Genomic DNA, 229841 nt, shown 5'->3' with positions numbered 1-229841 from the left:
TTTCATCGCGCAACAAAAGGAACGTGAATACTGATTTTGTGCATAATAATATCTGGTTAATGGCTGCAAAATCAGCCCATTAAAGAACGCAACGGAATTTAATTACGCAGACTGCAAATGCTGAGCGTGGCCAAGAGAAATGGCGGTACCTTTCGCCTGGACTGTTGCCCGTCTTGCTGTTACTATTTTTCGCAATGAGGCATTTTATTATTATTATATTTTTTCGTTCACGCTCGCCACCGTACCTAGGTGAATGGCGCAAGAAGCATCCATCATCATCGATTGGCCTCACGGCTTGGGCAATCCTTGAGCCGATTGGCGGCACCGCGTGTGTATGTGTGTGCGACGGTAATGGAAGCTTCGCCCTGCAACCGCCGGTCCCTGAGGCCTGAAGCCTTGGTCCAAACATTTCGGCGCATCGCAAACACTGCTTTCGACGTGCGAAACGGACTGACCGGGCTCCTTCCACGGAGCCACAAAGAAAGGCGCCCGTTGTGGTGAATGGAGTAGCAAAAAAAAGTTAAAAAACTGCAATTAGATTAATGAACCTTATCGTTCGCTGCACCTTTTGCGCCACCAGCCACCGGTTGCACGTGAACCCACCGCGATGCGCTTTAATATTGAACCAAACGAGACAGAGAGACAGAGAGAGAGAAAGAGAGAGAGAGAACCGTCGTCCAGCGAAGGCCACTTACCCGGCGAGGTTAGGTGAGGAGCACGGCGGAGTTTCATGTTTAATGGTTATAAACATCTCTCAATCATCAAAACACACCCTTTCGGAGCACGTGTGACGAATCAATCACGGTTCGGGCCTCGCGCGGACCACACTGACGACCAGATCCATGCTGCATGTGACAACCTTGCCCAAAACTTGCTTAAAACAATTATCCTTTACACCGCAGCACGGGTAATTGGGGGCCGAAAGCAGCTAGGTGTATGCTTTTTTTTTGCTAAATCGGCAAATTTGTGAGAAGCGAAAACATTCCCACCGAAAGCAAAGATTTTTTGCCAGAAGGCTTAAAGCCACCTTTTTACTAGACATTAGTCATTTTCTTCTTAAACTTGTAAGAATTGTTGTCTAAGTAGAAGTGTTGGCTGTAGAAGTCAGCTCAAATCATGTCACAACTGTTCTGTTGATGTTGATGACGATGATAACTGCCACATCGAACATTTTAGAAAAGCTTCAGGTATGTTGATCCAACCCAACATCAATGTTTAAGGACGTGTTCCATCGAATCAACGGTGGTCTGCGGACCTACTCCAGTGACAGGATGTACCTACCAAAATAAGACATAATTCACAATCAGTGAAGTTGAAAACAGGCTGATGCCATTTTCCTTTTACATTAAAGAGAAGAAGATAAGTACGGACTACATCCAAAATTTTGTTAATTTTTTGCCCACAGGCTCAAACAAGAATGTAACTACTTGACTGGGTTCATGATTACTGATCGTCTTGCCAAGATACATTATAAAACCTCTATTGAGTTTCAAGCACGAATTGTGCTTTTATCAGATATCTACCAATATTAATATTACCAGGTTGTTATTTCTTGCAGAATACTGAAGTAATTTTAATAAACGTTGCTACAACCTCAATAAATAAAATTTAACAGCAAAGATTTCTTTAAGAACAAAGGAATCACGAAAAAGAACTGATAATTATGTAAATAAATAAATTTATGAATATATAGGAAAAAAAATTATAAAAAATAAAATAATGAATTGTTGACATTATTAAATAGCCATATGGTATGAGCAACGTTAGAGAATAATTGCGAAGAAAATTAATAGCTAGCTTTTCATCAAAATCGACACTTCATCGCCTGCTACAAAAACAGTTTTCCCATAGCGACGCAAAGCGCATATTAATCCAACCGCAGCAACCAGGATCCCGGAGCCGCAGCATATTCTAAGTGTCGGAGTAGGAGTCATAATTTTATGTAACGCACGGTAATGCCCGGTCTAATGATCTTTGTTACAAAACCCGCCGCCTGCCCGCTGCGAAACGATCGTCATCATTTTTCTGTGCTTCTGTTCCTTTTTTTTTGTTTCTGCGAAATCCGAAACCTGTTGCTAAAATCAATAGGATAATTACGTGTGTAGGGTCAAACAATCAGTCGTACGCCGCGGGTACGCCACGCTTTAATTAAATCCACTGCCGGTCCTGCAACCCGCGCCGGCCCACACCGGGGCTTCAAGTGGAAAGCCCCCCCTCTTCTGCTCCGTGCCGCAGCATTTCTCGTGAACCGCGCGCAAATGAGGTGTGCGAACAAATCAGCCAAACGGCGCGCGCCATCACGAGCCTCACATGCACACGCCATGCCCTGCGCCTCTCTCAGCCTCTGAAACGGGGAGAGTGATCGGGTGCAACTGCAGCTACCACCCCCCGGGGGGGAGATCCGAGGCACCGGTGGCAGCGAATGGAACAAGGCATCGATCGGCAGAGAAAGTGTTACATAATATTGGCGTTACCTGTTGCAACACACGAACGTCACGAGACAGCGACACACATAAAGACAGTGCCGGTAGGCGAACAAAGAAAGAACGGGCGAGAGAGTGAGAGAGAGTGAAAGAGAAAGGGAAAGAAAACACCACCGGCGGGTTCGGGTGCTGCGGATGCTGCTGTAACCAACTAACGACACTCTGAAGGCTCTTATGCTGCTCAACGCTTCTTCAGTGCGGTCGCCTCGATCGCTTCTCCGCGTGCGAATGTAGAACAGCTTCGTGCTCCGCTCCAACCGTGTCGGGAAAGGGCAGCATAATGGAGTAAGTTATCATCATAATGCGATCTCCAGGTTTTCGCCAGGCGCCACGCGAGGCCTTTTTGGAGCACCCTTTCGCTTTCGCTCGGACGGATCGGCCAACCATTAAGTGGCCAACTGATTGATCCTCAACGTTACCGCTTGCCTCGTACGTGCCATTGGGGATTCTAGGGCTTTCGGGATCGAGGATCATCAATTAATTCCTTTCGGTGAACCTTTCCTTCTTTTCAGAGCCTTTCAGACCATTAACGATAAAGCGTCCGCAAGTGGACAGGATTAGTGCATTACCCTACGCGGACTTCGATTTCCTCCCCGTGCGCCGTTTCGCGCGAGAGTGATGATGAACTGCACCCGGCATCGCAGCGCACCCGGCCAGGACTGGCGTGACGTAAGGAACAGGTTTCGTCTCCGTTGACATCCACCGACCGGCCGGCCAACCGAGGCCAGGCCAACCGGGCCAATCCATTCATTCGTCATCTGCACCGGGAGGGCGCTCTCTGGTGTCCGAGATGGCTCCGAGAAGTGCCATCGAGCCCCGAGTGCGCTCGATATTGTCCGGTAACGGGTCCCGCGCTGTAAACAAATCCAGCTGTTACGTCCTCACCGGTCCAGTCCTAATCGAAGACGGGCCACGCGACCGCCACAGCGGGAATTGGCGCGCGATCCTTTGCAGCCAGCCAGCCAGCCAGCATTGCATTGCAACACATTGTTACCGTGTGGGTCGCTCCGGTCCCCCGCCGTGCCCAACCGGCCCCTTCGACGGGCATGCTCCAGTTAACCATAGACGGAGGGTGAGCCTATTTTTACTACCGATTGGACCCCCCACTATCGAGGGCTATCAAGATCGCGACAGCTGATTTTGCGCTGCGCTGATTTTTAAAGCAGGTTCGTCGCTGGCCAAGTCTTTTGTTCCCGTTTGGCGATCTGGTTTCGCTCGCACAACAAGGCCGTTTCTACAGTTGTTTTATAAGATTAGAAAATATGGTTTCTCAAACGATGGCACACGAGATTACGGTTCAGTATATGGTTGGGAAACTACTAGCGTGCGTAGCGGAAAATTCGTAATCGCTTTTCGGAGCCTTTCATGAAAATGTGCCCAAACCAATGCCTTTCTTCGAGCTTTGTTTCGTGTACGAAAAAGTACGCTACAAGACCCGGTTCAAGGTTCAGTCACACTTTTACGCCAATGTAGTACAACAAAGTCTAATGAAGCGCCGAGCCCACTCCTTCGGCATCGGTAATCCGAAGTTACGATTCATTTCCGAAAACACATTCCTGCCACATTCCCACACCGACGCGACGTGACCGTGCGTGCGTGACCGTCTGTCTCGTTTGGCTGCAGTGTTCCACCGGTGCGATGCGTAATCCGTGATGGTGAACTTTCGAGTTTGAATTGTTTTCGTTGTAAATTTCTTGCCACCAGCGGCCGAATGAAGTGAACCTACCTTCCCTTGGCGCTCTATATATATATGAAGCTTTACAGCTGCACGTCAGCGGCCACCTAACCAGCACCGTTACGCCGCGCCGGTTTGAGTCTGCCGTTTGCGATTGCACAACCCGACCCCACCGTAGGGAATTGGGAGGATGAGTTCGCCACGGTACGGCTACCCTCAGCCGTCGCGCTGAAGGTCAATTTGATGTGTGTAATGGGTCCCAAACAAGAAACAAAAAATGATCGACCGAGTGATCAGTTTTCGACGCTGGCCGCTGGCCTCTATCGCGTCAATCGTGGCGCAGTGAAGTGTCCGTTTCTTTCGGATTTTTATGTTTGCCGGATGAGATGCACGGTACGGTGCAGTGGCCACGCTCCATTTTACGCTTCTCACTCAAACGCGACAACTGGGCAAGAAAAAAAACACCACGGAGCCGTAAGTTATTGAAGCAATCTTAACTGCCAACGCTTGGTTTTTTTATTACGATTGGCCCGAAAGCTGCGCGGTGTCTTAGGAAAATGTACCGCCAAGAAAGAGTTGATGGCCGGACAAGGGCATGAACGGTCGTGTGGCCGAACCGGGCCGCTGGCAGAGCAAATGAGAAAGAAATCGAAACTGTCGAAAACTTTACGGAGCGATTAATTTTTCCGATCAACTCGACGGTTATTAGAAAGCGAGGCATAGCTGTAGCGGCCAGCTGTTGCTACTGCAAGGTTGCAAGAAGCAAACGAACGGCGAGAGATTTAATTTAGCTACGTTAGTGAAATTTTTTATTTTTGTAACTTGTGCCAACTCTTTGTTCCAAGTTTTTGTAATCTTTTCAAAAAAGCGTGATGCACAAATTATCTGATACAGCTTTTATCACCAGTTTACAAGACTTCAGAATGCCAAAGTATTGTAGATCCCCTTATGGAACAAGGATATGAAGGAAGACATTTTTATCAAACATAAATAAATTAAAACTCAAATCAACCGACAAACCACACCGAGAGGATAACATGCAAAAGACTTTCAAAAAAAGGAACTTCATCAGTTTTTCGCAATTTCGCGACGCGAGCTTCACGCAAAAACCGAGACTCGCCAATTACGCAGCTTCTGCTACAATGCGTTGTTGTACCCAATGGGTGTACCTTATTTTTTGCCATCACCATGTTCTGTCCGGAGCTTTAACAAGCCAAACACCGCTGGATTGGTTGCATACCGGCGTTGCACAGACCCCCGGACTGCGTGTGCCCCGAAAAGCATTATCGAGGGACAGTGTCCAAAAATTGTGTTCCACAAACCACCGTTCACCACAATGCGCGTTTGCTCTCTCTCCCTCTCTCTCTCGCTCGCCGTGTGTAATCGGCCGAATGTGTTTAATTGGGCATAATTTGTACACTATTCGTTTCCCAACCTTGATGGTGGAGAAGGTGAACATATTTCTAGCAAGAAACACTACAACACCGCATTTACAACCTCGCACTCAAGCAAATATGCGCCGGCTCCATTAATCAAGGATTTATTGTCGCTGGTGCCGCGTGCGTAATGGACTCGTCCCTTGAAGAAAAAGCAATCAAACATAAAGTAAATACGCAAAGTTATAATCTAATTAAAATAATTACGATCATAAAGCAGATCATAGAGCATCTTGAGCTTTCGATCAAGATGCTGGTAGATGGGTGGCTTGCACAATGCCCACAAACACAATTAGGTGGCGCAAGACGCGCCCTCCGCCTTCGATCGGTAGGACGATTGGTAGAAAAATCTACATTCACGCTGCGCTATGCTCACAGCCGGCGCCATTTTCGCACCATCGCAGACAGACGGGCAGACTGCATAACTTGGATTAGGCTCACGCCACATCACACAATAGACGCGCATTCCGTAGCCCCCGTGTGGGGCCATTGGGACACTAATTGTTTTTACTGCTCCGCCACTAATCCCTTGGTATACTTTGGAGACGGGAAGGGGTGGAAAGATGGAGAGTTACGACTGGTTTCTGGGCACAAAACTATGTCAAGCTCGTGTGTGCCATCGAAATGCTTCGGTTTTGAGACAGTTTATGGGACAGTTTTACTAACATTTAATAGAAATCTTCCTAGCGGGGCCACTGCCAGTGCTGAATGATTTACTAGAAAATTAATGCCACTGCCGTCGATATAAGGCCGTCTGCTTTCATGTTATGTGGGGTTGACCATAACAATAACAATTAATAGAAGAAACGACTTAAAACACACTCGAGCCCCGAGGTGGTGTGCGTTCGACCGCACCGCACCGCAGATGGAGAGAAGGATAATCTGGCCATTTCAATAAATCTACCAAAGCATAGCTCTCTGGTGGGTCGCTGCTCGGTGTACGGCTCCGCTGGTCCACCGGTTTATCCGTGAGCGGGCGTGGTGAACAGTGGCTATGGAAAATCGAAGAAAATTACCAAACCCAACGGAAAATGGAAAGCGTAAATTAATCACCTCGTCCATTTCCACTCCCCGACCAACGCCGGCGGTGGTGGAGGGCGAGGAAGGTTGGTCGGTTTTTCTTTTTCGTGGACATTCGGGGGCTTCACACGATGGTACCGCTTGTGCTCCAAATTGTCCGGTAGCAATCTAGCCAGTAACGGGATGGGTGTTGCGAACAGTTCGGAACGAATCGCTACCATTAGACCGGACCACAAGCGCCGGGATGCATTTTTATGCATAAGCAAACAGAAAGAAGTCTGGATAATTAATAGGTAGATAATTGAAATTGAATAAACATAACGATCGGGAGCTGGTAGCTGAGCTCATAGTGTGATATTGTTTATAATTTATTCTATTGTTAATTTTAACTAATCGAAACGTAAGCATTCCGCACATCATGCCAATATATTTCATACAGTTCCCTTTTTGTGATTTTCGAACTCTCGTGAATTTATTGTTAGATTGTATGCCAGAAAGTGTAACTGTGCCGAGTAAAGACAAGGAAAGACCAGCTAAGGAAAGCGCCAAAGTTATTGACAGCAAATAAATGTAATTAATCACCGATCATAAAACTGCACTAAACTCATGCCAAGCAAATCGGCGCACTCCGGGCGTTCGGTGCAAACCATCACAAGAAGTCACTTGCCGCCCCAGAAGGGGTCCCGAATCAGATCGGCACCGCAAGCCACCTTTGCATTTATGCAAATAGAACATTTACTGCATGTTCTTTGAAACAGTTTCTTTTCGTAATAATAACTGCTATTAATAATTAGGAATAGCACCTCTTTATGGACTTTTAACTGTCCCTCTGATGGCCACTCTGCCGCTACAATATCGAAGCTGAAACTGTGCTTCATTACTCGTTTCCTTTTACGAGCGATGATTATTTGGAAATTATTGCCCTTTAGCTATCGCTGGGGATAACGAACGCTTATTGGGTGTAATAACCCGGTCCAAATGGCACCATCTTGGCACGAGTGGCACCAGAGACTTTCTAGTTTTGATGATGTCGAGGTCGGATATGATTGCGACCTTTTCTGGTTTACCTTCTCACTATCGATTGCTGGCTTAGCGATCGTCGGCTGCAAACGTAGTAATTTGTTGTTACTTCTACTTAATCCACAATCGCTGCAAAAACCAAGAATAGCTGAACCAAGTTATAGAGAATCGTCCAACAAGAGAAGGAAGTATCTTGCGCTGCAATTTGGAAAACGAAAGCTCAGACTCAGTTTCCTTTTTTCTTCTTACTAGCGGCCAAGAAGAAATCAAAACTTCAATCGAAGCAAAAAATCATCGAATCTTTTAGAAATCATAAATGCTACTGGAAGAACATGACTCTGTCGGATGGCTCTTCGAACTTTTCTTATTGGCCATCGCGATTAGAATTTCGCACACAAATTATATTACAATATGCAAACAATATATTTTAAATATGGAAAAGTATGCCAGTTCATCTTGACTCAATACCAAAATGATATGCAGACGATTGCATAATATGCAAATCAACTAAAATCTGCTCCCACCTCGGTCCTTATTAAATGGCGATCCTGCCAGGAGCCAACGCACCGCCGTAAAAAATTATTAGAGGCTCCTGCCAGTACCAACGAACTTCAAGTAAAACAAAATTGAAATACTTCAAGTATAAAGTTATGGAATAGAATACAAAATGGTTAGAATCTGACACTGTGGTAAAAGTAATGAATAAATCACTTAAATTGATAGATGAGATAGAAAGATAGAGGAAAATGATGACAGGAAAATGGACTCCGTTAAAAAGGAGAAGAAAAGAAAAGGAGAAAATGTGCACACAAATACGATATATGAGGTGATAATACAAAGAACACGTTCGAGAAGGAACTACTAACCATAACATGGGCCATTAGACACTACCGCCCACACCTGTATGAAACAGCTTTTGAAATTTATACCGACCATCCTTAGATCCTTAGTTTTCATTAACCAGCCTCTGTCCAGCAGACTGAGTGAATTTCGACCAGTAAAGATTATGCTAGGCAACTTTTTGAATGAAGAATATGATACGACTTAGACACTAATAACAATTTTGGTGTACAAAATGTTCACGACCGAATTTTTAAACCAATGTACGTTTCAGCGGAAGAACGGGCAAAAACATATCTTAAAGCAAATCGGAAATGGAGCCCTGACAAAAATGCTCGCCATTGTGTCCGTCCATAATTTCGGATGGTGGGCAGAGAAACCCGGGTTGAGACTCAAGCTTAACTTTACTTCGATTAGCAATAAACTTCTCGGTTCAAGTTCAAGACTCTTTCCCTTTGCCACTCATTCTAGCGCTTGGCTAGTGCGATCCGCCCGATCCCCAACTAACTCAGCCTATGTTGTTCCGTTCGCACCCGTTCTGTGGTACTGCGCGTGCAGTTGCAACTAATGTACACTACAATATTGCTGCTTGTTATCGCTAGGAGCACAGTCCGACCGATCACACGATCATATATTGGTAGACCATTACAACTTGTTGTGGCAGAAAATACTCCATTACTTCCATTCTTGAGTAACTCATACAACAAAGAACGCTTATGACCACAATTACGCGAAATTATAGTCCACAATCAGAATTATGTGTTTACCGCCATTTAACTTCCCTCCCGCCAGTGGCCATTAGCTTCAAACATTATTTCCGACCCACTTAGCGAACAACACGTACGGTACAGAGCATGACCGCTGTTGGCCAAAGAACCATGCGAAGGGTTCGACGAGTTCCAAGCTTGCGCCAGTGCGACAATTGACGAGCCGACTGTTCAATTGCTTCGATTCGCCAGTAATGCGTCCAAAGTTGTCGGTGGAGTCCGTACACCGCTGGCGTTGCTGGCAGCATAACTCTTCTAACGGTTGACTCCGTGGCATGCTGGAACACTAATGCTGGATGGCAATTTCTCACGGTATATTACGGTCGGTGTCGTTTGTCATTTTACGTAAGTGTTCAGCGACCGCGCAGAGTCCAAACCGGCCGGACGGCAAGCATGCGTTTTTTGCGCCAACCATGTGGCAGCATGTACGCCGGTGCTTATAATGATCCCGATCGTACGGCGTCTCTAGCGGGCGGGAGAGAAAATATTGTGTTTCTCTTGCAGGGACAGCCCGCTTCGGATAACATCGTGCAGAAACAATTGCCCGACATTTGTGTTAGTGGGTTAGTCTTTTTTTGTGGCGAACGGTAAATAGACCCAGTGTTGTTTGGGCTTATGAGTTCAGAGCATCAGGCAGCTTTGTGGGGTAGAGTTGAAACACCACGGAACATAGGTCGGCAAACGCAAAGAAAAGATTTTTCGCAATCCTTGGGTCCAATCGCCAAAAATAAGGTTGTCTTGAATGAGGCATGCATTACCTTATGTGTGCGAAAAAATAGATCACTTTCCGCGCGGTCCGACGTGTTCCTTGTGAACATGCTGCACACAGAACGCAGTTCAATATAGCAATTGAAATTGTATATGTATTCATTTAATAAATAGGTCAAAAAGGTTATTGTGTTCGACAAAATTGCTATCTCCTTAAAATTATAATAAACCGACTGAATACTTCACATCTTGCACCAAATTTATTCTTCCAAAATGTCGCATGTGTCACTTGTCCTTCTGTTATATGCCGCAAGAACTTCCAGCACTGCTGTAGAACACAATGAATTGTGAAAATATTTCTTTTGCGCGCAATAAAACATTAAACTCAGTACCGGTCCGCGCCCAAACCTTTAATTTGAACAGTTTGTAGGTTAATGAAAACGAATGGGTCCAACAGAAGAGCGCAAGCGAAATACACGGCAAGACGGATACAGTTTGCGTTCCACTTAAGTTATTTTGTTAAGGTGTTTTCTTGCCCTCTTCTTTTGTTAATGAAGGCTCTTGACCTTTCAAATATTCTTCGAGCTCTTCCTTGGTAAACATCTGGAACACCTGATCGGGAGTCATCGTCATAACTTCCACGTTCGTTGAATTCAGTTTCTCTTCCATTACTTGCTTCAGTGTGGTGAGTGCGAGATTGATTGCCTCCTTGACGGTCATTGTGGGCATATAACAATCCTAAAATGAAAGGAAATTAAACGATTAATGTCTATCTATTGAAAAGTTTAGTACCGCAAACTTTGTGTTTATGAAGTCACCTGTAAATTCTGCTGGGCACCTTCGCTTCCGGAACCGATCGCCTTCGCATCGAATCGTATGTACGTCCCGGATGGGTCCATATGCCAGAGTTGTGGTTCTCCATTTTCGATACCACCGAAAAGGATGGCCACACCGAACGGTCGGCTCATAGCAGAATCCTCATCACCATCGCCAAATTGAATGGCCAAATTCGACACGGCTTGCGCACACGACTCTACCGACATCCGTTCGTTGTACACAAACCAATGATTCTGACACTCTAGCCGAGCACGGTCCAATAGCGTCCGTGAATCGGCCATTAAACCCGAGGTAGCACAGCCGATGTGACGATCTACTTCTACGATTTTCTCAACCTTCGTCGGTTCCATCAGTGACGAGGTGATTCGTTTCTCTACGGCCATCACAACACCTGCGGGCAGAATGATAAGCAATAGTAAGCAATGCTGAAGCCGGATTTATGAGCCGGGTGGCTTGTGTTGTCTCACCCTCCGGTGTACATATTCCGATGGCAGTGGAACCGAATTTGATCGCTTCGATGGCATATTCTACCTGGAACAAGCGGCCCTCGGGGGAGAAGGTGTTCACTCCACGATCGTACTCGGAACGAGTCAGAAACATCTACAAACAATTGGAACCAAGCGAAAATTTAATGAGGTTATGTTTACATGACAAAGCAGCAGCTTGCAGTGTGTATGATTAACAGCGTGATTATGAAAAAGTGGTTTTAATTCTGAGAAGAATTGTGGGTACTCCTCGATGAGATGCTTGCCTTTAGCAGATTTTATTGATATTCACTTCACAAAGAGCAGTAACTGCCGAAAATTCTAAACGAGAACGACAAGAAAACGGCGAACTCAACAAATCCCGACTGCAGAAATGACAAACAACTTTGGCGCACTGACACTTGCTCTGACAGCTGACAAGCCCGGTGAAAAGCATCAGCATTATGCAGCGACAGATCCCGAGAAAACACCACCATTTTCGAAAACTCCGTGTTCGAATTTCTAAAAATTTATTTAAACCGACGGCTGGTAGTTAAATAATATTAGGAGTATTACACAGGAACTCTAAATATGCATTTAAAGCTGGAAAAAATATTAATAAAATAAATCTTCTAAAAAGTCATCGTAAGTTCCTTACAAATGACGACAAATGATTAATATAATGACGGACAGACGTTGGTGAGTTGGTGAGAATTGTTAATAAGTTCCCTTTACAATAGCATAATTTTAGATACAAAACGAATGTTCCAAGCTTGGAGTAAAACCCGCTGAAAGATTATTTGATAAACCTCATATCAGTTTAGGTTGCATTTTTCATTGTATTTGAACAATTCACAATTTATCTTAGCTAAATACTAGTCTGTAGTAAGCGTTTCGTAGATATTGTATGCTTTGGTAACCTTATACCTTGTACTTCATCCTCAGCGTGTAAAAAAATGCACATATTATACGAATGGAAAATGCTGTTCCGTCAAACACTCCTTCCTTACCATAAAAAATCCAATCGTTTTCGTCTATATCCTTTTCAAGCAATAATGTCCAACCGTCAATCATTCAAAACAAAGAGAAGAGAAAAAGAAAAGCCAGTCTCGACGCACCTTTACACATCAAGCGAACGTTCCGGCATTTTTCCGCCCGAAGGGTCCGTCACGAGATGGAACATGGTTCGCTTTCCTCCACGTTGAGCTGCGAAGCGGCGTCAATTAAACAAGCCGATGTAGTTTCAGACATAGCAACGGTTACTAGCGTTGTGCCGCTTCGCTGAATGGTTGTTTACTTTTTGCGTTTTTTGGGGGAAATTAGTCTCTCGGTAACCCTTCGCTTCGAGACATCATTGAAATTCCCGCGAGTCCTTTGCGTAGTTGGTTGAAAGGTGTTCTCTTGAACTAGACGCGTGCTAAAATTAGACCCGGGACATTGTGGCCACTGCTTCACCTTCGCATGGCCATGATAAAGCCCATTTTACGAAGAATTAAGAAGTAAAAGAATTAGATCACAAGGATATTGCGCTGGTTTGGACCGGTGAATTTTGCATAGAGCATCGTGGTAGTGATTAAACAGGGCATCATGACTAAAAATAAGGTGTTCTCGAAGAAAGCAAAAACTAATCTTACACATCTTTACTTGAACGATAAAAATATGACCAAAATTGTGAGTATTTCGTTGATTCAAAAAGGTGTTATCTAACAACAAACTGATCCATGCGTTTCCGTTCGAATTGAGCAAATCAGGTTATCAGCCACGTAACGAGATCAATACTCAACCGATTGTACGTAAAATTGGAACTCTTTTGGTGCACCGGCATTCATTTCCGGTGTGGGGCTGTCGGTTTTTAAACCTGCTCAAGGTTCCGATCCTTAGCTGTCAGCTTGATTGAAAAGGTCATGCTCGGCACCGTGTTGGACCCATACGAATTCAAATGTATGGTAATACCGAAAAGAATTTCCCGACGGTGCTGCGTGAACTTTCACAAAAGTTTCTCTCGGGAAAGTTTCGATCGGATGGCGGATATGTGTTTCTCTTTCTATGAACTTTAAATAAATCTATAAATACGGCCCAGTTCGGCTCTAGGGTGAAAGAACAGTAAAATCGGCTCTAGGGTGAAAGAAGTCATCATCAGAATCATGGCTTGTTCTAAGGACTTCCCACAGATGCTGGGCAGCGAATACAACATTGTTAATTGCATTTTTTCCTATTCTCCAATCATTAGAGCAATATTTATCCGACGAAAAATATCCTGGTACTGTATCTTCACAACAACCAAATTAGCAAAATAGAAAAGCTCAGCGCTTTCGCACATCTCACGCATCTGTATTTGCAATGGAACAACCTGCGCAAAATAGAGAATTTGGAGAGTTTGAAAAATCTGAAGCAACTCTATCTTGGTTACAACAAAATAACGCGGCTAGAGAATTTGGGTGCCCTAAAAAAGTTGGAACAAGTGCATATCGAGCGCCAACAACTGGATGGCTCCGTGCGGTTCGACTTTGACCAAGAGTGCTTATGTGCGCTGGCGGTGAGACATCCTTATCCACTTCTGCTCTATGAACCAGCTTTGCAAGGAGACTCTTTTCACTTACTTAGAACCACCTGAAGGTATTGAACATCAAAAAGCTGAAACTCACCAACATCGATTCCCTGGAACCATTGTGGAAGCTGGAAATTCTGCTCGCCTCGGAGAACAATTTTAAATCGACCGACGATATCACGCCCGTTATCAGTGCTTTGTATTCACTGCGTGTCCTGGACTTGCAGGGATCAGCCGCCCAGCGCGATGTGCACTACCGCGAAAAGGTTACAGCCGCCGCAGGCCATAAGCTGCGTAAGTATTTAATTGGTTATGTTCGCCCAAAGATGTAACATCGACGTCCTTCCGTTCCTTCCGTTTCTCGCCCAATGACTAGTGCTGCTCGATGGAAAAATGATATCGCAATCGACGCGCAACTTTATTAAAAATTTTCAAACCGTCAAGCTGGAAAAGCAGCGGCGGGCGTCTGACAAACCGAAAACGGCGGAAAATTCCAAATCCTCGTTTGACTGTCCCAGCGAGCGGAGCAGCGGAGGCGGGTTCGTCGATCCGTTCAGTGCCGCCCTGCCGGCGAGCTCCCTGTTTCAGGTGTCCACCCGACGGCCAGCGTGCTCGCGAGTGTTGCGCAAACCGATCCGTTCGCCGGTGCTCACGAAAACGATGTCGGCTAACTTTTGTGACGAGATGGCGTTTCGTTCGAACGATCTACATCCGGCCGCCGCTGTCGTAATGCTGCAGGGCAAGGAGATCAAAGCGGGTATGCCTGTGTTTAAGGATAAGCTGCGTGCCCAGCGGAAGATACAATCGTTGCCTACGATCGACCACTAGAGACACCGGTGGAAGGCATCACTGAAATTGTTCGAAAAACTTTTGATGTTAGAGTGGTTTTTATCATTTCCTCTTTCCCGTTGCTTTCATGTGTCTATAGAACTGGTCCTGTTTGCATCAATGTGGTAGTTTATTTTCAGTTGGAAGTCGGACACCGAAGAAAAAATAAATAACTGAATAATCTCGAATGGTGTCCTGTTTTCGCGTTTGCACGAAAGGCCGCCGAAAGCATGACACCACGGGCAGGGGCTCTACTATCACGCAAAGCATTTGGTAAAATTAATGATGTTCGAATGGCTTGTCATGGACAGGTTGCAATTAGCTCAGGGAATTATCCTTGTTTTGGGTTAGAATCAACTCGGGTTATGCAATATTTGCTAGGAAAACCGAAAACGCGCCCAACTCACGTAGGTATTTACCAATAAGGATGTACCGGTGTCAGTCGAGGCGCAGAAGCGAAGAAAACAAACCGGGACTCCTGGTGGAGTAATTATTGGAAAAATGGCACATTTATTTTAATAACATAATATACATTGTAATGATTTTATCCTCATTTGTCTGTTGTTGATTCAGTTTTGTGTTTACATTTTTTCCTTTTTTTAGCATTATTAAAACGTAGCCATCTGGTATTATCATTACATCACTGTCGTTCGCTCCGTGCCTCTCACTCTCGCGTCGTTATCAGCAAGCGTTGTGCTTGCGGTTTTCCTCATTTTTACACATGTATTTTCTGTTGATGATTATACACTTCCGCCACGGTTCACTTCCTATAGTTTATCATGTGTTTGTATTCACATTTTGATTTGCTTCCTCGTCCTGTCCTGCGCAAACATCATTTTTTATACTGTTGCTGCTCTTTTTTCTTTCTTTATCTACTTTCGCGCACATTCACGCAGGAATACCGAAAAGGAATCTTTGTTGCAAAGTAGGTTGGCTTTTGTTTCACCATTTTGGGGATGATTGTAAGTGTACCCTCCGATAGTAGGTTTTCAACGTAAGACATTGTGCTAGAACCAATCGTTAGCAAGCATTGTGTTACCGGCTGACCGTGGTTCAGATTTGGCAGCACTCGCTCCGTGCGCTAGTCTTTTCCCTCGTTATATGGCTTTCCGTTTTATACTAGAACGTTTGAAACCCCTTTGATTGTTTCTTCACTAACTTAGGACAGTACCCAATCGAGGGAGAAAGGTGTTAAAATGAAACGCGGCCTGGGGTGAACGCAAAATAAGATGAAAAAACAAAAAAACGAGGGTAACAGTATAATTGATATTTTCGTTTTCGATAGCTTACTGCAAACCAACATGTGCTTATGAAAAATATAGGAAAAAGTTTCTTTCACTTTTAACTAGGCTTTTATCTTTTGACCCGTTGCTGGCATTTTTGAGCCAAAAATAGGATAAAATCATGCTTGAAAACTTCATAAAAAAGAACGGCGGAAGGACTGTGAACAGAGACATTACATTCTTAGGAGAGAGAGATTAAAAACCGTATCGTGTAAAAAGTGATTGCAGATACAACTAAAACGAAACAATAAAACAGCCCTGTCCTACAATACTAGTCTCCAACTGAACACGGTGGAAGGATTCGGGTTTTTTCCAAGGTTTTGTCTGCTGTTGGTTGGTTGTTATTGTTGCTGCTCTTTTCTCCATTTTTTCCATTCTATCGTTCGCCCATTACCGCAGTATCGTTCTTAATACATACACTTTACGATTAAAATAAAATAGCTCAAATAAAAAATTAAAATAAAACGAACATTGGAAGGTGTATACGTTAAAATGGCGAAACGAATTTACACATCCTCTGATGGGTATTCTCTCCCACGGTTTCAAGTTTTTCTTCGCAATTATACTTTTGTTTTGTTTTTCTATTTTGCTTTGGAAACAAAATACCAAATCAATGGAAGAAAGGTATAGATCTACTATTCAATTAAAATATATGTATAAGCTTTCTCTAAATAAAAATAAGTTTAAGTAACTAAACACAAAGAGCTAGGTGAATATTTTTAGTACCATATTTGCATTCACGATCATTGCATGTCCACGTTTTTCTTTTGTCGCTCTTCTCTTTTAAGTAACCGGAGCACCGACTGCGCTCAATAGTGATGTGGAAGTTGGTAAATGAAAAATGTCGTTGATCAAAACACCCAAGAGGCAAACTGCAAGCAAAATCATCGACCTGGAAATCTTGTGGTCCAGAGGAAATAAAAAAGAGGCAGATTTTCCACGCTATAAGCATAGGGATCCTTGACAATGTGCTATAACTTAAATAGTTTGAATCGTTACATTTGGAAACTATTAAACATCATGCGTTGGAAAGAAATTGTAAGATATTACGGTTGAACGTAAACTGTAAAAACACCCACATAAATTAGAGCTCTCTTCTGGTCCACTTTTCTTGATCCATTATTTTAATTCCGTTTGCCTCTGTATAAACAAAAAAAACAAAAGTATCACATCAGATAAAATCGATCGCAATATAAAATGAAATCTTCAATTTCTCTTGACAATCATCGGTGTTTTATGTAAGTAAACAAGAATAGACCAAACCAATCCAACGCCACCGTAAAAGTACAAACGTAGAGAGAGAGAAAAAGAGAACCATTCAGTTCGATTGTTCCTTTGAGCGCGCTACGAATTGGAAAAAAATCACAGAAATTCGGTTTAGCTTCGTGTAAACGTAGGCTCCTACCCAGAGTGCCTCACAATGGAGCGTGATGTTCGGGGGAAGTATGATGTTTTCAAGTAAATAAAGTGATGCTTCTTTGATGTGTATAGAACCGCCTAGACTGGCCGGTCCACTGGTCTTAATAAAGATTCTGTATGACGAAGGTAAACGAAATCTCGATTTTTTCCATAAACATCCATTCAACACTTTTTAGTTTCATTCAGTTCCTTCTTGTTTGTGATTCTTAAGTAGATTAAATGGCAAAGAGCAACTCTTATGACTGTATCTCGAAGTGACGAAATAAAAAGGCGTATTAAACCATAAAATGTACCAACGACGCGCTGTTTCAACCAAATACTGATTTACTGATTATCTGAATTGCCACACAGTTACGAACCGGCTTCGGTTTCTTCGTCCTATCATCTGACAGTAGGAAACAGAGATTTCTTAATCATCCGGATTAGTTTCTATTAAAATTTCATTCCCTACGCAGTAATGTGACTTCCATGGTAGTAACGTTTCAAACGCTACCTACCGTACGATATGTGGTGTGCCGTCACTGCGTAGAAAGAAAATTTCAATCAAGCGCCTCTGCCGTTCCGATTCGCGATCTAAGTACACTGGTAACTGATAACTTACTAAGTACGAAGATTAAGTAAGAAATGTCGCGTTGCTGGTGTTGAACTAATCGCTGCAATGAAGCGCCAAAGAAATAAAAGAATAATGTATGCCTAACCGAGCAAAACGTCGGGATCGTAATCTATCATTGAACACAAAAAGCGCGCCAACACAGCAACCATTTCGAATTGTTTCCGGCTGTGATCATGAAATGCATCCTGTCTGCTACCGTCAGATGATCTCGCGGACACAGAGAACAGATGATCCTCTTGATTGTTTTCTAACCCGACCCTTCCCTGGCGCAAACTTTCTATTTTGTGCATGAATTAAACGGTGGCGGTGATCATTTTCTTTATCATTTTCTCTCTCAATTTCTTTGTTGCTGATGATTCAATCATTCACGAACAAAACTTTGTACCGAAAAAAATTGCAAACCTTTTTAGCCATTCTGATTCCTAAACCAATTTCACGGAAATTCGTGCGGTTGAATCATTTTCTCGGCACTCAGCCGTCCACCTAAAAACCTTTACCTAAACTCCTTCCGTCATTCCCGTTTTCTCTGTTGTATGGTTATATTTATATGTATATATATATATTTGTTTGTATATATATATTTAGAGAATACTAAAAGATAGTTTTACCTTTTTTTCTCCTACATAACGATGCATCACTACATTCAGCATATCATGCCGGTCGGTCGCCTGCGGTTGCGCTTATATCAATAACAAAATGTTTTTTGCCGATCGCTTGTTTGCTGATAGAAGGATCTCGGTCGTTCCATGTTCGCCGTAGTGGATGTACGGAACACACCGACCTCTTAAAATCTCCCTAGCCTAATGCATTCACCTAAAACGTACACAAGTTCTCCTGCATCTCTATCCGCGGTACGAACTACCAGTGTTCGTTGAAACGGTTTGAGCGTTTTTATAGTTTCTTTACACGTGCGTTTCCTATCACTCTCTCGGTCGGTTGCTTCCAGAACCTCTCCGCCGGGGGGCTCGGAGCTGTGACTGTGTCCTCCGCCACGAAGCCGAGCAAACACAAACATCATAATTTTCTTTCCCTCGGCTGTTTTTTTGTTCTACTTATAGACATAGCATTCTTACTCCCTCCGGTAAATATGTACACACTGTGCTCTTGTTCTTCTGGCTACCGGCAGCGAAGGGATTTTTCGGTTCTTCGGTTTATCTTTTTAACTAGCGATCCATGCTGACGCCGATTTTAATGTTTCTGTCACCGATATGCACCGCCGTGCATTGATCTTGGACTTGTTGACGGTTTGGTTTGCATTTACTGTGGCATTTTTAGCTAGCAGTGTCCGTAGCCCAGACTGAGCCAGGCTATGTTGGTTTTGTGAGAGTGTGCGCATGTGTGCGTTGTTATCTTCGAATGAAACAGGTAAAATTGGTATGCTATTGTGGTGGTCCACTGTGGGGTAGGCTTGGCGGTGCACCCTGCGATGGTGACAGTAATTGCATCCGTTGTGTTGTTTGTTGTTGGCGAGTTTAAATTGGTGTGATGGGTGATCGTTTGGTTTGGTGTAACAACGAAGGGAACGAAGGGTTGATCGCATATCGTTCCAAGCAGCAAACACAGAAAGGATTAGAAAACAAATCATGACTTTAGTGGCGTATTATGTCGTGTTTCCACAAAATCATCCGCCGAGAGTGTGTGCCGATCTCTTATTTCTTGTCCGTCCACCAAAAGACGATTTCCGCACACCACCTCGGCGACACTCGAATCGAGCCGTGATCGTGTTCAGTCTCCGCGTTCCTGCTTTAGACTACTTACAGGGAGCGACGGGTATGCTGATTGATGTAGGATATGCGGAGGTAGCTTCGGACCATCCTCAGCCTTTTCTTCTTCCCGTCGCTTCAAACAAGCCGCTTTTGGGTTCAGATTGCGTTCTGTAAAGCGATGGTCAACAGGAGATCATTAAGCCACTGCCACGCATTACGTTCCACCAGCACTGCGCCATCAAACTTACCTCGCACTTGCTGCTCGAGAGTCATTATCACTTCCACGGCCATGTTCAATATGCCCAGCTTGGTCTGTGGTTTGTCCGACTTCAAGTGAGACATGCACATACGGCCCAATTCTTTCAGTGCCTCATTAATATCCCGAATACGTATTCTGCGAGTGCAAAAAAGACATAGATCATTAATCCGATCACAGAGAGAAGACCCTCGGTGGCTCACCTTTCCCGAGCGTTGTTCGCCTGTCTTCGCTCTCTCTCCTTTCGATCTTTAGTCACCGGATCCAGATCATCATCGTCGTCGTCGTCATCGGCGCTGGAACAACTGCGCGAGGTTTTACTACTAGTACAATTGTTCACGCGAATGTACCGTACAGACACACACATAGACACACAGAGAGAGCAAAAACAAACACAGGACGAACGGCGGCCGTGGCACAGCGGTGGCGCGCGCAATGAAAACGGAACGGAAAGAAATGAAAAGAAAAACACAAAACACAACATTGTTATGAATCGTCCTGGGAAAGCACTTTCAACGGAAGAGGCCAAAAATGAGAAACTACAAAATGGATTCTGAACTAACTGAAGCCTAATAGAGACTAGGTGGTAGAAGGGACCACAAGAATGACTTACTACTTGCGCTGCCGCTTCGCTCCCTTCGCTGGCCCCTGCACCGAGCTGCTCGGTTTGGTGTCGGAGTCTGGTGGTTCTTTGCGTTTCTCTGAGGATAAATGATAGACTGTTTTTTTAGATGATAACGTTTATAGTAAATCACCTATCAGTATCGCAGTAAGCTGGGGGGACCGGGAACGGAAACACTTACTGTTGTTCACCGACGCCGGCGTGTTGATTGGTAGTCTTTCCGATTTCACTGGGATGCTGGACAGCTCGGACGGTGCGTCGTGCTGGAGCTGGGCGGAAGGTGGAATGATCGGGCCGGCACCACCGGCCGTGTATGGCGAGGCGGTCGCTGCGGGATCGATCGACGAGAGCGACACGCCGACCTGCGGCTCGCAATGGTTCCGCAGTATGTTGATGGCATCATCCAGCCGCTCCTCCATGCGCGAACCCTGCAAGGACTGGAAGATAAAAGTGGAGAGCTGAGTTAGTAGGACAGAACAATCGGCGACAGCAGTATTTGCCCCGGAATGAGGGTGGTCCCCTCCCCGACGGTAACGAGAAAAGGAACTGGTTCACAATAGTAAAACGAACAAGTTAACGTAAAATTGGAAACAGAAAACTTCAAACGTACGAGCTAGCAAATTTACAACCTTCTGCACGCCACGGCTCCTGCCTGCTGGCAGAGCGCGTGCGGTAACATCGTTGCAAGTCGGTCCTCAACGCAGCATTAAATAAAGTGAGCAAACGAATGAACAGTTGCGCGCCAAAAAGAAGTGACTCAACAAAAGTACATCGTACAATGCGCGCGTTACTCAAAGATTGTCCCCCGACACGGTTCCACGGGAGCCGGTGTAGCACAAAGTGGTACGAGCAATCGAGGATCGACTTCACCTCGATCTTGCGCTAGTGCTAGGAGGGCGAGCGATGGCCGGTTGGCCGTTACTTACCGTAACACTTTCATGCTCTCTTAGTAACGACACGATCGCCTCGTCCAGCGGTTGTATCTCGGGCGAGTTGGCCTAGGGGGAAAGAGATACGAAATAAACACAAAAACATGCATCAACAAAAAATTGGTTCAAAATAACGCGCATACAAACGAAGGAAAACGGAAGCAATCAGATCGCAGCATAAATGGAACGAACGAAAGAGCAAAACCGATGTGCATTGGCTGAGCACGAGTGACCCAGAGAGGGCACTGTGTTTGAGCTGTTAAGTGTAAGAATGATAGTGCCAGGACCGGGAGAAACAAAAATGAGCTTGCAAAGCTGTAATTCGTGCAGATTAATACTTTTTGCATACACTTCTTGGACCTCAAAATCTTTGAGCAGAATTATGTTGCGTCAACAGTAAACACAATTAGCTAAAGATCGTTATTTTCTGTTTGAGTGATCATATTGTTTTATGCAAAACGTACCAAATTAGTGATAATGTAATGGTGTTAAAATAATGAATTACAACGTACGCTTGATGTGCATTCTAACGTTAACAAAATTACAAGATACGCATTACACCGGTTGACCCCAACAACGGACCGTACGAAATGGGAGAGTGTATACAGTTAGCGGGTGGCGCAGTGTGATGATGGCCGGCAAACGAAAGGGAGCATCGAACCGACTGGAAGCAGGACAGGGCGCGTCACTCACCATGTGCGGTAGTCCTCGGTGCACTAGCTCGGGAGCGTAGGAACCGTTCGGGAGACTGTTGAGACCGGCCACCGGTCCACCGTTGCTGTTGATCACTGGGTTGATCTGCTGCCAGGAGCCGGGCCCCACGCCGGCTGCCGCTGCTGCGGCCACCGTGGCAGCGCTGACGGAAGTTGGACCTCCGCCGGGTGCGGAACTAGCCGCTCCTGGCCCCACCGCACCACCGACGTGAATACTTTGTTGCGTTGTTTGCTGGTTTTGCTGCTGGACTTGTTGCTGCTGTTGAACTTGCTGCTGCTGTTGCTGCTGCTGCTGTTGCTGGGACGTTAGTGGTGGAGGTGAGTTCACTGGTGTGTTCGGGTTGGAGCCGTAACTGCTTATGCTTTGGTCAGTTGGGTACATCTGAAAGGGGGAAGAATCGTAAGCCGTTAGAAAGCTTTCGCCACGGAACACATCGACACGCGGATACAAACCGTTTGCAGCGCCTTTCCGACCAGGGTGTCGTTTTGTACAATTGGACTATGCTGCGCATGCTGGTTGTGGTGGCCGGCAGCGATTGCGTTGTAGATTGCGGGTGAGTTTTGGCCCTGCGTACCGATGGCCGGTATCTGTGCGGTATTGCCTCGGAACGTGCTCATCGGTGGAAGTGTTTGCGTTTGGTTCTGTGATCGTGCCGTGAGGTGAAAAAGCCATGCGTTAGAGAAAACACCATCCTTTGTGCGGAAGTCCCCCCGAAAAACAGTGCTCACCTGCGCCAGATGGGAACCGTCCATGTGCGGCACACCGACCGGGGACATGGCATACTGGTCATGGTTATGCTGCGGTCCACCGGCTCCACCGCCGAGGTGAGCCCCGTGGCCAACATTGTGGTAGCCGGTCCCGGAGTGCGGAGCATACGCCCCGCTCGATGACGCCGGGTACCACGATCCGCCCGGCGAATCGTAGTACGCCTCCGCCTGGTACAGCGCTCCACCTCCGGTCTTTGGTGACGTGTAGCGTTGACCGCCGGAAACCGGACTCTCGTGGGTGTACTCCTCCGGCGCGTACTGCAAAAAAAATGACGAAAGAGACAAGAAAACATTAGAATCCATTTTGCTTAATGATTTGCCGGCCCGTGGGGAGGCGCGAAAACGCGATAGCAGCACCGGTGATTGATTTCGGTCGCCCGGGACTCCGGGATTTATGCTTTCTGGTCGCCATGCAAACCGACGGTTACTGGAGTCACACTGGACGGCAGGACGGGCGTGTAAAAACCTCGTGCAGGTTAAAGCCCGATTAGACGCTCGCGGCCACGGCAGGGGCCAGATTTTTGATTAATGAACAACCACAAATTGATCCCACACTTTCTAGCCGCCCTGTGACTGGACCACGTCTTACCCCAGGTCCCCGGGCTCCCATCCCCCGGAGGATTAACCTATCGTGCCGGGGCGCGACAAATTGACAAGTTTTCTTTCCGAGTCTCCTCGTGGTGCTGGAGCATGTTTTCGGTTTCTAATGGACGCTCTTTTGCGCGTCGTTTTTTTATTGTCTCCCCAGAGAGTCGCGCCAAGAACGGCCATTATGGTGTTGAATGAATTCTGCCATGAATGAGGCGCGAAGAAAAAGAAACTGCGCAGTAGAGATCGGAACATCGCCGACCGACCGACCAGCTAGCCAGACTGCCGCTGGATGGATGGATGGTGATATCAAAATTCAGCATATCACAAACCGGTATCGGTGCCAGCCTTCGGAGTCTCGGAGCGACGAGAGAACCCTAAGCGACTGCAGAGGCGTCGTGGTGTCGTTGGGGGTTGGCGATGACGATTGTGGTGTTTATTAGACAAGGAAGCTACAAGATCGCCACGAGGAGCACGTCACGATGCCGAAATCTTGCCCCCCCACAGAAAGCGAAAAAACTCGTGGCAGAGGCTCGGCACCAAATATGTGAGTTTTAATGCCCCCGCGCTCCAAGGGCCACAACAACAGGCCCCTCTTCTGGGTCAGGTTTTTATCACTGCGCGGAACGCTACTTTCCGTTCCCAGCTCCGCTCCAAGTGGCTGCAGTCGAGATTAGCATATACTCTACAATGTTTGCGCGCCCCCGTTTTGGGGCGGACGCTCCCGTTTGGCCCGCCAGGGAATGCTGCGGTGGGAAAAGCCCCCGAAAAGGGGCAGAAGTCGGGAGTGCGATGCTCATTATCATATTTGACAAATTTTCGATATTAATCATGATCATCAGCAGCTCTCGCCTCTCGGTCGGTTGGAATCACTTTTCACTGGCGGCGGCGGCATTCACCACCAGAAAAGCTCCCGGAGATGAGAAACAATGAAGGAGAGAAGGCCAACCGTGGCTTATGATTCGCGCTCACCCGGCCAAGTGCCCGTGGCGTGGCGCGGCGGCGGCGGCACACCACAGCAACCAGTGCCCTCGCCTCCCCGACAGGAACTATCGCTTCCACAAGCGAGCTTGCCATCCGCTCCGCTCGGAGGTATAACAAATGGCCGAGGAGCGCCGAAAGACGGGCAGCCAAGCCAGGCACCAATCTCCGGAATATCACAAACCGTTTATCATCTTCCGGAGTGGTTGTGCGTGAGTGTTGCGTACTAAATCACTCCCGAAACACCCGAAGCCCGAAGCATGGAAACCCCGTTCGGGTCCTCGACCGGTCCGGTCCGGGGGCAAGGATTAAGCGGAGGGGTGCGCCCCGGTTTTATGGCTAATTATGTGTTCACTATTCGACCGACGACGGGACCACGCTCAACCCGTTCTGTTCTGTTAAGCCGCACTTCTTACACACGATTTGTTGGGTGCCGCTGTTCTTTTTGCTATAAATTTATCATGAACCTTCGGCTTGGGCCCTTCGGTGACCCCCGGGGGCGCGGGAGAAGGTCCGCTGCCCGGTCCGGTGCCCCGCTGGTACTAATATGCTAAGAAAATTGTTCCGAAGAAATTATTCACTTCAGTTCGCGCTGCCGCCGCCGCCGCCGGCCAGTGCCGTCTTCTTTTTCGCTCTTTTAAGGAAAACTCGCGCGCACCGCGCGCTAAGCCCGAGAGAGAGAAGTACGATAAATCATTGAAAAGTTTCTTTATGGTTTTGACATTTAAAGGCACACTAGGGTGTGCGTGACCGTGTGTGTGCTGGTGGTGGTCGTGTAGAGGTCGTAGCGTCTTCACACGTCCCCTGATTCACTCTCCCTCTCTCTGTGTCCTGGCCTGCCCAACGGATTTCTAACGGCTCAGGGTGAATCGGTGTGTGGTGTATCGATTTCAAATTATGTTCAACCAATTCCTGTCGCGTGTTTCTCGTTCCGTGTGAAGGGTGAAGGTGAAGCGACGATGCTTCTTCAGAGGGAAGGGATGGCCACAGCCAAACTTGGCCAAGGAAACTGTAAAAATTCAATTCAAATTATTCACAAATGGAAAATAATTCATCCAACATGGATACAGTTGAGCATCGTGTTTGAATCATGGACCTTCACATCTTGGACCTCTCTTAACCAACTTCTCAAATTCAATTTTAATTTCGTACAAAAAACATGTTCGAAATTCGAAAGCTTTTTGGTCTAAAAATGATTGCTAACTTTGCCGAAGTTCAAGAGCAGGAACACCATTGAAGTTAGCATTAACATTTAATTCATCAGTCAAACAGCGTAATTTTTTACTTTTGTGTATTATTTTTACTTCTTGTCGCAACGATTCAGTGCTTTAAAAATTGCAGCAGCAACAGTTAAACGATCGACGAGCAGTGTTCGTTACTCAATTTCTACTCGAAATAATTCGATTTCTCACTGTCTTAGGGAGGCATACAAGGATTTTTGACAGTTTTTCCACGTACTTGTCTGTGCCTTTGACTCCATTTTCAAAGCCATGTGGAAATTTAAAAAATACATCGAACGAGTTGCATCCCTTAGCATTAGACATATTTTCCCATTTTAGCAAATGTTGCAGAGCGGAGGCGATCAAACTCCCGCAGGACTCGTGTTGCTATTGTAATAGTCTCGTTAAGAATAACGGCTGAACAGATTATTTCGCAACCAACTGATAGGCCACTTTCAGGGCACATCCCCATCGCTCTCTCTCGGGGGATCTGTTTGAGACAAAAATCCGATCAAATAGTAATGAACGATGCCAAACGGACGGGGAGAACCGGGAACTGTGCGCCCCGAGTGTGCCCACGTCATCAAAGATTCAGAGACTCGGGTTTTGGCCCGAAAAAGGCGTGAACCCGTTTCTATTGCCTAATCCGAATGCGAAACGAAGGAACACGGGACTCCGGGGCCAATCGTTATGCGCTAGTCGCCCATCTTAAGGATATTTCGTTTTCCGCTTTTTACACCATTTTATCGGCGACGAATCCGGCGAAGTTCGGACGAAAAAGGACATCGTACGCGGACGTCTATCGTATTGGTTCATCAATAATTCGGTAGCGAGAGGCCTCTGCCACGCGCGTTCTACGATCGGTAGTCTGGCAAGTCTACGTGTCGACGGCGTAGCAACGATCTATGCAAGGATGAGAGCTGAGAGCGACTCATCCTTGAAATCCCCGGGGGTTCCGGGTCTGGCATGCTCTCCCTCTCGCTGTCTGTGTCCACACAGCACGTCCACGGACAATGTTACGGAACAGGGATAGCAAACGACACCCTTTGGTAGCACCCGACACCAGTGCCCCGCGTTTGAAGGGCAACACTCCACTCGCAGGATCTGTTGCACAACAGCACAACTACGGCAAGAGCGCAACACCTTCTTCCGCCATCCGGGATTTCCGGATGCGAGGGTGCGTCTGGGTCACCACCTCACTCAATATTTCACACGAATCGTAAAGCATCCCCTAACGCGTGATGGCGACCGCCGAGCGACATAAAGATACTCCTCTCCGTTTTTCCGATTTCTCATCACCGCACACACTGGACTTGTGTTGATGGTGGTGGTGGCCAAAAAAAACAGCGAAACATATCCTTGCGGCCACGACGTTAACAATAAGGTTTGATGATCCGTGCGCGGCCTGGAGGTCGCTTGCACCGGTCCGTTGTGGTTGTTGTTGAAAAGATGTGTCCGCGCGAAATCGAACCCCGAACTCGAATCTCGAAGCCGAAAATACACATAAATTTGTTTTTTTAACGGCCACCGGCGGTTATGACTCATTTACATATTAATAATTTATATCGCGCGTTTTTATGCGCCCGCTTGTGCACCAGTCCGCCGCCCGCCACCCGCCACGCAGGATTAGGTCCTGCGTCGGGTGGGTGAACCGAGCCGAGTTTCAAGTTTTGCCACCAATGTAGTTAATCGACTCGGGTCGCGCGCGTGATGCGTGTGTGCCGAGACGAGGGTGAAGCGAAAAAAATGTGTATTATATTGCGCTGATTAGCATAATAAAGCACGGTGGCCAAAGGGGACCGATGCTGGGGACGCACCACCCCAACGCACCCGGGTTTGACAGGAGCTACCGCACACCCCTCCAAGGACCGGACCAATAAGAGCCGACCGAAAGTCTAATGGAGCGTAATATACATTTTCTGAAGATGGCACACTCATCGGCTGGCCAGCGCGACGGATCCGATCCGAGCGCGTCCGGACCGATAGAATGACAAATTGACAGTTTTGGCTGCAGATATCGGCGGCTCTCGGTGATGATGAAGGCAGAGACCAGAGCAAAAGAAGCTACACATTTGAAGCAAAACAAAACCGGGTCTTCCATCCCCAAAAACGCAGAAAAAGAAACATCCGACCGAGAGAAACTTGTCTGCTCAAAACGAACAGGAGTAGCGGCAGCGGCAGACGACGACGACGACGGTGGAATGGAGATTTGGAGGAGTTTATTTTTCGCCAGTCTGTGTAAATAAATGTCATCTCGATTCTATTCTGCTTTTTTCGTCTCTTTTTGTAGCCTTTTGGGTCCCGCCGTTCGCGATGGGCCAGATTCGTGTACTCTCGACACACACAGGCACCAACACAAGGCCGGTGGTTGGGTGACAATTTTACGGGCGAAGGGAACTACCTTTTTATTAATTCTTCAGAACCACGCATTTTAGAACCTTGAACACCGCGCGCCACGGTGTTTTATGTTGAGCCCTTTTTTCTTGTTCTTCGGAAGGCCACAAGCTCGGCGCATATTAATTCTATTTGATTCTTTTCGCGGGTGTCAAAAGCATGAGAATTTCGTTCGCCGAAAGGAATCCTCAGCCAATGATGGGCCGGTGGGTCGAACAGCAACTTCCTGGAATGGTTCGCCCCACACGCAGCCTGGTGGAGAAGGTGATAATGGAAGGCAGGCCCGTGTTCCCGTAAATCACTTACGATGCGCGAACGTTACTCCTACGGATAGCTCGTATCCGGTTTTTGATGATTTTTTTCCCGGTCGAAAAATAGAACGAGTTTCTAATCACCCACCGCCAGCCAGGCCAGGGCGAACATATTTTCGCCACACGCATTACGCATTTCGCCCGTCATCATCATCAACCCCCAGATCGGGATCGGATCGGCTTCCGGAGCGCCGGTGAAATTCAATTACCCGCCGCAATAAATAAACGTCATCGATGTGACGCGACGGATCATTGGCACGGGATTAAATGCGGAACCACGCTCACGGAGGGTGCGGCAAGAATCCCGGTCCGGCCGGAACGCGTTCCCACCGGGATGATGCAAAAGTGACCCTCCAGGGTTACCCCCGGTTGGCTCTTTAAATCGTCGTGCCGTGGCAAACGTCCCCTGGGTGCGAGACATCAGTTGGAAGTGGAAGTGTCCTTTTCCCCTGTCCACTCCAAGCCCTCGGTGTGATTGCGGTGGTTGGTGCTTCACACTGCCCGACCAACCGTATGTGTCCGTGGCCCCGTTCTGGGTGATCTGGCACACGGTAACACCGCCGGTCGAAAGAGTGATATGATGTAATTAGCGTAGCACATATGCGTCAGTATAACGAACGGTCACTAAATTCCGTGGAAAATTTGGCACAACAGCACCCTTCAACTTCAAAGTATTTCAACAACAACGAGCGCAATTGAAGAATGACAATTTTTTAAGATACATTTCATAGAAATCAAGGAAGAATTGGCAAGATTCTAGGAGTGAGTTTCAATGAAGCAATTGGCAATTCGGAATTAATGTAAACGCTTTGCGATCCATTATTAATCATCGCTTTAAATTACATTTTTTTTTACATTTCAATATTTTGATATTAAATAATTTAATTATTAAAATGTTTTTTGTCCCAATATCTCCTACACTATCTTATCCAATATCTTATCCTATTGTCCTACACTACACACTGTTTTGATGTAACAAAATCAGATAAACTTGATACTGTTTAATTTTTTTATAAATACAAAAACCAACCCGTGAACATTTCGATAATAGAAATTAAGAAATTGAAAACAATGATTTTTCACTAATAATTTTCCAATACTTCTTTACCCAAACGACACCCAACAGGTCTCCGGTTCACCCTTGGTGCAACACTTTCGCCCATCGGTGTACGCATTTTGTCAACTGTGGCCAAAAACCTGCGGAAAAATGGAACCCCGGAAAGCCCGCCATTCGGGGCAGGGAGGAACTAACCCAACCAACCAAACCGAGCCGCCGTTTTGCTCTCGATACAACCGCTCAACAAGGGTTGAACAACCCCCCTCCGGGCAAGGAAGTGCTGCGCGCGAATGAAACATTATCGTTTTCTTTTTTTTTGCTTTTCACCGTTCCCCCTGGTTCTTCCTCTCGTGACGCAAAAACCTCCGGAGCAAGTTCCGGAGCCTGCCGAAAACGGAAAGGTAGAAAAAGGAGAAGCCGGACGAACCTCAACTCAACACAAGCGAGGAAGGATGATAATGAGAACGGCAAGATAATTATCCAAAATTATTTTCGTGGTGTGTCTGCTTCCTTCCTTCAACCCTTTCGGCCATACGCGGCACCCTAGGAGACCGCCGGCGCACAGAACAGTGATGCACCACGAAAGGGGCGGTAAGTAGAGTTTGCCGCGGTGGCCATTGCAGCGAAAATTACGATTCTCTACTAGTTCTTAATTTTGCGTACACACTTTCTTCGACGCACACAAACAAGTTGATTGTATTTTGCTTCCATTACACACCACGTCGCGGTTGTTGAGCATTTAAAGTTCGTTACCGTATATTTCGTTTATTTGTGCGGAAAACGACGGTGGAAGAAAGAAGACGAAAGCGGTGGCCAGAGTGGGGTGCGTGGAAAAGTGTGGCTCTGAGTTCTATGACGCGATCGCGGGAATCGTGGATCGATCGCCTCCGCTACGATGGAATGTGAAAGATTAAATTACTCACCTCACACACCACTATTTGGAAAGGGGCAGTAAGGAGCGCCAATTATCAACAATAAGATCAACAACCTGGCCGAGACGGAGGTTGATCAACCCTCAACCCCGTTGCTTCTCGGTCATCGCCGAGTTGATTCCCCTTAAAGGCGCGAGGCCCAGATCGAAGTTGAAGCTGACCAACTTCACAGCCGAGATATACTCCGTTTGGCAATTCTATCAACAGCTATCATTTCTACAAACAATCTCAATTATCAATTGTCAAACCTGAGTGTTCCGAGTATTTATTTAAACATGCTAAGCGTATGACTTCGTAGCGACATTCAGTCAACCGAAATTGAAATCTAACATTGTTGAATCATAATACCTTTAAACAAATGTATCCTTTAAGGCTTCAAGACTACAAGACTGCCCAACTTAAAGCCACCTTGAGAGAAGGTGAACTCAACCGCATCAGCAACAGCAGCAGCAGCTGCCGATTATCAAACGTCCACCGAGATCAAGGAGACTGCTGATTCGGTAATCAGTACATAACACGAACATTATTGCCTCCAGATACATCACCATGCTGCTGGGGCCCAAGACTTAACGTGGAGGCTCTGCAGATCCTGCGTTTGACTAGCCCCCCTCCCGGTTTGATGGCTTGTTCGAAACAAGCCGAGCATGTTATCTGAGAACGCCGTGCGCTTTCGGGGCGACGGTGACGCCGGCAAAGGCGATGTGTGGGAAGCGCAAACAGTAAACGAACCCAATTACCGAATAATCCCAAAAACTCTCCACTCAAATGCACCCCACCGACGAAGAAGAAAAGTGGACGCAATTAGCCTGCAGCGTACTGCCGAGAACACCGAGGGCCAGCATCAGCCCGCCAGCCAGCCAGTCGGTGGAGTAAAGTAAGACATGAAATTTAATGGAACTGGCAACCAAACAAAACCACAAACGGGCAAAGCACAAAAATTTGCCAAAAAGTATGAGTGTGTGCGCGGATATAGCGAGGCCTGGACCGTGGACCAGAACGACTGGACGACGACGAAGGCGTGGAGTGTGGACAATTATGAGCGATTTAGCAATTTGCAAAAAATAAAGTAAATCGAACGCAAAACCAGAGAATTGGGCCACTTCTTATGCTTAGCGGTCGGAACCACAACAAACAGACATCATACAGAGGGGGGGTCGTTTCTTCTTGCACAGCGAGCAGGATTCCCACAAAAGCAGGACTCGAAAATGGACTCTCCCTCTGGGCTACCGAGAACTCACTTCAAGAAGACCTGCCTCTTGTTGGTGGTCCAATAACATTTGCAAAACCGGGTGAAGCCGGCATCCCTGTTGGCTCCCGGTTGCGTGTCGGAGTCCTGGGGACGCATGTTTTTGATGTTGTGCGTCTCGGAGTAGTACGTTAACTGCCATCATCCGGCTGGCGAGTGTGTGGTGATGGAGCGCACGGAACTCCTCCAAGAACGCCAACGGTCAACACAGTAAACATTTCATGGGCCACTTTGGGCCAGCTGTTGGGACCCGGGCCAGCCAGTGTGTGAGGCCTGCGATCGCCGCTCGTGTCGCATGTCATCGAATTCCGGCGGACGACTACCAAAGGACATGCGACGGATTTCGACGGTCCCTATAAATACGTGAAGAAGAATGACTAACTAGGCGCGCACGCTCTCGAAGGAATTCCGCGACAAAAGAAACATGCCAACACGGCCGCGGTGGCGGTGCACTACTGATGCTGTCGGAGGGGGGGCTGCTACTAGACATTGCTGCTACCAGACCAGACCAGATCAAACGGTCTGCCTGGCTGGCTGGGGCGATAGATTTTTCCAGAAAAGCCCCAGCCAAAACGGTCGCTCGACGAGAATTATCTTTCGGGCGGCAATATTTTTCCACGCCGCTCGTCGCACCGGGCCAAATCGAGCGGACCGGCCGGCTGACTGCGGCATGAAGAAACCCGAAGAAAACCCCGATGCCCGTGGGTGGAAGGTACAAGACTCAGGCCCCTGCGGCTGTCAGACAGTGCGTCGTCGTCGTCGACCGGTGAACAACTACAATTAACAACAACAGGCCCCCTGTCCCATAACCCTCCCCTTGGCATCTCAATGCCCATAGGACACCAGAAAAGTTGGATCCGGGAGCAACATCGACCGGACCGACGTAGAACAAAGTGGGGACACGCGGACACCACACCGCGTGGATGCCAAGCATAGCGAACTTGCTTCAGGCTTCTGGTAGCCCAGAGTGCGTGGGACTCTCTCGGGGGGATTCAGCCCTAGGATCTTGGGACCTCCCCCAAAAAACAAAAGGCGATCCACGCGCCATGCAAAAAAGGCCGCACACGAAACGGAACCAGGCGCGTTCGCGAAATAAACGCGAAAAAATATGCGACGGTTATGTCGTTACCCCAGCACAGCATAGCACACCGCCGCCGGCCCCGGTCCCGTCTGGTGGAGGAGGGACACTCACAAAAAAACAACGCCGCGCCTTTCGGGAGTCGCTCGATATCGTTTTGTGGCCCGTCTTTGTTGGCACAGAGGGGAGTTAAATCTAATTATTGAAACGTTACATTTCCATTCCGTAAATGGACAACTGGCGCGCCGTTAGGGTAGGGTGGTGGTTCCAGAGTCTCGTACGAGAGTCTCGCGAGTTGTGGAACTACCAGTACCAGTAATTGCAGTAGCTACAAACGGTGGGGTCCGTCGGGCGCCCCGGGGACCCCGAGGCGTCGTTTTTATGCTCACTCAACATTGGCGCTCGAAAGCGGGACAGAGTATGAGCGTCGGTCATAAACGGTATGAAGCTTTCTCACCTTAAAAACATGGTTGGATCGGTTGGAGAACGCGGGGAGTCCTATAGTCAAATTGTTGTCTGATGATCGAGAGCTTGTCACGCCGTGATCGACAAGAAGTTTGAGATACTTCAATTACAAGTTGAAACGAGCAGTTTTCTCTATTGCATAGGCGATTAAATCCTACTCTTGGAGACCAAAATAGTCTCCCTCTTGGAGAAGTCCCAACTCAGTCTACCTCAATGAATAACCGGTGTGAAGTAATCCTGATGGTTTAGTTTCTTAAAGAGCCAACTTAAGTGTCTACTACCTGGGGACATCTTAGAACTGGAAGTAACAATAGCAGTCGTTAGTCAGCGATGTGCCAGACCCTCAGATACCCGTCAGAGGTCCATATTGACTAGAGCTAATTCCAGTAGCGTCCTATTAAGATGTTGGCCAGTGAAGGTTGCGAGTCACTTCAGTCAAGAAGTAAAGAATTGAAAGTCCAAAAATGTTGATAAAATAAGCATAGCTATTAATGCCCCACACAATGAGAGTAAGTTTCAGTCTTAGTTCCTAAATAGTACCGTCCTCAATGTTGGTCTAGTTAATTTGAACAGTTGTATTATGGATTTACCTCAGTTTAATTTACCGGTTTTATTGTGGAACCTCGAGTACTTAACAGACTCCCAAGCTTACACCGAGAAACGAGAGTCGCTGGTGCGCTGTGTGGTGGCCAATTTAATACACTCTTTAAAAAGTGAAAAGTGGCTCCAGAGTGCCAGAGCCACATACATTATGCTCAACATCATCGTTCGATTCGCGCAAACATACGCGGCTCCAGACTTGGCTGGTGATGGTGGCTGCTGCTGGTGTTCCGGTTTTATAACGTTTCTCCCCGGCCGACTCCCGCCGGCCGAGAGGAGGTGTAGGTCAAGCGACGGTCGGCGGCACCAATTCGCGTGGCCGAGAGACTCTTTGATGCTCGCTCCGTGCATTAACTCTCACGCTGCTGCTGCTGCTCCTGCTGCTGGTGGCACGCGGCCCGCGACATGTTTTACCGCCGCTCCACTCAGCACCACTTGAAGCTCCGCGCCCTCCTGCACCCGCCACCCACCCGCCGACCGACCGACCGACCACCGACAAGATAAAACACTTTCATTTGCAAACGGCAGCGACTCTCGTGGGGCGTTATGCTACGGCCACCGCCGGTCGGAGTTGGTTTTTTCCCCGCCATTTCCTTTCTGTTTGTTTCCATGCCCTTTTTTGCCTTTCTTCTTCTCGTGTCTCGTCTGCGTCTGCCCTCGGGCTGCTACGCGAGAGCACGGCGCACGGCCATCTAATGGGGCCCGGAACGCCGCCGTCGCGCGGCGCAAATCGCCAATCGCGGGTTCTTTCGCGGCTCGCGGCGACTAGAGCATAACACAGCACAGTGCGGTCGGAGGAAGGAGCGAGGGGTGGCCCTCTCCGTACCCTCGCGACCCTTTTAATCTCTTCGCGGTGTTTCTATCGCGCGGCGCGCGCGCGGTCATTATGCGCGCTGGTGACAATTCTGCCCTCCGGTTGTCAGAAGCCACACGCCGCGCGCGCCAGCATCATGCTGGCCTGCGTTTTTATGTGTGTGTGTGTGCGCGACCTGACGGCAGCAGCCCCTGGAGGAAGGGAGCTCACTACGCCGCCACCGGCCACCAGCGCAACGCGGGCGGCGAATAGTAAAAGCCATAAAAATAATAATAATAAATGGCAACAATCAACGAGAGCCAGCGACAGGAGACCTACCCAGCCAGCCAAAGCGAGAGAGAGAGAGAGAGAGAGACTTTAATGTAGCACCCTCTTCGGGTCCGGACCTACTCACGGTTACGCGGCGCACCCTATCTGCCTGGCCCCGCGCGCTGCCTAGTTCTTTTTTGGTGGGACATTAATGGCCATCGACGCTACTTCCACACGCCACACACTAGTAAGCCTCACCGCCAGAGGCAGAGGGAGCGAGAGAGCCTAGGGAGCATTAATTTTGGTGGTGGCCAGTGCACGTCAAACCTCCCTCCTAGGTTGCCTGGCCCGGAGACGATCATCATAATCATTACCATCAAAAATGCTGCTGCTGTTGCTGGTGCTGCCGTGGTGTCCCTCGGCGCGGACCCATTTTAGAGGTAGTTTGGAGCGAAACGAATGGATTGAATAATTCAATAAGCCGATAATGCAAATCGCAATTACAAGGTGATAAATTCTTTTTTACGAGGCCACCCGAGGCAATACCGAGGCAGTGTGGCGCTGTGTGGCTGGCGGCCGGAATTATGCCTGCCGCGCTGCATTACATCAATCACACATTAGACAGACGGAATCGGCACTTATTGATATTGGCCGGCCAACCTGGGGACAGGTCAGGGTGGGCTATGTGCCCGCTAGTCACTGCTCACTAAAAAGAACCTTGACGAGTGAGCAAAGTGTCGCGGATTAATGGGGCTTCGGAACATATCTATAAGTCCGCAGCAAGCAAAGACAGTACTTGGAGTTTCAAGATGTAGAAGAAGAACGGAGTGGTGTCAAGTGTTTCTCAAAGGAGAAGAAGGGAAAACACTACTTTTAAAGACATTACTTCAGCCAAAAAGCATCAGTTGAATTGTCGAGTCGATGTGTCGAAGGTGAGATTGACGTGGAATCGTCTCCTATGAGCTGCTTTCCATCGGGTCAATGCTTAATTCGCATCTGTTCGGTTCTGTCTTCAATTTTGAGTATTATTTTCCTGGTGAAAATTGAAGAGAGTCTGAAGAAGTCATCTTAAAAAGGCGACTATACAGATCAACGAATAAAATGGTACACATTTGACATAAATCGAGTGATTCTAACTATGCTGGAGGCAATTGGAGGCCTTAAAATTCGTACAAAAATAATGGTAGACTTTTCAAATGTTAAGAAGTGAAATAAGTTAAAATGAATCTATTCTTAACTCATGCTTTAAATTCACCTAGTGACCACCTTTACAGTAAGCCTTCAATGTAGTTTGTTTTATTCAACAGTTCATTCGATGTTAAGGATTTTTTACGAACATCACCATCCAAAGAAACTGGCTAAATAATATATTCAACAATGCAACCTTACAAAGCTACTACCAACACGAGCTTCTTTTGCCACGAGTCTGTGCGAGCGAAAAGGCGTTAAATAAATAATTCTTTTTATACCGCGCGTACCAAAGCGCATAAAGTGGAAAAGGTAAAAACCACGAAACAACCGTTAGCCGCTACTCGGAGACACCTTGGCGACCACCACCACCCGAGAGCCCCTATTGCCGCCGTGCCCCACCACTGCACAACACACTGCATTTTCATGAAATAGTTTTAATTAATTTGAACGAATAAAATGCGACAGCGCACAGCATAAAACAGCATAAGGAGCGACAGACTACGGCGCACTCCACAGACCACACAGACAAAAAACGGCGAAACACATCCTTAAGTAGGGCACCGCCGTACGGATTCGAGCAGTGCAGCAGTAGGACCTCGCTCGCTTCGGGCCCTTTCAGCCTACGGAAAAGCATCGCAATCTTGCCGCAATCTAATGTGTGTGCCCTTTTTTATTCGTACCCAAATGCCTGTAGCGCACATTTAGAGGTCTCCTTAAAAGCCTTTTTTTGCCGTGTTTGTCTACTCCGCGCGAAGCTCTCTCGTTCGTGGCCTTTCCCAAAGGTAGTGCCGCGCTCGGGCGTCCGGTGAAGCCCCGAAATAGCGTACGGGGGGCTGCTGTAATAACACCATACAGACAGAGAGTGAGCATAAAACGGTCCTCTTAATGCATCGCCGAACTAAAGACCGAAGGAGTGCGACGGAGTGCGATGGCCAAACGGTGCGAGAGAGGGAATCAAAAAAACAACTCAGAAAGGGTGAAATGAGTTTAAAATGGAACCAAACTTTTTTATTGATATGGTCTCCGTTGTCAAACGTTAAAGGAGCAGGAGACTATTGCCCCAAAAAGGACGCCGGAGCGACGGGTGCGATGGGTGCGCGCAGCGGCCCTGTACCAGGTCCTGTGCTGCCCGAGATCACCTTCATCACCGTGCACTTCAATGCACTCCGCATCCTGCTCCGACACGGCCCTTCGGTTGAAGAGTGCTGTGCTGTGAGGAGGTTGAAGAAGTAAATTATAGGGTAGGACCTCTGTACGCACGCACGCACACACCCACTGTGGCCAAAAGCGGAGGAGCAACAAAGGACGCATGCTACACCACCACACACGCGTGCCAGCCAAATCAAACCAACCCAACGCGCGTACGGTTCTCGGAGGATCCTTTTTAGTCGGCAGCATAGGAGATCCTTTGTACGCCTCGCCGAGGTCTAGAACGAGGCGCTACATCGGTGTGAGTGGCGGTGGTGGCGAGGAGCAGACCGAAGCCCACGAACCCACGAAACGGCACCAAAGCGTGACGATACTCCGCTCGCAAGGACGATATTGTAGAGGGCACTTGGGCACCAACGGCGGCGATCTTTTCGGTTCGGTTGCCGGAACGGGAGCGCCTGTGTGTTGGTGTGATGGATTTATCGTAACGGCAAGAGAGGCCATCGTGATGGCCGAAAGGACGAGACGATGGAAGGGAAAATAATAAAAATAATAACACCGTAAAGTGGGGTAGACGAGAGCAGAAAAAGAAAGAAAGAGAGAGAAAGGGAAGCAAAGAGCGTTCAACCGAAGGCACGGACGTGAAGGGCCCGCATTATACGCTAACAGATGTTTTCCTCGGTCAGAAAACCAGACCCACGGGCGAAACCTTCGAGCAGCACCTACGTACCGCGGCGGAAGGAGGAACGGACGGGCGACGGTCCCGAATGTGAGGTTATGTTGGTGGCGGAGGATCGTGCCGTGTGCCGGAGTTTGGAAAGCGGACGAGAAGGAGCAGCCCCCTGGTGGCCCTAGAGCCCAGGACGAAGAAGCAGAAGCAGCAGCAGAACGCGGAAAGGAAACTAAAATTCGTCTCGCATCAGCAAACCCCTCGGCCGTTGGGGATATAGAAATGGGAAGCAAAAAGCGGACACCGACGCACGCGAAGAGTAAGGTCCATTGGCCTGGCAAAAAAAAACAACAACCGGAAGGGTGAAGATATGTAAATCGAATATAAAACACCAACACCAACGATAGTGGCGCTGCGGGCGTTCGCGAGAAAGCTACAGACATTATATGCTGAGGGTCCTTCCTTTTAGCGAAAGGAATATTCGGTCTGCTCTGCAGCACCCACAACCTAGCACAACCGATGATCAATGAAAAGTAGCAAACGTCGGACTAGTTGGAGTGCCGTTGAGGGGCTAATCGCTTCAGTCAGCAAAACTGCTCGAAGCTGCCCGATTTTTTTTCCCATAAGTATTGCTCACATCCCAAGCATGAGATTGCAGCGAATTGACCTCTACAGCTTGCAACTGCTTTTAGTGGCTTATGCGTACATATTCGAGCACTCGAGCTCATGCATATTGTAAACAAACGGAGCAGGGTGCGTCAATGTATAGCACTGAGAGCCTTCGCATTAGTTCAGACATTCGAGAAAACGACGGACGTTCAACTGGTCATTTAGTCACTGGTCAACTTCCTATTCATTCAATCATTTCAATTTTTATATGTTTTGTTTTTCGTTTCAATAGGATTAGCTGACAAAGATTGGATATTCATTCACCTATGTTTAGTTTAAACACATGGGCTGAAAAGACTCGAGCCTAACACAAAGATGATGCTAATCTTATTTCATTCAGTTAGTACTATTCTTCACTAACCTTCAAAGAAAGTTGTTAAAATTTAATTTCATTCATGCCACTTAAAAGTGTGTGAGTTATTATCTAAAAGTGACACTAAACGATAATGGGAAACGTATTTTAATGTTACATTGCTTACACACAAAAATCCTCAACAGCGTTTTGAATGTTCAAAAAGTGAAGTTGCGTGAATTAGCTGACATTGTAAGGATATCAAAAGAATGCGCAATTGACTATGATAAAGCTCTGTTCAAAGTGGCTGCCGTATTTGCTCACTATTGACTAAAACATAAATCGAACTTTGAATTGTTCCCACCCGGTGATTATGTGGCTCTTGCTGGAGATTACATTGATGAATAAAGCCAATTAAAAAAAAACGCATTTCTTTTTGCGGGCCCTGAACTTTTCAGTCCATGTGTTCTAAGGTCTGAATCTAAGGCCAAATTCATTCAAAAATTTTTAAAATTGTTTTCTATTCGAAAGATTGCATCAAAATATCAAATCATTTACATGTTTTCAATACAAATAAAAACTCGTTTTCAAGAGGGCATCGGAACAAGAAATGTAAGCCCCGAAACCTTTACAAAAGAGGGGTCAAGATAGTGATTTTACATCAGCAGCGTAAGCTCAGAAGTTGAAATTGAAATTGAATTCTCTAATCACAATCTAATCGCTCGCAAATATTAAAATATCTCACAAATTATTCAAAAACGTATGGAAATTAGTTAATTTAGCGATCAGTGAAAGTTCAGGGATCAAGCCAGGGTGGTCCGCAACAATTTAGCTTGGCAAGACCAGCGACTGGCCTATCAGCAGGGGGCCCAACACACACAGCGGGTTCCGCTGTGGCCGTGTGTTGGGTTGGTTGCGATGTTGCGAAACGTGTACCGCGGCCTAACACACAAATTAGGCACATTTCTTGGCCGGATAGTTGCGTTTGGAGTTTAATTTTGTCCGCGAAAACCGGACGGGCGCCGAACAGGAAAAGGCTCTCAGAAAGAAATGCACAAACAAAAACAACAACAGTCAAGGAAAAAGAACACACACGGGCAACATAGCGACATGCTCGTAAGGGGCGCGGCGACTCGTCGGCGCATTAAATCGAACAACTTTGCACCTTGTCAGCGTCAGCCTTGCGGGTCGGCGCGTGTGCTTTTCGTTTCGGTTGCACCGTTTTGCCAGATTTGTTGCCAGCTTCGCACGCCACAGGGTGTCGCTTGGTAAGCCTTCCTCCTCCCGCCCAAACGGCCTCCAACCGCCGCTTGGAGGATTAGTGATAGCGATTTGGGCACTGCGCGCGCCGGCGCAAGTTGCACAACGATCTTGGTACCGTTTGTGTCGTCGACAATAAAATATCGCCACGGCCACCTAACGGTCGGCTCGATGTTTCCCGTGGATTTTGCCGCAAATCCGGTTCGATAGTGCGCGCGCCCAGTCCACCCCAGAGCCTGGCGGACACTTGCGGCACAGCATAACCGCGACAACACCGTGACAATAATGGTCGGCAGGAGTCGAGGGGAGTATTTCGTAAAACCGCGCGCGCGCCATTTGGCCACCGCCGCCTGCACACCACGGCGAGGTGTCCTTCGATCTTGATATGTTTATTAAATGGCTCGGGCTGCGGGGCGGTGAGCAACATTAACCGGCACCCCCCGGAGGGCGCACACGCCTCGGAACAGCCTCGGAAAGTCGGCCACACATTAATGTCCAACATTAGTAGCCCAGCGCGCACGCCTAATAATAATGTGCTGCAAATTTGAGCCATGGCACGGAGCCCGCAATGGAGGCTGACCATTAATTGATCCTTTAAATAGCAAAACATTGGCTCCGGGCGCACGGATAAATCTCTCGGCCCCCTAGAGAGAAGTGCCTCGGCCAGAGAAGTGAGCAACCGACGCCAGTCCTCGCGCGTTCCTCGACGAAATATGCTTATCCCAGGGAGCGCGCGCGACACTTCCGTTCTGCGAGGGTATTTAATTTAAAGTAAACAGCATCCATCTCGTAACGAAATTTTACGACCCAAACCGAGCAGGGGCCGGCCCCCTTGTGTGCTTGGGCACTTGAGAAAGGGCAACCCAGTGAGCTTCACCGTTATCTGTCACTTTATGTGCCCCTTTAAAGTGACGCGACCTATTTCGAAAGGACCCTCTCGACGTCTCGCCACCAAAAACTTGTGTGCCCGGAACGATGGTTCCCTGGTAGCTCCGTGATCGAAATGTTGTGTGTATCCTTTTCCGTTTTACGAGATTTTACGACATCCTTCTCCCGAGAGTGCGGTGCGTTATTATGCGCGACAGTTCCAGGGTTCCAGGGTCCTCCCAGAAACCCGGCCATGTGATGGAATAATACGAAAATGATGAGCCAGCGGAAGCTATAAATGATACAGACGGGAATGGAGGAAAACGCATCGCATCAGCTCTCGGCGGAAGTTCGCCGTTACGCCCCTCTCAAGAAGACGAGTGTCCTGTTTCGTTCGCCGCGCGGTTTGATCCGCTTTGATTACTCCGAACTTCTTATACCGGTGGAACAGGTTTGCGCCGGGCATCGTCGTCGTCAGGATTTTGTTAGTTTTAAGACCCACCCCGATCGTTCGGTCGAGGTCGTCCTTTCCTGTCGCTGGATCCTGCGGAATTCGCCAGAGTCTAGGCGCGGGGCGCGAAGGCTACAGAAAGTCGATTTAAATACCTGCATCGTGGCGCTGGCTTCACACAGCATCCGGGGCCAGTTACAATAGTGCAGAGGGAAGCGGCGCACAAAAAATAGGCTTTTCCAAAAGACATCGCACACACAGGCTCTGCGGGCGAGAGGAGAAAAGGCCCAAAAAAGGGCAAACTTCCACGGGCCAAAAAGGACCCACGAGAAGGATGCACACAGTCAGGGAGAGAGAGAGAGAGAGAGAGCGAGAGGTGCGCTCCACAAACGGGATGAGCTGAAGGATGGCTCTGCTGGCCGGCAGGATGGATGGGCCCCGCCGGGCGCAGTAAAACGAGCGGCGGCTACGAAGAGCCAACCCAAGAGAAACCGGCCGAGAAACGACGACGACGACGACGACGGAAAGGACACGAGACGGCAGGCAGACGGCGGGCGTCTATGTGCGCAGAATGGTGTCAGGAGCGCGGCTCCGGCGACAGCTGGCATCGTGCCGTTCGTTCGGTGGTAAGCGGGGCGCCGGCGCGGGGCCAGGGAGGACCGACGAATCTTCCTCCACAATCAAGTTCCATAGTCTCTTCCGCGGCGATGATGCGCCGGAGTAAGGTTTTCTTCGCCTTCGCCGGTTTCTCGTGTTCCGCTCGTTGGGCCCTTCTTGAGGTTATAATTATTTCTTGTCCAGAGTCCTGGCAAATGTTGCTTGAAAAAAAAGGTACGGAAATAGTGTCAAATCATTTTTGTCTCTTCTCTCTCTCTCTCTCTCTCGCTCTCTCTCTCTGTCTCGTTGCAAACGAGATGGTCGTCCGAGGTGGTAAAGTCAAACTTCCGTGCCGTAAGCTACGGGGCAAGGATTCGATCAAAGTTAAGAAGTTAACCGTTTCTCGCAGCTCGAACGTAATCCCACCACTGTGTCTCTGTCTGTCTTTTTCTCGCACTAAAGGCTACCACCAATCATTGGTGAAATGAAATTAATTCGAGAGCTCGTCAGGCCGGCTTCCTGGCCGCCGTTAACGTTGATTAACTCACTCCCGACTTGGCCGGTCGAACGGCAAATTTGTGGCCATTAAAACGAAACTTTTCGTCGGCGTACGTGGCGTGCGACACCCATCATTTCGGAACACGTCCATTACGCGCTCTTTTCTGGAGCGTGGCCCACTTTTCGAACACACAGACTCAGTGCCGACGTCTCGTTTGGAGCGGGTTTTTTGGATTACATTTCAAATAGCATCAAATTGAATGGATTTTTTTCATTGCCAACTTACGCTAGAGAAGCCGCATGGAGCAACGGAGCAAGCAGCATAGGTTTTACATCGCATGTGCCTTGTTCTTAATTGACAAAGGCTCAGTTCTTAACCTTCTACACACTCCGAACACAATGGTGTCCCTTGGCCCGCTGAGGAAGCATAAATTACCGCTGCATCTCATGTGCCGTGTATTTTTGTCCATCACATCTCGTCCAAACCTTCGCAACCGTCCATCCGAAGGGCATCCATCCCTGATTTTCTTCGTCATAATTTATTTTGAGGACGGAGCAAAAAACCGAAAATCCCTTTTCACGACTCGTCTAATGCATCGGACCCATTTTTTGTATGCCTTCGGCTCCGTCTGACTGCCTCTCGCAGCCTCCAGACATCGCCGTGTGGTTGCTGCACCTTTTTGTGCTGCGAAAAGAAAAAGGCGATTCGAAGCGTGCCTATGCATGCGGCCTCTGCCGGTGATCGTCGTCCTTTGGACTTTGCTTCTCTTGTTTGATTTTGCGCCGTGCGCCGAGAAACACAAGGGACACTCTTTATGTTGGCTGAACACAGAGAGTCCCGTCCCGGGAGATTTCAAGCAGAACACGGCTAAGGCCACACCGTTCCGAAGTGCCAAGTGTGTGGTGGCTCGTGGCACAGCACGGTACCCTCGGCTTTGTCCCGCAATTAATTCTCGGCCCGCAAGCGACTTGGGCGCTAGCCGAAGGACAGGTGCGATGCGGGGAAACTTTCCAACAGAGAGAGTTCACTGGAACCCAGCAGAAAAGACGAATAAAAACCATAGCAAATGCGGTGATTAAAATATCCCATATGAACATATGGGGAACTCAAAATCACGAACTCACGAAAAGGACGCGATCACCGAGGCTACAAAAAAAACTATGTAGCAAAGTGAAAGACGCATAAAAGCGGAGCAACCCCCCGCCGATGGAGATGCAGAGGAATCAGAGACTAACTACACCTTATGGTCATCAAACCTCGCCAGCGGTTCATTGTCCTGCAGTAACCTCTACTCGGTTTACAGAACCGTGTGTGGAGCAGCCCCAAAAAACGGCCCGAAAGCCGGGGCCCGAAAATCTTAGACCCAAAAGAGACAACCAAATGCCGGCCCTCGCTCGCTTTCTCTTTCCTTCTCGCTGAGGCTGGACGAGATCCTTGCTCCTGCCACGGCGCAAACTAGAGCCACGCATCACCTGCTGCCGCATGAATTTGTAAAAAAGGGGACCAACACAGGAGAGACAGGCGGCGATGGGCAGCAATGCACCAATCGTACCGGTCCCCATACTGGCCCCTCGTGCCGGCGTTCTCCTTTCTGCTTAACCTACAAAGTAAGATTGCACCTGAAACGCGCTCCAGATCGCCGATGCTGCTGCTGCTTTTGGTCCCGTCCGTCGCTTATGTGTGTTTGCATATAATCAGTACATCCGCATCCTTCGCGAACCCGGCACTTACCACGCCATTGTCCATGCCGCCATATGGTGACTGGTAGCCCGCTTTTTCTGCAACAGAAACGAGAAAGAAAACGAAAAAAGATTTCAGTTCGATGAAGCTCTGCTTGTTTGTGTGAGTGATTGGCAAAGAAAGATAGGGTTTTCTCGGGATCTTCTTCTTCTTCTCCCGTTTCTGTTCTCTTTTTTTTTCGTTGCTGGTCAATTTCGTGTGTTCCCGGGGCCCGGGGCGCAGAAACACCTTTCGCGGGCGCGCGCGCGCGCGTCCGCCGTCTTTCGGTAAATTAATCAGCAGCGAGAAGCGAAGAAGGAAAAGCTCCAGAAGCAAAATAAACATATGCCCCCCCTTGCACCGACATCCGCGTGTCCTTCCGCTGCGAGCGAATCCTTGGTGGTGGCGGCGGCATACGGCGCATAAAATAAATGTGAATGGCCTCGGACGTGCGCCGATCACTCGCGGCCCAAGTAGTCGCGTGCACGCGACCAAAAAGGACCCCATACTCGCCGGCGGCAATACCTCCACCACCACCGACCGGCTGCGGACCGGAAGAGCCTCGAACGAACGAGGCAGGCACGCTCCCAAAAAACGAAAGACTTGCGGCCGGCGACCGGCGACGAACCTCGCGACGAGCGCGCGCGCGCGCCCGACGATAATGATGCCCGCGAAATGGAGCCAAAAACGATGATAACAACCGACCGGGTGGACGAAGCAGAACCAGGAGGGGGGTGCTCTCGGTGGACAAAATTATGCGTCTGTCGCGTCTGTTGACGATCTTCAAAATGCGGGCTTCCCGAGAAAAAAAAGGTACACCGAAATTGACGAAGATCGGTCGAGAGCGAGAGGGAGACAGATAGAGAGTCAGAAAACCAAAATCAGATTCCCTCCTCTTCGTGCTGCCTCAATCAGATCCGTCCCAGCTGCTGCTGCCCGGGCCGGGACAGAGAGATCCTTCGAAGTGGCCGTTTTCTCCCCAATTCGAAAGACAGGGGGGAGAAGGTAAAAAAAAGGTAATAAAACCGAAACATCTGGCCTCGCACACATTCTCACACTGACCCGGACCTGTATGGAGCGTGCGTAGCCACCGCCGCCACCGACCCCCCCTAAACGGGGCGACCCGCACCAGGCAGAATGAAGCGGCAGCGGCACTTTGTCCTCGACTTTCAGACATTAAACTCTTTTCCTCCTTTGCTGTGGGCAGAAGGAGAAAAAGTTGATTGTCCGATGGCCGCCCCTTCTTCTTTGGCGGGCCGCCGGCCTGCCGGGACCCGCATCCTTTTCTGCCCATCGCCGCCTTCACCGTCGCCGGCCGGTGTGGTGCGGCGAGAAACCATAAATATGTTAATAATTGCATCGTATCACCTGTACCCCTGTGTGCCAGAAGAGAGTTTCGTTTCTATTTTGGGCCCCCGTTTTTCGACTCGCTTCGTGGTGGCTCGTCGTGGGGTCCAGGGGCCGAAGGAAGGACGGGACGCTCGCGCGCGCGCGCAAAAACGGAATTGGCATCAGCACTGCGGGATTGCGTCAACTTTTTGGTGTGGCGCAACGCAGGAATGATCAGGGCGCGTGTGTCGCGCGCCGTTTTACGCACACATACACTGTCATCCGGCCAGAGGGGGCCTTCCGCGAACCACGGGCAGATCCTTTGACGGAAACGTTCAGTGGTCGTCCCCCAGCAAAAAGGGAGCTCGACTTCACCTTTGGGGAGCACGGCGCAAGGGTTGTTGATTCTCGGTTGCCGGCTGCTGCCATCGAACCCCGGGCAAGGGGCCACAGTAGTCGGCCCCGAGAGTACTGCCGCGCCACTTACACGGTATTGGGGAGCCTGGGGAGCAAAACTAATGCAACGGTACCGCGCGGCGCAGCAGGACCCGTGATTAAGAAACCGCGTGGAGTCGAATCCGTCGAATCATGGAAATTATTTTTTTCGGGACCAAAACCCTTTTCGCGAAACGGGTTTCCGCGCGTGCACACAGGTGGAATCGGATACACGTCTTTTGCGACACACAGTTTATTAACCCCGCGAGGAATTTGGGAGAATGTGACGGTTTGATTTCGTTCACCGCGCACGGCAGCGAAATTGGCGACAAATTAGGGTTCACCCCGCTGATAGGCAGATGGTCCTGTCTGATAAAGCGGCCCCAGAGCAACAGAGTATAATATGTGGCCACGGGTACGTTACTGGAACTCTATAATTTTGTTTGCTTCTTCTTCGGGGTATGCCGTCACGAAGACGGATGCACTGCGCTGCTGTCATTATTCATGGTCTTAATGATTTATTTACAGTCGCCGAACAGGCGAAAAATGAATTAAAACACTCATTTTAATCTGATGAAGATACGGAAACAATTATGTCCTTGTAGATTAATCCGTGTTAAGTTTCTTTGGTCAGCCCTTCGAACAATACGATGGTGGTCTGAAATGTTTCCGAAGGAACAAAGATTTAAGGAATTCCCATATTGTCACCAACATAGACGGTGATGCTCCCTGTTCTCCGAGCGCAATTTTCAGATGCGAGGACAAAACACAAGTCACTGTTGGACAGATTTGGTAAATAAGGCAAATAGGTAAGCAGTTCAAACCTTAATTCGCGGATTATTGCGAGATTTTTTCCAGATTTTCGCACGGACAGTCTTCTCATGTCTAAGTGTTGATTTTAAATGTTGCAATCAAACTTTTCTACATGTTCATTACTTCTGTTATCTCCAACAGTTTCTTCAGTAATTGCAGTATTCGGACGTCCCGCCAGCTCTTAAGGATACGTTTAAATTCATTTGCTCAAAATTTTATAGTGGTAAGTGATGGTACGAAGTCCCCATAAACAGAGTCCCCAATAATGTTGGTGAGTAACTGTCGAAAGATTCACCAACTTTCACTTGCTAACGCTACCCCCTTCATGTTGATGTCGGATACATATCAGACCGCCCTCGTACAGCAAATAATATCTAAGGATCCAACAAGGATTCTCCGTGCTCATAACTCTCGATGCGGTGAAATGAAAAAAAAAATCATACCGAATGGTCACATCTCTTGCTAAGTCCTCCGATCCTCACTGCGAAAGGATCGCCCACAAGCCGCCTGGCTGTGCGTTGTCCTGGGCCTGGACCACAATCAGCCTCGACCACCGGTTGCTCCTTCGGTTGGGGAGAGCATAAAAAAAACCGTTCCCCGTAACGTTGACGACAGCATAGTCGGCCTCAACACGGCTCGACCGCAATGTTGTGTAAAACCTCTCTCTCTCTCTCTTTCTGCACGTTGGCCGTTTCGGTGCGGGAGGATGGCTGAAGACAGCGATTAAAAAACAGAGCACCCTCACCACCCCCGAAAGTGGGTCGGTCGCGAGGTACCCCCAGGCGTTTTATGGAACCGTCGCTTGGAGGAAAACGGACCCCGAGAGCGACTGTAGTCCCCGCGGGGTTCGCTGGCTGTCAGTAGCAGAGCAGCATGTGAGGGAATTCGGGGAACATTCCGTACACCCACTACTCGCCCTACATACACACACATACAGACACAGACAGAGGGACAAATAGGCCGCTGGCGAAACTGGTAGACGATGAAGCTATATCCCTATGGCGGGCGGGCCCGGTCGTCGTCGGTCGCGGTATGTTTGCTTGTCAATCTCTCTATCTCTCAATCACTCCCCTGGTGTCTTTCCGGCGGCCACCTTCTGCCGAGCGGAGGCGGCCGCCGAGGTCAGGAAACGGCAACCGACTTCAAAACATTCAAAACAAATATTGATAAACTCCTACTCCCCGTGGCGCGGTGGAGCAGCAGCTGGCGACGCGTGCCCGACGCGGACGGGCGCGGACCCGGGAGCGGAATATAAACATAAACTGTTGCACCAACCGACCGCCACCCCTAATTCCGGGGCCCCTCACTCTCACTCTCTGTGTATGTTTGGGCCGCTTGATGTTGAGTCCGCCGAGCGCCATGATATGGATGCCTTTTTATCTGGGGTCCACGTCCACGGACGGCACACATTGACGTGTTCGTGTCTGTGCCAAAATAATAGTGTTCCACATCACATCACGTTGTTCCTTGCGTTTCTAATTGTTGACCAATGCTACGTCGGTTGCCATCAAAAGGACGAGAAACAAATAGATCAAAGGACGGTTATAACAAAATAACTAAACGAATTCTGCTTCTACAGATGAAACTCATTCGAATATTTTTGCGCGATGCTCGGGACATGGCCGAAAATGGCGTAAGGAACAATAACATACTTCTGTTATTCTTTTAAAATGTGTAAAACTGCCTAAGAAACGTACGCATGGTTTCCGTCACTATTGATTTTATTTCGTTTCGGTATTTACTTATTTATTTTTATTTCCTTAATTCCAACAGGAAAAAGCGTTCAAGCTGAGTGCTGATGCCGTTACGAATAAATCTTTAATAACACCAACTTGCCATAAGTTCAGTATAGTTGTTATTAAGCCATCAACAATGTAAAAAGTTGTACAAAACTGTTCCTGGAATTTGTTCGCCAGGGCATTGGTGATTCATGATTGAATGTTAAGTTGCGCAAATTTGTTTCTAGGCAATGGCGGCAATCAGTCGTGTTTTCCCAATAGTAACGGTCCAAATTTTGTTTATCTGATTTTTCAACAACGTTGTTAGATATCTACGGAAATCGATCGATGGATTTTTTGAGATAAATTTAAGCTATAGTTTGTTCCGTTGCAATCCATTGCGACGGACTTATAAATCGCTTTAAGTTACCTCTACAATTACACACGGAGGTTAATCAATTACACACAATTACACACGGAGGAGGATAATCAATTGTTTTTTTTTATTCCATTGAAATAGTTAACGTAAACTAAAATCTTATCAGATCTTAATGGAGAAATAATTTTGCAAAAGAATTCTACCGAACACCGAACGACAGAGCCCACTTTCAATTATTTGATTATGAATTATGATTATGATTTGGGATGAATTATTTAGTAAATGATGGCGTTCAAGAGTCGCCAGGACTTTAAGTTCCCCTTGGGCCCTTTTCTGTGACAAGCACACCATTCGAACCTCACGAATCTACTAGCCCAAAGGTGTTCCACCTCGACCCAAAAAGAAAACCAAACCGACTGATATCCTGACGACGCGGCGCGAATCGGATTACGGACTTAGTCCCTCACTAAAAAAAATACGGCCCCTACAGCGAGAAGCCCACCCCCGTTTGGAACAGGAATTCGACCATACACATACACGAGGCCAGTCAGCTAACCGCACACACATATGTTGCGAATCAACACGCACCTCGAGCACCGAAAAATTCGTGGAACTCTCGGTCCGGTGCGGCGCCGCGGCGGGTTGCAAAGTTGGGTTGTTGTCACAGGATAAACAAAACCCGTATACCACCCGCACATCCTGATCCCGCTCCCACTGCCGTGGAAGTTTACGATATTTTCCAGCCGTCTGCAGACACCCTTTTTTCTTTTGGGTCGAAAAAATGTGTCGTGGAAAGAATGGCTTGTTAACGCGGGACCGGGTTGAGATTGATATGGTCATGTTTTTGTATCGTCGAATCAGAAGCCTTCAATCGTGGCAAGCGATCTGGCTTGAAGTAACCGACGAATTCATCCGATCGCTTACTGGAAACTTTGCATACTTTGCCCATCGATTAAATGTTGGACAGCTGCTCCAAACTTCTCGCGTACTCAAATCCTAAACGAACCGTTTAACCCTCTTGCTCTAGAGCCGCTTCCTGAGCTGCACCTGTCAAACGTCAACATTAGGCTCGTCTCATCCGGAGTCCGGAGCATCACCGACGAGCCCGCATTAATGGGCTCCGTCGGAGGACCTCCTCTGTGCCACCGGCATAATTCCCGGCAACTTCCACCAACTTCTACAGACGCGCACGAAAGAGCTCCGTCATCATGCGCAGACGGATTATGCTGGCGGTGCACTAGAGCGACACCGATCGATCGTCAGCGGACCGGATGTGCACAAGAGGAAGAAGCAGAGAATCGGATCGGTCGTGTCACAGGGAGGGATGCTGCTGCTGCTGCGCTGTCAGAATTGGTTTTCGGAAGTCTCCTGGCACGCATCCCCGAGCTCTTTCGGCCGTCTAATTACTTGCGCCGCCTCAACACGCAACTCGCACGTAAGGTAGGAACACACCGAAATAGGAACACACGCGTGCGCATCACAGATTCCGTTATCTCTCTCTCTCTCTTTCTCTCGCTGATGATGGTCGTTGGTTCGATTCACACTCACGGTTTCCACTCTCATCAAAGACAGACAACCGACACGGAGCGCGCGACCACCGCCGTGCCCGCTCCGTGACCTATCCTAATCTCCTCCTGCCGTGGACGGCCCGCTGGTCGATGGCAGCAGTGCATTCTCCCACAACATCGCCACACAAACACACACCGGAGCACCACGAAACATGCAACAGATCGTGTTTCAAAGGCCCGAGAAGGGGCCAGCGGAGTCTGCGGTTCGAGAAAAGACCACTTTGCGGTGGCGGCGGTTCAAGTGTTCTGTGGCGGGCCCACGATGCTAGAGTATCCCGCCGCGGTGGTCGCGGTACAGGGTGGTACACAAATTACATCGGCCAGTGGGTGCCGCGCGTTCAAGTGCTCGCACCGTTCACAGACTAGGATTTGGAACATTCCTCATTAAGGGAACGCAGCGCCGCCAGGGGGCCCACGGAGCGGGCGACAATCGCCGACTGATCATTAGGATTAGATGGGAGAGAGAGAGAGGTTGGGGAGGCAAAATCGCATGATCATCGTCGGAAGCCTCGTCGAGAGGGTGGTGTGCTCGATCTCCCTGCGGTCTATGATGGGTTAATCGAGAAGGTTCCACGGATCGACTGAAGCTGCACTGAGTTATGTTGCTTATCTACGTTGAGCTTTACACGTTCCATTTCTACACTTAATGCATGTAAACGATGAAAATCTAACGTTAATAGCTTTTTTGGGTTTGTTGTAAGGAACTTTAGGTCTCTTTAAATGAATTAATATTCATTTTGTCAGTCATGTGGCTATCTCGAGGCTTGCGAAAACAAAAACTCAACTCAATCACTTCCATTAATTTTGGCTGGTCAAGTTTATCAAAGTTTTGTATTCCAGATAAATAAATAAATAGTGTCGGTTGCCGCGTAAAACGTTCTTGATTTAATGCTTGCTTGTGTTCTGGCATCCGCTGTATCAATGTTAGATTGATCGCATTGAGGCCTTACAGCACAAGTTGACTAGGATCGCTCGACTTGCCTTCTACTTGGGCTACGATCTTGGGCTACATCGTAGACGATCGCGGCTCGAGCTATTTTCAAATTTAACATTCCGTATTGACTCGTCAACATTCCATGCTCGATTTAACCCTTAGGATCCTGCCGGATGTTTGTTCGATGAGCTCTTTTCGTACGTATAATAATTTTTCACCACTTCATGACATTAATATGTCGCTTGATCTTGATGTCGTGATGTTTTTGCTATCCTGTTTTCTTAGTAACAGTTTCATTCATGTTACTGTTTTATTCGTGTTCTTTTTATATACCGGGTACCAGCTTCTGCGTTCGTTTCGCCAGCAGTAATTAGTTGCGCTATTAGTTCTAAGTTGGTTCTATAAGTTGTCAATCAAGCTACGTTGCCCAATAAATGTGTTTTAGTTTACAAAAAAACAAGATTATTTTATGTTCGGGCGGTCACCTAATTTGAAGTTGAATTACAGCATTGGCATTTTGATTTTAATTAAATTTTATGTTAATCGCAAAACATAGTTTAAGTTCAAATTCGGTAAACATGCTCTGGCATAGTCTAATCTAGAGCTGTCCATCTATAAGGGCGTCATTATCAAATAAAGAGTTAAATAACTAAAACAGCTACAGGAATAATTTTAGCTTTTACATAAAATTAAGATCATATCCCTGTCATATTAAGAACAAAATAATGAACATTCGACACAATTGCTTGGTCATAGAATTGTACGAACCACCGGCAATCGTTCACGGTTGCTCGGGATTAGATGTCCCAGTGGCCAAAAAGTGTTGCTAACTTTTGAGCAAACCTTCACACGGCGCGAACCCCGCACCACCACCACCACCACGACACAGTAAGTGGAGCGCGTCATGTAAATCCCGTACTCGAAGCCAGCAGCATAGCGCTTCGTCCGTCGCGCTATCTTACCATACTTTCTCAGCGGGACCCAAACCACAACATCTGTCGCCGGCACAAATAAGCATGTGCATCACGCATTCGCTCGGTGCAGTCGAGGTCGATGGTGGGCCCCATCACATCTACCACCAGCATATTTCGCGGTTTCGTTTTCCAACTCTCGGCCGCCGTGTATCTTGATCGCTGGTTGCGATTACTATGTTGCCGCTGCCGATTGGTCAGTCCCCGCTGGCACTCATCAACGTGTTGCATTTAAATCGCGATAATTCAAATCGCGAATTTTTGCGTGCCCGCGAATCTAAGGAACTAAAAATTAATCATTTTCGAAAGGCAGCGGACGAAGGCTGCACACCCCACAAAACAGGGTTTGATTGAGTAGAAAGCACACACTTTCTCGTTCGCTCGAAGGGAGCAAATTTCGGTGTTAAACAGAAGATGAAGAAAAAATCAGGATACGGTGGTGCGGGCGGGCACGAAGCGGGGTTCGAGAGAGCATATGGTGCGCCGCCACCGGCATCAGGGTCGCAAGGTGTTCGTTTCTGCAACAGGTCACCAAAAGTATGCCCATCTCGGTTCGGTTCCCTTTCGCCGCACGCGTAGCCAAGAGCCGCTATGCACGGCCGCGATCGGAGAGCATAAGCCGAACCCACATGTTGAGCATGATAATTTTGCGCACCAGCAGGAGGCACGAGCAGTGCATCAATCACTACCATCGGGGTTATGCAACTCACCACGGCAGCAGCAGCAGCAGTTTGTGGTGTGAAGTGCATTTCGAGCGCAAAATCATCCTTTCTTTTGTATCGGATCTCGCCGATCCGACCGAGGTCTATGATGACGAATTTGCAAAAGAACAGGTGATAAACATTGCGATCGGCGTGATTGGAATAGCAAAAACTAAGCCACACACAGGAACAGCGTGAAATTCAAAAAACAGTATTTCATTAGGAATTAAGAATTGGAAAATTTTCATACGCAACTCACAACGAATTCCCCTTGAAAAGTGGGGCACAAAAAAATGATAAATTCCTGCCCATTATTAAACATTAAAATATTGATAAATATTGATTTTCTAGGCCCCTTTCTAGGGTACCATCTGTTGCAATCGTTAGATAGTTGGGATGGGCCGGTCGGTGGTATTAAAAGCCGAAGCGGCCCCATTCGATCGTGACGTGTTTCGCTCGGCGTCGTGGTGAGTTAGACGCCAAGAGTACGTATTATTGGTTTGATAATTACAATAATCAACCGGTGGAATGGTGCGCCACCCCCGGGCTCCGTTATCAGGAGGCCCCGGACACACAATACTTTTCGCGACAGTCCATACGCGACATATGCTGCGCCTCCGTTGGCTGGTGTTGGCCGAGATAAAACATCACAGAAACAGAAACGAACGACACACTACAATTTGGGTTACAAATTCCCCGTCCCGAGTGCTACCGGATCGAAGCCCGTCAATTAGGTGTGTCGTGACGGTTGTAATGGTCATGAGCAAGACGCCACCAGAGCCGAATTGATGTGTGCCCCGTCGGAGGGTGATCTTGTTTGCCGGTTCCGGTAGGTGCGCTTCGTTTCGCTTCCCGATTTCCGGGGGGAGCGCATTAATTTCCCGACCAAACACACCGCATTATAGCAAACGGAATTCGGGTTCCGTTCCGTTTCGATTTTAAAAAAACATGGGCCTCAGAATTGATGGAACTTTATAATGAAATTTAATGCAACTACTTAAGGATTAAAATTAATCCGAAAATGCATCCGACGGGCCTAGAGAGGTTGACTCGTACCGCCTCCGGGGCAGTGTAATAGAATTTTAAACGACATCAAGCCAAGAGTCTTTCAAAAGGAAGGACCGTACTAGTGGCCATCATGCAAAGGTCCATTGGGCAAGCAGCGCTCAAGCCATGGCTCGCTCAATGTTTGGCCAACGGACGGTCAAATATCAGCCCGGCAGAGGGCCAAGCCTTGCCACCAGTGAGTGAGCCGGTGCGGGGTTTTGATAATTTCAAATCAAATTTAAATTAAACACGACCACCGGTGGACTCCGAACAAAAACTGAATCATTTTCGTTACAAAAAAGACTCTGTTCATGAAACGCAACGGACAGCGAAAACGGAACCGGAACGCGAGCTTCCTGCAGCAGAAGGCTTTTCGGCAGAGGTCCTCCACCGGGAAGGGCGCGCATGTGGAGCCCCGTACGTGGGCCGTAATGAAAGTTAAAAATTAATGAAACGAAAAACGCGGTGGAAATGGGCCGATGGACCCCAAAATCCGGAAACGGAAGGAGCGCTCGTACGCACGCAGAGGCCGAAACGCCAGTCGGTCACAGAGAAAGAGAAGGATCCTTTTTCGGGACGCGAGGCGAGGCGTTGGTCGCTGGTGGGTTCGAAACATCATACGCTGCCCTGCACAAACTGGCAACAAAAAATAGGGAGTCGAGAGAAATGGAATCGTCAGAACCAGACTTCCATACGCCGCCGCCACCGCCAGCGCCGCCATCTACACACCCCACAACAAAACGCGCGCCATGGGCCGCCATCATCCTTGGAACCGGCACACCACCACCACCAACTCGAGAGGACGCGAGCACACCAACACAACGCTACCAAGCCGCAACACGATGCACGAGCGAAAAGGGATCGAAAAAAGGACCCTCTCTCGGTGAGTGTGTGCGTGCTTCAGGGGTGGCTGGTGCAGCTCGATAGCGAGGGGATATCCTCGAACGCTCGACCCGGAACAGGTTCACCACCGGGAAACGCGCAACGCACCAAACAGGACACCTAACGCGCGAGTGGTGGTGGTGCTGCCGCAGTCGGTGGGTCGTGTCCCTCTCTCTGTATGTGTGCGGCAGAGGGAGGATGCTGTGGAAAGGGACGGCAACGGGCGCGCGGATGTGCAACGAACCGGAACCAATGCAACGGTAATCTCCTTGCTTGTGTATGTGTCTGAGGTGTCCAAAGGTCCCTTCTTTCAGCAGGGTGTGTGTGCGCGGCTCTACAAGTAACAGGGAACGAATCCTTTTGCGAAACAAATTCAAACGGACACCGGCCACAGGAAGAAGAAGGAAAAAAAATTGCTATTTTCGCTTTTTTGTGGCGCAAATTTTAACATTTTCGCGGCACCGGGAAACGGGATTCGCAAGGATAACGGTACACAGCCGCAAGAGCACGGGACCACCTAGCTGGCAGACGGTAACTCTGCCATTGTCCTACATTCGGCCACACGGAAGTGCCCCCCGGAACCGGACGACGGTCCGCGTTCGAAGAGAAAGCCACCCCGGATCGGTCAAAGGATACACACGGGTGGAAATGGCGGGGGTTGCAATTATCGGGCCGTTCGGGGCCGGCGGAAAAGAAAGTGTGCCTCCCCCCCCAAAAGGAGAAGGATGTGGAGCGAACAAGGAGCAATGAGCGAATAATCAACCGAATGGGGAGCTTCAATTTCGCTCGCAAGCCGATGATTATTCGCCGATTAATATTTGGTTCCTCCGCACCGGAAGCTAGCAAATGGACCGCCACTTAAACACTTCCGTGATACTTTCTTTATCCTGCTCCAATAGTTTACTGGTTTTTGAGTTAAATTTATGTTACCCAATTACCGAAGCCATTCTTATTGCATCCTGCAGGGCAATTAATATGAGCCCAGCACAAAATTAAGCCACAGTAAATTGACTTCATCTCTTTTGATGATCGATATGCTCGAGTTAAACTGGCCTGGTCTAACTATTGTTATAAAAGCAAAATATTGCAAAACCTACAAACATTAGATATGGTCTTGAAATTAGTGAAGCAATTACATCGTGGCAAGGTCAGCGATATTTATTTGAGCCAAAAAGCTGTCGAATTTCGAAGTTGTTATTCGAGGTTATTGGGTCGCAAAGTCTTAGAAATCGAAAGGAAAAGTAATTAACCAGAACGATTTATGTACAAGTAACTGGTGAAATTGTGCAGATACCTTTGGATGAAATTAAAATTGAATTTGAGAATTTAGTTTCAAGAGGTCCACGATACAAATATCCATGTCAAAATGATCACCATTTGTCATGAATAGTTTCAGGTTTGTGAAAAATTTGAATTCAATTTTATCGGGTTTCATTTAACAAAGTTTGACTATGTCTGTCCCTTCCAATATTCGTTAACACAAGTTTCCTTAATTATTTGCTACTGTACATACGAATTTTGATAGCAACATAATATAGTAGAAACAGCAAACAATAGTAATCATACAGCGCGCTATGGAGTAGAATTTCTCGTTCAATTATAATTCAATTAGTCCACCAATTTACTTCGCTGTAGTCAAATTTGAGCGATTTATTCATTATTCAATAACGTCCCCACTGAATGCCCAACGCTATTCCGTGAGCACACTACTGCTCTGGACTTTACGAGCTCATTATGATTCTACAACGCACACTAATTATACTGAAATTCTTTCCGTTTCGTTCCCAAAAGCTCAAGCAAGCCGCCTGCGGGGTCTGCTTGCGGACACGATTCCGTGAGACCGCAAATTGATTATCGTCACTTGCGCATGCAACGACGTGGAGTTTGTGTTCCTTTCGAGGCTGTCCTTCCCATCACTGGCCACCGGAGGACATAACGTGCAAACGACCCCGACCGACAGCTGAACTCATCACGTCCTGGCGGCAACCACCGGCGAAGGATAAATAAAGACTGCCCTTGCGGGATATCCTTTCGGCGGCAGGATAACGCACACATATGCACCCAGAGCCCGCGAATGGCAGCTGTTGGCATAGGAGCCACGGTGCGCGCTTCGTGATTTGCTCCCTGTCCCCGTCCTGCTGGTACGGGTTGGAATTTGCCCAACTGACTGAATGACTGACTGACTGACTGAGTGACTGTGTGGCTTCGACAAAGACTCTAGCGCGAAGAGGAACATCCTTGCACCAGCCACGAGATGTTTTGGTGCGCTCCACGCTGGGTGGACCTCGTCGTACCGTTTGCAATTTTGGCCAAAAACATAAACTCATCCAAACGGCACTTGGAGCGAATGAATGGTCACTTATAAGCACCCACCACCCACGGGTTTTGACGGTACCGCCCTCTCTCTCTCTCACACACTGATAGTTTCAGTGATTCGCATTGCAATTATGGATGCACTCCGGTGGCTATGCCGAACCCCAACATTGCACACGTTCGCACGATGTGCATCGTCAGCGCACCGGAGAGCCACAAATGAATTACCATTTTCGGTAGTGCTCGCGGTGCCCGATGCCAACGGCAGCCGCAGCATCGAGTGTACCCAGCCCGGGAGGAGACAAATTAGTACACGTCAGTAAATTATTCATAAGCACACTAATTATGATGCAGCCAACTCGCGCACCAGCGGCCTCACCACCACCACTACTACTACCGATGTATGCTGAGTCTCGACAAACGGCGTCCAGTGTGCACGGGTCGTCGAATTGAAAGCTGATTAGTAGCAGTTGATGATGACTCCATCGCAACCCGATGTGGCGATGGTGGACCGTGAGCCGTTATATTCACTCGCCACACGCATCTCAGCGTCCGATGCTCTTCGGAACACGTTCGAAGATGGAAAACGTTCAATAACTTATTTTATTAAAAAAAGTTTGTATTACCCTTTTCGACGAAGACACTGTTCCAAAACTCGCACAAATGATTAAAGTAACGATTGCGAACGAACAAAACTAACAGCAAATTCTGCATTCCTGTCTTATACTAGGCCAAACAATAATCTAAAACACTGACAGCATTTTAATTTGAGAATGGTCACAGCCGTAGCTTAAGCTTTAAAGATCAACCACAACTGACAACTGTATAACAACTATGTAACTATTTGCCGAGAGCTGAGTTGCAATTAACCTGACGTCGACCCAACCGGGAACTCAGAATTGATGCGCGGTCGTCCTTCACCGAACATAATGACCCAAGCTCAACAATTTCTCGTCATTTCTTGACTTCAATATGTGCCTTGATCAGTGTCGTGATGTTTGGCTTCATGTCTTCGTAGTATCTGTTTCATACACGTAACTGTTAAATTGTTGTATTCGTGTATGTTTCCCTTTAAATACAGATTACCAGCTTCGGCGCTCTTGTCGGCAGTTGTGTTTAGTGTTAGTTCTAGTTTTAAGTTATTTCAAGTTATCAATTGTCAAATAGGCTATGTTGCCCGTTGATTTTTTGTAATAAACCAATAAATAAATAAAAATATCTAAACATAGCCATAATATCATAAAATAATAAAAATAATACTTAAAACATTTAAACAAAAATTTAAAAATACTTTCAAAATAGGAAAAATAGTAAGCCAACTGAAACATAAATACACCTTTGCAGAGCGAAGAGATTTTTAAATGATCGGTTAATGCTGCATTAAAGACTTTCGGAAAGCGAAAACAAATGGAAGCTACCAATTCTTATGTTACCCCAAAGCAAAAGAGCAACCGAATGAGCAACAAAACGCTCAACACTCTTGTGATCCTATTAGCTCATAATACCATTTTATAATAGTTGTACAAGAATCTTCAATTAACGGTGGCACGAGGTGGGCAGGGCGCCCAGTCGCCGGAAGCAGACTTAATCTCCTGAATCAAAACCGTAAACCGATCGGCCTATCGGCAGTTATATCTCGATCAGTCCGTAAGCTGCGCCAGTAACGGCAACAGCAGCCGCGTTTCGTTTGCTTCTGGCACCAACCATCGCGATATCCGCCGAGGCTCTTGAAGGCTGGCGCCCTGCATTCCGGTCGATCGTGGGGCTTGAGGGAAACAGTGGGGGAGCGGCAGAAATGCAAGGCCGAATGTCCATTCCCACCCCGGCACAGTAGCTCCGGAGCCTCGCACGTCATCTCACTCGCGTCAGTCATTCGCAGCATAACGAAAAAGAGGGAAGGCGTTGGTTCGACCTTCACCAAAGTACCCTTTCCGTCGCCACCCAGCGCCACCTACGCGGTGTGTGCGTCTTTCGTAGGTGTCGGCCATTGCAAGTCGATCGGACGGCCAGGCCAACAGGCAATTAGTCCGGCGAAGCTCTCTGGCGCGCCGCCGGACACTGCAGGTACGAGATTCTGAGGCCGCGCGTCAAGGCCATCAGCAAGCACCTCATCTCTCTCTCTCTCTCTCTGGGTCGGGCTGACCGCCTTGGGCAGGAAAAACCCGACTTCGCGGCCGGCCAAGCCCTGGCCGAGCGTCCTAAGCCTCTCTAAGCCGCCACACCGTGTATTTCCCAGCTCCGTTACCGCTTCGCCGCAGGATTCCAACGAGACGGCATGGCTCGCCGATTGCGAATCATGTTCCACGCGTCGCCTCCTCCCCCGCTGACTCGACCTACTTTCCGGGCTCGCCAGAGGCTCACAACAAACGGCGAGATCGGAGCATGATCGTCAATCGGATCGGCGAACCCCTCTTTCGCAACGATCCGTTGATTCTCGCCTTCGGTTTGAAAATGAAGTCGAAAGGCCGTCAATTTGTTGCTGCCCACGCCGTGAGCGGAATTATTTTTTCATTCTCCTCCCGGAGAGTTTTCCCTCATTTCCATAGCCAGCATCGACGGAACTCTGTTTTTGTCGGAAGAAAGCAAAAAAAAAGGGGTCCCCCAAAACCGGGCAGAGAGTTGAGTGGCGGCTAAGTGGTGAAAGAATAACGACGAGAAAGGGGGCCCCCGGAGATGACACAAAAAATGATGATCGCCCAAATCGCGGCCCCCGAGAGGAAAGAGATTAGAGGGAAGGAAAATGGTCCCGAGAGCGTTTCCCGAAAACCTTTCCCCTTTTTTTTGTGATCCACCCTCCGAAAAGGGTCGGTGGCGTCAGCGACGCCCGGGCGAGGGGCGTTTTTCTTTTCCCATCGCCGAGACGACGAGCGAGCAAGGCGGTCGTAATAATAATTGGCCTTTCCCTTTGCCTTTCGGTGGCGTTGATGTATAATCTCATATTTTTCCCGTAATTCCCATCATGCCGTGGCCGAGGGCGGAAACGAGCAGGAGCGGCGACGCACACCATCAAGAGCTTATGGCCTCTCGTTGTCCTGCAGCACACACACATACATGCAAACACGCGAACACGCAAACACTTTTCTTCTTCCCACGCAGCAGCATCCGCAGCAAATCAACAAACGGTTTTGTTGCGTGCTTCTCTCCCCCAACGGCCACAAGTCCTTCGCCGCACACGCTCTCCCTCTCTCTTTCTCTCTCATTCGGTTGAGTTTGAGATGCTGCGCCGATTTTCCGGGGCCAACATCGGGACCCAGCACCGTTGTTTATGGAAAAGATGTAACGCGCGCGGCGCAGCATCCACGGCCAGCGTTGGAATCATAACATTGGTCGTCATCCTCACGACGCGATCATCGCACGCCAGGGTGACGCACAGAGACATCCGCTCGCGATCCGTTTACCGGTTCTGACCGGTCGGTTCAATCCACCACTGAGACCCGCGGTTTGTGCGATCGATTTTTCGCGCAGCACAGATCCTCCTTTTCATTTTACCCTCCTTCATTTTTTGTTCATTCCTCTCCGATTCTCATCAACATTCTCGATGTTTATGATGCTCCGTGCTCCATGCCTCTCTCTCTCACTCGCTCCACGATTCACTCCGATCCATCTTGCGGCCCCAGAAGAATTATGCCCCGTCATAAAAAGAGTCCAACGTTCGGAGGAAATAAAATCATAAATAGTAATTCCAAATCAGCTTCGGCCGCGCTCGGTTGCCACCCTTTCTCCCATATGCTGCTGCTGCTTCCCGCGCCACACGCCACCCACCACCGCTAATCCCGCGGTCCGGAGTCACAGGTTTTCACACATTTCTCCCGCGGGACCAAGGAGAACCCACTTTGGCTGCGCGTCAAGCTGCGCCGCAAAGGGGTGTCCGGACAGCACATAAATCGGAGACGGAGCAATGTAAATCAGAATTCTCGTGATGGTCTCCTCCCCGATCGGTTCGGATCGGATGCCTCGTGTGAAATGTGCGCGTGAGCTGTGTGTGTGCGTGAGCATAGTTATGACGGTGGTCCCCCAATTATGGACACCTCGCCCGACACCCCGCGCTCGGTTGGGATTTAAATGAGCGCAGCGCCCGTTAAAGTTGTCATTTTTTGTTGCTCCTCTGCCGTTCGGTTCCTTTGAGGTGGAAGTCATTTTTTTGTGGTTCGTTCGAGATTTCTACTACTTGAAAAATCTCTCCTTATTCTTCTAAATCTATGTCAACACCATTACAATAATCCCTACTCTAGGCAATATATCTATGTCTACATTTTTTTGAAATTTTGAACAGGTCCGAAAAATACTTCTTTGGAATAGCTTACAACACATTCTTGATTTCAGCTCCTATGGCAGATATTCCGGCTTTCAAAAGTGTCCAAGGAGAGGTCTCTTCTCCTGGGTCGACTTTGCGTCGAAATTTGATTTTGAATGATCGACGATTTTGATATGATCACAAACTTGTGATACAAAATCAAGAATTATGTCTCTCAAAAAATCCGATCATTAAACAGGTATTCTTTGTTGACGGTTTGGAAGGCATCCATGATGGAAACACATCAAGATAACCTTCGTAAACGGTTTTCCGTTAGTTTTTTGGCCACAGTAGTAAGCGGGGCCATCATAAAATGCAAAACCGAAACGGAATCGAACGGTTTCTTCTGAGTTTTTGATGGAGACATAAAACAATAAATAACCCAACCACAAACCACACACGGAAAATTTCGCACCAACGCGACGACGCGGTTAACGATCGTAAATAATTCACGACACCGATGGTCACACTCTCTCTCGAAGGTGGCATCCACCATTCGGCCGATGGATTCGGAGTATGAGCGCGAAGAACGCCGTTAAACCTGTCACCCGAACTTGGGGAAAACTGGGGATTATTCACCAGTTTTCGAGGATTAGCAACGGGATACTGACTCCGCACGGTTGCGGTCATCCGTGGAGGCGCGAAAAAGTGTTGAGATGCCGACGAATCCGGTGTGCGATAAATAATGCTCCCAATGACTTCAGAAGAGGACCTCTCCTCGTGTATTGCTCCCAGGCACACGGACACGATCCGGAGCAAACCGAACAACGCAACGGTGGAGAAAAAGAAAATAAAAACATACAAAGCATCTTGAAGCACCCCACGAGAAGTGGATGATCATTAGTATGATCGGGGAGAGGATCGGATTGGAGAGCATGGCAGGGCAGGGCCCATAGTGGGAGTGGGTAGGAAAGGGGCACCCACCCGGCACGCACGGATCGACTGCCCGACCGGGCGACTCGAACTCGGACCCACCCGTGGGTACACAAAGGAAGAGCATGATTTCCAAAAATACAGTCCAAGAAAGAGCAATAATTTCATTATTTATGTTTTGATCTCTTCCCACCCTTCCGTCAGCACGGCCGACGGCCGGTCCCTGTCCACCATTTTCCCACACATCGAAGAGATTCGTTCAACCCAGTCCCGAGCGCGCGTGTGCGTGTCTCGGGCGAAAAAGATGATCTCTTCTTGGCCGAGGATCGCTAGACATCACAGCACCACCCCCGGCCATATGTGCCACGCCGACCGGCCGACGGTCTTTTTATGCGTCGGAAAGGGCCCTTGCCTGGGTCCGCCCCGTCCTCCCGTACCAGAACGCCGACGTGAGCCAGTGAATCAATAATTAAATGCGCGATCGGAAGCTGCTCCGCGGTCCAAGCTCCACACGTTTGCGCGACGTCATTAAGTTCCCCGAACGGCCTCTGACGAGCGTTGCGTGTGTTGCGCTAATTCCTGGTCGCGATGATCGCGAGGGCACGCGGACGAAGAAAGTGAAAACGGCACCGAGGGGGCGATCCGATCGCGGGGCGCGGCACGAGAATCTACGATAATGTCGATCGTTCGCGCTGCACACGCAACGCAAGCACCACCACGCGCCGATGATCACCACGTAGGACCACGTCTCACCCTCTCTTTCTCTCGCGCGCGCGCGGTGGCCTCCATTTTGATGGCTTTCGCTTTTTTCGGGGAGCGCCACCAAGGAACCGGCGGCTGCGGCACGATGGAGGAGTCCAACATCAACAAACAACATTAGCCAACAACGATCGATTCACGATCGAAGCCGGCGTGCGCCGCGCGTTAGAAAAGGCTGTAGTAATAAAGAGAGAAAGAGATGGGGTAAGAAATGGTCGCATAAAGAAGCGCGCTTCTTTAATTACGGCGAAAAACGACGGCCGACGGTCGCGGCAGCATCTTGTCGTTTATCTCACATTTCATGTCCAGGACTTCTCGATACCCCTACGCCACTCGCGTGTGCTCGGCCACACGATAATGGTCCACACATACAGAAACTGGCGAAAGAAAAACATTCACCGAGCGAAGCGCGAGCACGCGTTCACCGGCGTTGGCGATCTAGCAAATGGCGATCACCCAGCACTTCGCGCAAAGTACTTCGGCGACCTCAGCCGTTCCTCATGGGCTCTCCGGCGAGCGGCCCAACATATGTTGATCGAAGTGACACCCACCCAAAACTGATTTCGAAAACAACTAACTATCGACAAAAGACGATCGACGATCCTACCAATAGTTTTGCAAAAATGCTACATTTTCCAAAGAATGTCCGTGACGCGTGGTCAGATTCAAAATTCAACGTTCATTGGGACCAACGTCAGCATCGTCATGCGAAATCCACGACAATCGGCGCAGATAATTCTGTTTTGCTTGGATAAGATTTGACTCATCACCGATTTTTGTCTACTCAAAAAAATTGATGGCAAAGAATCTTTATCAGATCTTGTGTGAACAACGAAATTGAAAGCGCGGACGCATTCGAAATGATGACTTTGGCTTATGGTGAAGCTATGATGACCCAAAGCAGCGCTTATCGGTGGTTCCAAATTTTCGAATCGAAAATCGAATATACGTAGCCCGCGGAAATCCAAATGTTACGAAACTTTTTGATCAGACCACGTATTTGAAAGGCAAATTAAGAAAAAAATAATTTTCTTAGGATTCATTACTCCTTTCACATTACGCATCAATGTATTAGTCGCATTTGTCAGCTCGGATTTGGGTCGAATTTGGTCGAAGTTCTGGTTAAGCTTGGGGCGCCATCGGTGGATGGGTTCTAAATATATGCGGCTGCCGGCGAATTTCTCAAATATGCGATGCATACGACATGATTGATGAACAACGTACACACGGTTGTCCTTCGAGAATCGAGGTTTCGGACACAAAAAGTAAATATTGCGTTCCGTGTTTTTCGATTGTTCCATTACCCCTGTTAGTGAACGGTTTTAAGACTCCATTCAAGATTGTTCTTCTATTTACGCTAATGCAAAGCACTGGCCTGTGAAGACATTGAAGCAGCATCTGTTTTTCTCTGAGTCACAAACACTACTCTCTATGAAGCCGAACTGGCGACTGCATACATCAAATGACTCACTGTTTGGAGCATAGCTAAACTGTGGAGGCGAACGGATGGCGCTTGCCCGCGGCCCACATAAATCTCTCAGCATCTCGGACGCTTCCCGGACCGTCCACGACGAAGCAGCAACGATGACACATTCTCGGTTCGCGCGCTCGGCCAGACAAAAACCGGACTAAAGTTCGCGCCATATTCACATCTTGGTAACTCGGGTGCAGCAGTAGGAATTATCAAACGCAAATTAGTTCCCTAGCCGCCGTGTCACGACTAATCGGTCGATTTGTTCGGTCCAATTCGCGTGCCAAGCACTCTGGGCATACGCATTCTGGGCCTATCTACTTACTCCTGTCATCGATCGCTTTTAATCGATATGGAGATAATTATAATAATGGCGATAATTTGAAGTTGACTACAGAAGGAGTGACTCCGACGGGGCGAGCGCGTTCTCTCCGCGTTTCGATTGCAGCGCAATTGGGACTGTTGCAGGAGACTAATGGCAGAAAGATAATTTCCGCTTTGGCCGCCGTGTCAGCCCGAAGCCCTCGGTAGCCGGCTCGGTGGAGCCCTCAATAATCCGCCGGGCCCCGGGAAGAACAAGGCTATCGGTCGTTCGTGAGAGGCTGATAATAGGGCCCTACACCATATCATGCCACCGCCCCGTCCCCCCACCGTCCGCGCCGTTGTTTGTGATAATTGATAGTGCACAATGAGTGTGTCACTACTAAAGCCACTGCAGCAGCAGCAGCAGCAGCGGCGGCGCAGCCCAGCATAAGCAAATCGAGGGCTGCGGGTCCGAGGGATTCCGAATCGAATCGATCGAAGTTGTGGCCGCCGCTGGCGCTGATTACTAACCCACGCGAAGGGTGGTGAGCGAAAAGCGCAATCGAGGCACACCCGCACTACGCGGCCCACTACGAAGCTTATCGATGAATTGCTGGTAAGATAACTCCAGTTTCTCGACCTCCGGTTCCCTAGCCGAAGGACCGAATGGCAAACATAAGCAACCGGCTCCACCAGGTGGAAGCCCCACGAAGCCGTTCTTGGGCCGGCGAGTTGCAACAACAACCGGTGGAGCCGCCCGCCAGCGGTTCCGTCGATAAGAAAATATTGCACGGAGCAGCAGCAGCGGCGGAGAATGCTAATGTTCCCGTGTTGGCCGAATAATCCGTGGCTATCTCCCGCGCCGATGACGACGGCCTGGGGAGAGATAATAAATGGACAAAATTGAAAATGGGCCCCACACTGACACTCTAAGCTGGGAGCCCCTCAAGACTTACACAGTTAGTGACACAACATTCCACGGTTTGTTTTGTCCTGCAGCCTCCGGCCCCCACTGGCCACTGCAGACCTGCAGACCTGCAGCCTCCGGCCCCCACTGGCCACTAAGCCACATCATGAGAAATGATACGGGGCCAAGACAAATGGACTGCGCCAAGGGTTTTTGGAAACGCCGACCGTTGCGACTTGGAAAATGGCGGCTCCAGCTATCGAAACTGTAACTCGATTATGACGGGTCCAGGGGGGTGGCCTGGACTTTGTGGAGTTCAGTGAGCCAATCACTAGCAATCCTTGGGGCCTTTGTGACGGGCGAATTTTCCAACCAAGAACTGACAATCCACTCATTACACGAACGGGTTCCTACGAGGCCTACCACACACCGGATGGGCAGCGTAGACTCCTGGATCGGGGAGGAAGGCGAGTTGCCACTGGCACCATAAATCAACGCTTGCCGACTTGTGCGAATGCGAAAAAGCGCGGCAGCAACAATCGGCCACGGCCCGGGCGACACTTCTCTCCCACCAGCAGCAGTGACGTTTATCAGGCCGTTCCCCGGAGAGACCCGACTGCGTAATCTTTGGTGGCCTTCTCCACGTTCCCGGCCACTAGCGTTTGGCCTCCGAAAAACAACGGGGGGCAGCAGCATAGGGGGCTGGCGATCGATAGACTGCTGCGCGATAGACATTAATCTGCCTTTTTGGGCCCGGGGAGGGATTTTTAATCGGTCCCAACCGACAGACCGACCAACAACAACAAGGACACTATCTTCGGGCCGCCGCCGTGTCCATGGTCTGATCGAATTGCCGAGAGCCGAGGCTCGATGACGCTGGTTGACGTTTCTATTTCTCACCCCCGAGATAGGCCGAGGCCTGGGGCGTGAAAAGTCCACATTTCCTTCGCGGTAATTCGATTACCGGTCCGCGAGAAAATGGCGACATGAGCAATAAAACAACAAGATAACGGACCGCAACGCAACAACAAAATCCAGAGCACACACATCGGCTAGGCGAATGATTCGAAACAAACCGAAAAACAAAAAAGGTGGTCCCACAGCCCTTCAACGCGGTACGCAGCGCGGCGTGTGACAAGATTAACGGGTTGAGCATAATGGAGGCAACATGCGCCACACCCCACAGGGGGAGGTAAGGATGGGATCAGTTCCATTAAAAAACATCAACAACATCGGCTGGCGGGCCCGATCCAGCCCGCAACAAGCAAGAACCGATCGCACGCAAAATCAGTGCAGGATCGGGGCGGTGCGTACGCCGCGCCAGTGTGACAAGTACCATTTATAATTGTCCCATAAATATAAAATGTGAACAGCTAAAATCGCCGGGCCGCGGACCAGACTATGCAGCAAGTACGTGGATACCTTCTCTCCCAATACATTGGTCGACGGACGGTGCTGGTTTGCTAATGCAGCAGGGCAAGCGAGTGCCGTCCGAAGCAGTTCTCAATTTATTATTATGTTGGGTAAAAACCAAATCCATTAGTTACTCGGGAGATACTAGGTAGTGATCGATATCTCGTAATGTATCGATCACATTCAAGTTAGTGCTCGTTGGGAATGAGAAGTGGCTTACATACGACACTTTCGTGAGAAAACGATCATCGTCAAAGAGGGATGAAGCATCCGAAACGGGTCAGGACTGACGGCCAGAAAGGTTCTACTGTGTATTTGGTGGAACTTGAAGGGAATCACTTATTATGAGTTGCTTCCTTATGACTAAACACTTAATTCAGATCTCTACTGTCAACAACTGACAATTGTTGTTAGCTTGTTACTGACAATAAATTGCAACACACGTTTGTAGTGACTAAACAGAAACTCCGTGAGCTTGGTTGTGAAGTTATATTGCATCCACCATGTTTGTCCGGACCTGGCATTAAGCGATTACCAACTTTATTCTCGCATTGCAAAACTTCCCGAGTGATAAGAAAATGGGATCTGAATAATTGATAATTTGATAAATTAATGACTAATTGATAAAAAAAGATTATGAAAATCGATTACAAGAATTTTTCGCCAATCTTTGTCCTTACTTATGTGAGAGAGGTATCATGAAGCTAACTTGAAAAGGGCAACAAATTATACAACAAAATGGTGTATATTTGAAGCGGACCTTCAGAAACATCTGAAGTAAAGTTTTGAATTTCGTATAGAAATTATGGGTTTTTTCCCCGAGCCTAATATTACCATTAATTCTTTACATTTGTTGACATATTGCATAACGCTGTAATGCTGTAACGTGACATTGATAAACAAAGCGTTACGTGGCAGAAACTCAAAAGGCGTTTCTTTCTGGGGCACGTTGGTCTGAACAGTCACTTGTTTTTTTGCGTTTTCTATCTACCCCGGCAACATTAACCACAAACCCTGGTGGTGGTGGTCGTCTGATGGATTCGTCTTATCGGCGCCGATACCATAACAAAAAGTATGATTCACCAGACCAGTCGCTGTTTCAACCGGAAGGCAGCCTTCGAAACAATCTCTAAGCCAATCGACCGAATACACTGCGGCCGGGTCTCGCAACTGCGTCTGGGAGCGATATTAAATAGATATGATGGTGATTGCCCAACGCCAAAAGTTTTAAAGTTTGCGCAAACTTTGACGTCACGGTGGACACCCGTTACGGCAAGTAAGGCCAACGTACGAAGGTGGGAAAGTTTCGGCCAGAAAGAAGTTTTGTTATTTCAAAGGATGTTATGGTACAGAGGAATCTTGCAAAACGAACATAACGACAATAAGGAGACATACATTTAGCAGCATAAAGATTTTCCGAGCTATAAGTGAGTTGGCCCGATATTTGTTGGCCACCGTAGCATAACAAACGGAATCGAAAACGGCCAAGGAATGAAGGCACCGTTCGACACGATTGTAAATACCAACCCCCGGGTTGGTAGAGGTAAAAACTCATCTTCGAGGCATGTGCCCCACCAGATAAAGGCCGTGTTGGGTGTGGAGGGAACCGTGCAACGTCTAAGCACCCATCGGCGGGCGACGAAGGCCGCCAAGCCAACTTCGCTTCAGTAACAAAGTGTATACATCGTCTACGTACAGAGGGGGCACAACATTGTGGCCGCCGACTGTTGCTGATATTGCCCCACGGTGTGCGTGCGGGGGCAGCCCCACAGGCCTCCGGCGTAGGTTCGGGCGCATGAGAAAACCGAACGCGGAAATGTCAGTGCACGAGATTGCTTTTCCATTACTTTTCCTGCCTTGAAAAGAAGTGTTATTTTTTCGCTCTCTCTCGCTCGCTCGCTCTCTTGTTGTTTCCGCTACTTTACTGGCTGCCACTGCATCTGACAGTTCGACTGGGTACAGCATCGCATCCTCCGTAGGAGACGACGATGACAACAAATGCCCGCGCGATGGGCCCTTTCGCCCACCGGGCGTGTAGGGCTATTTTCCGACGGAAATGGAGAGACAGCTCCATCGTCGACGGCGACGAAGAAAATTCCCACTCACTCTCCTGCTGGATTCTGCATGCTCCGTCTAAAAGAGGCAAAAAACGGAGGGAAATGATCGAAAATATGCAACAAACCAAAATCGTCGTCGCTGTTTTTGTCCTCCCGATTGCCTTACGAATTTGCATTTTATTTTCCAACAACCCACTCGCTCTCTCTCTCGCTCTCGCTCTCTGACAAAGGCGCGATGCGACGCACTTTATCGTCCGTGTGTCCACCCACACACCGAAACGGCCGCGGGCCCGGGAATGTGGTGGTAGTTTTCTTGGCACAAAAACAACCAACACACATTCCGCGGCTGCTGCTGCTGCCGTGGTCAACAATCCAACAAACAACACAACATTAGCCACAACATCGGAACGGGCGCTGCATAAACTTTTCGCCCCGGTTTTTGGCGAGCCCGATATTTTTGGGGAAGAAAAATCATTATTTTCTCAGACTCTCGCGAGCACTCTCTCTCTCTCTCTCTCTCGCACACAGCAGAAGCACTCTTTTTTCGCTCGAGGGACGGTCGTTGTTCGAAACCAATCGACCGAAACACTCACACCCCTACAACCTGCGCTAGTGTTCCAATATCTATTGCACTTCGGTGTGTTGATCGTGGCCAGCCCCCGCGCCCCTCCCTGTTCACCCGCGCCACAACCCTTCGAAACCCCTTTTCCACACATCTCGAGACACGACGCACGAAGATTTTCAGTCGGCGGCGGCCCAACGGCACGAGCGAGACGGTGACAGGGAGCGAGAACGGGACGGGCGAGTGCGCTGGAAAGAGAGCGAAGCTGGGATGGATGACGAACAATTTTCCAACGCGTCTTCCCGCACTTTACCGATCCGCTGCTGACGGAGGGAGTGAGCGTGTATGTGTGCGAGTGGTTGATGGCCCGAGAGAGAGAGACAGAGAGCGGCCACCTCGCTGCGTGATGCGAGAGGCAGAGGGAGAGCCAACAAGAGGAATAATAAAAATTATACCCTCGCTGTGACACGCATACTACTACGATCGCAGCAAACGCACGCACGGCCTACTCTTGGCCCGTGCTACGCTCTTTGCGGCACCTTTCTTCCGCACGCACACTCGCTCACAGGCGGTCGCCCACCGCCGTCATCTCCGTCTCCGGCCGCCCTGCAGGGGGAAGAAGGACGCGCGCGCACTTGGCGACGCACTTACCAGGCGGCTGCTTGTTGGCGATTTTGTTGAAGCAGTTCTGAAACACCTCGTACAGATGGAAATGTTCGTCGTCGCTCGTGGCCATTTTTAGGACCCTCTAGGATATCCTCTCCCCGACAGTTTCGGCACCAACTTGCCCGGACGGCGGTCGGTATCTTCTCTCTCTCTCGCGGCGTTGCAGCCTCCCTAAGACACACACATGCACACAAACGATCGACGGTGGAGTGAGACGGGGCGAACAGGCGGCGTGAGCAGGACCGCGCGCTCCGGACCGCCACCACTGCTGCCTGCTGCCGTGAGGACGAACAATAGAGCGAGAGGGAACAGCAAAACGCCTATTCAACACAGCCAAACGCCGTGCACATACACGCGCCCGCACCACTGCGGTTCATTGAATCTCTTCTCCTACACACTGGCCATTCGTCACGCACGCACAACACACACTAACACACTCGAGCACACACTGGTGCAATCTCCTCCGATGGGAGAGCGATCCGTGGCGATTCTTCAAAATAGGGGCGAACGGGGAAAACTCCTTTCCCGCACGATCACGCACGGCGCACGGCGCAGTGTCCAGTTCCGAACCAGCAGACCCCAGCCAGCAGGTCCCGTGTTCCTCCGCCGCCGCTGCTGGCCTTTCACGAAAGGGTGCAGAGTACACGTACACGCACGCACGCACGCCGAAAAGGGGGTTCAGGGGTTCGGCACTTTCGCGTTTCGCGTTTCACGGTTTCGCGGTGACTTTAACCGAAAAACGCGTGAAATTCGAAAAGTGATTCTCGTAAAGTACGTCCGAACGCTTGAATTTTTTTGATTGGTTCGACGGTGAAATAATACGAATGACGGGAAATTACACGCGTCCGTCCCCGGCTAAAGTTGCGCGCACACGAAAAAAAACCCGAACAAACCCGATTCAAACTACGAAAATCCCGAACAAACCCGATTCAACTTACGAAAATCCCGAACACGAAACGAGAGAGATTTAACTCTTTTCTCTCTATTCTCTCTCGTTTCTCTGCGCTCTCTCACTGATGTTTTCGATCCTGAGCGTTCTTGGTCTCTGGTTTTCTATTTGAGACTTCCAAGCGGGAAAGAGATAGCTGACGCTAGAGCGGGAGAAACCAACAACACACCGAGAGCGAATGCTGTGCCCCGAAAGAGATGGCAGACGAAATGGGCGCGAGTGTGAAAGGGATCGACGGATGGGCCAACGGATTCTGTGCGCTATCTCTTTTCATTCGCTTGATGGGCAAACACTAGCGTTTGACTTTCTTGGGACAACCCTTCAACCCTTTGTGGTGTTTATGGCTTCTCGATTTGCTATAATCTTCACTGTCAATTGTACGCGTCAGAAAGTTGCAACATTTCTTTAAATTCCTGTTTTTATTTTGGAGGAAATTAAGAACACTCTAATACCCGTTAAAACGAGAGGCTGTATCTGGGGAATTAATATCCACTAATGTGGAAACCAGTTCAACAGCAAACGGTTCCGATCAAATTGTGTACAACGGTAACGCACAGTCGTTCAATGGAACGTTATGAAAAAAATTAATTACCCAAAATTGACTGAAGTTCTTTGGTGTTTTATTATTACAACAACACAGTAAACGGAAAACGTAGCCTTATTGAGAACCCAAGGAGCAACTATGTCCGTTTGAGTGTCCGATGGACGGTCCAAGGACCGTGCTTTCGGCAAAAAGGACTATTGTCAAAAAGCTAAATTTATGGCATTTGTTATAAAGCTTTGCTGGGAATTATAGCGCAGACAAAATATTTGAATCTATTATAGCAAAAATACCAGTAAATTATTTTTTTATTATTTATATGACTGACACACAACCGGCCATGCTTTCGATTCCCGATACCGGCGTGACAGGGGGTTGGGGCGGCACCAACAACCCCACCCCTAAAACAAACTGTTACAGAGAGCATCAAAGATTAACATTGATTAACATTAACATGCTTTTCTAGGCTTTGTTGTTTACACTACACTACATATTTTATTATCAGGCGCAAGAAAAAACAACGCAGATTTTCTTCCGACCCGTGAACATCCCACATATAATTGACCATGGGAAAAACATTGGTTTTCCAAATTCATACACAAACTTTCAAGGATTGGCCTTGTGGTTTGTTAATGGCCATAGTGAATGCAAGACAAATCGGAAATTGAAGTTTTTTTTTAACTCATCGGGATTCTCGGAATGAGAACTTCCAACGCTGTTAGCGATGCAATCGTATCGAAACGCTGCTCGATACAAAACAGCTTCTTCTTCGGGTACAACCGCTGAGCGGACATTTAAATCAGCATCTCTTCAAATCGAAAATTTTCTACTTGCTGATTTCTTTTTTTCGCTCGCCGATTTCGCGCTGCCAACCAACCCGTTTCACGGGCAATTGTGTGTTCTTTTTCAGTCATTTTGTTCGCGATGTTTCTCATCCTTCTTGCACTATTGCTTTGTTGGGAAAGATTCGACCGTCTTGGTCGCCTTAAGACCGTGTGTTCGCGGATTGTGTTACTAGGCGGCTACACGAAGCGTGAAAACTAGCGTAAAATTAATTTGTAACGTCAAAACGTTTACGCTTCGTGTGGCAGCAAAAATTTAAAAACGAAATGTCAAACGTGTATACGTTCGTGTTTTTGGTCCAAGAAAATAGAAATAGAAGAGAAATTAATTGATTTCTGAATTTGTTTTCTGTTTTTTCCGATTTTGTTGCTATACCAGCAAATAGGAACTTGAATTATCCTCTGTTTGTAAGCAAAGCGTATGAAAAGAATAATTACGCTCGGGTTTACGCCTCGCGCGAGCCGTAAACGTTTTGACAGAGGCGCAGCAGTTTGGCATTAATCTGTAATGTCAAAAACATTACGGAACACCTCATGTAGCCCCCCAGTAACTCGACCGGTGTTGGAACGAAAATTTAGGAATTGACACCAATATATAGAAAAGACGCACGTGTTAGGACAAGAAAGAAAGGATCAATAAAGGATGAAAGAAGAAAGGATTCGATCAATACACTGGTTTCAACGAGACTCCAATTTATGAATTCTATAAATGTTTGCCATAAATGTTGTTCCCTCTTTTATCGAACCGCAAAACTTATTGAACAATCCAATTTAAACACCATCGCACGCACACACGCGAACGCGAACGAAAAATGTTTCTGGGGGGCTACATGAGGCGTGAAAACTAGCGTAACTGCGGGGACACACGATGCGTAACGTAACAAGTTTGATGTTAACGATTAATGCCAAACTGTTTACGCCTCGGCCAAAACATATACGTTTTGACAGAAGCGCACCAGTTTGGCATTAATCGTTAAGGTCAAACTTGTTACGTTACGCATCGTGTGTCCCCGCAGTAAAATTAATCTGTAATGTCAAAAACATTATGTTACGCCTCATGTGGCCCCTCAGTTTGGTTTGCCTAAACCAGGGACCGGGAACGATCGGTCGAAACCAAATCTTCAGGCGGTCAGAAAATACACAGAAAGAGAAAGAGTTATTTCAAAAAAATTCAAGCGTTCGGACGTACTTTACGAGAATCACTTTTCGAATTTCACGCGTTTTTCGGTTAAGTATTCGAACGCGTTTGTGTATCGTGCGCCCAAGTGAATTGCCGTGAAAAACCACTACTAAGTGAGTCAGTGCCTATCTCAGGCGTGAAGTGGCGTGCAAAAAATAACACAAACAACCTTGGCGCACCCAGTGGCGCATTATATGAGCGGCGCGCGGGCTCATCTGGCTCACGTGGCCACCCGACGATCGGACGCCATATTCGGAAGTTGATACCCGGTGGGGGGCTCTGCGCCGCGCCTTGCATGCGCCAAGTGTTGAATTTCGGTTGACCGGAGGCCGCTTCCCCGTGCGATCCGCCGATAAACCGCGGCCGCGGCGCAACGCCTCGCGCACTGGTTTTGAATGTGTTTGAATTCATAAATGGTATTACGACGAAGAAAAAAACAAGCGCCCAAGGCGACAGCCAAAGTGTGCCTGTGTGTGCGCCCACGGCTCGGCTGGGGCTTCTTGGAGGCGAAGAAGACGTAAAATACCCCGCGAGGTCTCTTAGGGTTGGGGCCCATGCACTTCGCCCGAGTGCAGAATGGTGCACCGGGAACGGGGATGCGGTGTCGTGTGGTGAAAGATAAATGTGTGTGCTAAATTTAGTGTGCCGGGCTTTTTGATTAACTATCTTTTCGGTCGCTACACGCGGGCAGCCGGTACAACATAAGCGGCCCAGTGCTCCGGCTTGAAAGCATAACCCGTTGGAACGAAGGATCGAGTAGCGAGTTGCGCTTGAAGAAGAACAATTTTTCGCAACTTGTAGCCACAGTTTGGATGTTATTGACCCCTGGCGGGAAATCGGGAGCAGCATGCCATTAGAGAGAGAGAGACTACGGGCTCCCCATTCGATCACCGCAGACCGGATCGGGAATTCGATCGATCGAAGATACTGGTTATGGTGGCCTCGTCATAACCCATGGCCTCAGGTTGGTGGTTTGACTCCAGTGACGTAACAACGCGAGGGGAACGAGGGCCAGAAGGCCAGAGACCCACGAAACGGCTCGCTTCCTTCTGCGTACGCGATCATGTCCGCCGAACCGGTTTTTGAGTCATCTTGAGGCAGCAGCGCTCTCGGGCAATGCTTTTCGGTGGGTTTATGTTTGTTCGAACTTCTGCTGCACGACGCCGCATTCTAGGCCTTGGTACTTTCCGCCAGCGTCTCTGCCCTCTGGAGGGGGAAATTTTGGCAACCTGTAGAGGAATGAAAAGAAAATCTGCGAATCAAATCTCGGCACTCCCGGAGTAGCGTTTTTTCGCACCGCGGCCACACTGGAATGTGGCGCTGGCGAGGTTTTTTTTTCTCGTTTGAACTTCCTTTTATACGATCCGCCACGGAATCGGATTTTTCACACCACACCACGACTTTCGCCCCCCAAATGTCCGCATGGCCGTTTATGAAACAAACAAACTTAAAATAAACTCGCCGACAGGTGGAAGTTCCCTTCCACCATTAATGCTGTCACAGTGGGCCCATAGGTGGAGAATGTGCCAGAATGTCACAAATCGTTTTCACAAACAATAAAACTTTGGCCGTCCGACAAGGGCTAAACTTTGTGCCGTGTCGTGACTCGAACTACAAGTGGCAGAAGAAGAAAACCGTTCTCAATTTGGCTGTCCAGTTGCGCCACACTCAAGTGTCGCATTTGTCCAACTTCTGAGCTATTGCGCCGGGGCCCACCCAAAAGAAGAGGTTAATTAGTTGCACATGGAGCATGGGAGGAACTGTCTACAAGTGGTTTCTTTTCTGTGGAAGCAAACATTTGTCCCTTTGGGCACTCAAGGGCCCACCATATGTTGAATGGTCGAAGCCGAATGTTGGTCCAAGATGTGTCGCTTCTGCCGTTCAGAAATTTAACGTTTGATTTTTCTCTCTCCCGCGAGCGCAAACATAACAGCATTATTATTTACAAACTAACGGGTCCCACGGAGGACTGCGCAGCACAGCGCGACAGCAGATTACTATTATCGTCGTTGGTCGTTTGAAGACGCTGCGTTTCTTAAAAAAAACTCTGACGACCGAAGAAAACTTGGGCGAACCCCGTTAATAGTTTCTGTTGTGTGTGCACGCGCGCGCTGTTGGACTTCTCGCGATAAGTTTTGTAGAATAAGGAAATTCCGGATAAGAACCGAAGCGATGCAGGGGGCACAAGAGAGATATCAGAACGGACACCCTAGGAAACAAACATGACAAAAAAGAAACAAACCAGAACCGAACGACACAACACAAGTGTTTGGCCTGATATGCGCGACGTATTCTGACTCCTCGATCGCAACGGGGGCTGGTGATGCTGGGCTCTTCGAGGCTGAAAGTTTATCGGTTATGCTTCGAAACTACTTTTCTCGTTCAGGTCTTTCAGCCCCCTAGGGGGACCACATAACCCTGAAAAACGATCGGAAAGGTTCCAGAATCGTGGCGCAAACCTTGAGGTTTGGCGTATCGGGTGCGCACGATTCATTCGGCAATCACGCCTCGCACCTCAAGTGGTTCGATGATTCATTCGCGGCCCGATGTCCCATGATCTCACGAACACATTCGCGGATATCGCGTGCTCCGGTGCAAACAGACATCTCACAAGGGGTTGTAAAATTGCGAAACCATTGCTCGGTACCGTTTTATTCACGAGTGAGTGCCCGGCGCAAAGTAAACAACAGACAGCATATAGCGTCACAAAACGCATCCAGATACGATCATCAATACACAGACACACTCATACAGTGACGAATGTGCATTCCTCATCCGGCCGTGACTCTCTTTCCAGATCCCATTCAACGTGCCGTGCGGTCCGTCTCCGTCATCGAACCGTGTCACCAGGGGCGGCGGTGCCCCCGGAGTCAATAGTAATCAATTGATCGGTCGTTTCCGGCCAACCCACCACCGCCACCACGATCGCGAGCATGCATTTTATGCTCCCGTCCCCGGTGCCGGTTCCGGACGTTTCGGTTCGGGCGGAGAATTAAAAGCCAATAACTCTTCCTGTGGTCTCATAATTTTTGTTTACTTCACAATCGAACCGATCGCATCGGAGATCGTTCCCCGGTTGTTTATAATGCTTTCCAGTCGTGGCTCAGGAAGAGGCAGATCGTTGCGGATCAGTTGCGAGCTGGATGGTTCCGAAAGGGTGTGGTTCCGTCCGGTCGGGCCCAGACGACATTAAACAGATCCGCCGATCCAGACGCGCAGCGGCACTGATCCCAGGACTTTTTTTTCTGCCCGGGCTCTAGGTGTCGTTCGGTAGAACTAATAGCACGCTTATGACGTGGGTTCACAATTGACTTCGGCATAGGTGCTAAACCCGGAAAACAACCCACCCCGTGGAAAACATTTGCGACCTGGAAACAGATCGCCCGGGGAACCGGTACAACACGACACCCAAGCACGGCCCGATGGTTTACGTTTCCGTTGGTGTCATCAAAACCGCCGACTGGTAACTTTCCGGGCCCCTGGGGGTAACTGTCATGTGGTCGCCATCTTCCAGCGGCCATTTTGAAGCGTTGAGACCAGTTCTTGTTCACTTGCTGCCCGCCTGGATTGAAGTGGTTTTGCAAACCTTGCTGCTTGTTTGCTTTGTGATCTTCAACTTGACCAAGTAACCGAGTGAAACTGCAGAACACTGTATGGCGCCGTATCTATTTCCAGCACGCGCATGCTCCCCAAATTTATCTCTTATCTTCGCGCGACCCACGAGGATTGGACTGGACCCCTAGAAAACGCGCCCGGTTTGGTGTGTTTACTTGATTATGGCCTTGGTGATTTAATGAATATTTCTCCGCACATTACTAAGTAAGACTGTTACATTCGGGAGGTACATTATGGTTTTGTAGAAAATAGTGTTAGCAAAAAACAGCTTGAACAAAACAGCATTCAGGAATAAGTTTATATTTAAAATGCCACGATCTACAGTAACTGAGATTGGCGGTAAACATATTGCAGGTTATCATAGGTTATCGCAATCTAATTATACGCAGCATACTCTCTCCTGCTACGCTGATATCAGCAGCAAAAGCTTTATTGATTTTCTTTCGCATCGTACGTTAGCTGCAATGCTGCGTACACGGAACCAATATTGATCCTTTGACCAGGAAGTCATTGATAGCGAGTGGGAACTGGATTGAGCCCATCATCTCTTGCAATACCGCAGTAGATGGTGCACCGGTGCTGGAATACTACATCGCAGTTCCGAGAGCGAGAAAGGGATTACTTTAAGACAACAGAAGATGTGTAATTTTATTTGATAGTTTCCGATTCCGATTCAATATTAAATTCATAGAGCCCCGTAAGAAAAGAAGCTCATCCTTCACACAATACTCTCAATCATGAATGCAAATCGTCACGAACGTGTACAGTCGAAGCACAAAATTTATGCTCGAAATGTCGCTCGACCAAGCCATGGGGCATCTTCATTACTGGTCGGAATTTCTTGCAATGTGCCGCATTCACCAAAGTCAGTACCGGTTGCCGTTAGGCACTTTAGTATTCATAGCAGCCACCAGCACCGCGGACGACGCCACGGAATGCCACAGACATTTTGCTACATAATCAGTGGAACGTGCAGTAATCTTTTCGACCTAAACAGCGGTGCAAGGCGAAAACATAAATTAACGGTTCACGACCATATGGAACGCGATCGTGTTAGATCGCAGCCCGATCGTGTGACGTAGATTGATAACTCACGGTGGTGTGTCGTTTGAACTTTGGCCTCCCTCGGAGTGAATACCGAGAAAACACGTCGTCTTAATATTCAGCACCCGCCGTAAGACTGCGGGTGCCACAATTTGTTTCATTAACTGCGAACTAGGTTTGTTTCGATACACGTCGTCACCCCACTCAAGATCTCCCGCCTTGGTGGATGTGTCACTATGACGCAGCCTCGGAGTTTCAGACGAGACTTGACGAGACTCTCATAAGTTTGCACGGTTTGATGCCATTTTATTGCGGTTGCTGAACAGTCACCAGCCACCGATGCGCACTCGCTCGGTAGACTCACCACCATCCGCCGGTCGAGATGACATCAGTTTCCAGTTGGTTTGGGCCATTCACAAAATTCTCTTTCTGCAAAAGCAAGCAAAATGGGTGAGCGCGGAAAGATGATTTACGCCTCATGCAGAATTGTAGCATCTTGGAACACGGAACAGAGGGAGAGGGTGTCTTGGAAACAGGCATGAGATCATGAGCTTCGCCAATTGTACGGCATTGTGACTCTACCATGTGTGACCGACGTGGTTACATGTCCCGTTTTTTTATTCAATGGGCTGTTAAATCAATTGAAATCGGTCCAGATATTATTGCTGCCCCGAGTGGTGACGAGTTTACCGCTTATACGGCGGATTTCTACTGAAAAATTCAAGGACAAGATCATTCGACTCGAATCTGTGAGGGTCTCGAATATCATTATGAATTCCAATAATTAACGTGCTTTCAATGAAGGATTTTTCCAACTAGGCTTTCGTTAAGGTCGCATGTTCCAACAAATTGCAAACGACCGATGATCTGTAAGCAAACATAACTGATGCCATCGCCCAAATTTAGACGGGATTGAAAAATTGTATCCTCGGAAAAATTGGAATGAACGCATTATTCTATCCATTAATTTTTGGGACTCAAAAGCTGCCCAAAGTCGATGGCCGCCTGCCGCCATCATAAACCGCGGGAAAGTAACTATTAATCAAACGCGACCCTCCAGAGACTAAATGGATTAACAGAGTGTGTGATGAAATTAGTGCCTTTGGGGTCAGGAGTTTTGCCATGCAACAGTTTGCCTCGGTTTCGGTTTCTTTCGTGACCATTCGTGGCCGGCACGTCACGGTCACACGGCATATGTTTGGCGCTAAAGGCGGGTTGCGGTATAAAGTGTCCCCGCGGGGAGGTCCACGTTTGCGCGAATGTATTGATGTCATTCGTACCACACAAGCGTGGACTTAATTCTTCCTGGTTGGTGGTGTGAAGTGAGTTTATATTTGCTTTCTACAAAGCCCCAATTTGTGCTGGCCAAACCGGTGAGCGACATTCGACATGCGGATAAACCAAAAATCGATAGTCCTGGCTCGTCTGACCGTTGGCACTCGAGCCTTGCGCTTATGTAGTGCGGTTCCGCGAGTTCAGTAGGTAGTGAAGGTCAAATAAGTATGCTTTCAACGTTGGATGAGGCTTTCGACCTTACACCAACATTATGATTACCGGACGCCGGCAATGTTTTTCGCAGCAAGTAACCGTCCGGAGGTCGCCGGCGTTTCGTTGTCAGTGGAAAATATTTAAATTTATGTGACTGGCGGAGATTTTTCCTTCAAAAATAGGGAATAACTATTCGTGAACTTTATTTAACTGCGAATAATTTTGAGATGGGGTGTTCAAATGGTTTTTTGTTGCATAAAAAAGTAACAAATGCTTCTTTGAATCAGTATTCCACAAAAACGTTTAGGCCGCAGTATGATGGGCAGATTAACAAAAGAATTCGTTATACATCACGAAGTTCGTTTTATAAATCACCGCAAAACCCGTGCCCGAGCGCTCTTGGAGGATGTATCACGCACATATGCAAAACTTTATGTGTCCTCCTTTCGGTTCGCTTCTCTCATCCCCGCCAGACACACGCAGTAAGTTGCAACTTGGCACCGGTTCCTTGAAAGTAAACTTCTTGTTTCTTTCTCCCCGGCACAGTTTCGTTGCGAGGCCCATTGCTTCGGTTGAGCGCTGAAACGATGCGAATCAAGCGAACTACCCACCGGACGGAAAGAATGCACAAATTTAGGACCTTCTCGCTCATTTGCATGCGTAGAAAGTGCAGTTTCGAATGGCGCCACCGCGAGATCGTTGCCTTTGTTTTGCATTCAAACTCAAACCCGTTAAACGCTTCACGTAAAGGGCCAAGAATGGTGCGCGCCAGCTCAACGATTAAATGTTTACTGGAGAACTATTTAAAGCCTCAATGGACTGGAATGTGATGCGATAAGGATATATTTACATGCCCTCAACTAGTGCTAATGGGATAATCATTTGCTTCTATTACCTCGCCGACCAGGCATCTCCGCGAGACCTTCTTGATGGCTTTGCAAAATCAACGACTTGTTTGGCAGCTTAACAAATATAGCAATTTAAATTGAATCACCCAACATCAACCATCGCTTCTCTGGTGCGATTTGTGTTCCTGGCTTACTGCAAAATTGTAACTACTTTCACGTGCTCATGGTGTTATAATGGCATAATTACAGTCAAGTTGGCCACTCCCGATCAGGACAGGACTTTCCTGGTGGTTCGCTTCCACAAACAGTGTGCTCCCTAAGGACACCGGAGGGTGATTTGCGGTCCACGAGCTGATTAAATTACCGTCCATCCAATGGAAATGAGCTGGCCGTTCTCGCTGCCGGAGACACGGGCCATGTACGCTCTGTCTGCAATGCATTGCCGGTACTGTGAAAAAGGAGTTGACAAACGACTGCCGCCAGCACTCGTCTTAGTGAGTTGTAACAAAGTTCGTTCGAAAGTTGACGAAAAGAACCCGGACTTGGACTTTGTGGAGCAGATTGAAAATAGATTTCTTGTATGGCATGCTCAGCATGGGAAGTGAAAGCCAACGGAGCAGGAAATATGCCGGTATTTGTTTTATGCCGATAGCTTAATTTATCGCTTGTCACATCCAGAACCGATGCGACACGTCGAACAACAACTGCGGACCCCAGAGGGCACAGAGAAATCGGCTTCGAACGTCCGAGTCCCGGGCCATGATTTCCGTTGCCAAAGTCAACTCTTTAACGGCCTCTGCAAATACAACATGATGGTACATATCTCGCACCAAGCGGGACCCACGGGAATTGTTTTGTTTCATGTTTCGGAATGCACCCCCTCGATGGAGTGCGTGTTTGTGTAGGTTCGAAAAACGCACCATATGCTGGGCACGAAGAAGGTGCTGGCCGCACCGGAAAGACGATGTAGACCTTCGCCTGACAAATAGTCGCTGACTAGGCCGCTTTGACGCTGTGCCTGAGCCGACCTACTGTCCACCTTTGGGAACGTTTTGGTCAGCAAATCACGCCTGTTGAATTTTGTGGATCGTTTTTCTTCCATTTGTGTTTTATTTATAATTTGTTTTGAACTAAATATTTCAACAGTGTACTCTAGTTCCAGTTCCGATCTCGGCTGGTGTCAGCACCATAAGCCGAACCGAACTGAAAGCGCGTGGAAGTGAAAAAACTCTCCCTCGAAAGTGTCCACGTGAAAAGTGAGAACCTGGGAATAGCACAGAGGTATAAACATAACCAAACCATAACAAAAAGAAGAACGCCGCTTTGGGAAGATTTCTCAGCTGGAGGATATTTAACGATGTGAATAATTGAGTGCGAAAATCACGGATCAGTGCTCGAGAGGATGAGCCCGAAAGATTGCTCTCAGTTCGCGAGGAAGATATGAAGTGTAGGGTGTCGAGTGACAAAGTGCGCAAGAGCGAGTGTGTTCCACGGTACGGAGTAGCACCAGCTACGGGTGTGATTGGAGCCATAAGCGGAAATTAGCGAATTACATTAGCATCAACATGGGCAAATCGATGACTGTGATATTAGTTGTAACGTGCATTGCTTTCTTGATCGTGCTCCGGCAATCGGCGTACGTCTATGGTGAGTATTACTTTATGATGAGTTTGTTTAACATTTGTTTTACATGTTTACAATCATTTTCTGCAACTTGCAATATTTCATGCATTAGAACCATTGCAATTAATTCCTTGTATTTTTTTCAAATTGAATGAAACGTTTGTCTTAATGCGTAATGCAGTGTTTATGCTCTATTGAGAAAGCTTGTCAGGAACATGTCATGCTCTTTTCATGTTCCGTAACATGTGGCATCAAAAGCGTGTGATTGTCGTTGGCATGTGATCTTTGTACGTACGCCTTACAATCTACGAGTAAAATTCAATCCCAAGCAATTCAGGCTGGTTTGAGGGTTTTGCCAAACAAGTTGCCAGTTATTTTCTGCATATTGTATTCGAAACTCAAGTAGAAGGCTTAGACCTTGTAAGATATTTTATGCTGAACGACTGATGCCCTATAGTTGTTCTCCCAGCGGTTTTCTGTAATTGATACAAGACTTTGCCTTGCGCAAAACGCGGCCACCGCCCTTCAACCACGTTGACATACACACGCTGAAGACGCAGAAGGTACTTAAATTTCATGCACTTTTACACCGGCGGCCCACACACCACATGCATTAATCTCCGATTTCCCTGCTTGTACGGCATCACCGGTTGCCCTAATTACATCACCTGAAATGGCCTCAATGTAGAAAGTCTGACTGGCTTGACGAGCCCGTTTGCTCTGGTTAACCCGCAACATCAGGCGAGGAAGCTGCAGTAGTGTCAGACCTGCTCCGTGAGGTTGTATTTATTTCAACAAGAGGTGAAGAATTAATAACTTTACAAAACCATACTTTGAACCAACTTTGAAATCATAACAAATGCAGCGGAAGTGTAGAAATATTCCTGACTTAAGGAATGCTGTCAGTGGGAACGGCCATTACCACCCAGTACCGTATCTCCACATGCGCTGCAAACGGAAACGGAGAGAGGAACTGATAAAAAATGAACGATAAAATTCCTGTTGCACCCTCGTCAGCCGTCAGACAACTTTGCTTCGATCGTACTGCTGACATAGCATAATGATTACAAATAAAGCGCTCTCGTCGGGTGATCTTCTCGTTCTAATGCAATGTTCTAATGCAGTTCTATTAGGATTGCAAATACATATTTTTTTCTCACCGTAATGGGAACCGTTTTTCTTTTCAAGCTCACGACGATGAGTTATTGATCGAGGACCGGGAAGATAATATGGAACATGACGCACCGGAAATCGATACAGCCGAGGAGTATGTAGTGTTACCGTTCGATGAGTCCCGGAATTTCACCTGCAAGTCTCACAAACCAATCCTTTGGCAGCATTATGCTGCATCGTATTACTGGGTAAGCCAACCGAGACGAGTCACTAATGGTCAATGGGTTGAATCTGACTTATGAGTTTACGGTTACAGGATCCTCCGAATGTGAGAACGGCCAGCTACGACACGGAAGATCCTGATAAACCCTATGGCAGCGTGCTCATCATCACGGACGCGACTGCAGCAACGGTTGGCCGGTACTACTGTGTCCATAAAGAGACATGGCACGAGCACAAGGGCAACGAACTGGACGAGATGGTGGCGGCGTATTTGGCTTCCACCATCTACATATATGTCAAAGACGACGAACAACCACTGGTACCCATTCTAGCGCCTGTGTTTCGCGTCAATCAGTACGAGAGTTTCGTTATTCCCTGTAAACCAACGCACCCGGACGTGGAGGTGGAACTTAGCAAAGATCTCGACGGGGTGAGTACGACACAGCACCGTTTGCAGCTTCTACTCTTACAGTGACATACTCTATGCATTCTTTAGGACACTCTATCGAAAATCTTCTTCTACCTTCTTCTAGACTCAGTTCTTTAAAACTACATACGATCCGGCCAAAGGTTTTACAGTGCACTATCCACGGTTCAACGTTGGTTACGTAGATTTCAATTGCACTTCTCGCAACAATACAGACAGGTTGAAGATGTCTTATATGGTGATATGTACGTAGAGTTTGTTTCTTTTACCAAACTGCCCCACACAAAAATCCGAAAGTGCCATAAACTCTCGAGAATACTTCCCTGTTCTCGATTCTTAGATGTACATTTCATAGTATATCCTTTGAAACTTCAAAGTCCGTTTACTAACTGGCTGTACATATTGTACGAAATTATGGATTTACACATCTGGCAGAAAACAAAAAAAACATATCATAATTTGTGCGATCTATTGCAGTGGAGTTTTACTTACATATGTGCACATCTGAGAGCCATATCAATTAGGCCGTGGGTGAAGTCTGCTCTCCTCTGTGTAAATAAGGAAAATCTGCTTGCTCTCGGAGTGCAGCGGAGAGGATCTTTCTTTGCAAGTCCGTCTACTCCATAATTTAAACCTTACGAAACCAAGAAACGATTTTACTTTGTTTTCCAACTCGAGGGGGCTGAAATGGTTTGCAGCCGACATCATCGAGCACGATCGATCAATTAGCCGCACCAGTCCGCTTAAATGTTTTTTCGCTGTTTTGATAGCCGATATTTCGACCATTTTTAACGTGGTTACAGCTGTATCAATACATTGTAAAAAATACGTTCGTAGAAGAAGAAATGTGTATACGTATATCCGGTTTGGACATTGTAACATTCCGTAAGTTAAGTTTACTCTATTTAGGCAACTGTAAATTATTGTATTAGCATATTGTACCGCAACAGAGTTAATTTAACCCGAATTATCTTTGGCCCGATCGATACCTTTCTCTATCTTTACAGACATATCGTTACGCTGTCTATGAGCATTTCTCTCTCGCAGACCACTTCCTTCGAACGTTGTTCCAGCATTGTATTAAATTATCACTCTACACCACTCTCTATCGCTCCAGGATTTGGTTGAAGACTATGAGTTTAGTAAAACGCAAGGATATCGGGTCAACTTCCACTCGCTCGAGCATGGTGGTCCGTACCTATGTCAGCAGCGAAATAATCCCAATCACAAAATCGAATTCGGAATAACGATCATCGAACGCTGTGAGTTCTCTGCCGCAAGCAGTTGTCTCGGCCTTAGGCTAAGTCCCGACACTGGTCGGAAACGGCTTACTGTACCTTCCAAGTCGTTCAGCTCTCTCAACAATGGTGATGGTATTACTGTTCCAGCAGCATCGACAAACTACAAACGTCCCGGCAATCGGCGGCTCAACCGTCAACAACAGCTAAACACTGTAGAAACATTGCAAATGTTGCCTTTGAAGAATGTTCCAAGGGTGCTATTCGGTCAAAATTTTAACTACCTAGCGGACGGTGCTTTGGCAACAGACACCGGAAGCGAAGATTCGAAGCCAAATTTGCCATTGCTGAAGCGTAAACGCTCTGTGGCGGAAGATTATGAAGATAATGCTACGCTGTTCACTAATGCTTACACTGATTTGGTTAGTGTTAACGAAACCATTGTAAATAGCACGGAGGTGGGCTCCACTAGCGCCTCGGGTGCGATCGAGGAGGACATTGCCAACGCTACGGTTGCCGGGAACGTTCTTGTTTATGATGTCCATAGTAGAGAACCTACAGCTAGTCCTACTAGACCGAGCATCCTTTTCGTCAATCCTCACGATGGCAAATCTACAATACTTCCATTGAATTTTTCACGTAATTACTATACAATCTACCTTCCTCACTTTTCTGTTTTTCGCTGTTTCTTTTGCACATATTGTTTGTTATTCGTCTTAATTTTCTTCCTATTTTCATTTAATCATCGGTTTAATGTACTGTAACGCTGTCGTTCTTTTTTCTCCTAATTGCAATGTCGTGCGCTAAAAGCATGATCCGCAGGGATTTCAATACAGCCTAAAACAGGTTCCTCGGGGAATACTGCTTAGCGCGTCAAATATAGGAGTCCTTCAATCTATACTCAGATGCGTCCACCGCTCCAAGTGATGGTCTCCATGTACTCATCCATGTTCCATGGCACACACAATGAATCTCTCTATTCCTTTCTCGACATCTAATGGTTTCTGGGAATCAATCGATGCTGCGGTCCTAAAAGTGATGACGTGTCGTACACCAAGAATCTAATATCGAAACTTTTTCTCTTACCTTACATTTCGCAACACAATAACGCGTTCCATCGGCAATATCGTATAACGTGCTTACTCTACTGTTGCGCTGCTCAGATGATTCAGACGAAGGTATGAGGATCAAAAATCACGCCCGCGTTCCTTGCCACTTAACTTTCTTACCACATTAGAACCTAACGAGAACAGCTCCGTGCGTTGGGGTGCCGCTCTAGTAGTTATAGAATGGTTTTGTGGTTTTGGATTGGTGGTGTGGTGTCTTCCACGAGGGTTCAATAATTCACACCGTATCTTTTAATACACCGTAACACCTTTTCATGTCTGTCTTGTCCAACATTAATCTACAATGCAAGCAAGAACGCTTTCTAATGCGCGGCCGCCGGTACTTATCGTCCTAAGGACAAAGACGATCATCTACCGGATCACGTCGCGCGATACTATGTTTATCTAATCCGTTAACTGCTGATTGTTTTCAAACGCACTGGGAAGGATATATGAAGGGTGATGTCACAGTTCCCCAATAGGTACACATTCATTTAGTCTTATGTGCAGAGTTGGAGCACTTCATCGCTCTATGCATTGCTCTATGCTCTTCTTAGCGTTTTAGCTGATATGCTTAAATAGCTGACTGTAGATCATTGTCCATATTGCGATACAATAATAGCTCTTCTTGCCCGATTGTCCCATAAATTTCTTTACCTTCGAGAACATTGTGTCAACTGGTTTTACCGCGCCTTGTTGAATTACTACTTAATCCAGCAGCGACGCTAGGTATCAGAAAAAATGATCAATAAAACAACTATCGAATGGTCCGTAATTAGGGAGCAAACTTGTCGGACGATCCTGCATTAACGCCACTCCGGAGGATTATAAAACACCTTTCTCTAACGCAACGCATCGTCCGGAGCGAATTGGCGAGCTTCAAACATGACCAGTGGGAGCGGTCCATCATTTGCAATGATTATAGATTACGGCACACTATCCGCTCAGCACTCCCAAAATTGGACTTTCGGACAACCCCATTGGAACCTGTGATCTGAGCCGCCTGTTGTGTTTGTATTCTTAGTTTTTTGACGATGTTTTATGTTTGATTGGGTTCATTTAGCTATGGTACTGTTGTTTGCATGCTTTATTACTAAAATGCTATTTATTGTATCGCTTAAGTGTGATGTCCCTATAAAAGTAATCACCTGTCTTGCTGCTTGTTAACTAACATTCAAACAAATAACATATTTTTTGCATGAAACGCATGTTTTGACTGACGCCATACCATTCCTGTAGCATGATGTTCCCGTTTTTGATTTTTTTTGTGCCAGCCGATGAGTGTGTGTTTGTGCTTATTGAAGAGATTTAGTGGAATTTTACTAACATATGGTTTGTTAAACACATTCTATTAGCACTTGGCGATGTTTTGCTGAAACCTATCATCGAGAGCGATACGAACAACCATGTGCCGTTAGGACGGCGCATTAGGCTTCTCTGCAAAGCCAACATTAGTAAAGGAATATATGTGGACCTTGCCTGGAAGGTACCACCCAATTTGAAACCGGTGGCGCAGGTACGGAACACCTAACTCTTCTTAAAGGTTCGTTGTAATAATACTTGTTGCATCTTTTGCAGGGTGGCCGCGTCAAGGTTGGAAACCTGAACGTGTTTCCGGATCCGCAATACGACCATCGGGAATTCGTTTCGCGGGAGCTAATCGTCGAAAAGGCTACACGCGAAGACAACGGAACATATCGTTGCGAAGTGTTTGACATAGGCAACAAAATGAACTATCACAACTACAAGCTGCACGTGCGTACTTCGTCGGGCGATTTTGTAGAGCTGACCGAGGAGAACAAGCTCCCCCACATAAGTGTTAGGCGCAATCAAAATGGGAAAACGTCACCCATCATTATCGTCCTTAATTACCAATCGTACCCGTCCAACATTGACTACTATTGGCTAAAGGACGATGATGAGCTGAAGACAAGTCTCCAGGGCAAGCATGAGTTTGAAAAAACCTCAACTTACCTTAAGCTGACGATCAACGATCCGACAGTGTTCGATACGGGCTCGTATACTGCCGTGGCTATGGCCGGTAACGCGACGGATACCTATAGTATTTTCGTTAATGTTTCTGGTGAGTACGAGAATTGGGCCGTAGCGTGGAGCTGCTGTGGACCTGTTGGACCTAATCGGACACTCCTTTTTCAGACAAACCTACCGTACACATGGACAGTAGATTCGCAAAGCCGGGTGAGCTGGTTAATTTCGTGTGCCGCAGCATTGGTTACCCCCGGCCAGACATATCGTTCATGTTTCAACCGTGTCTGGAAATTCCTTGGAAAAACTGCTCCATAGCATTGACGAACTCAGCAAAGTGGGATGTAAGTAAAAAGCCGAGGATTCTGTTTTAACATTCGCTGCCACCAGTCAGTCAAACCATGCATGTCGGTCTATTTACTGTATGTTTTGTGTTTAAGAGTCGATATCTCGTTCATCACTAGCGCGATGCTGTATATGGATGTGACTAGAAAAGCATTCCACTAGCAGTTCAACATTTCTTGAAACTCGTTTCAAGCATTTGCTCAATACCGCCCAACTGCGTACTCTAAGTCTACCTGACTAACTAAGAAATGTTATTAACAAATCATTGTCTTGGATATTAATCAGTTCCTTATCACTTGCTTAGAGACCGAGCCAGAGGTAAGTGTAGGGGAATGCCATTCGAAATACTCTAATCATAATTAACGACAGACGATCAATAATAGCACAGGGCATACAGTAAGCATGCCGCCAAGGTGGAGCGCAACGGCTCTCGCCTGGTACTGCTACAATTCCTCCGACGTGTTTGGTTTTGTGTGTACTAAAACTACGCTTACCTTGTGCTTCGTGCTAACCCACTTGTTTCCACTTGTTTCTCTAGTCCTCGGGCCCGGATATCGTTTCGGAGCACGCACCCAGAATGGTAAGAACTTCTATGAGCTTCTCTGCGCTGCTTCTCTGTGCGATTGGTAGACTCTTGCCAAGAATGACATTGTTAATCGATTGTAAAAATTTTAACAAATGGGTGTAAAATAGTTTCGTGTTCTTGTTCTTCCTATCGGTATAGTTAGCAGAAACCAAGAAAGAGGCAGTGATCACATCATCGCGAACCTACAGCACCATCACTGACCAGCCGGGAATTGTGTACTGCAAGGCCAGCAACTCGGAAGGAAGTGAAATCCAGCAGGCGGATTTGCTACTCAGCGATCTATCGGATACGATCGTGCTCGAACGGGTACAACCGAAAGAGATGATCACTACTGGCGATCGCGTATCTTACGTGTGTTCGGCGCTGGTTTATAATTACACGAGCGACATCGTGTTCGTGCACAACGATCATGAGTTACTAGTTGGCGATGGAGTAACGATATCATATTCAAGCCAATCGTTCGCCTGGGAAGCTCGATTAAACATCGAAGATGTGACTCCGGATCAGTCCGGGGAGATTTACTGCCACGTCAAGACCGTAAATGGCACGATTGAAAGCAGGGCTACGCACATGAAGGTAGTGGCGCCCGTTGCTCCTCAGCTTCTCTCTGACAGTGGCAAACGCAGCCTAACCGTGGAAATGCACGCACCCCTTAAGCTCGACTGCGATGTCGTAGGAACGCCCGATCCGAAAGTCACGTGGCTTAAAGATGGGGCGCCCATCGAGTTGGATGAAAATAGCACCCGTATTCAGATGACCAGAACATCGCTCACGTTTGAGTATCTCAAACCGGAAGAGTTCGGGTTGTTTAAGTGTGTAGCAAAAAACAAGGAGGGCGCAATCGAGAAGGAGTGGATGGTCGATGTTCGAAGTAGGTTTCGTTGAATTTTCCGTACCATTCGGTTGAAGTGTATTAAATGCTAATCTTTCCTTTGCATCGTTCTTCGATAGCTACCGTTGTGAAAAAGTCCTTGATATATGCGATCGTGGCGCTCCTGTTGCTTCTTTTAGTTGCCATCGTAATGGTGTCACTGTTCTACTGTAAAAAGAAGAAAGAAGTGAAGACCATGAAGGCCGCCGGGTTGGCCAACTTTGAAGAAGGAAACCTGGGTTGTTACAACCCCGACGTGGCGTTGGATGAGCAAGCTGATCTGTTGCCGTACAACTCGGAGTACGAATTTCCGAAGGAACGGCTCAAACTCGGTAAGCAGCTCGGTACGGGTGCGTTTGGTGTGGTCATGAAGGCAACGGCCGCCGGCATAATGGTAAACGAAGACGAAACGACTGTCGCTGTGAAGATGGTTAAGAAACAAACCGACAATGAAGTGATGCGCGCCCTGATTTCGGAGCTTAAGATAATGGTCCATTTGGGGCAGCATCTCAACGTGGTGAATTTGTTAGGAGCTGTCACAAAAAACATTGCCAAACGTACGTACACATTACTGCGCAGGAAGCATCTGTCCCGTACCGGATAATTATTAAACTCAATCGATTTTAGGTGAACTGATGGTGATCGTAGAGTATTGTCCATTTGGCAATGTACAAAACTTCCTACTCAAAAGCCGGCCCCATTTTATCGACCAGATTAACCAGGAAACGGGAGAAATCGATCCCACGATCGAGATCAATCAGTTACGTTGGTCGAAGAGTGGTTATCATTACAATAGGTAAGCAACCTTAGCTCTATTTGCACTATTTGCATGAATCTAAGAATAAAACAGCACGGCAACGTTTTTAGAATAGACGGAATAAACGGGTCAATAAGTAGCCATATTAACTTGTGTCAATATTTAAGATATTTTAAGACTAAATTAAAAGTTCTAACAAACACTACTGAAACTATAGTTTCTCAATTTAACCTCACATACAAGTGTTTGCCCGTTGCACAACGATGCACTGAAATGAATAACCCTGTGATGGCTCCACTAACAACAATAACTCAACTGGTGAACTTTCAAACTGATTCTATTTCTCCTTTCTACTATTCATTTTTCTTGTCTCATTCTATACGTTCTCTGTGGTTTGTTCATGCGTGTAATACTCATTATCTATTGCAAAACGTGTCACCTAACATCAAACCGGAACCGGAACCCATTGGGGTGTGTGTATTTGTATTGCTTTCCTTACGCTTGTGGTGGTGATCTGGGTGATTTTGATGGTGTACGCTGGTGTGTTGTGGCTAACCGTGGGTAACGTAGTCAAGGATTGAAGTACATAAACTTGTCGTTTTCCACCAACAATGTAAATCGTCACCCTCAACAACATGCGACTGCTTTCTATCATAATCACATCGACAGCGGCTTGACACAGCAGTACGTCGACCCGAAGAAGCAAGTCAACTCCAAAGGTTACGTGCGCCACTCGGGGCTGCAGAACATGGGCATGGTTGATAGCTGCAATACGGAGACCACGGCCATGACCTCGGTTGAAGGTAAGTCGAACCGTTGCGCCTGCCGCTTCAGTAATCCACTCAACTAATGCGATGTTTGCGTTGCGTTACCCTGTTATCGTCCAGTGGAAGATTTGAACTCGATCAATTCGAATGAGCCTCTGTGGCGATCAAACTATCGCATGGATTATAAAGGTCCTGTTAGGTCTGTGAACACGACCGACCTGGTATGCTGGGCGTCGCAAATCGCTAGCGGTATGGAGTATCTGGCCTCGCGCAAGGTGCTGCACGGTGATCTGGCCGCACGAAACATTCTCCTGTGCGACGATAACGTCGTGAAGATCTGTGACTTTGGTTTGGCTCGTTCGATGTACAAGAGCGACAACTACAAGAAGAAGGGCGAAGCGCCGCTGCCTTTCAAGTGGCTTGCCCTGGAATGTATCAGCGATAATGTGTTCAGCACCTACTCAGACGTGTGGGCTTACGGAATAGTGCTGTGGGAACTGTTCTCCTTGGGCAAGGTTCCGTATCCGGGCATGGAGGCGAACCAGGAGCTGTACAACAAGCTACGTGATGGCTACCGAATGGATAAGCCTCAGTTTTCAAACCAGGATATTTACGATATTATGCTAAACTGCTGGAACGTTAAGCCAGACTCTCGACCATCGTTCAAGGATTTGAAGAGCAGATTCAACGCCATGCTTCCGGATGAAATGCGTGACGTAAGTATATCACGTGAGCTTTGGGATTTACTTAGTTTTAATGCAATTCCCATTTTAGCACTACTTGGAGCTAAACGAGCCATACCTAGCGATGAATGCTGAGAAAATGGAACGCGGCGATACGGACTATCTAGCCAATCTGGGTCCTCCTGAAGAGTTGGCTCCTTCAGCACCAAACTACGTTAATGGCATCATTTTACCTCTGCCTCCAAGTAAGTGTTGTCGAAGGCCGAGAAGCAAGGTTTGATTTATCGTTATAACAACTCTCGATTGCAGTTTCCGAAATTCGTCACGAAAAAGACTATCTCAAAATGTCAGGAACCAAGTCGGACTCGGAGGATAGTCAATTTGATTTCACCAGCTTCAACAGTCAGCGCCATTCGCCAACCATTCGCAACAATCTCGATACTAGTCCGCCGAATGGCAGCAAGCGACACAACAAGAAAGGGCTCCCGGAGGAGATCCCGATGCTGAGCAACAACCGCCCGTCGTCGGTCACCAACGGGTATAATTCTGATTCGGAGCACGAAACTATCAGTCCCAAACCGAGGGAACGCACAAGCAAACACAGCCAAGAACCAGAGTACATGAATGTGAAGGGTGGCAAACTGGGGCCACGACCGACGAGCGACGAGTTGGCTGGTGTAAATCCAGATGCCATCAGCAATCCGGGCTATATTGCGTTGAGCACTGTCGAAGAGAAGCGCTGCTAGTAGGACGTACTGTAATTTCTTACTTTGACGAAGCAGAAATGGAACGGACGAAAAGCAGAAACCTATTTTTGTAAAACTTTTTAACCTTATTAAGTGTAAAGTGTCAAACCCGCATTAATTGTAAATGTAACTTATAAGTGTAAAACGAAAGACCAGACTTTCCTCATTGTACTTTATTATTTTCTTCCGAATCGGTATGATTCGTTACACCTGGCCATTTTTACAACTTCTTTGTGAGAACTACTTTCCGGTATTTTAGCGTTTTGCAAAGTTACTGTCCATGGCACCGTTTGATCGTTGGATGTTGTTACGATTCGACCGGATACGGGACTCGACAGTCTCACTGGCGGCCGCACGTTTGAACTGTTTCGTCAGAAACTCCCTATCATACTCCCTGCTGCCGTGCTTTGCGTTCTCGCGATGATCTTCCGCTTCGTATCGCTTCACATTTCTCGATCGATCCTCCTCGCGCCATTGAGCATTTTCTTGCATAGCACGACGCTTCTCCTCCATCTCCTCCTCCGTCAGTGGCCGCTTTCTTTCGGCCGGTTTGCTCCACGACGGTTTCTGGCGGGATTGTTCCGCCTTTATCTCATCCCGATTGTACAGCCGTACGGACGTGGTGGCTTTTGTGTGCAGCTTTTCACCGGATGCCGTAACAAGGCCAAAGTTTTTTATTTTCTTTGCCCGTTTTTCGTCCTCCGAGTCTTGATCGACGATCGGGCGTTTCGCCGACGTAGACTCATCCGATGAACTTGAAGTCGACGATGCTGAGCTTGAAGGAGTTTTCCTACTTTTCACTGTGGATGCTTCGTGGCTCTTCTTGGTTGGACTTTTTCTCTTAGGACTCCGGGAAGCAGACCTTCGTTTAGTGTTCTTTGGCCGGTTGTGTTCAATCGATCTCGACCGCGATCGGTAGCGGCGACTGTCGCTTTTAGTTATTCTTTCGTTGCTGCGGAAGGGAGAGGACCTTTGCCGCTGAGCTGAGTGACGATGTTTGGAGTGATCCGTAGAGGTTTGCCTTCTCCTCTCGTCACTCCTCGACCTACTTCGCCTTCTAGAGGGCTCCGTTTTGGCTACTTTGAATTGGTCTGACCGTCTGTGGCTAAGACGGCTATTTCTGTTCCGATCTTCCTCGTCGTCGTTACGGCGGGAATGTCGTGCTGAGGGTCGACGGTCAGATTCAGCGGATGACTCCCGACTTGGCTCGCGACGGGTTTTCTTCTTTTTCGTCTTACTGCTTCCCATTTTATCCAGCTCTCTCGACAGCTTATCATACTTCATGGTCAACAGTTTGTCGATGCTAACGCCTTCCTGATGTTCTCCTGCCATGGAATGCTGCACTTTCTTGTACTTCTCCGCCAGCAGCTGATCCAGGTCCACGCTGCCGTCACTATCGCTTTCGGAATCGCTTGACCCGCTGGCCTTCTTATGCTTTTTGTGCTTCTTCTTGGAGGCTTTCTTGTATTTCTTCGACTTTTTATCCTTCGTTTTGCGTTCCTTATCGGTACCACCTAAGCTGCGATCGTTCTTTAGCAAACGATGCAACTCCTTCAGTTTGACCGGATTTTGCAGAAGTTTTTGCCGCGATTCGATTTCCTTCTGCTTGATCAGCATTAGCGGATCTTCCATCAGCTTACGAGCGAGATCAACCTGGTCATTGCTCAGCACGCCCTTGTGCTGGCGGATAGAAAAGGGAATGCACTCGTGCTCGACGTGATTCTTCGGTTGAGCTACACCGAATGCCGAGTTCGAAGTGGCCGCTTTCTCCTGCGCATCAAGATCTTCAAACGTTTTGTCGACGGTCCGCCCGAGCAGGTACTCTTCCCGGTTGACGAGCTGCGAAGGGCCGCGGTACATCCACTCCAGCTTCTTATCGTCACCATCGTCCGGTATAACTCCCGACTTTTTAGCGATACTTTTCAATTCCTCCCGATTGCGCTCTTCCGTAATTTCACGACGCAGTTCATTCAGCCGCTTCTTTTCGGCTGCCTCCTGCTGTTCCGCCTTCCAGACTCGTTCTTGATTTTTCATCGTATTTGGATGCCATGATTTTTTCGTGTTCTAAAATCGATAAACAGCGTCAGCACGAGGAAGGGTGGAAGCTGATCCAAGGACTTACCAAATCTCCCCCGCCCATTGCACTAACAAAAAAGAATCCTAATTCTTTCGACGCCTAATCCTTCCGAAGCGAAGTTTTTGTTTTGATCGACTTGTTTGCTTGAAATTTTGCCAAACAGAACAATGTGTCACTTTATGACAGCTTCGAGTGATAGGCCTTTTAGGTTTTCGATTGAGGCCTTTTGGGGCAGCACTGGAATCGAAAATGGATATCATGGAGATTTAAAACCAAAACTGTCGCTCCTTAAATCGAATAATTAATAATACAATTGATGAGCTCTCATCTTCGTCCATTAAGTATGTCAGAGTAGCTTCCAAAACGGTTCCATACGGCGTCAATTTTTTCTGGCATAATGCAGATTGACTGGCAACAGGTTTCGACTGTCAAATTCGTTTGACAAAACGTCCAAAATCGGCTTCCACATCGTCGAAATCTTGACACGTTTCGTTACGTTTTGCGATAGGTGCATTCCGGAGACTCCGTGAAACATTAAAGCTCGCGGCATTTGTGTCCAGCCTCCGCTACCATCGTCACAGAGAAACCACGCAGAAACCTTTTCAAAAGTGAAATCTTCTTAACTCGTAAACACCATGGCATCAGAGAAGGAACACCATGGCAGCGAAGCGTCGAAATTCACTAAGGAGGAGGAATTGCTGCTGCAGGATTTTAGCCGGAACGTGAGCTTCAAGTCGAATGTGCTGTTCTACGGCAATGCGGCAATTGTGTCGGCGGTGCCCATTTGTAAGTAGAAAGTAGTGTTTTAGAGCGCTTCAGTCGGATACCCTCTGATCATGGATTATTCGCCACGCAGGGTTGTTCTGGAGAGTGCACCAGATTGAGCTGCTGCCGTCGCTGGCGTTCTTCGTGATCGTCACCGGACTGTGTACTTACCTGCTGGCGATGGCCTACCGGAACACCAAGTTCACCCTGAAGCACAAAATCGCCAACAAGCGCGAGGACGCGGTAACGCGCGAAATGACGGCTCTGCTGGCGGACGATAAGAAGATGAGCCGCAAGGAAAAGGACGAGCGCATTCTGTGGAAGAAGATCGATGTGGCCGAGTACGAAGCTTCCACCTTCTCGATCTTCTACAACAACGCTCTCTTCTTGGCGCTGGTCATCTTCGCCAGTTTCTATCTGTTGCGATCGTTCACCCCTAGTCTCAACTACATCTTCTCGCTGGTCGGTGCCGGTGGTCTGTTGGCCCTGCTGTCGACAGGAAAATCTACGTAAAGGCTGCCCCTGCTTCCCGGCTTCCTACAGCGCTTCAATCGGAAGACATTCGGTCATGAGTTTTGAGATCGAACCGTCGACTGTATCCCGTTCCCGACCAGTAACGTAATGATCTCGGGAATGTGTGCTATCGTTTCATCTTGTTTTTTCACTGTTACACGAACTAAGCCATTCATAAATAGCGCTGAAGATAGTCCCTCAGGCAGAAGTAATAATCGTACATCGCTCAGTAAAGACTAAGTTACAGAAGAGAAACACTCGCTGTGCATTTGCTTTTCTGCGTCCGAAATCCATAACCGGGTCAACCGCGGAACGACACAAAACGTGTCGATATCATCGACGGGAAGCTATGTTTATTGCGCGATGTTTCGATGTTTTTAATCAGCAGGCCGCACGCACACACTTACACCCGCGTACGTACGAGAGCGCGAGTGAGAGAACCTGCGGAAATCTCACGCACCCTGCCGGGTAGAGAGGGAAGGGACATCAAACGAAGGAGGCCTTGGGCACTTTCAAAACAAAGCAGACGAGATCAACATTGCGCGACTAGTTCTTCCGACAAAGTTGAAGGTTTTGGCTCTGAAGATTACCGTTTGTGTAACGATTTTGTGCTAAAAGTGTTCCCGTGAAACGAGACAGTGTAAAAGTGTCCAATATCGAGCGAGCGGTGAAAATTAAGCTCAATTAAATTTCTGCCAGCTCACGGCGTGTTTGCAGTCGGGGATAATGGATTACGAAGAGATCGCAGTGGCCGAGGAGCAGAACCAAGCGGTAAGGATCAAGGATTATTTGGCTCTAGCAGGACATTTCGACAAGCTCCCAACGTGTGGCTACTTTGCAGCAGATGGAACAGGCCATGAAAACAAAGATGGCGACTATTGATGAAAGAGAGTGTTTGTTTTGATTCGGGTTCGGGCTCAATCGCGTGAAAACGGAACAATGTTCGAGCTGAAGGTGAAGTGCGTGGCGTGCCATTACTTCCGAGCGATGGTTTTCGGAACATTTCCTTCTCAAAAGTAATTCAGAACATTGTGAAATACCTGGTCATTGATGTACACATTTCGGATCGACCGAAATGTGAGTGTGTAGTGTGTTGGTGCTGCTGGGGTGGTTGATGACGTCATAGATCGTTCGCGGCTGGCTCACCCCTTTGAGGGCCGCGTTGAATAGCGAGTTTGGTGGCGTATGTAGTGGTGCCTTCGAGCGACGGCGTTTCTGTTTACGTCGTTAATTTTTGCTCCGGAGGGGACCCAAATCCCTTAGGTTCCTTCGAAACCTCTTTAGAATGGCAAAACTTAGGGTGCTGCAATATTATTACGACGTAATTTCGACGGCGTGGTTTGGTTTATGCTATGCTATGCTATGCGCTTGCAGAGCATGCTCCTCCGCAAGGTTTTTCGTCAATGTTTCTAGTCCTTTGTTACTTTGATGCATCAATTCGGCTTGTACGAATAAGGCTAATATTTTTGGTCGAGGACAAGGAGAGTTTTTATGTTGAAAAATGTTTTGTGTATGTTTCCTACAGGGAAATATACACTACGACGATAAACGATAACATGAGTTATCCTATGCGGGGCATGTTTTCCCCCCATTTTTCAGAAAAGATATTTTCGGCTTCGCAACGTGCCCCTGGACATGGGCATAGAATCTATAGAAAAGTGATATAAATCAAATATGAAATATGCGCCACCGTGGGGATGTGAAGTGGCGCGATTGTCTTGATTGCGCACCAGCGTTTGGGGCTTCTCGCGTAACCAGCATACGCGAGAGTGTCTATTTCCAACCCCTTTGCCGAGAGGCTTCTCTTTTCAGAGCACGAAGAGAGACAGAGAGCGCAACAGCCAATAAAAAAAACAACGCTGTCCTGTGGCACTACGCAGTACTTCGCGACAGCGCGAAACTGAACGCGAATACGCCGTGTCCAGAGAGTCTGGGTCTGGCTCTCCCCCCTTTTTGCAGCCAACTCTCCGAGCGGGAGCGGAACCGCGAACGCCAAGCTCTATTGCGTATCGAACGACGGAAGACCGCGACGCAACGAGAATGGCGAGAACAACCGATTTGGCAAACTCTTTCCCAAGCCCCCCTTTGCGGCGGTGGCGGTGGCGGCGGCGGTGGAGACTCGGCGGCGAATGGCGCATCGTTTTGTTGGTCGCGTGGGGGAGAGATCAGTGTCGAGCGTTGGAATCGGCTTCAGTTGCGTTTTAGATCCATCTCTCGTCGGACCGTGGACACCCGGGGCGGAACACCGAGATAACACCTTTTCGCCAACACGGGCAGAGTGCGCATTTTCGAGGGGTGTGGGAGTGGGTTAGGCCAGGTCAGGTCAGGTTAGGTCGGTTAAGTGCGTCTCCTCCGTACGCCGGGGTCGTCACGCTGCTACAGTGAAGTGGTAAAAACGTAGCAGTTGTTGGCCACCGAAGCCTCTGCGACAAGGGCCGTGGTCTGTACCGGAAGTAGGGCGCACAGGGGGGCTTTTCCAGGTGAGCAAAACACGCAGCACTACTCGGGCTGTGGCCTACATTCCGCCGAGCAGGTATCTTTCTTATGCGCCCTTCGAAACCCCAACGTGGGAATAGCCCCGTGCGGCGGACATCAGTTGAACTGTGAAATTAGAAAAGTCCTATAAGTTAAGGCGGGACCACCGGGTGTTGTCGAGAACTCTAGCGTTGGAAATGTCCGACCAGATTACCTGTATATCCTGTGCCATGCTCGGTCTCTCGTAAACGAAGCGCACGCTTGATTGCCGACTGTCAACGTACCGAGTGGGGGAGGTCGCGGCACGTTGGACACGGCGTTACGAGGGGCAGCGCAAGGTGATGCAAATTACGTCGCAAAACTGTTTGTGCAGCACATTTCCCAACCCAACGGGCCTTCGCTGCGGCACACCTTAGATCTCCCAGGCCTTCGGGGGAAAATGCAAAACATTAAATTGCCGCAACATGTCCTTCGGCCGTGCACGGAAAGGATCAATTAAAAGCGGAATGCTCGCGCGTTTCGGAGTGCTCCCCGGCACCGCCGATGCGTAATAAATCGTCATTGCCGAAAGCCGAACACGTTCCGCCGGCAGCAACAGCCGTCGGTGGTTGGTTCTTGTGTGTGGCGTCGCTATCGGGAGGTGACAAACTACGGCGAAAAACATATTTGGCGAAGAAAATGGGAATCCTCTTGTCTGCCTTAAGACGCTTGTCTGTCTCCGAGCCACCGGTGGAGTATTAATAGCATGTCATAGAGGAAAAAAGAAGGTTGAGTAAGAGGGCGACGTAGCCAATCGGTGGATGCACTTTTTCGGCTCCTTCAAGAAGTGCATGCGCGCCGCAACAAAGGGGTCTAGTGGCCGCTCAGAACTTGGCGCGACGGAGATTCGTCTGTCGCTTGGGCGATCGATAAAGCTGTATTGATTTTAGTCTTTCCGTAGAGAGCCGCAGGAGGTTTTTTATGCTCAGCTATTTGTGTTCCTTTTGATGGCCACTAAAAAAAGAAAAACATTGGGCTGATTAATAAAATACTATAATTTGGTTACGTTGTCTAATGTGGTTGTCATTACATTATGTTCATAGGAACGCAAGGAAAGCGGCAAACGAGGACGCAAACCGGGTCGGAAGGCATCCACCGAGAAGATCGATATGAAAGCCAAACTTGGTACGTTGCTGGACATCGTCCATCGTGCGCTGCGAAATGGCGGAAAATGATTCCATCATAGACGTCGTTTCCTCTAATGGTTCATTTCTCGTTTGTTTCGTTTCATCCGTGGCCCGCAAAAACACAAGCAGAACGTAGCCGGCAGAGTGCTCGTGAGTGCCGTGCGCGCAAGAAGCTTCGCTATCAGTATTTGGAGGAGTTGGTCACTGATCGTGAAAAGGCCGTGGTGGAGCTGCGCCACGAGCTGGAGAAACTGTACTCCTGGGCGATGGAGGTCGAAGCCGGCCGTTGCCCGGAAGGACTGCAGGAGCTGCTCGAGGAAATGGGTGCCATGAAGCAGGAGTGAAGGCGCAGAATCAAACACACCCGCACGCGGCGCGAGCACACTCGCGGTCTCCGCTAGTCCAGTGGCTTACTTCCGCTGTAATGTTTTGTGGTTTTAGTTGTTTAAGTTGAACGTGTAGCTTCAGTTGGGTTAGATTTTGTTCCCCGGTCAGCCGTCAGCACGCTTGTTTTGAGAATCGGTTGAACAGCCGCAAACAACTTGTTGCGCTTTGATGCTGCTGCTGCTACTTGCGTAAGGCATGTTGCGCGCGTACGCGCACGTTTTCTCGGACCCACTCCGAAGGTGGTAGTGTGGTAGTGCCCGTAACAGTGTTGCATTTCATTAAGGCTTAAGTTCCCGTCGTTTTCCCCATTCATGGTTTGTTCAAGATATGTTGAATGTTTCCGTTACGAGCAGTTTGCCAAAAAGAAAGACAAAGAGAGAGGATCACAGAAAAATACAATAAAAAACGAAAAACGAATAATGTAAAAGCAAAACACAAAAAAAAGAAGTAATAGGAAGCGTACACATTATAAGAAGATAACAAAGCTAAGAACATAAGAACATTTACCTCATTTCAGTGCCCTAACGCGTATCCCCTTTTGTAGCAGAGGAGATATTCTGGCGGCGCATTATTGGTTAGTTTGCTGAAAAGGATACAGTTTTACGCCAGTACTGCAATAGGTTTCAGACAGTTGCCAACAGGGTGGTAAGGTAGAGGAGCGTACAGTGTTTTTGTGTGTGGCAAGTAGTGGCAGTTACATTATTATTAGTATTGTCTTTCATTGTCCGTACTGAACAAGATCTGTGCTCACAACGAAATCGTGATAGATCGTGGGCCAACGGCATCCATTGGTTTTTGTGGTATACATTAGTTGTGTTACGAAACCGAATCAATGCCAACAAAATTGATTGTTTTGACGAACTTGACGAAAGGAAAGACTCTTCGGCACACCCGCACATAGGTGGGTGGTAGTACGCCTTTTTTACGATTTGCCTCGTTTGTCGAAAAACGATTACAGTCTGTGAAAACCCCTTTTCGAGAGATAAGAAACAATATTTTTGTATGGTATATTTATCGCCTCCGATAATAAACTGATCCCTTCCTTCGACACACATAACCGGAAAAGTGCATTCCATGGTTTCTCATTCGGTTTCCTTTTCTTTTTATTTTTCCTTTGGCAGATCTGCCTCCCTTCACCTTCCCTCACTCATTGTGTTGGCCTACAAAGTCGCCTCTGGTTACCGTCTGCCATAATACGTTGGATTTCGGATGCTTCGAATGATAGTTCCTTGAAAGTACAGCTTGCATTTGACTCTAGTGGAAGGGTCACGGGAGCAGCGGGTCTTCAAGTGATCCCTCGGTTAGAGTTGTTGAGCGCTACCACTTTCCTGTTAAACTAAAGACAAACTTACCTGTAGCGCCGACAGAAATCAACCTTTTAATCTTTCGTGTGACATTTAGCTATTTAATTTTATTTTCGCAACAATAGCAGCGTTCTACGGCGCAGCGTACAGCGTATCTTCAACAGAAGGAAGAATCCTATGTACAATAATAACGGTTCAAATCCAATGACACGAATTTCGAAACCTTGTACAGAGTACCTCTGGCAACGGTGGACGGTGAACTACCTTCGGCTAGCTCTATGCCACAGACACCAGAGAGGCACCATCAGAGATTAGCGTTAACACACTATGTGCTCTAGCCTTCGGCAGGCAGCGTGGGGTCGGTCCACAGGGGGCAGGGTCCCTCTGGATGGACTGGGCCCACACCCCGATCCACGATCCGGGATTCGTTGAGCGTGCGCGATGGAAGAGGTACGATTCACGGGTAGCGGGAAACTATTTCACAAAAATAGACTTCCAGCCCCAGCACTGAGCCGTGGTTTGTGGTTGACGGCAGGCAAACGGTTTGGCGGTAATAAAGTAATGGTTATTTAAATCAAAAAACGAAAAACAAACAATCGCTTACGAGCGCGCTCGGCTGCCCAGTTCCAACCGTCTCACCGTCTCGAAGCAATGGGCGGTGTGCTTCGGTTCCGTTTTCGGGTCAGTGCGGATACTCTTTGGTGTCAGTCTCACAGGCCGGGTCTGGGAAAGGGGGCCTCCCCACCTATCTGGCCGTTGGCAGCGAGAACCCGGTGGGCGTCTGGTACTGGAACGGTGCCAGCTGGACCAGCTGGAAGGGTTGTGGTTGCGAGTCTAGCGCGAAACCACCGCCAGGATTCGATGGGGCGGTGAGACCGTAGGAGGGCTGCTGGTGTCCGAAGCCGGTGGTATGTGCGATGGCGGAGCCGGCACCACCGGTCGGAGGTGTTACGATCACCTCCTGGTGGTTCGATCCGGAACCGTAGTGGTCGGAGCTAGTGTACTGCCCGTACTGGTGGGCGTCCTGTCCGGATGACTGTGGCAGAGAACCGCCGAAGTCGTCACCTTGGGACGACTGGCTAGGGAACGTGGATGGCCCGTACTTGGGCTGCTGGCCGTAGTGGATCAGCTGCTGGTTAAAGAAGGTGGTCTGATCTTGGTTTCCATACTGTTGTTGCTGTTGCTGCTGCTGTAGTTGCAGCTGCTGTTGTTGGTACTGCTGCTGTAGCTGATCTTGGTGCTGTTGTTGAAGGGATTGCTGCTGCTGCTGTTGCTGCTGTTGGGACTGATATCCGGGCCCGCTGTGGTAGATCGTCGTCTGGGTGTAGTGTGCTCCGTGGTCCCCGCCGTTGTTGACCGCCGAGTAGGACGCTCCCATACCCGTCTGTCCTTCGCTGTTGTCCTCCGTGACCGGAGCACTCGATGAGTGTTGCTGCTGCTGCTGCTGCTGTTGTTGGTGCTGTTGCTGATCGGTTTTCTTCGACTTCTTACCCTTGCCCTTCTTGTAGCCAGTCTTGGCGGTGCGACGGTAGTTGTCCTCCGATCCGGCTAGCTCTTCGTGCTGCTGCGAATCGAACGAGTGGAATCGGGTGTTGGAGTAGCTCGAGATGTCTTTGTCGAATGGGAACGGGAACGAGGCCGATTTCACTGGCACCGGGTACGGAACCTTCTTCTCCACCGGATACGGCTGCGGAATGTAAACCTTCACCGGATATGGAACTTTCTTTTCGACCTCTACCTTTACCGGAACCGGAACTTTCTTTTCCACTTCGACCGGTACCTTGACCTCCACGGGATACGGGACCTTCTTCTCCACCGGATAGGGCACGGGCTTTGGGACTTCGTACGGCACTTTCACCTCGTACGGCACCTGGACCTGCTTGTACACCGGATATGGCTTCGGGACGTGGACAATTTTCTCGACGATCTTCTCCACCGGATACGGTTTGTCGACGTGTACGATCTTTTCGACCGGATACGGAACTTTGACCTCCACTGGGTACGGTTTCGGCACGTGAATGGGCTTTTCAACGATCTTCTCGACCGGATACGGCTTCGGGACGTGGACAACCTTTTCGACGATCTTCTCGACGGGGTACGGTTTGGGGACATGCACAATCTTCTCGACCGGCACGTGAACCACCTTTTCGACGACCTTTTCCACCGGGTAGGGCTTGGGCACGTGGACGATCTTTTCGACCGGTACCTGGACCACCTTTTCGACCGGATACGGCTCCTTCTTGACCACCGTCTTCACGTGGTTGTGGTGGTGATGGTGGTGGTGGTGCTTGATCTTGATCTTCTCCTTCACAATATTGTGCTCGCCCACCTCGTAGTGCTGACTCTCGCCCACGGCCGCATCCGGTGCGTCCGAGGTCGTATCGATCACGCCCTTGTCGGAGCGCGTCGTCAGCTCGGGCGTTTTGCGCGTCTGCGTTTCCGGTTCGCCGTCGGAGGCCGCGCTGTGCTTCTTCGACTTTTTGCCCTTTGGCTTGCCGAGGAAGATGTGAATCTTTTTGCCCGTCTGACGCTTCTCGTGCTTCTTCACCGCCTGCCACTGGCGGTCCTCGGCCGGTGTTTGCTCCAGCTCCGACAGCAGATTGGCCCCGTTGCCATCGGCGCCCGGTTGCAACTTTCGACTTTCGAAGTCCAGCGCCAGTGCTGCCGAGATGACGACAGCCACCGATGCCACCAGTATCTGGACGTACGGAATAGGAGTAGAACCAGAAAGAATGCATCACTTGTGGTGCAGAAATCGTAGTTTCAGACCCTTGGCAGCTTGGCAATATCTTGTATTATCTTTGCTACTTCAAATAAAGAATTCGCTTTTGAGATTGCTCATGGGAAGGGACCATGCGATCAGGTTTGTGAGAGACTGATGAAGATAGTTCGTATAATGGTCATATGCTTAAGAAATGAAAAGTATAACAATACTCAAAATTGTTTTTGTGTCTCATACAGCCCTTAATTTAACTATACTACGATTCTCGTCTTCTCTAGTTCTCGTCTGGTCTCTAGTGGTAAAGAATGTCCAAAGATATTTAGCAACTTCTGTCGCAATGTAAAAGTATTAGAAACCAAGCTTCTTTCATTGTTCAGAACTTTGGTTGTTTTAACCACGAAAATCCACCACATGTTATCCTTTGTTATGTGGACCCTTTTAGTATTTCGTTCGTTGAGGTCGTTTGGTCTTTTAAGAGCTAATTATAAAAAATAGATCATGCCAACTGCTCAAGCCATTCGAATAGACACTAGTAACGTTCGTATCAGTCAATGTTCTATTTGTCTAATGCCTATGTCTGTTTATGAGGTATATTTTATCTCTATTTTCACAAAACCCAAAGAAGTTCTCCACGTTTTTCTCATCGTTGCTTTGGATGATTCGAAAATGGCACAAAACTTGTCACCAAGCATCAGCAGAACGATATTCCGCGTCACGAAACTGCGATCATGTCCTTGCTGGGCCTTGCTGTTTCTTCACTTCCACCGTCCACATAAAGTTCAATAGGCAACCTACTCAGGAGACACATTCACTTGACCAGACACAAGATCACCAAAACGTTTATCTTTTTCTTCACCATAAGTCCATATTGCGGGCAATCACACCGCGATCACACCAAGCACACTTTCTTTCTCGCCACAAATAATCCTTGGGGCCATGGGCTGGCAGCAGTAATCCTTACCGTAAACTTCATTTCGATACACCTATTGATGGACGGAGCGTACAAAGTTTACTGGTTAACCGTTCCGCTGGCGCAAGGGTTTTTATATTTTAATTAAGCAACCGGAGCGTGTCCAGAGACGGCGTCCGGGGGAAGCCGTTGTTGGTGGGGAGACTCGCTCTTTCCTTCGCGGTCGGCGGCACGGTATTCGCGCGGCCCAGCTCGGCGTACGGTACGTGTCCGGGATCGTCGTTGCCGCCGTCGCCGCCGTTGCCATCGTCTAGGGCAATGTTTTCCGCCGTGGCTTGGGGCGCGGTGCGGCCACATCACGCTCCTGTTGCCATCACGCTCTTGCGCCGATTTTCAGCGCCAATTAAACGCGCCCAAGGAAGAGGCGCTGCACGCCACACGCGGCCCTTTTCGTGATGCGATCGTGTGGCGGTTGTACTTTCGCTTTTCTTTTCCGTTTTCCACCGTCGGCACACCGGGTTGTTGGAACATGGCCACTGGCACGGGAGCGACGCTTCACACGAAAAGCTCACTTTCTTTTGTTTTCGTTGGCAGTCGTCGATCAGCATACATACAAACCCGCAGACTCAAAGGCACGGTGGGACGGGGGCCGGGACGGTTGCTGAAAAAAGGAAATGCACGAAACTACAAACGTACGAAACATTTCCAACAAGCCGGCAAAGACGAGGGCGGAAAACTGGGCGACGGCTGGGCCCGGGGCCAGGGACGGTGAAAAAAGTGATGAATTGCTGCCGCCATCGTAAGCCTGGAAATATGCGGATAGTCCGCACGCAAATCGTTAGCCCTCAAATGGGCCTTCGGTGGTCATCGTTGGTCATTCCTGCAATCTGCTTGTCAGTGCTGAACTCCGTTGCCGTTTCGAAGAACCAATCGGCGTTGCGTTGTTCCTTCTGTTCCTTGGCTCGCGTCTTTATTTGATTGTTACGTCTCCAACTTCATTGTTACTGCTGCACTCAAGACATTCAATTAAGGTACGAACAGCTTTTTAATATATTTCATCTTCTTGATTGAAGATCAGGATCATTATTTGTATCGATCTTCGTTTAATATATTTTCCGCGGGGAGTATCATCAACAGCAATTCGTATAGTATAACATATCTCATTCACATCGATTGATCGATGAGGATGATCTAGAAAGTAGATCATTTCCATCGAGTCTAAAAAAGATGTCTAGCTAAAATAGAAGGATCATGCTAATGTTGATTATCCTGAAATAAATTTTCTTCCTTTTTTCAATCAATTTGCGGCATCGAACTTTGTAGAAATTATCAGAAAAAAGATGGAAAGCATGAAAAGAAAAGGGATCGTGTTCGTGAACCAATTAACTAAAAGGCTCTCTCGTTCGTAGCGCTCGAAATGAAAATGAAACTATCTTCGGGTGCTTCTCCTGAGGCCGAACTGCCACCGAAATTGACCACCGCCAGCGTCCGTTCCGGTTGAATGGTGCATTTTTTTGTTTTCGCAGTGAACTTTTCTGCACGGAGTGCCTCCAGCGCCTTCGATTCCGTGACACGCGGGGCAGTCGAAACGGGGCTCCGAACGGTCCGTCCTGCTGCTGTCGGCATGCTTGACGCGCCATTTAGCATAAACTAACGGACTCGTGGCCCGCGTGGTGCGCGCGTGTCCGAACGGCTCGAGGAACGGCTGAGTTCGATAAACCTTCGCCACCGATCGCTGGCGCGAAAACGCGCCAGAGCACGGCTTGGCACTAATCGTTTCCCCGGCCAACGGTGTGGCGAAGGTGTTAAAAATTGAAACTGCCCACACCAGCCCCGGAAAAAAGGGCCCTTGGAAATAAAATGATTGTCCCGCCGTCTATGGGTCTGTGGCATTTCCTTCTTCTTCCAGCAGGGGCGGCAGGAAAATCGCTCGCCCGCCTCCCGTTGGGTATGGCGTTTTAGGACAATGGGTCGGACGGCTCCACTGGAGAGGGTGCTTCGTGAATTTTCTACAAACCTCGAAGGCTCTCTGGGGTTGGACTCTTCCTTCTCTGGTGCCGTGGCTTGGAATGACTATTCGAAGTATGGTGCGTCGGTCGGTAGTAAGGCCATCGGCTAATTGCCTCGAAACGGGTGTTACATTTTGACGCACAACCCGATTAGGTTATGGTTTGTTGTAAAAGAGCAGTCAAATACTCCGGTCTTTAAGTATATTACATTTCACTTACGCGACAGCTGGAAATTAATCCAATAATTAACGAGATACTCAACGGACGTCATTATTCAAATGATACAAATGAGAAGCGAAAGACATAAACCTTTCTATTTTGTAGATCACTCATGATTTTCTCTCCACCAATCCGACCAAGGGGTAAATCGAAACAAAAGTGTAAATCACAAAAAAATTGAGCCATCCCAAGAGAGGAAGTTAGGTTTTTTTTGCGCAATTGATGCACTGTAATGTTAATGTAAAAGCTTCAATTAACGCCGCTGAGCTGAACCGCTTGGCAGAGAAGTTGGAAAAGAAAACCCCAGAGAACTGGCAGTTGGCAGAACTGCAGAAAGGTGGTGGCAAACGAAAACGAACCCGGCAAACAATAACTGAAACGCCACAATGGTCCAGTGAATGTGTTTATGTTACGTGGTGTGGTGTGCACCCACCGTGTGTAATCACCATGTTTATCCATCACCGCGCTGCACTTCCCGTTTGCAATTATGCATCTGCACCGAGCGCAGCAGTCCATCTCAAGATGCACCACGTGGGTGCCTAGGAAGACGGACGCCCATCGCAACGCATCGACATCGGGCCGGGACCGCGTGTTGCGTGTGGACCGATCGGTGGGATATTTTCCGCTTTTCCGCGTCCACGATGCTTCGGCACCCATGACACAATCTTATCGCATTCGCAGTATTTAAGCTGCCGGCGCAATAGGCGCGCTGTTACGCAACCCCGTGCCCAGTTCCCGAGACTACAATTGGTGTTTCTTCTTCACGATGGCAATGTGCGTATGTGGTTCGGTTCGGTTAGGTTACTTTATTTGCTGCCATCCGCAGGGAGCCCTTAATGAGGACCCCGTTCGCCGCTTCCGTCAATTTCGTTAATGCGATCCGGTCCGTTTTTCTCCCCATTTTTTTTCCTACTTCCTGTTCCGATGAGTTTGGATTCATTATAGTTTTTTAAGCGCACATCGTGCACGTTTGCAACACAATGACTAATTATTTTAACTAATATTGAACATCCGTCTTTTCGTGGAACCGACATTAGGTTAAACACTTTCCCACGAATTTATTTAATTTAAACTTTTACTGCCAATTGGCATTTTTATTGTACTCGTACTCGATTCGTTTCCCCGAATATTGATGCTTCGGAGTGTGCCAATTCCTGTTGGACCCATTTTTAAAATTAAAACCCAGCATTGGTAGAAGCAACAATTGTTTTGAGAAATTATAACGAAAGTTGGTCCTTCTGAAATGTTCCGCGAGGTCACAAAACAGCACCAGAGGCCCCTAAAAAAAACGTTTTTGAAATTCTCTTACAATTTCGTTCAGACAATTAAATGATTAAACGAGAGCAGAAATGAAATTGGAAAGGCTTATCAATTCACTTTTTTCTCCAAATCAAAGTTCTGCTCTCTGTCTTGACCAAGAACTCAGCGTTGCTGGGCGGTCGTCTTTCATCGTCGTCGTCGTATTTAAACGATTTCTCATTGCTTTTCCTCTTAAATTTGTCCCTTAAACCAATTCTTTCATGCTGTAGTTGTGACTGTTTTAGTTTTTTCTAAGATTACCGGTTAAAATAAATAAACAAGTCAACAATGATACTACGGCGGTTAATACGTTGCATCGATCGGTCCAAATCCTTCGATTTTCGGTCTCCGACACTCGTTTCTCAATACCTTCATACCAACAACGAACAGCAAAAAATACACAAACGTTTTTATCAACTACTGGCTCAGCTTTACTTGCTTCTTCATTGTAGAGCCACATGTTCACTTTCTCGATATAAAAGGTACGATCAACGATGATTGATCTCTACTTCCGTGCGGCTCACATCCTACCTCATAAGCAGGGGTATATTTGAAATCAAAACAGAAAATCTAATTTCTTTGAAACATGCAACAGGCGGTTCTTTTGCAGCGTAAATAATTTATTCCACACGATTGTCCGATGTGACGGGCGCGTCGAGGATTTACGCCCAACATTCCGTGCGGTACCTTTACTTCAGTCTGGGCGAGGAAATCGCCTAATGATGATATTACCTGCGCCTCGCTTCGAACGGCAACTTACTTCTTTTCTTGTTGTACGACAAGTGACTAGGATTATGTGTTTCTAAACCTTTTTTTCTTGTTTTCTCTCTTGGTTTCTTGTTTTTCATTTCCACAAAGTTGATCGCTATCGCGATTATCTAATGTGCGTTCACTGTGGCCGATGGAATCGGCCGATGGCACTCGCTTCTTACTGTTACGACCAACCTGCTGCAAGCCCGGTTAATGTATGCTTCGTACCTACTGGGCTGGGCGCTTGTCATTGCATTGGGTGCCGCTTCTATCGCTTCTACAGGAGGTTCGTAATCAATCGTTTCGTAAGGGGGTTGTTTGATTAAAAAGGATTAACGTTCGTCGTTCGCGTGCACCTGGGGTGATACAGAAAAAGGAGAACGATTGTGTGCGAGATATCGTCAAAAAAATTAACAAAGAACGAAGAAAGTTACGGAAGATTAGTGTCTGGCAAATAAACGAATAACTTCACGGCCAGGGGGAAGTACTACAAACTTCGCACTGTGTGCGTTATCCAAGAAGGGATCGTCCCTCGTCGTCGTTTAGATTGGTTTGGCTGTCCAATTATGGGCTCGTCGTTGGCCTTTGCCATTCAGATTCAGCTTCTCAAAACCAGGTTTCAAAAGGAGCTTGATGGAATGTAGTCTGATCGCTTCGTTGGGTTTGAACAACCGCCAATCTGCAGCTTCGTGAGCGTTTCGGTAAAAAAGTGTAATGTGCGCGCGACGCTGGGCACGCCGTCGTGTTGTTCAGGTCCTTCGGTGGCGGTACCAGACTTGCAGTCCATCAAAATCAATGTCCCACTTTCAACTGCGAGCCGCGGATCCCCTCTGTCCAGCCAACTACTTGGAGGAAGGATAGTAGTACAGCACGGTGTTGCCGGGCAGCTGCCAGTGCGATGCTTGAAGCTCGATCAGTTGAAGCAACGTGCGCCGGATGGCCGGAGCGGAGGCGGCCGAATTGAGGAACGCATCGCGCACCCCGGTCAACAGTGATTCAAGCTGCTGCGGAAGATGCATTTGTAGGTCCCGTCCAATGCAGGTCAGCACGAAGAACAAACATTCAATCTGCAACGACGAGAGTGATTGTCTATTAATTTTTTCCTTAATTGGAACGATGGGACCAAGTCAAAATCAACAAACTGCCATATTGAGTCCCATAAATTTGGTACCATTTTATAATTGGTTGGAAACAAAATTGTGTTCCGTTCTGAAAGTCCGAAGTCGTCGAATTTTTCAACTAACTAAGAGTTCGTAATAAAATAGGAGAACCTTATACAAATCAAAAATACAATTAAGGATTCATACTGTAGGTTACAAAAACTGTTATCTATACATGTAATTGAACTAACGACTTCCTTATGAAATTATTGGGGTTAAAAGGGTGCAAGGAATCAGCATGGAATTCTTAAGCTATGGTCTCTTGATAATTTTCCGATCGGCACAATTTCATGCTCATAGGACCGGATGCTAACCTCCGACAGTGAGCGCACCGGTGGCCGCACGCAGTCCTCGCAGCATTTGCCGAGCACCGTGAGCAGCACCAGCGGTGGCGGAACTCCGTCGCACTCGGTGCGCAACTGCAGCTGCCGGCGCTTCAACTGGCAGAACATCTCCGTCAGGAACGCCATGAACGAGGTGAACCGGGGCCGGGACGGGTTCTTGGAGTTCTGCACGGGTCCGAGCACCTTGTCCCGCTCTTGATACCACTGGCGGCAGGTGTTGAGCAGTGCCTCCAGGAACGTCTCCTTCTTCTCCTTGGCGATGATCGAAATGCACAGGCGCGATATCGGAAGCGAGTATCTGGAACGACATACACGGAACAGGCGAGAGGCCAGTCAGGTCGGGTTCGGGATCCGTGCGACCCGTTGACGGCGACATTACCGGCGTCCTTCGACGGCACGGTGCAACAGCTGGGCGGCCAGATCCATCAGACAGCGCGCATTGAGCTGATTCGGATCGTCGATCGCATTGTTGATGGCCGTCTGGACTTCCGGCGCAAACATGCCCACATCGCTGGCTTCCGCTCCGATGCCCAGCCCGAGACTGGCCAGCCCGCGGGCCAGCGTGTCCGCCGACGAGAGCGACTTGGAGCGCTGCAATGGTGCAACATTCAGTTGGTTGTTACTGTCGCTGTTGTTGTTACTGTTGTTGCTGGTGATGGTGTTGTGTGGGGAGTTGCTGTTGTTGCTGTGGTAGCTTGCGTTACTGTTTGCGTGTGCCGAGTGAACCATTGGTTCCGGTGCGAACTTGACGCGCGGTCCGCTAGACTGATCGGCGTCGGAGAGAGGGAGAGAGAGAGAGAGATGGAAGCACAGACGAGAGACGAGATAGAGTAACACATTTACAGTAAGCGGGTTGAGATATGGCAACACGAAGCACATGATCATCGATCGAGCAAGCGCGAGTGACACTCACGTGAAGGATGTTGCTGCTCGACGGCGAGTTCACGAGGGGCATATGGGACGGTTGCATCTGCACCCCGACGTGATGCAGCGGCGAGTGGGACGGGGGCATCATGAGGGAGCCCCGCTGCACCGGGCTGCCGATGGAGCCGAGGTGCAGCGGGTGATGCTGCCGCCCGTGCATTCCCAACGGCATGCCGACGTTCGACTTCGAGTGCTGCAGCGCACCGCTGTAGATGTTCAACGATCTGCGCCGAACGAGCGAGAAAGAGACAGCGAGTCAACAACCCCTTCGGAAAAGCCGCCCTACCCTCCCTCACCTAGAGCTCTGCAGTGGAAAGCGATGATCGTTCAGGGGTAGGTTGTGCATCTGAAACTCCTGGGCGTGCACGTTCAGCTTGTTGACGTTGTGCATTCCATCTGGCGGACAGAAAATTGGAAGTTATTTCCGCTTACATTTGGACACGCGTATCGTCCTGTTTCGTGTCACACGAAGCTGGAGCACTCACCACGGAGCTGTTGCTGAGCGTGCTGATGGGCTTGACTTTGGGAGAACGCCAAACTGCGTCGTTTGTTGCTGTTGTTGTTCTGCCGTCGGTGCAAGGGATAAACAATGCCAATTAGTTGAAGGTCACAATGCGCCGAAGTCAAAATTGAACAACAAGCAATGTAGGTTTGTTCCAGTGAAATGAGAAAAATTATGGCAGCAAACAGATTAGTCGGTGGTGATTGTAATATGTAGATTTATTAAATAGACTACTTTCCTACTATCGTTTAGTTCTAATTTATTGCGTTAATCGAAGGCATGTTAAAGTGGTAGTTTTACGAGCACAGTTTTACGAAAATATGTAAATTGGAGCTTTTAGCTAATTTCTTATGATATTGCCCCAAAAAAATATTCAAACGGGATGGAAGACTGTTTTATTGATATTTTCAATTTTGTAAACTGTAGCCAAATAGTCTAATGGACATCTAACAGTTAGTATTAAATGGTAAGAGAATTTACTTTGTCTTGTAATTTTCTATGTACGATGAACATTTTAACGCTATTGAAATGATCAATGCCCAACATCGATCAATTTGCAATGAAAATACGGTTGAATGATCTAAGCTACAAAAATCAGAGCACGGTAGGAAAGATGTTATTTAATTATGTTTGACATGCCTCGAGTGGTAGCCACAGGCAGCAGTTAATAGTATACACGAATCATTTATTTTGAAATGACAATATTTAAATTTTTAATTTTACCATCTTTTGTTTGAACGTACAACTAATTGTATTTACTGTGTTATGCTTAGACATATATTGTAGGGAATTATTGTTTATTTAATATAAAAAAACGGTGCAACGTAGCGTAAATTACAATTGACAATTTGGGATAATTTAAAACTAGAACTAACATTAACTCTATACGCAACTGGTGAAACGAACGCAAAAGCTGGTAAACCACATTAACTACACAAATACAAAAATTAAACAGTAACATGGTCGAACATTTCGAAAGAGATGGCAGATGTGACAATTATTATACAAAATAATTTTCCCCTGTCTCAAAATACTTTTGAACAAACTAATTGAATAGTTTCAGTACCATTTAAAAAAACATTAAAGCGTTGATGCACTGCGTTCGGCGATGGTATAATTGGTTATGTTATGAAGCAAATGTTACTTTGTCTTAAGACTATAAATGTTGAACTTGTTAATCTAGTACTCAGTAGTACACAATGGCACAATGTGGCACAATTGATAATAATTTACAATAATACAATACAAAATACAATACAATACAACAATACAATAATACAAAACAAAACAGACAGAAATGCCAATCAGTCGAAGATCATGCCCAAACCGGAACGGCCCAAAAATTTACCTCAAAAAATTGCTATAGATTGCCAATTTGGAATGAAAAGAGAGTAGCAGACAGACGGCGGACGGTTAATTTAAAAATGTCTTCAATTTTAATCACTTCATCAGTTCCATTTCCACGAGCAGTACTTTACCTGTACGTTTGGCGTACGAATGAAGCTTCGCTCCCGGGAAATGCCCGGCGAAATGTAGTCCTGGATTTTTACCACCTTTTTCGGGCCACTGTTTTCGTTGTGATCGGCCATTGTTTTGGCACTTTTTCACGAATGGCACTAGTGGCCAGCAACACACCACCGCTGCAACTGTGTATTCGGCTTCACACACAACACTGTCGATCGTGCAGCAACTATATTAGGCTCATTATTTCGTTCGAGAAGATTTCGAGTGGAGAATGCTGAAAATCGGCCACCATTAGTAATGATATCGAAATGTTCATCAGGTTTGTGTGCCTCTTGTGAACAAAATTAAAAGAAGTTCACAGTAAAATCGTTAAATAATATTTATAAATAATAGCACAAAAAGTAGCGCTAATTATTGTGCAGAAATAAGGAAGGCATAATAAGCAGCACCATTTTTTCTCGATATCTCCCAGTAATGGCAAGCAAAGAAAGCAAACGAATCGCATCGGAGAGTGATCGGAGAGGCACGCAAAGCCGTAAACCGATCGTGTCTGTTGTTGCACGATGCGTGCGTTTGTTCACGATGTAAAATGAGCATAAAATAGTAAGGCGATAAGTAATCGTACACCTTTCGCGCGCTCGTGAACCGACTTCCCTTTGCTACACACCAGACAGATCATTTGCATACAGACCCCCGGCAGCCAAACGGTATCCATAGCTTGACGGCAATTGGCGTTCGTCGCAACGCAAACACGGTTCCCGCGTTCCGTTATGGCCGCCCGGTCTATGGATTACGTCATCGTGCGGTGGCGGCCGGAAACAGAAATAAATATTATTCAAAAATATTCTCTACCGCGTCTCGCGGCCGCCGACCATTTGGCTCCGAGACGATGTGCGAACAGAACGGGTGCGATTCGTTTGGCCGAACCGCGGCCCGTAATCTGGTGCCGTTACATTGGTGTTGGTTCGTAGCCAACACCCACGCCTAGCTGGTGGTGGCCGTTTGCAAACATAACCTCAAACCCGGCCCGGTGGCGAAACTCGCACTAGTCACTCACCACCAAAACCGCAACACGCCATTCGAGATCGCGTTTTCAGGCTGAACTTGAAAGTTTGTGACCCGAACCAGGATTTCGAAACCACCACGCGGCGGCGAAAGTTAACGTCAAAGGGGACCTTAAATTCAATCGGGTTGATGGTTTCTTTTCTCGGCCCGCGAAAATACGTCATGGCCGCACACCGTGGTGCGTCACTACCTTGCAAGGGCTTTCGAGGAGCCAGGACCGGTTGGTAAACAATCTCACCTGTTCCCCGGTGGGTGTTGCAAGATTGTTGCAAATGAAGTGTGCTTTTCAGGTTGATGCTCGCTGATAGCGCGCACTTAGCACGTCGATCAACGGCCCACGTGAACGACAGAGTGGTAAAACAGGTTTTTAAAAAGTCTATAGCTCTAAACATGGAACATTTGTTTAACAAACATTTTAATAAGATGTTGCAAATATTGCGAATCAACTGATATTTTACTTTGAAAGTTATTCAATTTAATTTTTAAATAATCCCACTGTAAAATCATCTGTAGCCTAGTTGGTGGGGCAACTCTTAGAACATTTCCCTTCCAGGAATTAAAGCAGTAAAGGCAGCTCCTTTAAGATAAAATAAAAAAAAACCTCCTTTAAGGTTCTATTTTCATTGTGTTTCATAGTGCAACAAATTGATTCAAATTGATCCACTTTGCTTCTGAGGATCTCGGCATAATCTTCGCCCTTCATTGAGTAGTTACTGTTTTCTTTAACTTATGCCTTGTAAGCTGTGACATTAATCTTTAAAGTAGTAAAAAAAAATTTATCACTGCTAAACATGAATGTTTTACAACCTGGAGATTAAATTAAGCCCTCCGGTTAACGGCGTTACAAGACAACGGTATCTTTGTGAGCCGATGCATCGATGCAAAGGCCGGACCCCTGGAAGACCGACACCGCGAGGATTGTTTACTACTGTTTTCGTCTATTTCTGGATGCCGAATTTCAGAAAGAGCGCCCCCAGATGATGTCGGAAGCACAACAACAACAAACGCAAAACAGATCCCATTCCGCTTAATGGCTGTCAAAACAAGGGAGATCGACTTCGATCGGTCACTGAAAAAGGAAGCTCCCAATTGGTGGGGTAGCAACGATCTGTTAGTTTGCTGGGTCTGAAATGGTTCCAGCTCCGTGGAGCCTATCATCACTCGGCGAAGAAGTTGATGAGGCTAGCAAATATCCAGAGGATGACATCATCGCTCGCAGCTGACCGGACCGCATCGTACCGGATCAGCAGCAGAGTACTTGAAGATGAATTACAAGTATAACACGACCGATATACATGCCCGGTGAGTAACCAAACGCACTCGGATGCATGGATACAAAACAGAGAGAGAGAGAGAGAGAGAGTCTGTGAGGTGTTTCGCGGATATGGGACGCGTTGGGTGTCGCCGTAGAACGGAGCTATTAAACGCCGTTGGCGATGAAGCGAGCATCGATAGTGAGGTTATTATTAGAGCACTGCTTAGGGCGGGTACTGGCTTGCGTCAACACTGGCGAGTAGTCGGCAGGATTCGGTGAAGAAATTCGGCGCCTACGGACGAGCGAAATCCATACCAGCGCCGACACGAAGCGGAATTGGTGTATTGGTGGAGGCGGCAGTCGTTCACGAGATAACACACATTTTGCACTCTCTGCAACTCTACTGCCCAATTAAGATAGGGCTGTGAGATACGCGTTCGATGCAGTATCTTCGCAAAATTCACCGATCTGGATTCAGTGCCTAACATTACACTAACACCTGCGTACGATGATCACAACATCAGTCACCAAACGGGGGCTCGTACATCACTCCCCTGTGGTCACTGTGTTGGTTGATCCTGACATTGTGTTCTGGGTTCTTATGAGTTGTGATCCGCAATTCGCACGAAACTGCACCATGTGTGGATCTTCGTGCGCAGCAGCTTGATTAGCGAGTGCACCTAATGAAGGTGTGCGTGCGTTCACTAAACCCCGGTTCACGCGGCTGGCCTGTCGTCTGATGACTGCCGCATGCGATCGTGCGGTGATATCATCTTTCACTCGCGGAACGATGATCGATCGCTGTTACACAGGCGATCAGCTCAAGAATGTCAGGGAGTCTTCGCAGAGAACGGACGTGAACGGAATACTTTAACCGGACCGCACCTCTAGTGCTGCTGCTGCGGTTCCGGAGGTTCCTCCGTATATGGTAGCCGCCCACCGAAGGCGCGTACAGACGATTGGTGACGGAATTTCGGAATTGACGGAGTGTGTATCGTGTCGGAGTAGTGTCGTTGAGTTACTGAACCCATCGTGTCCGTGCGCGGAACACACACGGGGCCATCCCGTGCTCACTCTCCAACACACTCACTGCTCGGATCGCCGTGAGCGATTCTCGTGCACGAACGCCATGCGCACGCATCGCGGCGCAGGTTCTAACCCACTGTTTGTTGTCTCTCCTCGAGGCCGAATTTGGAATCTTGCTTCCGATCAGCATCCCCGAGTGGACTCGAGCGTTCTGTGGTTGAATTTATTTTTAAGACCGCATCATGTTTCTGGATCTGGATCTTGTTTAGCATTTTTTATTACCCACCAATTGATCCAGTCCGATAGGTCCGCCGGATCGAGCCGTATGTAGGTTTGATTGACAATTTGTTACCCTATAATTGATCGACTCGATCTCGATCACGAATGCACTCAGCGGCCTCGGCGTTCTCTTGCGGTTATTTGTCACTCACTCACGATGCTCGCGAGCGCGAACTGTTCCGCTCGCAGTCATTCTGCTATTTTCGCGCAAACGCGGCTCAAACGATCGTGTTAGGGATGTACTAACCGATGACTAATCGTGCGGCGGTGTCACAATAAGCCGGTGGTCCCGTTGCACATTGTGATTCAGAGAATTGCTTATCACGCGACTAAGAACGTTACCGTCCACAACCTAAGAACGATTCTTCATGCATGTACTAGGCTGCTCATTAAATTCGGAGCCTCAAATTCGGAGCCTAAAAATGTTACAACAATAATCGAAATTTATTGTCTTTCCGGTTTGCAAGTAACCCGCCTCCAAAATTCCATTCGCATCCCAAAAAACTGATGCAAACACCGTTTTGGGTGATTTCTGGACACGAATTCATTTCGGAGCCGAAGAACCAGGTTCACACCACTCCTTAGCCTTTTGTTTTGATTCAGAATTATGATGATAGACACAAGCCTCATCTTTAGCGATGATTCAATGCATAAAATCCACTTTATCTTATCGAAAACGCTTTAAATGTTGTCAAGAAAGCTGTATTCGAATGCGTTTTTGTTCAATTTTTAGCGAATGCGGCACACATTTTGCAAACAGCTTTCTGAAATCCAATACTTCAGTCAAAAAATATTAGTTAAAGGCCCAATTGGCTTATAAAAAAAATAAGTGACCGATTGAAATGAAACTACATAGAGATTCATTTGAAGAGTGTACCAATGTAACAAAAAAAATTCGACTCGTAGCAGCGCCCTTTGTTCTCGAGGCACCGAAATTAGTGAGCAGCCTAGTACTGTATTTAGTTAATTGATATCCAGTGCTTTCGATGATATGGAGATGTTTTCACCTACCAAGATTCAGTAGGGAATACAATTCCTGTTAAAAATGCTGACACTAATAACATAAAAACACGTGTCTTGATGGTCATCATCCGAAGCTAGAACAAGAAAACTGGAACCGGGGCCACACTTGAGTTTAAAATATCTTTCTTTATTGAACTCGCAATAATGTCCATTTGATTTCTCACTTCTTTGATGTAATTTCATTTTTCTGATTTGTTTGCTTACATTGCTTGCTTACTTCGAAGATATAACTTACAGTATTGGCTTCATTATCTAAACGGAGTATCTCTAAGGTAACCGACTTTAGGACCCACTATCGAAGGAGAAGATTGGGAGGGCGGGGAGGGGAGGTCTTGTTGTAAATAGAGATGCTGGTTGCTTGGATTGGATGTTAGTTTGATTTGGATTGCAAGATTTGTAGCTTCCACGCCTGATGGGGAGTGATTAACTTGGCTCGACTACTTCGATTAACGCTGCCTCCCAAACGCCCAGCGTCCGTTCTATGCTGAAACGGAAACCGTGTCAAATATATGTTTATATGTTTGCATTGTGTTCTCTCTTTCTCTCTCTAGCCATCTGTTCCGTTCTTAGTGTTGCTAAGTGTGGTAATACTTTGCTTGATTCATTCAAACGCATGCTTTTCGAGAACATTCGCCAACCGCTAGGAATGTGTCTTTCCACTCGCCGTCGCCCTATGTACACGTCCACTGTCCGCCATTGCTAACGGTTGAGCTTTTCGGTTGAGTATGTGAGGAGTGATTACGGTTTACTAATAATTACACTGGGCGGAAATAATGTTGATTATGTTGATATGAGTGTGGGAATATCGCTCGCCGCTTCTGGTAAATTCTTTCGTTATTTTTTTAATTTGTTAGCTCATTGGCAAAACTCTTCTACGGCCAATCAAACGGGTACTGGTAGTAATTAGTTGATCAATTGGTTTTTTTTTTGCATAACAACACTAGCTCAAATACACACACATACACACGTAGCGTATGCTCGTTTGTTTGTTTAAAAGTTAGTCACTATACTGAACGATTGTAGACTGGTTCTACCCTACACCAACCATGTAGGGTGCATTTTGAACAAATATGCGCTTCACTACCGATGCAATGAGCTTCTCGCGATAGCTGAACTCTCAGGAATATCCACAGGACGTAAGTGCACGTGCATCAAGAGACGAGAGTTGCCAGCATGTTGTCCCTCACTGTAGTAGTTGATTTTTTTTCGTTTTTAACTTTTACAATAAATCCATTTCGGGTAGCAACGCTCTAGCTCATTCTCTCTCTCCGTCTCTCTGCTATTCTAATGCACGAATAATTTCCAATCCGGTGGATGAACGCTGTGTGTTTCAATCTCGTTCCCTAAACAAGACTGTCTAGAACGTTTCTGCTCTGCTTAAAGGTAAAGGCAAATGGTACGGAAGTGTAGATTTAAATATTTCCATCATGAGCTCCATTATTGCTATGACGTTGTTTGTTTATTTCATTTTACGTTTTGTTGCTGCTTACCTTACCGTTTTTTTTTTGAGAGTTATTAGGGGTTTTGATGCGGTCGCGTAAGGCAACACACTATTTGTCACTTTGAGAAGTCACACTCGTGACTGTTGATCGGAAATAGCTTCCTCTGTTTTGTGATAAGCTTTCTGGGCCTTAATAATTATTAAAACATTCAAAACGTGCGAATTGAGAAGTTCCAAACCAAATTCCTTTTCAAAAGCATTGCACACAACGCACGGTGCGAGCTAGCCATCTTGTGTCCAATGTTGGCTGCAAGCTTGAGAGCAAGTCACCGAAATGCTTGTCGCCGATCGGAGGAAAACTTTACGCCAAAGCATTAGTTTTTTTTTTAAGCGTTTGAACTTTTCAGAAGACAGAATGATTCAAGTGATTAAGTTATAGCCCGCAGACAGCGTCCACGTGGTATTATCAGCTTGCCCAGCAATTTGGTTCAAAACTCAACACATTGGTTCGCTCTCCATCGCTCTTCGGTGACGCGCTTGTCTTTGGTTTTATCGTTTTACTGTTTTTAGAATTGTTCTGTTGTACGTATGAGAAAATCAGCACTACATGGGGTCCGTTTTCCGACCGACCCCCTATCAGCAGTGTCTTCTTTTATCAATCGTCTGATGATCATGTAACCAATCCGTAACCTTATGATCCTTTCGTAATTGGTTAAATTCTTACTATACAGCAGTGGTCGCAGACTGTCAAAATGGCAAAAAAGAGTGCAAAACGGCAAATAGCACTCGTGCCCAGGAATTTGGGGATGGAAAATGAAAGGTAGGACATTCGTTCGCTTCCTGGACGAAGCAGGGAACCAATCACAGTCGAGAATTTAGCCAAGCGAAGACGGTTCGGGACATTTTGTTCCAAACGCCCTCTCGCTGGCCTTAGAGTTACGAGTTTGTTTTGTTACACCATCCTTCAAAGGATGTATCGCTTAGCTAGGTGACGTTAAACGTTCGAGAATAGCATTAAAAAGGGGGCAACTTTGTAACTTAGGTAACATAGTAATGCTTAGCAAATGCAGCGAGTATCGTTCGATATTTACATTCAAACTGTGTTACATCAGTGAATCGGTTTCTAATTACTGCACAAACACGGTACACGGTACACGGTACTATTCACAGAACGCAAGAGGAACCTAACGGCGCCTTGCGCGGCGCTGCACTGACAAATAGCAAACCAGAACACTGAAGGACGCTAATCGACTATGTGCGGACACATCGAGCTACGCAAGCAGATTTGGAATGTACCTAGCCACCCGGTTCTGTATTACTTGAAACAATTGGCCACACTACTTGACCTTGGCTACTTCAACAGTGGAACCTTATACCTATCACTTACCGCTTACGTTTCATTTTGGTTTTTGGTTGTTCTGTTCATTTCGCGCTTTGTAATTTTAACCGCCACGCCTCGACAAGCCTTGTTTGGACCCTTAATTTATTATTCCTATCGCTACTCTACTCGGATTTGAAGGAGAGTCTAAGCTCTGCGAGTAGAGCTATATGTGTTATTTATACTCTTACTATTTATTTGCTTTATCTTTTACTGGTCTTATGGTATCCTAACGTTCTACCTGCAGCAACTGCTAGCAACAGTGTTGAACCAACAATGAAAGAACAGTTGTTGCCAAACAAACATCGGCTAACGGACAAACGGCTTTAGCTTTGTATTGGTTGTGTTGTATTCTTCCCCTAGCATGATACATGCTGATCCGACAGACCTTCCGGCTCGGCTCGGCATGATTTTATTGTGTTTTTGTTCGCCAGACAGCAGGACAAGATATGCGTGCAAAAGTAGAGTGGCGCAAATTGGCGCTTTTAATGGAGTCCTCAGCATGGAACACGCAACATGATATAGGGTTGGGCTGCAAAATTTTTGTGAAGTAGTCAGATTAATCGAAAGTACAGGCAAAAAAAGGTTAGGCCAAATAAATTGCAGGTCACCGAAATGAGTAATCGTCGATGCTTTTCTCTAGAGACCGGCCCAAAACGCGCCTAGAATCTTCCTTAGAGCCTTTGCATGAATGCGCGATTGACGGCGCATTGTTCGTGAAAATGAACACGCGTCATGACGCTTCTGAAAGCCCCCTTTTTCGTTTGATCGTAATCATCGGTGGGTGATTAATGGCCAACGGAATAAAAGAAGTAATCTTACTACACTACTAGCCGAGGAAATAAAACTCACTGTATTTTATATGCTGCCGTGCATAAATAATGTTGCAAACAACATACAGCGTTCGGCCTTAGCAATTCCGAGAAAAGGAGTCCCTTTTCGCACTCCGCACTCCGAGTGCTCGCCAGCTTTCGATTGTGGCCCGGTTTGCCGACTCGCGTGAAGAACTCACAACAAAAAAGGAGGCGCATACATAAAATGGAGGCGCCTGGTGCCGGAAATTTGTTTGCATTTCACATTAACCCACCGGGGCCGGGAGTTTGAAAGTCGTCGAAGGCGGGCACGGGGTACACCTTTTTGCGCATCGGTGCTGACGCTTTGTTCTTGGCCTCCCACCCGGGGCAGATAATGCCGTATCATTACCGGGCCGTGACGTTGAAAGGAGTAGAACGGGCATCGGCCATACAGTGGAACGGGATGAATAAAAGGCATCGAAACTCACCCGACGCTCGACGACACCTGTGCGATGTGTGCATTTTAGAGCAGATCATAAAACCGTACGCGTGGCCGTGATGGCCGTGAACGGGAAGGGTTTTATGATGCTTTCGTTCGTTTTTTTCCGATTTTCAAGCGATGCACTCCGAAACGTTTACGAAATAAATGAGGGGGTTGCTGATAAAAAAGTATGTACTATTTTACAACAAGTTTAGAATTTTAAACGCTCAGACGTTGTTATGAACAATCATAACGAAAACATTTACATAAATGAGACAGCAAACAATGAGAAAAACAAATCCGGAAACACAGTATCGTGGAACGCTTGCTCCCGAAGCTTGCAACAAATCCGAACCAAAATCTGTTTCGATTTGCCCACTCAGAGTCCGGGCAGAAAATTAGCTACAACCTTCGTCATTGCCGCAGGCCCCAGATCCCGAACCCGGGCCGCAGACTGTGAACGGATGAAATTGAGCAGAATAATAATCATAAATTAATCTTACACCCATCCGTGGTCCGTGCTGTCGTTCCTTCAAGGATCGAGCTCTCAAGAGTGGGACGCCCAGCGTGTGTCCATCGTAGACCGTAGACCAGTGGGACATTAGTAGTGGTGTTAATGGAATTTAAAACGACCGGTACATGGCCCTACGCAGGAGCTCCTGCTGGGCGGGACCAAGTGCTAACTGCCCGAACGAAAAATGAGGGCCTCGATGCTGCTGAGAGGAGATATATTTATTTTAGGTTTGATTAGTTTGCCCGATAACCTCCTCCCGTGGGAGGTTACACTAGTCAACAGGTAATTTAAGTTTAGAGAGTTAATGTTAAGGATATTGTCTGCGTCTTGTCAGATGACCAGCGGGTGCTCTCGTGGGACCATTGATATATGAGTGGTGTCACGTAGTGCTTTTGTTAGAACTTTTAAATAAACCTCAATTCCAAAATAGTAGCATAAAAACGAATGTCTTCACTGTGAATCGATCCTGATTAAATAGAAACGGAAGGGTAAATAAAACATCATTAGAAATACTTGATTTTAATAAAAATAAAAGTTTAAAACAACCCAAACCAATTGAATCGGAAAAGAGAGCACACTTAACCCACTCATCGTAACATACCCACCCGAAAAACATTCTGGACTGAGGAACTGATTATTTGTTCTCCAAAAACAGGCTGCACAGGAACCGGAATTAGTTTGACAACTTTACAAATTTGATTGGGAGTTCGCTCGCCACTATCAGCCGTCGATTTTGCCCAACCATCGAACCATGGCCCAATATGCGTGATTGGCGAAGTAAAGGACTTTCAGATGTTGCCGGAACCACTCCATTATTGCGTACCGGTTTGTGGCTCCTTGAGTCATGGGCATCGGGACATGTCGGTGTCACTATCTCAAAGGCTATTTACAGGTTTGCAGCTTTAAACAGGGCATCGACTCGAACAAGGAATCGCAAGGGTTCGCTAATGGATGTTTTTTTCTGTCGAGGAGACATCCCGAAGGTGTCACTGTTTGCTGAGTGCGCAGCACTCAGAAACGCAGTTCCGAGAACTACAAGGCGCCTGACGACCCATCTCCCGCGAAGTGTTCCTTTCACAGGTTTCAAGAGGGTTTTGCATGATTGAAGTACTTCATCGTTTGTCCTTCCGTTCCAGCGGGGCCAACTGATGGCCGCCTTGCTGATCATAGCCCGGAAGTGTGTCATTAAAATCGGCACATCGATTGCGATCCGCTCGCTGTTGCTTCTGTTTGCTTTTTCTTCTATGTGTCACAACCATGGTTTGTGTGTGTCTGTGTGTGTGTTGCCGGTGGCTCCTGGCCAGCCTGGCGTGTGCCAACGACGATGTTACCGATCAAGCGCTGTGCATAATTATCGAGCTCATCGTGTGTATCGTGTGTTTACCTATTTGTCTTTTTGCGATTGTTTGCGTTCCGTCTGCAGTGTATTTGCATCGCTCTGCGCGCGTGTGTGATGATTTTCCTATTGTTCTTCCCCATCGGGTGGATGAACGGTGTGAAACGAGTGTCTTTTCCACCGAGCAGCAGACCGTGGCTACATCACAAATGTGAGAAATATCCTACTTCAGATACTACGAAGAAATTGGCTCAACTACAAGTTTGTGTAACGTATTGTTTCCTATTTGTGTTTGTCGTTTCCCCCCTCTCCTCGTTCCCGCGTGCGTGGCGGAACTCGGTCCCGGTGAGCTCCGGAGCGCTTCCAGCGGCTCAGACTCCAAGCGCAACGATGGAATGATGCCTTGCGGAAGCGGATGCCGCGGGCGATGCTTAGCCGAAGGATATGCGAACATACGCTCACATAGCCACACCCGCCAGTGGCCCTCGGGGCCATTGTTGGACGCGGTACTCGCGTTTGCGTTTATCTGCCGTGCCGCGTAATTTGCGCACGTGGCAGACAGTTGATCCTTGCCCGCCATTTACACATCAGCCATCAGCAGCAACATCAGCAGCAGCATCATCACCATCACCGCTTTCGCCGTCTTGGTCGTCGTCGCCGCCATCGTCGTGGTCGTCATCGACGGGGAAATGCTTTTTCGTGAGTCTGGCACGCTTCGCTCTCGGCTTGCGCTACGCAGAAGAGTAAGAGAAACTTTTAGAGTAGAGCGAGAAACTTTTACATGAAACTTGAAGCTGAATCAGTAGCACCGAAGTAATCAAGCAAATATTAATCACTGGATCCGCCGTTCCCCAGCCCGGCCTTCACGTCCTGCGGCACCTGATGCGTGTTCGCCGTTTCCATTAGAATGCGTTAGAGGGAGACAGAAAAACAGAAGCACAGGATGGGATTAGTGACTCGATAAGCGGTTACCATGCGCTTCCGGTTAGGGCTGCAGGGGAACGCTACGATGTCAGTTGATTAGGAGGGCGCGCTGGGCAAATGGCTTAATTTATCAGGCATGTTTGCTCGATATCGATTAACCACCATCGCCCTCGGGGTGTTACTTAACTGGCATGCCGAATGTGGCTCGGCGAGTATTATTAATGAAGCGTGGTTAGGTTTGCCGGTCCCCCAAAGGGGCCCCTGGTCCTGCCAGAGGCGTGGGAAAGTTTAAGCACGAGACCGCACGCCCGATCCGTCGGCGTGCAAAGTTTATCGGGCGTTTAGCGACGGCATGCGCGAACAGGGTCATGCAAATTTCGAATGTTAATGAGTGTTGGTATTAAAATTCTTTGCCCGTTCCGCGTGGCCGCGATACCGCACGTGGCCCAAGAAGGAAATGTCCTGCCGTAGTAACTGTAGCTTGGTAAGCGTCACGAGTTGGCGCGCGATAATTGAAACGGATGACGGATTGGTTTGAGCTACTCATCGTAAGGTCAGTCCAAAAGCAATGTAATTTTTCTTAAGATCATTTCCGATCTTTGGCAATATAAGAAACAGCACGAAACGTGTTTTTATATTTTGTTTCATGAATCAACAAATGATCATAGTTTCGATGTCCCTTTATAATAATCAAATTACAAAGGAATTTCCTCTTGAAAATATAAAGTAAATAAACTATAGGATGCGCAATCACGACAGGAGATGTTTAAATGTTGGATAACTCCGCCGTTTTTCAGTAGATTTTGGCAAATGAACAAGATCTATTTAGGGTACAGAATGCCGCATAATCATAATTCACGTAAAGAAGTCAGATAAAATTCGGCAACAATAAGCACAAACAGATTTCACAGCAGTTTCAGTTGAATGATAATTTTCAATATAGAGCACTACAATTTCAGCCCGCTCTTTTAGCGTAAATTGATCTACGGCTCTGTAACGTACTGTACTGTCTGTACGGCATAGAGTAACGTTTCATAATCTGGCTGATTTGTCAAAATCGATTGACAAGTGGCGGAGTTATTTAACATTTCAATATCTTCTATCATGATTACGCACCCTGCAGAATTTATATATCGACTTGAAATGTTTGAATTTAAGAGTGAAATGAGAACTGTGAAATTAAGATAAGACAAAAGAAATTATGTCTAAGGAATTCCAAGTTAAAATTGAAGAAGAGCCTAAAGTGCTTAGAACATTCTTTAACGGCAAATATGGACAAAGCAAAGTATTTAAGGACATCCAGTTAAATATTGCTTCTCATTAAAGGACTAGATTGGAAGCATAGCGCTGGAACATTGAGCTTCGTGAGTGGACCTTAGTCAACACCGCATGTTTGATGAAGAATAAACTTTTGTTCGGAACTTAAAGCCGCACTCGATTGAATGAAGCACGACATTACTTTCGCGTTGACCTAACGAAGTGTTCCTCGTTTATCCATATCCATAGCTAGCGAAGCTGATGAGAGCTTTTTTGCCGGTAGCTTGATAACGAAACTCATCAGCGAGTTCAACATAACAATAAGGCAAGCAGCATTCCATGCTGCTCCCGTCCCTGAAGGTTCGTTCAGTCCGGACCCACGATCCGGATGGATCGGATCGGACGCGATGACGCCCGCCCGTACTACTCACCAACTTCCGGAAGCAGTCCTCGAAGAAGAGCGTCATCGAGCGGTATAGGTGCTTCTTAACGCCGGACAGATTGTGGCCCTCGTCCGGGTATATGAGCTGCTTGAACAGTGCGCCCTTGCTGGAGAGCGCCCTCGAGAACACCACGCTCTGCTGGAAGTGCACATTATCGTCGGCGGTGCCGTGGACCTAGAACCCCGACGGAAAATCATGGTTTATTAACGGGTGGCGGTAGTGTCGGAGCTTCCCGCGTGGCCATTAACGGTTTCGTAATCGGCTCGCATCGCTAATCCCGGGCAAGCATATAAATCGTCGAGTGATGACAGGGGAAAAGAGCTAACAAAAGCCCTTCCGTTTCGAACCCCTGGGTTGCCACGTGGCCCATGGCTAATGGAACTTGAACTGGGCTGGGCGGCGGTACGTACCATAAGGAACTGCTTGTCTCGCAGTTTCTCGGCGTGCTTCGATAGGTCACTGTCCTCGTAGCCTTTGTAATTGTCGGTCACGTTGGGCATGCCCATGTAACGCTCGGTGTACGTGGAGTCTAAGGGGGAAGCGCCTGAGTTCTAGAGTTCCGTAGGTTACGCAACGCGTCAATACTCACCGTACAGCTTCCAGTTCGTCACCGGTGCAACACTGACACCACACTGGAACAGGCTGGTCGGACTGGCCATTGCCAGGGCCGCCGTGTAGCCACCGTAACTCCAGCCCCAGATACCGACGCGCCGTTTGTCCACGAAGTGCAGCGAATCGCGTAGATACTCGGCCACCTCGAGCTGGTCCGACACCTCGACGGTGCCGAGCCGGCGGTACACCTCATGCAGAAGCTGATATCCCTGGCCACTCGATCCTCGGCCATCGATCTGCGTCACGATGTAATCTTTCGTCCCCGCCAGGTACGTGTTCCAATCGAATCGCCACTTGTCCGTCACAAGCTGTGTCCCCGGTCCAGAATACCTGCCACGGAATCGGACATAGAGAAACCCTGTCGTCCTGAGCATCCTGGCCGAATAACTGTCCAGTAACTTACACGTGCACGATCATTGGGTAGCGCGTGATTTCGTCCTCCCGGAGTCCTGGCGGCAGAAACATGCGAACCTGGGCATGGTAACCACCGGAGATCATCACGGGGAACGACTTCACCTGCGGCAGAGCCACCTTGTTGATACGCTCGGCTAGCGCCGTGTTGTTCTGCAGGTAGTACAGGACCTGTGTGGGGCTCTTGGTTAGGTCGGGAACGATGCGATAGATGGCGCTGAACGGTACGATCGGGCCCTGGCACTCGATCAGGGCGTACTCGCTGTTGCTCGGTGCGAACGTGGCCGTAAAGTGCTGACACGGCATCGGCGGCGGAGGCGGAAGCTCCGGTTCGGTGGGTTTTCGCTTCCTCTTCGACGGTGGCGTCGTCAGCGGGATCTCCACGTACTCTTCCTCCTCGTCCTCGATGTCCTCCCAGTCGTCGTTCCACTGCTGCTGGACCCGGTTCGAAGCCTTGATCGTGACGTGCGCGTGCGCACTGTGCTGGTGGCTGCAGGTGAGACAACGGGGTGGCCTGGGCGAAGTGCCCTGCTTGGGTGGCAGTGACGAGGCCCGGTACAGATGTTGCTGGGCCGGCGAGTGTTCCGGTATGCCAAGATAGTATCTGCGGGAGAGAAGGAGGCATTCACTCACCCCAAACCCCGAACGGACTCTGGCCCGGAGGCCACGGCGGGGCCAACTTACACAAAATTGTTCGCCTGGTCCCAGTGGAGAATTTTATTAACCTCAAAACGGCCATGAGTCAACGGGATGATACGCTTCTTGCCGATATGTACGTGGACCAGGTGCCGAAAGTGTCCTGCGGAGCGAACCGAGCATGAAAAAAACCAGGATAATGGAGCAACGTAATAATGAGCTTTGCACGTCGCAGAGAATGGAACCGAGGCGAAGCGAATGCCTGAATATACACTGTTGGCACTGTTGGCCGCACAATACGTGTCCGTTTGAAGCAAAGGACGAAAAGCTTTCCCTTTGGCCATTTTGGCCACGATATCAATCTTGCCGATGACGATTATGTTAAGTTTTTTGTTCGTTGACAGGATAAAAGAATAACTTAGTTGGATAAAAGAATGATTTCAAATTTTGCTCTTTTGATGGAGTCCAAATTATTCTAGAGAATGAATCCGGATTCATTTCGCCAACTGAACGCTTTAATGATCTACCTTTTCGAAATACTCCTCGACTTTCACTATCAGTAAAACATTTTGCATGTTTCAATCAATGCTTCAAACAATGGGTTTACGATCTTTTAAGGTCATGTTTTATTTGATTAACTTGACTGAGAAATGAAACAAAAATCTGGTAAAGGTTTAGTTCACATTCGTTGACAGATTAATAAATAACTACAGTGTCTCTCGAAACAACGTTTGTTATCTGAACATTTCAATAAACTTCATTTAGGTTTTGGAAATTCAAATTGTAAGATTACTTTTTTGTTATAATAACGTAATTCGGAGAAAATGGTAATGAAGAGCACAGTTTTTCAGCTTGTAATGCCATAGGTTAAACTAGTCTATTTGACGAAGAACGTTGAATAGTCTTGAATTGTCGATTCCAAAAATAGGAAGGAAATTTTAAAAATATTTTACCAATGTGCGGTAGCAATTGACGAATTAATCAAAGTATACCCCAAGTATCAAAGTATCAAATTCAAGTATTATTTAAACAACTTATTTGATGTTTATAGCTGACTGTTGATTAACCAAAATTAATTCTTGTACTTCATAAGTCCTTTTGTGTTCGTTTTGATTAAACTTTGTTTCGCTAGGCACTGTACTGTCGTCCCTTATTTCGAAAACATAACGCGACCATAATAATTTTACAATTTCACATGGTTAGTGTTTCGGCTCTACTCTGAATGTGAAAAAAATTTATTGACCCAACTGTGTCGGTGTTTATTCTGGGCGCTTTTATCCTGCCCGACCTATTAATTTTTATTATGCTTCCGCTCCGTGCTTCAGCAAGTAAATCACAGATTATACCGAGAGTGGCATAAGTCATGACTAATGCCCTGTGCTGGTATGCAGATGGAAGGATTATGGCGAATGAATTAGCGAATGTGGATACGGTATCAATTATGCATTCGGCGGAATAATAAATGGGGACTGCCTGAGTCAGTGAGAACCTACCAGGAGCGTTTCGTCAGGCTACACACGCGGTAGTTGCTTGCGATAACTTACCTGCAGAACCGTCACGCAGCGGAGAGATCGCTATGTAGGAGCTGCCATTAAGGCTGAAGAACGGTATGGACATTTCGTCAACCCAACCACGGCCATCGCCACTGATACGGTGAGTCTGTGGAAAGGAAAGGTAGCACGGACGCAGGCGTAACTAATAAATCCTTAATTAACCTTAACCTTCGAATGGAGCGTGCTCCGTTTTGCAGCGACGCCACTGTGCCACGAAGCTATCGTCAGCATCCGTTCGGACGGTCAGTTTCGGCGCATCAACATTGTTGTTGCGCCGCTAAAAACAAATATAACAAGGAAAAAAAGTAAACAAAGCCCCTTCTATTTCGGACGACTCCATTGTGGGTGAGCAAATGCAATTACAACTCCAAATGAAGGTCGCTTGGTGGCCGGAGCCTGCCAAAGCCCAAGCGCTTTCGATGGAGAATTAACGAGCGAGAATGTGGTCGAGAGATTTATTGTTTCAATTTCACAGTCGAAATGCACTGCATCGACCCTCACAGTCTGGGGTTTGGGCGAACCCAGGACGAAGAAAGACTCCGACTTGGACGGAAGTTTACACGTGGATACGGGGAAAAAGAGCGACCAAAGATTAGAGTGTCATAGGGTCACTAACGAAGCAATCCTCGGAACTTTGGTCCGCAAAAGATGCACGATACCCAGCAGCAGGACGGAGGGACTAAGTGACCGAAAGGACTAACTCTGGCCACTAAGTGGAAGAGTGTGATTGTTCTCATGTGTCACTTATCTGATACGGTGTGACGGATTTTCGTGTGTCATCGAGGGCGTTTGATGGTGTTCCTTGCACTTTGGGTTAAGGGCAGACAGCGACGATTTTACTCTCTCTCTCTCGCTTTCTCTCTCACTCGATGGTCCAAAAAACCAAAGATGAAGTGGGCGATTGTTGGGCGATTTATAGAGCAACGGGCCGGGCGAACCAAGGGGGTTCTACTGTTTGCAAGACAAATTACCTCTTGACAGTACCACATAGGGCTTTTGCAGAGTGTCACGACGGATAGGTTCTGGGGACGGTTCATCCACACGACGCTGACCTCTGACGGCGAAATCCAGGCAGCACTGGTGAAGTAGTGCTCCCTGTGAAGGAAAGGAGCAGTTTACAAACCATGAGACGAAAACAATCACCGTTTGGAGAAGATGAATGATTAATACATAATCTGGATGACACACTGTTTGCGAGTGAATATATTGAAATGTTGTACTCGTATGTTGTGGGGATGTCTCAATTATTACAAACGGCGTGTAGTAAATACAAGTAAATGCATTTTTTCGTTCCTTGTCCATGAATTTCATAAGTTTATTTGATCTTAAATAGAGAACATTCATCGATTGGCAAAACATGAAGGAGTCAAATAGACTTGTACTGAAACGGCCTAGAAGAGTTAAGAAAGAAACACGGCACGTCTAACGTCGTTTGCCAAAGTAATCACTAATTCATTGGTACGTTGGTCGGGACCGTTTGTGGGCCGTGGGAAAACAAGCCAGCCCATGATCGATACTTGACTTGAAGAGCCGCAAACAAATGCTACGACGAATCGATACCAAAGCGATCGAAGCAATTGGATTCCTCGACCCCAAGATACTTCACGCCACGCCAAATGGCACAACGGTTTTACTGAGTTCTATCCGTAAGCCGAGAGGAATATTTCAATTGAACGGAAACTTTTTAATTGTGTTTGAGTTCGTTCTCGGAAGTTACGGTCGCCCTACTTGGGTTGCGCTTCAACGGGCCTGTGCGGACAACAACAGCTCAGGGGGTCATCGTATCGAAGCAAACTCGGTTTTCCCGCCACTTGGAGCTTATAGCTGCTCATTTGTAGCAACAATGTACTGGCGATGGCATGACAGGTTCAAATCAATATGAACAACATTTCCTGAGGGCATTACTGAGACGAGGAACTTTTATCGATAATATTTGTTTAAAACTAGTTCAACAAGTGTGCGAATGGCATGCGAATTAAGCACCAGGCTGATCCAAATTATCCACATCTTTTACGCGTTCTGACTGGTTTCCCGTATTCTGTGAATGGGTTTGTTTTAATAAGTGTGTTTTTTCCCACTTAAAGAACTGAACTGAACGAAGAAGAACTGAAGAAAAACTGAAAGAACGAACTGTAGGACAATGGGAGGCTGCTAATAGCAGCCGAAAGTATGTTAGGGTTAACCCCAAGAGTCACAAAATCCTCGTATACCTTTTGGAATTTTGGATTTAGATCTTGTCTCAGCCAAAGTTTTGAAGTTATCGATCACTACGGACAGAACAGGACGGACCAAGGTGCGACTCAAAACGGAGTTTTAGCGGCATCACTACAGCTATTAAGGCACATTGTATGGACACTACCGTATTCCATGACGGACCTGATCGTTGTCTTATACAACCTCAGTAGATACAAACAAATGTTACAAAGCGACTTTGCAACATATCTTACAACCTGTGAGTTACAGTGTATTTGAGTTCAACTAAACCACTTACCTAGACAAATGCCAACTGGCAATTTTTGGCATTACTATTGTAACAAGCATTCTTTACCTTAAAGCTATCAAAAAGGTCCTTACCCTCGCTCAAGTTCAGAGCGAAGACGTGGTTTCGAGCGCTTACATATATATTGGTGCGGTAAAGGATGAAAGCTTTGCTCGAATCTGCACTGTGTGCAGGACTTATCGTCGTGCAGGATCGTTCGGGCCTTTTGCGCGAATGGCGCGCGAAAAAGATCATCCCGGACAATACGTAAGGATTGTCGGCTTTGAAACTAAACCCACCGTTATAGGCAATGGGTGGGGGTTTAGGCACACCTTCAAAGGCAGAAATCGGCAGGCAGGTATTTTATTTCGTCAGCTTTCGGAAGGTACTCCCGATGGATCTAGTCCACGGGGACTCGATGTTACTCGAAGTCACGGACTGGTTAATGTCTGAGTTACTTGACAGACAAATTTTGTAACGCTTTAGAACAGTAAGCATCGCATTTTAATGTGATTTAGCGAATTACTTAGATTTACGGAAATTATAAGCTTTGAAATATTTTTTTTCTTTTGTAAGTTCTCCAACCTTTAATCCCTATGGTAGATTCATAATTTCACCGTGCATCGGCAATGAGACAATGAGTGTGCAGCCATAATGATAGGAAAGTTTCGATCGGTGTTGGAAAGTGCAAAAGAAGCGCAAAAGTTGAGAGTGATTTTTGAGTGCTTCACAAGCTGTTTCTTGATCCTTGAAGGCGGTGGCGTACTTACTGGTTCACGAGAATCGGTGGCGGAGTGAGCTTGTTCATCCGAATGCTTTTCGGATCAGTCAGGTCGGCAACATTCAAGGTTACCGTCGGATTACTGGTGCCCGGCTTGGGATACCTGCAGGAGATAGAAAGTTGGTATCGATTAATAAATTGTTTTACAAGTGCATTGCCAAGGTTGGAGTAATGTGAAGGTTGTTGGTGATTGTTGGATTGTTCGTACGCATTCTATGCAATGAGGTCTTAAGTAAAATTGCAGTTGAATTGTTCTAATTGTAAGCCTTTTTATCGAAGAAATCATGGGTTTGCTTCTTCGTAGTTTTAAACATTTTCACGAGATACTTCCTTAAGCGAAACATATCGGAAAACTTGGATGGAAATCTTCAAACTCCGTTACTCTTTGGAACAGAAATTCTACATAGTTTCCGGGACCTTTGCTCCGTTGCCGGCGTTTGATTTGTCCATTTGACGTTCAGCTCCATCGCACTGGAGGCAAAGTTTTCGTACGTACGAATTTTATTGCCAATTTCTTCGTTGCGCTTTGCGCAGAAGAAGGAATTGCTGAAACGAGTTTGGCAAAGTTATCAATTTTGGAGTCGTGATTAAGCACGGGCAAAGTTTCCCGGTGCCATTGTTTCATTGAACTATTTGCTTTCTGAAATCGTATTCACGAGGCTCGAACGGACCGAAAGATTTCCATTTTAGCAAAGTACGCAAAGTATGTAATAACGGCACAATCGAACCTTGCAAGCTTGCCGAACGCGCAATGGGCTCCTTGCGAGAGTATGTTATGGATTTACATTTTTCCTTCCATTTTCACAATCGATTTCGACGTTGCAATCGGCTTGAAATGAATAATTTCTGAACTCAGTCAATCGCACTGCAAACGCGCTTCGAGGAACTCAGTGAAACTGGGTCCATTATTCAAACGGTTTCAATGGCAGACGCCCCAGAATCGGTCGATCCAGTCGCAAATATCATTAGGTATCGATTTGCTCAATTAGTGTGATACGGTATGTTCATATAACAGAAAGACGGAAGTCGCAAAACACGAAGGCCTCGGCCCAACAATGCCTTCGACCGCATTTTCCTTATCGAACTGAAAAGGATAATATTGAGCGACTGCGGCAAACAAGCGAAACATACCGAATCCACTATACCAATTAAATGTTTGTAGAGCACATTGTTCAATACAGGTGCAGCGTACGATAAGTTATTGCGAAACTTTTCTTACGAGCATAGAACTTTACAGTGGTCGAGTTCGATACTTTAACGCTATCGATGATGATCTAATTTATTCAATATGATAATCAAACCAGCCCAATCCATCAGCCCACTCCGGAACGCGGAAAACGCAAGACGCTTTGGTCGGCTTTCTCCTCAGTGGCGGCACTGCCTCGGTTGATCGGAGCCACGCGAGAACTATTAATCTCATTAATATTTAAAATTAGCCAGCTTATTCAACGACGACGAAAGAAGGTGAATAAATTATGCAGTCTCGCTAATTATGTTGGCCGCGGATGGTGGCGTCGATTGAAGGCACGGTTTAACACTTAATTCGTCCGAAAGAAGACCCATCCCAGTGCTTATTGCATAAGTTGTTTAATTTAAATTTTGCTTCAAAATTGAGGTTGTCGAAAAATGGGACGGATTTTATTTTGATACTTTCGAGTTTAACACGTTTAACACGTGGCTTCTGTTGTGTAAGCTTAAGCGATACATCATTGTATGTTACGGTTAAGGTGGCCATTGTTCCGGAAGTGAACACACAATGTAGAGACATGATGTTAGCTTGACAGTTAACATGGAACAGCATGAGCAGTGCTCGGGTGAGAATATGGGTGGTGTGGAACTACGTGGAGATATTAATTTCCCGGCTCACTGGTGTCGGTTTACATTACAAACTGAGTGTAACTAGCTGAGTTTAACCCAGTGAAACAAGTTTATTGGTGTAAAGCTTACAAAGTCCCAAGCTTTACTGTGTAGCATTTATTCCTTACATAATTCACTATACTGAGACAATGTTGCCGGTCGTAAAATGGCCATCACATCCAAATTGCGACCTTCGGGGTCGTACAAAGACCGCAGGGACGTAATAAATAATCGTACATTTCAATATCCGCTGCATATTGTGACATGTTTGCATGTCCATGTTTTTTCCCCGTGCGTCCGATCAGTGGCTCCGTGCGATTTGTCAAGCCAAAATCGTTTAGATCGTCTCCAGAAAGCATTCAGAACACTGCACGGTCCAGTCTTAGGACTTTTTTTGGTTGGATCCCCGAACCGGCAGAACTAGCGAATCGAGGCCATTTTTCATCTGCGTTATTTATGGTTTTCCATTCCGTAGCATATTCTAAATAATTCACTCACATATGTCATCCATAGCAGGTAACTGAACGATAGAATCACTGAACCTTGCGGAAGATTCGGCACAGAAAACGAACTCACTCACTTGGCCGGCTCGCTGCTCCGTTCGGTTCGGTTCGTGTCGATTTTTCCCCGTTATCGCAGTTCAAGTTCAACCGGCAGACATCCTAAATCAAGCATATCTTCGAACGGTAACGAGAAGCTCCGACTGTTAACGTGAAAATGTATCGAAAGAACTGTGAAAGGAGCAGAGCAAACAAACGCAAAAGGCACCGCACGTCAGCGGGAACCGGGTTGGATAGGCTTTAATTTTGCCAGGGAAATTCCTCGTTTGTCTCGTTTGTCTTGTTATGCTGTCGGTGATTTCCATTTATAGGTTCCGTTTTTTCGCTACAAAAAAGGAACCCAGCCAGCCAGCCAGCCAATCAGAACGACTATGCTTTATGATTCTGGCGGACAGCGACGGAGCGAAATCTGGAAAACGGGAAAGGCAACTGTCTCGCCCGTGGCCTATAGGAAACCATCTGATACTGAAAAAACTCAGCCGTGCCTACGTTTTGTTTTGATTGAAGGAATGAAAATAATGGAAAACGGCCTTGTCTCGAACAGAAGGACGTTACCTCGAAAGAATATAACACGGATGCGACCAAAATAGCATCATCGCTTTTCGCCTCTCGAAGCCCGGAAGACCTATCCACATCAAAAAGTAGCGCCTTCAATTGAATTAAAGCGGTTGTAAAAATAAATACCCGTAGATCCGGTGCTTTGAGCTTTTTTCGCGTCCAAGAATATACTGTTTTCGTTTCGAGTTTTGTCAGGATTTTTGAACGTCTCAGCTCAAGCGCTTACACTCACCGTATCTCAATTTCGTACGTATTTCTATATTTAAGTACATTATTTTTACATAATTTTTCATAATGTTCTTTATTATGGTTTTTATACGAGCAAAGCACAAACTCTAAAGGTATCTTACATTGTTGCAAAAAGAGCGCATAATCGGTTGGCGAGTCCTTGCCATCCGAAGTCTGACAAAACAAGGGTAGTAATGAAAATGCAGTACCTATTGTGATGTGTGAGTCAGAATTGAAGGCGGGCCTTTTGAATTCGAAACAGCAACACAGTTTTGGAGCGCAAGTTAAAGGAAGGTTAGGACCGGTCTGAAAGCTTCGTTGGTGTCCAAACCTTTTTCTTCACAACACGGCGATACGGTGTCCACAGTAATACGTCCTCAATCTACAAGTAAGCCTTTACCCAGCCCACCAAGAGTGGGCCAACATAAAAAGTGCCAAGCTGTGTAAAAACTGAGTCCGGCCTACGATATTGCCTGAATACATCAATTGAGAGGGTGTTGCCCAGGGCCGTGTGAACGTTACAAATGCGAAGGCCCGCAGCCGGAGGCTTTGCACCGGATGACGAACGGATATGGCTTCAAAGGGCTACAGAAAGAAATGCTTGTCACGGATGCCGCACACCGGAAGACGGCGACGGGCCGGACGGAGCACGGAAGGACACGGTGGGAGAGTAAACGCATGCGATTTCAGGGATCAACATGGAATCCACCGTTTGGCGCAACGAAAAAAAGCGACGACGGCCGCCACGACGAGGACAATGAGCTTTGTGCCGGAGAAGCGAAGCAAAAATTCGCGCATTCCGTAAGCGAGCACCGGGAAAGCCGGTGACGATTTTTCCTTTCCGAGACCGGTCCAAACAAAAGGAGAGATTGGAAAAACTTGAACACGAACGTAACCTTGCGCTCGGGTGGTAAATGGTTGGTTTTCGGTTTCGACCGACCAGGTGTCAAGAAGGTAGTTCCTTGAAGTGTGGTGAGTTTTCCGGTTTTTTTTTAATTTGGCAAAAAATAAAGGAAATTAGGCTGATGTAGCCAATATCCGTTTATCAAGCCAGCGGAAAGCAGAGCGCTGTATAATTATCAATCAATTGAGAGGGTCTATCCGCGGTAGAATTAAGGAATCACATTAAAATCATTAAGTCAATCCACCTAAAACTGAGTGAAGGAGTACGGTATTCGAAGCACGCTGTTGCCTTACCTCGTGCAACAAGGATTGGATTTTTGTCTTTTTTCGTCTCATGAGAAGTATATTTTTCTAAGGTTTTACAATGAACCTACTCAAATATGAACATTACAGATGATGGAATATAAATTACTTTCTTTAAAAATGATATCCGAGAAACAATGCTCGAGATCTTTAAAAAAATCCTGAGCCTAGACAATGGCACGCGTTGAGCCCGACTATCGTCACGGCGGCGAGTAGCGTCCGGCGTTTTCCGATAATGCTTGCCATAATTCATGTTGCTGATAATTCTACTTTTTCTACTGATCGCCGGACAAATTCATATCCTCGTGCTGCCGAGTTTCGAGTAGCGACGATTGATTACCAACACTGCTGCCAGTTCACCGCACGTGACCGCAATGCCAAAGCGATGGACGCAGGACACAGGTCTCGTGGGCTGCGTTGGTAGAGAGCTCGGCTCGGCTGGTGAGAAACATTACATTTTCAAAAGGCACCCCCCCCAGAGATTAGTGAAAGGCCGTAGACGGGGCGGGGGGGGCAAGAACTGTCGGCCGCTCCGCACCGTCTAACACGTTGCCACAATATTCTTCAACCCGGCCCGGCCCGGGTAATGGTTGGGCTGGCCCCGTTTTTGCAATCAATAATGTTTGTGCCGTGGTTTGTGCCGTGAGTAAACGGCCGCCACCAGGGGTCTAGGGTTTTCCCCCGACGACAGCAACCTTTCGTGGCCAACCCGGTACTTACCGTAGGGAGCGGATCTCCGGGTAGAGATTGATGTCACCGCTGGATGTGCCGTACCAGGCAAACTGTTGCTCCTGCACGAGCGAGTCGTTGAAGGTGGTGTAGAGCATCAGGTGGCCATCCGTGGAAAGCCAGATTGCTTTGTTGGCGTGCAGGATTTCCTCTGCATCGATCGGAAAGGGCGGGCGGGGGGCGGCAAGATGTGGGAGAAAAATGGCAAGTTAATTAAAAATCACATAATTGTGCAGTGCTTGAGCATTCGCTGGGTATCCCCCGGGGGCGTTTCTACTATCTGCAGAAACTGGCCGGGGTTGGCACATGGCCTAAGCCATGTTTAATGACCAACCGGGAAAGCGTGTTCCTTTCTCGGACGATTCATTAAAAAGCACAACCACGTTTTGCGTGGTTGAAGTTAGAGAACGATAAATTAGAATTATTCATTACGACACATGGAACAATAATATAGCGAACTAAAATGAATGTGTAATTCATCGAGTTTTCCACAATCACATAATTATCAACACTATTTAAACAAATCGAAATCTGGTGTCCATGGGTAGATCGGTGTCGGAAACGGACCACAGTTGCCACTCACCTTCGTACAGCCAATCGGGAACACCGTTGTAGACGATTCCGGGAACGGCGTTCTTCGTCAGCCGATACGTCTGTGGGGCTCGGGCCGATGGTTTGTAGTAGATATCGTACTTGTACACCAGCACGATGGCTTGCCCTTTGGGGGTGAACTCGGCGTGCAACAGCCACGGCCATTCGTCATCTTCCGCCTTGACCGCCAGCTGGATCGTTTCGCTGCGAAGTACAAGGGCCAAACCGTTCAAATCATCAGCATTGCAAAGCACGCTAATTGCAGCGTAATTGACCGCCAGTGCTTAAAGACTCTGTTTCATCTCGCCGTTTGATGTGGGCAAGTTCTATTTGATTTTTTTTTGTGCTGCGTTGCATTGGGATCGCTGCGATCCTTCGAGTTGATTGGGAAAAGTATTACTAATGAATATAAAAAATGCACTAAATGTTTTAAGGCACCTTGTTTTTCTTGGGATAAATTTTGTCCGGTCAAGTACTTGTTGCAATAATATTTTTTGTTTTTCTCTTTTCGAATACAGTTCACATCATTCCGGTAAATGGTTATGGGTAAGTTATTTAATTATGGAAGTCTTTCAATTAATCTATTCATTTTGGACATTAATTATGTGCTGTGTATACTAGTAGTCTTAGGAACACAGAAGTTGAACAAAAGCTAATGGGAATTTACTTATAGCTCGAAAATAGTTATTCTTCTAAAGCTGTGCCATCGCCTTTAAAGTAATCGCTACGTTATGCAATATTTCAATTTACCCTAGCCTTGGTTTACCCAATTTACCCTAGCCCTAGTTTTTTGGACTAGCCTTTAAATCATTTCTCGTATTCGTAACATATTTACTATACACTGTCCACGTTGTGGTCTATTGAATCAAGCGAATAGCTTGGAGTGACTTGATACTAAATCAGGCAATATGGGCATCATTTATTGCGAAACTATCGCAAATTACAAAATAATAATCATAAATCGGAGACGACTGTTTCCCGATATTTTTTCCCATAGTAATAGAACTAACCGGAACTCAATTGGTAATTAATATCGTCTAAAACCTTCCTAATATAGGTAGTGGCATTTTTACTTCAAATGTAAGCCGACAAGAAAAAAACAAAGAACAACAAACCAATACGGGTCTTTTTCGGGTAATACGAACAAACATTTCGCAAAAATACAGAGAAACAACTGTTGCGGAGCAAAAATAGTTGAGTAACTCGTTGAAAAGGTTGTAAGGTTTTCAGCAATTCCTTTATAGAGCATTTGAATCTATCCAAATAAATTATCAATTCGTTAGTTAATTTCAAATTGTACAAAAAACATCACAAATTAAACATACCTTTTAATTTTGTCTCTAAGCTTAATTGACTATTATTGGCTCATGCCACACTTTTGCCGATGTGAAATGATTGAATAGCGGTTGAAAATAAACAGAGTCTACCGCCGGTCAGTTTTTGAGAGATCAGGCTCCATCCTTGAACAACAAAAACATACTCCCCAGTAGCCCATTGTGTCATCATTGTGGTACATTGTTTCGCGGGATGATAAATAAAAATCATATAACAACGCCCATTCAATCACAGAGCGACACCATAATTCGCACAGTGCCAAGCGGATGTCACGTCACTCAAACGCCACACCGATTGATCACAGCAAGCAACGGTTTTCGGGGATTTCAAGTGCCACTACCCAGTAGTCACGAGGCACTATCGCCGGCTAGCGTCGTCCATCGGCCTGGCAGCTGTCGGGTTGGTTTCCAGTTTAATGGGCCATTAAACTCCCCGACGTCACTCTCCAAAGCTAGGGCCCACTCTAGGCACCAGCTGAACGACCCCGACCCCGTGCCCTGGTCAGGTGGCCGGCGTTAATTTTGCACCCCACATCAAACGTCCATTAAAAACCTTTAATCCTGGCGCCTCCGACGCCGGCGAAATGACCTTTGTGTTTTAGTTTTATCGCCGGCCACCGCCGGCTAATGGGCGGAAGTTTTAAGGGAAAGGAATTATATCTGGGACACAACAAACATCCGGAGCTCCGATAGAGCCGAGCCGAAAAAAAAACGGGCATCGATCGGTTCATCCATCAGTGTAATGTGCCTTTCTATCTGTCGGACCCGGAAGGGAGACAGCGACCAGAATGGGGTTCATCAGGAAGCGGATTGTTTATGTGTTATTTTGAGAAGCGGAACATACCTCGTGCTTATGTCGTAGATGGTGTACTGCGCCAAGTACGAGTGTCGGAAGAGTTTCCTCATGTTCTGGGCCAACAGAATGTACCGCCGATCGGCGGAGATGGAAAACTTGACCGGAGCGAGTGTTTTCTGAAACAAGAAAATAAAGAAACGAATAAGTCACCTTTTTGACGCCAGCTAAAGTACTGCTGTTCTGAAACCTTTCCTCAACCCTGAATCCTTTACCAATCTATTCGCTTTCTTCAAATCTCAAAACACCAGGCGAAACATTTCGCCCCGGAAAATGGGGAATTTCGACGCCCAGTGGGATTCCCCATCGGGCTGATGGAGCTGCGATGAGGATAACGCAGACCAGTTTGATGCCGTGTGTAACAAGCGAACTAAACAATATTTTCCCGGTGCTTGCGGTTTCGCCACGTTTTTCGCCATTTTGACGGTTCACAAAACCACCGGCACGCCGGATATTGCTCATGCTGGTTCTCTCGCTCGAACGAAGAGCCTACCGAGCACCGGTTGGCTGTGGCCTACGAAGTTAACCTGAAAATCCCGTGCTGGGCCGCCGTTCAATGACTTAGGACGCGTTGTTTCCTGCCGGGGCTACCGGGAGAGTAATTGGGAAAGTTTTCGTCCTGCAGAAAGTGTACTTGACGTACTTCATCGGGCCTTCTGCGAGTTGCGGTTACCGTACCGACGGACGGCTGATGCCTGCTGGATGCCGGCTTTCCGGCTTTCCGGCGAGTCCTGCCATACTGCGGCGACTTGAGATTCGAAGATAAAGTTCCAACGAGAACCCAACCCGCTCCCAAGGGCCACCGGCAAAGAGCGCGCGAGGGTATGCCCTTCTCCGTGTGGCACAAACAACTTTTAACACCGAGTTAAATATTTCGCGAGCGATCTTCATTATGCGTCATGTTAGCCCTTTGATTCCCGATCCCTAGGCGCTCGGCGGAGTGCTCCGTTTCGGGGTCCTCGTTTCCCCCCCGGCTCGATCTGCTCGGCGGGAATGTTTGCACTTTGGCAAATTAGATTGAGATTTCAGCGCCATGGTGTTGATGGAGATGGACTCCTGGTCTGTTTGTTTTCGTGAATGAAAGTAACAATACGAACCAAAGCAAAAATAACAATGGTTGGGCGGACAGCGAAAAATGGTGGGCGTTGGTGAATAATTGGAAGTGCTTTGGTGCTTGATCAGATACTGTGGAAATCGTCGCCTTGAACACGATGGTGGCCATTAGCTTGTCGTCTCGCCGTTTTCAACGCATTGGTATTTTGTTAGCCTTTTTAGCCTTTAAGATTGGTTTAAAAGGATGAATTTCGCCACTCCGCGTTTGACACCCCACAAGCAGTGGAGCAACAAATTCGCCGCCCAAATGAATGAAATAGCATTTGAAGTTGAAACTTTGGGAATTGTTTCAATTAACCTTTGAGATGTAAGTATTTTATGGTTGAACTATGATATTTTTACGATTAGTCAGTTAATTTTGTACAAAAAAACCAATTTTGTGCCACGGACCATCTGACTCTACAGACCAATCTTCTTCTATCAATCGTGTGGCTCGCAGAAAATAAAAACAATTTTCGTGCTATTGTTTGCTTCGCCACAAACTCTCTTTGAATCATTGGCATACAATCTATGGACGGTAACACTCTTTAGACAACAGATGAGTTTGATTCACTTAAGTTTTGTCCCAAAAACTTTTATTAGTCCACCTACAAATAGTTGGAGTACCTTCATTGGAGAGTACTCTGCAGAAACTTCAGCCTGGGCTCTAGTTGAATTAGATTCCGAACTAATATATTTTACGAAATTGCAAGTACATATTCTGTATAAGTCAACAGCAGAGCTTAAGTAGACTTATTCGAATAATGCCAACAAAGATTTGGAAATAAATACGTGACACAAACCCTGATTGTTAAAAAAAAAGCCAACAGCGAAGATATAATGGGTTGATCCAGATGGGCCTTCCCTCCTACTTACCACGGTCGTGTTGGACATGAGCACCCGTTCAGAGAGATTATTCATGCTGAGTAAACTTATCTCGCCCCAGTGGTTCTGGTACAGGAATTCGTCCGCTGTCGTGACGTTGTTGAAGAGTGACGACAAAGAAATAGTTAAACAGATTACGAGCGTTGGAAATTGAACCAAACCATTACCACCGCTGACAGTGGACCGGAACGATTTACTTACCGCCAATCCAGCTTCCGTTGAGCTTCTTCGGTGCGTACTCCCCATCGATGATGTCCTGCAGTCGTATCCGTTGTCCCTTGACGCGCGGTCCCTCGTCCGGCGGGGTAAGCAGTACCTGGTTGGATAGTGATGGAAGAGCTAGGTTAGAAGCTGTTGAGCAATGAAATCGCTTACACGACGGGTCAGGGTTTTGACATCATAAAAGGGACAACAGGTTCGGACCCGAAGCCGAAGGGCCACCATTCACGAAAGCGTCAATTGATGCTTGACTTAAACGAGCACGACTTTGGCTCCGGCGTTTGGTTCTTCTTTGCCCAAGAAAGGTCCCAACGATGAAGAAGGCACCGCCTTCGATAAAGACATTCGTGGCCCACACACGGAACCCCAAACCCGGAGCCTGCGTCTTATCTACAAACGGAGACGATAAAATGGTATGCCGCCGGGTTTTTGGAGCTCCACCGACGTTCGCTGATGCAACGGTTTGATCTCGAAGCAATTAAGCTAATCGTCATATTTTACCCATTTTATACGTTTTATAGAACGGTTTGACACACCGAGGGCCCCCGGGAGGGCTGTGAACATGTCATTAGCTTCAAAAGGAGCAAACACTGGTCACTGAAGGTGCTCTGTAGCAGACGAAAAGTCGTCACATGGCACACGGTCCTGGGTAAACAGGATTTCCGAGGACCCGGATCGTCGCTCGGTCAATAGATTCGCATTATTTCGATTCAAATAGATTCGGGTATGTTGGACCATTTCACAGCTACAATGTTTATTCGAGAAAGTTCAGGGCGCTTGCCAATTTTATGGTAATCTTGTCTTATAACTCATGCCGACACTTGTCCGGTGCTGTTCTGTGCGGTATAATTATTGCTGTTTGGTTTCAGTGAACATTGTAGCTCCTCCGGCAGCGGATGGAGCTTTGGTTAGACGTGATTTTCGCAAGACGGACCCGAACTCGGTCGTATTTTAATTAAGATTGAAACCATCCGATAAAACGCAACAATGTCGTTGTTTCGAAAATGTTTGGGATCTAACATTATTCTGAACCCGGAACGTGGATTTGGTGTTTCAACCAACATACCGTACCGGGGTCGTCTGCCAGATTGCTGCATCGAGCACACCCGAGGGGGTTTATTTAAAATAGCCGAAAACGATTGACTGTGTTTGAATTAACGTCGAAGCCACACATACACACTAGAAACTAGGCGCTCTTGCCTTCGAACCACTATCCCAAGGGCAATCTACAATAACCGCCGAGTGGTGTACTGGTCGGCGAAACGTCAGATGCACCAAACACCGGTCCGGCGGATTCATTGGCGCAGCATTAGCCCCGGTCACCCCACCGTTGAACGTGACCGCAGCGTGTTTTGGGCGGCAACATACGGAATGTGTTTCGTGGACCCGAAGCGAGCGAGATGAGCACTGTGCAAACATTGTTTTCCCAACGATTTGAATCCGGCCATCGTCGAAACTCGGTGCGTCCGTGTCCGAGTCCTTCGGGCGATTTATTCTGACGCGTTTGATCACGGCGCTTAATTTTGATTTCACGATATGCCGGTGAAGGTTTAACGAGTGCGGTTCTTTCTCCACAACACCACGGTCACGGGAAACGAGAACGTTTGGACACTGACATCAAAAGATTGTGTTTAACTGAGTTGTTCATTTCGAAACATTTCTTTTGAAAGAGCTTTGTTGAGTTGTTCTATTCTATCGTTGTGTTCAAATTTAAATACAACATGGTTGCTATTATTTTCTTTGACCTTTTTTCGATTTGTTCAACTTAAACGTCTGCTCAACTGAAAATCAACTTAAAATGCATCATAGCATAACACAGTCTTATGAATGAATAATTTATTAACAAATCAAGTGCGAGTAAACTGCTCTACGAGAAATTATCTTGTCACAGCATGTGCTCATCTGGCTGATAAGTTATCTATGCCATTTATGTCGGCCTGAAAGTTTTAATTAAACAAGTTGAATCAGAATCAATATACATATGCAATGTGTGTTGCGAAATTGCTTTTACCAGCCCGGTGCAACCCACATACCACACATCGGCCAGGAATGCAAGTGACCGACGTGCCCGAACTGTTAAACATCAGCATAAACTAGAAAGCATTGGACCTCTTTTGTCCGGCAAGTGGACCGAACACGGGTGTGTCGTGGACCAGAAATTGGAAGTTTGTGGAACGTTTTTTGGCCGGACTTTTCCAATGCACTTTGTTGGAGAATTTTCAATATGCATTACAAGCAGCAAAAATTACGTTGCATTAAAACGACCGTTACTGGTTCGGCTACCGGCCTTGAGCGACTTCCTAACCGACTTCCTTTGAAAGTCCTTTAAACCTCTTGCCGAAGAATTTACAATTTACAATTTCTACGCTACTTGTTTTGATTTCTGAAAACGTTTGGCGGAACAAAATGGCCAACAATTTGCGGCCACCAAACGGGAAATGGGCGCAGCGGTTGCCAAAAAGCAATTACATGTAATGCTGAAACTGAAAGCTGCCGGAAAGGAACGTGACCGAATGGCCGATTTTACCGCCAGCGATGTTGACGATGCGGTGCGCCTACGCTTACTACTAACGGGGCAACGGAACAAACCGCACAACTTTTAGCGAAGCAATACGTTGCTTAATAATTCAAAGGCTGGCCGGTGCCTTCCTGGAAGGGCGTCGCGCAGGTAATTATGAAAACACCAGGGAGTGTTTTAAACTGTGTTTAAATAAATTGTGTCACACATTTAACTTCTTTGATGCCGATGACGGCAGGAATTTATTTTAACTTTTCCCGACGCTGCGGAAAGAAAATTATGAGAAAAATAAGTGAACTACTGCAGAATGGTTCTTGTGGCGGAATGGCGTTTGAGATTTGTTGATAATCTTAGTTCTTCAGCCGAATGGTGGACTTTTCTCGAGAATGGCCAAAGTGGCCGCTTCTGATCGGATAGCATGATAGCATTGAACGAAGAGATCCTTTTTATGCTGGAATGGTAGTCCGTTAAAGATAAGCATCACGATTGGCAGCCAAAATGATGGACCCTTAATTGGGGCATTTTCCCAACGCCTCAGGTACATTAGAGAACTGAAGGATTCCGGCACAGAATGCTCTATTTTGCCAAAAGTAAATTAATAATGTTAACAACCAACTGCTTGGGACGGTTGTTTTTCGTTCAAATCTTAGAGCCGTCCTTTTCCTCGTTTTTTTTCTATTACTTTGCTCGGTCCCACGATTGGTTTGATGGTAAACAAATGTGCCTTGGGGGAACTCTATTTATTTACATCATGACTTTTTATATGATGGGTTGTTTTCTTCAATTGCCAATTTTGAAAAATGTAGAAACTTTAACGTCGTTTCCTCTTCCCAGTTCAAGGTAATGAGCTGAGTTTAAAGAGTATTTTTTCGCTTTTCAAGTGGAGCAGTCCAATATGAAGTTAAAAAAACATGTTCATAAAAGTGCAAAGAGCAACAAAGTGAACGAACTGAGAGAACAGTAATAAGTCATGCCCGTCGATGGTTGCACTCTACTGGGAAAACCCTTCAACGGTCTGGAGTTTGCTTGGTTTTGGCCGAAAAAGTTTCCGAGGCTACATTTTTCAACTCTAACATTTACTGTACACCGCTGCCACTACGGTGTGTAAGCAAGCTAATTCCACGACCGAAGACAATTTGCCGGTGTGTAGGTAAAGGGACAAACATTCATCATGACGATGGCCACCAACGCGAATGGTACGAGCGCGAGCCCGGTCTCAAGGACACGAAGGATCGTAAGCAGGGATGTTCGGCGCTGGGCTTATATAGTGGGTAGCTCCTTCGAGGAACGATAGTTTGTGGGGACAAAGTAAAACGAAGTCAACGGGGCAGTGGGCTAAGCGGTTTGCTATCCTTCGGTGGAGATTCAGCAAAACTGTAGCACCCCGAAAACAAACGGTTTCGTCGAGGGCTGCTGCTGCTGCGAGAGGAGAAAATGCGAATAAGTGGCCAACGGTGCCGAGGATCAGTAAATTGAATTATGCGGTATATTGAATTGAGAACGAATCCAATCATCATGAGAATTGGAATAGCGAAGCGTTCGGCCGAGGGTGTTGCTTTCAAGGATGTGTTAAATTGCATTAGGTGCTACGGTGCACGCGGTACGAGTCGGGGCCAAAAAATCTGCGCATGACCTACAGCTTGGACACATTGTAAAACTTTTTAAGCTAAAGGGAAACTTTTTAATAGAACGAAACGCATAGTATGTACACTTCAAGTTATGCCGAGAATAGTTGGTTAGCTATTTAGATTTAGTTTTGTTAGCTATTGAATAATCTGACTGAAAATAAAACTGGTTATAAAAAGCTTGAATTTTCACAGTATGAAAATTGAACCATTGGATATGTTATTTATGGAAACGATTGAAGTTGAACAACTCTATGGACGCAGACATTCAAAAATCAAACACAAAATTTGCTCGCTTTTGCTCTTGTGTTTGTGACGAATCTTTGGCTCAGTACAATAAAATAAATAAAGAATTTCTTACCAAAATACGACGTGCGGCTCCAGCGAACTACGACTTATGGAGGACAGTTACTTACAGTTTAATTCTAAGCATGTTGCAATGTTTACTAGATAGATTGGAGGTTATAAAATGTCGTATTTATTTGGACCAAACAAACAACTAAAACAGACATTATCACACTGCACGTTTGTTAGTTAAGTTAAGTAACATCATAAAAGGTTCATTTAGCTAGCGGCAACTTTACAACCGGTGAAGTAATAAATCACAACTAATTGATGGTGCCATAAATAATGCTCTCCCCAGCAACGCTGACTGGGAGCTGATAGAAGTAAATCATAGTAGACAGTTGCTTCATTACAAGTCCTAGTATGCGTTAGTCCTGCTTTTCCTGCTTTTCACGCTGCACCGTGCCGTACCGTCTACGTTCGGACGCTTTTTTTTCTCTCCATCAAACGGGTGCCAATTTGGAAACTAAATTATTCTACAAAATGAACGAAAATTCAAGTTCAACGCCACAGGCGCCACAAATTGGTTCCGGTCCGCAGTGCAAAGCACCCTGGGCGGCAAGTTGGAACAGGGCGCGGGTAAAGACCATCCTGAACGTGAAGGGCTACATCATTGGGCAGTGCATTGGCCGGGGTTCCTACTCGAAGGTGTTCAAGACCGTCTACCGACCTTCGCCGCGCGACGATGGGCCGGTGCATTCGCTGGCCTGCAAGCTGATCGATCGGCGTAAAATATCGAAGGACTACGAGCGGTGGATGGCACGTGAAACGGTCACCATGTTGGCCCTCAACCATCCGCACATCGTGTCCGTGATCTCGATCCAGGAGTACGGACCGTACGTGTGCGTGTTCATGGACTACTGCCGACACGGGGACCTGCTCCAGTTCATGCAGGAACGCAAGCGGATCTCGGAGCGCCGGTCTCGCCTGTTCTTCGGTCAGCTCACCCAAGCCGTACAGTACATGCACGGGCAGGGTTACTGCCACCGGGACATCAAGTGCGAGAACATTCTGCTCGTCAACCCGTGCTACTTGAAGCTGACGGATTTCACCTTCTCCAAGCAGTGCTACCAGCAGGAGCTCAGCGCTACGTTCTGTGGATCCATCGCTTACACGGCCCCCGAAGTGTTGCAGAACATCCCGTACGATCCGAAGGCACACGACATGTGGTCACTCGGGTGCGTCCTGTTCATAATGATCACCGGCACGATGCCGTTCGACGAAAGCAACCTCGCGAAGACGATCGAGCACCAGCGGCGGAAGCAGTACGCCTATCCGGCCGACTGCAAACCGAAACCATCAATCATGGACCTAATTGACAGGCTCATGGAACCGGATGTGACGGTCCGGGCCACCATCGACGGGGTGGCCAATGATCCGTGGCTCCTGGGATAGCGCCACGGTGACGCGTCCCGACACGAAACCCAACGCCCGGTACTCACCACAGATGTTACGATCAGGGCTAGGACGACGATAATTACGAGGAGGGCAATCAAAATCCCTCGCCAATTGCGCTGGTTGGGGTTGGCCGAGACGAGCTGTGAAGAAAAGCGGAAAACACACGCAAATTAGAATGGAATTTGATTAAATTTGGGTCACTTTATGCTATATGGCACCATGGCACTGGCTCGCCCTTCAACCGCGGAGAAAGCTTCCCTAGGGGGAGAATTTCTTATCACGTAAATTAAGCTTGCCCCTTCACGGTTCGTGAGCGTCTGTGGCAATGGTGACAGCAGTTTAACGGTCATTTCACGGTCCATTGAACCTTCGGCCGAGGATTTAGCGTTCGATGTTGGCTCCAGAGCCAACAAAAGTAAAAATCTAAATTAAATTTGTTCATATTCGTGTTGTTCGAATTTTAATATTGAAACTAATGTATCCAAAATTTTCTGAAAAATAATTAACGTTGCTTGTGTTTAATGTGCCATGCCATCCAATTTTTATATCCACTCTATTGGTATTTCTCTCATCTATCATAACTCAACATCGGAACTGCCTAGCCATGTACACTAAATGTCCAAATAAATTTGTTGTCCCAAAATAATGGATAGTTATAGCTCCGGCAGCGAAGTGTCCAATATTTTGCATAAGCAAACAAAACCCACACTTATCCATTCAAACAAATGTTCTCAAACAATGTGACTGCACCACATCCATCATTCAAACTTTTGTTACCGATTTAACACGACGAAACGATCGGTCGCACACGCGGGAGTTTGCCAAAGTTTAACTTCAATCGTTCCTCTTTGCGCAGCCTAAACAGCAGCGCCATCTATTTCCCGCGTGGCAACATTAAGGGACATTGGGAAAATGCTGGGGCCCTTTCCGCGTCTAGCAGTAGCTGCAAAGTGATGCCACAATTCGCCCATTCGCACGCCCAACTCATCACGGGTGGGTGGGTGTGAAGACACTGGGCGCGCATTGTGGGTGGCGTCACTAGGGGCTGGACGGGCCCACGCAGCTTCCCACACTTTAGCCGTCGTCACGTGTCACGTGCGTGTGGTGTAAGGCTTTTAGGTGGATGCTTTCTTTGTTTGATTGATGATGTTTACTGGGCGGCCAGTCGGAAGCCTTTCACGCGACTATCAATTTGAAAATGGATAAACGAGCAAACAGCCGAAGGCGATGACGTTTGAAAGTGAGTTCTATGGATTCAACCACCGTGAAGCGGTCTATAAATCATCTCCGGACGCTCCGGAAGCGAAAAAAATGAAACAATGTATCTCTTGTTTGGTTCTAGCGTCTTCTGGCGCTAAAAACTAATAGCGATCGCCGGCGTTTGAGAGCGATCACTGTTTGAAGAAGTCACCCCGGGCGGCCTCTGTTGGCCATTCTGCTGCCATCACAGACTCAGGGGTGATGCGAAACACTCCAAAGAAAATGTGCATCCATTGGCTGCAAATGGAATTCACACTCATTGTGTATTCGAGCCCCCTGATACTGTTCTTTCCTTTCGTGAGCATTGGCGTTATCGAAGGGCCGAGAACACAGACAGAAATCCGGACTACGGTTCCGGTTCACGGAGGCGCGCATAAACGGTCACCCAAACGGCGTATCACATCGTACATTGCAATTCAGTGGAAAGAAATTGTTCCATTTCGCCTTTTGTTTGCCCGAAAGGCGAGAGCAAAGCCCAAGGACCACGGACCGGAACTGCAAGTGCAGCTTGCAAATGCACGTTGCCCGACAGCAAGCAGCCGCCCCATCGGTTGTGCCGGATGCCGCTCGACCCGCCGGCGGGCCAGGAAGCGCAAAGGAGCAGGATTATTGAAATTAAAATCCTTCCGGCTTAGGCTGCGGGTCGTCGTCGGGACGCGAACGAGGATCTTTCGGAAATAGTGACAGACGATCCCGCGGAGAAGTGTCCATAGAGCCGCGTGAATGTTTGACAAAAGAAATTGCTCCCGTTCGATCGCTGGCATCCCGGGCTTATGCCGGTCTTATGCTGGCCCGCGAGGGATGGACTCGACCGCCGACCGCCCGGTGTTATTACGGTGCACCGTCGGATACCGTCGGAGGCTTCCGGGTGGCTTGGTGATTGAATAAAGCCCGAACGGAGAATAAATAATTCATGAAATGTGTGCGCATGATGCGCCAGCGGACAGCCTGGGCAGCCTACAGCGCAGGATTCTGAGGATGGTACGATTCGCTTCGACACAGAACTGAACGGAAAACTTGGGAGTTCCGATGGTGGTGATGATTTTCAGACCGAGTTAAAAGATTCGCGACAGAAAATTATTTGATGACATTATTAGTTGCTGCCAATAAATGGCTGATGGTTTTATAGTAATGCTGCCACTGTGGAGTGCATGCTCCTAGGGATCATAGTTATTGCAAATTAAAGTTATTCGGATTCCAGAACTTTAAAAAAATGTTAACAAAGGTATGTGAGAAAAGTCTACCAATTGGCCATTCCGATGCCAAAAGATGTGCCAAATGTGTATGAAAATAAAATTTCGGCTGTCAACATTTTCGACCAACGTCCCAATCAGTTAAACAATCAATATTCGATTTTCAATCATCACCACCTTCTGAGTAACACCCAGTGTACGAACGGTAATCCACGGTGGCCCAATTTTAATTACTGATTTAAAAAATGAATGACCTTCCCGGAAATGAATGTCCAAAAAAGTTAATTAATTACCGAGCAATACGTGAAAGAGGAACGAAACCATTTCATCATTTTATTTTGATTCAATGAAAACCTTTCGGCTCAAAAACAAGTATTGGCCAAACATCAGAACAGCGTACTGTTATTTAAAACAAGTTATTTCTGTTAAGAGGTTCTTTTGGCAAGATTTTAAGTAATGATGAAGGTGTAAAAAGGACGCTTTTCATGAGCCTATCAAGTGCTTATCAAGTAAACAGGTTCGATGCCCATTGATTTTGCATATTTTCCATCAACGTACCAGTGGTCAAGGTCCATCCATTTTCCCGTCATATACACGCAGCGTCGGCGTAATTTGTACAGAGTAGGGTAAAATTAAAAAGGATGGATCGTAAATTGATGAAGATTAGGATGAGCTTGCGACATCGCTATAAGTAAAATGTTTTAATCGCTTAGCGCTTACAGAGAGCGATGTCAACGTTAAAAGTTGCTTCCTCTAGAACCCCGCGCTACCAACTGGCGACCCACGGTATCGGGCAATTGAACCCCAAAAAGTAAAGTTTCATAAACAACTGCGAAGCTCGTGAGTGGCATAATCCCGACCTTTCGTAACGAAGGACACCGAAGCGTGCATTTTTTTCCATTAAAACTCTGCGTTTTTTGCGCTTCTCCGTGATTATCCGGGACAAGCCGGATAATTTCAAATGGCCCCTTCGGGAGTAGTTCCTTTCTGCTCGTGTTTTGTTTTCAGTTTCGAACTGGTGTGCCGGGGCCCCAAAAACCGGCAAAAGGCAAACAACCTATCGTTCCATCTAGTCGGGTTGCGCGTGTTGAAACGGAACAAGTGCGGTCTCCAAAAAGCGTGAGGGTTATAATTAATATAGCCTCTGTCAGCGACCCAGCCGAATGTGGTGGCCGGATAGTGGTGAGTTTATGAAGTTATACTAGAGACATGGGGCGGGCAAGGTGGAGAAAATTTATTGCCCTCCCAATTCCAGCCCGGCCAGCATTTCTAGACCTAGGAATTATGTGGGTAACGAAATGAAAGTTTCTGCGTCATGAACGGGGTCAAGTTTTTTTCCCCACATTTCTGGCAATGATGACGACGATACAGTGCCTGTGTCGATGCACCGTACCCTGCGGTGCGCTAAAAGGCACTGATTAATTTTTATGATCTATGAATTAGTCTTCATCATCGCAGAGCAACCGCGCCGCAGTGTTCTGGTGTCTCACTGGCCCGTACTTTTCTCTTGCCTTTTCGACCAACGAACGGTAGGAGCATAAGAACGTAAGCTTCAACTTCATGACTCGTGCAAGAAACGCTCACCCAGGCCCCTCGGCTCCTGCCGGCTGTAAATGCCGATGTACAGCCTTGGGGCATGGAACCATCCGGAATCGAAAACGGGCCCCTCTTGGACGATGTTAACAGTCGATGTGTACGAAATAAATTTGATCATTGGATTAAATAAATTTATTCCGCTACGTGACCCTGTGCCCCGTGCATGGAGGATGACGGTAAAATTGGAAAATAGCAAAACCCCATCGTGTGTTCTGGCCGTGGCGTGATCGAATTGACACGGAATCCAATCGAAAATTGCACGCTCGAGTGTGGTGGGTGTGATGAGGCCATTCGCGTTTAAGAAGGAACAACTCACTTCAAGTACTGCGTAAGAAATAATATGTTTCAACTACTTACAATTGCCTTGTTGAATACTTTTACAAAAACTTATTTTAAATTTTAAAATATTACATAACAAACACTTAGCGAATAACTCTTATAATGAAGGGAAAAGTGCAACTAACGCACTTTTCCGTCGGTTCCCAACATATTAAAGCTACGCCAAAGAGAGATTCAAATGAATTTCGTTCATAATGTTTCCGTTTTTATTTACTTTCAAATATGAATAGAGAAAAAAAACCCTTCCAAATACATGTTCATTACGTAAATTGGCATGCTGGTAATGCTGGTGGTTGATGCCATTCTTTGGTGTACTCCCTTGGTAATTCTGCGTAGAACCACCCCGGGACCTCTGGCACTCACTTTAATTAGCAATCGTTCACGCCTTTCCGAATCGAGTTCATACGGCTTTAATTCAAATGGCAAATTACTGTGAGACCAGCCATTTGCGAGACGGTTGTTAGTAGAGTGGAGGATGAAGTAACGTTTAGTTAGAGACATTCGAGCGACAGTCATTAATACTATGCACTATTTAAACAATAATTTTATTCGTATTGCATTTATCAAACGTTGCGATTGTTGAGCGACAACCACACGTTTACCAATCCGTAGACAGCGTTTTCTTGCACTTTAAAATGATGGAATTCCAAACCACACCTCAGTATCAGACATCACAAGGTCGGTTTAGGCTTATAAACTAACAACACGTGGAACGATTTAGTCTATAAAACATCAAAAAGCAAACAGAGACCATAGGACTGGTATCACGCCCAACGAGTATTAGCATCCCGAGCCCTGCTACGATATTTGTACGATTGTTCGCGTGGACAACGCTTTCGACGTTATCGGAAGGAATTTTTGCTCTCACAATACTATCTGGTTTCAATCGGCCCTCAGAAAACAAATCGATGTGATAATGGATCCAACATCTGCGTATTTTATCGCTTCACCCTACAACCGCAATCAAACCCTACACTCTATAATAGCGTACATTTGATCTTCCTGTGCTTAGAACTGTCCTTAACGCGGCCGTTTGATGGCTTAAGATCTTCCGTCTTTCGCGAGCGTATCTCGCGCATCAGGTCGAAGAACACCTTGTCCACGTTCTCACGGGTTTTGGCCGACGTTTCCAAGTATGGCACGCCCCACTGCCGGGCCCGCGCCTGGCACTCCACCAGCGGCACCTTGCGCTTGTTATTCATGTCGCACTTATTGCCCACCAACAGGAACGGAATATTCTCGTCGTTCTTCACGCGCAGTATCTGCTCCCGGAACTCGAGCGTTGCCTGGAAACTATCGTCCTCGGTGATCGAAAACACGCAGAGAAACCCTTCGCCACTGCGAAAGTAATTGTCCCGAATGGCGGCGTAGTCTTCCTGGCCGGCCGTATCCAGGATATCGATCTGCACCTCCTCACCGTCCAGCACGACCTTTTTCCGGTAGCTGTCCGCTTTCGTCGGTTCGTAATCTTCGACAAACTCGTCGTACATGAATTGCAGCGTCAGAGCGGACTTCCCAACGCCACCGCTGCCCACCATGATCACCTTGTGCAGGGCGGGTCCCGTCGTTGGCTTTTTCGACATCTTTTTTACTGTTTCAAGTTTTCGTCAAGGAGGAGAATACGGGGCTTTGCGTTTCGGAACTGACGATATGTGACCGTCCGTATTGATCGTGCTCGGCGAACGGCGCAGGCTGCTGAAGCTGTTCAACGATTTCCCAATCAATGCCGTTGCGAATCTGCGCTGGATGCTGGCTGTTCGAAATTTGCAGACTTTCTCTATTCCAGTCCAATCGGCGCAGCACAAGTAATCGTTCGACCGTTGTTTCGTCGGACTACAGAGTAAATATTACCAACGGGCAAAACACACGGACCGTTACTTATGATTGACACACTTTTCCGGATGTAAATTACTTACTGCGGAAGAAACCGTTTGAATTGGTTTCCGATGGTCACACGTTCTATTTTCAGCTGAATGATGCGAATGATTCTCTAATGTTTTGGTTTCGCACGACTGACGGGAATTCGAGCCATCGTTCTGTTTTCACCGGCGGGTTGGTTACTTTGTTCCCCTCGAGTGATCTTTCGTGCGAGCAACTTGCATGCGAGTTGCATTTATTAACGCAAGTTTCGTGATCATGCGACGATGCGCAAACGACTTACATCAAATATTTTCAAATATTTTATCCATATTGAAATTATTTCCCTCTGGATTAAGCCTCATTTGCTTATGTTCTTAAAGGCCTTCGAAAACAAGACATAAGTGTAACAACTTCTGGTTACTTTTCTACTTTAATATTTCCCTTAGTCAGTGTCGCTGTTTTCAATCATGCTACGTAATCCGTTGACTCTGTTAATAGAGTAGATGAATAAATAAATAAACAAAACATTAAACAAAAAAATGAATAAAACAAATAAACATACAAGCAAATGATTAATTATCTAAATGTTGCCATAATAATGTGCGGGAATAGTTGCATGAAAACAGCATTTAAAATTGCATTGAAAAGGAGAAATATCGTGAAACCGTTATCGTGGTTGTGATAAGCCACCATTATTGTGATTGCTTTGGCCATGGAAAAAAAATGCGTATTTCCAATAAGTTATTGGTCAATTATTTCAAACAAGCAAAAATGATATAATTAGATGAAATGAAAGCAACTGGAAGATGCGGCCAGTTGGCCCTCCGAAAACCGTCAAACCAAAGCGGCATACAGTACGAACGAATAATAGGTAGCTTCAGCAGCTTTGAATCAATACAACATTTCGATCACATTCTCCGCTAGTGACGAAGGAAGTGCAGAATAAATTTAATAACGCTTTGTTTCCGATACGATCAACAATTTCGCTATATTGCTTGTGTAGCACATTCATTGGGCCGGGAACATTATTGGTGTGCTTCCGATTCAACACATCGCGCGGGACGTGATGCGGTTTTTCTTCTTTTTTTCGGTTCACCACTTTGGGAGCGGTACACGGAAAAGGACGAACAAGGACAGCGCACCCCAGGTCCAGACGCGGAAACGCCGTCGTGCCACCGAAGGGTTGGTGGAATATTGAACGAGTTATCAGAAGTGAAAGATAAAACATATCCAGACTACAACCGACCGTCGTACCAACCGCCGGGCGGCGGGCTAGCCGGACCGGAAGTGATTCCAGCAAATCGATATGATGACTGCTAAGCACAATATTCGAGATCTGCACGTTCGCCACTTTACGGGGTACGCGGAGAGCATAGCATTTGCGTACATAAGTGTGAAACGGGACGTTATCGGTATCGACATTCGATTGTCGGGAAACGGTCCGGGGCCGATCCTTCAGTGAACGATTTTGGTTGGCCCCATTTCCGAAAAGGACGCAAAGGTTAACCCAGCGGCACTGCTATGGCGGGTGCGGAATCGGAAGTTTGTAAGCTTTGCGACATGCTGGGGGACGAAGCGGCCGAGCCAGACACCAGAAAGAGGAACGATGTTTAGGCCCGGAAACTTCAATTACATTGATGGGATTAAAATAATTCTGTCGGAACGCAGGGACCGTGCCCAGCGCTTGAGGTTTCTGGGGAAGCCAGTCTCATATCCGTTGTTTGTCACTCCACTTCCTGCGACTTTCATGAATTGCGGAGAGCACTCTAGGGTGGACCTCTCGTATGCTTCTGTTTCTGGGTCACCCGGATGTCGCAGGGATGTATCCGATTGATTTGTATCGCAAACCGGTCGAACGTCTTTCAATGTGAAGATGCTGGGATTATCCATCCGCTCCATCGTTCAATTATACTGCGAAGCTCATAAAGGATGAGTAAGGTAAGCTTGGGTCGGATTCCTCATGAACTGACAGACAAATCCAACGACTTAATTCGTACCTTTCTTTATCGAAAGGCACAGCATCAACTATGCTCGGAAGCGTAGGGTAGAATTCTAAACCTTTTCCACTTCTGAATGATTAATTGTTTGCCATGCATTTTGACAGTCGAAACGTGGATATGTTACTTTTTGGAATATATTTAAAGCATGTGATGATGGGTTTGCAATTTAGATTTTGTTTAGTTACGAATTTCGTTTTTCTTCGGTTGGTCACATATGTTTTGCCGGGTTTTAAGCGCATTCAAAATTGAAAGATAAATATTATTGGCCGGCACAACATCTAGAGCAACACAATGTGGCAAGCGGCACCAGAGACGGCATATTCACTCCCAAATGTACCTATTAACATAAATTTAAATCCATTTCGATTTTCTGAGAAACTTACACAAGAGAGTAATTTTACACGTTCGCAGGGTGGCTTTTTTCGGCATGGGTGCAATTCGAAGAACCAATCAACCCAAAAGACAACCCGTGCCACGTGACACGCCACGGAAACGATATGAATATTACATTCGCGTGCGTAAACGCAACGCAAGACCGTCACGATATTATCGATTTCGTACGGTTCACGGACACTGATGCCGCACTGATTTGATTGCTCAAACTGCAGATCATTGTCTTAAAGGGCGTTTGTTGCAGGAAGGATTAATAAGTAAGTAACCACGCACAGTCACTGTCTCACGGTGAATAAAATCGTACAACAAACTGTATTTTGTACGCATAATGGGTTTTTGACGAGAAAGCAACTTCCGGGGCGACGAACTATCCGCAGTTTGCGTGTCTCTTCGAGCTATGCACACAAACATTTAAAAGCAAATAATCGTGAATAAGATGTTGATTTATGATATCTTCAATCATAATCCCCACACACGATGGCCCATGCCGCACATCCGGTATCCGGCATCATCGTTCCACCGTTTGAGCAGTGTTGGCCTTTGTTACGTGACAAATTAGTTCTGGCCCGACTGGCGGATGGCCCGGCGTTGGTGTCGTCCGGGGACCATGTAAATATTTTGTGCCAAAATATCTTACCCAAAACACTCGCTTCCGTTCCCCGGTGTTTGCCGAGAATCCCACCATCGGCGGTGCGGTTACGAGTGAAATCATCCCATTTAGAGCATCACGGATGAGGGGACTCGCTGCATCCGCTTCTTTGGACTCGCCCGGGTGGCAGGAAAATCAATGTTTGTCTTGTCTATCCTCTTCAGCCGTCTAGAGCCACTTATCGCGTTTCCTTCAGGCTCGGGCTCGCTTCCGGTGCGCGCGTACGTTCAAAGGTCCCCCGGCCGATCCCGGCTAAGGTCTTCATCGTCGTGTCGTGCACGTCCTAATCGATTGTGCTGACGATCGAGATGACAAATTTGGTGCCCCTACGTGATACGCTCGGCCCGAGTCGCGGTCGCTACTTACATCACTTCGGCGAGCGGCAAGATACATTTCGTCACATTCCTTGCTACACATCACTATCCGGTTGCTTCCCGGGCCCCGAAAGCCACAAACAGTGGCCCCGGATGCGAGGGGCCCTGGAAAACAACTCCATCAACCGCGCAAAAGTGTGTATCGAATTCGATGGAAAACAGCTTTAACATCCGTTATCCTGGGCCCATCAGTATCAGCTTCCGGCTTGGAACAAACACCGAATAACCTTCGACGGGGATCCTCCAGCGATGCGGCGCATATGGAGCGCGAAAAAATCGCACGCAAAACTGTTGAACTTCACGCACACGCAGACGATATCGGCGGTCGGTGATCAGGATAAGCCGGTGTGTTTGTGTTGGTGTGGTAAAGTTTGGGGAGTTCCTCGCGCTAAACTCTTCCTTCGAATGGGGTTAGACGAGAGGCAGGATGGGCCCAGCATCACCTTTTACGCAGGGTCGGAGTTCAAGAATTTACTTTCCGAATGAGCGAAGGAAGCATGATGATAAAAATGGCCAAAGTTTCACTCCCGAGGCCTGGTTTCGTAAGGCACAGAATTATGGCACAAACTTTGACCGCTAATGGCGTGCGGAAGATGAGAGCAATGAATGAAGCTTTTTTTCCGCGCGCCACTCGCTGATGGGCCCAAGTTTACTGTGGGGAAGCACACAGTCGATGCACTAGAGCGGAAAATGATTTGAATCACCGGCTTGGTCGGAAAAGTGCAGGGAAGCGATTTGAATAATTCGGCGATTCGATCGATCGGCACAGGACGCTCACTTTCGTCCGATTGTACGCGGGAAATGTATGCTCTTTCATCTTTAAGGACGCACAGAAGTTATGTCTGGCAGTTGAGTGTTTTTGAAGATGATTCTGCTATCATGCTGGTTCGTATTTTTTCACTTAAAGTTCAACTTTCAATAGCTTTTACATTAACAATAGTATTAAGTTTTCATTCAAATAAAACGGTTAAAAAATGTTAGCATAATCCTCTAAACTGCTTAGTTAGCGTGACAAAGTCTAGCGCGGATAAAAAAATAAATCTAATCCGCGAGTTCCGGTGCGGCTAATTTTCCGGTGCTTCGACTTTCAAACAAGCGCTCCGAAGCGTCTCTTCGTTGATGCCACAGAGACAAATGATTCTGGCTGTTTTTTCCCAAGAAGAAGGATTTCATTAGCCATGGCGATGGATGCCATGGGTTCATCATAATGAGCGCTTAGCCGCGCAAAACATGGGGCTTAGCAGGCGCTTGAGCCTTCGCCAGCCATCGGTGGTTCCATCAAAGATTTTTGCTAGTTCCTTCCCATCGCGACGGCATCATCATCGGCTTGATTATGTGCAAACCTCGGCCGGCGAGGTAAACAAAATCGCGAAAAAAGACAGTTTGAACTCGGTGCTCGTCGTGTCAGCTCAGCGGAAGAGGATAAACTTTGGCAGGCTGCGATGGGCTGAAAAAGCAGGCCGTGCTTCGCCATGGCCGACGACTACTAAGCGTTGCTCATCTCTGCAGTGAGCATATGACATTTCACCTAATGCGGAAATGATGTTTGGTACGCCTAACGAATGCCGGATGGCGTTTGTATAGTCCGTACGTGCCGCGGTCTTTTCACAGGATTCTCCAGGCTTAAAACATGAAGCGTGCGGATGCGGATGCTATGCGGCGATGTTAAAATGTCAATCACACATGAACTACGCTCCGGGACGATTGAAGATTATCAATCCAAATATGTACGCTGATGCGAGTGAGCAATATTTTTATTACATTTCAGCATTAAGTGGACACAACCAACACAGTACAATTCTTCAGATATTTGGTGAAATATTAATCTGATCTGATCTGATTTTTGCTGTGGAAGGTTAAGTCGTTGAATTGTTTGTGGTTTCGTAAGGCGAGTTGTTTTTCAGTATTTCGCACCAAGATTAATGCACAGCGTAATGCGATAGTTGGGCCAGTCCATTGTGAGTAAAACAATGGAACGAGACCATCAGGCTATCTGAACACCTCCAAGAAAACTTTATCTTGACTCCGCTGTTGTTTGGTCGAGATAAAAAGCTGTGCATAAGCGTCCAAGGAAAGTGCCCTGCGCCACTGCAGCCATAGCCGATGTGCGATAACAATTGCCGACGAAACTTGGTAGCATTAATTTTCTTTCCCAACTTCTACCTTACCGGGGTTTCCGGGGTATTAAAATAGCGACGATACCCACCGACGAAACTTTCGCAACACCGTCAGGTCGGTCGATCTGACCCGTTCCCGTTGGCGTTCCCGTGGGTTGAAAAATCCCGGGGAAGCTGACGCAGCAGTCGATCAGTAATTGATTCTGTCGATAGCCGGGCCACAAAAAACCGCTCCGGAATAATCTCCCTTGACATGATGGCGCTTTAATTCGATTCTGATGTTGCGCAACTCCCTGGGGGAAGCTTACACTTACTCGGGTGTACTCGGGCTGCCACGGTAAGGACACCTTCGGGCGACGGTAACAAAAGTTTAATATCGCCCGAACAAGGACACCCCGTCGGTGGACAGCGTTGTGATTGGATCATGCACACCCCGCAGACGCCTTCGTGATCGAAATTATTTTCAGGTTAATGTTTTTTCTTCTGGCGTTAAATTACGCTAAAATGGGCATCTTGGTTGAGTGGTCTTGGAACATGTTTAACTTATTTCTTTTCACACTTCAGGTTTTTTACTGTTCAATTGGCTCTTACTCAGATTATGCATCATTTTTTATTAGTCCCACGTTGCATGCCAATATTCGGCATGATAAGAGAAATGTTTTACCAGATTTTTAACTGCAAACCTTCATCGCCATCCACGAAATATTTGCGTACTGCCAACCAGGTCCAGAGTTTCACCCACTAAAGCCACCAATCGAGAAACTAACTTTGCCACAGAAAGACCCGCAACGATTTTCGCTCTCCAGTGAAACTTCGATACTCCATAAAAGTGTCATTCTGAGCGCTTAGTGGCCGATGGCCGGAAAGAGGTGAAATTAGCTAATGAGGATTTTTTTTTTCATCTGGCCAACTACCGACCGTGCTGTTAGTGGCCGAAGCGACTGTGGTCTCGCCGCAGTTTGCCGAAGAAGAAAACATTCGCTCATTAAAGTCGCAGGCGTTGGAAGAGCGAAAAGGTGCGAAAAACTATGCTGCCGTTTGGTGCCTGACGCCGGGTCGGGGGCGCACATGAAGTGGCTGACCGTGGGGCCGTTCCATTTGCTCCCTGTTCCGTGTCGGTGGTTTGCGGGAGCACACGGCGTCGTCTCCGTGGTCTGTGACGGTCTGGGCCCAATTCTCAAAACAGCGCCATTATCACAAAATTAGTGCTGTGTAGTGGAATTAATTTAGCTTTTCTCGATGTTGGTGGCACCAGGACTTCTCACCAGGTAAGTGTTCGGGCTCGAAAGTTCTCTGCAGTTTTCGCGCTTCGCCGAGATTCGCATGTTCTGGGGTCTGGTGTCTGGTGAAAGAGTTGAACAAAAACTGCCATTCAGATGCATCATAAAGCCGGGAAATACTTGGCTCTTCTGTTTCTACTTTACGCTGTCTCGAGTCGGATTATTGGAACCGAAAGACAGCTCCATTGTTTGAAAGCCGGCGCAAAAGTACAGAAGTGTGTCGGCAGCTTTCGCCGTTTTTTGCAAACACGCCACGGGGCTGCTAGGCCACAGGAGGTTGAAGGAAGACGAGCCTGGACCGAGAGAGCATTCCGGGACGAAAGGCGGCAATACAGTGTTCTAAATTAAACTTGGAAAGTGTTTCGATTTTTATGACCCTTTTTCACGGTGTGCCCCCCAAAAGAGTCCTGGACTGGAGGCGGCAAACACCCGACCGTAGGATGCGGTAGTAGCTCATCGTCAGCTGAGCGAAAGTTCAAAGATCTTTTTCGTTCGAAGCTTGAGAAAGGGCTAGACCCTGCAGAAGGCAGAGGCACTCCTTGGCACATCCACCGGGTGCAAATACGGCGTCTACAAATAATTAAACATCCGCCTCCAGCAGCAAGAACCCTAGCACGAAGTGCAATGCTTTCCCTGTCGAGTAACCGCCATCGTTTTGCGAGCCACCGGAGCAGAAGCTACTCAAACAACCAGGGCCCGAAAGGATCAAGGCGAGTTCCTGAGCGAGTCCCCGGAACCGACCGTGCCGAGGCGGGGATAATGTTTAAATACAACACCAGGGTCCACGCTGGGTTGCTTCAGCAGCACCGGCCGGTGTTTGATGGCATCAAAAACGGGAGGGATTCATTAACACCAACAAAGGCCGTGTTAGCATACAGGACCCGGCAGCCCCGGCCCGGTGGCGTATGCATGTGCCGGTGGAGTAGACCGGCAGGACATGTTCTGTGGCGCTCCAGAGCCACAGCCCAGATAAGAAACACTTGCGCATCTGATTTGTGGAGCGGGCGGTCAACAATGGCAGCCGGGTGGACAACAATGGCCGTTGCTTTTGAAAGCAGGAAATGCTAATATTGGTCCAGCCTTCGCAACCTCATGAAGATAAATTGTTTCGATTGCAAGCGTGAAGCTGCAGCCGGCCGACTGTTCATGGACCGGCCACACGCTATTGTTTATTTAAACTGTTTTCTTTGTTAAACTCCAGAGCAACGGTCAAGTGGCGAGAAGTTTTCCGTTGTCACCATGGTCCGTGAAATTTCCCGGAAGCAACGCGGTGCGAAAGTAGTTAAAATTATGTCGCTACACGCAATCAGATAAAGCCTGCATGGGGTGAACAAATTATCACATACAAAAAAAGCAAACTTTTAGCACAATTATAAAAATGAATTCATATCAACAAAAGTTGAGCTGTTTGATGTTTAGTTTATTCGTTTGAATGTGACGTGAATTCAATGGATATTCCTATGAATGAAACAGAATTGTTTTAAAAACTATTTCCATATTTCCAGAGTTTATTTTCAATATTCTCATGGAGTTTGTAATTTTTCATTATCGTGATTCCATTCAATGGCAAACACAAGCCACGCGAATGGTTAGTAGTCAAACTATAGGTTAAATAGCCTCGGATCAGAACGTTATCACTAAACGGTGGTTTTACTAACCAAAATTGTATCCCATTATTTTTAACAGAATCTTAGTATTGTGAGGACAGAAAACCTGTGGACCTAAAAAAGTTGTCTTTTTTAGGATTTTTTTCATGTACATCATTGGCCCACATTTAAAATCCAGCTGTTGTTTTCCAACCAAGCTGACGAGATTTCCTTTTCAATACTACAACATAGTACGAGGTTTTTTTAATTTGAATTTTCCCTTGAACTGGACTTCATAAAGATGTTTGTTTCTACTTCAACAAAAAAATATCTAAACTTTTCATGAGGAGTACAATAAAAGAATTCACCCGTGGAACTCTAAAGAAGTCGCAACTTAAGTTGTCAAGCCATTCCTTCGGTGTGTAAAATCGATAACAGATAGTTCATGAAGCTGGAGTTATGTTCTGAATGCACAACCGTCCGCTGACCGTCTACGAATGGCTAACTCGCTAGCCCATAACGAGCATCCATCACATTCCGTGAGAGCCGGTACAGAGACATCAATCACCATCGTCAGCTCGAGCACCTTCACTCGATTAGTGCACACATCATCGCCGTGTTTGGGATGAGTTGAACCGAAAGGGAATTAATTAAATCATGTCCAGCGCTCCTAAAGCGCTCGTTGCGTAAGGTTCATCATCGCCATCGCCGGGGCCACATTCCTGTCACAGGACGCCCGGGTCGTTGCCGCTTAAACGTGATCGTTGTCGAATCCAATCGTCATGCGGAACGGACCCGGACCCCGACAAGGACCCACTCCGCACCAACGGCTACGATGCTACGATGTTTCCGTTATGCAAATGTAGCTTTGCTTCTGTCGTGCCGGGCCGGGGTTGTAGCACCCAGCCGGCCGGCATTTTGCAATTAGAACCGGCAAAACCTTCATCGGCAACGCTCGTTCGGGGCGCTCTTGATGCTTTTGATGAGAATTTCGATCGGCTACGTGCCTACAGGGCTTATGGTTAACCGGGAGCAGCTTGCCCTGCCTACATGAAACAATTAATATCCCATTTGCGGACGCCGGCAACGGCAATAGTAAATATCCGGACAGCTCGTCCGTCTCGCTCTCTTCTCTACGCGTCGAATAAAAACGATGTGGCATGGATTTTTTTCCACCTTTAGGCAGGCACTCGGCGAATGGAGGCCACACGCGTGTCTGTGGGGTGTGCGATAGCATCCAGCATCCACGTGGGGTCTTCGGGCTGGGCGTTAAAACTTCCTTTATCACGGCCTTGGCTCGATGCAGCAGTAGGCCCTCGGAACGGGGCCGTACGCTGAAACTCGTGTAAACAGCTCGGCCCCGGGAACCATATCCCGAGCCGTGCCGAGCGTGGCGCATTCATCTCCATTTTCACGGATGCTACGGTCGATAAATTCCGTTGCACATCGAATAACAGCCAGTGGGTCATAAAAAGGCACTTTATGGCTTGTCGGTGTCTTTCGGGAGTGAAACATTTGCCACCGGAGAAGGAGGAGGCCAACAGGAACGAGTGTTATCAACCGACGCCACTCCGACGAAAGAAGCAGTGCGGGCCACGCTGCTCTCCCACTCGTCGTGCGTCCGCCCACCGGAAAATTATTTTTCCACCCACCAAGGTGATGCGCGGCGCGTGCACGTCACAGAAAAAGCGTAATCGAATTTCCTTCGGCAAACAAACAGATAAATTCAATTCCGTTTCTGGAGCGGGGTTTTTCAACCACGCGGACCTTGACTACACCTTGACACGTTGGTTTGTTGAAGAGTTCGAGTCTGTCTGGTGTAGTCTCAAAAAAAGCCAAACGGCACGCCATCAGCAAACGAGGACGCCCAGCGCAGCGTGATGTAATTAGGTTCGGTTCGGGTTCAGTATTTGCATAAGCCAATTGATTCGCTTCTTTACTCGTGGTGCTGTAACAGTTTAAGGTTTAAGTGTATGTGCTCCCAAATATTATCCCGCCGAGCGAAGGGGAGCGAAGCGTTTCTAACATATCTAACTTCATTACGGGGCTTCAAATATATATTTTTATGCCAAATAATGTGCCGTAGAGAAAAAAGCTGACTCCAAAAAGGTATCAAGGTTTTTAAATACTCGCTATGCACGGTTAGCCGTATGCGGCTTTCGTACAAAACACTTGTTAATAAAGTATGAATTGAATTAGCTGAAAACATTCGTTCCTTTCTTCGTTCGGTGGCCGCCGAAATTCGTTGAAGGTTTCATTAAAAATGAACGCAGCGCAGAGAAGAATAGGCAACGGCGTCGGAAGGCCCCTGGAGCAAATTATTTGAACCAACGTAACGGCCAACCGTCGCTCCGATAGCAGGGTCCGAAAGTGAATAAAATATTTGCTACGGTCCGGCCGGCGCACAGTAAAAGGATCTCGGGCCAACAGCGCGAAACGGATCCCGCATCACACCGCGTGCAGATGATGGTGGTAGCATTTTCGTACCCAAGTCCAGACGGTGCACAGGCCACCACCTTCGGACAAGACACTGTGCCCCAAAAGAACGGATCGGTTTTTTGGCAATTCAAAGATGGCGATTCAAGATACCTGCAAGATGGCCCATTTCTAGCAGACCTCGTCTAAAGATGATGATTCAATTGCCGGTAAGGACGCTGGGGGGGTACGTAGCGAGCAGGTCCACCAGGTGGAAAGTCGTAAATGAATTGGACAAAACGCACGCTACCAGTGGCGGAGAGAGGACTATGCTAACCGAGGAAATTCTAAATGATGCGGAGCTTCAGACACAAGACACGGAGTAACGAACGTTCAGTAACTTTTAACTTAGTACGCGTAAAGCATATTAAATTCTGCAAACTGCAGACTTTTATAATATTAAAGCAATCGCTAGCTAACGGCAATAATGCTCGATTGCCATTTTCTCGTCCGAATCCATTGGCTTAGAATGATAAAAGAATACAAAGTTCATAGAGTGTTTCATTTGACAGCGTTAGGGGACATCATTCCGCAATTTAAATAATAACCTGGTCACGTCTGCAGAAAAGGTCACAAATGCATCAGAGCTAAACGATAAAGTAGGGCCCAAAGAACGGAACGGAGCTCTCAGAGTCCGAATCGCTATCCAGTGTCTGTCGACGAACGAAATAAAGAAACGGATCGTTGAGTCCAGGCCGGGCCTTTATGGCTGGACGACTTTCACGTTCCAAAAAAATGCTATCCTTTTGAACAGCTGTTCGCACTTGGTTCGAAACAGGACAGAACGCACCGATGAGCATCGTTCAACTTTCCATCCTGACGTTTGCATTTGCTCTCATTCATTAGGTAAAATTTTATAAATATATAAATAGTTAATTATAAGCAGAAGTTGTTTCAAGCGAGAAAAAGGTCAGTTTCTGCAAGCTAGTTGATAGTAGTTAGGATATCATAAAAATCAACGGTTAATGGCAGCAAAACCTAATAATAATAACACCTTAGCTCCACCATGAAAAGTTCTCCAATGGAGATGCTACGTCGTATCAATTTATGTTTCATTTTAACTCAACGAAGATTGTAGTTTCAAAATGCAAATTGCAACTGCATCCCTTTCCATCAATGATAACCTATTTGGAATTCGCCCACTCTTCGGGGCTCCGGTGAAACGCGTCTTGCTTTATGACGCCACGAAGAGTCATAACTTTCCTTACGATCGCTTTATCGAGGCGCCCCATCGGAACAAAACGGCTGACAGAACGACAAACACAGCCCACCCCGTACCGTATCGTAGTGGCACCTATTGGATGGGCGGTGCGCCTAGAATACCGCTCGCAGCATAAATATTGTTGTCATAATTCGCAAGACTGGCACTGGCCACGGCACCGTCATCGTTCGACCGCAATCACGGCTAACGATGATGCTAACAGAATCAGATTATGTCCGAGTCAACTCGAGCCCGAAAAGCGGATCCGTTTAGCTAGCTGGCTGGCGTGTCACCGCAAATCCATGGCCCACACGCGTTACGTGTCCAGGATGCGTAACGCACCGAGCCGTCGGTTGGATCGGTTCCCACACGGCAGCAGCATCCACTCCGGTCTGACCGTCAAATGGAGGCGCATGGTGGCTGCTGAATTATTATCGCTCACTCGTCCCCAAACCCACCGATGTTTCAATGTGTGCGAGAGAGCGAGAGGCCGGAAAAGAATTAATTCGTTTACGCTTGAATGTGGTGGTGTCCGCGAGAGTATCGCTTGCGATGCGTGGTTGTTTACGTACGTTATTAGCGCATGTTTAGCGCTGTTTGCAGAAGAGCTACCTGCGGGACGGTCAAACTGTCACCCGGAGCCAATTCAGGGACGCTTCTATGTAGAGAGAGGCACAGACACAGCCTTGCGAACTAGACCATTCACCGTCGGCTAGACAGTGAATCGATGATGCATTAATGTTCCCCAAGCATGCAAAAATACCATCACCGGTGATCATGGGGCTGATTGGGAATCGACGTGCGCTGTAATCGTGGTAATGTTTTGATTGGCTCGTGAATGGTTATATTGCATAGTTCGTAATGCCCATCTGGAAAGCATGACAAAGTGCTTGTTGCGTTGCATGTGACCCTAAAATGATGTAATCGCACAGAAGATCGATAATAAATTGTTTCCACACAACGTTGCGTGGTTTGGGGTTTATGGTATTAAATTTTGCACTTAACTTTAATCCGTTGAAGTCAATTTGGGTTCATTCGAATTGTGAAGCCAGTGATTGTCAGTTTCCGAAGCCTCTAGAGATGCCACCAGAAATCGAGTTCTTGTACCATAATGGCACTTACCTAATATCATATCACAGTTGCAATTCAACTTAAAGCCATCGGCTCGGGCCGTTCCTGGAAAATTGCGCACAAGACACGTCGGCCTGAGAGCCTGTTAAGAATGCTTTCATCCGTCGGTATATTCTCGAGAAAACGTGTTGTTAACATTATCCGAAAGTGTAGCGAAATTTTAATAAAGAATAATTTCAGTTTGTTCGGCACACAGCCAAGCATAGCACCAGACCGTGCCGCATCTTCTTCACCAAGAGCATATGCTTAAATTCTCTTTGAACGTCAAATTCTCAAGAAATATCTTCCGTTCTCGGAATGCCATCAGCTTCAGCGTCGTCTCAGAGTTTTGCTTTCATCACGAAACTTCACGATATATCTACTTCTTTTCTTTCGACAAACTGTGTACAGGGCTTTTTTTACGCAAACACACGTCCGAGAAGATTTAGGGACAATGATCCTCAAACAGCGGATGCGGATGTTGGCTCATAATTTATGGCTCGATCGCTAAGTGAAGCTATCAGATTTTTTGCCCCCCGAGGGCCGGATGTCGATAATTATATTTACCACACGGGGAGCCTGATTTCCGTAGCCGGTGGTGAGAGCAGCGAACGTCGCAGCCCTAGATTCCCACCGGTCCCTTATCACATGGCAGCTGCACAGAGTAACCCAGTGTTGTGATAAGAATTTTTATCTCCTTTTCTCTGTCCTTGCGTTGGGCGTGTCTTTGTACAGTGGTTGTGTCGCACAGACACACGCATTGCGACTCACGATTGATTGCGAGAGGTCACCGAAAGTGATTAGTGAGCTATTAATAATATTTAGCAAGTAAAAAAACCAACACTAAAACATCAATCATGTATCACTTGTATGGTTGTGGACGGTTAAAAACCAACACATAGTTCGCCTCACTAACACCACTTCCACCAGCTCTACGCTACGCACCGTACGCCAGCATCCGGTGTAAGCCTCCGTAACACGGCAAAATCCTTAGTAAATCCGTTCGACAAAAGTTTGTTTCAATTTTGTGCTTGCACACTCGCCGGGCGCCCTGTACGCCATCCCACCATCCTGCACGTACCTTCAGATCCTGCTCGTGCTGAACGCGAAAGTAGTCCATCGGTCCGCGCTTGCCACACGATCCTCTGACTCGGCTAGATTGCTTTCGGATGGTTTCGAGAAGTTTTACACTCCATTTGCACGATTTCACCTCGCCGGACCGGTGGTGTTGGTGGAACTGAGTGATGAAACTATGCGCTGTGTGTGCTGGCACGTAGGCCCTCCCCGGTCCTCGGTCGCTGCAGCAAACCGTTCCACGTGGCCCCGCTGGCACATGGATGCCAGCCTGTAACACGTGTCCGTGCGGGTTTTTTAACGGCCGTCACCAACCCCATCAACATCATTTTTATGTTGTAATTCCAGCACGACTTGAATGGCCGAGTCGAGTAGCTTGCATTATCGATTGCGGTGCTGAGTCGGTGCACCTTGCGATGAAGGTGAGTGTCACCCGGCCAATGCCCATTAAATGGGAACAATCGATTTCTGGGCCGAAGCCCCACAACTGTGAGTGTTTCTGTGTGTTGGTAGCCCCCAGAACCCCTTCGGTCTAATCTAATTAATTATGTTGGACCTCACCGCTTCGAACGTATGTTTTCAGGTTCGATTGGGACAGCAGCAGCAGCAGCAGGACGGAATGGGCTGATGTCCTGCCCTTAATCTCTGATTGATGGCCCGATACACCACTCGGTGTTCGGATCAAACGGCCGTGCCAGGCATAAATTGCATCATGCATAAAAAACGAAGTGCTTTTCAGCGCACCGCACACGGCGACAACATTGTAGCTGCTTCATTTCCTTCCAATATCCTGACGAATGGCTCTCTATTGAATTTCCACCTAGTGCCACTGTGTGCTGCGGACCTGGTGCTAGTGCTGCGGTCAGTGCCATAAATTTCCGCCTGCCATGAGGGTGATATTGGCCGACCGACAAGGCTGCTGCGGGGGCTGCTTCTTGCGGTTGTGGCCGGAGCTGTCGAGTTGCCTTTTCGCTCCCCTTTGGCTGTAGCCGTTCAGAACCAGAGCGCGCACGAGATAGTAGCAGCAAATGGATCGTTGTTGGAGCGTCATAATATGGCAGTCCTTGTGGAAGCCCTAGTCCTCTGCATGCAAGCCCCCGGATTATTCTGGGACGGTGCATTTCCCGGTCTGGAGTGTCGTCTAATTTGAACGAAGCAAGAGCCCCAACTGATTTTATGCCTTCGCCTTCGCCGGGCTGGCTTTAGAATTTATGAATCTTTTTGAGGGTGTTTCGTAGGGTGAGCCCATGGCGTAGGCCGTGTATCTTCTGTCCTTAAATCCCGTGCCCTGCGCTACGTTTACGACTATTATTCCCGTAAGTAGCTGCACCGGCCAAGCGCCCAGCGCGGTTCCGAAGTGCGCCCAATAACTTTTGCTGGTAATCCGTTCGAATAACAAGACATTACCCCGGGCATAAGTCCCCCAGGCCAACCCCAGCTCAAACCCTGATTGCGGGTGTCGTGCTGGAAGTCGTGTGCCCCATTTTACGAGTCCTTGTTCCGTGCACCAGCACACGAAATCAGGAACAAGCAGTGTGTGTTATTAGAGGCAGCAAATAAAGACAGGAAATGGGTGATTATCGGAACGCCGATAGGTTCGATGTTTACTTTAGAGACAGAGCGAGAGCGAGAGAGAGAATCTCGCAACAAATCTTTCACTTTCACGATTCGTGTTCCGTGCGGCCCCGAAGGCTGGGCGATAAAAGAAATGAGATAGCCCCTCTCGGGGAGTGGATACATTTTTAGCGCTGTCGTAAATTTTACAACCATAAATCCTGTCGTCGCGGTCAACGCCGCCAGCCACGCCAGGCAAGGCGGCTGGCCAGTCTTCAGGGTCGGTCAGACAGTACGAACTAAATTGAATTGGCCTGCGGCGGCCACCAACCGGAAGGGCTAGGAAAGTAATTCATTAGACATAAGCTTACGTTCCAGCAGTGGCCGTTTAAGATATGGATAGCGTTTTGGTTTTTGGTGCACGAAAGCACCGCTTATCTCAATTGGGAGCCAGAGAATAAATTGCATCTTTGCCGGTGGCCTTAGGGCGACCCTGTCATTTAGGTCGTAGTTTGTTCGGCCGACTTCAGACGGCCGTCGGCTTCCTGGAGTGACTTCACATCGTTGAATAATAGCACGCTAATCAGATCCGGTGGAATTGGACGCTGTTGGCGTAGCCATTAGCAAAATTTATTTTTCAAATATACAGATAAGGGTTCAAGTTTTGCCATTCCATTCAAATACCATTCAAATATGACCGTCATTAAATTAATGGTGCATTCATTCCGGTTGACAATTATTTACTGTTCACTGAGTGTTTTATTTCACCAAGTAACAGGAGCTCAAATCCAGTCCTACTGACCACAGAAACTCCCCGGCTTGCAGTTAATAACCCTTCGCGCTGCTAATCAGAGGTGATGACGGCAATTCGTTTAGTCAGCCGGAACGACATGATCATCGCCCTCCCTCGAAGCACGCAACAAATTTGACCAGCAACAAATGGATATGCACAGGCGACACTTTAACGCCTCCTGCCTGTCACGCCGTGCCAGATCTGGATCAGCAGCGACGGGGAAAATAAGTGGTTGCCAATCAACATTACACACTACCCGGGGCCGGTGACTTTTGCAGCGCCGCTTAGCACCGGAAACGCTTGCATGTGCAAATATGTACACCTGAAAGCGTTTCCCGTTGGAGTTGCGGCCGCTTCCGACTGGGCTGGGTTGGGTGTGCCAAAGTGCAAGCGGCATGCTGTCACGAACAACGTTTCACGCGCACGTGCTGTAATGTAATGACCCCCGGTAGTGGCACTTCCGTTGGGCAAAGGATATTTTGCGAAATTTTTCAATGGCAAAGAATTCATCATGTTCAACGCTGTCGTTTTACGGTTTTCGAACAAACAAAAAATGGATTTTTCAATTTAAACGGACAACAAACCCTTGTGGGCTGTTTAATTACCGAGCTCGGGATTGATTGTGGAGCAATGCATTTTTAATGGTCTAACAAACTCAGCGGTGCCACTCGCAGTGCCACTGACAGGTACGAGCGTGAGCTGGTTGCGTGAAAAATGTAAATTTAATCATTGCTGTAAATGATTCAATCATTTATGCACACCGCCCGTCATCGACTCGGGCTCCATTTACTCGATGCCCTCGATGCGCAAGGAGTGCAAGGATCGATGCCGGAATGCTTCGTGCCTCCCGGTTTCCGTGGTCCTGCGCAGCGAAAGGTCCCACGGCTCATTGATAATGCAGGAAAATGTATACCCGGCCACATCACAGTCGATCCACATCGTCGAGTCCACTCGGGATCGGATTCCGGATCTCGCTGTGGAGTGTGTCGATACATCATTCGGGCGAAAATCGGTGGACCAAAATGGACCCGACCATCGGCGCTCAACGTGCTGGAAAATGCTCTTTCCGAATCAATGGCCACCGTAGCCGATTTTCGCGTCTCATTAAATCGAACTGAAGAAAAGTTTTTTACTTCCACCGGCACCCGGGCACTGATCCGGATCGGCAGTGGCTGGGAAAGTAAAACGGACAAAGTGCGCGTAATGATAAATTGATCTATAATTAATTTTCTTAGTTTTCCGATCATTCGCCATTGAGACGGGGCGTCGAAAGCTTCCGAAGCCCGGCCAGAGATACACCAAGGATCAGATAGACGAGGTGATGCCAAAGTGCAGCATTCATCGCTTCGGTGGTGATGATAGAACCGTTTCTCATCTCCACCCGTCACGAATCATTCGTCGTTACTTTATTTCTTGAATTACTTTTTTTTTGCTGTAACCCGACACTTCTGGAACCTTACAGGATGATACGATGTAACTTTTAAACGAGCGATGCCCAGAAAAAAATGCGACTTCAATTGCACAACTCAGCGCCACTTTAAAAATCTTTTTAGACTAGGTATTGGCCGAAAAGATTTCGTAGGAAGTGCTACAAACTTATATTCCCTTCGCAATTTTGTGTCCCGTTTAGTGAAAGAAAAAGGAAAACTAAATGGTTAAAACTTCGGACAGAGTCCTATGCTAACAAGCGTGTATTATGATAATGCCCGAGCCGGTTTTCTCGTTCCTAGAATTTTGATGACAAACTGTATGGGTCAACCTTTGGGGAAAGATCTCTATGAGGCTGGAAAAAAGCGGACCCGACGTCGGCTTTCTCTGGAAGGATAATGCAAAAGTGATTTTCCTACTGATTTACTATAAAAAAAACATAACATTTCAAGTGTATGGGAAAGTGTGGTCAGATATTTTGCAAAGGCAACGAAAAAAAACCGGATAGCAAAACCGACGGATTAAATTCCGATTCCAGTAACCCAAACCCACTGCCGAGCGAACCGCACAGTGTTGGGTTGGGGTTAAGTTGATGCTCCCCAGCTCACCACAATTTACTGTGCATTTCCCGAGGTTTTCCCGGCTCGGAAAATAAATGCTTGGCGTGACTGACCGACCGACGCACACCGAGCCGATCCATCGACACCTCCTTGCCACTAGATGGAGTTTAAATTACCAACAAGCCCTCCCCAGGGGGTGCGTATAAGCTGTTTAAAATGAGTCGTTTGTTATGGCAAATTGATTAGCATGATTGCCGAACGACGGAGCTGAGGGCCCAAAACAGGCCACCACCGAAACCGGGCCCGATTATCGTAATCGAATCGCGGCCTCGTGTGTAGGCAGAGTGCTTAAAATTTACGATTATGTTTGCGTCTTGTGGTTCTCTTTTGGCTTTTCGCTGTAAATAAACACGCCACCTGCGAAGCAATTCAAGGTGCGGTGAAGCGTCCAAGAGATCCAATCTTCATCAATCCGCCAACGATCTTCGGGTATCGGGTCGTGCTGAAAGCAATTGTATCTCATTAACAATTTATCTTTACGGTTTCTTCGGCCAGATGCTAATTAGCGTGTGGGTTCAGGTTTTGGTTGCGGTTCGCAGATCCCGTCTCGCAGTAGCATGTGTTGAAGTGTCGACGTCACCGGCCACATTTACCAACACGGAACCGCAAATTGGATGCATTTGTGCTTAGCGAGAAATTATGCTGCGGTAGGAGTCGAGGTTTGCTCTAATCTCATTATTGCCCCACACATGCACACTGGAGCACTGTTGCATAATTGGTGGGATGTAGCGTCTTCGAGGCATCTATGCAATTATAATTAATTGCAAGCTAGCGGAAATGCGGAGGTGATGCCATTTAAGTTGACGGCATTGTGCCGAAGCTGCTGTCAGGAAGTTTCTCTGGTACAATGTGTACTTTATAACGATTCATAATGTGGCGTAAGTACTTTAGCCACTAATTACACCCAAAATGACATTAACCTTAGCTTCTTTCTGTGCAGTAGAAATTTGAGTGAGCTTACTGTAAAACGCCGCTCTACATTATTTCAACATCCGTAACGTGCGCTCCGTAAAGAGAGTTTAAACAAAGATTGATTAGTTTTAATTTCATACGAACGGAGCCTAATCTATCAGCCGGAACCAGTAAACACAGCCGGAGGAACATTCCACGCAAAATGAGCAACTCCGAAGCCAACACACTTTGGGCCAATTTGTGCCCCGTTCTCGACCACCTGGTTCTGGTGGATGGTTTTCTAGCAGTTTTCAACCTACAACAATTTACTGGCACATGATTGATTGGTTCTAAATTTGAACTTTCGCCCGACCACCCTGGAGAAAAGGATAAAGCAGCCCGACATGTCCCATGGCTTAGGCTTGCCCGACTTCAAACCGGGATCCACCCGAGCTCGGACCTCCTTGTTATTAGACAAGAAAGAGTCCTAGAGAGAGCGAGAGAGAGAAAACAAACGATGGTTTTGGATAAACAACAATTGATCACTGTCAAGCCGATTGAATTTCGCTGAGGCGGAGTTCACCGCCGTCAGGCACAACTACGTTGTTTGTCGTCTATGATTTTGTAGTGATTTAGATTTCATAGCCAATATTGGAAAACTTCACTCAGCTTGGCACGTTTCCTTTCAACAAGATGAGTTCGTCATAGAAAGTGTTTTGTAAAAACTGGTTTGTGTTTAATAATTAATGAAGTACACCGGCGTTAATAAAGATAATTAGCAAAAAATTCTTTTCAATTATTGGCATGAAAAATGATATCATTCGCTGGTACAATGGTTAAACAAATCGCGGTATCAAGGATAAACATCAGATCTACCATCCGGAACCATTTATCAATCGTAAAAATTGGCCATTGATTAATGGATGAGCCCCCTTGAACTGCACTTCATTATCGCATTCAAATTAAAAGCCGAATGAATGGTGTTCTCCAAACCGGATGAATCGGTCTTGTCAATTGAAGGATATAATTATCATTCCCAGACGCCGAGCATAGATCCTGCATTACTCGGTGGAAATAACCACGAGAAAAACATTGCCCACAAGTTCGGTACCAATTATCGCAAATCTTGAAAAATGCCCAGATAAGCTATGCTTTTGCGCTCCACAAAAACCCCCCCTCGATTGACAATGTTCGCCTAAAAGGTGAAGGTCTCGTCGAAACGAAATGGAAAAGATTTATTACAAGGAATCCTACTCTCGTATAAAGCCCTCAGCCTATCCCCCGAGGGGAAACTAGCCAAACCCCGGAACAAACCGCAATTTTCGGATGTCGTGTGAAGGTGAAGTTGTACAAAATGGAGAGAAAACGCTGGACAATACGATGTTGACACAAACTGAAACGGGTTACGGCAGAACGGAGAGGACCAAACCCAACCAACCGGGCACAATCCGAGCGCCGCATAATTGACACTAACCGTACCGACCAGATCGTGTCCCTGTGTAGCACAGTTTTCCCTCGTCCGTCCGTCTGTCTTCCGAAAAGGTTCTGCCAGTCCAGACATTCGCGTTGACAAAGATGCTCTGCTTCAAAGAAGGACTCCGGATGGCCTGTGCGGATGGGTATTTTTTGGGCGCCTTTCAACGGCATCCTTTGGCGTCAAAAAATCGATGTCGGAACAACTTCACCAAGGTATCAAGGGGAGGCACAGAGTATGTAACATGTCTTGACGCTTCCGGAGGTGGCCCGTGAGATAGGTAGCCAGCCAGGTCAGCCAGGGTACATTGTACGTCTCCCAGTGGGTTTGTGAACAGTCCGAGCTGTTAATGCCTCTTAATTTTATCGAAAAATGACAGAAACAAGACAGAAAATACAAAGTTTATACATCTTTTAGATCACCAGTAGCCGTGTATGCCTGGATGTGTGTAGATGATAGTGAATAAACACAAAAAAACCATTGCAATGAACCATTGCGGAACCATTGTTAAATCAAACGCAGAACCGGCGATGCGATGCATCCTTTCACGATCCACATCCTTCGGCCAGCTGATAATCTGACAGATAGAATGAGCCGCTAAGCGTCTTTATTTGGTGAGCTGCACAATCGGCAAGGATAACAACGGCCAGCCAGAAACCGGAAAGATATTGTGGAAACTAAAATGCTCAAACAAAGCGTTTGGCCCACCATTGTCCGAACGAGAATGCTGATGGTGTCCGAAGTTTGTGTCCAAAACAGATCAGCAACACCATTGTTCTTAAATTATCGTTTAATTCGCCGTGACCATTGGCGTTCGTGTTCAGATGGATCGTGCCTGGTGGCGAAAAGAAATTTAAGACGTTTAAGGCACACCAGAATGCCACTATTCGAACTATTAAGCATAATAAAAAACATAAAATAAAAAACAAAAATAATTCATGATGCATCCTTGTATATTTAATGGTTTCTGCAACCAACAGAGGCAATGCGCGAATGCGATATGTACAAGGTGCGTTTCACGGAAAACAGGACTTTTTCAATCGGGACATTTCGGGCAGCGCTATCTCTTGGTGAGAATGTGTGTTGGTAAGCACATCCTTTCCCAACTTCCAGTAAAAATTTGATGACATTTCATCGATTGGAAGTCGAGTTATTGCGTTTTAAGTGACAGTATGTTTGTGTCATCGGTACAAAAATGAGCATCGAACAAAGAGCCAATATTAAGTGTTGCTTTAAACTTGGTAAAACTTTTACCGAAACGTTTCAATTGATGAACCAAGTGTATGGTGCTGATTGTTTATCCCGTAGCAGAGTGCATGCCTGGTTTAACCGATTCAAAAACGGTCGGGAGGACCTAAATGACGACGATCATCCAGGCCCGGAATTTACCGTTATCACGCCAGAATCCATCGAAATTGTGCGTGACTTTGTCAAATATCAGCCAAAATCTTCACTTTCACTTACTCTCATTTATGGAAATGGAATTGGGCATCTCCAAACCATCAATTTATCGCATTTTGACGGAAAAACTGGGCTTCCGAAAGGTGTGTGCAAGGTTTGTTCCGCACAAGTTGACTGACGACCAAAAATTGCTCCGAATTCTTTAGACTCTTTTTGACGAATTTTTGACTAAAAATCACATTTTAAACATCAATCAATCCCCGTATTCGCCGGATTTGGCACCTTGCGACTTCTACCTCTTCGGAAAAATGCATTTGCCCATGAAAGGCCAGCGATATACGGACGTAAATGCCATCCAAAAGGCGTGTACCGACATCCTCAAAGCGATCCCTCTGAAGGACATAAAACACTCATTTGAGATGCTTTTAGACCGCGCAAAAAAGTGTATTGCATCCGAGGGAGATTATTTTGAATAAATAAAAAAGAATTAGCCCAAAAACATTTGTTTTTAACTTCATTTTTAAAAAGTCCTGTTTTCCGTGAAACGCACCTTGTATAGTAAAATAGTTTCCCATTCATTTTATCAGCACATTACGATTATGCATAGATTTTAATAATTTCACTTACCCCACGATTCGTTGCACAGCCTCCATCTGGATGGTTCGTGTTAGTTGGTTCACTGGTTGGAGTTTATCAAAACAACGCCAGCCCTCCATATTTTGTGCGCTTGAGCCTTCATGCCGGCCACTGCGGGAGCTTTGAGCTTCATTCCTCCGAGAGCATTGGTGTGCTCCGAGCGCGACAAACAGATTGGATTACAAACCGAAAGCTCACGGCGTTGGTTGGCAGAACAGGAGCCGTCGTGGTGCGGTCGTCGCCGAACCGGCATTAGCCAGCAGGATAATGCTTCGCCCAATAGCAGGCATTAGGTGCCTTACGCGTGGCTTTGATGTGGAGCATTTGTCGTGTGTTTTGTACAAAAAATGAATACACAAAAAAACACAGCGAGCCCGAAATTCGCAAATTGAATTATGCGCCCCAAAAATGGTTTGAAGATGAACGCGTTATGAGAAAATTATTCATGAAAGTTGCCTTACGGTTGAAAGTAGTCCCAGCCTTCATGTGAAGAACTTGGGTTCAACTAAATTTAATAAAATGCAAAAGACCTTTTATTTGTATCGAGTAAATGAAGGCGCTGATAGTCATCGTTATCACTGCCATTTGAAATCTCTTCTAGTGAAGTATTTAGGTTGAATCAAAAATATTTTCTAATGTTAGGAAAATTTCCATAAGAAATCTTGGCACTGAGCATGCAGACTGGACGCAAGCTACGCAGGAACGGAACTCATCACGGAAGTTAATTTTCCACCATTTTAAACTGCTTGTCGTTAGCTTCCATCTACATTCTACTTCTAGTGTTTCAGTCGTCTGTTGCCCACTTCCGTGTGAGCGTCCGTCATCAGGCGACATAAGCAACAAACCGAAAACATCACAGAGCATTCTGGTAGCACCAGGGAAAACATGCTACATCGGAAAGGCCACTTTTTTGCTAGCGACTCCAGATGCCCAGACTAACCCTGCCGCTAACTGACACATTTCGTCGTCAAACCCACTCAATGTTGTCTCTCTGGCCTTCGCTGTCGCCACGCGAACTTCGTCCGAATGCCCTCGGGGTAGGACCCACTCGAAAGGTTGTTTTCTTTCCGTGTGGAAGAGTTCCTTTTTGGGTGGGATTTTTTGTTTCCAAGAATTTATGATTGGTGAGGCCAACTGAGGCGAGTTCAAATGGCGGCAGCAAACTTTCCCTCGTCGACGGGACGCTCATTTTTAACCAAAGCACCAGCACCAAGTCCAGCCAGGAGTTTTGCGTTTCGCGACAAACTTTTATCAAGAACCGCGTTGAGCGAGTCGCACGGAATTGCGGAAAGTTGTAACGAAGTTCGAAACTTGTCCCTCGTTTAGGTGGAACAATGCACACCGAGCGTTCTGCATCCCGTGGACAGTGGAGCAATTGTGTGCGCCATTGCCTATTGTCGTTCCTGGTCGACGGTCAGCAGTTTGAACCGTTTCCTTGCGTTCGTTTTTCGCGAAACGAGGGTCGCGAATGATGCGCTGTTTGGTGGGAAAAACTTGTTTCGTTTGTTTTATCAATATTGTTTCATTGTGCACGGAGTGGCTAGTTTGTGTTTATGCATTATTAATACATAAAGCAATAAAGCTTAACTGGCATGGTTTTTTTTGTTAAATAGTAGAGAAGCCAGTAGAAAATTTCAAATTTTAATTTGCAGCACACCCATCATCATTCAATTCCCTAATGATAGTCTTCAGTTTGGATGAGTGCCAACGTGTTGCTGTCACAGAATGATATTATTTATGTATGCACTGTTGATTCCACTGCCTTTTATTTGTTAGCCAATAAGAGATGGAATACCCGAGAATCAGAACTGGTTCACGCTTCTCGGCACGTTTCCAATACGTCCTGTATCGCGGACGGATCATAGCTCCAAAATGATGCTATCAATTACCGAATTCCAATTAAAAACCCGTACATCATTCCGCTATGCAATGCGTTGGGTATGGAACTAGGAAAAGTCTACGTATCACATTTCGGACGAATGGACCTGCTGGTAGTAGTTGAACACCGTACGTCATCCTACACTCCTAAGCCAGGGACAAGCACCTGACGAGTCGAGCTTAATTGAAGGGCCAAAGGATGGAACATTTCGTGACGCGTTGAATTGACATTTGACTGGCAGCGTGTCACGCACAGCCTCAGTGCAGATCATTGCCGAAACACAAAGTGCAAAGGAACGCACAGCACCAACATACTGTTGAGACATGTTTTAACCCACAAAAAAGGCAATCAAAAATAAAAGGTCTACATCATATTAACACATGAAGTCCCGAGCCTAACACATCGATGTCGCTAGTTTTATGATGTTAAATGTTGATAATATTTTATAATAATTTGTAAGTTTGTGAGATATGTTGCTTATTTTCTTCCTCTCCCTGAAATTTCCCTCGAATGAAGAGGTTATCACTGAAAGTGAGGCCGAAAGGATAAATCGTTCTCCAAAAACGGATTTTATTTCCCAGACTCGGGACTTTTCAGCCCGTGTGTTAGCAAAACCGGTTCATCATACCTTCCAATAGTTTCCTTCATCGATGGAATAAATTATAAATTCATCATTGACCCGGCATTGGCATTTTACGTACCAGCGCCCATCCGGAATGCTGACGAATGGAGATTGCAAAATTGGCTTTGCTCAAAAATCACAAAACCCCCAACTTTTCCGTTACGCCACAAAGAGGCCATCGTAACATCTTGGAAGGAAACTGGCCGGATGATGAGGTTCATTTAGTATGCTCCACGGTTCCACGGCCGACACGTTTTGACTCCGGTTGGCCCCATCGAGATAAGGCCCGGAGTGTAATAATTGATTAAGTCATGTCCAAAAACGAGCCACCGGAGGACTGGGAGGGTGGAACCGGGAGCGGAGGGCCCGAGGCAGCTTCGGGCGATGTTTATGTGTGCCTTTTTTCTGTAGAATCGCAAACAGGAGCCGACCGAGGAAAAGAAAGTTAAACTCAGCCACCATCGCCTTCCGGTGTCCGGTGACTGGCACTACTGGCTGGCTCCTTGCGTTCGCGCTTCGAACACGCGAAAGCTGAAGCTAAGAAGCAACATTATGTCCCGTCCTCGGAAAGCAAACACCGCCGAGGCGCGATTTGGCCGTGTGCTGGTTGGGACGGAAGGTATATTCTCCGAAAACGGAAACACAAACTCACTGTTCACTTGGCGAGGTGTCGAGTCACGGGGAACGGAACTCTCCCCCGCTCTCTCTCTCTCTCTCTCTCTCTCTCTCACACACTGTCCTCGGTGGCCTCCCGTGGCGCGAAATGCCACGCTGTTGCTTATCGGCGACCGGCCCTCCTGCTGGGCGAAGTGGAAATCGATACGGTACTGGCAATTATACGCGCGTTACGTGGATTTGTTGTCGGCAAAATTAATGGTTGGCAAGGTGAATCCGCAGGATCCGCAACCCAAGTGTGTGCCGATGCCGGAGTGCCGGCCATTTGCCTGTCAGCTTTCCCGAGGCCGGAAATCATGCGGGGGACCGGAATGAAAAATGTTCCAACCCGCGAACGGTATTCCGACGGCCCCCGGGGCCAGAATAGGAAGCACTTTACGTTCGTCGTTCGAGTTGTTCTGCTTGTGTTTGCGTAACAATTCCGTGACAATGTTACGGTGTCACCGATGTCTTCCCGAACACGATGATGAGCCATTTCGTTGCACAATGTGGAAAGGAAATGTTTTATTTGCGAAATTCGTACAAATGCGAACAAATTCTATAAAAATAAATTCTATTGGGTTCAGTTAAATGTCTTACTCTTACTCACGTTATTAAAAGATACTCATCTGAGTTACAAACTATTACTAGCTTTTCAAATGGAGGTTGTCTTTCTCTCGTACTAATTAACCGAACGGTGCATTTATCTCCGAACAATTATTTTATTCAATAATTAATGTCAAATAAGTATTTTAAAAAAGTATAATACATTTTGACTACGTATTTCTAGAAGAGAACCTGATTTGTAGAACAATTTCTTCTAAGCAGAGTCTTTAAGGAATGTCAGAATACAAGTTCCGTTACAAAACAAGAAAAGAACTAGCTTCAAACGATGGAATTTGTAATTCGCATAGCGTATAATTTGAATACCAAAGTTCAAACTCCCAAAGGATTTCACCCAATCCGGCCAGTAGGTCGGCTCGACGATCAACACAATCCACGACTGAGAAAGGTTTATCCAATAAAAAACAGCACCAACAATTAGTTGGAATAATATCTTTTGAGAAACAAATGTTTTCACTTTGCTGCTCGAACCGTTTTCGCCCCAAAAGCGGTTTCGGGCGGCATCGAGTACCGGAAGGACGGTCTTCCGTCCCCTATCCCCGATCTGTGCCAGCACCAAATGAACCCATCGATCACGAGGACGACAGATGCGGCCAATTAGTTTTGCGTTTTCTGCGGATCCCCCACCAGGGGGCGGGCCAACAAAAGGGGCCAACCAACAATTTCGCCTTGGACGTGCTTGAGAAAAGATTCAATCCTTCAACGATTATCACTCGACTAATTTAAACAAATTCCTTTGACCAGGATTGTTCGGCCGCCACTTTTCCCCCGAACTCGCATCGGCTGGCCGGGACACTCGAGTGTGCGCCACGTAGCTACTTAATTATTCTGAAGGATCGGTGCCATTTGCGTTTTACGGCCGCTCCGGACCGGCGGCACCGGAACCAGTGCCGGGCGTACGAAATACCACTTACCTCATCATCGTAGTTGTCGGCTTCCGTCATGTTGATGCCGGATTTCGATGCGCTTCACCGGGGACGGGCTGGTTCCGTTCGCTCGCTAGCTACGATGTCGTTCGGCCACGACCCGGCCGCGAGTCCTGGGCCGGATTTGTTGCTCACCGCACCGTAGTAGGCTTTTAATTTATAGGTTCTCTGATTTGGTGAGAACTTCGTCGTACAAAAGCCCAAAACGGAAGACGCCCAGCTTCCGGGGCCACACTGTCGCGCACACACTTTTTACCACGCACACACTCGCGCGAACAGAAGAAAAATGATCGTCCTTAGCACGGCGAGAGCCCGGAAACCGAAGCCCGACCTGTTTCAATTATAATTATCCATCAAGGCGTAACGATCGCGCACTGCTTGCTGCAAAATAAATATTCATTTACTTTCCCGATGGCCCCTTTTTCCGTAGGTTTCTTCCCAATGTCACGCTCCGCCGGCTTCGCGTTGAGCACGAAGGAACGACCACCGTGTTCATCCCATAATTTTTACGCGCGATTTGCCTTCAACTTTCCCGCCAGTTGGCCCGGTTCCCGACCGGATATGCTTATCATAGGGCGTCGCTCAACCGTGGCCTGGATGAGGTTAATCGAAATATCATAAAAGCTGGGCTCAGTTTTTGATGGAGAGACTTTTTCTGTGTGTTCCCAAGAAAAGCGGCCGGGTGTTGAGTCTAGCGCCGAAAATCTGCCCGGAACGGTTCCCGTTCAATGGGCTTGAATCGGGCTTGTCGTGCGTGGACATTCCGTAGGACGTCATAACAGTGACCAAAAATCGTTTTCTTTCAACAAAACTTATAGCATTCCAAATAGTACCAGTTAGATTTGTAATGGATTTCGATTGGCACAATTGCCACGATTATCGTCAGCAACATCGTTTGAGAAAAGTGAACGATGCTCCTACATAACAATTCCAGATCTGATTGAACACTGATCGCTATGTAACGCCATAATTCGCCTCCGTGAATCGTACACAGAGAGGTTACATTTTCGATCGTTTGTGTCCTGCTGGGAATGTCCGGATAGCCAAAAACGCACAGCTTGTTCCGAACCGTGCACAGCCTTCGGTGTCGGCTGTTGTTTCCCTGTCGATGCCCTTATAATCGCTCCGGTTGGCCGGAGCCCAGCGCCATAACTTCCGGTCGGCAATTGCAATTGCATTTCCGTTCGCCCCTTGACCGGAAAAGCTGCTCTGTGAAGATGTTTGGTTTTTTTTGCAACCGGTTTGCTCTTGACGTTTCCCGGTCTCGAGAGGTTCTTCGAAGTCAAGCAATACAGGAGCAAAGAAGGACACCGAAAATGATTCTAACTTTTGTTACGTCCCGTTGTTTATCGCTCCCGGAACGTCCGGTTTTCGGTTCAAGAGGTTTCGAATCACATCGTAACGGTTTCCTGTTTTTATACTTCAGCAACTACATGCTTCTAGGTTCGTAGATCTTCTCGTTGGGTGATGTTAAATCTGTGAATGGAAAAAGGTGAATGGACAGTAGTTAGAGATTGCTGCAACATTCTAATATTTGATAACAGCTCTGTTTAGAATCGATATAGAAAAATTTGCTCATTTTTTAAATTACAAAAGTGAGAAAGTATTCCCGAAAATAATGAGATAATTTCCACATCAACATGCAGTCGGTTTTTGTTTCGGAAACGGCTTCTACGTGGTGATTAGTTCAAGCGATCAACTCGAAGACCTGTCAAACCAAACGGATTTAACAATTTGCATCGCTGAGCACCGAAGCCATGCTCATTAAATAGCGGAGACATAATAGAAAACTAAATTTTTAATCGCATCCACAAATGCGCCCTCATGTTTAATTACCGGGCCGGTGGAGGTTCTGCACGGCTGTGCACGGCTGGCGCAACTTTCGACCGCAACACTCCCGTCGAACAGTCGGGAAAATCGGGACAATATTGAATTTAAAACCAATTTAGATCCGCATTGCGCCGCAGCTGGTCACCGGGACTGGCCTGTTAGGTTCGTCCGGTTCCGGTTCAGTCCTTTTTCAACGGCAGCGAGATGAAGTACCGCACTCAGCTCATCGCGCAGTCCCCTGACGCTCGGAGACGAACGGATTGCACACAGCAGAAGTAGTGACCGCCGGATGCACTCATTTGCAAATCCGTTGGCAAATGCGGTCTCCCGAAATACTATTATAACCGCACCCTACCCTTTCAGCCGCAATCCTTTCGTCTCCTTTCGAACAACAGACATGTAGTGCCGCAAGTTCAGGAAAGCCGGCAGCAATATTGAATTAATGATGAGATAACTAATTTCGAACGCTGTTCACAATGCTCACTAACGCTTCGGCTACGCTTTCGGATTGTGAGTAGCTCATTGAACATCGAGTTTCCGGTGGATGCGGATTAGTCTTTGAATGTGTTCATTTTTAACAGAATTTTCGACGACCACTAGCTAGGTAAAACACAACTTCTGATATTTCACTAGTTATAAATTTAAAAACATCTGAAAAAGTTTTTATGCTCTTTGATTTTATCGGAATAACTTAATGTGGCATTTCAACAACATCTTATATGTACTCGCGGTTATTCCATTTAATAAACCTATACACAAATCACCCAAAGGGGCCCAGATATTTATTTAAATAGCCAAACATGTTCCACATACAATAAAACATCTGAATGCCACCGTTAACCCTTGGGGGATCGCGGCAACATCGGCCGCAAAGGGTCGATACAGTACTTTGCCTTTTTATATGAAGCATAAGAAATAAGCAACACGATGGGCGCTGTTGGATGGCACAACAACGAAACGGAATCGAAAAAGTAAGAGTACAATAAAATCCGGACACATTTCCGGACAGCAGACGGCGAAAGCAAAACTGGTCCCCACGACCACGTCGGCCCAGCCACCGATTTTGTGCATAAAGTTTTCTTCAGACTAGTGTAATCTGAAAGAAACCAATACAGTATCAATAAACCACGTAACCACGCGGCCCTGCACCGTTTTCCATCCTGAGAACGATCAACATAACTGCTCCGCTGCGACGATACCTCTTGTACGGGACCGCCGACTGGTACACTTGTGCCGCGGAGGACACAAACTTAAACCTGGCGGAAGAAAAATGTACCAGGGCACAGTTGCCGCACCAAATCGTGAAACTCGTCTCCATTTCCGGCCGACAGTTGGAACGCAATAATAAACTTTTGGGTTTTACATGCCGAGCCTGCGGGCAGACTCGTAGAAGACGGGAGCAGAAAAAGTATAAAACCGTGTAGGAAAGTGAATAAATCGCTGATAAGCAAGTAAGCCTCAACATACTGTACCGTGACACTAGGCAGACGTATCCTAGGAAAGAGTTTAACCGCTTGAACACGGCAAACCCGGCCATGTCCATGTGTATTTTTTCCCCCCGATACTGAAACTCTATAAAGTTGCTGAGTGTATGGAACAACTAAAGGACGCCGGCACTCCGGTGTACCGTGCGAGAAAGTTTCCCATTTCCACCGCGCCCGGCGAAAGTCAACACTTGGAGGTGGAAGTTCAATAAAATCAGCGCAATGGAGCGGGTGTGAGAAGAATGATATGAATTATAGTGACAGCGGTGTCACTTCGAGCGAGCCAATTGCAAAGGCGATGGGCAAAGCATTACCAGACAGTGAGACTGACAACGAAGCTTGGTTGGTGGCTCCCGAAACCCATCCAACCCCGAGAATAGAATGCCATCATGTTGCCCTGGACAAGCGGACTTTTATTGGTCTCCTTTGTCCAAGGATGTCTGGTTGACACTTTGAAGGGCCCACATTTGCATCGAATTGGGCGTTTCGGGGGTAGAAATGTAACAGGACATCTGGTCGGTTGGCACCTAAATGAAACAGGATGCTTACAGCGTCTTAAAAATAAGTTGTCTTTGGATTCACCCAGGACCGATCGAAGAAAGTGTTAAATGAATGTTGCTAAAATTTAAATTACCTTGCGATTCAGCCAGCGTTTACAGAAAACGAAAAACTGTCAAAACAGGCATGAAAATGTCTTGTTTCCACGATAGGCTTAAGGACGCAAGTTTTGGAGTTTGACAATCAATTTAAAGCTGATCTAATGAATTGATTTGGTTGGTTTGAACAAAGAACTAGAATTCGGCCTTTTGTCCTCAAGGAGGCTGTATTATTTAAAATTTACATATTGCTATTTAATTTTTATTCGAACGATCCCAGAAAAAGATAAGCTTTCTCATTTAGAGTCACTTAAAAGATTCGATGTTCTATAGTTCTATAGTTCATTTTTGAGAATTAAGCAATCCGACAAAATTATTTGACAAAGTAACCTTGTGCGGAATTTAAAGAACTGTAGGTTCCGCCTCTGAAACGTTGCATATCCTAAATTCATTCAGCACTTCTCATCATAATATTTTATTTTCAATAAAGAAACATTCTGATGAAAGATAGGCTTGGAAGACACAGCGATGATGAAATTTATGAAAAGGGCATTTCATCATTCAAAAATTGAAAAAAATCCCGAAACTTTGGCAATAAAATGTTTTTTTTTTAATTCGAAAATTTACAAGTAAGCTTTATAATGTTAACAATGATGCGATGCCATAAATCATATCATTGTATAAGTTTTTAAAAATAGCCTAATTTGATGTCAAATTGCTTATAACAACATTTTTTATGAAACAATCCGAAACCCCGAAGGCACAAAGTATGTTGAAAGAGAGACGAACTAACGAACGCAGAGAGTGCCCAGATTACAGTGGTTTGCACTTTGCATCGCACATAGAAGCTAAAAATACACAGATTTATTTTGTACGTAACAAACAACCATCTTCGTTGTTTGAAGTCAGATGAAAACATGAGGCGTGCTCGAAATATCGCTAGAAGCTAGAAGCACGCGGCCTTCAGCCACAAGACTTCTATCGCATTTTCGGCCTCCGGGTTGTGATGGGAAGTAAAGACACGACAAGGCCGTACACCTATTACTTCCAGAAAATAGTAAAATGTTCAAGGCCATCAGGGGTTCGCTCTTTCTCTGTTTCTCACCGCGCTAAAGGAAGGCTTTCGCAGATGAGAAATTACACAACTGCAGCATAATAGGCTTCCGGAGCTAGATTGCGGCCGGCATCGCGGCATCAGCTGCGTACGGATATTGTATGTTGTCCATCGGGGACCAAACACGTCTAACGCAAACCCCAGAAGCTCCGTTTAGTGGAGCAATTTTTACGAACCCACGGCCACAGAATCCATCCCCACGCGATGGTCTCGAAGGGCTTTCCACGACAGACACACGTGGTGGCCCTTCCTGGTGGCCGTGGCCTTGAATTTCTTTTTCTTTTCACTCACCGCCACCATTCTTCGGCCTATCTTTCAGCCTCCAGGTCCCGGTGCGCCACGTACGGCAACAAAAGAGCGGCAAATTGCATGTCAATTATGCACGATGGGAAACACACATTTTCACCTTCTGTGTACCGTGAAAGAAGACCGCACATTGCGTGGAAAAATGGCAACGGTGGCTTTTAGGGTCCCCAGTCCTTAACTTTTTTGCCGTAGCAGCAGCCCCCGCTCCAATAGTTGATGGTCGTGATGTATGTTTTATTGGCCCGAACTGAATATCCAACAGCTTGCGGGCCTATAGACACCAGCCGGTCTTGGTGTAGGAAGCACACGACGCCGTTTGGAAAAATATTTGAAACACCGTGAAATGGACCGAGAGAAGCGAGTACACATGGTGTCCTTGTACAGATCCTTCAGTTTCCTTTCGCGATTAGCCAAAGAGACACTTGGGCTGAGATGATTCTTACACAAGACCATAGCAGTAGTCGGTAATTTTGAGCATAAAAGGTTTACTGAAAAGCCATTAGAAAACTGTGCGTCATCTGCGTGACTCTCTGTCGTTCTCGTTCTACGATTATGACACTACGATAAGCGCGACTGTTTAGAGGTTCCTATTTTTTTCCAACTTTCCCAACAATCCGTTAACCAGAATCCGTGGATTAATACGATCCGCCCGTCAACGGTTGGGGTACGGTTGCGGTGAACTTTACGCTTACCCGGTTTCCTAAGCGACTTCAACTAAGCGTTGCATAAAGTTTCCCCGACGACGGTACGCCTCGGTGGTCTCTGTGGGAAAAGCGTAGAAAATGGCTCCAACAGCTCGTTACAGCCCACAGGCCGGCCGGTGCCGAGACGGTGAACTTGTGGTGAAAGACATCGCGCTGAATTTATCGTCACTCGCCGGCAGTCATAACTCATGCATTGACACCACCGGCACTACATCCGGCGGTTGCGGGGTCCTCTCCCTCCCGGGGGTGGCATTGAGATATGAAAGGACACGCTGACAAAGAGCGCGCGAGCTCGCGTGAAGAGCTGGTGGACAATTTATTATGCTCCCGTCGCCGATCATCGGTTTCAGGACGGAGTGTCCTTTCCCGTGTCAGCAGGCGGCCGATCCGGTCTTCGACGTCTTCTTGGCGACAACCCTTTATTTCGGTCTGGACTGTTGGACTCGGTGGTCGTTCGCTCCGATGCCTTTCGCGGTGGGCCCGGAAATGGGAGTAAATTAGAAATAGTTCCCAAAACCCGACCAACCACCGAGGCCCTCTCGACAGCTCGTCAGCCCCTCCATTTCGAGGGAAGCACGTAGTACGAGTTAAGCCAGAGGTCGCTTGGGCACACACACCCACATACACTCCAGAAGCAGACAAGTCCTTTCGCCACAATAACCTTTCGGCTTTGCTAACCCCGTCCCGATCCACAGCTGGCCTGGCCGCCCGGGCACTTCAGCAGAACCTTGGTGGGGTTGTGGTTTGCGTACGGCACTGTCTCCCTGGAACCAGAAATAGTCTACACACATAGAGTCACCGGTCGGTTCCTGGCCCCGTCCACCCCGAGGAAAGGCTGCCAACATAAGATACTGAAATGATGTGGCCTGGAAAACTCTTATCACGGTACTACCATGTACGTAGCGGAGTCACCAGTGGAGCGCCAGCTCAGTGCAGGGCTCAGTTAGTCCTGAAGCTAATTGGACAGATGGTGGAAAACTTTCAGCTCTCCCCGGCCACCTTTCACCGAACCTTCCACTGCGCCCTCATCGGGCGGCTGTGTTTGTTTTTCGACGCTACCGCTCGACACCTTCTGTACTCATATGTTTATCTTACTCTGATTCGCTCTGGCAGTTCCTTCTCTCTCTATCTCTCTCTGTGTCTCTTACTATCACTCTGTCTCGTTTTGGTCTGGACCCTTTTTCATTTAGTTCTATTTTACTTTCTTCTCGCATCTTATCGCTTCTTGTTATTAATTGCGCCTGGGTTGCCTGTGGCTAGACTGTGGACTCTCAAGTGCAAGTACTCTTTCTCCCGTAGCGTTTTTTTCGCCTTCCATCCTCGGTAGGTCATATCGATCCTATCTGGCCGGAGGCATATTTATATTTAGGTCATTCGCTGTTTTGCCTCACGCGTCAGGCGCTGCCCTTTGGAGCCTTCGGCCGGTTCACTACGGTTGTGCGGTGTCCCGCAAACGGTCATCACCTTCTTCGGCCGCCTCAATTTCATAACATGCTGCCAATGGGTTCCTCCCGAGCAATCTGGACGTGGCGGCAACCGCTTGGCAGGATTTCAAATACTGTGCACATAAAACGGAACGAATCACGGGACGGGACCAATCAAGCATAGAGCCTGACGCCCCGCCTGTGTGTACGTGGCGTCCACCAGGGCACCAGGTTCAGCAGAGAGTAGAAAAAAAACAATCACTTCCACATCGTAATGGCGTGTATAATGTGTGACAGGAAAGAAATTGAACACCGCCACCGGGGCGCTGGGGACGGGCGCACTATTTTCCAACGGCGTATGATGTCTGCTTCCGCATTGCACTGCCGCATAGATAACTGGTGGGAAATGGAGTTGTGTTTTTGCTGACGTGGCCGGTGCTGGTGCTGCAGCTATTGATTTTGAAATTTGGACCAACCGAGAAGCCGGGAACCCGCGATCGGCCGGGCCTGGCGTGTGGCGCCAAAGCAGAACAATTTGGCAGGCCGGTCAATAAGTAGCTAAGCTACCGCATGGGCAGTGCTGTGTGCTGTGACTGTTGTATTTTTTATTTGCAATTCGTCACTTCAAATGAAAGTAACTGACCCGAACCGATCATTGAAAGCCGTGTAACATGCATCGATTCAGGTGCTGATACAAACAATACTTACACGGATAAAATTATAGAATATTAAAGAGTTAAAGTTTATAGTTATGGAGCTACAGTCACTGTCAGCTCTAGCTGAAACTATTTTGGGATTGATAGGACTCAGATTGGTTTTTGACCCCGTAAGTGTGGAGCCGCTGCAAAAGCGAACGAAGGCCTGGAAGATGAGAACTTCAGACTATGAACCAACCAGCAAATTCTTCTCAGGCTCTCCAGAATGGACTATGTGGACGTTATAGGCCTGGTTTGAAATTGTGTGGCTACATCGATAACGGCTTAACGAACTGGGGGATGAAGCCGCTTGAACGCTAGTTATAGAGGCAGACTCTGTTGGCAAATAGCTAATCCTTTTTAAATCTCTGCTTAACAACTTTTGAGCAACAAAAGATAAACGCGAAAAGAATAAAGATAAACCAAAAGCATGCTGTAGCTTAGTCTAAAATCTGTCTAAAATCTAGTCCAATATCTGCTTAGTCTAAAATCGGACATCAAGCGGATTAGAACTCTCCGAAGGTCGGAATGCAAAATGTGCAGCGATTTGTGCTTTTAATCTGAAACCGGTTGTCGATTGGCAGTAACTTAAATAGCAAACAGGGCTATCGACTTGTGAAACCCAGAAAAACATGGTTTACTCACATTCAACAACATAATATCCACCACCACGAAACTTTTTGAGCAATCCGGCTGAGCGGCTTTTATCATAACGCTTGGTTCTACTTACGACTCATAAACCATGGCTAATTATCTTCAACTGTGTGAAGCTCGCAATTTTCGGTACCTTCCTGTGTCCGTCACCTGCTGTAACCGTACAGTGCCGATGATCCACGGCAGCGCACGACTCCGCAATTTTCCGTGTAACATTTTTATCCATTTGGGGCGTACATTAGGTCTAACAGTAGAACAGTCACCATAAAACCTTTACGATATTGTTATTGCCATCATTACCGACCTATGCTGCATAACCGCTGTGTCGCTGGCCGCTGTCGTAGAAACTCTCAACACTTCCCTGACAGTTGTAAGCCCAACCCGCGCTACAAATCGCTACTCCCAAGCAAATCCGCTTAGGTTTACCGTACGTTGCGGGCGAAACGAAGCCATGACGGGACGAGACGGTGACAAATCCAGAAACCCTGCGTAATCACTCACCGGTGCTCGTCATAATTTTCCTACCCAGGCAAGCCCTCAGCAGGTCCAGGCCAAGGTCCGGGAACTATTCAAAACGATATCGAGAATGAACGAGAACTTGGCGCGGAAAAACTAGTTGATTCAAGGCGACGGGAAAGTCACAAAAAATGCTTCCTGTTGCCTTCCACAATTTATTGACACGTGGCTTCGATGTTTCACCGGTAGATCCGGCCGAGTTTGATGACCCGTTGACATTTCCACCCGGGGGTGGTCCCAAGTCTGGCGTCCTCCGCGCCCATTAATGGGATCGTTCATATTCATAGCAACAGAGTGGCAGGATTCATACCAACTACTACGTTGACCGTTGACCATTTGGCGGTGTGTAGGTTGAATGATGGTGGTAAATGGGCGGCCCACGGTTCGTCGGTTGGTCGACTGCATCTTAAATAATTTCCATCGTTTCCTTTGGTGGCCTTTCATGTTCCACATTAGTTACTTCCTCGGGAGGAATGGATAAGGCTGTTTCTTGTTGGTCAAATATAAATGCGCTATCCATCTTGTTGGACGGCAATAAAATAGTTGTTATTTATAAAGAGTTATAAGAAGAAAACGATACATTCAAACAGCGAGTAACATCCCTCTAATTCGTTACTTATTTTATATATGATGCCCATTGTTATCAGTAGCTGGTAAAACAGTGGTGCTAGAAATGATCTTCTAAAACCGGCAAAAATAGTAGCTCATACTGTATCAAATATTTACCTATTAACTTATTTTCTTCGAGCTTCAGAACCAACTAAGCCGATTAAAACGGGAGTAAATACATAGAGTTACTCAGCTTATGCTTTCCGTTCTGGCCCTTCTTGAATAACGTAAATACATTTCCTCTAGACAGAATTTGAGGCAGGGTTTAGTTGTTGCCCGCTAAGATATGTTGCTCATCGTCTAAAAATAAATTATAATCTCCAAATCCTCGGTAGACCCATCGGATACTCCTACAAAGGATTCCCTTTTCTAGCTAGGTACAACTAGAAGTTAGAATATCGATTTAAATTTATCACAACCGGACCAGCCAGTTGCTGACTCTAATTAACCTTCAACCGGACACGTTTTGTGTAGCGTTTACAAATAGAAGCTTTCTTTTGTCACAGACACAAGGTTGTTGTTTAGAGTTTACAGTCAATTTTTTCCATAAAGAAAATGAATTTTTCTTTCGAAAAGGTTCGTTTTCATGGTAATAAGATTTAACAGCATGAAAATTCGATTTTCCTAAATCAAATAAAAACGGTACATAATATACACGAGGGCATTATGGGCGAAACTTATTAACAAGAAGACGAAACGATATTTACATCCTCTGGCCCGGAATAAGGAAAATATGCTGCCAACCATAACTTCTAATCCCGCACCAAGCGAAAGTTGCTGCCCATTGGGGTTTCCCTAGACTGCCTAGCCACAGACATTAATCCTAATTCCAATTCATCCCACAAATCATCACTTAAACACCACAATTCAGACTGCCGCTGAAAATCGGCAAGCTCCATCGGCATTGAACCGCAGTCTGCACAGTATTTTCCTCTATTTAACTGTTGTTGATAGCATTTGACTTGAGGTTAACAGAAAAGGAAACTGTTCCGGAGTTTTTGAACCTTTTTCCAGTTCACAGACCCTAATGTTCTCCACGTCAAGAGTGAGCGATAAGCTTAAAGCCCTCAAAGGCAAACATATTCGGAAAAGAGTTCGAGACACACACCACAGATACTCAACCAAAATTATCAGCTTAATTCAGTTTCGGAACTTCGGAAACGCAAAGCATCATTATCTTTTCCGAAAACACACGTAATCAGTTCACCGCTACTTAAGCCCGGCATGAGTGTTTTGCACAGCGAAACCTCACCAACAGGCTAGGTGCTTGCTCCACGTTTAGCGTAATCCTCGGCGAAGGTCACGGGAAAAGCCCGCCTCGCTGGGCAAATATTTTTCGATATGGCAGCACCACAACCAGCCAGACAGCAGCCTGACCCATGCTCGACCCGCCAGCTTTTCCCGAGGGCAGTTAGTTTCAATCTGTTTCTACTCTCTGGTCGTAATGTTTTATTTTTCCGCTCCACTCTAGCCGGCACTCGTACGAAGTTATCCTTGTTTCATCAGCTAATCCTGCTAAAAAATACCCCAGCCCAAGATAGCGCTACGCCAGTACGACACTAGCGCGACTTACGGCGGACGAAACGTCACGACCGTGAGGCCATGAACCGTCACCCTTCACAACGACCTGCGTCCATCGCGATTAATGCTCATTCGGATGGCTGGCTGTCGGGGACGGCTAAGCTCGTCCCTTCGTTCTCACACACATGTGTCCAACTGTCATCGTGGCCCTACGGACGGTCCTACGAAAAGTCTGCACGCTTAATCGATAAAATAGAGCGATCCCGTGGTCCCAGTTAGGAAAGTTGATGAAAATCGAATAAAACTTCAGAACATCGTAAAAAGTCACTCATCCATCACCGGCAACCCATACGGTACGGTTACGACGGTGAATTTGAAGCTTCGTAATTACTTGCGGATGACTTTATCGGTGTACCCCTCCGTGAACGTGGTCAAAGTTTTACAATCCCAGTCATGTTACCGTCTCTCGACAGTGTCAACATCCATCCGTTGGCCCTGCACAGGATCAATTCCACCGAGTGCTGATGAGACTGCTATCTGCTATCTTGGCGAAATTTGGCCCATCATCGTCCTGCTGCCCGTCCTGGCTATGGTGTGAAGGTGTTGACTAGCGCATCCTATCACCAGTTCTGGTCTTCTCGAATTTTCACTCTCCTTAAAGGCGAACGCCGGTCGTAGAACTACCGACTCATCGCACATCAAAATGCTCGCGTCCTGTTGGATTGGAGTAGTGTGCTTTCGGTTTAACGGGCTTCCCGGCTTATCGGAGCTTAGCTCTCCATTGGCAGCCGGGATATATTGATGCCGTAAAAGTGGTGGATTGAAATGCTTCGTAAGAATAATCAATCGTCACCAATCAGCAGAGCTCAGTGCGGGGGTTTTCGGTAGGAATACATGGATCAAGAGGGATCATTTTTTCATAGCACCGAAAAGGTTCTCTGCTTTCATTGTTTCCCCATTGGCACGTCATGCAGTGGATGAAGCATTAATCGACGTTGACGGCATTCAATATCAATTCAAATATTTCAATAATAAATTGTGCGCTTTTGAGTTGATAAAAACGCTGCATTACGAGCTGGCAGCACTCGAGCGATAAGCGTTTGACTTACTTTTTCCCTCGACAGCAAGACAAAGTAAATCAGTCTCTACCCTCGTGTCTGGACATAAAATGATCCATCGCTTAATTGCTTCATTATCGAAGATCGAATAGATACGACGCAAAGCGCTGGCAGAACGTGCCACAAAGCTCGGCCACGTTCCACGCGAAAGCATAATGAAATAGCATATTTCCGATAACGTCTCAATGCTTCTAAATGGATTGGTATCGATAAAACTGTGCTTTCGCCACAGGACCACAACACGCTGGAAGGTGCCACCGATGGGATGTGGCAGAAAAAAATCGGAAAAAGCTGACGAAAGACATTATTGCACCGCTCCCTGACGCCGCATCAAATTAATTTCGAACAGCAATCGATAAGAAACCTTGAAACTAATGACTAGACATTTGACAGCGGTGTAACGAACCCCGGCACGTAAAGCAAGGTAGAACCGATGCAGCCCAATGCTCGACGATGCTCACCACGCAGATACGAAAGCGGAATAGGTATGATTAATAGTAACTGACATCCATTTTCCGCTGCCTTGCAATTTCTATATGGCAGGACCCATTGGGACCGAAATTGTATGACATTAAATCCCAGTTTTGTCCCTATTTCTATTGTGACAAAAATAATTTCCAACAATCATCGCACTAGAAAGCGAAGAGGACAATAGATTTCCAGATTTCATGGTTCTAAATATGGTGAAATTCTTCAAACTATCTTTCAATTATCATTTAAGGTGGTTCAACAGCAAACAGTGCCATCATTGCAAAACTAATTAACATGCCAAACAACACGACGTGCATGCTAATCAAGTCTTTTGATTTCAACTTTGCTCCGTTTTGAATAGCCCGCCTGCCATGGATAACTTTCGCTTACTATTGTTCTCTGTCAACAACCCGGCAGGGATTTGATATCACTCGTTTGCTAGTTCAATGAGCAAATCAAAACAATAGCCTTCAACCCTCCCGAATCTGTACGTGGAAAATTGATGAAAAGAAGCGCCCGACAATCTATTGATTTTGCTTTTTGCCTTTCGATGTCGACGTTCATCGATCAAAAACCTATCGTATGACAGTCGGCACAGTTGGATGGGAAAGTTTTTCCGAAATCGTTCCGATCCTAACGAAGCGGGAAAGCCTCACTCTCCGGCACAGCAGTTTTCATGGGCAAAGTTCATGGGAGAATCGCATCCCTCTGCGGTTGGCCTCGCTACGGTAGATCAAAACAATGCTGACCTAGAAATCCGTTCTGATTTCGAATATTAATCACTTCAACTCAGAGAACGTATCAATTCAATCTGTGGTTCTCTGTGGTTCGTGACGTTCGAAGTCCAGGCATCAGTTCCGTATGGCGTGTCGCAAAAGTGTAGAGACAAGCAATGAATATAAAACAATGCTGCACGATGAAAATAAATCATCCCATATGACACGTATCATCTCTGATAATTGTTATCTCCACAATGCCAACGCAACACTAACAATCATTTTTGGGTTATTAAACAATAAATCTTTTCCACTAACTTTGGGATATCTTTGCGGCAACTCATTTGTACTCCAAATTTTTGCTTAATTTGTTCAATAAAGATTTTGCATCCGTATGTGGAGCCCAACAGTGTGTACGCTATGCTTTTTATACGCCCCTCATATCAACATGTCCGTTTTTATGGCTTTTGCAGCACCCCATGCGTTCTTACGAGTTCCAGTCCCATACCCAGTTCAGCTTCCGTTTGGTAGTATTCCAACGAACCACGAATTGGTTCGAAGTGGGTTGAACACATTCTGAGCGTAATCAGAGGTTTACCATATCATAACCGATTTAATGCCGCTGCAACTAAGGATTCATTCTTTTATCAGCGCCGTCAGATAACAATAGCCACAGCAATATGTAGGCAATAAAATATGGGTGAAATTATTCCACCGAGTTGGTGCCACGATCCTACCATTCCTTTGCCCGCCTGATGCCGGACATAAAAGGACGATAAACAGCGCCCGGAAACCGAAAGCAGCTGGCTGCAGGAGTTGTTTTTTCTACAAGGCTAGAGATAGGTTTTTGCGAAAATCGGCTCATTTATGTGGCCATTTGCTGCAAGTTGATATGTTATCAAATGAAATCTGTGAGTTAGGCTGAAGATGTATAGCGATAGTAACTGGTTCAGCAGCACCATTTTTGTACTGGAAGCTGTATAGTTAGATATACGCCAGTATTTCGCAGCAAAACGTATGACTATACTCTATTGCGATTCTTCTTTTGGTCAAGAAGCATTCAGCAACACAAGTAATCGATGCATAAATTTATTTTTTCTCATTCACCCACATTGTTGCGAGTTTTCATTTTCTTGCTACAAATAATTTGCAATCCTCGAAAGTAACGCATAACAAATTCCGAGCTATGCCGCCCTAGCCGCCGCCGCCCTCATTATTATCATTTGAATGCAGATGTCTGATAAAGATTAAAGGTTGCTGTCTGACTACAATTTCTCAATGGTGTTCAGTCAGTCACCGGACAGAATGAGCAAAATGGAAACGAATGAAAATGAAATTGTTTCTAGAGCATTTCAGCGTGCCCTCGGCTCTGCTTTTTTTCATAAAACTAATAAAACAATAATACACTAATCAAACGGTGGTTCTATCATCGAATGAACAACTGGCAAGGTTTCCGAACGTTGCAACAATATTTTTATAGTTTGTGAAATTATTGCTTAAGCTACCAGGCGTCTCCATCAAACAGCTTCATGAGCCACCAGGCGTCTCCATTTCAAGAAAATAACCAAAAAATACTTAAAAGTATTCATGAAAAACTTAATGTTGTTTTATACCTTTTTATACCTGAACTTCTATTGAAAGCAATTTGATTTAGTTTTGTTTTATTCATTTATTTTATATAGTGTTTTTTTTTATGTAACGGACAGGCAACATTTTGTAGAGATAACAGTGATAACTTGGTGAGCTTTCATTCGAAACATTCAGCAAAATAGGCAATTCAACTAAAAACGGTGAATCAACTGTGAAAAAGAAACTTCACGAATTGACAGACAAATTTCAAACGCCGTGTTACTTTCGAAATTCAGCCCACGTCGCAATAGTAAACCCACGAAATGAAACGGCAAACAACATTATTTAAAGCCCGTTTCTGAGTATCTTTCCCTCAATCAATCCCAGAACATGTGCCGACGGTTGTCTAACCGATCGAACAGTTTGCTACTCGGGCGCAGTGACGTCCACCGTTTTGATGCTTTGAAGCGAAATTCTTCGAATTATTATAGTCGCGCTCAACCTTATCGATTGCGTAAACGAGTTCGGTGAAGCTGCCCGAGACATCGACCACACGTGACTCAACGATACATTGCGTCGCGCATAAGGCAGCGCGGCTGGGAAAATAAAAACATAAAACAATGCCATTCTTTAGCCGGCCAACGGCAGGTTCCTACTTCCTGTAGGAACACCCGAACAACCTAGCCTTCGGTACGCAATTGGTATCTCAAATTAGCATTTATTGATTCGAACGTCGGTAATTGGTTGCTCGAGAGCCCGTCGGCTCAAGAGTCGGGCGATGGAAAACTGTTGATTTTACCGTTCGCGTCGGGGGCGTGATTTTGGGCTGGGGCTGTTTAGGGGCCCAAACGAAGCCATCGAAGCCGAACCACGGCGTCGTCGTCGTCCCCGGGGGTTGCGTAGTTCAAGGTGAACGGACATGGTAACATGGTTTGCGCCACGGCGTGTTGATTAAGGTGCCAGCAGCACCCCGTTATAAATATAAGCAACGTCACAATAAACATTTCCAAACCCATTCCGGTGACCAATCGATGGAATTCGTTCCAGGAAGGGCACGAATACCACACCGTAATCGTAGCCGTCCCTTTTGCCTGGTGCCGTCCGGGTAGTTTGACGGAAAGCTTATTATGGAGTTTCATTAATTTTCCAAAAGGAAGCATAACTTTGATTAAAAAAATGAAATTTGCATTCCTGGAAGAGCACATTTCGTACCTTAAATACCTAATTTGTGTGCGTTTTTCCCCGCATTTTGATGGCCATCAACCCGCACGCTTTCGCCGTGCCATTTTGCGTACACGGTTTTTGTTATTGATTTTTTGCTTCTTCTCCAAACATGAAAACCATGTGCGAAAATTCCCGGAGCCCAAGGGAACTCGAAGCTGGCCAGCGCTACAACGGGCGAGCTGCTTATCAGATTTCAGATCCTGAGAAGCTTCCAGACCCACGGCGGACGGCGTTTCTTCTTATCTACACCTTCCTTTCAAGATGACTCGAATTTCGTTCTACAACACTCGGCATTTGCATAGATATGCAAAGAGCCCCCCCCATTGGGCCATCGCACCCCTCGCCGTTTGGACCTTGGGTATGGGAAACTCATCAAAATGCCTGATCCTTGGCAGAGGACATCACCGCACGAGTCCCACCGCGTACCTTCGCGTACCACTGGCCTGCGCTACGGCGAACGGCCTGTGTCCTGCATTTTCTCCCGGGAGAACCACGAACACGGCCGGGCCCGGCTCGGCTCCCCTGCCGGGTGCCCGAGCACGTTTCACGCTGTGATTGAATTGAAATGGTGGTGAAATTCTTTTCGCCAGCGCTTTCCAGTGCCGCACTCCAGCTCCGGAAAGCAACGATGTTGCCGAACAACAAAAGCGCAACGGTCCGGACGGTGACCGTGAAACGGCGGTAGGAAATCACGGCCCACCTGGTGTGGGTCAGCGCACAAGCATAAGAAGTACCGACAATTAAGATAACCGCGGGAAACCGTCTGTTCGAACGGCAGGAGGCTCTCTTCACACGACGCGGGCTTGGGTACGCCAGCAAATGCTTCTTACCTTCTTTTTCGCGATACCGCCATCCGCTCCGTTTGGTTTTCCGGCATCGTGCTTCGGCCGCCGAGCACAACAATGGATTATTTGAACAAAAATGCGTCCTCAGAGACTCAAACGGTGATCCTGACTCCAAAATCTTCCACCGATTTGTAAAAGAAATCTGTATCCTATTCACCAACGGGAACGGCTGCTATCAACGATCAGCGTAATTGAATCACCTTCCACGGATCCGTGGAACTCTACGCCATCGGATGGAAATCGAAATCGGTTCGCACACAATCGCACACCTAATAGAGCACAATTGTAGGCGGCCTCGTGAGTCCTTTGCCACTCTGGTGGCTTGGCTTACGCAGAGCGTTTTGTTTACCTTACGGAAAAATCGGACCGCGTATTGGACCTGAGAGCGCGGCGCTGTGTTCACGGTTCAAGTCGCGCTCGCGATGTGTTTGTACTTCCATTCCAAACAGTATCCATTAGCGCACTAACAAGTTCCCGCTGACAGCTAATCAGTACTACCTCAGCTCTCTCTCTCACACACAGTTAACACGGCTCCTTATCACACGGGCATGATTTCACAAATACTGACACTGATGCTGTGACTGTGGAAACAGCGCGCCTACTGAGTTGTCGCCCGAGCATCCGTTTGACAGCTGATTAGAAAAAAATCCCCCGAGAGTGTCTCTTCCACAGATTTTGTGGAAAACTCGAGAGCGAGAGAGAGAGAGCGAGCCAACGGCTCTCGATCCTTGGGCGACACACATGGACGGTCCGATGAGGTGACCTGAACCACGCTGGGTCAATCTGCACACCACTAGCACCTGGCGGCCCGCAAGCTGTGTCGGGATCCGCTTCACGGAAATCAATGAGCGCAGCGCAGCAGTGGCCGCAGGATGCATTATTTATTCACGCACTACCCGGACACGGAGCCGGAAAGGAACACTTACACTCGTCGTCTGTAGCTCGGTGCACGTGTTATACGCCAGCAATTCTTGCTGTCCTCGCAACACCGGACCACCTTCGGAACCTCTCACTGAGGCCACTAGCACCGAGGCGCGAACAGAAGGCCTGAACAACAACAACTGCGCTCACGGAGCGATCCGCTCGCTCGCACGGCTACAGAGAAACTGGCCAACGGAAGCGCCCGGTCGCGTGCTGAGAGCTGTCACACCGAGGAGAGGATGTCCGCCTGCCCGGCGGTGAGCGTGTGGCTCCCGGGTTCTCATGTGGTCGGGTTTCCGATAATCCCCTCCAGAAGGCTCCTGGAGGCTGGAGAAGGCTGCGTTGCGTGCCGTGGTGATAATTTGGCAATTACTAAACATTAACAAAATAACGCTCATGCATAATTGAAAGCCGACGCCAACCTTTCTACCGGATTCGGTCCTAGGGATAGTTGGCGGGAGCGGCACCGTAAATCATATCGCTGCAATTGTCACCTCATAACACGTTGCGCCCAATAATCCTTTACCATAGCCCCGTGGTCAACGTCCAGCCTGAGACGCCGAATCGCAGTATCCTTTCCACGTCCTGGAAACGGACGGTAGCTTACCCGTGCAATTTCCGTGTGCCTGTCGCTGGACTAGGGCGGACATGCGCAACAAGGCACGAGCCCCAAACATACACAGACCGATGACACGCTCTCCGGGAGCGTAGAATCTAGTTCCACGTTCAACTCACACAACCCGCCGGTAGGGATGCGTAAGGGGAAAACCGACTCCCCGTCACCAGGACCACCAGGACGCCCAGGTGCTACTGCGCCGAGCCCAGTCCTCGTTATCGGCCCGTCGGAAGAGAAATGTGCTCACGTGCGGAGCAAAAAAGGACCTGTTGGGGCTTTTTTGCCACTCTCGCACTCCGGTGCACTCCAGCGAAGCAGAACGTCAAACGTTCTCGGTTGACGAGGCGAACTCCGAAGTGGTTCCGCACATTGTCCAATCTCATAACTAGAGTTTGGTAGCTAGCCCAAAGAAACCGGGCGAGGAAAGGAAATCAGGACGACGCGTACCGGCATCGGTGCGGGAGTGACATCGTTCAAGCATCAAGAGGGCAGCTGAACAACTTTCTACGCAAGGCAAGTTCTTTTCCACCAAGCGGGCTTCTAAGCCGTGCGGGCAGCCGGTGTGTAAAGTAAATTTTCCACACTTTTGAGCCGTCAGAAGCCTGGCGCAAGCGTTGCACATGGTTCGTTGAGCACCGACGGTTCAACCACTCGAACACGACCTGCAGCAGTCCGCAGTCCCGACCCGTTGGCTGCAGGATACCCCAACGATTGCAGGGAACGATATTGGAATCTCTCACAATAAATAATATCCGTTAACTGCAGCCATCAGCTAATCCCGGGGGGGGAGCTGCTCTCGGTAGCTTTGTTAATAAGCAGCATTGGGGTTTGGCAATCCAATGTTTGGTTTGCGAACAAAGGAATGCGAACAAAGTGCGAAGTGGAATGCGAACAAAGTGTTGAGGTTGTCAATAGTTGCTGATTGACAACCTCAAGACTCAAATTGATGTTGCTATTGCCGAAATAGGACCAGATACAATCAAAAATGTATTCAAAAATAGGTCTACCGAATTAGCTACTGCTAAGTCAATCGTGGTGGACATTTTACCAAAATTGTTTTGTATAAAAAATGGAATGCATCAATCTTTTAAATAAAAGTTCAAACATCGAAAAATATTAAGCCGTTTTTGTTGTATGAGCAAATGAAAAAGTACACGTTAATTTGCTCACCCTATACATTCGGCTACTTCACCGAATAGGCACCGTTTCGGTATTTTATTTTGACATTTTTTTATTCAAACGTCTTTTTCCGAAAATCAACCCGGCCAATCATTGATGCGTTTTGGCGAAACGATTCATCTTACGCTCGTTTCTACGCAATACGAAAACATCGGGCTCTTCAGCAGCCCTCTCTTCGTTGATCTCAGGTGATGCTGGAGGCTGTAAAGAAATTTCAATGAGTAGCCCGAACGATGGCATCAATGTGTTATGTGGAGTGCGCACCGGAACGGCTGCAAATCGCTGCATAAATTTGCATTCAATGATTAATGGCTTTCAAGCCTTCGGGCAGCAACGCAAACGTTACTGAGGCTCCACCATTTTCCGCGTCAACCTGAGCGACGTTCCTTCGGGGTGCTTCCCGGCCAAAGCCAAAGAGGCCTTCGTTCAGGTGAGAAAAGCTGGGAAAATAAATTGCGTTTCATGTTTCTTTGCTGTGCCCGCCGAAGGGGACTACTGTCCGATGCAAGCTGCTTCCTGCTGCTTGCTGCTACTACTGCTGCTGCTGTGGGGCACCGATGCAGCTGCTGAGTGTTTGAGGAGAGACTTCTTTTATCGCATCACTGGCAATGAAGAATGGGGTTTCTTTTTTTTTCTTCTATCGCCTCGTGCAAGTTCTGCTCCGTATCGGCGGCTCGAACTCGTCCATCGGGCGGACGGTCTCTCGGGGGGCCACTAACTCTTTTAACGAATCGTCAAGGGTCCTCTGCTTCTCCTCGACGTGCTCCATCTTTACACATTACAAACGATCAGCGGGTTGTAGTCAGCGGGCGTATTTCCGTTGTTTACCACTCGGACTCTTGATTAAGTTCGTTGAATTATCACCTGCACCTGAGCTTGTGGATGAGCTTTACATTTAGTCTCCGTTCGAAAGAGGAATAAGGAGACAGTGTTGCTTTTGCAATTCAATCGGAAATATAGTTAGCCAAACATGTTTACTTTCAAACTGAAATTGTTTATCCTTACACTATCAAACTGTTATAACTTTGTTCTACTAGTTTTTTTATCTGTACATAAATTGAAGCAGAAAAATTTAGGAAAACAAAGCCGCACATACTGAATCACACAAAACAACGGCCAAACGCTTCGGACCGGAGTGACCACGATTATTAAATTTGGTGGTGGATGATGATTTCGAAACCGGCCATTACACCCGTTTGTGTTAGTCCCCCTCCTAGACTCCACATTTTCCGCCTCATTTGACCTTTCACCTATTCCTTCGGGCCGGTCGGCAAGAATGCGTGGACGTGCGTGAATTTGCATTAAATCCGCACCCAAAATGCTCGAAGGAAGCGTCGACCATTTCAGTGACCGAAGACGACACGCTAATCACAACGCCACAACACCTTCCCTGAGCGACCGATGGGCAAACTCCGAGCGAAACCAAGCCACCCAAGCCAGATGGGATGACTTCACAAAATCCCAACCCGGACTGAATAGAAGTCGGAGCGCCCGACAGAATTAATGTTGTGGAAATAACGAAGAACGCAAACGGCTGGCGTACACACATTTAAGCATTTCATTTCAGGGCGGCCTGCCGAACCGTTGTAAACAAAACTGCCGTTGCCGTTTTTGTGCATAACCCATAAACGGTGGAAAAAGGGGGTCGTTACAGCGGGTGAACAATCGAACTACTTGGAAGGAAGAAGACGGGTCATAATGATATTATAATTTCCTCATTTTCCACAAAGTAAGTTCTATGGCCGCAGGTCCCCACATTGCTGATGGCCTGAGGCGTGCCTTTTACTTCCTCGGACGAAGCAATAAAAAGTGGAGTGCATTTTGTCGCTACATTTATATCCTGGATTCACGCTCCCTTGTCGCATCGCAGCCACAACGGCGTACTTCTGCAAAAAACATTTTGATGAAGATCTATTTGTGAAGGGTCATTAATTGTTTTTTATTTGTGTGAACGATTATGGGAATTTGCCATTCTTAAAACAAGCCATTTGTGTGACACGGACTCCCTGTTTTATTAAGCTACTCATTGTAACCGAAACACTTTACAATATCTTCCATCTTTTTGGTATTGTAAATTATAATAGTAGATTAATTGGCTCTCTTCTCTTGCATTATTTTTAATCATTTTTTTAAATTCAGTCAATCGCGTACAGTCCCTTCGTTCAACTCCCCGATTTCTACACTGCAGCAGTACATCGCAAAACACTCTGGTGATTTATTGGGCCATCTCGAACCGCAAGGGACACTTGCTCCACGTGTGCCATTGGTGTACCATTATCAACTGCCGATGTAAATGTGTTGCTTAATTTACACAACATCGTCAGCTTTTCACCTCTTTCACGCCGGGAGTCAAGCGCTACCGTTGATACCGAAATAAATCGTTGGTTGTGGTAGATCAAAGGCACCAATAAAAGGAAAAACGAGGAAAACAGCAACCGTCAAGCAATGTCCCCAGGGGAACCTCGGAACCCCCGCCATAGCTACGGGATAAATGGGGTGAACTTTGCAATGCAATTCGATGCACCGCAAACGAATCGTGCCGAAACCTGCCGTGAGTGGCTCCGACGGCACCAACGGTGGAACGTGTCAGGAACTTAATTTAAAAACTTTTTTCACACGGCACTTTTCCTGCTTTTCGTTTGAAGTGAAAGTTTGGGCCGAGGGTCAACAAAAAACGGACGGGCGTTACTCTGTTCGTTTAACCGATCTTACTTTTGTGGTGCCTTTTAACATTCCTTCTCGCTTTTCTGGCCCCCGGAATTCGAACCCGGAGTGCATTAACTTTTCGGCTCAAACCTGGTCACATTCCTGAAATTGTGAACTTGTTGATTTGTTGAAGAGTGTGCAGTTTTTTAGCTGGTTATATGTGAAAAGCACATTTGAAACGTTCTGCAGTCGAACCTTGACGCATGAGTTTAACGGTTAACAGGGCAGCAGTTTACTTATTTTTATGGCTTACTTTTGGCATTAGAAGCCAGGGTTGAAAACAAGCATTAGGTCGGGCTCGTCCTGCTCGGTTTTAATTAAAATAAAACCATTTGACCCGACAGAACTGGAACGCCTGTGTAACCTACCTGTTTGTACCATGCAAATATCTGTACTCCCGTATCTAGTTACATCTGTTACAGTAAACATGCTAATTGAGGCGAAGCCCAATACACATCCTGGATTCGTTTGGTATCCGGAACGCGACGTGAAACGGTTCACGAATCGATCCAATTTCTTCTGATTTTCAAATTGATCTCCCAATCCATCTTCCGACCGTACCCGAGGGCCAACAGTCGATCGCACGTGCTGTATCCGTACGCACCAGCGTACAGAAAAGATGAAAACTGCGTTAATACATAATTCAAGCTGGCGCCTCTGTGACGCGCTTTAAGCCTGCCCCGCAGGATGGCCAGATGGCGAGGCCTTTCACCGCACGCCACGACAGGATGCGGTTTAAGGTGTATCTTGTTGTGGTCGAACGTGAGCAATATCGAGCTGAGCTTGGTGAGCTTGGTGCCCAGGTGGCACGTTTCAACGGTTTGAACGAACGGCCATAAATTCAAGCGTCGGCCCAACCGTTTGATAGACACACCGGAATGCCAAGGGAGCTGTCGGTCTCGAAACAGGCTTGAAGAGTTTGGTGGAAATGGATGCGTTACAAACTTATGCTTATGGTGGTACATTATGATATTATGGTAGTAGTGCTTTGATTTCGGTCAAACCCCGAGGGACCTGCTGACGAGCAGCAAAAGCTCGTTAGCAGATTGTAACATTTTCTTACAAACACTAAAATACAGTGTCAATGTACAGTATGTTTTCGATTTTCTAATCTGCTAGTTTCAACTTCAATGTGCCGACAATTAAAGTGTAAAACTGATTCCCATAGAGAACCACGGAAATGTTTTGCTCCTCTTGTACGATAGCGATTGATTGATGGGTCAATAATCACTCCATAATGATGCACCGACCGAGGCAGTTAGTGGTGCAAAAACGCAGCTTGATCGACAAAAAAAACGCTCATTGAATCGCTCACCGATATCGACAATTATGCTTTACTCGTGGTTTCACGATAATTAATTTGCTGCTCGCTATCAGTGAAGAGGCCCCTCAGGCGGCACGATGATCCCGAGGTCCGGCTTGAATGGCACAATAAACACATGTGTTTGTGTACCGTGCCAATTAGGGCTCGAGAGCCCGGGCATTTCAAATTATGCTAACACCATGCAATTATCGCAAACCCACCGCAACACCGAGGCCACGCGAGTGTGGTTGCATTTTTACGCCCCTTGTGTCCCGAAAATTCATTTCAATAACCGACCGACTGTTGGCTTTTCTAATTAAAATCAAAATCTGTTCCAAAATCGCTGCCCAGCGACCGCACTCACTAGCTCACGAGCGTATGTTGCGATAAGAGCATTACAAGCATCCCACCGTGTGAGGTCCCACGTGACACCCGCGGACATGTGAAACATGGCAAAAGGACGAAGAAAATGGCGTAAAAAGCAACGCCGTTCCAAGATAACCATCTTCAATCCAATTACTATCTCGGCGGTGCCGGTTCGGGTTTAGAGTTTCCGCTGCGAACTAGCCGGGGAAATTCTAGACGATTCAGCGAGCTCTCGGTGCCGGCTGGAACTCGGACGAAGCTTTCTGGCTTCGTCTGGTCATAGAGAGCGTGCGGCCAGAGCGATGTGGTTGGCTTTTAGGTGGAAACCCGATTTTCTGTCCGCTGCATCAACGTACGTTACGGTGCATGTAAGTGGTTGAGATTTTTTCCCGTCGTTACAAAAGTGACCAAGCCGTGCTATCTCGTGCAATCGATAAAGATGCTCGTTCGGCTCGGATCCATTTTCGTATCATCCATCAAATTTCCAGCAGTCCATCATCACAGTTTGCCTTTCCGCTACATTATGTGTACTCGGGACCTCCTTCGGCGAGTGCCGAATGGTTGTTTGAAGTGGAGGTGTGTACCCAGACAAACCAGAAGTGTTCAATCTCGCCGTGTTTCACTCGCAGACCCCGCAGTTGCCCGTACAGTCCCCCGGAGCATATCCTTCGGCGCGGTTAATTCAAGTGCTGCGTTCACAGCAGCTGGAGCTCGCGCGAACGGAAGGAGTTGCCTGAAGAACACATTAGCCCAGCGTGGAGGCAAAAAGCGAGAGCACAAATCAACTTCCAACGGAACGGAACATAATAAAATTCTAACGCCCTTGTTGGTTTCGGCAATAACACGGACAGATTAAAACGCGGCGAAAACTCAATTCTGAAAAGGCAGAAACAGCAGAAAGGAGTTGATGAAATTGAACGACTCGTAGCCGTAGCCAGAAACACCTGCTGCGGGAAATTATGCTCTTTGCTTTTGCATTGTGGCTTCAGCATTTTCATTTTGCGTCAAACGGAACCGGGCACTTTTTCGCTCTCGGATTTCCACGGAAACTGCTATTATCTCAACTCGTTAGAAGCAGAAACCCTGGCCCTGGCCCTTACGAATCCATATAGTTTATATTTTAAAAAGAAAATATGAATAGCTTGCGCTTTTCAAAGCGCTGCTCTAAATGGTTTAGCTTAGCACTATGTTAGCAAGTGACACAACAGATACAGTTTTGAATGACTTATATCGAAAAAAATCATCTTCGGATTTTCGTCTACCATCGCGAAAAGCAAAACTTCAAGCTTTCAACGTAAAACGAAAAATCTGTCGAAAAATAGAATCTCTTCAACGAACGCCCTTCAACGCTACGTTTCCGGGCGCCTTTCCTAGTGCCTTTCGGTGGACGGTAATTTCAGTTGGGTCCGTTGCATTAGCGCGGCAGCTAGGAAAATAATTAGCAACTCTCATTACAAGCCAATGGTTCCGCCCTGGAACCGTGGCCGTAATCCACAAGCGGTCCGTTCCGTCAGCAGGTCGGCCGCCTCCTTTACAGCTTGTTCAATAAAATCCCACCAAAATCCGCTGAAAAACCGGAGGAGCCGTTCAGCTTGGTCGACTTTTAACAACTGTTTCGCGGTGCCACGTTAGTGTTTGCGTTTCGACATAGTTTTTCGCGTTGCTCGGTTTTCTAGGCTACACTTTCCCGAGGCCGAGTGGAACTTTTCGAGCTGCCAATGGGCAGCCCGTGAAGGAATTTGTGCCGTTGTGGACGTGGATCGTGGAGGGTAACCCTGCGCTTCGGGAAGAGCATTGTGGCGATGTAATGGCGATCGTGAACTTTCACTTTTGCCGCTTGGTAAATATTTAATACCATTTCCTACCGCCAGAGGAGTATTTGTGTGGGTTTGAACCTCGTTGCTGCCACGCTATATTGCTGAATTTTAGATCCAACCAGTTCTCGCGGACAACTGTCCTAGGATTGCCTCTCAACTTTCGCCGCGATTGCGTTTGACATTGCGTGGAAGGCGTGGAATAAGTTTCTCGATGCAAATATTAGATAAAAATTGTTTGTCTCGCTATGAAGGAAAATTAAAGAAAAATTCTATGACCAACGTGGCCATTCCGTTGCGATTCAACCTTCAGAACTCGAGAGGCTTTTGCTAAACTGTAGTCTTTAAGCGAACTCACCATTAGTTTCACTAATTTTAATCTAATTTTAGGAATATAATTACTTTTCTTCAAGTGCATGAAAACATTTTTGCGACTCTTGCGTTGTTACCACGCTGTACTAAGTTCTATCTTCAAAGTTAAGTTTCTTTGAACTTTTTTCTTGTATGGTATAAAATCCTTAAAATTAAGAGTTTCAAGATTTTGACGCTCTGTTGAATAATAGATGGTAAAGTAAAACACATGTGACATATCCTCTATACCATGACTGCCTCTTTCGGGGTCTGTCGCTGTTTTCTCGTGTTCCGCTTTGTCATCGCCTAGTATAAATGGCACCATCGTTCCTAACTATTAACTAAATTATGCCCCAAACCGCATGCCTAACAATGGTATGTTAAATTGATGCTAAAAGTGTGGCTAAGCCTAATAGGATAATATATCACCAGTTAGTATCTGAACCGAGCATTGTATTCATGTGTATGACTGTAAGCGTCAGGACCTCTGGTAGGGAATACATTTATTACATCTCTCTCGCTCACCTACTCAAGATTCTCGCATATTTAGCGTTTCAGTAGTTTTTCACGCCACCCAAAGACGTCCACCAAGCGGGGCCAAAGAGGGAACCATGAGTTGATTCATTGTAAGTCGTCTGTCATAAAGTTTAACAGACGCGATCAAAATGGCTATAAAATTTACGCACCCCAAGGCCATATCATTTGATTCTATTAGAACCCGGTGTTGATCTATGCCTCGCCGTCTAGCCTAGGGCAGATTTCGCGCAGGAAAAACCCGTCTGGCCGAACAATACCGGTGGGAGTGACCCAAAGATGCCGGGCGACTTGAGAGAAAATGACTACGCCTCGGCAGCATCAGGCCGACAGTGTCAGTGGCAGCCAGCACCAAGCATTAGCATTACGTCTATCATCTGCTAAACGATGCCATAATCAGCATAAACATTAACCTCCCGGACGCAGAACCATTCGCACGCACTGATGGCCGAACGGAAGTCGGCAATCGCCCGGCAAATGCGGGCGCGCCCATTGCGCGGATGTTCCTTTTCCGTGTGTCCGAGAACGGCCAACCTGACCGCCGGCGACTCAGTTTGTCTGGAGGGGCCTATTGCCGGTCCAAATCTGGTCGACCCAGAAACAAAAATGCAAAACCCAAAATCAACTCAACCCCGAGTGTGTAATATGAATTTCATGAAGTCAAACGAACCATTACATGAAAAATATGCTCGACCCTCGAGAGCCAGCGGACAGGACACGGGGATCGTTCTATGCTACGCAAATATTTGCGTTCAGATTGCTTTTGTTTTGCCCTCCAATCAGCGCAACACTCGACCCACGGAGGCCCAGTGTTCTTGAAATGTTTTAACTTTTCTCCGGTAAGTTTTCACATTCCGTCACGTACGAATTCGGCCCGCGAATTCCTGCGTGCGTATTTAAATGACGACCCTAGATTGGTGTAATTGAGATTTTTTGTCTTTTTCGCGATTGTTACTGTTTCTTCATCTACGTCATATCAAAGAGCTTCGTCAAATGTCGTTATCATTCTCCAGCAAAATGTTGGTCGCAAGTTACACAAGTTACTTGTAAAATACAATGATATTTCTTTGAAGACGATATTCATTATGAAAGCAGTAGAACTATGTGGCGTTGTCTCCATGCAAATAATGTTAAGTGTGCATAACATTCGATGCCACAAGATAAAAAATGACTCAGATGTGCATTAAAGGCAATATTTTTATAAAAACAGAGGCCAATATTGATGAACTTAGGAACGAGTATCATATAGTTCATATCATTTATTTGCAAAAACTCACTCGAACGATTTTGGAAGTTGGGGTCTAACGATCGCTACGAAAACGATTTTAACCCAATTTGAATTTGCTATAAAAAAATGCATAGTCGTTTTCATTTACGTCCGTTTATAGCAATCGAGAAATGTGTCAGAGGAATATTTCAATGAAATATTTCAGCGGATTGATTTTAAATTAACAGTTTTTCGGAACGTTTGATCTTAAACATTAAATCAAAATCCAGGAAATAGTTACTTCAATCCACCAATAATACACTGATTATTCAAATTTATCAAACTTCTCCTATTATATGGCAATATAGCTTTGGTTGACAACTTGAACATATTTTCATACAACTTTTCACTGAGCATCTTTACGCTAGGTTATTGCTTTAGCTAATGCCATTTTTTTAAGTACATTGGCATGCTTTTTATTAATCCTTTGTATTTCTGAACTAAAGATGCAAACAGTAACTCTTGACGACCTATGCTCGGAAATCACGGAGATACATTTTCGTTTACTGGGGCTAAACAACAAAAACAAATATAAAAAAAATTAATGTTATCGAATGAAGTGAATCAGCGGTTGTCATCAATTGAATGGAGTACTTGTGTTTAAATCGTATTACCAATACAATTGTCTTTAAAAAAAACTTGCACATAATCTTAAAGTGCCGTTGAGCCATACTATCGTAACAATTGTTAATGGCTTATTTAAATCAAGTTTTGTACAAAACGTGCAAGTCAGTCTAGTCTGAAAGCCGCCAGTGTTCGCACTTTATCGTAAAAAAGTCAAATTTTCTTGCCCTGCATTTGTTATCCACGCTCGACCTTATCAGACGTATGGGGTTGGTCAGCAAAGAAGCAAATATTTTCTAATTTAGGTTTATCTTTCGTTTTATTTGAAAACCAAGGAAAGTTATCTTAAATAAACAAACCTCATTGAAGCTTATCTATCGGAGTCGATCGAGTTGCTGGAATTTGTGCTCGATGCATAATTTTTCTCACGCCTCCACAGTGAGCAATCTTGTAGTTCGTCCGTAGATCATTAGTTTGTGCCGCTTCAACTAAACGGTCCCTATGCCAAAGAGGCCAATCCAGTATCAGACAGTGAATGAACCAGAGTGCAAAAAATGATGCTGCTCAATCCGATACACCACGTCTTAACGGCTCATTGAAACGTTCGCATTAATGATACAGAGGAAACCAACAGTTTAAGCCAAACCACAATCATTGGTGCATGCGTGTGTCTGCTTTTATTCCACCACAGGCCACATGGAAGCAGCAACCAAATCAATTCACAAACACGACATCCTTTCGATGGATCGGCTCCAATCGATCTCGCGCCAAAACACCTGGCGTCCGTGCCAACGCCTGGCGTGCCTTCCGACTAAATCCCGACGACGGCCGTCCGATGTTAAACAATATCCAATCAAATTAATAACCACCGCTCGGAAGGATTCCGCTACAGATGCGCTCCGATGTTTTATGCTCGTGGTCTTTTTATGGTGTCTGTCATCTCCACTCCTTTTTCGGTTCCCATTTCTCCCGAAGCGTCACGCTGCATACGAAGCAGCCGCCGAAGAAGAACAGGGGGACCAAGAACAACTCATCATCGGCTTCGGCAGTCTTTTCAATCCACTGACCATAAAAAAAGGTCCTGGCGCGGGCAGAGCGCCCGAGAGTTGGGAAGCCACAAGAAATCAAAGGCCACCTTCAAACTGACGGCTTCAGCTTCGGCAGCGGCCCGTGGCTGGTTTTAACTGTTGCTGCTGCCGGTCCTTGCTGCTCGGGTTGTTTACACTCTTCGGGGCCTGCCGTTGGCCACAGCCTCGGAGCGTTCCGGCGCAGATGGCAACGAAATAAAGCACCTCCTTCGGCCAGAGAAGCTATGAAAACAACCTCTCGCGCTCCGCATCTCCGTCTGCCCTAATGGCCATGAAATAGCTTACGATCGAGCCCCGAAGACGATCTCCGATGAGATTCTCCATCCTGCGGAGTGATCCTTCCAGCAGCGGCGGCGTCCTTCGAACGAGGAGCGAAGGCAAAAGGACGAAAAAGAAACTGACCTGAGCCAGCACTAAAAAAAGGAACCACCCTGCCGGTGCACGAGACCAGAGCGATGCTTACTTGGGAGTTGGGCTTCTGAAACATATTTCACTCCACTTCACATCCTTCGTTCCCCGTGCTGCGTCTGCAATTATGTCGGCGACCCACGAAAAATCTTGCCATATTGTCGAGCGACGTGGAGATAATGTTTCTCCGTTTCCCTATCGTTAGCATGCTAAACCATAAAGAAAACGACCCACGGAAAGTGTAATTTTGCTCTCTCCTGTTGCGCTTCTCTTTGGAAAAACATCTGCATTCGCACAGTGTAGTGAAAACAAAAGTATCCCAAAAAAGAAAGGAAAGATAAAATTCAAATCCATACCCATTTAGCAAAAGTATCCCAGGGAGAGTGAAGAGATCATATCACGGCGGGCACCTTTGTGAAGGTCTCGGCTATTTTCGGAAAGGTGTGCTTAAACCAGATAGAGCCAGTGCTCGCAACCACTTCAACATAATTTTATTATGTTTTCTCGCGATTTATTATTATGATTCGAGAAGAATTTCCTGCACGATGCTAACGTGCTACATGAACTACAAAATCGAGCACGCAGAATATTTTTTTAACATATACAATAAATTTACAGAATTTTTTAAGAAGCTTTTGGTTTAATTTTGAAGTAAGAATCCCATCACCCGTCCTGCATCCTAAATCAGGGGCAGATGCATCCGCTCGGGCAAGTCTATAGGTTCTAGATCAATATTGAACCGTTCCACCGGCAGATCCAGTCACTTCGGCGTGAGCTACGCTTCCGCATTCCGAAACAAAACCTCGATTCGTCCCTCGAGCCAAGGGATTGTAGGTGAAATGCGACGCTATGCACAACGCCCGATGCTCGGCTGGATGTCTGCTTCGCTCGTGGGGTGCCTGATCTACCCTCGATCCGCCTGCAGGTCCGCCTGACAGGATCGGTCACCCAATACGTTTGCGATTGAAATCTGCTTCAGCTTCTCTCGATCGAAAAAAAAACGTATGCTGCCGTTCCACAGCAGGTGACAGGGTTGCGGAAGATGCGAAGTGAAGGAATTTTTCGCCCCGACCCGTAGAGAAACCCAAACTCAAGAAGAAAACCACCAAGCGGAGAGAGAGAGAGAGAGAGAAAGAGTGGCCCGCGGCGAGAGGGAACAAAAAAAATCTCCAAAAGAACCAGTCCAGGAACCACCTGCCCATGACGAAAATTGCTTTGAATGTTTTTGCCTCTCGGCGCTGATGGCGGTGGCGTGCCTCATGCGTACGGTTTGCGCGCCGTGAAGGCCGGCAGAGCATCGAGGATTCGTTCAACGGCCTACCATCGGCCCGAACCCGCCCCGCTGCCACGGGCCGGCTCGAAGGGCTCGACATCCCTCAAACCCGGACCTTAAATTGGGACGCTTTTTTGCCTCCGAAAGCTCGGCCTCACGACAAAAATCATCAACCCCGGCAGCCGTTTATCGACTGCCGGTTTACTGATTTTCGCCGTCGATCATCCCCGGAACTGCTGCGTGCCGTTTGTTGTGGTGGGTGCCCGCGTCCGTGCCGCCTGTCAGAAGCATAAAAAGCCGACAGCACCCTTTGAGTAGTGATGGGTGTGAAGGGCTGTAGGAACGATAATATTTTAAATTATGTTTTCAAGCGCTGCAGAAATATCCTCACCAAGTCGCTATGTCGCTCCGAGTATGTATGTAAAATGTTTGAAACCACGAAAATTATTGTAACAATTCGTGTAGGTTTCAATTTTTACCGTAAGAAATTTAATTTATTGAAAACCAAGGTTCACTACCCATTGTCGGACTTATTCAAATTGTTCTCTTGATTTTTCATAATACTTTCATCAAGTCCTTAGAGTCGACCGTGGCTTGGTGGAAGATGGCGAAAACTCTCATATAATTGTTTTTCGTGCTGAATAATTTTTAACAATGTTCTTCCATGTTAATCAACCAAGCACACACCAGGCTCGGCTGCATTCTTATAGTTTTCTTCCTTATTTTGCATTTGTAGATTGGAAGCCTAACCGCAGATTTGCTGCCTAAACCAAGGAACAGCAGGGAGGAAGCAGCCGAAAAAACAATCCCAAACCCATCGCTGTGCAGCAGGCTCACCGCGGCTCAACTTGTGCAGGACCTTAATGCTTTTATTTGCTCACGGCTGTTGCTTCCTGGTTCTGGCCCGATGCCACGGGCCGAGAGGATCGCTTAAAGCATTCCGCTGCAGAACGAGATTCCTTCAGTCACACTCCATCTGTCATTATACTTATGGCAGATGATTATATGTACCTGCCCGGGATGATGGGGCCGAGACCGAAATGGGTGGGTCTTTCGCTTGAATTCCCTTTTGCCAGCATTCGCATCACCGAGAAGAGCATTAAAGCAGCCGTCCGAATGCGATCGCGATCTCATCAAACTCCCGAGAGAGAATTTTTGGTGGGTTTTCGATAACTTCCAAAGGACGACCTGGCATTATTTCGCGACAAGTTTATCGAAACATTTCTGCACGTGTGTTTTGCCTTCAATTATCGCAGCCGGGCAACTTTACAACTTTATCGCCTTGTTCTTCGCCTCCAAAAGACCAGGAAAAGCGTACCAAAGGCAGGAAAGCAAACCAGAGGGCAATCATAATTGTTTTGCTTAATTATGTTTCAATTTCTCCTGGCAACATTGTTGCAAACAGGCTCCGATAAAGCTTGCCAAGAACAGTTTACGAAAGTAAGCAACATGGCTGAAGTCACAGGGAAATCGATGTCGTATAAACGATCGTAAAAGAGCGCATTAATGAGAGTGTATAGGGGGACATCAGTTTTTAAATTTTTGGCCTTTTATTGCACGCAACCACATGCAACGGACACGCAGCGAGGGTTTTTAAGTTTGCAATCACAAAATCGCTCAACAACACCCAAAATGCGTTGGGGCCATGAGATTAATTGCAGTCCACTTTTCTGCCCTTTTCTGTGCTGTTGGCAGCGAATCTGCCGGCTTTCATTTTTTCCAGCGCGTCATCAGGTTTATGTCGTTCCTCATTTTGAGATCATCACCACGAGCGCTAACCAGTCCATCCGGGAGAACCAGTTTTTACCGACCGAGCGCTTGTCGTTCACGTGCGGGAAAAATGTTTTCCATCAACCTCAATTTTCAGTTTATGGATTTATAATTATTGGAACTGAGAAGAAAAAGTAAAGCGCGCTTATGTCCTGGTTGGGCGTTGGTGGGATAGTAAAAGTCACATAACATGGAGAACATTTAAGGAAAGGAAGCATATTTAATGTAAAAATAATATAAAAGTCCGTTTAAGTCTATATTTGAAGGCGAGGTGAGTAATTTTCCGCTTTAAACTCGATGTTCGTTCCACCATCTCCATCAGTCGTCAGCTCATGCAGTTTCAGCTTTAAAATGTTCTCCAACACTCTGAATAAAACGAAGAACACTTCATACTCCGTGGCAGACCATGTCCTGAGCTGCTGCCAACTCTCTGGGTGCAAATTACTTTCGCCTGGCAAATCCAACAGACAAACAAATTCTGTTCTCACACACCAGTTGGTGTGGTAAGTAGAAGTGGTTCTTCTGTACACCACAGGACGAACATACTCTCCGTCACAGCTAGTCGTTTCCCTAGGGCAGGTCCCCCCTAAGCCGCTTCCACAGCGCAGGTGTAAGGCATTAGCTGTAATCCTGAGTTATGAAAATATTGCCGCTTGCGGACCGTACGACGAAGTATGATGAGTATTAGAACGGGGAGAGTTGAACTGTTGGCCCGGATTCATTCGCAACTCGTCGCATGTTTGAAAGTTACTGATTGCAAGTGAAGTTTGGGAAACTTGCATTCGGCCCCGGATACTAACAATGAATAGATGCAATCGTCGTGGACAACCCACTTTCTATGCAACGGTCCTTGAAAGTCAGTATCCCATGCTCGATTCCGAACAGCCAATTAGGAACCTTAAAACCACAGTGAAATTGAGAAGCTGAAACTTGCACATGATGAACTGGAAGGAGACACCTCGAGACCTTGTCTCAATGCGGCTATTGATTGGTACGCCAAAAATAGTAGCTCACCGTGGCAATAGTGCCCTGCCCTGTCTGTGCTATTGAACAAATACCATTTTATTTTAAACTAAGTATCAAACGCGCTTCCATTCCCAGCTTACAGTATAATGTTGAGAAATGGGTTGGTTCAACACTTATTAAAGGCCATTTGCTGTACTTCCTGATCCGCGCGCATGCCGTCGATCTTCCGATCCGGTTCCGATCCGGTGTTACCTGCAGGGTGGTGTCAAATTTCCAAAAACACACACGCGCCTGTACCACGCGGAGTACCTGGGCTCCAGGAAGACCCAGCGGTTGTCCACTTAACCAGCTGTTTCCGTTAAACTTCCTCCAAAACGGCCCTGGCCCGTTTTTTTTTTTCAATCCCTCCCATGGCATCCACGTGCTCAAAACGGGAATACAGAAAAAAGCAGTTCGTTGGCCAGAATTTCGTGTGCCACCAGGATCGTGTTTTGGAATGATCGAGAAAAAAAATTGAGCAATTAAGCCCTTCGTTGAACTTTCAAATAATAAGGCAACGTGAAAAGGGTTCGAAAAGGGTGCCCCCCAGAATGGACGCGGGCAGGAGCCTCGCATGGCAACGTTCACATATTTTTGATCATCATTATTTTCCACTCGCTTGATCAAACGGTCCACGGGACATCGGGAACAATGGACACCGTCTGTTGATGAATTTATCTAATTCGTTAAAACCGTTCAGAGAATCATAATTAAATGGAGCTTAGCTGCCGAACGAAGCACATGCTGGCAAAGCTTAGAAGCTGCCCAAAACTAGTTCAACTAATATATAAAAAAAGTCAGCAAACGTATAGAATATTCTTAGACATAAGAGCAGCATAATGATGAAGAAACCGAATATCCTAGCATATAAGAGTAGAAAATTTATTTTTATTTTTCTCTATCAGCCACGGAAAGTTATTCCTTTTCGTTGCAACGACCACAATGATCAGAGTACTTCGCAATAAATCGCACAGCAAAACGGATTCTGCACGTGTTCCCGATGCAGTTCTGGCCGCTAAATGCACTGTGCTGTGCCGCTGCACTGTGTGATAATTATATAGCACCGCTAGGGCAATGGTAATTGCGGCTCCCCGATACGGCCGAACTCGGCAAACACTCGGCTCGCTCTTTTTGGGATTTAACCAGCCAACCCCCTAATTTGATCCTTGCGTCGGCAGCCAAACTGCAGCGAAACCTGTGCGGCCCCTGCACTGCGCTGATCGCACCGGTCCGGGCGTCATACGCAGGGCGTATTTCGGATGCAGTTGCTGGTGCCTCCCGCAGTTTCGGGTGCCTTTGAATCCCGCACATCCTCGCCGGTGTTTGGTTGCGTCGTTAAAGAAAGGCCTCGAACACACACGGGAACCACAGCGCCCTGGGACACCCCGGGTGCGTCCCGAAATCCTGTTAACCTCGTTCGCCAGCATGCCGAAAGTGTACTAGAGGAAGAAGATCCCTAAAGTGTCGGAGAACCAGTTCAGGCTGCGCTGCACGACGAGGCCTGAAATTTGAATCTGATTGCACACCTGCCATTCGGTGAGCCACTCCAGCACTCGCCGACCGACGATCGACATTTAATCGACGATCCTTCAGGGCGGCCACCACACTCAAACGGTGGACGAAGTGATCCTTTCCGTTCGCTTGCGCCATGCTGGTGCCACAGTGCGCCCGCTATGCTGCCTGTTGTTGCAGCGCTGTCCTTCCAGACGTCGTGCTCTCGGGAATGTCGGGCAATTATTTTCGCCCCAAATAATCATAAACCATTTCCAGCCATTTTTGCCAATTGATTGATCTTCCCGCGAGCATGGGCGATCCCCTTTTTGATTTGTTTAGATTTCTGTCGCTGGAGGATCTTCGCGTGTGAATAAAACTGAGCATCGCGTTGGAATGTTGCGTACAGACTCGCGCCTGCGCCTGCGAGAAGGAGAAAGTCGGCACTCCTTACGGCGCTTCGGGGTCGACTTTTATGCAAATAAACCGGCGGCCAGCAGGCAGGGCTTCCTTAATAAATTGCATGTAATTATGCATACATGCCGATCATTTGAATATTAGCCCCGTAATTGGTTTCGCATTTTTTGGCCGAAGCCGACCTGCGTGGCCCTGGCGCTGAAGGATGGCACTGGACGGCCGATCAGGCGGAAAGTAAGCAAATTGCCCAATCGTTGTTACCGCGCTCCCGTTTGTGTTTCGGCAGGGCTTCTGTTGTTGGGAGCTTTCTTTATTGCCATGTCCATACGGGAAACGCACCATGATTGACCGAATGGTGGCCGTATTTCAATCTCCCGTATCCTTGGCCTACGAAATTTCGCAGGGGGTACATTTGGGCCTTTAACGAACGGCTTACTAGCGAACCACTTGTTGCCGTTTGCAATGCGATGTGTTGTAGGAACGTCAATTTTTAATGTGATCTTTGTTTATCAACTTTAAGAAAAAGAGAACTTTTTCGCTTGGTCATTGGTCAAAGATATTCTGCGAAATTTAATGTTGCAAACAAAATTAAGTGCGCTGATGCATTTTGAATGAATGGCATTTTGTATGGTTAATCTACAGGGTGCGTGATCGCGACAAAGGATATTTTTATGTTGAATAAATTCAAAGTTTTTTAATAAATGTTAGCAAATGAACAAGATTTATTAAGGGTACAGAATGCCGTTTATTGATAATTTATTAAAAATAGAATATCGTTCAAATTACTGCCTCCATTAAACACACAAAAAGCGGGCATTTGTCAATGTTATTGAACATTTTTCATTGTATTTGACAACATTTCGGGCATAATAGCTGAAATTTCCGCTGTTGTGTTAGCTTTCAGTTCCTCAATGGTTTTCGGTTGGCTGGAGTAAACCCATTCGGTTGGCTTCAAACAGCCCCACAGAAAGAAGTCTGAAGAAATTCGGCAACAAAATGCACACAAAGTTTTCACAGTTTTTACAGTTGAACGATTATTTTTAATCTACAGTGCTACAATTTCAGCCCACTTTTTGGCATAAATCGATTCAAAACAAAAACTAACGTTTCAAAATCTGGCTAATTTGTTAGAATCAACCAACAAGTGGCGAAGTTATTTAACATTAGAATATTCCCTATCATGATTACGCACCGTGTATTTTGGCACAAAGCAGCGTTTATCTGTGGTTCAAAATGTTCTCAGAGCGACGAGAAGATGCGAACGTCGAGGAGCCAGACTCGGTCGAATGTGAAAGTTTTGCTTACATTTTTATTCGACCTGGCGCAGGGACGTGGAGCATCATGAGCTGTGACCAAAGGATAGAATGATCCATAAGAAATATCGCCTGTAGGTTCCAAAACTCAAATTACCGCTTCGTGGGACCCTAAAGCATTTTCTTCAACAACACAAAATTCCAGATATTTTTGATCACAGTATTATGAAATAGTGTTATTGTTGAGTATTATCGTCCTTGCGTAGTGGTTGTGCGATTTTCATAACTCCATGCACATTTCTCTAGACAGTGCAACACAATAGAATTCACAAAGAAAACAAGGGCGTGTGAGGTTAAACAATCAACATTTTCTTTACCCGTCCTTTGAAAGAACCGAGGCTACTTCAGGATAACAATACGGCAAAAGTTTAAAGCGATGCTCAACAATTCCGAGCCTAGGCCCGGTCACGACGACTTTTGCTCGCTCGAGACGTGATGACAAATGGAAGTGCTTGAAGTGCAATTTTGTAAACATCGTTCACGGCGGAAAAGCGCCCGAACGATGCGAGTGTCTTGAATTTTTAACTGCTCCTGCTGCTGGCGTGGCACTTTCCCAAGCCCATGACCTCTTCCAATGGTTTTTTTCACTATCTGCCCAACTTTTCGCTCGACTTTGCAACCGGCTAAGGACGAACCGGCTTGGTGGTGCAGGCGATACAACAAACGTGACGGGGAAAAGGGAAAAGCAACGAACTGAAAAGCCAATGAACCGGGGAGGGACCGAAAACATAACCGAATTTGTCCCGGCGCGGAGGTTCATTCGTGGCACGGGTTCATTCGGTTCATTCCATCGGCGCTTCCGTTAACGCACTCAGAATTTCGTTTTCGTCATTCGTAATGTAGAGTTGCTAGCGAAAGGACGTTCGTTGTTCGTTCCCGCCTGGTGTATCCGTGTGCGTTCGCTCTTTGCTAGCAACCCTCTATTATTTTAATTCTGTGGTGTCTAGTTATAGAAACACAGTGACGTACAAAAAGTGCATTGCCTGGTGCATTTAGTGCCCCTAAAAAGTAATATTCCGTGACGTGTGATTTGACCGCGCGCTCAACAAGTGGTTCTACGATGAGGACAGTTTGGATCGTGTAGGGCAGAAAAACGAAAACGAACATTTCCACAAGTGCCCAACGAAACCCCCGGCAGTCGGGTCCCGCGCTCAATTAACCTTCGCTTGGCGTGGCTTGTGATTTGTCCCGTGTGTGATTGGCGCGACTTGGTTGGCCGGCAACTAATTGACCAAGCATCCAACCGATCCGAACCATGGCGGACGAAAGCCTGCACGTACCGGATACGAACATCGATTTCCATATCGTTCAGCTGTTCGAGCGGCTCGAAACGATGCGCAAGGAACCGGGCCATAAGCTGTCCCGGTCGCTGCAGGGCCGCATCAATATGCACAACGAGCTGCGCAGTCTGGAGTTCTGGAGGTACGTTTGGTGGAGAGTGAGACCGGAGCCACCGGAGTCGTTATCAGTGGCATGTTGCGCATACGGGGCATAAAATTATGATAAGCATGCCGCACACCGGCTATGCTCGTGTGCCATCGTCTTCTGTCTCCATTTTTTTTTTAATGGAGAACACTTCGGTGTTGCCCGAAGCGGCACACTTAAGCCAATAAAGAGCTGTTAAACCCCTTTTTTCGCACCCGTCGTCGCGTTTGGCGCGTGTGCCGCTTGATTGAAACTCGCTCAATTATGTATGATCCACTCCAATCTGCGGGCTGGCTGTGTGTGAATTCCGCGAAACTTTTACCACCCATCGCATCTCTGACTCACCAGGGGCTTGTGTGTTTTAATAACAATTCATGAATATTACACTATGCAAATGGGTTCCTGTAAAGCCTCTCTAATCAAGCGCACGTCGAGGGTGTTCTAATTGGACTATTGGTTTTTATCTCCCAAAACAGATCGATCACATGCGAATGCCTGGCCTCATTCTTCTACGTGTTCATCGTGTGCGGTGCGGCAGCCGGTTCCGGTGTTGGGGCCAGCGTCTCCTCGGTGCTGCTAGCGACCGCTCTGTCTTCCGGGTTCTCCATGATTGCCTTGACCCAGTGCTTCCTTCACATTTCTGGTAAGTAAAAAAACCCTACCATCCAGGAAGTCCCAACCAGGACCAACTTTCACCGGCCTGGGGTAGCGTAATTTAGCCCGCATCCTTTATGCCGGCAAGTTCTCATCAAGTGTTTATGCAATTAATAAAATATGCCACCGTTGGCCCCGTTAACGGGTAGAACTATCGGGCTGTCCGGAGAAAGCTGTCCCGACGGGATAGACGTAAATGTCAGGAAAAAAACCGCATACAATATCGAATCGATTAAATTCCCATCGAGAGACCACGACGATGTCCCGGGTCCCGGGAGCACACGCCGCGCACGCTGTCGAGTGCCGCCGTTGCATCCCCAGCATAATTATCATTAAGGAAAAGCATCATGACAGGGGGTTAAAAAATTGCACTCGAAAAGGACCAGCGACCCCGCGAACCTGCGGGCCACAGTAATTGAGCTTGAGCCCAGCGCCGTCATGGAGTCATCGGTGAGCTTTTCGTGCCACACAAAATGATGGCTGGGCCATTCTTTTTTTTGCTGTAATAAATTATAGTTTGCCGATAAGAAAGTTCCGATCACACGGCATCACAAGCGGTAGATCAGAACGTTCCAGAGGCCCTGTCTGTCCCCGAGGAAGGATGCTGTAATTTCCAACCCAACAATGCCTACGGGCTCACCGTAAGGCCGTAAAAGAAATGTGCACCATCAGCCCGATTGCCGGCTAAATGTATGGTTGTTGTGCCAAAAACTGCTGTCCCACCGTCCCAGCTGCCACCGACACAGACTCTGGCTAAGATGCCAGCCACCCGACGAAGGAGGATGGCGAAGGCGAAGGTGAAGATAACCCGGCCATCTTGCCCGCCGGGCTCTCTCTCTCTCTCCCAGGGGCACAATTTGGGCAGAGGCCACAGAGCATCTACCTCACGGCGTAGAGGGAAGCCTCGGAGAATCCCTGAATCCACCGGTGGTTTGATCCTTGTCCGTGCTGATAAATCTTCAATTTCGGTGCCAGCTTATCTGGTCCAGCCACCGTCGCTGTGCTTAACGGGCTTTAATTCTTCCAACCGGTATCCTTTCGGGCCTGGTGGAGATTGTTTTTCGACTGCTCCGGTCCTAGACGTTTCTTTTCCACCGATGCTGAACATCCTTTTGGTCTGTTTCTCTCATCCTCACAGGAGCCCACGTGAATCCTGCCGTGTCGGTCGGAATGGTCGTTGCGCGCCAAATTTCACCACTCCGTGCCTTGCTGTACATCGTGGCGCAAAGTGGCGGATCGATCGCCGGAGCGGCCCTGCTCTACGGGTAAGTTACTAAACACATCCTCGAAGCCACGCTTTCGCGTTAATCCGAGCCCCTGGCGCCGCGCGAGCGTGTGCCAAACGGGTTTTTGCCGGTGCTCTCTCAAATCTTCCTGTGATAAGCAAATTGGCCACCAGCCACCACAAGCCTTTTTGGTGATCGTGTGCCGCCAACGACCAACGACCGCTAACTGCACGACGAACCGATGATGCAAAGGTAACATAACCTCGGCATAAAATCCGCTCGGCCGCTGACGGCTGCTGCTTCTGCGGCTGCTGCAGGTCCGTTCGCCTGACGATAATTTATGGGCCGTAATCACCGGCAGGTGATACATTTTTTGGCCATTCCGCTTTGGGCCCCGTTCATCCCCGTTTGGGCCGAATCCGAAGAGCGAAGTTGCGGAAAACGCAAAAATAACAATTTACTTCGACCAATGTTGGCCGGGGTTGTAGTTTGCGGTCACCACCAGGCCACCGTAGCGCATCTCACGAGAGCGCATAATAAGCGAAATTGGCCACCGATCGCCTTTTTGGCAGCCGGTTTTCGCGGTTCCGCGGAGTGATCCTTCTGTGGCGGAGTTCGCGAACGGTTCATTAAAATAAACTTTTTACTGCTGATTAATAGCGCACGCTGTTGATTTACGGTCCGATTATTTGCTTTCCGCTGGTGATGGCAACCTAAGTTGACCGAACGTGGCCTCAAAACGCACGACTTTTACTCTCCGTGGGGCCATAACTTGCCCCCGAGAGTGTCACAAATTGTGGTCCTAGAGACAGCCATCCCGGCCATAGAATACCGATCCATCTTCATTTGCTCGTGTCCCAGTCGGTCGGTGGGTTGTGTAACGGCGCCCTAACGGCAGCCATTACAAAATCAAAACAAAATCCTTATTTATTGGCCACTTTTGGGTGCGCTGCTTCGGTGTTCATATCTAACCTTAGAACGTTCGATGTGTTCGAATTTGAATGTTTGTAAACATCCCTCGCCGAAGCGCACAGCAATTTGCTCGTGTCGTGGGTGTTGATAAATCTTGAGCGCATCCAGCGCAGCACCTGCCGGTGGCCATTGGCGGGACTTTCCACGGCACCATCTTCGTAACGAAAAACATTTGTCTCATTCCGAGCCAAATCCAACACGTGTGGTGGTATCCTAGTTGGCGTTGCAGCCACCAGTTGCTCACTTCCACCGGTTGCTGCCGGTGGCAACCATTTTGAAAGCCGGCGTTCTGTTCGCATCCAAGGATGCTGTGTGCACGGGAATGCAATCACTCCGAATATCGCTAGGCCCCGGTTTGGCAGCTGTTGCAACTCTAGAACCTTCCGGAATCACAGAAAATACGAAGAAAATCCGAACGCGGTGAGGAGAAAAGGACCCGAGCCGAGCTCAGGTCAAATTTTCCAACCGATCCGTTTACACACGGCCCCGGGATGGGCTCGAAAACGCGCCAAACGCCGAGGCCGACCCGAAGACCCGTAGGAGTAGGCAACCTACGTCAAAAATGGGAACCTTTTTCTGGACTCGGACGAACAGGAAAAAAATCTGTTGCTGCGGACTCGCTAACTCGAGATCAGTCTGTGGAAGCAATCTGTTGAATGCGTCTGCGAGCTGCCTCGAAATCTGACGCCATCTGCACATCGTCGCCGAGTGGACGCGCTCCCAACGCAAACCGAACGAAATGAGAATTCCTGCTACGCGGATCGAGAATCCAAGATCGTGGAGATCACAATTGGGAATAATATTTTAGTCGCTGTCCCCACTCGACCGATAGGATAGTGTCGCCCCGAAAAAAAGGCTCCCTGTGAGGGTCTGGAAATAAAAAATCCCAAAACTGGACAACAAAAACGGTGAGGCGGTGAAGCTACGAAAAAATAAAGGTGCACAAAAGTGGACCGGTAAAACCGGCCAGGTGCCAGGTGTTTCCGACTCAGTGCACTCTCGGTGCCCGAGAGAAGGCACACGCACCCCTTCGATATCTCGACCCCCCCGGGGGCCGATGCGGGGGGAATCCTTTTCCCCCATCCAAGTGGCGATGATGGCTGTGGACAATGGCTTCGATTATGTTGCGCTCAGCAAGGGGCAGTCCCCGGCGAACAGCTGTTCGACGTCTCGATTGATTTTTATCACGTCATATTGGCTCGACGTGACCAGCTCGCCTCGGGATCCGGGACGCTCGATGACGGAAGAAGTGTATGAGGTGAGCTGAATGCAGTTACCGCTGATTATGCATACGCACGGTGCCTACCAGCGATGCGGGCATGCTCGCTTGACCTCCGATCGAATTAGCACCATCAATCTTCCGTTGCAGCTTGACTTTTGAAGTCGTCTAGAAGTGCAGCTGAAAAGGTACGAAGTCGTATCGTTAGCACCCCGGGTCCAACGTCCATTGTCCGCGTCAGACTCGCAGACCGGGCATCGAAGAATTCGGAGGATTATCAAACCAAACACGCTCCGGCGCGACAGCTGCGGCACTTGCGTCGTGGTTCCAAGTTCTTCCTTCAGGTCGGCCGAAAAAATCAAAAGAAAGTCGCCACGGCACAACGCTGTACCGTTGAAGGTCTTCTGAAGTCTTCCTTGCGCCCTTAGGAAAAGTTGCGCCTCAATGGGTGCCCCGCATAACGACCAGAGTCGTTTCAAGTCGGTTCGATGCAAGGTTGGTTCGTTATTATCTCCATTTAATGTGAGCCCTGGTTTGGCTGGTTCCATCACATGATACCGATCCAAAAAAGGAGAGACGACACACCATTAGCATGGGTGCGAACGACACTCGGCTTCCGAACTCCCCGGTCCGTTTGTTGGTACTCCTTCTACCGGGTCTGGTGGGGCCACCCAAAGTTCGGGCATTCTTTCATCGAACACAACACGGTCCCATCCCGTAAGCTGTGGCGTATCATTTCTGTCACACTTGCACCACATGTCTTATCGATCGAACACGCTGACGCGCTGCCAGCAACTGTGCCACACATGATTCCCGGGTTCGGCTGGAAAAACACTGGACCTCGGCCCGTCCCCGTCGGGGCAGCATAATAATTGGTTTCGATGTAAATTAAACACTCTCACTTTCAAACGGCCCCGGCAGGCAGGCTAGGGAGCCATCCAGGCGGGTCACAGTTCACTCTTCGCTTCGCGGCAGTTACGGCTGTGCCTCGTGTTTGAGGACTGTTCAAAAAGTTCTATGACAATTGAATTTCCGCAAAATTTGATAAATATTATTTGCCTTTCATTTTTTGTAAGAAGCAAACATAGCCGATGAGCTAAATCTTGTCCCAGCAAAACAGCTGTCAAAATTTGACTAATTACTCAAAATGGCCGAGCTTTTCACCATAAGTCATTGACATATGTAGCAACCTAACGCCACACAAAAATGGAATATACGTAACCCATGAAAATTTAAACGTCTTAGAACTTTTTGAACAGCCCTCGTATGTCGCAAGAGCATCGCAAGTCTTCTCGGCCTGCGTACGATTTACCGACCTCCGAAACGGCATCAGACTTCATGGGAAACGGCACCAACGACGTTGACAACGACGGCGTCACTCATCGTTTGGTCCCGCGGTGGCGTGGCCTGGCTGTCATTAGCCAGCATAAAGATCGGCCTGGGAACAAATCGAGCCGTATCTGGTGCTACTCCGTGGCGAACGAACATGTGTCTTAAATTTGTTGTCGCATCCCAGAACCACCGCTTGGAACGAGCGCCGCCGTTTGGTGGGAGTCTTTTTTTTTTGTTCTGGAACAAGAATTATACTCCGGGTCAACGGGTTTAGCCATTGCTGGGGGTTTCCCGGAACCGGTTGGAAGAGCTCCACCTTTATCTTCACGATGTAGGCCGGCTTCCGTTCGGAGTCTTGTGATCGAGATCGTTCCCTGTTCTCGGAACAACCGCGAGAGCGCATCCTGCGAGCGACCATTGAAATCCGACCGACCTAATTTTATAATGGCTGACGAAAAATTACGTACAATCGAGGATGTGCGCCACCATCGGTGGGTATTGTGGGAACGGCCCCGGACCTGCTTCTTTGGACAGCCGAAAACGGCGGCGCTGTTAACCTAAATAGGGCCGCAATTGTGGAATATCCTTACCCGGCCTTCGGCAAACAAAAAAAAAAGATCCCCAGGTTGCAATCTACCTGCGCATTTAGCGAAAAGCTCCCGGGGGCCAACCTGAGCCATCCTTTCGGTCTCTCGCAGCATAATCCTGCATCCTGCGCCGGTCTCCGCGGAGGTCCTTTTCACTGTGGATTCCCACTGTGTGGTGTTTGCTTAAGGAACACACACAAAGGGAATGAATGCTAAACAGGAAGCAGGGCTAGAGGTCGGTACCAGGTGCGGTACCAGCACCGACCAACTTGCTGCTCGAGCCGCAAATGGAGGCGACCCGTAAAAGAACGCAGGTCCCTTACATATGCTCACCAGATTTCTGTTTTCCAACG

At 47.2% G+C, this 229841-nt stretch overlaps 12 protein-coding genes across 15 annotated transcripts; 5 read left to right on the top strand and 7 right to left on the bottom strand.

Annotated features, from left to right (window-relative positions):
* Positions 1 to 10190: 10190 nt before the first annotated feature.
* Positions 10191 to 11656, bottom strand: LOC131209136 (proteasome subunit alpha type-5). Its single transcript, XM_058202130.1, has 4 exons — positions 11538 to 11656; positions 11254 to 11386; positions 10768 to 11177; positions 10191 to 10687 (listed from the first exon to the last, which is right to left on the bottom strand). Exons 2-4 carry the CDS (start codon positions 11384 to 11386, stop codon positions 10469 to 10471), a joined length of 762 nt encoding a protein of 253 aa, XP_058058113.1. The 5' UTR covers positions 11538 to 11656; the 3' UTR covers positions 10191 to 10468.
* Positions 11657 to 12837: 1181 nt separating this feature from the next.
* On the top strand, positions 12838 to 14626 carry LOC131211214 (protein phosphatase 1 regulatory subunit 42-like). Its single transcript, XM_058204611.1, has 4 exons — positions 12838 to 12921; positions 13481 to 13786; positions 13855 to 14092; positions 14175 to 14626. Exons 1-4 carry the CDS (start codon positions 12838 to 12840, stop codon positions 14624 to 14626), a joined length of 1080 nt encoding a protein of 359 aa, XP_058060594.1.
* Positions 14627 to 15136: 510 nt separating this feature from the next.
* On the bottom strand, positions 15137 to 70730 carry LOC131212299 (protein daughterless). The gene is made up of 12 exons (XM_058206106.1): positions 70615 to 70730; positions 44247 to 44293; positions 22897 to 23193; positions 22621 to 22809; positions 22148 to 22549; positions 21452 to 21523; positions 20707 to 20953; positions 20517 to 20604; positions 20107 to 20223; positions 19896 to 20041; positions 19700 to 19815; positions 15137 to 19362 (listed from the first exon to the last, which is right to left on the bottom strand). The coding sequence occupies exons 1-12, from the start codon at positions 70697 to 70699 to the stop codon at positions 19321 to 19323; spliced, it is 1848 nt and encodes a 615-aa protein (XP_058062089.1). The 5' UTR covers positions 70700 to 70730; the 3' UTR covers positions 15137 to 19320.
* A 3419-nt stretch (positions 70731 to 74149) lies between these two features.
* On the top strand, positions 74150 to 93729 carry LOC131211359 (vascular endothelial growth factor receptor 1). Its single transcript, XM_058204789.1, has 17 exons — positions 74150 to 74254; positions 82293 to 82783; positions 83948 to 84120; positions 84189 to 84524; positions 85639 to 85783; positions 86923 to 86937; positions 88221 to 88381; positions 88444 to 88948; positions 89023 to 89195; positions 89735 to 89776; positions 89921 to 90653; positions 90734 to 91210; positions 91281 to 91449; positions 91981 to 92213; positions 92298 to 92893; positions 92952 to 93105; positions 93170 to 93729. The coding sequence occupies exons 2-17, from the start codon at positions 82702 to 82704 to the stop codon at positions 93604 to 93606; spliced, it is 4431 nt and encodes a 1476-aa protein (XP_058060772.1). The 5' UTR covers positions 74150 to 74254; positions 82293 to 82701; the 3' UTR covers positions 93607 to 93729.
* A 95-nt stretch (positions 93730 to 93824) lies between these two features.
* Positions 93825 to 95813, bottom strand: LOC131209876 (pre-mRNA-splicing factor CWC25 homolog). Of its 2 annotated transcripts, XM_058203028.1 has the most exons (3): positions 95729 to 95813; positions 94703 to 95670; positions 93825 to 94558 (listed from the first exon to the last, which is right to left on the bottom strand). In XM_058203028.1, the coding sequence occupies exons 1-3, from the start codon at positions 95744 to 95746 to the stop codon at positions 93862 to 93864; spliced, it is 1683 nt and encodes a 560-aa protein (XP_058059011.1). In that variant the 5' UTR covers positions 95747 to 95813; the 3' UTR covers positions 93825 to 93861. The 2 variants fall into 2 exon arrangements, with proteins under 2 accessions (XP_058059011.1, XP_058059010.1); XM_058203027.1 differs by having other exon boundaries at positions 93825 to 95670.
* Positions 95814 to 96163: 350 nt separating this feature from the next.
* LOC131209575 (translocon-associated protein subunit gamma) lies at positions 96164 to 97210 on the top strand. Its single transcript, XM_058202671.1, has 2 exons — positions 96164 to 96469; positions 96540 to 97210. The coding sequence occupies exons 1-2, from the start codon at positions 96319 to 96321 to the stop codon at positions 96959 to 96961; spliced, it is 573 nt and encodes a 190-aa protein (XP_058058654.1). The 5' UTR covers positions 96164 to 96318; the 3' UTR covers positions 96962 to 97210.
* Positions 97211 to 97473: 263 nt separating this feature from the next.
* Positions 97474 to 101231, top strand: LOC131208385 (REPTOR-binding partner). Of its 2 annotated transcripts, none has more exons than XM_058201120.1 (3): positions 97474 to 97732; positions 100519 to 100600; positions 100732 to 101231. In XM_058201120.1, the coding sequence occupies exons 1-3, from the start codon at positions 97688 to 97690 to the stop codon at positions 100944 to 100946; spliced, it is 342 nt and encodes a 113-aa protein (XP_058057103.1). In that variant the 5' UTR covers positions 97474 to 97687; the 3' UTR covers positions 100947 to 101231. The 2 variants fall into 2 exon arrangements, with proteins under 2 accessions (XP_058057103.1, XP_058057102.1); XM_058201119.1 differs by having other exon boundaries at positions 100729 to 101231.
* Positions 101232 to 103038: 1807 nt separating this feature from the next.
* On the bottom strand, positions 103039 to 105988 carry LOC131210309 (uncharacterized). The gene is made up of 2 exons (XM_058203537.1): positions 105977 to 105988; positions 103039 to 104991 (listed from the first exon to the last, which is right to left on the bottom strand). The coding sequence occupies exons 1-2, from the start codon at positions 105986 to 105988 to the stop codon at positions 103039 to 103041; spliced, it is 1965 nt and encodes a 654-aa protein (XP_058059520.1).
* A 3733-nt stretch (positions 105989 to 109721) lies between these two features.
* Positions 109722 to 117944, bottom strand: LOC131212353 (uncharacterized). 2 transcript variants are annotated; one of them, XM_058206191.1, is made up of 9 exons: positions 117802 to 117944; positions 114611 to 114870; positions 113116 to 113194; positions 112927 to 113026; positions 112780 to 112854; positions 112620 to 112737; positions 112086 to 112471; positions 111677 to 112004; positions 109722 to 111269 (listed from the first exon to the last, which is right to left on the bottom strand). In XM_058206191.1, exons 2-9 carry the CDS (start codon positions 114719 to 114721, stop codon positions 111045 to 111047), a joined length of 1422 nt encoding a protein of 473 aa, XP_058062174.1. In that variant the 5' UTR covers positions 114722 to 114870; positions 117802 to 117944; the 3' UTR covers positions 109722 to 111044. The 2 variants fall into 2 exon arrangements, with proteins under 2 accessions (XP_058062174.1, XP_058062173.1); XM_058206190.1 differs by having other exon boundaries at positions 112620 to 112854.
* Positions 117945 to 126016: 8072 nt separating this feature from the next.
* LOC131212977 (venom dipeptidyl peptidase 4) lies at positions 126017 to 170835 on the bottom strand. The gene is made up of 16 exons (XM_058207080.1): positions 170797 to 170835; positions 150327 to 150422; positions 144379 to 144493; positions 144169 to 144263; positions 142192 to 142319; positions 140006 to 140217; positions 139414 to 139573; positions 134274 to 134387; positions 131996 to 132119; positions 131016 to 131130; positions 129520 to 129634; positions 128828 to 129439; positions 128402 to 128754; positions 128223 to 128341; positions 127801 to 127986; positions 126017 to 126067 (listed from the first exon to the last, which is right to left on the bottom strand). Exons 1-16 carry the CDS (start codon positions 170833 to 170835, stop codon positions 126017 to 126019), a joined length of 2634 nt encoding a protein of 877 aa, XP_058063063.1.
* LOC131212978 (ras-related protein Ral-a-like) lies at positions 155190 to 156659 on the bottom strand. The gene is made up of 2 exons (XM_058207081.1): positions 156587 to 156659; positions 155190 to 156503 (listed from the first exon to the last, which is right to left on the bottom strand). Exon 2 carries the CDS (start codon positions 156251 to 156253, stop codon positions 155648 to 155650), a length of 606 nt encoding a protein of 201 aa, XP_058063064.1. The 5' UTR covers positions 156254 to 156503; positions 156587 to 156659; the 3' UTR covers positions 155190 to 155647.
* Positions 170836 to 223328: 52493 nt separating the features above from the next.
* LOC131207796 (neurogenic protein big brain-like) lies at positions 223329 to 225421 on the top strand. The gene is made up of 3 exons (XM_058200426.1): positions 223329 to 223495; positions 223975 to 224141; positions 225291 to 225421. The coding sequence occupies exons 1-3, from the start codon at positions 223329 to 223331 to the stop codon at positions 225419 to 225421; spliced, it is 465 nt and encodes a 154-aa protein (XP_058056409.1).
* The last annotated feature ends 4420 nt before the right edge of the window (positions 225422 to 229841 follow it).

Source organism: Anopheles bellator, chromosome 2 (genome assembly GCF_943735745.2).
Source record: "Anopheles bellator chromosome 2, idAnoBellAS_SP24_06.2, whole genome shotgun sequence".
Classification (NCBI taxonomy): Eukaryota; Metazoa; Arthropoda; class Insecta; order Diptera; family Culicidae; genus Anopheles; species Anopheles bellator.
The sequence above is the reverse complement of the archived record's forward strand: the minus strand, read 5'-3'. Positions and strand labels throughout refer to the sequence as shown.

What these genes read in the sequence shown, in the direction of transcription:
- LOC131211359 (XM_058204789.1), top strand. Translation starts at nt 82,702, where the DNA reads ATGGGCAAATCGATGACTGTGATATTAGTTGTAACGTGCATTGCTTTC. An exon ending in TATTTTCGTTAATGTTTCTG is followed by an intron (nt 88,949 to 89,022) that starts GTGAGTACGAGA and finishes CTCCTTTTTCAG; the next exon opens with ACAAACCTACCGTACACATG. An exon ending in CATTTTACCTCTGCCTCCAA is followed by an intron (nt 93,106 to 93,169) that starts GTAAGTGTTGTC and finishes TCTCGATTGCAG; the next exon opens with TTTCCGAAATTCGTCACGAA.
- LOC131212977 (XM_058207080.1), bottom strand. Translation starts at nt 170,835, where the DNA reads ATGGACTACTTTCGCGTTCAGCACGAGCAGGATCTGAAG. An exon ending in CCCTGATCGTAACATCTGTG is followed by an intron (nt 144,494 to 150,326) that starts GTGAGTACCGGG and finishes CTATCCAACCAG; the next exon opens with GTACTGCTTACCCCGCCGGA. An exon ending in CCGGAGATCCGCTCCCTACG is followed by an intron (nt 134,388 to 139,413) that starts GTAAGTACCGGG and finishes TATCTCCTGCAG; the next exon opens with GTATCCCAAGCCGGGCACCA.
- LOC131207796 (XM_058200426.1), top strand. Translation starts at nt 223,329, where the DNA reads ATGGCGGACGAAAGCCTGCACGTACCGGATACGAACATCGATTTCCAT. An exon ending in CGCAGTCTGGAGTTCTGGAG is followed by an intron (nt 223,496 to 223,974) that starts GTACGTTTGGTG and finishes CTCCCAAAACAG; the next exon opens with ATCGATCACATGCGAATGCC. An exon ending in GTGCTTCCTTCACATTTCTG is followed by an intron (nt 224,142 to 225,290) that starts GTAAGTAAAAAA and finishes TCATCCTCACAG; the next exon opens with GAGCCCACGTGAATCCTGCC.
- LOC131212978 (XM_058207081.1), bottom strand. Translation starts at nt 156,253, where the DNA reads ATGTCGAAAAAGCCAACGACGGGACCCGCCCTGCACAAGGTGATCATG.
- LOC131209575 (XM_058202671.1), top strand. Translation starts at nt 96,319, where the DNA reads ATGGCATCAGAGAAGGAACACCATGGCAGCGAAGCGTCGAAATTCACT. An exon ending in TGTGTCGGCGGTGCCCATTT is followed by an intron (nt 96,470 to 96,539) that starts GTAAGTAGAAAG and finishes TTCGCCACGCAG; the next exon opens with GGTTGTTCTGGAGAGTGCAC.
- LOC131208385 (XM_058201119.1), top strand. Translation starts at nt 97,688, where the DNA reads ATGGATTACGAAGAGATCGCAGTGGCCGAGGAGCAGAACCAAGCG. An exon ending in CCGAGGAGCAGAACCAAGCG is followed by an intron (nt 97,733 to 100,518) that starts GTAAGGATCAAG and finishes TTATGTTCATAG; the next exon opens with GAACGCAAGGAAAGCGGCAA. An exon ending in CGATATGAAAGCCAAACTTG is followed by an intron (nt 100,601 to 100,728) that starts GTACGTTGCTGG and finishes CAAAAACACAAG; the next exon opens with CAGAACGTAGCCGGCAGAGT.
- LOC131209136 (XM_058202130.1), bottom strand. Translation starts at nt 11,386, where the DNA reads ATGTTTCTGACTCGTTCCGAGTACGATCGTGGAGTGAACACCTTCTCC. An exon ending in CGGAATATGTACACCGGAGG is followed by an intron (nt 11,178 to 11,253) that starts GTGAGACAACAC and finishes TTCTGCCCGCAG; the next exon opens with GTGTTGTGATGGCCGTAGAG. An exon ending in GTGCCCAGCAGAATTTACAG is followed by an intron (nt 10,688 to 10,767) that starts GTGACTTCATAA and finishes CTTTCATTTTAG; the next exon opens with GATTGTTATATGCCCACAAT.
- LOC131212353 (XM_058206190.1), bottom strand. Translation starts at nt 114,721, where the DNA reads ATGGCCGATCACAACGAAAACAGTGGCCCGAAAAAGGTGGTAAAAATC. An exon ending in TTCGTACGCCAAACGTACAG is followed by an intron (nt 113,195 to 114,610) that starts GTAAAGTACTGC and finishes CACCGACGGCAG; the next exon opens with AACAACAACAGCAACAAACG. An exon ending in CGGTGCGCTCACTGTCGGAG is followed by an intron (nt 111,270 to 111,676) that starts GTTAGCATCCGG and finishes TCGTCGTTGCAG; the next exon opens with ATTGAATGTTTGTTCTTCGT.
- LOC131211214 (XM_058204611.1), top strand. Translation starts at nt 12,838, where the DNA reads ATGACTAAAAATAAGGTGTTCTCGAAGAAAGCAAAAACTAATCTTACA. An exon ending in ATAAAAATATGACCAAAATT is followed by an intron (nt 12,922 to 13,480) that starts GTGAGTATTTCG and finishes TCCAATCATTAG; the next exon opens with AGCAATATTTATCCGACGAA. An exon ending in AGTGCTTATGTGCGCTGGCG is followed by an intron (nt 13,787 to 13,854) that starts GTGAGACATCCT and finishes TCACTTACTTAG; the next exon opens with AACCACCTGAAGGTATTGAA.
- LOC131212299 (XM_058206106.1), bottom strand. Translation starts at nt 70,699, where the DNA reads ATGGCCACGAGCGACGACGAACATTTCCATCTGTACGAGGTGTTTCAG. An exon ending in CGCCAACAAGCAGCCGCCTG is followed by an intron (nt 44,294 to 70,614) that starts GTAAGTGCGTCG and finishes TTTCTGTTGCAG; the next exon opens with AAAAAGCGGGCTACCAGTCA. An exon ending in ACGGTTCCCATCTGGCGCAG is followed by an intron (nt 22,810 to 22,896) that starts GTGAGCACTGTT and finishes GCACGATCACAG; the next exon opens with AACCAAACGCAAACACTTCC.